At 39.0% G+C, this 288,358-nt stretch overlaps 6 protein-coding genes and 1 long non-coding RNA gene across 15 annotated transcripts; 4 read left to right on the top strand and 3 right to left on the bottom strand.

The window, feature by feature from the left end:
* Nucleotides 1–56,680: 56,680 nt before the first annotated feature.
* On the bottom strand, nucleotides 56,681–76,407 carry LOC143216330 (A disintegrin and metalloproteinase with thrombospondin motifs 7). The gene is made up of 17 exons (XM_076439277.1): nucleotides 76,308–76,407; nucleotides 74,947–75,374; nucleotides 73,103–73,268; nucleotides 70,566–70,864; nucleotides 69,053–69,177; nucleotides 68,791–68,937; nucleotides 68,568–68,714; nucleotides 67,971–68,118; nucleotides 67,731–67,817; nucleotides 64,379–64,588; nucleotides 63,563–63,796; nucleotides 62,375–62,507; nucleotides 61,260–61,390; nucleotides 61,026–61,172; nucleotides 59,372–59,490; nucleotides 58,696–58,865; nucleotides 56,681–57,752 (listed from the first exon to the last, which is right to left on the bottom strand). The coding sequence occupies exons 1-17, from the start codon at nucleotides 76,405–76,407 to the stop codon at nucleotides 57,172–57,174; spliced, it is 3,372 nt and encodes a 1,123-aa protein (XP_076295392.1). The 3' UTR covers nucleotides 56,681–57,171.
* Nucleotides 76,408–91,235: 14,828 nt separating this feature from the next.
* Nucleotides 91,236–215,192, top strand: LOC143220542 (A disintegrin and metalloproteinase with thrombospondin motifs 7). Of its 2 annotated transcripts, XM_076446167.1 has the most exons (17): nucleotides 91,236–92,347; nucleotides 112,107–112,273; nucleotides 151,790–152,124; nucleotides 196,103–196,400; nucleotides 205,535–205,854; nucleotides 206,904–207,178; nucleotides 208,640–208,786; nucleotides 209,762–209,912; nucleotides 210,001–210,090; nucleotides 210,789–211,104; nucleotides 211,643–211,770; nucleotides 211,851–212,098; nucleotides 212,176–212,293; nucleotides 212,632–212,894; nucleotides 213,085–213,599; nucleotides 213,985–214,158; nucleotides 214,821–215,192. In XM_076446167.1, the coding sequence occupies exons 2-17, from the start codon at nucleotides 112,189–112,191 to the stop codon at nucleotides 214,985–214,987; spliced, it is 3,630 nt and encodes a 1,209-aa protein (XP_076302282.1). In that variant the 5' UTR covers nucleotides 91,236–92,347; nucleotides 112,107–112,188; the 3' UTR covers nucleotides 214,988–215,192. The 2 variants fall into 2 exon arrangements, with proteins under 2 accessions (XP_076302282.1, XP_076302289.1); XM_076446174.1 differs by lacking the exon at nucleotides 112,107–112,273.
* Nucleotides 215,193–215,866: 674 nt separating this feature from the next.
* On the bottom strand, nucleotides 215,867–217,012 carry LOC143220583 (uncharacterized). Its single transcript, XM_076446206.1, has 2 exons — nucleotides 216,771–217,012; nucleotides 215,867–216,088 (listed from the first exon to the last, which is right to left on the bottom strand). The coding sequence occupies exons 1-2, from the start codon at nucleotides 216,879–216,881 to the stop codon at nucleotides 215,987–215,989; spliced, it is 213 nt and encodes a 70-aa protein (XP_076302321.1). The 5' UTR covers nucleotides 216,882–217,012; the 3' UTR covers nucleotides 215,867–215,986.
* Nucleotides 217,013–217,163: 151 nt separating this feature from the next.
* On the top strand, nucleotides 217,164–221,633 carry LOC143220561 (protein ABHD18). Of its 3 annotated transcripts, none has more exons than XM_076446190.1 (9): nucleotides 217,164–217,721; nucleotides 218,214–218,298; nucleotides 218,392–218,574; nucleotides 219,263–219,375; nucleotides 219,473–219,611; nucleotides 219,686–219,883; nucleotides 220,075–220,351; nucleotides 220,846–221,113; nucleotides 221,212–221,633. In XM_076446190.1, exons 1-9 carry the CDS (start codon nucleotides 217,630–217,632, stop codon nucleotides 221,270–221,272), a joined length of 1,416 nt encoding a protein of 471 aa, XP_076302305.1. In that variant the 5' UTR covers nucleotides 217,164–217,629; the 3' UTR covers nucleotides 221,273–221,633. The 3 variants fall into 3 exon arrangements, with proteins under 3 accessions (XP_076302305.1, XP_076302298.1, XP_076302311.1); XM_076446183.1 differs by having other exon boundaries at nucleotides 220,828–221,113; XM_076446196.1 differs by lacking the exon at nucleotides 217,164–217,721 and adding an exon at nucleotides 217,766–218,027 and having other exon boundaries at nucleotides 220,828–221,113.
* A 643-nt stretch (nucleotides 221,634–222,276) lies between these two features.
* Larp (La related protein) lies at nucleotides 222,277–261,210 on the top strand. Of its 4 annotated transcripts, none has more exons than XM_076446150.1 (17): nucleotides 222,277–224,224; nucleotides 241,465–241,538; nucleotides 241,945–241,998; nucleotides 242,612–242,780; nucleotides 242,904–243,008; nucleotides 243,265–243,440; nucleotides 243,885–244,006; nucleotides 244,109–244,298; nucleotides 244,587–245,114; nucleotides 245,399–245,556; nucleotides 245,642–245,879; nucleotides 246,015–246,182; nucleotides 246,261–246,520; nucleotides 246,659–246,819; nucleotides 247,330–247,584; nucleotides 248,495–248,628; nucleotides 248,985–261,210. In XM_076446150.1, the coding sequence occupies exons 1-17, from the start codon at nucleotides 223,324–223,326 to the stop codon at nucleotides 249,525–249,527; spliced, it is 4,236 nt and encodes a 1,411-aa protein (XP_076302265.1). In that variant the 5' UTR covers nucleotides 222,277–223,323; the 3' UTR covers nucleotides 249,528–261,210. The 4 variants fall into 4 exon arrangements, with proteins under 4 accessions (XP_076302265.1, XP_076302270.1, XP_076302277.1 ...); XM_076446155.1 differs by having other exon boundaries at nucleotides 222,278–224,224; nucleotides 242,615–242,780; XM_076446162.1 differs by lacking the exon at nucleotides 222,277–224,224 and adding an exon at nucleotides 236,773–236,908 and having other exon boundaries at nucleotides 242,615–242,780.
* LOC143220593 (uncharacterized) lies at nucleotides 224,990–236,614 on the bottom strand. 3 transcript variants are annotated; one of them, XR_013011648.1, is made up of 5 exons: nucleotides 236,474–236,614; nucleotides 234,548–235,150; nucleotides 234,359–234,468; nucleotides 231,541–231,682; nucleotides 224,990–230,935 (listed from the first exon to the last, which is right to left on the bottom strand). It is a non-coding gene; the product is annotated as an uncharacterized LOC143220593 (long non-coding RNA). The 3 variants fall into 3 exon arrangements; XR_013011649.1 differs by having other exon boundaries at nucleotides 234,138–234,468; nucleotides 235,424–236,544; XR_013011647.1 differs by having other exon boundaries at nucleotides 235,424–236,544.
* Nucleotides 261,211–279,745: 18,535 nt separating the features above from the next.
* Hand (heart- and neural crest derivatives-expressed protein) lies at nucleotides 279,746–287,046 on the top strand. Its single transcript, XM_076444219.1, has 3 exons — nucleotides 279,746–280,644; nucleotides 281,576–282,210; nucleotides 284,503–287,046. Exons 1-3 carry the CDS (start codon nucleotides 280,560–280,562, stop codon nucleotides 284,635–284,637), a joined length of 855 nt encoding a protein of 284 aa, XP_076300334.1. The 5' UTR covers nucleotides 279,746–280,559; the 3' UTR covers nucleotides 284,638–287,046.
* The last annotated feature ends 1,312 nt before the right edge of the window (nucleotides 287,047–288,358 follow it).

Raw genomic sequence — 288,358 nt, 5'->3', positions numbered from 1 at the left:
ATTTCATCGAGGAATAAACTATTCCCTATTCAACCCCTTCAGGTACAATTTTCCTCTCCGATAATTGAAATTCATTTGTCGTTGTTCCGGTAAAACAAAGAAAATTCGCGCGCTCGTTTCTCGCACGGTGAGCGAACATTTGGAACAGCAAAATGTAATTCGATCCAAACGAAGCAATTAGCAAATATTACGTTCTTCGCATTTTCTAGTTCGAAAATGCCGTGCGGAAGAGTTTCAAGTGACGCGTTAGAAGATCCTTCGATCATGTTGCCAAACAGTGAAACGATATAAAATGATTCCGAATTTTTGTCAAACTTTCTTTACAATGTCTAAAAAAAAATTACCCTGACCCTTTTCTCAAGGTCACATATTTTTTTGACTGCATCTTATAGTGCTCATCGCGAAGATCAAAAGTCTCAAAGAAACTATGGGTGTGAGATCAACTTTTCTTATAACCAGTTAACTATTGGCAATCTGTTTTCAGAGCGCGCACCTATACAGTGTGTGGCCAGGATTAGGTACAACCAAGCAGTTTTTTTGTTTAACGCTTCGTTTTCGAGAAAATCGAGTTTGAAAATGCAGCGATTACACGTGCATAGGAATCGTCTGACGCGTCTGACGCGTCTGACCATGATCGACCAATTCTACTTTCTGCATATACTAAAGCACGCGAACCTCACGGAACTTCAAACTCGATTTTCTCGAAAACGAAGCGTCAAACGAAAAAATGTTATTCCTTTTTTCGACTTATTTTTACATGTAGTATCACCCCCTGCTCGGTTGTACCACCCGTCCGGCCACACCCTCCATGTATCGCGAAAATCAAGCGATGTCGCCAGTGCGTAGGGGGATGCATGAATCCATCTCAAATTATGAATAGTTTTTATTTGTTCGTTTTATCTCGTCTTGAACTCCAAATATTCTAAACATATTGAAAGGATCGATCCATCGTTGAGCCATGTCAGACATGAACAGTGATATGCTATTGAAATCATACGACAATTTAAATAACAATCAAGATCATTGCATAAAAGTTACATTGTATGCAAAATTTTCAAGAACTCCAATATAAAGACTTTAATAAAGACTCCAATAACAAGACTTTCTCACAAGTTACTGAACTGTCACCAATCAGTATATTAAGAACTTTCCTCATGACATTTGTGTCTAAGGCAGGGCCCGCTAGATAGCCTTACTGATGAGTCTTCTAGCGGGTCTAGGACGAAACGCTCCACCTTTGTTTTCCTCCAATAGAATAGCACCTGGCATCTTTGCAGATTCAAATCCGAATCGGAAACGTTATCTGGTTCAAACCCGAATCATAACGTTTCATGCCTCACTCAGCTATATTTATTTAATGTAGAAATTGATCGAAACTGTGCGCCGTGAAAATAATTACTATTTCCAATATAAACCATTTCTGGTATAATCAACTGAATAGGAATACGCCCTTAAAAAAGAGGATTCTTAAAATTTCGAGGACTTTTCTTTGACGCAGCATAGTCATTCCCATAGCTCTTTCCGTTCTCCATAAAGCACGCATTTGCAGGAACATCCAGTGTCTAGCTATGATATTTTAACAGCTATGATATTCTCAAGACAGGTCACATTCGAGTGCTCATTCAGCTCACTCATTTTCCCGAGATACTTATGTTTGAGCCGATCTAGATTCTTGTTCCGCCTCTTGGAAAGCAACGTCCACTAACGACAACGACGACGACGACTGCTAGAAAAATTTCAGCCGCATTGATCTACACCGTTACGAACTCTAATGCACGGAAACGGCCGCATAATGCTTTCCCCGTGAGTCCCTTCGCGAAGGGCTGGCGTCGTAAAAACGAAATCATGGCGGACATAAAACGACGGGCATAAAACACCGAATCGATCCTGATCGAAGGTACTTCGAAACAGAATTATTGCGGCCGAAACCGAGCAGTGAAACCTCGAGTGAAAGCCCTGAAGTACATGAGCATAGAACGCTTTTTACCCTTCCTAAACGCGCTCCCAACAAAATGACACCACGTCTGTACTGCTGTGTTTAGCTTTTTATTTAACGAACAGGAAACTCCGGATACTCTCGTTTTAGCAAATAGTACGACTATATTCGTAGTAAGCACAGTGTAATTTTTATGCAATTATCTTTATTGTTACTTAAATTATCTATGATATGATCAATAATGTTCGGCTACCTGGGTTGTTTACGTTCACCACTAATTTTTGAAGTGAAAACTTCTTTATTCGCACCGCGTACACAATTGCTGGGCAGTGAGTGAGTCTGATTCGTCACGCTCCGAGGTGAAACGCTAGAGCGAGCGAGAAGAAGAATGGTGTGCGATCGCCATAGAAGTTCTCACTTCGGTCGTGCGATCTTATGCGCACAGTACTGGTCTGTTTTTTTACTGTTCCAGCATGCCAAAAATTCTGAAAGAATTCTGAAATACGTATTGAAGTCCATATTTTAATATAAGATAATTAGAATATAACATTTTTAAGGCTAGGGGTTAAATGTCTACATATGTGGACCCCGTAACTTGCAATTGGTGCAGACAATTTTTATTTTGCATAGAAATCCGGTCTAATGACGTGTTAATAAATTAGGGGAAGATGTCGATGACGTACAGCTCAACCTCAGTAATTATTCGTCATAGTTACGTTTGATAGCAATGGAGAGCTGCATTATTCAAACATCAACCTAACCCAGACAATTCGCGCATTTCTCTCCGGGAAATCGCGTTTGTTCCTTTTTCGCGTGGTTTGCGTGCTCGCAGGTAAAAATATCGGACCAGTTTGAGAATATTTCTGTGTAGCCGTGGGCGGTCATTAATAAAAGCGATAGGGATAATAAAAATTCGTCACGAGCGACAGGCTCCTTGTAGCTCGCAGGCGAGAATCACGCGACCGGAACGCGTCTCCCGGTCCATCGAATCCTCGAAAGTTTATTTAGCCAGGGGGGACGATACAAATGTCAGGAGCGTCCGGTTTTTTCTCCCGGTCCGAAACCGCAAACTGTGGTCTCGCGGAACCAACGGTTGCAGCCACCGCTAGATAACAAGCGGAAAATTTTTAATGACCTCCCCTCCCTGTCTTCGTTGATTGCTGTTGTTTCCCTCTCGACGCGCTTTCGACGCGCCCGTTCGCGGCCTCGTCGTCAAAAGCCGCGCTGAATTCAAATGAAATACTGCATCTGCCCGTGTAACACCGTTAAAAACCTGTTTAAAAAGGCGAAACACGCTGTCGCATTCATACATATTCAAAAAATGCAGCTGGTGCAAAATTGTATATATTGTACTTACAATTGTTTGCTCTATGGGGCGTTTGTCGAATTTATTTTTCCTCGATAAGCTAATACCACTATATTCTTGGTTCTGAAACGATGTCGATTCGCTTGGTTCAATTTCAACAAATTATTCCGACCGAATACAATTTTCAAAAAAAAGTTTTCTGCACGTCATCTGGTGAATTAATCCTTCTGACAGCTTCTCAAAAAATTTCAAGTCTTCCAGTTCAAAAAAAGAATTATTCTGACCTAAAGAGTCTAATCAACTACGTGAATCACTGTATATGCTATTTTAATGAATTATGGTAACAATTAGACTGTGGATCTTTATGCATTTATGAAGAAATTAACTGGGTGAAATATAAAACGATGAAAGATATAAAAAATATAAGAATATTGTTGTTTTCAACGTGGAACGACTATTAAGGGATAAAATGAATTTTTATTTAACTACTGTTTCCCACAGTGGACGCGGAATATTTTTATTTTGCATAAAGATCCGCAGTTTAGTAATAATTAACCTGAATTAAAAATGACAAAAATTCCCAGGCATTCTGGCAGAGCGGCACGCGGATTATTTATCTATGAGATCGGCCATCGAGGGCTCGGACGTCTCGGACATCGAAGACGTCCGATTCACTTTGTCACGGTGCCAGACGAACGCTGTCTGACCCTTCCTATTCTCCGTCTGGATGTTTGCTGCTGGATCCGTGAAAAATTGCGTCCTTCCAGATCGATTTGCAGCTGGAACGCAAAGGACGACTGAGGTCGGATCACGAATTGGCCATCGGAAGAGGATGCCTTTCGCGTTTGGGTCCGCGATAGCGCACGCTTTATCCCTGCGAAAGTCTGCACGGTTGCGGCTCTTAAGGGGATAAGGATCATCGGCTGCAGCAGAAATTATCCACGTCTGCCTAGATCGGCGAGAAAGGATTCCAAAAGAATCGAGAAGAAAAGGGAAAAAGTATTTTGCACGGATTTTGGTTTCTAAAACTGTCTCTTACAGCGGACAATTTATTTATTTGAGACGAAGATCCTCGGTCTACTGACGAGAATAGATTCCAGTAGAAATCGAGAGGAATTCTCGGATTTTGTTAGAATTTATTCATCCTTACTTAAATATTTATCGCAACGAAATGTTCTATTCATTACATGCATAATACAAACGCGAAGCTAACAATGTCACATCGATTAATTACTCTAATTTGATATTCATTTTTAACAGACTTCGAAAGAGGAGGAGGTTACTCAATTCGATCTGTATGTGCCTTTTTTCGCTTTTTTTTTCTATGTATGTTCACGTTCACCGATTACGCAGAGATGGATGGACCAATCGGAACGAAACCTTTTGCATCTTGTAGAGTATGTCCCCGGGGTGGTCCCGTGAAAACAAATTTTGAATTTTTTCATTCTTTGCGGTTTTTATTTCAAATAACCAATAAGACCGAAAAACCACCCTACGGTGTTCTACAAATTCTGCTCGTTCCACTAAAACGTGTGAAATAAAAAAGTTGTCTAAAAAAACGCACTTAAAAAATGCACTAAAAGGTATGAAATAATTTCCATTTAATTTATGTGAATACACACGAACTTAAATACAATACAATCTTTTCGGAGGCGGCGCGAAATTGACTTCATCAGTTTGAATGAAAAAACATCGAAAAATAAGTGATTACCTTGTTATTTGATCGATCTTTTATCACTGTGTCAATTCGACATCGAGAGACAGTTCGTGAAACGAGGAACGGATGAGGCTTAAAATTTTGGGGAAAATATTATTAATCATTTAACTGAATTCGGTATTTTACGGAGAACCAGAAAAAAATGATTTCCTCCTTTTTAATGCTATAAGCGTGGTTTTTAAAAAGTTTCTTTTTCAAGTAAATTTGGTCAAGGTGAATCACGTAAAGGTTTTCAAATGTTATGAGTCAAAATAGACCCTGTCGGTTAGGTGTGACCTTAGTAAAATGTGTTGGAGATCAATATTTTGGGACTAGTCGAGGTAGAAGAGCAGCGAGTATTTTCGCATGTGGAAAAAGAAGAATTACTGTGTTATTTAACGGAATACGTGAACGTTATTCCTGAGATATTGCAGCGCAGGCTCCCGGACCTGTGTCTATCATACACGTTCGGATACGTGGATAGATATCCGGTGGATTCGTTGCGGTTTAAGAGTCTTGACACTTCGGGGACTTCCTGTCCTGAAATTTACGGAGTGAAGCCTGCGACCGACGTGTTCCCGCAGATGGTAAGATATCGTGACTGGAAATCGATAGCCACGTATCGGCGGAACCGTCAGCTCGCGTAACGCAACGTTAAACGCTGATAGCCTATCTGTTCGTTTTCGACAAAAATTGCAAATTCACCGAAGAAATCATACTCGACTGGCTGTTGCACGATGGTTCGTATGTTTATGTTGCATCGACTGCTGTTTGGCTGATCGTTAACATCGTGAGTAATCACCGTCCTTTTCCGTGAGTCCAGTTTTAAGAAACTATGTAAAATAAGACGACTTTTATTCACTGTACAAAATTGTTAAACACACAATACAGAATGATTCCTGTAACGCACCCAGAATTCGTTCGGGGGTTAATTAATTGATACACGTCGATCGCTGGTCGACGAATCGCAACGTGCGAACATCGACGACCCGTGCGAAACTTTTTCGCAGATTAATGGATCGTTGATTCTCTTAAATACGTATTTACCGTTGGTAGGATCGGCGCGGGTCATTAATCTTCGGTGACGATCGCGGCCGCGGCTCCGCGATCAATCCTATTTCTCCGGGAGGGGATGCAAATTAATTTTCCAGAATGGACGCGGACAACGACGCGGCCGGAAAATTCGAGTCGTCCGATTCGATCCGATCTTTCGCCTCCTCTTCCCCCACCATCTACCCGTAATATCCCCGATATTAAATGTTATCGTTCGACAACCCTCTGCTACGATTACGACGCACGATCGACGCTGCAGCTGCTGCTGGAATTTACATTCGTCGACTGTACCGAATGTTTCAACGGACAATCAATTTTTATGCGTGCCCCGCCGAGCACGGTTCGACGTTGTTCGAATAGTTTCCAGTTAACATCGTAGGATTTTCAATGATTTAATTTTTCCATTTTGTATAATATTGACAATCGAAAATATTTCATTCTTTCTCCTGTCGAATAATACCGTAGATTTCAACTAAATTTTTCTTGATTTTCATCTTCGTCAATCTAGTTATTTTCCAGTTAATCTTTACACATATTTTTCGCACTCTGTGTTAGTGTATTAAAACCAACATTTTTAAAAATTTTAACATTTTTGTAACACTTTTATACCTCCCATGTGCTCCTACAATATTAAATTGAATATCATGCTATGCAGTAGAATTATACATAATGACATGCCCAAAATTAATTCAATTTCCTTTTGAATTAATTAATTTAATTGTCCTTGTTCTTATGCAAAAAAATGTATATATCAGATGATTGCATAAGTTCGTGCCCGATTTTCGTAAAATGTCCGGAAACTGTAATGCACAGTGGAGTGTAAAAAGAAAAATTATATAGTCACCATTCTTTTCTAATTATAGAAAACAATGGTAACTATATAATTTATAAACAAAGCTGTATTCTTTAAGATTTAACCATTGAATTTAATTTCCAAATCGGGCACGAATTTATGCAATCATCTAATATTATAGAAAAAATATCTATTGTAAATGCAAATCGCATTTTCAATTTTTCCTCCCTAGGTTTCGATTATCCGGTGGGTATCGATTTATCCGGACTCTCTCGATCCTGATGAAGTCGAGGTCCTACTGTATTTGAATAAATCCTGCGCGTAAGATTTTATTCGAACTAGAATTAATTCAAACTTTCATCAGAATAAATTCTGACTCTAATAAATATGGGTTCGATTGAATTCCTTTTGCTCCTTGTTTCAATAAAATGTTGTCCAAGCTCGATTCGGAATCCACGCTGTTTTTCGAATATCTCGAACGCTTCGTCTCGATTTTAGTTGACCGAGGTACGGTGGCGGCTGCGCCTGCAATTAAATGCAATTTTCTGTGTACCGCGGTGGACACCGTTTGTATTCATGGAGGCATCCGTATTCAAGTTTTTACTGCTCGATCGATTGAAGTTTTTTCAATGCTCAAATTTCATTGTTCCCCAATATACGAGGGCCACTAGCAGAGATCAAATCAAAGGTGGAGGAAAGCACTTTACGATACGTAGAATACGGATTTTGTGCATTTATGACAAATATCAGTAATGAAGGAATATCAGAAATGATTGATTTCTTTATTTAATTAAAAATGTTATGTGTATGTAAAGATAAACTGGAAAATATCAAGAGTTACGAAGATGAAAATCAAGAAAAATTTAGTTGAAATCTACGGTATTATTCGACAGAAGAAAGAATGAAACATTTTCGATTGTCAATATTATACAAAATGGAAAAATTGAATTATTGAAAATCCTACGACGTTAACTGGAAACTATTCGAACAATGTCGAACCGTGCTCGGCGGGGCACGCGTAAAAATTTTGTGCTCGCCTGGTTTAGTATTGAAACACTGAAATGATTGAAACAATTGAATCACATCCATGTTTAATTTATTAAAATTGTTGAAGAAAGAACAAGATTTTGGTTTCTTGCAACCACTGAAGAGGATTTGCTTTTCCATGAAGATCCGCAGTCTAGTGATAAGATTGTTAAAAATTGCAGAAAAATTGATAAATCCCGGTGAATAGTTCGGAGAAAAAATGATTGAATTTTAAACGATTTTAGAATGTTCTCCCGGTGTTTCAGACTCTCATAATTTGCGCAAATGGCGTTGTAAATAATGGTAAAATGAGGAATTTGAAGCAGGCTATTTTAAAGCTAGTTCCATCGTTAAAATTTACTCTTGTCAACGGAAGCCCTTTGTCTCCGATCGAAATTATTTAACAGTCACGGTAAGAATATACGACAGGCTGAATAATGCATGAAGCAGATAAAGCTCCGCCGGCAGGATAATAATTTAGTAACCGAAAAGACTGGCTGCCTCTCGGTCTTGGTCCGTTTCGGGCAACGGAAACGGCGAACGGATGTTTGCTTTAAACAGCATCGTCCGTGTATGTGGAAAAATCTGTGGGCCAATACTTTCCAGTTCAATTTTAGAATGTCGTATCCAAAACTATCAAAAACACAATCTTTATGTAGTTATAGCTCGTAGAAAATTTTCAAAAAAATACTGAAACGCAAAGATCTTCGAACAGCGTCGTTCGTGTCTGTGGAAGTTCCATTTTGGAGTATTGTGTCCGAAATTAACGATCAATTTCCAGTTCACAGAAAATGTTCAAAAAATAATTAAACACGATAGAACGCTGTGCTTACTTTAATACTGTACTTGTTTATCCCTTGTTTGCCAAGCTATCACCAATGAAAATAACATTCTGTTATCTTAAAATTTATCCACGAAGATGAAACACTGCGGTCGAGAGGAATGAATGTTGACCTTTCGCGAATATGACGTTTACATGCACAGGCAATTCAGTGTTTTACCATTTCCCGAGCTTTAGGGAAGCAAATTTCGTTTCAGGAAATTGTGCTCATTTTATTCGTCCAATCTGAATATCATCTAGCAATTTTTGTTGTAATTATTTTCAACCCGTTGTTATATTAATCCCTTGCCGTATTTTAACGAGTCAGACTTGTGATGAAGATTTTAACGAAGTCTAACAAATATGAATGTTTACGCGTTTCTTTTCACGTGAAATAAAATTTGATTCGTTTATAATCAATATTTAAGCATTAAAATAAATTTACATAAAATAGAGAAAATATAAATTTTCTTTCTCCTTCTATGACATTTTTAGCGATAAAAAGACGATGTAATCACTGTAAGTGCAAAGAAAATGGTACGGCAAGCGGTTAATAAAGAAAATAAATTTCTACTTCACTCTAGTTTATTGCAATCCGGCTAGAAAAATTTTATTTTGCATTCACAGTACCTGAATCACTCGATTTTAACGACTCTTTAATTTTTGAGATGCTCCGACTTTTCCTAAACTATGAAAATTAAATTTTGAGAAATTGGCTTCTTGAAAAATCGTCACTAAATTCTGTGATCGATGATATATTCACTGTCCCCACCGCTGAAAGAATATCTGATAATTTGAAATTCCCTGTGGCTAAATCTCCGAGTTCTTACCGAACGGATTCGTTTAACTTAACGCCACCGAACGACCGAGATAATGTTTCGAGGGCTGCGCGTTTCGTCGAATCGTAGCAGAAACTAACGCCGATTTACGACCTCGGAATTTTGAATACGGAGCGAAACTGTTCGACAGCGTCGCGGGGATGACGCTGTTAGCAGCAGATTCAATTACAGCTGCCGGTTCCTTTCTGTTTATGCCAATGTGACTGCAATTTACGCGAGCTTCAACATTGTGAACGTAAATGTCGATCGCCCAGGATTTACCGAACGCTTTGCTATTCGAGATTTACGGCTGCGGATACACAGCTCCGGGATGTTTACAAAGTAGAAAAGCTTTCGCAATTTTGTTCATGGGTGTTCGTTAAATGAACGACTTTTATTGTTTTCGTAGCTTGCGAACGCAACTCTTGGCTTTGTATTACTTTTTTTTAGAAAGTGAGAATGTTGAAACAAAACGCAGTTATTTGCTATTTTTATATGTTGAGGACATTGATTGCCGACTGCCATTGTTATTAAATAATTGAATGTTCAAGATTGAAAATTGCTTTTGATTTATAGATAGAAAAAGAATAAATTTTGACTCTTTTGAAAATAGCGGAGGTCTGAACAGGAAAAACTTTTACCAGGAAAATCAACTTCGAATGTTTTTAAACGATTGAGTTTGTGGTAAAAAATTCCGAACAAATTCATTAGCATGTACAAATATGTTATTGAAGAGAATAATGTTCCTCAATTTTTTTTAGTAATTTTCTGTTGCGTTGATTCGAAGACATGCTTAAATGTTTTGTTATACAATAGTATAGCTTGACAATTTCCTTTCGTATTCGGAATATTAATTTCGGCGATTTTCGCGAGAGTAAGTGCTGGGACTCAGTTTGAAATGGCAAAGCACAGACGCGCGTTGGTTTTTGAAGCACTTCGGGCCAGACGTTATGCAAATAACGAGACTCGGTGCACGCGTGCTCGCAACGAAACCGGGGAAAGCCGTGTTTCTGGGTTAATAAGGCGAAATAACGGCGAAAGCATTCGCGATACGTGATTCTGTCGGCGCGGGTGCGGGCACTAGGCACTGGGAGCAGAAGCGTTATCGCTTGTTCCGCGCGACATTCCATTAATTAGCGGCGGAATGGTCGGTTTGAGAATACCGTGGAAATAAAAGGCCGCACGCTCGTCCTCGGCCGGTATCGTCGCCGTAAATCTGGGGAAGCTGGAATTCGAGCCGCGGAAGAGGAACAACGAGTCGCCCCCGATACAGTCTCCTCCGCGCACTGTACACCGTTTTCGCTATTAATCGTCCGTATCGCGGGCAATTATACCACCTCGAGAAGATCCCGGACAGATTGCTGAAAATATACCGACGTGCGCGCGAACAAAGAGCCGCGCCAACCGAAAGAATCGACGAGAAGAACATGAACAGAAACCTGCGCTTTACGCATCAAGAAACCGGAAGAAGAAACCGTAGCTGCATAGTGGTCCAAGATCGCAAAAAGCAGGGCAAAAATTCAATTCTCCGGATCCTTCACGCTCCATAAAGTTATGGATCGCATCTTTAAAAATTCAGACTGTGCATGGCATGTGACAATATTTATCAATTCATCAGTATTCTGATAATCAAGATTATCAATATTTATCAACACCATTTTACACGTTTTTACACATAGCAACATCTATAATAAATATATAGACAAACAGCATATCAATTCATATCGACAACTATCAACTCACATTAACATTTATCAACGCCTATCAATATCAGCCACATCGACACACTCGTATCAAGTCTTAACAAGTCTTATCAACCTTTATCAACCTTCGACAACCTTTATTAACCTTTACCAAGGTCTATCAACATCTATCAGTATATCAATCTACCAATCATTAACCAATTCATTAACGTTAATTTATCAATCTATGGGTCTACATCAGTAAAATCTACTAAATGAATTTATTCACTTCTTAGAGCACTTTTATGGAACAGAATTTGTTTAAAATCGCACTTTAAACGAACTAGCAAAGTTTCCAGATCTTACAGCAACAAAACACAGCCCCGCGATGGTAGTTTCTTAGCCGAGGGAATAAATAACACCAGAAATCAGATTCCACGACCTCAAAGCCTCCTAAATCTGTTCCGGCCGTAATTAATAACGTATAATTAACAAAGATACGAATTTTGTTCAGGTTTTTACGACTCTGGCACACCGTACATCGTGTCAAGAAGAATCGCCGCAAGCGACTCCGAACTTTCTGCCCTCTCTCTCTCTCCTCCATCGGCATAAAAAAAACTTTTTACCACTTTAATCTGAACTTCACGATAAAGAGATTGCATCAAACGGCCATTGTAAGTCACCTTGCAGGCCTGCAGAGTGCCTTTTGCCGTAGCAGTTTCCTTTTCCCCCCAGCCGGTGCGCAAGCCTTGGTCGGAGCTTGAAAATAGAATTAAATATCGGCTTGAACAGAAAAAGAGAATTCGCTGCTGCTATTGTGCGCCGGGTCCTGTGGTCCTGCCTTCCTTTCGGTACGTTTATGTTCGAGCTGCGATTTTGAAGCTATAACTGCGTCGATCAGAGTGATCGTAAAAAAGCTGCTCGTACAATATCTATCCTTCGAGTGGACGGAAGTGCGTTCCTGCAACTCGTATCCAATTGTCGAGTGAGCCATTTTGAGACATTCAACATCGCTTTCGACAATTTCACAATGGCAGAAGTTATTAATGTTCTTGTACATGATAAAATACAGTCCTAGTATTCACATTGTATTAACATGTTCACTTGCCGAAGCATCGTCTAAAAATGTTTCATAAAATCGACATCATTTTATCACGCCTATATTAGCTTACCGAGTTGTCATTGTCGTTGTCGTTGATGCGTCAAATCTTGTAATTTAATTTTAAATCACTTCCCGATGAGCTAGAGACTCGTAACTTTAAACATAGCTCAGAACTGGATGAGAATGCAACATTAAAAAACAAATGAAAAAAACTGTCCGTTTTTTTCTAGGAGAAAAAAAATATTAATATTAACCGTAACACCTCGCCGCGCGACGCTCGGTAGTACGTCATCGCGTTCAGCGATCCCCACTCCGCGCGTCAGCGCTCCCTACTCCACTACGTGTTCCCACGCCGACTCATCCCCACTCCACTGAACCACTTCGCACCGAAGGAGCTCAGTGTGGTTATGGTGTTCCGTTCATTCAGTTCTATTTCGAACAATTTCGGACTCCATCAAGAGTCCCCTCATTCTTTCTCGCGTATTTCTATATCTTGCGTTTCTACATATATCTTACTTCCATACCAGTATTACTATATCTTGCGTTCCATTTGAAAAAGACTAAAAAGTAGAAAATAAAAAAATATATAAAAAAAACTTTTTAAAAGCCACGCATATATTAAAATGCACTGAAAAGGAGAAAATAATTTTTTTAAGCATTATGTAGTGACTATAAATAAAAACGTGTAGCGCCCACGAAGATTACGTCAATACAGTTTAGCGCTCCACGCTTTTATTTATAGCCACTGATGCGTAAAAAAATTATTTCCTCCTTTTTAGTGCATTTTAATATAAGCGTGATGTTTAAAAATCTTTTCTATATATATTTTTGTTCCGGAAATTGAAAGTAGAAACTCGGAGCCTATCCTAGGAGAGTTCAACCGTTCAAGCTAGTTAAGAACACACTAGAAACTTGCTGGAATCGAAACGATGATGCATTATGATAGATTGCACACAGCTAACCGAACAATTCGCAGGAAAAGAGACAGAACCAACCGGCAAAACGGCAGACAATCTCAAACATTGTCCTCTGAGAGACTCTCGGAGAAATTCATCGATTCGCTCGAAACGAGACGAAGAAATGACAGCAAGCAGAACCGTGGAAGGTTTGAAATTGATTTTTCTACTGTCCAGGCGAGGCTCGCTGTCCCGGAATAGACGATGTGTCCGATAGTTCGCCGAAAATTCGGGACACATACGCGAAAGAGAGCGGTGCAAGAGAAAGGGCTCCAGAAAAAGAGTGCGAAAGAGAAAGAGAGAGAGAGAGAGAGAGGGGGTGCACAGTTGGAGCGGGTGCACAGTGTTTTAATTAAAAACAGGGGCTAGGTTTCTAAAAATATTTCTCCGGCGGAGACGTTCCCCTCGGGCCTCCGCTGGCAAGATAAAATTGTCAAACGACGCGGAGGGGAAGTTAATGCTTGCCTCTGCAACGGCATTGTATCTGGTGCAGGTACGTGCTCTTTGTTTCGTCGAGTTGGGTCATTCGTTTGTTCGCGGCGCGCCGTTGCACCGCGTTGCACTCTCCACGGTGTGCACGCGCGGATGCGCCGATGAAAGTAACGCCACCCTGCGCCCGCAACGATTCTTTAACTTTCCCCCGTTTTCCGTCTGCTCTGCTCCGCTCGGTTTTGTTCTGCTCTACTTTGTTGTGTTCCGCGCCCCTCATTCTTTCTCTGCCACTGATCCTATCCTTGGCCCTGGCAGTCGTCGAACGGGATGCAGAAATTGCTAGACACGCGAGAACTCGTTCGTTACTTCCGCGGATCACTTGCTACCTGTATCCTTTTTCATCTTCGCTTCACGTTTCCTTCGAGTTTTATGCTCTCCGTTTCCTTGTTCGTTTGTTACGCTCTTTGCTTGCTTCAACTGCTCGTTAACACTTTGGATGTCCGCCGAACAGCCGAACATTTTCATGAAATAGAAGTTAGTAGTTGCTTTCGTTGTTCGTTAATTAATGGCGGTGTTCTGTTGGTATATTCGTAGCGTGAGTTATTTCCATTTTCAATCTACGTTTCCTTCGAACTTTATATTTCTCTGATTTCTTTTTTCTCTTGCTGCTCGTTGTTCATTAATTAATGTCGGTGTTGTGTTGATAGACTGACCGTGAATAATGCGAGTTAATTCTCATTTTTGAACCACGCTCCCTTCGGGTTTCCTGTTTCCCTTTGGTCCTCTCTTTTCTTCTTTCTTCCGTTACACGTTAATTAATCTCGGTGCTCTGATGATAGGCTGGCTGTGACTAATGCGAGTTGGTGTGTGGAAGGACATGGCACGAATAAATTGAACTTATGGAAAAATTATTGCAAACCGAGTCATTATACAGGGTGTCTCAGCTGAAGGAGGCCACCTAAATATCTCCTTTATTTTTAATGGCACAAAAAATATTTATGGCATGATTTAAATGGTAACGAAGGAGGAATATATTTTCATAGTTTTTTTAAGGTCATCGTTATTTTTTTATCGGGTAAACTTTTTTTTTTTATTCCATCTTATAGCGGCTGAAAAAATACATTTGAATATGCTTAAGTCATTAATAAGATGGAATAAAAAAATAAGTTTTCCCGATAAAAAATAACGATGACCATGATAAAAACTATGAAAATATGACCGGCCAAAAACAACTGTTCTTCTATGATATTCCTCCTTCGATACCATTTCAATTATGCCATAAATATTTTTCTATGACATTAAAAATAAAGGAGATATTTAGGTGGCCTCCTTCAGCTGAAACACACTGTATAATAGAACAACATAGTGGTCGAATATAATTGACGCAAATGTAGTAAAAGATAAATGATAAAAATATAATCAAAATATACATATAGTATCTCGTGTCCGAATAGTAATGGAACTAACTGTATTCAGTATTTAGGTGATCCTGTTTAACGGAGTCCGTCCACATTGCCGGATTTTCCGATCAATCAGGAGGACCACGGTAGTGGTGAGAAATTGAGTTAAGTTCTATCTGTATTTTTTTTTCCGTACATGTGCAAATACATCGGTATGCTCCGTCAGTCCGCGAGCCTTCGATTAAACAACGGAAAAACTGGCGAACAAACATTATGGGCAACGCAAATATTGACCCACCGATGAACAATATTTACCCGGCCATTCAATTTTCATCTTCCGAAAGAGTCCCTTTCACCTCCTTTCACCCCCTTCCAGCCCACCTCCTCTCCCACGCCCACTCACCCCCTGTGTGCGATCGTAAAGAATCGCGATGCTTCATATCGTTTAGCGCTACCTCCGCATTTCCCAAGGGCTGCTCCGCTCACTTTTCGCGAATGGCAATCCCACAAAGAACCGAGTCGCGTGCAATTTGTTAGCGAGCGGTTCTACCCCACATTCTTTGTCCCCCACGCGGCGCGGCGTGTGACGGACGTCTTAAACGCTTATGGCTGCGGTTACACTGGAAAATTTGCAACTGTGTACGTACACGACGTGCTCAAGGTCAACTCTATTTCTCAGGAAATCATATATCGAAAACGTATTACATATCGAGTAAAACATTGGTAACCGCAATTACGTTGTCCCTCGATTTAATAGTTGATACACAAAGTCGATATTTTACAAGCTGACTCTTGTGAGCATGTAGAGTATCAAAAGACGAATCCAACAAGTACAAGGATCATACCCTTACGACTACTTGATCTCGAGATATTTGTGTCCGAAGGCATTGTGTAAAAAAAAAGTTTTAATCTTCCTGAGATAAATATCTCGCGATCGAATGATCGTAAGGGTATGGTCCTTGTACTCGTTGGATTCGTCTTTCCATACTCCACAATAATATCTACGAAAAACCATAAGATCTCGATAAAAAAAAAGCGAATTTTTTAAAATAGATATTCACACAAGATTAATTCGGTACAAATTGAATGAAGTTACGACACGTTGAAAGGCAACTGTGCTAAGAAATGTGCGACACAAGAGAATTGAATCGAACGCGGATAAATGTTGAAATTTCAAAATCGCGTTTAGTATAACAGCAGCCTAAATTCGTGTGGCTGGGTCCCTTCATCCCCTTTTCCGGGGTTAAGCTTCTTAAGACGCAAAAGCACTCGTGAAATGATCCCGACGTTCACTTTTTCGAATGGAATGGCCGTCGCGGAAGGGTGGCAGTGATATAGTCAGTGACTCGATGTGGTGACTCCCTCTCTCTCCCCCCGGTCGTATGCAAATTTGTGAAAACGGAAACGGAACGAACGGGACGTCGCCGGCTAGAATCAGCGGCGATATCAACTGCCGACTTATTATATTCGGAATAGTAATGAGACGGCGTCGCATTCGGCTGCCGGGATTTTAGCAATTCAAACTATCGTTTGGACTTCTTGTTTTCCGTGAACGGAAACGTCGGGACGGACAGGGACTCGATCTGGGATGCTGCTTGATAAACGTCTTTCCGTGGACGAGGGAACTCAGGGAACAGGATTGATTGAGAGCTGGGGATGGTTCTAGATGTTTCTTTCAAATTGAGGGAGGTCTCTTCCCTTGTACGATAGAATTTCATTTTTTTTCTTGAGATTGAAGCAAACAGTTAATCTTCTGTTTCATCTTATACACTTCCTCCAGAAAAATATTTGTGCTCTCTTAGAATTTTTATGTAAAGAAATTTCACCCCTTAAAACGGTTGTCAATTGATATTTTCTTATTTGATTCGCGTACCAGCTATTTTGTGGCCACTGATACACCTGCAGTGATCACAATTCAATTCATTAATTCGATTACAACTACAGTAAAGTCGCGATTCTTGTCAAACAGCCTGTGTACTTCAAAAAAATTAAATTTTGGCTACGGAAAACAGGTTTCTAGCGCACCGTGCAACGGCATCGGTGCATCTGGTCCATTTGATGCACGCTCGCGCAACACTTTGTATATTAAACGCGCAGTCAGGAAATTCTGTCTGGAGAAATCGAATAACACCGTCCGTTCCCTCGGTTATCAGTCGGGCTTTCTGCGAGTGTAGATCCGAGAGGACGGAAGCGTTCCTCTTTATCGGGAGAAGAAAGAAGCAGCGAGTCGAGTAAATTAGGTCGAGGCACCAGGCAAATCCAGCATCCATCTCAGCGTTCCGCGGGACGCTTTATATTTAAAAGATATTCCGGACAGGCTGTTCCGGGACCGGGAGAGTGCAGGATGTCGTCGAAAGGAGCAACCGGGAGACCTAGAGAGGGAGAGAGAAAGAAAGACAGAGAGAAGACGGAGGCCCGGGAAACAGACGCGTTCCGAGGAGACGCGACCACTCCATTTCCTTCCTTTATTCCCTTCTTCCGTGCCCGACTCCAGTTTCCCTGATGAGTCCAACCGACCGGAACTCCAGTCCTCATCGCTGTACAGCATTCCCTCCGTAACTGTGAAACCATCGGATCTGCGGACTCACAGTTATAGAAGAGCTGCTACATTCTTTGTAGTGTTTCGAACGTAGAGAAGGAGAGAGAGATGGTGGTCCGAGGCGTTCGGCAAACATTTTAAGGGGCTCGTACCAGTCCTTTTAAATTCGGAAATCAAAATACTTTTGCCGTCGTGATCGTCTCGTTTTTCTCATTAAAATGACACCGAACACGATATAATCGCGACTCAAGTTTCGGACTTCACACTCATGGTAGAGTCACGAATTCTGTAAATGTGAAGTCCGAAACTTGAATCGTGATTATATCGTGTTCGGTGTCAGTTCAATCGGAATAACGAGACGAACGCGATGGCGAAAGTATTATCAACGAAAAACCAAAAATGAGGAATTTTGAGATTTTGAATGAGAAACTCTTCGCCACACCGATGGATCAATGTTATGTTCAGCTAGCAGAACGTTATTCCAAAGCGCTATCGTTTCATCATCTCGCGTCCAACTTTTCTCGTTTCTGTGTTTCTCTCTTTCGATTTGTTTGATTATTTCGTAACATATCCGTACCTTTGGTTGTCCAGAAGTTAATGTCTGCAAAGTTAGATTTCATTTCACAAGTTTCTTCATTTAGTAAGTATGAGGAAGGGGTCCTCGAGGTCGCCGAAACGTGATCCTTCGTTTTATCCTTATTCCTTGTTACCTTTCGATTTATTTAGTATTATCTCGTTATGTTTCATGCCGAGATCTTGGAAGTTGATATGTATTTTCCTGAGAGTGCAAGCTATCCCTTGGAATTCAATCTTTCTTCAAGGTATTTGTAGGGCTTTATACAGTTTTTAAAACGATTTCGAATTTTCTATTCCTGTTTCGAGCTGTCTACGTTCTTATGCTGACTTAGCGTCATCAGTGGTATTAAGAATTTCATTCGCAAGAGTGCGCAAGACCTTATAGGACCTAATCCGTGTTCCAACGGACGTCACTCACAATCAGAAACATCATGAAAACCCTTGCAACCGGTCCGAGAGTTATGGCGACAGGTACCGTGCAAATGAAAATTTATCTTTCTTATGCCGACAAGCGACATCGCGCGACGAGCTCGTTGCACGACGTACTTCATTCTGTTCCCTGCGTGAAATCTATCTCGGCTTTCGATCTTCCGCGAACTGAATATGTACTCCTAACTCGCTGATTTCTTAACGAAATTCTCGCTGATTATCAGACTGCGGATTTTATACGTTTATGGCAAAAATCGATTGAACCGTGAAAGTATCAGGATTCATATAATTGAAGTTATTAACAAGAAAAATAAATTACTATTCAAATTCCTTTTCCTCGCAAATGACACACAGAAAATTCATTTTGCATTAGCCGCAGTCCACTGATTCTCAAATCAGTACAAAAATCCGGATTTTATACGTTTATGGCAAAAATCGATTAAACCGTGAAAGTATCAGGATTCATATAATTGAAGTTATTAACAAGAAAAATAAATTACTATTCAAATTCCTTTTCCTCGCAAATGACACACAGAAAATTCATTTTGCATTAGCCGCAGTCCACTGATTCTCAAATCAGTACAAAAATCCGGATTTTATACGTTTATGGCAAAAATCGATTAAACCGTGAAAGTATCAGGATTCATATAATTGAAGTTATTAACAAGAAAAATAAATTACTATTCAAATTCCTTTTCCACGCAAATGACACACAGAAAATTCATTTTGCATTAGCCGCAGTCCACTGATTCTCAAATCAGTACAAAAATCCGGATTTTATACGTTTATGGCAAAAATCGAATGAATATAAAACCGTGAAGGTGTCAGGATTCATATAATTGAAATTGTTAACAGGAAAAATAAATTGATATTCAAATTCCTTTTCCTCGCAAGTGAGACAGAGAAATTTCATTTAGCATTAGCCGCAGTCCACTGATTCTAAAATCAGTACCAAAATCCTACAAGAGGAAAGTAAGTCGTCCACTTTATTGTAGAAACTAATAAAACTCGAATGAAGCACAAAATATAATTTCTAATTTTGTATGAACTGTTCGAACGTATTTTTTAATCACGTGCACGAATATTCAGCAACGTGTAAAAGTATTTCATTAATTTTGCTCGCCAGTGAATATTTTCTACTATATGACTGTATACACAAAAATATCTTTGAGAGTAAATATTCTTGCCAGATATTCGTCCATTGATACTCTTCGCATTACACCAAAAACAACTTCGGCGTCGTCATAATTCTCATAGAGATTCTTAGGTGGTTTTACTTTAGGCGAGCCACTCTGTATGCATGAAGTAGAAGCGGTGGATCATGATCAGACGCGCCAGCCAATGGCTGCTCAACGGCGTAATCGACGACTTTTCACATCGATTTTCTCGAAAACGAAGCATCGAATTACGAAATTCTATTCCACTTATTTTTATGCTAGTCTCATGATCATTCAAGACATGAACCTGTTTCACTGAGAATGTATGACTCCCCTTACCAGTATACCGGTTCCCCCACTACTAGGTTACTATAATATACAGGGTGTTGTTTCAGAATCTAATGAAGATATCGACTTCATTTTTTTGTAAATTAGATGGTTAACTAAACATCTCATTGGTCATAATGACCGGTTCCAGATTTTTTATTTTACGATTATTGATATAATAAAATTCCAAGCATAATATTTCGAGAATTATGAAAGATATTAGAAAAGTATAAAACACGTGTCCAAGAATTTCGAGGGGAAAGAGGGTGGCAGTATCAGTTTTTTATTTGGGTGGCGTTTTCAAGGTCATTTGAAGGTCAACTTTGTTTTTTCAAATGAAAACCTATATTTTTTATTATGGGATGTTATTGTACGTAAAAGGACCATCAATTTTTCTAGGATAAGATCCCATAATAAAAAATATAGGTTTCCATTCGAAAAAAAAAATTTGACCTTCAAACGACCTTGAAAATCTTGAATACAGGGTGTATAGATATCTTTAGTGGAGCACATATTACAATAGCAGCTGCACAAAATCTAAATAAAATCAATCTTGTCATTTTTGTGAGGGAACATTTACCAATTATGTTTAAGGCTCGGTAAGGTTTAGTGTTAAGAGGAGCTAATAGTTTAGTATCTATTACATTTTTTTGGGGTATTTGGTTGAACCATTTTTCATTATTCGACATAATTACATAATAAAATTGATTAGTTCTAGTGTTAACATCAGACTGAGCACTAAAAATATTATACATTACTTTTTTAAATTAACAAGAACGCATGTCGAAATAAATAAATTCATCAAACGAACTCGTGAACGATAATAATGTGTCGCAAAAAATTCTCTAGAGCTAATAATAAAGCAGTGCCAACCACAACTGAAAAATAGCAAGTCCCCGTCAGAAGAGCACGCGTCTCGTGCTAATCTGCCATCACCAAAATTGCCAGAAAGTTTTCAGACGGCCAAAAAGCTGTCGTATTTGTCGAACTGGTGATAAATAATTATCCCGCGCAAATGATTATAATCAGTCGAGTTCGAAACGAGCGGCGCACACGGTTCGATGGCTACTAATTCGCAATCTGCTTGTGCAAACAAAGCCAGAGGGAAAGAGAGAGAGAGAGAGGGGCTGGGGGAGAGGGCGACACTTTTGGAAACTCTCGTGAAAAGTGAGAATAATCCAATGCTCGAGGAGCGATGCGTTTTTCGGATCTGGAATGAGGAACGGGGAAATCTGCAGTGTCAGTCGATCCCGGATGGCACTCGCTCGATGTGCCGGCCATTATCATAAACTGCGGATCCAGCCGGGCGAGTTTATGAAGATTGAATTAAATTGCGGCTCCTTTCGAGAAAATTCCGGGTGGAGAAGATGGTGGGGAGAGGCGAGAGAAACTAAGGAGATGAACGGAACCGGAAGCTGGAAAGACGAACTCCCTCGAAATTTAGTCGTCCGTGATCTACATACTGTGGATCCAAAACGCTGAGTGTCCAATCCTCCGAAAATCGCCAATATTCACCTTAGCAATCTAGTGATGACTCTGAGTGATGAATTTATCATTATCCACAATATTGTTTACAGTTTATTATACATTACTAAATATGTTGATATCTAAGTATTGCATGAGGTATAATATCAATTTCATATTCATAAAATGAAAAAAAATCATATATAGAATTAATCTAGGCTCGATGAAATGTTTAATTGACAAGTTAACCCCTTGCCCTACGATTTATTTTACGGTTTCAGTGATCAGAACTTTCATTGTAGTTCGTAATTTCCTTATAAAAAAAAGGAGAAAATTTATATCTATTGTATGCCTACATGTTCTCCGATATCTATTCATTCACGAAACCAAAATAGAATTTCATATTAGTTTAAAGGAAATTAATAACATACATATTTAATAGACTCTGTTCAGAATCTTCATCGCGAGTCTGACACGATATTGTAAGGCAAGGGGTTAAAATAGCTCGAACTGTTACAATTTAACGTCAAAAGATATTTTGGCTGAACGAATCGACCATGGATTTGAAGATTGGAATGTACTTTTTGCTACGACCTTAAAAATTGATTTACGTTTTTTTTTTTTGGCTGTTCCATTTATTCAGCAGCAATTGTGATTTTGCAAGATTCACAGTCTATTACAAATTGAAGCATGTAAAAACACATTGTGTACAGCCGAATATTTGGAACATGGAATTTTGATAATTTCCATCGGCAGACATCGATTTTTATCGTCCAGCAACGAATCGAAATTGTCCAGCGATGGGCGGCCAGTCCCGATAGTTTTAATTGCGATCCATCAAACCGAAACATCCGGGGCGTGCATGCATAACGGGAACTTTTCGCGAATCGATGATGCATCGCGTGCACGCGGACAGCGTCGCGAAACGCGAATGCAAGCGCGGAAAAATAATTCAACGACTCGGCTCGGCTGCTCATTAACGTTTCAGCGGAGCGTGCGCGGCTAAATCCCGATTGCCTGTTACGCAATGAGATTTATAAGCGGCCGTTCGTTTCGCTCGATTCAACGTTCTATCAATTTTTTCATTTTTGTTCTTTTTTTTTATTGACCAGCCAGCAAGATTCGCGTTTCAGGTATGCGAATTTATACGTAGTGCCCACTGTGGAATGATAACTGGAAGGATAGTGGTTCGCTTATTAGTGTAGTTCTCTTAATTGGAACTATTGTTACGATTTTACGTTACTCCGTTACAATGTATTGATCTCTAATGTTTCTCGTTCAAAAATGCACCAAACTAAATAAATAGGATGAAATCCGAGATAACTGAGATTCATACCATTTTTTCATCAACAAATCAATCCCTATAATTGCGGGGTTGAAAAATCAATTTTTAAATATCTAAAAAATTACGAAGTCTAGATAAAAATTTCAAAATATCATTTGCTTGTGTTTCATTGACGAATCGGTGAAACTAAATAAATTTTCTATCAATCATTCGTGTATAAAATATATTAAAAATTACAGTATTCTTACAAAATCGTCGCATAAAGGCACAGTTAAACACTGTCGAAAATTGCCGGTGATCAAAGTGTAAATTGTGGATCGACGTCTTCCGGAAAAAGGAATGTGCTCGATCAAAAACCGCGCGGAGCATTAACGCCGCGTTTACTTTTCGTGCCCCATGTTATCGTCACAATAGCCAATGATTTATTCGAAATATGTGGTTATCGGTACAGTCGTGCTCTCCACGGTAAATCATAATAATCCATGTTCCGGTGCCCGTGTAAATTACACGACCTAAAATTCCGCACCCCCGGCATCCATTAAATATCTCGTCCGCGTCCGCGCGCTGCGCGAATTCAACATAACATTTCTTTTATCCGCGGAAATTTATCAAAGAGAATGTCGGGTGGGTCTTCTTCGTCGACGATCTTTGCAAAAACAGACATAGTTGGTATTCTTCCCCCTCGGTGTAACCCTGTTTACGCATGCAACTCTACGATTCACGCGTCGCGAGCTCTGTTTCGCTTTTCGATGTCACTGTCGGAAAGTCTCATGTCTAGACAGGGGATTTTATAAATTTAGAACGCAGATGAGAGCGAGTGTAATTTAAAACGGTAAACCATTAGAGGAATATAAAAAATACTTTTATATTATCTCCAACCTAATGAACACATATCAAGAAAGAAAATGAATTTCTACTTCACTCCAGTTGGTAGCAGATAGAAAATGTTTATTCTAATATTTTCTTGGAACATATACAGAGCGAGATGCTTAAATTATGCGTTGCACAAAAAATATGATGTGCATGACCCCTTTATAAGTGGAGACATTTAGGGCATTAAAAGGACAACTTAGATTTTTTTTAAATGAAACCGTCTATTTTTTATTATATATAAAAAGGTACTAAACCCATGTGGAAAAATGAATAGTTTAGCAGATACTGCAATTGAAACATTGGTAAGAAAAAGCTCTGCGAAGTCGAGAATATTTATGTTTATACAGCACGTGTTCGATGTGAAATTCCTCACATTTCTACGTCTGATTTTTCCCTGTATGTCCAGTCTGAGAATTGTTAGGTTGAAAAATAAAATGGGTTTCTCTCGCATTCCTGCTCTCTCCTCTATTTGAAAAATTTAGATGGTGAAACCAGCAAAGATATTTCAGATGCAAACATCAGTTCACCCCGTATACAATCTCGCGCGTATCCCGTCGCTCCGTTAATTCCCGACCTACTTCCGGTGTAACGAAAAATCTTGCGCGCCCACGCTCACGGGGCTGCTCGCGCGCTAATGAATCCGGTTTATCGCGGAAAGTGCTCTCCGCTGCTTAATTTCCCGACCGGCCGATGACGGAGAAAAATTCTATCCGCCTACGATATCTTTTTGATCCGTCCGCCCGCGATATTTAAATAACCCAACCCTCTTCAATTTACCCCCGACACACCCCTCAAACTCCGTCATACCCTTTCCGTACCGTTCCGCCATTACACAGGGCGATGCAAGCCGCGACAGGAAAATCAATTAGCAGAATATTATTCCACGCACAAAGTCGGCCGGTGTCGTTCTGCATAATCTGATTCCGGCTGGTTACCCTTTACTGTCTCCCGCCGATCCGCCGACTATTCATAATTTTTTATCGCCCGACGGATATTCCGGCTTGATTAAAATTTATAAACGACCCCCCGCGCTGCCTGAATATGCATTTAACGGCGCAGTTCATGGTTCGGCGTTACGCGCACGAGAGCTGAATTTTCATTTCTTTGCAATTTCGGAACACTTACTCGACGGGGGGCTTTTTTTCACCGTGTTTCGCTGCGGTCCTGTCGCTTATGGATTTTACCGTGACGTTCGCTGTGCTACAAACTACATACAGTCACTGACAATTTAAAGTGGACACCCTTAAAAATCGCATAACTTTTTAGAAATTGGACCAAAGGACGTGAATTTTTTTAAGATGTTAGACCGGCTAGTTCGCTAGAGAATAAGTAAACAAAAATTTAATACGATTGCAATTGCTAGGAATTATACAAAATTTTTAAAAATGATGTTTTCTCAACTTTTTTATCTGGGCCTGTAACGATAATTTAAAAAATGCGTTTTATAGATTTCGGTAACTTATATGCATACTGAAAATTTCATCGAAATCGGTCTACATTGCAATGAGCTACATACGTTTAAAGATGATCACGTAAGGGCGAAAAGCCCTGGCAAGGCTGAAAATCTGCGACTTTCACCCTTAAGCTCTCATCTTTAAACGTATGTAGCTCATTGCAATGTAGACCGATTTCGATGAAATTTTCAGTATGCATATAAGTTACCGAAATCTATAAAACGCATTTTTTAAATTATCGTTACAGGCCCAGATGAAAAAGTTGACAAAACATCATTTTTAAAAATTTTGTATAATTCCTAGCAATTGCAATCGTATTAAATTTTTGTTAACTTATTCTCTAGCGAACTAGCCGGTCTAACATCTTAAAAAAATTCACGTCCTTTGGTCCAATTTCTAAAAAGTTATGCGATTTTTAAGGGTGTCCACTTTAAATTGTCAGTGACTGTACGTATACATGCACATAGAGGGAGTCCCACTTAAGTGTGTGAGAATCAGTTTATCCTCTTCAATTGAGTATCTCGCAGGGACTGTTTTTTCTCGTAGTTTCAGAAGGTCATAGACTTTTTTTTCAAAATAATTGCATATATTTTCGTATTACATCCAGTCGCTCATAAAAAAATACGGGTAAACTTTACTTTACCGGACTCAAAATTGTGCCTTTCTTCTATAAATTATGATGTATTTGGTATGTGATCCAGTAGATTTGTACCCGGGGCGGCTGCTGATCGAAGTTTCGATCCTGTAGGATCAATGGTTCAGGAGTTATGTTTACTTAAAGTTGAGCAATCTGCAGTGTTTTTGACAGGTAAGAGCCCCGCCATATTAGTTTATAGCGACGACCGCGAGCCGCTTACCGAGCAGAATCGCCGGTCATTGCCTCCCCCCATCTTATCGCCAACCAACTAAAATTAATTATTCTGCCCTTGCCTGTCAAAAACACTGAAGATTGCTCAACTTTGAGCAAGCATAACTCCTGAACCATTGATCCTACAGGATCGAAACTTCGATCTGCTGCCGCCCTGGGTACAAATCTAGTGGATTACATACCGAATATAAATTTTCGTTTGCAAGGAGAATGCATTTAATGTAAATAAATAAATTTGTTCATAGCGACACGATGTATTCGACGGGTCATGCGAAACCACACAATTAAAAATTTATTGTTGTGATTTTTGCAATTTGTCCCGAGGGACGAGTCACGAAACATTCAAATCGACAGTCGGGATTTGAGCCTGATATTTCCCAAGCTCGCCGGCGACACTTACATTTTAAATTACGTTCCACCGGTCCGTTCCATTTGACTTCATTTCGTTATTTGCCAATATTGGTTCGTATCCAGCGAGCGTCCCGGCGATACACCGCAGCCGATATTTACGTTTCTTCGTTCGCCTCTCGCGTATGGAGCGGCAATTAAAAGATATCTCCCGGTCGGCCATATTTCCTTTTTATTTTCGCAGCCGCCGACCAGTTTACTCGCAACGAGGAAGAAACGTTACGCGAAGGGATAGTTACCGAACGCTGGGAAATCGCAACACCCGGACCGACGCGGTCCCGTCGACGGCTGTTGTTGCAAAAGCTAACGAAATTGAGATTTCGCATCGATGTTGCACCCGCTTGCTAGCTCGCTTCTGCACTGCAATGTGTTCGCACCGATTTTAACTGTCTCGCAGTGTTTCAGTAAATTTCACCCGAAAGCAAACCTCTGTGCTCTTCTAATTGCAATTTTTCTTGCTGAAACGGTGAGCCGTAAATCCGTTTTGAATCGATGAATCGTTCACCTATGTTTAGTGTATTTTTCACGTAACAAAGTACAGAATTATGTTGAATCAATTACAGAATTCTTGACTATGGGTGGCATTTTGTCAATTATGCTTACAGGGTGTTTCAAAAAGGTGATTCTTCAGATTATTTCAAGAAACTTTCTCCTTTGCGAAAATGTTCTGCGTGGTTTTAAAATGGCGAAAATGTTACTGGGAATAACCTCAGGAATCTCCTCACTCGAACAGCGAATTTTTATGTGGAATAAAAATTGCCTGCATCAACTACCACCCCATTTTTTAGATTAAAATAAAATTCTACCCAACTCCCGTTCATTATAAATGAGCTGAAATGTTTATTTTGCATAGAGATTCGAATCAGCTAGTTTCAGTGTCCGGTATTCGTTATCGAACGAGGAGCCGAAACACAAAATTGCAGCGACTGTGTCCAAGAGTAATTAATTGCTCGGATGCCGGAAAGAGGTTTCCGGCGATACTTGGAAGACAATTCGACGGGAACGGAGGCAGCGGGAACACAATAGACCCGAGGTAAAGCCTCGGCTTGGTTTTCAGCAGGCTCGTTTCGCGCGAGTCCGCGAAAAATGGCTGCCACGGCTCGTCAAGGGCCCGAAAAGCTTTTCTTTGATAAATACCGGCTACTTTGTCTAAACGTGGCGAGCCGACAGACAGAGAAAGAAGCGAGCGAGAAACATGGCCAGATGTGCTCGCGATTCAAACGACGACTCGTCCAGCACTGGGAAAATTTATTCTCGCGGCAAAGGCGCTCGCGTTTGTAATAACGACGGCTCCTTCTCGCGAGTAATGCCGCGGGATGAAAGGCTTCTTGATCCCGGGACGAGAGACGGATCTGATAGCGGCAAAGACGACCATTCCTGAAAAGGAGTCCTGTCATTTCTGAGAAAACGCTACGCGGAACAGATTTTTCAACTTTGCGCGACGGGCTCATCATATCGACACCTCCTCAAACGCTGCAGCTTTGTTATCAACGAATCGGAATGTCTAAACTCGTAGAGAGCCTCGTAGAAACCGCTCGATTAAAAAATTGTTTAGATACATTTAAAATGTTAGAAACAAAAATACTACTGTATGTGGAAAACTCCATAGAATTGTTCTACGCAAGATTCATTTATTTAGCTTTCACGGTAGACTCAGAAAAAATTGTTAAACGTGAAGATGTGACTAAAATGTCTGAACCACCCTCGTAAGAAACCGCTCGATTAAAAAATTGTTTAGTTGTAGTTAAACATCCAGAATGTTACAAACAAAAATACTACTGTATATGGAAAACTCCATAGAATTGTTCTACGCAAGATTCATTTGTTTAGCTTTCACGGTTGACTCAGAAAAAATTGTTGAACGTGAAGATGTGACTAAAATGTCTGAACCACCCTCGTAGAAACCGCTCGATTAAAAAATTGTTTAGATGTAGTTAAACATCCAGAATGTTACAAACAAAAATACTGCTTTATATGGAAAACTCCAAAGAATTTTTCTATGCAAGATTCATTTGTTTAGCTTTCATGGTTGACGCAGAAAAAATTTTTGAACGTGAAGATGTGACTGTAATGATTGAACCACTCTCGTAGAAACCGCTCGATTAAAAAATTGTTTAGATATAGTTAAACATTCAGAATGTTACAAATAAAAATACTACTTTATATGGAAAACTCCAAAGAATTTTTCTATGCAAGATCCATTTGTTTAGCTTTCACATTATGTATCAAACTCTACAGAATCATCCTACGTAACGAACATTCGTATATTTATCCTAGCCTAAACACAAAAAAATAATCAAATGTAACTACGCTACACTTTTCATGCAATCTGCTTTTGAAACGAAATTTCTCAAGCCTCGAGAACAAGATTAATGGTCAAATTCTTATTCAGACTACGTGCTACACAGATCGGACTATACGGTCGTAAATCCAGAATGATTCATTCTGACCTTTCCACAGACACCACCCTTGATTTCATCTGCAGGAAATTCACATTGGAAAATCGGCATTCTCCTTGGAATAATTGATTGAACTCGCGTTCGATTGCCAATGCTTCCGGCTAAGAGAGGGTTGAGGTTGTTTGATAACGTGGAATTCCTTTTTCAAGGCCGTTATGCACGCCAGCTGATCGTGTTGCCGCGCTGAGATGGAAAGTTCGTGTCGCATCAGATACCTCATCACTTCGAGCGCTCTTTCTACGCTCGATCGAAGACAGATAACGCAACGATACATTATCAAGTATAACGACGACGACGATGATATCGATGGTGTTCGCTATCGTTTGCAGATCGGCGACGAGGAACAACCTGCAGCTCTGAGTCATTCAGTTGCTCCGGGCGAGCAAAGAATCTTCTTTTTCTATTTTTCTCTCCCTCTTCTCTTTTCCTTTCCCATTTACGCTAATTTCCCGGAAGAAGTTCCGCGCGGGAGAAAGAATTTTTTCCCCTGTTCTTTACGCTCCTTTTGTTTGGCCAGATGAATTTCTATTTAAGAGATTAATGGGAACTCGAGGACGCTTCCTCGGGTGCTATTATCGGGGAACACAGGGATAAGGAACTCTGAAGGGTGCTGGACGATTCGAAATTTCGCGGCTGATAAGGGACGCTACTATATCTAGCATGTGGCCAGGTGAAGGACTCGGTGTTCCGACTATTGAGTTGTGTCCGTGTGCTGAGGACTCATTAGTTGGTCCCACGATCATTCTGGTCGATGGTGCTTGCAACTCGAAAAGCACTCATGTTCGCGGTTTTGGTGCAGACTGCAAAATTTTATACAAATTGTCCTCGTCAATTGTAGACAGTGTTGGGCAATAAATAAATTTATTTGAATAAATAATTATTTAAATAAAAATGTAAATAACAAGTTATTTGTTATTTGGATATTCAAATAAAAAGCAAAAATAATTATTTGATCAAGTCTAAATAGAATTATTTAATATAATAAAGTTAATTGTTATTTAGAAATACAATTTCAATTATTATTTGTATTGACAAATAAAATAGCAGACAAAAAACGAGCACGTGTTCACGAATAATAAGTAATCTTTTATTTGCAAATAAGAAATAATAAATAGATCACTTTTTTGGAATTATTTAAATTACTTTTATTTAAATAAAAAGTTTAGTTATTATTTGCAATTAAAATCACACGTTTATTTATTATTTAAAATAAAATTTGCCCAACACTGATTGTAGATAACAGATTCCGTCGAGAATATCTTTGATTTAACCTCTTTAAATTCACCATCTTTCTCCTAGCGGGATTTATCAATGTTTTAACCTGATTCTGAATTTTTCTAAAAAATGGATCTGTCGTAAAGTGCAATCTTCCAGCTTCAATTTTAGCCCTCGCGACCTTGAAAATTAGACTACGGGGATTGTTCGAATTTACAAATTTAATTGGAATATGAGAACGATATCAAATTCCTATCTCAATTTTTAAAGAAAATAATCAACTCCGATAATTCAGAACATTCATTACTACAATGCGGATTCTTTCATAACGAATTATGAATTTTTATATGAACTGCATGAATATTTTCGGCGGTTTTGCAAGTGTAAAAATCGCGGTTTAAAAAAAATTACGCGTTTAAAATTTCCGTTGAGCATCTCTGTGACGTGACGCGCAGTCATTTTCAGTGCTGCAGCTTCGTTAATTATTCACATATTAAAAAATCCCTTTACAACAGTATTTTATAAATATAAAATTTAAAAATGTGCCATTCGATTTTTTAAACCGTCAAGTTGACGTGCGCCGTGGTACTGAACGTTCAAATTACTAGGAAATTAAATTGCTGGTGAAAATTATAAACTTTTGCCTTTAATTTCGTAGTGATTTTAAATATTCGTTAATGACTCGTCATGTCTGTCGACTCTGTCAAAAAACATTCGAAATAAAATTTTTTAGTATCAAGTATCAACATTTTGTAATCCACGATGTGTGTCTCACTAACATTCCACTCGACCCGCTATACAGAATGTTCTGAAATTTATTCATACAGATGAAAATAGAACGGAAACTCAATAACAGCTTGTTCGAATTTCGTTTTATTTTCCTCTGACTTTCGGTGCACATCCAAAAGCCACCCCGAAAATAAAGAATCCGAAGCAAATCTCTTGGCACGGTGTCGCAGGAGGAGCGCAACAGCGGATCTCTGGATCCTCTGAAAGAGGAAATGAGCCTGTCCGGATCGATCGATCGATCAACTGGAGTCTCGTAAGTTCTCGCGACCTTTTATCTTACACGCGCGACTCGCTCGGAAATGGAAACAAGGGAGCAACATTTTAAATCGATTACGGGGAAGGCAGTCTGCCGGATAAGAATCTGCTTTGAAACGGGCCGAACAAATATCGCGATCTTCTCCGGAGCGTAAGATAAATCTGTGACTGGAAAGAATCTCGGCGTTCTGATCTGCGAGACGGTTTTCGTAGACGATCGGCAGCGGGTCACGAACTCACCAAAGAAACGGGACACCCGCATGTCCTCTGCAAAAAGCTGCCCAACGAATAAGGAACGGACGAGTTCTGGATTCGTTGGGACTGCGACTTGTAACTGTAACGTCTGCGACTGTAATGTTGCCGGCGATATGGCCGAGGCGATTGCCAAGCTTTCAGCTTTCAGCCCAGGAAAAGCTTGCTGGTCCTCGACAAGAACTCGATTACCATGAGCACATCGATGTTAAACATGTTCGCTACCACCATCACAAATATGTGACATCCATAATCTGACAGTTCACTTAAAAACAGTCGAATTAATTTTATGCACTCTCTCTCTTCGTTGCTTAAAGTCATAGTAGAATGCATCATTTTCAGAGAATCTGTGACTTTCTTCTGCTAAACTGTTTTAATCATTCAAAATTGGGAACGTTGCATTTAATGAAACTTTCGAACAAGGAAGGTAAGTGTTGAGAAACAAAATTAATATTTCTTCATTGAGGATGTTCTGGAGGTACAATGGGAGACAAAAGTACACGAAATTCGAAATCCATCAATATATTGGCAATGAAAGACATTCGTGAGTATATTTTGCATTAAACTTTTGCGAATACTGTACCCTCTGTAGCTATATTCAGTGGTCTACACTTGTCGCGTTTCCATGCTAGTGAGAGACAACACGATAAATTTGACGTTTTGTAACAGTTTATAATTTTTTTGCTCTGTAACTATTTAGTGAATCCTAATAAATTTTGAGCATAATTAATTACATAATTTTTACTACATATAACAAAAATCTGGAGTCTCTAGTTGCGTTTTGTCAAGGTTTAAATAGGGTTTGAAGTGGAATTTTATGAATTCTCCATAAGAAGACTTGTTAAAATGTGCAAACTTTAAGTTGCTATAATTCTTAAACGGTGCAGTGAATCGAACCCAAACTTTGGTAATTGCATTAATTTAGTAAGAATTATATCTTGTCAAATTTTCAAAAATTTTGTTGCGTTTTTATACACCTCCAGAACATCCTTAAATAATAGTTGTGTTAAAATATGTTTTGAGAAACAAAATTATGCTATTATTCCAAACAAGGATCGATCGATTCAATATCAGTTTACTTCAGTTTGTTTATGAAATCGTTGGTTCATTGTTCATAGTATCGTTCAATTTTCTAACCCGGATGATTCTCACTTGACGTGTTCCATTCTAAACGTAAAGACGTGTTTTGCTTGTGCTGCTTTTCTCGTTATTGAATAAACTCCGTTGAGTTAATGTATATAGAGTGTGCGGATTATTTAATTATATAATCTAATAATAAGCAACGAAACAAATGCTGGTAGCGAACGTGTTAAGCTAACCTCTTAAAATCCAGGCAGATCATCCGAGCGTAACGTGGAACGTAAATGATATGATCAATGATGGCTGCTTTATCATCTCGACGGCCGGCAATGCGACTTAGGATCCCACGGAAAACATATCGCTGAATTTCCTTTCTCCAAGCGAATTATTAAGAATGTTTTAGGCGACTCGGTCCGCTGCAATTTTCGGGCCTGCGATATTACGTTACTCGCGCGACTCCTCTTCCGCCGGTCTTATTTTCCGCGCGATATTATGCACCGACGTTCTTTATATTCCCGTCATATTTCCCCGTGACGGAGGGAATATGTATGCAGTCTCCGGCCGAGCTGCCAAAAGTAAAAATTAAAGTACACCGCGACGGATACTGCGCCCCGTCCGATTAACATTTTCACCGAAACGAAACTGCTCCTTAACGCGACACCTCTGGCCCATTGTCTTCAAATTTTAGACGTCAGAATTAATTATATTCTACTATTATAGAATACTATTACTCATCGAGTTTAGCTATTAACCCTTTGCACTCGGAGATATTTTAACTCGAAAATTAAACATTTCTTCCAACCTCAAGAATATTTCCATAATATAATATTTCCATTCTCTATGATCTTTTAAATTTGATGAATATGAAATTGGTGAACACACCATACAATACCTAGATGTTTAGTAATTATTAATATTTAATAACGTAAACAATATCAGAGTCGCCATTCGAGTGCTAAGGGTTAACACTTTACCTACCGTAATAGGCTTCTCAATGACTGAACTGTATGTAAGAAAGCTGAACAATTTTTTGAAAATAATTTCCGAAGATGTTACACAATTAAAAATTTGTTAAATTATGAACGATATTGCTGTCGCTTTTAAGCAATATATTGAGGAATTCTGAACTGTTGATTTTTCATTTTTAACACGTTCGCTGCCGAGCGACATTTTCAAAAACGGTTCCACCAAGCCAACAAATTTTAATTAATTGTAAAATAAAAATACAAGACATGTATTTATGGGAAAGATATTGAATTTAGATAATTTCTAATTGCTTTATTAATTATACGAGTTATATGGTAGTCGGTTTTTGCGATAAAATGTTTTATGACAGCCTAAAACACAAACTTCGACCTACGAGATAACTCGTTGTTGGCAGCGAACGTGTTAAAATGCCATAAAAAAAATGTCCGGGAAGTAAAGTGTTAATTGTTCTTTAACATATTGAAAAAAATGTTCGTTTATTTATTCTAGACATACGAGTTTTGTTAACAGTCCACAATAAATACGATTATCTAGACAGCACGAAAACAATCCCACGAAAAAGGCGAGAAATTACAGCCGTCTCGTATGTACAATGGATATTATGCGTGAATGATCGAGGAAGACTGAAACATTTGCACACACCAAATCAAAAGGACATTACCAAAAACATCGAAACAGAATATCGCGTGGACTGCAAAGAGACCAAGTGCAGACGCGCTTAACATCAAATTCGGTTGAAACATCGTTCGGGTTTTCAATAGTAAAAGGCGAGGGGTCAAAATGGCGGCTCATTACCGCTCGATGTCCCGTTAAAAACAAAATATTAGCTAAAATAATTCGGCTTCGGGCTCTCGCTTTTCGCAATCAGGGGTAGAACAGCGGAACAGCGTTTAATACTTGTTCATTGGTCGATTTAACGAGCTCGGCTGCGGCAGATGGCTGCTTTGCCGGTCTCATTATTTCGTCATCCGGAATCATTGATGACGGACAAACAGACGGCTGTAATTTTATAATTAAATCGGAAAACATTGCTCCGCGTGTCGCACACAGAGAGAAAATGAGCGATACTAACGAACTTAACGAAAATTCGTGGGAGCATGCTCGCGGGCTGTTTATCGAACGGTATTGTTTCACGGAGAACGCGTAATAAACGGGGAAAACCGACGGCCATTGTTTTCCGGGCGACTCTGTTCACGCCCGCGAACAAAGATTTCAGGTGAAAAACGCTAAAGGATTTTTGTTGCGCCGCGCCGCGGTAATCGCGCGGTCTCATTAAACGCATTCCATTTGTTCATTAAGTTATTCATATTTGTAAGAGCCACGGGCGAAGCGCGCGGCACCCGCAAACACTTTCCAGCTTTGTTCAACGACTTTGCCGCGCGTTAATTAAGCCTGCCTCGCGCCGCGCGGAATTAGTTAAATTTCCACCGTTGTTTACCACCGGCTGACAAAAAGTCGCAGAACACACCTGCGCGCACCTTCAGTCACGCGAAATTGCCTGACGTGCAATTGCATTAGGCGCGGCGTGTGTGCATTCGGTGCAGAAATCGGGGATCGAAATAGTTGCGCAAGCTTTCAATGGGTTTTCAGAAAAATGTTCTTGTGTTGCGACTGATAAGTCTATTAATCATATTTTGATTCTATATTATATGTACAGGCTGCCCAAAAATGTTGTATACTTCCTTGAAAGATGCCATTCCTGAGATTACTTCGAATAACTTTTTCCGTTGCGAAAATCTTCTCCACGGCTTCGTTAAAGAGTTATTAATCAAATGACTTTAGGAATCATCCCTTTAAATGGAGTAGAACATTTTTAGCACATCCTGTATAATATTCCATACTATGTATAACTAGACTGCGAATCTTTATGCAAATTGAGAAATGTGTGCATTATGTGGCAAGCTGGAGCTAAATAGAAATGTATGTATTCATTAATAATTTCAATATAATAGTAGTCTCAAAGTTCTTGAATCTTTCCACGTAATGGAGCAGAATTAATACCAGTCGTCTTTTTTTTGCTTGTTAAATATTAATGCATAAAGGTAGTGAGTCATTGATCAATTTACCTTCTCGTTGCTTATATTCAACTGTTGGGGCGCTGTTAACTCTTCTCTCGAATTTTCACTTTTGCGGCTACGATTTCATGCCACACATTTCATGCAGAGATTGCGCGTAATAAATGTACATATGAACGTATGTATTAACATATATGTGTATATGTGTATTGTACATATTGTATGCCTTGTAGTATGTGTATGTATGTCCGCTTTCCGGAAACAAAATCGGCTTTTCAGGCGGAACAGTTTCATTTGCTTTAGCTGCGAGAGGCGTGTAATTTGCTTATGCATTAGAACTCAAAGAGCGTTTATTGTGTCGCTCCGGCTATATTGCTATATAAAATGTTTGAAAGGGCTGTTTAGAGAGTTAGTTGCAGAAGTATTTCGTACAATGGAAACTCATTAATTTCAGAGTGTTTCGCACGCTTCCGCTGGAAATGTTCAAACTGTACTGAAATGTGGAAACATAATTCCTATCACGAATTCGGTATTGGAATATAAGCACACAATTTGTACAGCAATTTACACGTTCGTATACTTCTCAATACAAAATTGATTGTAAACATTTTAGACACGTTTATTTCAAACTCTAAAATGGATACACGTATGTCATTACTGTGTTGATTTTATATGTATATTTATGAGAAAAATGTGTCATTTTATTTTTATTCGCTTATAGATCTCGCCTAAAAGGCGATAACGATGTACAGCCCGCTATATTATTACATGTATAATAAGGTAAACATATAAGGTTTTCTCTTATATTTTGCAACTTCAAATTAATGATCTGAACAGGGTGTATAAAAAGTAATGGTCATCCGTTCTAGGGATGAATCTACACCTCTGAATCGATGGACATTTGTAAGAGAAACTTGCCACAAAATTGTTTATAACAAAGAAAATTGTTGTTGAAGTGTTTTTGTTTTTTCCAATGGTTATAACATCGACTATAACAAAATAGAACTTTATTCCGGTTTAAAGGAAATTAATAATGAACAGATTTAGTAGACTCTATTCAGAATCTTCATCAAGAGTCTGACTCGATATTGTAGGGCAAGGGGTTACACCAAACGAAATTTAAAGGGACATTCGTCGCTAGGCCCGTACCAAGTGATCGTCTCCCTGCCCATTCGGATCATAAATTTAAAGTAGCAAAATATGAAAGAATACCTTATATCCATTTTTATACATAAGAATATTAATCCTGGGTTATAAAATACTAATGTTTAGGTACTCACAAATTTTTCAGAATCTTCTGTTCCTTCGTCGGATCAACAGGATACTGCCATTTGCGCGAATACGTCTTAATAAGTGTGGAGCACAGAACACAACACATATTCCAAAATCGTGACAGCGAACGGGAAGATATTACTCCGACCACGGTCAAAATAGTACTGCGGTTGTCACTCGATTTTTCATGAATGGTTAAGGGTAGATCTAGGTGGGGAAATGTTGCGTTTGTTAATTGGACGGAGGTGTGTCAGAAGGGCTTTATGTTGAGAAGTGGGGAAACTGTCAAAGAAATTACTTTTGGCATTGTCTTCGGTCGTCAATGACGTCATTGATAAGGGTAGTCCGCTCGTCGCTTCGATGGGTCCGTCGCACGTGTTGTCCATCTGTCGAGGTTGAAGATTCGCATGCGTTTTTTGCTTGCTATAACGTCCTTCACAGGTATATCGCCTAATCCCCGCTGTAGGAACGGTGAGGTACGGTAACATTTTATAATACAGGATTAATATTCTGATAACAATGAATATAAGGTATTCTTTCATATTTTGCAACTTCAAATTTATGATCCGAATGGGCAGGGAGACGATGACGTCGTACGGGCCTAGCGGCGAATATCCCTTTAAATTTCGTTTGCATCGGACACGCACACGATTATGTTCTCTCTCATCGACACGTTAGGGTGGACTGTAGTAGTAGGCTTTTGTCTACACGTATAACTCCACACAATCAAATTTTGCAAATACTTTAACAGCTTATATCTCAATAACTATTTGTTTGCGACATGTGGCTTCTTTCAAACCTTTCCTCTTCTTGATGAGAGGAAGGTGTTGACGTAAAAAACAACTTTACCAACAATCTTCTATGTTATAAACAATGTTGCGGCAAGTTTCTCGTACAAATGTGGATTCATCCCTAGAACGGATGAGCATTACTTTTCATACACCCTGTAAAATCCGCAGTGGATCTTCCGCAGCCACATGCAAATCTGACGAACGATCATGCATCGTAGGATTAAACATCCGTGTGCCATCATCCTCGAGACGTCGAGTACAAATTCGCCAATCGCGGAACGGAAGTGTAGGAAAGATTGCGAGCGGCCGCGTCCATCAAGAAATTCGCAATCGAAGATGCGATCTGGTTGATAAGCGGCGTTAGATAGTGGTAGACAGAGGCGTGCCGTAATGGTGCACCATCTGCCGTTGGTCGGGGCAACCTCCTACCTTCAACCTGCCTTATCCTTTTAAGAAAATACGCTGGCATCGCGGTGCAGCGCAGCGGTTTCCGCGTCGCGTCGTTTAGATAAGCGACGTCCAGAGGCCTGGGATATCGTTTCAGGATATCGCAATCGGCACGGAACGAAACCGAACGAAATCTCTGCCTGCCGCCGCCACCCCCCACTGACAAACTCACCCCCATACCAACAGCTCTCTCTAACACCCCCTACCGACTTTCTCGCGTTTCATTTTGAGGGGCATTTACAGAGGCATTTTCAGAGGCCCCGAGGTGCGCCGTTCCGCGAAAGGGTTTGCGTGTCCACCAAGAAACCACCCGTCGAGGGCTAGATTATCGCCTGGAAAAATACAAAGGCTAATTAGCGAGTATCCAAAGAGATCTCTCGAACCGCCAGGGCTGCTCCCCTGAAGAATTTCACTCGCCTAATGAAATTCCAAAGGGAGAGCGTGCCCCTCTCTTTCTCTCTTTTTCTTCCTCCCTTTTTCCTTTTCCCCCTTTCTTGGTCTTTTTCGTGCGCAAGCTCGTTTCCCCACTGTCTCGCTATTCTTTTAGATCGCCCGAACGTGCCAAGAGAATGCTTAACCCTATCTTTCTTCCCTTTTTAAGTGCTTTGTCTAGCGCCAAGGCAAATTTTATTGCAGCCAGCGCGATTACCAGCCACGCTAACAAATTATTACGCAGATAGCACCTGGGTTAATGAAACAGTTCTTTTTCGACGAGGAACGCGCGACGCTACTCTTCGCTCGGTTTTCACGTTTTCGAATGAAGTGGGCAAATGGGGTTCGCAGTACTGCTGAATTATGCGTCGAGTTTTTTTAGGGGGAGGTGGAGTGTTTTGTTAGGAGGTCTGAGCCTGGCTCAAGTAATTGTTTGACGGTTCAGGTTTTGCTTGACGCTATCGATGTTGGCTGAGGCTTTACGTTGTTAACTTCATGCAGTTTAAATGAAGTCTGGAAATGTACAGTTACTCGAATTAATATTCGGACCCTCTAAAAATTTGACGATAACTTTTCTTTAATATTGTACTACACGATCTGAACTGTTTTGAGAAGTTAGAGCAATTAGTTTACTACAGGATGTGAAAAAGATTTTTTTTCAAAAATAGCACTTGATCGGAATTGTAGGAAAAATATTAAAAGTTGCATTTTACAACTTTTTTATGTGGGCTTATACTGAAAATTTAAAAAATATGTGTTGTAGATCAGTGTGAATTAAACATATTCACGGTTTTCGGCCTTTATCTAAGAATTCTGTTTCATCTTTCAATACCTGTCGTTTTTTCCACATCAACCGATTTCGATGAAACTTTCACAATGCATATAATTGACACAGACCTACAAAACGTACTTACAACCGTACAAACGTACGTAAAAAGTTATTAAATGCAACTTTTAGTATTTCTTTCTACAATTCCGATCAATCGCTATTTTTGAAAAAAATCTTTTTCACATCCTGTAGTAAACTAATTACTCTAGCTTCCCAAAAAAGTTCAAATCGTATAGTACAATATTAAAAAAGTTATCGTCTATTTTATAGAGCGTCCGAATATTATACAGTATATGCTTTGAAAGAGTTACTGTTCTCTCGATAATATATTGTGAGACACGTTGAAACGATCGATTTTCAATTTGTGTCGACAATTGAGACTCTACTATAACGCGGATGAACGAGTAAACATGAACAAAATTGTGTCGTGTCTGGTGTCATTTTAATTAGAAAAAAATTTTGCGCTTATGTCGATAAAAGTTTCACGATAAAATAACGAAAAACGAAAAAAATTGTAGAAGACAACTTTCAGTATTTTCTCTGCAATTCGTACCAACAGCAATCTTCTCAAAACTGTTTTCGCGTCAAGTCGTACGGTTCGATGACTAAGAAGTTATGGTCATTTTTAAGCGTGTCCGAGTATTAATGCCAGTGACTGTACTAACATCGGGGCACTACCGTACTGCATTGAGCGGTTCGATAGCGTCGATCGATCATGTAACGTCGCTCGGTTAACCAGGTCTGCAATCACGATCACGGAACACGACGTTTTCAACGATGAATCTACAGTTTCGGTCTCGCGATCTGTATTTCCCCGGCGCTAACGAGTCTATTTACATATCTAAAGAGCGCGAAAAAGCTTTTTCGAGGAACGGCGAGCATAAAAGGGTTAACGGTCTGAAAGGTCGACGCCGAGGACGAGGGTAAGCTTTATTTCCCGTGGCATGGCCGATTGCGAAAGAATTATACGTCCCTCTCGCGCGGAATGATACATATTGTTTAGATATGCGATAATCCTCCATAAATACGTCACGAAACATTTTACGGCGGGACTTTTGCAAGAAACTGGTCTAGTAGAATCCGGCCCCTGCTATAACGAAAGCCGAGAGAGCCGGATAAAAATCTTTCACCGGCCGAGTGTGTTTGAATTTCAATGCGGCACCGATTAAGACATTGTGCACGAGACATGCGAACGGCTGTTTTTCGCACGCGCTCCACGTCAACAGTTTATGAGCCTCCACCGGTTGTGCCTGATCCAATACTCATTGTCTGACACTATACTACTGGCTCTGGCCAAATCGTACTGCTACAATTGCCAATTGGTGCCACGCTTGCAGTTTTTATAACTCCGTTAAAATATATCGTACGATAGTTTATCTAGACTCACTTGAAAGCTTGAAGCCTCTACTTTTTACTCTCTTCTTAGGTTTTGCCTAAAATATTTTTTCTTCAAGCAGCAAAGGGAAAAGTAGCATGGGTATTTTAGTAAAATAATTAGCAAATTCAAGGATATTAAAAATTGTTGATATTCAAATTATTATAACTCTGTTAAAATATATCGTACGATAGTTTATCTAGGCTCACTTGAAAGATTGAAGCCTCTACTTTTTACTCTTTTCTTAGGTTTTGCCTAAAATATTTTTTCTTCAAGCAGCAAAGGGAAAAGTAGCATGGGTATTTTAGTAAAATAATTAGCAAATTCAAGGATATTAAAAATGGTTGATATTCAAATTACTATAACTCTGTTAAAATATATCGTACGATAGTTTATCTAGGCTCATTTGAAAGCTTGCAGCCTCTACGTTTTACTGTCTTCTTAGTTTTTTACCTCAGAAATTTTTTCTTCAAGCAGCAAAGGGAAAAGTAGCATGGGTATTTTAGTAAAATAATTAGCAAATTCAAGGATATTAAAAATGGTTGATATTCAAATTATTATAACTCTGTTAAAACATATCGTACGATAGTGTATCTCGGCTCATTTGAAAGCTTGCAACCTCTACTTTTTACTGTCTTCTTAGTTTTTGCCTAAAATATTTTTTCTTCAAGCAGCAAAGGGAAAAGTAGCATGGGTATTTTAGTAAAATAATTAGCAAATTCAAGGATATTAAAAATTGTTGATATTAAAATTATTATAACTTCGTTAAAAAAAATCGTACGATAATTTATCTGGGCTCACTTGAAAGCTTGAAATCTCTACTTTTTACTGTCTTTTTAGATTTTACCTAAGATATTTTTTCTTCAAGTAGCATGGGTATTTTAGTTAATAATTTAGCAAATTCAAGGATATTAAAAATTGTTGATATTCAAATTGTTATAGCTTCGTTAAAAAAAATCGTACTGCAATCTATCTGGGTTAATTTTAAAACGTGAAGCTACCACTTTTATAGTACCTTCTCAAGTTTTTTCTATCATGTTCGTGCACTATGTACCAGGGAGAGAAGAAGCATGGGTATTTTAGTCGAAAGTTTTGCAAATTCAAGGATCTTTCCATCGTTATACGAGGGTGGAAAAATTTCGTTCATGCTTGAATCCACCATACACTTAAAGCTTCTTCTTTAAAATGTCCTCTCAAAAGTCTCTGTGCAATGTTTTTTCGTTCGTTCCATTGAATCTTAAAAATTATGTGGTAAGATCGAAGGTGAGCATGTTTATTATTATGTCTAAAAAGAGTTACATACAAAATGTATTGTAGTATTGAGTTATATAATTAAAAGTTAGTTGTGTTAATACTACGTTTGGTGACTGCATTTAACAAGTTTCGTCACGATCAACCAGCGATGATGACTCACTCAGATTAGAATATTCTATTCGGAGCAATATTGCAGTACGTTATTAGAGAAATTTTCCGCTCTGATTCCGCACCTCTATACAGGTACTAGAAATTACATTTTGGAAACAATATTAGGTAACCCGAAGCGGTATAGAATATAACTCGCGGACAACAGGAGTCGTTAAACTTTCGCTGCACAGCGTTACAAGAGCAAGGAATCTCCGTGACACGGTTCGAAACCGGTCGGTGGGTTTTGTGATCTGTAGTGCAAGAAGATCGCGGGAACTGCAAGCTCGAAAATACGGTGCAATCGTGGAATCTGATGGAACAAACTGATGTTCTTGTATCTGCTTTTAAACTGGGGTGTTCTGAAAGTTCTCTTGCAATAGATTGGATGCGCAGTCATTATTTGAACTATTCCGCTTCATTATCAAATTTGATTGTCGTATCTTCCACTTTATGATCTAATCGTTACATTAATTTCAGCAAATAATAATTTATATAAATGATCAATTTAAGTGTTTCTGGTATAGAATTGTTCTATAAACTATCCCCAAATATATCAGTATATTTTTTATAGCGTTGTGAACGTATAAATATGTTTAAAAAATTTTTGGAGCTAGTAGCATGACGAAAAATGTCCGAGAAAATCCATACATTGACGGCGTTCTGCCTGCTTCAAACATTTCTTAAACGTGTTTAAACATTTGTAACATTACAAACAAAAATGCTATTATATTCAGGAGAGCCTATAGAATTTTTCTACGCAAGAAACATTCGCATAGCTGACGTATTTCAAGCACAAAAAATTCTAAAAGATACGATTGATTGATTTAAATCATTTTTTGAACACGTCTGAACACTTGCAATGTTAACAACAAAATCACCATCGTGTGTAGGAGAGAATCCTCAGGATAATTCTACGCAAGAAACACTTGAGTAAAAATGTGGCAAGTCCCGGCTAAATGGAATTTCTCAAAAACCGAAGAGCCGGGTTAGATGGCCGGTTATTAATACAAGGTTGAATAATCGCCGACGCGTTTCTCGGACGGCATCGTCCCATTTCGTTCTTCGGAACGCAGCCTCCGTTTCATTCGCCGGCGATTTATCACGTTCCTGCGGCTTTTTCCTCCGGAGCCGGCGGGTACGTCGATTATCGAAAAATATTTTCGGCCCCGACCCGTCACGTACCGGGGCGTGATCAAACGACCGCAACCAGTACCTACTTCTCGCGGTAAATTGATTTTTCGACTCGAGGAGAAATGATTCGGCGACGTGACGCCCGCGATCATCGTTTCCCTCGCGACCGATATTAGCTACCGAACCAAGCAGAGAGGCCGCTACTTCATTATTTCGCGAATGAAACGTGACCGTGAGCCGAATCTGCACTCTGCAACCGTTCTTCAGACCCTAAACGCACCGGCCACAAATATTATTTCACCACTAAGTCTCAGATTTTCATTTTTAAAGTCTTCACGGTGTACTTTTTGTATTATTGCGTAGTTGGTGGCATCTTCTGTAGTAGATACAGTCACGAGAAAAATGTTGCTTTTAGAGATATTTCAATAAGCAACCCTTTCAAGTTCAGTCTCTTACCTGCTGTATTATGCAAAAACATTTTAGAAGAAAATGAACGATTGTATACGAAAGTAGAGACTTCAAGCTTTAAAACGAGTTCTTGTTTATCGTTGTGCGATTCTTTACGGAATTATGGTAATTTAACACTAACTGTACCGAGCACTAAAAATGACAAACAACATTTTAGGCTGCTCTTTACTTTATCGGGGACTCAAAATTTGTGCCTTTCTCCTACGAATTATGATGTATTTGGCATGTACCAGTAGATTTGTACCTGGCGCGGATGCAGATCGAAGTTTCGAACCTCTAGGATCAATAGTTGAGGAACTATGGTTGCTTAAAGTTGAGCATATTTCCAGTTTGTTGACAGGTAAGGGCGCCGCCATATTGGTTTGTAGTGACGGTCGCACGCCGGTTGCTGAGTTGGTTAGGATTAGGTCGGGGGGCGGCCAAGTAAGCGGCTCGCGGTCGTCACTACAAACCAATATGGCGGCGCCCTTACCTGTCAAAAATGCTCAACTTTAAGCGACCATAACTCCTGAACCATTGATTCTACAGGATCGAAACTTCGATCTGTATCCGCACCGGGTACAAATCTACTGGATTGCATACCAAATACATCATAATTCGTAGGAGAAAGGTACTAATGTTGAGTTCGGTAAAATAAAGTTTACCCACATTTTAATTTTAAGATTGAAAGTTTCTAAGTAAGGAGATTTGTTTGATAATTATCAATGGAAGCAGCTTTATGATCTCAATGCTTAAATTTACATTGATTCGTTTATGTAATCTGGAACCAGTGATTAAATCAACGCTGGTATAATTGGTATTAAAGATTGACAATTTTTCGGTAGTATGTAGTGAAATTTTGTGTTTAATTCATTTTTGAGCTGATGCACAATTATAATGCATCGGCGGCGTGGCGGTTAAGGGGAACTCGAAAAGCGTGGGACCGGAAATTCAATGTCTCGAGATTAATTGGAAAAGAGGGTAGGCGCGGTCGGTAATTAACTAATTAACTTTGCACAGTGGTGTTACCAGTCGAAGTGTCTGATGGTCAACGAGCTCTCCGTAGTGCGGGGCTGGTCACCTTGAAGTCGATGCACCCGTAGCTGCGGTTCCGGTGTGGCTTTCTTTTGCAGACGATGCAGACGATGCACCGACTAATGGCGGCATACATTGCCACGGTGACCATAAACGGCGGAAAATCTTCGCACTGCACGTTAGCACCCAATAGATATCGAATTAGGTTGATATGGGATGTACACTGGTGGAATTAATTCTGGACACTTTGAATAAAAATATTCTTTATCTTATATTTGTGCAGAAAATGTATATTCTGCTATGCTAAATTGATACCGTAATATTTTTATTGTAATCTATAATGTTTATACTTAATATTTCCACATGATTTGGTGTAAAAATGTTTTAAAATTTTCATTTAAAATAATCTAAACTGTGTTGTTGTTTTTGTTTTTGCGCTTGTCAACACGTAACGCCGCATGATGTGAAATAGCCAATCACAGGATGCGTGGGTTCATTGTAGCAACCAATGAGGAAGGCCTTGACGGTCTTTACGAACAGCTTCATCATTGTTTTAGTCAGGCATTGTGTTTTCAGAAGTGAGGACCTCAGTAAAGTTTATAAAAGTATGAACGACGACTATAAAATGGCTTTGAATACCTCGAAACGTGTTGATGTTGTAATTTTGATTGTATATTAAAAGTATGGCTGGAAATGGTCTTTTTACTGAATTTTTTATACAAGCGACACCCTAAAATTAGAAAACGATGATTTGAATATAAAATATAAATTATTATATATTAAATAATTTGAATAACTGCGAAATTTAAGTAAAAATTTAAAAGCGTCAAGAACTGTACGATTTTAAACAATTTTGAACAGGTGAAACCTTTTGTCGGAAGAAATCTTATTGAGATGTTACAAAAAATGCGCTTCGTCAGTAAGACACATCGAACAGCCCTCTAGGATTACCAAAGAAGCCGATTTTTCTGATCAGCAGCGGCCATCTTAAGATTTTATCGCCGACTCGCCTCGGTTTGAAAAATCTCCAGAATCCCCGACCATTCGTAACTATATAGAATCACGATTGTAAAAGGGACTTGCAATTAGAGGGGCAAATGGCGGATCTCGCGGTAAAATCCTCCGTAAAGGCAACCCGTATCTTTGCAGCCGTGCAACTTTCCGCGACGTCCGAGTTTGACAGCTGGATCTTCCCGGAGACGTCCAACGGTGAACATCATCCAACCTGCCAGGAAGTAACTACCGAGCTCGTAAAACCGATTTCACGATGTTTGGCTAGAGCCTGCCCTGATGTCCGTTTCACGACGTCCGAGTTTGGTATTAAAGTAATGCCACGATATATGTGCAAACTTCGGGACCGAAATGTCGCTTATATAGTGTACAAACATCGCCCCTTGACGTCTTCTGCTGTGGCGTCGAACGTGGACAAGCATACCAAGTAAACAAGACACTGTCTTCATAGCACCGTATCGGTGAGATAATAGTAATCCAGTGACGTAACCTTCTGGCCTTTAATGATTGTTTTGTGGAACTTTTAGCAGTGTATTCGTGGCATTGCTCTGATTAAAAGGAATCCGAACACGACGCAATTTGGATCATATTTGTTTGTTTAATGCACGATGTAAGTGGAACCTCGGTTATCCGAACCGATGATACCCCATTCACATGACACTTTAGTAGAAATTAATCTATGTGATTGTTTGCTCATTTACACACTGAGAAAAAAAAAGTAGTTACTTCAATAACACGCGTGTTATTGTAATTGTTTTACTTCGATGAATATCAATGTATTCTTTTCAATAGTATGAAATTTAGAAGCAAATCGTGATGTATTTGAATTGTCTATCATGAAATGATTGAGAATATTATTCGATTCAATACTGTACATTATTATTCGTAATATTTCTCTTTTTCCTTCAATCAGATATGTTGTTAAAAAAATTTGAGAAATGTATTGATTTATACTGGAATTGGTTCGAGGCCATATCTTATTTTTTTGAAAACATTGATGTCGAGCTATTCGCTTATATGAGTGGCGGAAATGAGTTTTGCTATTGAAATTCAATAGTATTAAATATTAAAATAAATTCATATGATATTGGCACTATTCAATAGTACATCTTATTGAATCAACATATATTTTTTTTGTTTCGACAGGATTTTTTTCTCAGTGCATATATCAATATCATTGATATTTCATATACAGGGTGTTTCAGACGAGTCCAAACACGCGACGCAATTCGGATTTTATTTACTTGCTTAAAAAATCGTGCGAAAACTACCAAACTATAAATTGAAATGATTTACTAACAAAATTGATATACAGGGTGTCCCAAAATTCGTGAACCACCCCCTTTCGTGAAGTTCACGAATTTTGGGACACCCTGTATATCAATTTTGTTAGTAAATCATTTCAATTTATAGTTTGGTAGTTTTCGCACGATTTTTTAAGCGAGTAAATAAAATCCGAATTGCGTCGTGTTTGGACACATTTCAATCAGAAAAACGTCACAAATGCGTCGCTAAAAGTTCCATAAAAAAATCATTGGAAACCAAAAAAGTGGTTTGTCATTGAAATGGAAATGAATAAAAATTTCCAGCGTTTAAGGGTTGAAATCAATTATTTCCGTCGTGCGGAGGGTAGCAAACGAATAAAATCAGCGAAGTTCAGCTGGGTCAAGTCGAATCGGTGCTATTTATTTAATCGGCGTCCACCGGGTCAGAGGGAAAACTAAAGGTGCTTATCTTTTTTCCGAGGGGAGTCGAGTTACCCGTCAATTAACGGTTTCCCGTCTCCTGGACCATTATCCTGGATTTCATCGGCTCGGTATCCTCTTCCAGGATGTTCCCAGAGCCAGAGCAATGCCTACACGTCCAGTATTTTCTTCGTCCCAGCCCCATAGAAAGTTTCTCGCTCCCTCGATTACTCGAACTTTCCCACTGACCGGGACAGAGGATATTGATCCACGGGATCGCGAATAAGAGATTTATTCGTCGATAAGAAATATTGTCACGGCACCGAGGGATCCGGGAAGATTCTTTCGGAAATACCTCGGGAGAACTCCTGTCACTCTTTCGAGATCTACTGCTAGGCCATACGCGCGGAATTTCAAGTTGCTCGCGTTTATTTCCCTAGCTCGCAGATGCTAACATGGGATCGAGACTTTTCTCTACCTTTTCTTATTAAATCTGACGTTCTGTTCGCAAAATACGAATGCTAGAAATTACATTGAGACACAACTAATATAATAATGTATACAAAGTCTTTTTCGTGGTACTCTGAAAACTTTAATATAGAATTTTCTTTTTAAATAAGATTTTTTTAAAAATCGATCTTCCAACCAAAAATTCTGAAATAATTCACTGTTGTGTGTGCCGTCAGCTAGAATGTTCATGAATTTTTACGTAATTTTTTGTTGAGCAGAACAGAAGAAATAGAGGATAATCCATTAAACCGTACTCACCCCATAACTACCCTCGTGGTAGGGATACCAACTTGAAACTTGTCACAGAGGGGCTTCTTTGGAAGGTCTGACGAATAGCCCGGTCAAAAATTAATTTGGGGGTCTTTTTCAGCATCTTATCTGGCTAATTGTAAGCTCTTTCCAGAGAATCTTCAGCACGTACCCTGTAATCGAGTAAAAATTTCAGGTTATATACAGTAAATTTGTTTGCCTATTATTCTCCGCTAAACGTTCTCCCAATATTATTAATGTTTTCATAAAGTTTCAGCAGCTCCATTAAATCATTCATTTAGTAAATACCCTAACGAAAGAAACCGCCCGCGACCCCAGTATCTTGAAGCTGATGAATCCAATGTAGAATCGAGTACGCAGCCCTGGGTAATCCCCTTTGTTCGAGCTGTCGGAACCGGGGGAGAGGAGAGAGCAGCCTGAATAAGACATGCACATCGGCTGTGTGCATTATCTATGAATATTTCAGTGATCGTTTAGGAATGTTCGACGTGGCGGGCACAGGAAGGCGTGGCTAGGAACGATAACACCGAGAGACCAGGAGAGACTCTGAACATACCTGGACCGGTGATGGCGGAGACTCGCTTCAACATATACACATACTTACATAGGTACATATACTGCTATGTTATACTATAGCGTATATCGGTAACGAACGCACGGGGCCGCTAATTAGCCAGGCGAGAGGCAGATCGATAAGCTCTATCTCGAACAAGGTGTCCCGGGTGTGGACAGTTCTTATCTGGCCGCACCGACACCTTGGAAAGCGATGGCGGAACGAGAAAAGAGGCTCCTTCTTCTCTCCCGGTTGCAGAGATCAACCGCGTTCCTGCTACCTCGTCATCCTCTAATTGCTATTAAGAGACAACGAGATACGACTCCGCTGTTATTACTGCCAGCGCACATACACACACGCGCACGCACACAGACACACCTATGTAACACGTTCTCACCCGTAAAACTTCTGCGTTGATTAGAACCTATCTACGATGTCGAGTGAAAATAGCCTGGGGACACTTTCTTAATTGCAATTAGCTGAAACTACATAATAGTTTTGCGAAATTGCGAACGAATTTCGCGAAATTTCCGGCGTTGGGTTCTTCAATGTACTTATCAGATGCAGCACTTCTTCCCTGCCAGATGAAAATACTGATGCAATGCTTGTTTGTCTGATTACTTTTCCTCGCAGGCTTCTAACGAAGTTTGTGCAAACAACTGAATTTTTTGTACGTTTCATTTTTCGCTGTGCTTGCCAGGTGAAGACTTTCTTCAACGGGAGATGAAAATTTGATGCAATGGTTTCTTGATTGCTATCTTTGCAGGCTTCTAGAGAATGAAGTTTGTGCATACCAGAAAAGTAAATTTTGTATGATTCATTCTTTACTGCGTTTGAAGTTTGTGCAATCCAGAAAAATAAATTTTGTATGATTAATTTTTGTTTGTACTTTCCAGGTGAAGATTTCCTTCAGTGATATCTGAAAAATTGATGCAATGCTTGTTTGCTTAATTACATTTTTTGAAGGCTTCTAGAGAATGAAGTTTGTGCAAACTAGAAAAATAAATTTCGTATGATTCATTTTTTACTGTGTTTGCCAGGTGAAGATTTCCTCCTGCGATATATGAAAAATTGATGCAATGCTTGTTTGCTTAATTACCTTCTTTGGAGGCTTCTAGAGAATGAAGTTTGTGCAAACTAGAAAAATAAATTTCGTATGATTCATTTTTTACTGTGTTTGCCAGGTGAAGATTTCCTCCTGCGATATATGAAAACTTGATGCAATGCTTGTTTGCTTAATTACCTTCTTTGAAGGCTTCTAGAGAATGAAGTTTGCGCAAACTAGAAAAATAAATTTTGTATGATTAATTTTTGACTGTATTTGCCAGGTGTGAAGATTTCCTTCAGTGGAAGATGAAAAACTACCTTTTTTGGAGGCATTTAGGAAATTGAGTTTGTGCAAACGTGCTTTTGAGTGATAATACACGATCCTGTCTTTGTCTCTGCCTACGTACGCTTGTCTATATGCAGGGCTGATTGTGAGCCAAAGTGAACGTTACTCAAATCTAATTAGGTTTCCCTCTGAGCGCGTTTCATTCTGAACGGTCGTTTCGCGACGACGTCCGACGTCCTCCGGAATTATAGTCTTGCGGTCCTTGGGGTCTAATCGCTGTCGCCTGTGTCTGAGAATTTATTCAGAATTAGAAAACCCATTTTCTCGGCCCAGCATAAATCGACCCCTTTTTGAAACTGAACGAACAGTTTTGTAATCCGACGACCTCTTATATTTAAATATCTAATTTTCTTTTATTCTTTAAAATACACTGGCTGATCAATTTGTTAAAGTTACAGTGCAATTTATTTTTCTGCGAGAGATATACTCTTGAAATTCCAGAAAATAATTTCGACAAAATATTTGCGTATATAACGCCTCCGGGGACGTTTTAAAAAGATTTCTTCAGGTCTGTAACCACTATCAGTTGCAAGATTGAAACCTCCTCTTTACAACGTACATAAAAAACTTAAGGAACGATTTTTTCTTGTCGTTTTATGGATCCTAGGGCGGAACCACAGGAGCCATCGCATCGACAGTAGGATAGCATGGTCGCATTTTTTATTCAAAGTTCTATAAAACGATTTTAAAAAATCGTACGTAAATTTTGAGATCACAAATTTTTATATAATTTTTTTCCACATTATTACAACAATTTCAAGAAGGCAATCCATGTTTAAAAATCGAGTTATTGTTGTAGATATCGGTTAGTAACAGGCTCGTTAAAACGCCTTGCATGCACCATAAAAAAGCACTTGAAAAATACTATAAAAAAGCACAATTAATCCCGTGGTAGAACCTGCGCATACGACAAAAATAGTCTCCAATAACTAAAAAAAAAGCAAGATCGGAAACGCACAACTCGCAGGTGACTCCAAAATTACACAGCGTCATAGAAAGTTAATTGACCCATTGTTCCTCCGCTGAACTATACCCGTGCCCTGTATATTTTTGATTCTTTACAATAAATATTCGGCATACGGGCGCTGATCTCGCGGGAGATCTCATAAACCACCGGACAAAAGGGCAGAATCGTAAAAGAATCGGCAGAATTTCTGGTTAAATAAAAGCGCGGGAGAATAGAACGCACGCGGACGAGATCGACTTCCCCCGATATGCATATTTCGTACAATGGATCAAAAAGCATTTGTACAGCTAGCTCTTTCAATGTGAATTCCCTTGAAGGAAAGCTTTAAAAAATTAATATAGTGCACGCATTTTATCGCTTCATTACAATAGGAGCCAGACAAAAACCTTTCCTTCACAATTTTAATTAGGTAAAACATCGTTCTACGTTTATATTACGCTTACTCATATTATAAACGTATAATATTCACAGTTTAATGTTTTAAGTTAAACCTATTTCTCTTCTTCTTCCCTTCTTTAACGTCACATCGACTTCTTGGTCATTAGCGGCGACTTTGTGCTTCGTTGGTTAAATTTCTTAAACCAATTTATTTTTATCATGATGGTGTAATATTCACAATTTTAAATTACACCTACCAATTTTAATTATAATGACACAAAATTCGAAGTTTTAAATTACACCTACTAAATAATTAAATTACACGTGGAAACATTTAAAAATATTTTTATTTCTCATTTTAAACACGTAAAAATTTTCAAAATGTACATAAGACAGTACATATACAGATACGTTTCGGAAGACGTTGTCGGTATCAAAAAAGTGTTTCTACAAAAGTTGTTTGGTATGACGGGCTACATTACGTAGTATTAATTGTTTTTTTGTGGGTGGAGTGGTGGAGGACATTTCAAGGTCACCCTGATTTTTTTAAATAGAATGACCTACTTTTTATACTATACATCGATAGAGTATCAAATTCTCAGTATAAAAGTGTTGACCTTCATATGTCCTAAACCTAATAGTTAACGAGATATTATCGAAACAATTTTCTTTCTTCTTTGGATAATATCTCGTTAACTATTACGTTCAGGACATATGAAGGTCAACACTTTCATACTCAGAATTTGATACTCTATCGATCTATAATATAAAAAAAGAGGAAATTTCATTAAAAAATATCAAGGTGACCTTGAAATGTCTTCCACCACTCCACCCACAAGAAAACAATTAATGCTACGTAATGTAGCCTGTCATACCAAACAACTTTTGTAGGAACACTTTTTTGATAACGACAACGTCTTCCGAGATATCCTGCTGATCTCATTTCAGCAGGACAGCATGTATAAGAACATTGAGCATGCCTAATGAAATAGGCTGATGCAATAGGTATGAAAATGGCTGATGAAATATGTACATACACACTGATAGAAAAAAAAGTGATGCCAACACCGTTGAGATTGACCTGACCTCGCGGCGAACTTATATATGACGAGCAGAATCTCAATATTCATATACCGCATAAAAAAATCGCACAAATCAAAAAATCGCATAAAAAAATACAGCACAAAAACAGGTTTGACTGTACAGCTTTTCCGGCGACCCGCAGAAACCAAACTAAACGAAACGAGAAGAACCGAGTTACAGTAACGCCTCGATCTAAGAGAACCGGAACCGTAGGATCTACGAATAACGAATATCCCCACCACTCCAAGGTTTTACTGTATTTCGTCGTCAGAGAACACGACATTGAAGTATGTAGTCACCATGGATATAGGAATATAGGGATGGAGGATGTCGTTGCGGGGTGGAAGTCTTTTTCAGGAGGGGACGAGGTAGAAGTTGCATCTTTTTCATTGGCTATGTCCGGCGCAAGCGCAGTACGTCATTATGCATGCGTTACATACAGTTACACAACCTTTTAGTATGTTCTTTAATTCGTGTTGCACGTTTTAATTTCCTTTCTATATTCTCTAATTTTAGTTTTCTTTAATCCCTCGTTCTATTTTAATTTCCTTTCTATATTCTCTAATTTTAGTTTTCTTTAATCCCTCGTTCTATTTGCCGTTATCGAAAATTTGTACAACTTTTCATTTTCTTCACTTTTAATTATATAACAACGTTCATTATAATATTTGGAACATAATTCATATCACGAGTGTCATACCTTATTATAGGACAAAGGGTTAACTATCACTTTTCTAGTTTCAACTTGTCAGATATATGTAATGCAATCTGTAAAACTGTAAACATTTTTCATACTTGGCGGTAGAGAGTATGCGCAGAAAAACCACCAATCAAATGGATGCAACGTCTACCCTGCCTTCTCCGGAAAAGAAAAATCCTCCCTTGCCCATAATGCTACACGCTCCATCCCTATATTTCTATATCCATGGTATTCCCCGAGTCGAAAACAGAAGAGCCCTCGTGAGCCTTGCGGGGAAAAATAATTTTCGCAGGAGGAATCGCGGGCCGCGTGAACAGATTTCTGTTGCCAGAAAAAAGGTCGCCTGCAATATTCTTATAATTGAGCAGGAAATTTGAATGTCTAACACCTCCTACAAAATTCAATTAGTGTCGTGATTCAATCCGCAAATTGATATTCCAGTTCTTGGTTGCGGGAAATTTTTAATGAAGTATTAACCTGCAAATACGCAATCTATACACATCATCAAATGAGAATTTCTTCTCGAATTTCCACTGGACACACGCGAGCCTTCAACAAAACAGCACAAATCGCTCTGCAAAACCGAGTAAAAAATCACGGACATTTCAGTACCGGTCAGTTAACATTTCACAGTGGATAATGTGTGTTAAAAGCTGTCCATTTGTTCGATCGAGCCGCTGAATGGCGAATAGTGTCACTCGTGGCTGTCCCCATCAGGTATGAAGCTGTTGAACAGTCGATCTATGTATCCATCTATTCGTCGATGGGGATTGGTTAATCAGGCTGCACACTCTGTGTATATTTAACAGCGAGAAAATACGAGCCGCTGACATCCACGGAAGATGTAGATGTTATCGCAGATGCTGTCAGGATCCGAAGGATCAGGAGTCCTGCGTTGGTTGCAGGAGATGGGACAAGGTCCTGAAGGGAACAACTGGGAAGGAGGAACGAAAGTGGAAAGTCCAGATTCTCCCCTGATTCTCTTTCCTTATCGAGAGCTCTGTCCTTAACGCCAACCAACGAGGTGTCTCACGAGCCTAATCTCGGATTAGACCCGAGGAACTTGCCGAGTTTCTCTTCCCTTTTGTTTTAGCTGTGTGGAAGGAGATTAACGCGTTAGCGAGGGGTAAGGTATGGACCCTTGGGTGGCAGTGATTGGGTCTGCTCTGACCCAGGAGGCTGATCAAAGAGGGGACATATTTGCTACACTTATATCTGTGGTTGTAAGGAAGAATGCCGCATGTCACATGTAATTTCACTTTCGAGATACAGCGTTCCCGCGATTGATGTGACTTTCGGGTATGCGGATGATGTGACTTTTTTATCCCCTTTAAATACAATAAATCAATCATTGTACAATACAATTTCTACATAAAGATATTGTTTGTTTCACTTTCGAGATACAGCGTTCCCGCGAATGATGTGACTTTCGGGTATGCGGATGATGTGACTTTTTTATCCCCTCTAAATACAATAAATCAATCATTGTACAATACAATTTCTACATAAAGATATTGTTTGTTTCACTTGCGAGATACAGCGTTCCCGCGATTGATGTGACTTTCGGGTATGCGGATGATGTGACTTTTTTATCCTCTTTAAATGCAATAAATCAATCATTGTACAATACAATTTCTACATAAAGATATTGTTTGTTTCACTTGCGAGATACAGTTTCCCCGCGATTGATGTGACTTTCGGGTATGCGGATGATGTGACTTTTTTATCCCCTCTAAATACAATAAATCAATCATTGTACAATACAATTTCTACGTAAAGATATTGTTTGTTTCACTTTCGAGATACACCGTTCCCGCGATTGATGTGACTTTCGGGTATGCGGATGATGTGACTTTTTTATCCCCTTTAAATGCAATAAATCAATCATTGTACAATACAATTTCTACATAAAGATATTGCTTGTCATTATATCTTATAATTATACTGGGTGCTTCTTTCTTTCGCACAGTAGTGTATAGTGTTAAACTTATAAAAGTTAAACCACAATGGAACAGTAAGACAGAAACATATATTCAGCGTTTAAAAAATATTCCGTGAACTTTAAAACTCCACAGTCTACTAAAAATGATAAAATATCGTTACCATAAAGCCATCAATTTCCCAGCAGAAAGTCGATTCGTATTTTTGTAATCTCACCAGGCAGACAAATAAAATTAGCCGGCTGATTGAACACTGAAAGCTAGCCGGCCACGTGTGATCGCGTGCTGATCGAGATTGAGCTGTTAGTAGTTAGTGGCGACACCGGCGCGGTGCAATTTCCAGCCAGACAAACCTAAATCCGGATCTTACTTCGCAACTGCGGTATACATTATGCTGTACGTATACTGTACGCATTGTATTATATATTCCGAACACCTGCCGCGCTCGGGGACACCGCCGGGATCCATTGGGAACTGGATGACTTTCGCGGAATGATTGATCGCGATGTTAAATCGGCAACACTGTCGGACGGTATCATAATTTCGTAATAAATTGCTGTACAAGCACCGACACACGTCAATTAAAAACTGGCGTGTACCGCGTTCACGTGTGGAAACGCGAGAGACTCGAGGGGAAACTCGCGCTCCTTTCTGCATTTCAAAATGCTCGAATAAAATAACACAGAGAAAGGGAGAACAAGAAAAATAGAAAGAACGAAAAAAAAAAAAATACAAAATGAGAAAAATACAGAATGAGGAAAAGAGAAAATGAGAAACACAATAAAGTTTCAAACTCACGAACGCTACAGCATATCATTCTTGTCCGAAGAACGAAACGTTGCTAGCGAGACTCGTGGAACGAACAGAATTTCAGTGTAATCAAAACGTGCACGTTTATTTGTTGTACACATTCGCAAAACTAAACGATAAACATTACTTGCGAAACATCGCATGGCCGGAACGTACACTGCCGACCATAATTGCGAGAACATGTACTGCTTTTGTAAAAAGAGAGCTAACATTATTATTCTGTATTATAAATTCCTCTGAACATTACAGTCAAACCTGTTTTTGTGCGGTCTTTTTTATGCGATTCTTTTTTGTGCGATTTGTTTTGTACGATTTTTATTATTATATGAATATCAGATTAGATCAGCAGGACATCTCGGAAGACATTATCGTTATCAAAAAAAGTGTTCCTACAAAAGTTGTTTGGTATGACAGGCTACATTACGTAGTATTAATTGTTTTCTTGTGGGTGGACTGGTGGAGGACATTTCAAGGTCACCTTGATTTTTTTTAATGAAATTTCCTCTCTTTTTTATACTACTGATCGATAGAGTATCAAATTCTGAGTATGAAAGTGTTGACCTTCATATGACCTAAACCTAATAGTTAACGAGATATTATCCAAAGAAGAAAGAAAATTGTTTCGATAATATCTCGTTAACTATTAGGTTTAGGACACATGAAGGTCAACACTTTTATACTCAGAATTTGATACTCTATCGATCTATGGTATAAAAAATAGAACATTCCATTTAAAAAATCAGGGTGATCTTGAAATGTCCTCCACCACTCCACCCACAAAAAAACAATTAATACTACGTAATGTAGCCCGTCATACCAAACAACTTTTGTAGGAACACTTTTTTGATAACGACAACGTCTTCCGAGATATCCTGCTGATCTCATTTCAGCAGGACACCCTGTATATGTATTGAATTATGTACATCTTGAAAATTTCTCGATGTTTAATATGAGAAATTAAAATTTTTTTAAAATGTTTCCACGTGTAATTTAATTATTTATTTTGTTTGGAAAGCACTTTCTCGCTATTTCGTAAAGCTTTGAAATATATTCTAAGTGAGACTTTTTTTATGCGGTCCCTCTCCACCGCACAAAAACAGGTTTGACTGTGTACAGTCTAAACGCAATCTAAAAAAACGTTAAATATCCAGTCTACTCGCGGACAACTTCAAACTTCTCGGAACCTTGCAACACAGAGATGATCAGATCTCTGTGTACAATTTCCAATGTAGCAAAAAATCTGAAAAGAGACTCTATTACTGATTCTCAGGATCGACGAGCCTAGCCAATCGATCATAAGTCAAACTCTCCTCCTTCGAAGACCGCGCAGTGTCATTGTATGGCATCATTTCCCGCAGCTTCTTGATGGCCTCCTTCCCACGATAAACCTTCTGCCGAGAAGTATCTAAGCTAACACCCACCATATCCCCAGCTTCATGATACGCTTGGTCAGACAAATTCTGTTGCAAACTCTCATCCAAGTACGGAGCTTCGGCGAGCACGAAGGAGTCCATGGGAGCAGTGTCTACGACGATTGAACCCGGTTCCGGCAAGGTTAAGTTCATTTGTGGACAAGTCCTCTTCGACTTGTCTTCCCTTAGAGCTGACCAGTCGCGAATGACTTGACGATAGTCAGAGGAATCGCTCAACTTGCTCATCTCGTGAGCTCCGCTTGGAAGGCCGTAGGATTTTTCGAGGTAGCGAGCTAGATTCAGGTCCACCATTGCATCGATTATCTTGGCACGTTTTTCCACTGGGATCGATCTGTGCTGTTTTTCGGCGGATTTCGGGATGTTGCGAACCCATTTGGCACAGGTTTTTCTGCACGGTCTGTCGCCTTTGAATCGATAATTAATTGGGTGATTAGTAGACTGCGGAACTGTAGCTTTAAAATAAAAATTGTCTGTATCGGTTACCAGACACTGGAGCTGCATAGACATTTACTTCTTTCTTTAATAATTTATGGAATTATAATATTACATTAGGAAAGTGAAAATTTCCGAAAATTAGCTTTCTACTGATTCTGTATTGTAACAATTGAATTTGCTATATTATGGAAGAATCTTTCTAGACTGTTCATAAATTCTGTTGTAATTGAAATTAACCATGATATGATCGAACAACTTAACCTCTTTGCACTCGGTTGTCCCCTCTGAGGCACCACTAAAAATTGCTGTACCATTATTCAAAATATTATCTACATTATTAAATATATCGGTATCTATTGAATTACTAAACATTTAGATATTGTATGAGGTATTATACCAATTTGATATCCATAAAATTTCAAAAAAATCATAGGGAACGGAAATATTCTACGCCCCCTCGACCCGGTCACGCGTCTAGCTCCGAGTGCAAAGGGTTGAAATTGTGCAAACACAGTATCATAGTAGACGAATAAACAGTTAACGCACGATTATATTTTAAAATGGCGAAATATCTTTTCATCACTACCCGAATGCTTTCATGACCACATATAAATTCTCTCTTCCTATGAAGAAACAATTAAATACAAAATTAATTCTAGTGAAAATGTCCTACAATCTATGAACCATAAAAACCGAAGAAGTTGCAATCATTGTGAAGAAAATAATAGGGCAGTACAACCATTGTTTCAGTAGGAGTCAATTAGACATCGCTGCCAAGTTCTATCGTTAAAGGCTGCAAAGACTCTGCGAACGCTTTGAATACAGGCGTTGATAGAGAGGGGTAGACAAAGCGTGGAGCCGAGAGGTAAAAGCGAGGAGGGAAACAATATTCTGATATTCTGATATTCTCACCAACGCATTCGTCTTGTTGCTTTGGCACGCGTCCCTTGCACGCGTCAAAGTTTGCCTGCACGTCGTCCTCGCCTTTACGGGCAGCCGGCTTTACACACTGTACTTTGCGACGCTTCAAGCCCGTCTTACCGCCGCAGGCACTGCACCTGCTCCATTGACTCACTCGCCACCTTCGCATGCACAATGCGCAGACAATTACGTGTCGAAAACCGATTCAACTCGGGATTAAGGAAACTCGAGACGGTGCGAATCAATGTACAAACGCTTTTGTCAAACAAACTTCGAAATTAGTTTCCAGTGAATTATGAATGTTCACGGAAAACTGTTACTGCTTAGTCACTTCACCGAAGTGTCTATTAATTAGTGACTTTTCCTATCAGAGTTCAAATGATTTGATTTTTATGCAAAATAAAGAAATTGTCTGCTTTATTTAAGAAAGCAGAAGCTAAATGAAAAGGTCATTCTTCGCTCAATAATTAAAGAATGTAATAATAATATCTTCTAATATTTCTACTGTTTTAAATTGCAACTACTTATTTCTCTAATAAAAATACATAAAACTCACTGATGATTAAATTGAAGTAGAAAAATAGAAAAAAATTTTACAGTTCCAAAAAGTGGTAGGAAACTAGTTAGCAATAATTTTGAAATGAAAATGTAGAATGATTTTACTTACTTAGCAGGACAAGGATGGGCATTACACACTCTGCTCTTCGGTTCCGGTTTAGGTATGCTGTCGCAAAAGCTCGCCGTGACTTTACCACCTTTCTGCTCGATGCACGTCGGGTCCGCTGTCTATAGTTATCCAAGAGAAGCTCTGATTACGATTATTTATACGGTCTCGCTTCCTGCCATTCGTCGTTTGCAAACTCGACTTTATGTAGCATCGAGAAATATTTCTCAATGAAACACGCGTATCCTCGTGCGGTGTCGCTTGTCCTCTGATTTAGTGTGCTGGACGCACGCGAACGGGAACCCGAAAGTGTCAAAGGGAAATAAATCCTCGGGCAAACGTCTAATTGAGCCGGTTGATTTATGGTTGATGACGCATTGAACCGGAAACGAGAATAAACGCGACGAAGAAGCTACTTGTTGCAGTCCTTTCAATTGTTCGAGCGACCGATCGAAAAGTGTTTGTTTTTACCACGTTTTTATTAGCTCGCTTTCTTGTTTGTCTGTCTGTCTGTCTGTTCGGTACAAATTTTGCAATTGATTTTAAATTAACTTCCCGATGAGCTAGAGACTTGAAATTTTAAACATAGCTCAGAACTGGATGACAATGCAATATTTAAAATAAATATTTTAAAAAGCCTATGCGTTTAGGAGATATAAACTAGTGCTTTTCTATAGTTGTGAGATTAAATGTATAGAAAGTGATCGAGATTATTTTAGAGAGAAGAGTGTCCTTGGCTTGTTTGAAATTAATCGGCAAGTTCAAGAAGGAAGGGCCTGTGAATTTGTTAACGATTGCAGAACGACTCGGTTGACGTCCGATGGCTTTGGGAGTGTGTTCCTGGGGGAGGTCGTTCATTCATCGGATTTGGGAAAAAAACTTTAAAAAACAAAATTAAACCGACTTCGAAAAAACGCACTAAAAAGTATAAAAAAGTGTGAAATGAAAAAAAACTTTTTAAGAAGAAAAAACGCACTAAAAAGTATCAAATAATTTCCATTTAATTTATGTGAATACACACGAACTTAATGCAATACAATCTTTTCAGAGGCGGTGCAAATATATTATTTAAATATAAATATATTAGTATTTAGAAGAATTTAAGGATTTTCGCAATTTCCGGTGTCGAAAATTTTCAATTTTGCGCCGCCTCCGAAAAGATTGTATTGTATTTAAGTTCGTGTGTATTCACATAAATTAAATGGAAATTATTTTATACTTTTTAGTGCGTTTTTTCTTCTTAAAAAGTTTGTTCTTTATTTCACACTTTTTTATACTTCTTAGTGCGTTTTTTCGAAGTCGATTTAATTTTTTTTTTAAATTATCGAGGTCGCGACGACGTCGCGTCGTTACTGTTCCTAATGTCTAACGTTCAGCGGAGTTCACAACGGTATCACCACCCTACATTTTCGCAAATAAAATCGTAATTAATAAAAAAATGTAAAATTTGTTTTCACGGGACCACCCCGGGAACATACTCTACAAGATGCAAAAGGTTTCGTTTCGATTGGTCCATCCATCTCAGCGTAATCGGTGAACATACATAGAAAAACAAAAAAGCGAAAAAAAAGGCACATACAGATCGAATTGAGTAACCTCCTCCTTTTTCGAAGTCGGTTAATTATGACGATATTAGTTGGATAATAGTAGAATTTACCATTGTGCCGCCACCGCATCTCGCGTCGCAGATCGTCCACTCTGTGAAGTCCCACAGGTATTTCGGTGTGTACGAGGGGTTCGACGACAGCACGTAGTACGACCAATACACGAGGAAGCGGTTAAATGACCGCCCGTGAAACTCTACCTGGAAGCACAACGATCGCGTTTATTACTTGCACGACATTCTTATCAGCTAGTCTCTACTAAAAGAAAGCTAACAGTATACACTTACTTCGACCACAATGTCTTGTGAAATAGCACTTTTAATGTTAATTTCCTCCTTCGTGGGCTCAGGATGCGTATAAATCAGCATCGCGTCCGCGCACTCATAATCGCCGCTCGGATATTCATAACTACGATAAAAGAATCATGGAAAAGCGTAACGCGTGTCATCCGAACGCAATGGAAAGCATAACGTCGCAGGTAAACGTTTCATCGCGCAACATTCTTTTACGATCTGAACGATAATCATGGGGATAGCTACGTTGGAGGGTTGATACAAGGTCTCTGTCCTTTTGTCGAAGGTAACACCGATATGATGTTCTGGTTCGGAATTATTTCCGCAATGGTAATGCTGCGGGCGTTTTTCGGAATTCTCACTAACTCCATGCGAGCTGTAACAATCGATATTATTTATTTAAGTATTATTAGACTGCAGACCTTTATGGGAGTAGACTCTTTCTCCAGGATTCCAAGGGTGCGGGGTTCGCCTTCTCAATTCTCGATAATAAAAACACGGGGTTTTTCACTAGACAAAAACGCTGGATAAAAGATCGATCTTGGGCGCTATCGGCCTCAAAAGTCCTATTTTTTCGTTTACGAGGCGTAATTTGCATTATTCGGCAGCATATAGCTATGAAAGTAGCTACAGGCGCAGTTGTATGCTTCCGAATAATGCAAATCACGCTGCCAAATAATCCAATTACGCCTCGTAAACGGAAAAATTATGCGAATCCCGCAACGTTGCAATCCTGGAAAAAGGAGTCTACCCCGTTCTGCAAAATAAAAATGGTTTCAGTATGTAGTGAGAAATAGAGAGAAAGTAGGATAAAAATAAATTTCTTATTTCGATGTACTTTCAATAATTTCAACTAATCAAATATAAATAAACAGAATTTTCGAACTCGTCTAATGCAATAAGCGAAATAAGAATTGTCTCACTCCATTGTAAGAAATAGAAATTAAATGTACTCCTTTCGTTAATAATTCTAACAAATCAGAAATGACAAAGATATTTTTTCATTCAAGTAATGCTCTCGCATTTTCGTTTCGATTTTAACCATTCTTGTTATAAATGCATCAAATCCGCAGTATAATTATTCTAAATTGATAGATGGAGGAACATACTTGATAGTTTGGACGTCGGCAAGGTTTTATTTGCATATCCCTCGATTTTCGTGCATTTGGTGCCGTCTCCTTTGCAGATGCCACATACGTCAGTCACTGCTGTGCCGCCTATCTTCCAGTCGCAGCTCACTTTCTGGAAAAATTGTAACTCATCTCTGATTTCTACACGACGAATCAAACAAAAGTTTAAAAACAACGTTCCGGTCAGGCCTGACAGGCTCCGGGAGTCGATGACGTAGAATCGACTACCCCCACAACACAGAGTTGGGCAAAAATCAACTAATAATTAAAAAATGACTAATAGTCTGATTGATTGTTAGTCAAAACTTATAACAAACGTTAGTTAAAACTTTTTGATTAGTTAGTCATAACTTAGTCGCAGCTCTACGTAATTGTTAGTCATTGCTTATTAGTTATGATAATCATTAGTTAGTTTAAATGAACAGTCATCAATCTTTAGTCATCAGTCACTATTGTGCGATTAATATACATTAATATGTATACTTAAACTATTTCGGAATTTGCAGTGACCAAACGTGTCGTAATCTGTATTTTATATGTTTATAAACTAATAGGATATCTTTTTCGTTATTATTATGTATTATTTTAACTTATAACCATTTTTAGTCATTTAGTAATTAGTCATAGTGAAATTCTGATTGCGTATTTAGTCATTAGTTATGCCATTATAGTCGGTATTCAATATTCATCCTTAATAAAAATTTAATCATTAGTTATGCCATTATAGTCAGTATTCAATATCCATCCTCAATAAAAATTTAGTCTTTATTCATTAGTCATTACGCTCAAATACTTCATGTAGTCATTACTCATAGCCACGCTCAAGTATTTACTTAGTCATTAATTATTAGTCATTATTGTAGAGCTTATGAAGTTATTAATCAATAATCATAATTGTGACTAGCGTTTGCCCAACTCTGCCGCACAGCTCCGGACATGACCGGACAGGACTCGCGCTGGCCGACCGGGTGGGGATAGTCGACTCTACGTATACTTTTACATTACGTTTGAGAAAGAACACCGCACTAATCATATGGAAAATCTATCCCGGTAAAATCAGTTGGATGTTGTAGCTTATGATCTACTGAACAAAAGATGTAATGGGCACAAAGTTCAATAATGGACAGTTATCGAGTTATAATCAGTCAAACATGACAAATTGTTCACCTTGCAGACGCCATTGATGCACATGTCGTTCGTTCCGGGTCTGCAAGGTGTCGTGTCGTTCGCACGTTCCATTAGAACCATTTTCGCGTTCTTCTCATTGACGCAGAGCAAGTAGCAAGGGTTCTTAACTTCGAAGAGTGGCTTCCAAGTGTGAAAATCATTGTCCAATATCTTTTTTTTGTCGAAACTCGAGCACAGCAACGCTCGGAGGGGCGGTTTCTTCGGGTCGCACGGCTGCGAAACCACAAAATCCCCGAAATTATGCGAGAACTATAAAACAGAGCAGCAAACGAGGGAAAAGATCCTTTTGTTCTTAATTAATTCCACAAACGGAATTCCTTCTCGCCAGCCCAGGAAGAAAACAACTTAAATCCTCTTTCGAAATTACAAGGGAAATAGCAAGTCGAAGTACTGGAACGCGAATTTTTACGAAAAGTGAAAAATAATTTTCGATCAAACACAAAGTCAAACAGGGAACCTGGGAAACTGTTCAGAGACAATGTTACAACATTGTTAATAATATTTGTTTATAACTAATCAAACAGTTGCTTTTTATAGATCTATCCGGGACTAGGAAAAGGAATGTTGACGTACGTAAGTCAAGGTACATTCTAGGACTTGTAAAAAATAATAATTCTCTTTAATAGATGGTCCTTCCATTCAGGGAGATTTGCAACACCTTGAACCTACAATTATACTCGTGTAAGCAATTTGGCCAATGAAGCAAATGGTTCAGAGACTATGAAAAGCGAATCAAGAAGAGAGAACAAAAGGGGTAAAGGAAATAATAAGCGGCACACTGAGGGATGATCGCACTTGAGTGTTGCAAATTTTTATCCTCCTTCTTTCTCCGAGGCAGTATCTGCCCCCGTTCGCCGGTATTGGTTTGTTGCATTCCCGCTCGGAAAAATGGAGGCCACCGCCGCAAGTTCGGCTGCAAGCACCCATGGCACCCCATTCGCTCCATCCACCATGCACCGCCTTCGGTCGGACCCCCATTTCCACGCATTCCTTGTGGATGCACCACTGAATACATAAACACATTCTTTGCTAGCATTATCCGGTTTCTGCGATATGTCGGGTCTACATACCTCGCGGACCTTATTTTGCGTGTCGCGTAATTCCACCCGAAAAGAATTCGGCTACTCATAATTTGTTTATCGGTTTCGATTTCAAATTGAAGCTACGTTGAACGAATGGTTTCTATTCCTTTTAAATATCATTTAATCATGTTCAAAGGTTCCTAACGTCACGGCAAAAGATACCATCATATTCAGGAGAGTCTACAAGCAGCAGGCATGTCAAGCCCGACCAAAAACTTTGAAACTGTTGATGACAATTCATAATAGGTTTTACACTCCAAATTCACCCTTTTGCAAGTCAATTTCACCTTTCTGTAAATCAATTTCACCATTTTGCAAGTCAATTTCACCCTTCTGCAAATCAATTTCACCCCTCTGCAAAGTAATTTTACCCTTTTGTAAAACAAATTGAATTTTTTACAAATAAAGTATTTTTAAGTAAGTTTTTGTAAAAAAAATCAGATCAAATCTAAATTAATCGTTGACTTGCAGAAGGGTGAATTTAGAGTGCAAAACCTGCAAAACTGGAATTAATCGAAATACAGTATGATTCTCCATATTGAAACAAAAATATATGGATGTTGTGATTCCACATTTCTGTTTACAATTATTTATCTGTCGACCGATTTTCCGATATGTTATCTGTAATTAGGCGTATTTCAGCTATGTTCGGTAGCAGAACCACTATTTTCAACGTTAAAAAATAATAAAACTGCGGAAAGGTCAAGATAAACAGACCAGCGTGTACAATCAATTTCAAAAATAATTACAGTTCAACAAATTTGACCAGATTTAGAAAATATGATTAACTGAAAAACATTGCCAAGTTTCTCCGAAACAAGAATGAAATAGTTTTATTCAAATAAACTTAAAAAAGAACAACTTTTGTACGTATGTTATTTTGTATGTGTAACAGCAATGTTAATAAAAAAAAATGTGTTCCCTTTTTATTTCAAGTCTGCTGTTTTCAATTGCGGCCCTCGAATTAATGTATAATATTTAATGAGGCCCTTGGTGGTAAAAGAGTTTGACATGCCTGGTCTACAGAATATTTCTACGTAAAAATCGTTCGCCCATTACAACTAGAGCAGGAAAAAATTTGAAAATTAGACTATCCTCTGAAATTTTTCAAGAACTGAGAGAATGATGGAGAGAAGTCTAGATTCAGCGCACCTCAACAAGATCTTGCGATCCATACAAAAATTCCCTATTTTTTTTCTCCCTCTCTCTTTCTCTCTCTCTCTCTCTCTCTCTGTCTCACTGAGTTGCGAGAAGCGTTTTACGTTCGCGTTACACTCGTGTGTGTGTGTGTATGTGTGTATCTCGGAAATTTTAAATTATTCCATGTCGCTTAGCCTCCCCCGCGTTTCATCCTGCGGCCGCAATCTCCCGCAAAGGAAACCGTGACAAAGCAGCCGCATGGAAATGCATGTACGATTTCCCAGCGGCTGCTGCTCCACGGACACGCGAATTCGCGAATCGCGTTGTTTCGCGAGCTAGAATAGAGAAGAATCGAGGGGAGAAGCGCGAATACCATCTTGCGAAGGATAGAAACACATTAAGCACGACACACGCAAAAGTAAGGGGGCGCTATCAGACTGCGGATTTTATACATTTTTGCGGAAATGAGCAGCTGCACTGTCGAAACCGTTCGAAGATAGAACAAAATAAAGGATGACTGAGAACTGTCTCTATGCACAGGCTGTTTCCGATATACTTACAACTGGTAAATAAATCGAAAAAATACTCCCTCTGTCCCATAATAATAGTAGCAAGTGAATATTTAAACGGGAATAATTGGCGAATGCAGCTGTAAGTTATGTTGTAGAGCAAAATTGCGAAACCTTCGATCAAAACCAATGTTTCATGACATCTGTCATTTGTTTCGACACATCTTTCAATTTTCAGGTTAACCTGATTATTACAAATTGTAACTATTTTTCTAATTTCATCCGCTGATCGAAATCAATTGTTTTATTTCAGTCGAATATCAAGCCATCGTAAAAGTAAGATGAAACAAAAACAAATGATGCTGGAAGCAATGAAGAACGATGGCTCCAATAATTTTAAGCTCACGCATCTATATGCAAAATCAAAATCGAAAGCAAAGCTTCGCAGCCAAGGGATCCTTCCTCCAATATTAAAATGCAGTAACGAGATTATTGAAAAATCCAGAAATTATCTGAACACTCAAAATAACAAAATTAGGAGTAATATTTTTAATTTATTGTTTAATGTCTATCATGTCAACCTACGTTTATTTTCTTTTGCTACTATTATATTATGGGACAAATTAAATTCATCAACTGCTACTATACTATTATTATGGGACAGAGAGAGTAATATTGGGTTGGGGAACAAGTTCTTCGGCAAAGTGTTGTACATCAATCGAAAGAGCTCTCTCTGCTCTACAAAACTGTGATAATCGTTGTTATGGATAATTTAATTTTTTATTATTTTTCAGGCTTAGAAATGGAATATCCAGGAGGCGAAAATCAACATTTTCGACACCTGCTTTTCTTCGCTTTTCATCGAGGTCAAAAAGAATTAGCGGAAAAAATGAACTCCGATCATAATCATTGCGACCATTCTCAACTATCTTCATTCGATGGGATTTGTCGAAAAATTGAGAGCTTGGGTACCTCACGAGCTTACCGAAAACAACAAAGAAAATCGCCTTCTAATTGTTTCTCAACATGTGTCGAAAATGTTGATTTTTGCCACCCGGATATTCCATTTTTAATTGTAAGCCTGAAAATAATGAAAAATTAAATTATTCAAAACAACGATTACCACTGTTTTGTAGAGCAGAAAGAGCTCTTTCGATTGATGTGCAACACTTTGTCAAAGAACAAAAACATCGTTGTAGAATTTAAAAAAAACCATAAAACGCTACGAACTTATTCCCCAACCCAATACATAGAAATAAATCGGAATGTATGAAGATATGAAAATGACTAAAAATATAAGGAGAAGTTCTGGGTGTTTTCTGCTTCTTGCAACGGATGCAGACAATCTTTGTTTTGCATAATAAACCGCAGCCTGTATGCATATGATCGATGTTGCATGATCTTTATGTATCGAACCTTGTTCTCACCGCATTTCGTCCCGTCGTATAGCGGAAACTGTCTTGTTCTGCATGTGCCGTTTATGTTGCACCATAGCTTCTCGCACTGGCCTAGCTGAAACAAGATTTCCCAGATAGGCAAGATTTCGAAAAATCCTTTGAGATATGTTAAAATTCTGTCGATCGGTGTGATGCTTATGACCGGGGGTGTACAACGTGGGACTAAAATTAAATTTGACAAAACAATTTTGAATTATACTCCATAGGTTTTGCATTGATCCGCGTCAGGAGCCATTGTTTTGCATTGGTAATCAGCGTCATACATAGCACCGGGCAGCATGTTCGGGAATTTGAAGTTCTCCGGTGGGTTTCTTGGACTGTTGCTCAGGCAGTCGCCTAATCCCTTACTGAAAAATGTCCATGCAAAAAGTGTAAAGTCTCAACTTCCGCACAGATTTAACACTGGGTTTGCAGGACACTAACACTGACTATTATTTTACATAATTTTAGGAAAATAACGAGAACGTGTTTACGCAAATTTTTAGCCATTTTAGTCAGAAATTAATTTGTCGAATTATATTTCTCGTAGATGCAGCGTTACAATATTATTATCGTTAAAAATATTAGAACACGTCAAACTTTGCCCCGTGTACCAAGCGTCAAATCTTTCCATTCGAATGTTAGACTGCGGATTTTTATGCAAGAATAGTTTATTCTCTTAATAATTTTAATAAGCTGGAAAAGTACAATATATTTGAATTCTTTAAATGATTTATATTTTTGGTATAAATGTATAAAATCCACAGTCTAGCGATTACATTCAGGCCGATCGGATCAGTTTAGAAATATCTCTAACCTGAAGAGCTGGGTCATGAAATATCTGCTACAATTGGACCATCGGATGGTAAAAGGGAAAACATATGGAGACATGACGAAGCAACTTCCGTCCTCGTCCTTGTGAATGCAAAAGCCTGGTTTTCCAGAGTCATGGGAGCAGCCCAACCTGGAAAAATCGTCGAAAATGGGGATTCGATTTTCACCAATGAAATACACGAAATTATTTATCAATGAGAACATACATGTGGCCAAGTTCGTGAGCGATCGTGATTCCAAGAGTCAGCCCGTTGTCTTCGTTAATACATCCTGCCTTATTCTTTTTACAGACGTCACTCACATACGCCAGACCAAGCAGATTGCAATCTTCCTCTTCGTCACAAAGGTCGTACCTGAGACATATGTGCAAAAAGATATTTTTCCAGAAATTCCGAGAACTCGAAAATAACTGAGCTAGAAAGGACAGCGAGAAATGCGAAGGATCTCTGAAACACATGATATTGCAACCTGGTCACCAGGACGGCCGCGTCAAAGTGATTAGGATGATTCTCGTCGGCAGGCTTCAGCTTCTCCACCCACCGCGTGAAATTTATCAGCACTGGTTGGGCCTCGGGAGTAATGTGCAAATCTATCTACTGGAAGAACGTGTTTGTAAATCGACGACGCTATGCATTAATAATTTGAGGCTTTGTAAAATTTTGTATTCAATTTGTTTGGGGATTAGGGTAAGGTTGCTTAAGTCGTACCAGTGCCTAAGTCGTACCAATTGAATTTTGAATACATCGGCAACCAAATATACATCTGAGTCAACCAAGTTGCTTTAGTAAAGTTTACGTATTATTGTCTGCCATAAACCAGCCTCATTATAAATCCTGTCATCAAGTAAGTTTATTTCAATTTTCTTATAACTTTCTGCATATGTTTGGTAGTTAATCTTGCAAGTAAATTATTCATAAAATTATGCTCCTTATTAAATATAAATTCAGTAGAATTTACATAATCGTTTGGACGAAACGAAATCGTATTAGTTTTATTCAATATATTAGGTTATGTTTACTTTTTAAATTTAACTTGTGCCGTGCCTTAAGTCGTACCCATATGAGATTCCTAAGTCGTACCACCTCGTCAGTCGAAATAACGTCAACGCAGAATAAAGAAAACATAGAAAATGCGGCAAATAAAAGAAACGCAGTAATTAATAACAAGGAATTGGCATTAAAAATTAAAAAGAAGAAAAGCGATTGGATCTGTTTTATTTGCGGAGAAGATCGGGAGGAAAACATGATTCAATGCTTGAAATGCAGATCATGAGTGCACGATGTATGCGCTGGAGTTGACAAAAGAACAAAGAAATATGTATGTGATGTTTGTACTAACTGAATACCTATGTGTCATGTAAACAGATTAATGAAAAATACGTTTTAATTATTATTGTTGCTTAATTGAATTCTAAGGTACGACTTAGGCTATAGGTGGCACGACTTAGGAAACCGGTTACTTTAGTCGTACCGATGTAAGTTTTTAAGGATTTAGTTTATTTTCCGTGAAAACATATAGATTTTCTAATTTCGTTATACTAAATAACAACAATATTAACACAAGTTTTGAATAGCACATTTAATTTCTATTTATTTGATAAATCCTAAGTTTTATGCGGTTTTTACGGGGTACGACTTGAGCAACCTTACCCTGCATTTCATTTGATCCTAGTAGAGGTGTGCGAGATCCGGGAATTCCCGAAACCCGATGCTTTCTCGTGAATTTTTTCGGGATTTCTGATACTGTTGTACTGTACGGAATAAACGGTTTTCGGGAAACATTCTAAGGAATCCCGAAAGCTTCAGGATACCCTCCCGATCCAGAACATCGTTCCCGTTCCCGTCCCGTCCCGGTTTCGCACACCCCTAAATCCTAGGGCTACGAATGTAATTCGTGCGTTTAACAATAAGACAAGAATAGAAGAAAGAAAAATATGGAAGGAGAGATAATTAAGGGTAAATTCTCCGGGTTCTTGCATTACCTCCTCCTTCTCCTTCTCTAAATAAATCATGCGGACGACGATCACGTCTATTTGATTGCCAGTGCTCACGTCGTGGTAATAGTCCGACACCATGTTCATAATTGTCAACAGGTACTGCTCGTAGTTGGTGTTGTTGTGAAAATCGAGGAACTGCCTGTCGGCGACCAGTCCGATAGTGAGGTACCGATGTATGCTATGAGTCATGCCTAACGGGATTGTTTCTCTCTTCTCTGGCTTCTCTGTCAAACGTTGTTTCTCGCGATCTGCCAATGCTTCCGCCCACGCTGCCTCCCAGTTATCTGTCGTCCATTGTCATAATTAGACTGCAGATCTTTCGGTAGAATAAGAATTTTCTTTCTGAATTATAACTAACTAAAGGGTGTTTTTTTTTTTTTGCTTAGATAGAACTTTCGATGGGGATAACCGTCAATACAAGCTGTCTCTCTGACTGCTCTTGTTGATATTTATGTTCAGTATAGTCTGGCAAATCATCATGAATAGACTCACGGTTGAACAACGCTTCCAAATTATCCAAATTTACTTTGAAAATCAGTTGTCGATTCGCGCAATTTATAGACGACTTAGTTAACGGGTTTGTTAATAAGCAAAATTGTCGCATATGGAGTGAGACCAATCCACAATAGACCCTGCAGACTCCATTACATCCAGAAAAATGCACCGTTTGGTGCGGTTTACACGCTGGTAGCATCATTGGACCGTATTTCTCCAAAAATGAGGCCGAAATTCGCGTTACAGTCAATGGAGATCGTTGCCGCACCATGACAATGATTTTTTGTTTGAAAATATGGATGACATTGATTCGGATGAAATGTGATTTCAACAGTATGGCGCTACGTGCCATACGGCGACGGCAACCATCGACTTATGGAAATCAAAATTGGGCGATAAGTTGATTTCGAGAAATGGACCTTCAATTGGCCTCCAAGGTCGAGCGATTTTACACCTCTCGATTATTTCCTGTGGGGTCACGTGAAGTTACTGTGGTTTATGCTGATTTATACCAGCAACAATTGACGTCATGGAGGCCAATATTATTCGTGTTATTTGCGACATACGGTCAGCGGTGCTCGAAAAAGTGGCCCAAAATTGGACGTCCAGAATGCGCTTCGTCAAGAACAGCCGCGGTGGCCATATGCCCGAAATCATTTTCATATGTTAATGCCATGTATTGATCTTTGGAATGAATAAAACAATTTGATTAAAATGAAATTTTGTGTGTTATTTTTTACGATTTCAAGTTCTATCGGGCTTAAAAAAACACCCTTTATTGTATACTGGGTGTCTCAGCTGAAGGATGCCACCTAAATATCTCCTTTATCTCTAATGGCTCAAAAATTATTTATGGCATTATTTAAATGGTATCGAACGAGGAATATCATAGAAGAACAATTTATTTGGTCCGGTTATTTTTTCATAGTTTTTTCAAGGTTATCGTTATATTTTTATCGGGAAAACTGTTTTTTATTCCTTTTTATAGCGGTTGAAAAATACATTTAAATATGCTTAAGTCATTAACAAGATGGAAAAAAATAAGTTTTCCCGATAAAAAATAACGATGACCTAGAAAATACTATGAAAAAATAACCGGACAACAAAATTGTTCTTCTATGATATTCCTCCTTCGATACCATTTCAATTATGCCAAAAATATTTTTTTGTGCCATTAAAAATAAAGGAGATATTTAATTGGCCTCCTTCTCAGCTGAGACACCCTGTATAGTGAAATAGGGTCTAGCCGGATCATGGTAATCGAAAATGCCCTTCAGCGAATTTTCACCGGAAATGGCTCGTCCGATAGCCTACTAATTGTAAGACAGAACTCTCTTCTACCAAGTTTCAGCCCTTTATCTAAGGATAGTTTAAGTATAGTCTAAGGATAGTTACGTGGAGCAAATGGAAACTCAGTTTTTGCCCCACTTATTGAAAGGTCCTGTAATTTGTCACGTATATATTTGTAGAATGCCTTAAATAAATACAGGTCTGTTACTTTGAATTTCGACGGAGCCAGAGCAGTGCCCCGCAGGGCAATCTCTATCCATGTCTGCCCCAGTTCGTCTATACCATCGCGAATGATAGAGACGACTAATTGCGAACTGTTCTAATTATTTCAATCGATTGGCCGAGCCATTTACTCTCGAGTTCAATGGTTGTGAAAGGTTAGAGCACTCTAACGAGGAAATAACTCCACTTGGAATCAATTCTTGTTTCCATTTTGCTTACAGAAGAAGAAGAAGAAGAAGAAAAGAAATCAGAAACAGGTTACAACAACAACAACAATAATAATAATAATAATAATTCATTAGCCTCTTCTTCTGCAGCATCGAGTTCAATTTGTGATGAAGGCTCAAGACAGATCTTTAAATTTGTGTGTGTAGTGGACAATAATAACTAGACTGCGGATTTTTATGCAAAATAAAAACTGTTCTTGCAGAAACGCATGAATTGCGCAGTCTGTTAGTAACGATAATAAAAGAGCTTTGTATAAGAGTTAAGATAAAAACGGTGATTCCTCTAACCGCTGACTCCGCAAGCTGGCTTCAGCTTGTGTCCACCTTTCTCGTAGACTTCGTGGGGCACACTGCGTTCGTAGACGATGTGAACATGACGACCATCCGACTCTGGTTCAGATTCGCTCACAGGCTCGATGTAGTACCGGCCGTGATCGGTTTGCACGTAGCCGACCTGCACGTGATGCGCATGCATTTACCTTCTGCTTCGCATTAATCAATGTTATTGTAAAGAAGATATCGGAGGGGGCTAGCGAAAGAACGCAATCATCGAGCCAGCACTCTGTTTGCTCTACTCGATCCAATATACATTTACGTTAGAACTGTGATAAACGATTTAGAGCGGTGACGAAGGCAACACGCGGAAACATTAGATGAAGACAGAAATTCTTTCCAAGAGCCTTCGAACACGCAGTCATGCTTGAACTATTTTTCAGTGCAAAAATTTCGAATTTCTTGGCTTCACCGTACACGAGTTAGACACGTTGTTGCTAATCCGGAGGTGAATCCCTGCCAAAATTCGTGGAATCACGTAATTACGGCGTAGGCCCGTTAAAATTACAATCGAACGATCCCAATTACAGAGATCGGTAATCGGCGTAACATTTCTCCCGGCTAGAACCAACAGCATAATTCAAAACGAGTCCGCGGGGCGTCTACTCTCCTTGAATCGAATACAAACAAGCCGAGCCTCGGATAATTTCCAGGAAATTCTGGTGGTGGTTCACGAACTCAACGAGCATTGTAGGTATGTACGCAGATCTCTGCGCATCGGGTAGCAGCGATGATATTCGCCGGAAAATTTACCGATCCGATAACGCGATACAAGGCAATTCGATCCGTTACGGTTGCAGAGGCGCTCGTCGGGTCGCGTTACTGTTTCAATCGAGGATACACTTAACACTGGATCCACCTGGCGGTTCGAAACAACGTGTTTTGAGGACCTTATTTTGCGGTTCGTGCTAGTGGCGCTTTGAGGGATCCCAATCAACTATTTTGGGCTTCCGAGATTGCGATTGGCTACCCTTCGGGGACGAATGTGTCCCTGTTTCCGGTAGGGGGAATGGCTATCCTCGAATTGTATCAAACAGTATCAGATTCAATTTTGTTCTCATACAATATCAAATGTAATATTGTCCTCAAACTACAGTACAGTCACGATTCTTGTGAAACAGCCTCTGTTCTGCACGGACAATTATGGCATACCGACATTATATTTTTTTATGACCGCGTCTACCACGCCGAGAGTTCAAACGAATGCCGAATGTAGAGAAGGAGCGTGGCCGAAGCGTATCGGTGTGAACCACTACTAATCGAATGTACAAAAACTTCTTCATTTTTCATTATTTTTTTATGGGACTATCGGCAACATATTTCTGGCATTTTTCTGATTAAAATGACACCAAGCACGATGTAATTTCAATTGTATTTAGTGGTTTAATCGACGATGAAAGTTTCGGGCGCAAGGAAGGACAGCGAACACGCGGGCCTTTGAACTGTGCCCGCGACGGCGACTCTCCGCGTCTCTTTCTTTTCCATACGCTGTACTTCCTTGCACCCGCAACTTTCATCGTCGATCGAACTACTAAATACAGATGAAATTACATCGTGTTTGGTGTGATTTTAATCAGAAAAATGCCAGAAATAAATTACTGGAAGTCCCATAAAAAAATAATGAAAAATAAATAAAAGTGGGTAGGCACCTGACAACTATCGCGTATGCGGTCGTTGACAAATATCACGGCTTTACTGTACTATTCCCAAGTCAGAACATGAATTGCACCTAAAACTAGCATGAACATGGAAACACAGCAACAATTCTGATAACAATTGTATTGAATCAGGGTACGAACCACGCCATCGCACAATGAAAGAGCGGCCTTAGATCTCTCATGTCCCCTGACGAATCCTCTGTAATGACACTGGTCATCCGAGACTCGTTTGAACCGAATCGCTTCGTTTGGGTTCGTTCTGAGGCCGGCTCCCCTCGTCTCGATCACCATGTCCGGCGAGATGAAATCGTGGTATGGGTCCAACTCCACATGGTGCTCTTGGCCCTTGAAAGGTAGTACCAGGTGCAACTTATCTTCCCGAGAATCCTCCTTCCCTTCCTCAGCCGATCGTTTCTTTCTTGCGGAGAGCTCTGTCCGGTCGTAGAAATTCGGCAGCGTATACGTGGAGAAGCTGCCATCCTCGAAGACTCTTCTCGGTATCAGGAACTCCGGCTCGTGGATGTCTCTCGTGTACCTGTGATGGCCACCGGAGAAACAGAACTTTGATTAAAGAACCGGAGAACTTGCTCCGAAAGCTGCGGCGAATTTCGAAAGGGGATGATACTTCGAGGAGGTGGTCGATGCGGACGGTGCTGTATACAAGGGTTGCGATTGTGTGTTTTGGGGGAGAGTCTGCGGTCTGATGACTTGTTCTTAGTTGGTCTGCGCCTCTAGTTTCTTTTAATTAATTCTGTTCGTGTTAGATTGCGGATTTTTAATTAATTTTAATAAATTCGAAATAACAGTCAGATGTTCTTAAACTCTTTCAATCTTTCCGCTGTTTGATATTTAGCCAAGTTATAATCTTGTTATTTTAGTTCAATTTAACACTAAACCTACCACTTCCAGATTTTTTATTTTACAGTTATCGAAATAATGAAAATAATTTCATAAGGAATGGTTGTATGTATAGATATCTTTAGTAGAGCACGTATTACAATAGGAGCAGCAAAATGTCTAAATAAAATCAATCTTGTAATTTTTATAAGGGAACATGTGTACCAGTTACTTTTAAGTCTCGGTAGGTTTAGTGTTAAGGGGGTAGACTCGTTTCTAGGATTGCAGGGGTGCGGGATGCGCCTTCTCATTTCTCGATAATGCAAAGATGGGTCAATAGTCAAAAGCGCTAGATAAAAGATCAATGTAGGCCACAATTGTCTTCAAAAGTCCTATTTTGACGTTTACGAGACGTAATTTGTATTATTCGGCAACATGTAGCTGTCGCAGCTTTATTCTTCCGAATAATGCAAATTACGCTGCCGAATAACATAATATTTCTTAACAATATGACAAAGATGCTGGAAGTTCTTCGTCCACGGAGTCCGACGATGCAAGATCAATGTAAAATGTAAAATGCTCGGACGAAGGACGCGTCGAAAACTGAGGGATTTCGCGGGAAAAGAGACCTGCAACTGTATCAGCCCGCGAATGAACTTACCTACCATGGTATACGTTTCCGGCGCCACGATATTTCTCGATCAGGTCGCCGTCCGTGATCACGAGAACGCAGAAGAACGTCAGAAATGCTTGGAATCCGTTCATGACAGACTAGTTTTTCATGCGTCGCCCCCTGAAATCGGCCGACAGCTCCGAACAACGAAATTCGAGCGCAATTGTTTCCACGAGCAATCGCATCGAGCCATTCCATCAAATCCGCAGTCGATCAACAACATTACTCATACGAGACAGCTTCTGTACGAATTACGAGCCAAAGAGGAATTTCATTCGTAACGAATTTAATCGAATGAATGTAGCACGTCGTTACTCTTAAACCCTTTTCATTTTTGTATAATACTTTATTCAATTTTTAAAATGTTTTTACTGTTCTGGATTTGATTTGAGCCACCTTTGTGATAAACGCATACAATGCGCAGTCGTATTATAAATACATTCAATCTACTAATAGCACTGCAAACAAAAAGCAGAATAAGAGTTTCGTTCATACTTCAATGAATTTGATGAAATTCATATAGTACAGTCATAAACATTTGTGGCGACTACGATCGAGCGCGATCGATCTGTTCGGGTCTCTCCGGCGGACATAGGAAAGGTGAAACTGAAAGGTTTAGACTTTAGACTAACCATATACATACACTACCGCTCACTGAAGTTTGGTCAAGAGAGAAAATTATAAAATATAATAATTTAAAACGTTTCGCTCGCTTCACAAGAAAGTTTATACTATTACATAGTCATTTTAAATAACCTTTCTACATAACTAATGAGTGAAAAGGTATATTTGTATCACGGTTTTGCCGTTGCTTACAATTCTTTAACCAAATGTTTACGAAGTAATGCATAAGAATACTTCTATACCTCGCTTTTATATCGCTACCCACCATCTTGAATTATCTTGTGACGTCAGTTGTAGGCACCAGATACCAGATACTTGTATACCTCGCTTTTATATCGCTATCCACCATTTTGAATTATCTTGTGACTTCAGTTGTCGGCACCAGATATATAGGGTAAAGTGGCCAAATATGGTATAGTCTCCTATTATGGCACTACCTTATATCTTGTAAAGGAGAAGTCGCACTCTAGTGAGAAAATCCTCAAACAACAGTTTAGCATGTTTACTCAACATTGTGCAGTGCAATGTTACCATTCTATTAGTTAGATTTTCGATTGTATCTTTTTTGAGGAAGGTAAGTGATTTTGAAATGTTTGTACATATCTGTAGTTTCAGTTTATTTATATTAATGTTTGCCAACTGTTGGTGCGGGCTGAAATTCATTTTCTCTTTGTCAGTAGCTGGTATTATCAGTCCACGTGGAGTTCCCAATATGGCACTATCAAGGGTTCATCACTAGGTGTCATATTAGGGCCTCGAGGTGTACCATATTGAGAACCCCTTTCGCTGGAACCTGCAAATGACGCACCACAAAAAAAATATTTGTATTTGTAATATACTGTATTAATTTTTTATCAAACTTGACCCTAGAATCTTATAGGGAGGAAATGCATCTACAACTGGTAGTTTTTTTTGGGCGAGAAAGAGCACTCTAAAATAATCAAAAAATGACATCAACAAAACGTGATTCATATTTGGGCATTTTACCCTACATCATATATTATATGATCTAAAGTCCGGATGATTTACATATTATTTACATCAATATTATTTACATCTAGTGCTAAAGATAGACACAAAATATTCCGTTACGTTTCTGTTTCGAAGGTAAAAGTGCAATATTTATGCAAATATACTAATAATAGCTACATATGAAGATACAACGGTGGAAAGAGAACATTCAGCAGGGCAGCAGTTAAACGCTACCTTGAACGATAATGATGATGTATTATGACGATGTTATGGACGATGTGGTTTTACATGCAACTCGGTGTTCATACCCGGTCGGCGATTCACCGGGGATACGATTATGCTCTGCAATGTTGCATCGTGTCGACCGCGAACCGGTTATTTCGAATTGCCGGGTATTTGACATGACCGGCCTGGACGCAGCACATTTCATCGTTCGTCATTGCGAATTTATTTTTCGCGATGAGATTGGGACTCCCTACAAGGATCACCGGATTGCTTTGGGATGCCGACGACGTTTTACAATTGTCAATTTGCCGAAAACTTCCTAAACAGGTAAGTCTCTAGAATTCATAGAATCTTGCGCGATATTTTTTTATTACTATGATTGGAAACTACCCTTATAGAGGATGTTCTAAAATAAAGCAACCAGATCATTACCAGTTATATTGACAAATTTTTATTTTAAATGTGCCATTTGTGCTATTTTGAGAGATCTATCGGGAGATCACGGTTCCGTTATTACGAAACATTTTTAAACTAAAAATTTATGGAAATCTCCGAAATACAATCTTTTAAGGGAGTAGACTCGGTTTTTTAGGATTGCAAGGGTCTATCACACTGTGGATTTTATGCATTCACGGAAAAAAGTATTTAGATCAAATGAAAAGAAAGTTTTAAAGAATATAAAAATACCGACGCAATATTTTCAATTGGTTTAAATTAATTCAGAAACGAAATTAATAACAGCTCCTGTATGATACAGTCGATACACACAATTATTATCTGTATAAACAAAAATGAATACAAATAATGATATTGATTGATAAACACAGAAGAATTTCCTATGTTCGATATTGAATTTTGAAATTAATCATTTTATTTCTGCAAAAAACAATTCTACCTCCGAGAGTGTTCAAACATTAATAAAAATCGCAGAGCTACCGTATTTTTTTCAACAAATCCGAAACCGGTTACTTCGACTGTTCAGTGAACAGGATTGTAAACACATCTTCCCAATATTTTTTCCACTATTTCAAAAACAATTTTCCTGGCGTCTGTTGTTCTATGAAACTATTCGATCGCTACATCATCGTCGAGATATAAATTCAGGCGAGCGTCCCAGCGCAACGAGATCGCAATTTCACGCGAAACAGAAAGTTCGCGGAATATTTAGTCGGTATATTCGGCAAAGGAACTAATCCGATTTGAATAACCTGTAACGGAATGGAATATACGCGGTATGAAGTACACACACGAGCGAGAACTATACATAAATCGCATGCCACCCGGTAGATCGAATTCGCGTGTGCAGCTTCCTCTCTTTCTACATTCTACGGTTACGTTACGAGCGGATCGATCCAAATATGGGCTCAATCAGGCCTCCGGATCGATCCTGATAGGTCAATTTTGGTCGACTTTTTGTGCCCGAGTTCGAGCACAGTGAGCACACCCGGGACCCTTTTCTCTCAGCTGTTTTTGGCGGTGATTGCGTTGCACCGCGTGTAAAAATGACTGTCTCGGCCCGTTTCCCTCGCAGCCCGCCTTTGATCTCGCCGTTTAAAGAGTCCGAACGCACTCTAACGAGACGGAATTTCTTTGATATGTTCATTGACATGATAATTGGACGGAAGAACGAATAAGAGATCCCTCGGCAAACGGGCTCCGCGACTTTCCAATTCGCGGCACTGCTCGATTCAATTTTCATTCGGCTTTTTTCAGCCAGTTTTTTCGAAAAATTAGCGTAGCAATTTTTCGCCGCTGCTTCACATTTAGTTATAGACACTTCGAATATCCTCGGGACTTACCATTTTTCTTTCTCTGAATATCACAAAACGAAGCACGGTAAATTCCACTTTTACTGACGGTCCAGATGGACGTTGAATTTCAAGGTTGAGTTTCAAGATCAAAAGGTCAACAATTTTTTTTTATTGCATTCCATTCATCACAGAAATAAAAAGTGCGAAAGGAACAACCGGTCGAAGCGCAATCGTTCTCTTAAAAAAGATTATGGTAAAGTTTTCTCATTATCGAACTGATTTTATTTATGTTACGTATTCATTCCTTACAATCATTCTGAAAAGTATCAATATTTTGTATTGATCAAGCTCTCGGTACAGGAAACCGTTGTCCGCGGATGGCGGCGCGACAATCCGAGGACGAGTTTGGTCGGAGCGGATACTCGATGACAAAGGCTTTAAAAGAGCCGCTGCTGCCAAAGTAAATATAAATTGAAACGGCACCGGGGAGAAGCATGGTCCGCCGTTGGCCGTTTCACGGCTCGCCGAGCTAGGAACATAGCTAAGAGCGACACATACACACACAAACAAAGAAAGAGAGGGAGAGCGAAAGAAATACGCCGGCGATACATATTACCATTCGCATTATCGACGTCGATGCTCGTTCAATTTTACGCTCGCGACTGACTCGCGCACGGCAATCATTTCGAGTGCACTTGTTGCGTTTCGTTCGGACCCGCAACGACAAGTGCATGAGCCAAAGGAATTTCATTGCTGATTTTACACCGCCGGGATATTTCATTATCAGACCGCGGACACGATCTCGAATGCTAATCGACCTGCACACTGCATACTGTATGTCCCGAACCTGGTAAACTCGATTATATTCAGTTGGTAAGAAAGTAATTTCGGTATTTTAAGGTGAAATGATGTGCGTGGTGACCAGGAATCGCACTTGGATCAGTTTTTGCCGATTAGGACCAGAAGTTTTATGATCGTGGAATTGTGAAGCTACCAGAGTGATGGCAAAAGATCATCGAACAAAATGGAAAATATAAAATATATATTAAAGTTCGTTGCTTGAATAAAAAAATTGTGTTTTCTATCTTTTTCTAGCTTAATTGATGGGGGAATATAAGCTCTTCTGATAGGGGAATATAATGTCGAAGAACGCAGAATTATTGTATACGTACCAAATATATTTTCCAAACTATAGTTCGTTGCAAAAATATTGGGTTGGTGACAAAGTTTCTTCGTATTTGAATGCAGAAACGAATCAAATTTTTTCCATATTTTAAATGAAGTTTATTAAATCAAGTATGTGCCGTTTTGATCGACCACCTTTTGCCATTTTTGAGGTAAAACCATAATCCCGTCACTGTAGAACTTCTGTGATTTCTGGGCGAAAAACTGCGACACATTTTCACAGGCCTGTAGAGACCGAAACAAATGGTACATAGACTGAATCATAGAAACTCATAGAAAAAATAATGAACGATCAAAATTTGCGACGCAAATGAAGAGCGTATGGGAAAGAAAGAGACACAGTTCATACCATTTCCCATACGCTCTCCATCTTTGCGTCGCAAATTTTGATCTTTCATTATATTTTTCTATGATTCTATTATTGAAACAATTGGCTTGTGATAGCTAAAATATGATATAAATATTCTTCATTCAATTTTGTCTAAATATCTTGCAAATACTGCATCGACAGTTGTTCCTAATCTTGTTGTCGCTTCATTAGGATTATTTACCATTTCCAATCTTAATTTACTTCTAAACATTACTAGACTGCAAGAAGTTTCACTTCTGTCGCGCGTGGTTTTTTTTTGTTTTGAAAAAATCAAAAGACTACATACGTCATGTGGTTGCGCATACCCCATATGCTTTCGGTTGAGCCTTTTGAAAATTTCGTTATTTTGCGGTAGGACGCACCACTCCCGAGATAGAGTCATTTTTATTGACTAGCTCGGCTAACTATCCCCACCACTTTCGTTACGCATTTTCCTGTCGCGAATTTCGTGACGCGAAATTAGGCTTACACCCTGCCAAAAGAAGTGTCACTTCAAAAATAATTTTTACAACGAGTTTGTATACGTATGTAGATGTATTAGTTTTATTGTATTAGAAAAATTCTGTTTTTCAAAATTTGTTGTCGGCCAAGAAAATGGAATCTGTTTCGCAAAGAGCAGTCCCGTCGAGAGCGTCCCGATTTTCCCTGCGTAATTTTTCCTCGAGGATCGGCTTACAACCCTAATTATTTTCCGGTCGACCGAACGACCGGTTGTCATCGACAGACTTGGTGATGAGCGCGAACGGACCACCGTGCAGCTTTTACCCGAAGCGTTCTTTTTCTCTCCTCTCATGTTCTCTTCGTTACTGTTTATCACCCTGTTTCATTCTGTCTCATTGGCAGTTTCACTCTGTTTCACCGTGTTTCACTCTGTTTCACTCTGTTTCTGTTTGACCGCGGGTTTCGCGGCAGCGACGGAGACTGGCTAGTAAAACTGGAGCGGGTTTTACGCTGCTCTGTTACCGGATTACGTAAATGGGATGCGCCGAGAAAGAGATCCTGAGAGAGAACGAGAGAGAGAGGCTGGTTTTCGTTTTGTTTGTAATAAATCACCGCGACCACCGCGGGCTTCAGGTAATTTGATGTACCGGTGACATTTTTGCGTGTCGTCGGTAATGTGTGTTCTCGCCTGTTACGACCAATACAGTTTTCCGAAAACATGGCCGAAATTGCAGCTGATTTTTAGATTACGCTGGTGGTCAAAATGATAAGGCACCTCGAGGTTTTTAGCAATGAACATTCATTTGTACATACATACACGTAGAATGTGAATATACAACAAAATAAGATACTAACTTTTATATAATATAATACTAAAAATTAAATAACTCGTTTAAACCATTTATTATTTCTACAAATATTAACTTTTAGTGTGGGCAAAATGATAAGGCACTTTGAATATATAATAAGAAAAGTATTAGAATTCAACAAAATTCCACAATTTTTGGCAGTTTTAGTAATGCGTGGACTGCCCTTTACGTTCTACCACTTCAATCATTCTTCTTGGTAAACTTCTATATAGATTTTTTATATCATTTTTCTCAGGCTTCTAAAATTGCTGATTTCAATTCGGATACTGTACTGTACTGCTTTTCACCTTTCGTATAATATTCTTTACAGTCTTCCCCAAACGTTCTCGATAATGTTTAGGTCAGGAGACCTTGCAGACTAATTCAAAACCTTTATATTTTCTGCTTCAAAATAATTGTTTACTATGCGAGCAGTATGTGTGTGCACAGCTGCGTTACCTTGCTGAAATATATATTTTCTGCCAGCAATTCTGCGAGCATATGTTCCAATTTGCTCTTCAATTTTTAAGTAGACAGCACTATTTACATACGGCCTTGAATAAATTTTATTTCCATTTTTCCTGTATAGCCGATTCTTCCCCATATAATTACTGTACCACCACCACATTGTCGACAACTCAAAACCCTTTGTTTCTTTCTTAAATCATGGAAATGGTACTTGTATCAATCTGGACCATCCAAATTTAGTTTCTTTTCAACCGTGATTATAATTCGTTTCCACTGAGATTTCACGACATATATATGAAATTTTGTGTGTGTACAACGGTGGCTCATCATTTTGTCCACCAGTGTACAGATTTTTATGCAAAATTGTCTGCATTCATTTCGAGCTACAGGAGCCACATAGACGATCATTTCTCTCAATGATTGTAACAACCTGGAAATAAGAACAAATAATATCCACGTCTAATAAATAGTGTTCGGAATCCTTGTTACGGGTGCAAGGGGTTAAAGGAGAGATTGCGAAACAATGATGTGAAAACAATTATGGAAGCCGATAGTATCGTTGCTATAATTTAGCGACCGATTAAGAAGCAATGCTGTCCCCAAAAGAATTAATTATCGTTTACGGCTCGCTGTCCGCCGTTAATAAACGCCTTCAATTCATTGTATAATTCCGAGCGAGTGGCAGCTTGTAGTCTCATTTGTCTAACGACTTAATGACTGCTCGCCATGACTCTTCTATGTATAGTAAATGACGCGGAGTCGCAGGCCAGCTGTAGCGTTTCAAAATAATTATTACCTGTGAAAAATCTGTTTGACATAATATTCGGCAAATTATACAGAATCACAAGGTACAGGGTATAAACAAATTATATGATCATCCTACCATAGGATGATTACCTTCGATTTGATTGAAACTGAACTAAACAAGGTACCGCAAAATTTACCTTGACCTTGAATTTTAAGGCCAAGAGGTCAACAATTTTTTAAAAAATTCCATCGTATTTGATTTACTTCGTCGCGATTGAGTTGCAGTTTTGACACTCGCGACGAGTAAAATACGATGCAAAAAAAATTGTTGACCTTTTGACCTTAAAATTCAAGATCAAGGTCAATTTTGCGGCACTTTCCTTAGTTCAATTTCAACCGAATCGAGGGTGTAGGATCATCCTATGGTAGCCGCTGCGTATAATTTCTTTACACTCTGTACAAGCACGTGTTCGTTCCTATTTTGCAACTTCAAATTTACTATCTGAATGAGCAGGGATGTTCCTGTAAATTTCGTTTGTCTCGAGGCACGCACGCGATTATGTTCCTTCTCATCGACACGGTCAGGTGGACTCGAACTAGTACTCGAACAATACTGAAAAATATACCTAGTGTTCCTTTTTATCGTACCACAGGATGAAGAACGACGAAGTGCGACAGGATTCGCTTCCTCGCCCGCACGCAATTAATCGAACGCTCGTTGCGATCTGTACGATCAGAGCCCGAATGAATTATTTCGGAGCGCACAATCAGTATTATGTTACGCGGAGGTTGGATCGTTAGCCCGTTCGTTCCTCGTTTTCAGACCATGCTAGAAAAAGACAGTAAACACACACACACGCGCGCGCGCACATAAACGGTGGCCGCCTATTACGTCCGCCCGCGAAATTGAATGGACGCGTTCGGCACGCGCGGCCGCCAATTAAATTCCACCGCGATTTATCCTTGCCAGGGCTGACAGCATTCCGTATTACTCTCCGCTATTTTTCGATAGGCAGTCTTCTACCGCGCACCTTGCAATTGCTTCGACAGGGCTGCGAGAACTCGAGGACTGCTCGATGATAACTTTTCTGCAATGGAATTACAGTACCGCGCAAAAGAAAGAAGCACTCAGTATAATTATAAGTAAACTGCGGATCTGTATGCATTTCTGGGAAAATTGAGTAGATGAAATTCGAAATTGTTGGAAAATTATAAAAATTGATGATGTGAATCTATGACTTCCCATTTCATGACATCTCTATTCAAATTATTAAGGGAAGAAATAACGTTAAATTTATTTTCTATTTCTTGCAATCGATGCAGACAATTTTTATCTTTATACATTTATAGGAAAATTGAGTAGATGAAATTCGAAATTGTTGGAACATTATAAAAATTGATGATGTGAATCTATGACTTCTCCTCTATTCAAATTATTAAGGGAAGAAATAACGTTAAATTTATTTTCTATTTCTTGCAATCGATGCAGACAATTTTTATCTTTATACATTTATAGGAAAATTGAGTAGATGAAATTCGAAATTGTTGGAAAAGTATAAAAATTGATGATGTCAATATATGACTTCTCCTCTATTAAAATCATTAAGGGAGGAAATAACATTCAATTTATTTTCTATTTCTTGCAATCGATGCAGACAATTTTTATTCCTTATTTCTAATTTTATTTTAGATCTAACTTTTTAATTATTTTTTATTATTTTTTATCTAACTTTCCATTTTAATATCTCTATGTAGAAATTGTATTGTACAATGATTGATGTATTGCATTTAAAGTATTAGATAATCCGCAATAACGCATATATTTTCAGGACTATCCGATTAAACAGCGGAATCCTTTTTTAAAACTTACTGTGTTCTTATTTAATATTTTACGCTTTTCTATTAAATATGGCCGGGTGCTTCTTTCTTTTGTACAGCAATGTACCTCTTAAATTTATCTGCGTTTGGGAACGCTCGCGTTATCCAACAATGTGAAACGTGCACATTACGAGAGAAACTTTTGGGACAAGCTGATATGTTAAATATTTATATTCTTTCAGAAACTGCACCAATAAATTGATTTTGTCCACAACAACTGCAACAGAAAAATGAAAATTTTCAGTCATGGTTCTTTATAAGTGCGTTTTGAACAGCCATAGTTCTCTGGCGAGTCGAACAGGGTAAGATCGCGGATGAGGAAGGTGAGAGGCAATTGTGGACGACAATAACGACCCGTTGCAAAATTTATGTTAATCCGTGAAACGGCCGCGCGGCTCGACTCAAGATCGAGAGACAATTGATCGTTCGGTGAAGTTTATGAACTCGTCGAGGGAGTGACTCCCGGGGATCAGTCGATGGAAATGCGAGAGAATATCCACCAGCGCGGCGGAGACTATTTATCGTGTATTCGAGGCGGAGTAGCTCGCGAATCTTCGCGAGTTTATTCGCGTGTACCATGCACGTCTACGCGCGAATAAAGACGAGCAGGAGGAGAACGCGAGAGAGATTTATGGTCGCTGCGCGCCCGCGCACGCAACGCCTAACGAGCAAAACGGTTCCCGGGCAAAACAAACGGGAACGAAATTCGACGAGGGAAAACCGACGGACGGCAAAGATCGAAAGCGAAAGAGAAGAATGAGAAAGTGTGAAAGCAAAATAGAGAGAAAAACTAAGAGGAAGAAAGAGAGTAAAGAAATATTGTCTAATGCACATCTACGGTGGAAGATTGTCGTGTTCTGCCATTTTGTATACGTCCAAACGCTCGAACAAAAATTTGTATACTAACTGGATGGTTCCAGTAAGGTATATGCCGAAGGAAAAGTCTGTAGTTCGCTTAGTTTTCTCAAAAATTAATTCTTGAAGACGAACTTTTTGTCATGCACGTCGTACAAGCTTGAACAAAACTTTTTTTTAAAATGAAAACCTAACTGTTCGTTTCGATCCTGGGAATATAATTTTTCGTGATTTAACAGGAAAGCTCCTTTCAAGAATGAACGCGTTTCGCTCCTCGATCAAAGAGGAGCGACCCAAGCAAATCGCTTCAGCGACGTAAAATCATTGCCTTGGCGGCCGGGACGGTTTCACGCGAATTTCGTGAGAAGACGCGAGCAACGAAACGTTAATTAACCGCGGAAGATGGACGGCCACGGACAGACTCGCTGGTTTCGTGATAACGAGCACCTGGTAGCTATTCAGACGGCCCACGAGCTTATACGCGTGGGTCGGGCATCCGCGGATTTTCGAATCGGTTCGCTACGACCTTCGGCTGCTGCAGCAACTATAGCAGCTGTGCAGAATCAACTGGAGCACCGTTTATCATGCGCACGTATGCTTCAAATCGCGCGATGACAATCAACCTACTAGACATTCTAAACTGTAACCTCTTGGAATGTATCTATTAGGTTGTTGCATATAGCATAATGCAAATCACATTAACCCTCCAACCATATTTTTACTTTCTTCGCCTGCTGTTCCTGTACAAAATCTAGGTCCAACCTTAAAAATTCTCAAAAAATTCTTTAACACTCCTTCATATATATATTCCTAAAATATTAAACAATTATTTATGTTGCTGTGCTTGTGTTATCTTAACCCATCTTCGCATTTGCGCCGCCTGGAATTAATTCCGAGGAAGTGAGGCGAAATACCGACTCTTCCGTATAGTTTACTGGTACTGTGTAGTTAGTAAAAGTATTCTTTTAAATCTGGAAATATTTGGAAAATGGCAGCACGCGGCTATTTTTAATCAAAGACGCGGTAGGAATCGTGGAATGTACGATTTTCTAACAAAGCGTGTCCTCTGGAATTCATTCTGAGGAAGCAGAACGCTTTACCTTTCGCATACAGCTGACTACGACCATGCGGTTAGTATACAAATTTTTGGAGCGTTTCAACACATAAAAATAGTCGTACAATCTTCAATAATAGACGTGTGTCGAATAATGGAGATTTGCGAGGTTCCATTTCCCGAAGGCAATAGCGCAAGGCGAAATCACAGAAGAAAAGTCTCCTTTCATCAAGAAAATTCAGTTTCTCAATGTCGGCAGCGAGCGACCGAATAAAAGCAAAATGGCGCCAAGACCACCCACTCCATATCGAGAATCGAGATCGACGTCGTTTCCGTTCGAATGAAATCGACTCGACGAAAAGCCGCGACGCGGCGTCGGCGGCGGCTGCTCGGTAAGATTCGTTCTCCCTTGTATGACAAACGATCGGCCATAACGTCGAATTAACTTCCAACCGGTCGGTGTAGGTTTGATTGAGTCCGCCGGACCGTATCCGCCAGGATGCATTCAGCCCTCGATCCAATGCTCGATAGTAATCAATCGACTGTAAAATACTTACGAGTACGGTAACCAGAGCCAGACGGTCGTCCGATTTTTTCACGCCACGCCATCTGTCTGATCCATTTGCAAACGTCGCGTTCGATCGCGCTGGATCACGATCGATCGATCTTTTTTCAATGAAGGATCTCCCTTTCTTGCGGCGAACTCGGTCAAACTGTGTGTTCAGGAATTAATCGTGAGCAAAGTGAGACGGAGTACCGATTTCTTCTTTTGCGTATAGCTTACGGGTAGTGTATAGTTAGTTTAAATATTTTGTTCGGCCTTCGAAATATTTACAAAATGGTGGTGTACTGTGATTTCTAATCGTATACGTGGGAGGAACAAAGTTTGTCTTCTGGAATTTGTTCCGAGGAAACAAACAACATCGCAGACTTTTCCTTATGCACACAGCTTACTATAATCCTGTAGTTGGTATAAATACATGTTTTAACCCTGGAAGTATTTACAAATTGTCACTACGCCGCAATTTTCGATGACAGAAAGATCGGCATTATTTTACTATTTTCGATAGAAATTCTTCTGGAATTTGTTCCAAGGAAACAAACAACATCACAGACTTTTCCTTTTGCTCACAGCTTACTATAATCGTGTAGTTGGTATAAATACATGTTTTAACCCTGGAAGTATTTACAAATTGTCACTACGCTGCAATTTTCGATGACAGAAAGATCGGCATGATTTCGCTATTTTCGATAGAAATTTGCACGAATCCCAGCTCGCTATCGCGATCGCTGATCGGAATGTTGCTCGCTAGCATAATCGCGTATTTCAGGAATCCCGCGACACGCCACTGCGATCATAGAAGCGTCGTCGTCGCTCGATGGAAACGATGTAAAGCAATTTTCTTCGCGCCCGAGCTGCTCGAGAAAAATGTTCGTTGCGACAGAATTAATTGTAGCCGTGCGATTATGCGTTTTAGAAGCTCTTTTTGCGGACTTGTGTCGCGACGGTGTAAACGCTGCGAGCCACGCATGAAAATTCCTGCCGGCGATTTATATTCTTCGCGCCGCTGCACTGCGGTGCGCGGAACTACAGCTTGCAATTAGCTGTTCATAAAAAAAATCAATGTTTTCATGTTCAGTGAATTTATACTGTTTCTATATCTCACTTTCAAGAACGATGAAAATAATGAAATTTTAGAAAAATTGCAATCAGAACACTGTTCGAGCTGAGTACTTCTTACATACCATTTTTCAGCGAACAAAATTGTTCTTCTGCTTACTGCTTTCACGAATCTACTTAATGATTTCTGTCCTTTTAAAAAAGGTGAGCTGGGGAAGAATTGTGAATTTTCCTTGTTGAATCATGGATTTCTCTATTTATATAAAAGCCTGGACAGTTAAGTATTAATTTGGGAGTTTTTCCCAGATTTCTGAACGTGCTCATGTTCCCAGGAATCGGTGTCACTGTGAATCATGGGAGAGGAATACGATGATCTAAAAAACTATTCGGATCCACCGGCTATTCTCCCTCGGAAGATTTTGTCACCGAGTTCCCAAGACCACTTTAATGCCTTTCTTATTTCGCCTCTGTTGCCCAGGCTCGCTTGATCCCTTCTAGATAATGTGTTATCTAGCTCCGAAAAGTTAGTCCACCAAAAACTCTTCGGTTCTTATCGCATCTCCATTGAATTCCAACCTTGCAGGATTTTATCTCTCGAGAGAGAACCGTATTAGCTTCTTTGGAGTCATTATTCATTATTTTGTACTCGCGATTAGACCGTCTCTTTTCGTGAATTTGTGGCTTGCAAATGTCATCACTTTTAATTTTGTTGTATGGTTTGTTGAAGTTTAAAGTAAATTTGCACACTCTTTGTATATAAACTAAAATATTCTTCTAACAAATATTTTACTGTAATCCTGAATTCAACTGTATCCATTTGAGAAAGGGGACGTTGAAATGCCTTTGTAAAATGGGAACAGTTTTGAAATCGAAACCAATGTTGAACAAAACAAAGACTTGGCTAAATCAGAACGTGTTATTCGATCGAAACTGTATTAGCCTTGTGCACTCGAAGCTATTTTAGCTTCAGAAGCCGAACATTTCATCCGACTAAAAATATTTTTGTACTACACAAATGCGAGTGGCTTCACTGCGGCATCAAAGTCAAAAACATTGATTTCTAACACGAGTTACGATTTTCTAAAACAGTATGTGCCATGGTCCATGGAGTAAATGACGCAGAAATAGCACTAAACAAATCAAAATATGAATGGGTTAAATATCCTGGAAAACACAGAGCAGGATCAAAGTAAAAAAACTCAACAATTACCACGAGCTACCATTTTCCAAACCACTGTGTGTCATGCTCCAAAAGATACACATTGTACAATCGAAGTGGCATTCAATAAAATTGCGAATGGGTTGGATAGTTCCGAGAAAAAAGAAAACAGGACAGCGTTAAAATTGAGAAATATGATTTTTGCACTGTATACCATGCTCCAAAAAATACATACAATCGAAATAGCATAAAGTATCCCAGAAATAAACCAAGAAAAGTACCATTTCTCAAGTTAAGCAAATATGAATAGATGAAATGCTCACTAACTCCGCAATACCATTAAACTGAAAAAAAAAATAAAATTTCCAGCGCATTCTCTCATCTCCAAACCACAATTCTTTGAGAACGCGAGACAGTCTCGACTGCCGAAAAGCCACCGACAAAGACGAGGCAACTCCTTTCGCAGGAGGCGCCACGTTAAGGCGATTCAAAAGCGGAATGATCGAGGAGGCGGCTGTTCAACACACCGAAAGATCTCGGTTCGTCGAACAGAGACCGCAGAAACTCACACCAGCTATCAAAGAGCAACCTCCCTCTCTTTCTCTCTTCCTCCGCATCGTTCTCTGTTTCCTCAGGGGCGAGACGAGTGAAAAAGACCGCAGAACGCTGGAGGGAGAGTGGCCGCACAGAAAACGGGTCCACGACTGGAGGAACTAGTCTTACCTAGTAGATTGCCCTGTCTCGGTTCTCCGGCGTGCTTTTGCGTCCGTGCAAGGTAGGAGGGAACCACCGAGATCAGTATACCGGAGAGAAGGCGGAAAAGAGAGGCAAGCGGAGGCCAGAATCGCATAATCTCGTTCACGCTCGCGCATCGAAGAGGTCGCGAATCGCCAGTGAACTGGAGGAAGAGAGAGAGAGGGACGACCGTAGTCGAAGGAATCGAGTCAGTAAAGGTAAACAAATGCATTCGCTCGAGTGCGACAGAATCGAAGTTACAAAGACAGTTAGAAAAAGAGACGGAGCTGATCTCACACTGACTCTCGTTGGACGGACCACAGAGGAGAGGGCAAGCCGAGGGAACAAGTCAGAGAGGAGGATCGTGCCGGGCAGCTAGTGTTGTGACGGCAATCGTGCCCACGACTTCTTCTCCGCGGCCTCGTCATCCATGTTCCGTCATTTCTCACTTCCCCCTCTCCCCGGCCCGGCCCCGGCCCCCTCTCCCGAGGATCCTCTTCGCGGGCCCCTCTCCGCCCCTCCAGGACCCCGATCGCTCTCCCCCTTTTTCCCCGAACCGACGACGGTTTTCCCCTAGACGCGCTTCCGAGTTTCCCACCCCAACGTCCCCGCGCTTTCCCCACTCGACCAGCTCCCCCCACTATCGGTGAACATCGCGGTGGGCCCAAGCGCGGCTACCCCCCACTTCTACAGGAGTAGGACCCTCCCCCACGAGAGGAAACGGGCCCGGGCCCGGGTCCCCCTCTCCCGGCTACGTTCGGTTTTGTGGCCGATCCAGATCAAGGGAAGCCGGGCTTCCGGCGAAAAAGCGGAGACCGTTTCGGCGATGAACCCGTGCGGGCTCGACACCCGTACCGCGGACACCAGGGACTGAGATTCAGAGAGAGAGAGAGAGAGTGGCGGAGAGGAGAGGAGAGCTGTACGGGCCCACCGGGACACGCGTGTGCGCCTGTTGTTTGTTGTACTCCGCCGGTGTTGCATCCGCGGGACCGTTTCTCTGGAGAACGTGCGTGCAGGTGTTTCGGGGTTATTGTTGTGAAACGCGACGGAACAAACTGTGAAGGACCACGTGTTGATATCTGGACCACGCGATTCATGGGTATGTATTGTACGTGTACTGACCTAGAGGCTGTTCGTGTGTAGTTGAATTGTAGACTGCGGATTTCGTTAATTTATGATGACAATGATTGGGCGTACAGGACGCGTGAAAATGACGTGTTAATTTACGATTATTGAGATTGTGTAAAGACTTTATGCAAAATAAATATGGTCTGCGTAGATTGTGAAAACGAATGAAAATTCTAATTAAAAGTGTATTTGGAAAATATAACAGTAGCTGTACTATTCAATTTCTGCAATAATCACGGAAAATTATAATTAGAACTGGCGTCGGTAAATGTAGAAATGTAAAATTTTAAATTGAAACGTGCAGCTATTTCCCGAATAATTATTAGAAATGAATATGAACAAATTATCATAGAAAATGCAGAATTAGCCAGAAGTTCTTCCGCGTTAATTTCTCAACGATTATTAAAAAATATCATCGAAAAATGCAGGAACAACATGCAAAAATATCTTTAATAATTACCAATGTCCTCCACAATTATTAATAATTATGCAGAAATAGCTCTTCGAACGTTATTCCAGTGACAAAATTTCGCTAACAATCTTCAAGAATTATGAAAAAATGCAGAAGCATGTATTCCAACTACGAAGGAAAATTTCGAAACCACGCAAGCAACAACTTCGTTCCCTTGCAGTGAAGTGTCCAAACTTTTTTACCGTGACTTCAGAGGATCCTTCGGAGTTCCTTTGACCAGGATATCGTATGTAACGGGCGAGCACGCATCGCGATCGGATTGAATTGTCCCGTTGAAAACTGGACGGAAGCTCGCCCCGTAAATCGTATTTACCGTAATTTTACCGGGAGTAAATCATAATTATCCTCGGCCCCAATGAAACAGCACTTCAGTGTAATTGCCATTGTTAGGGGCGTATAACGCGTACAAAATATTATTAATCGGATTCGGCGAGATGCGGATCCACAAAATGATCGGCTATTATACCAACGTGGAAGCACATTGTTATTTAAATCATTCGCAACCGTCGGATAGCGCGATATTATTGTAGGTATACGAACACACGAGGCTTCGCTCCTCGTAAACGAACTTCTCTTGATTGTACTGCTCGCTTGGCGAACCTCGTCACGTTAATAATTTCTCTCTCTGGTTGACACAGTGTTTCTATGGCTCCGAATTATCTAATTCGACCGTTTTAGCGATGGTCGTGCCCGGTCCACGGTTATTCATTTAAATTCGGTTGTTGAACGCAGCGAAACAATTAATCGGAAAAGTCCCCAGCATCGCTGTGCTAGTGACAGTGGACAAGTAAAGGATAATGCGATACGGCAAACTGCATTAATTTCGAAATTTTCGTGCAATGTTCTATTCTACGTAAATGGAGATTACTGTGTGTAGCATGAAATACATTAACGCGAGCTAGTATAAATGAAATTTGCAGTGTGTAGTACAACGAATTAATTTCTAAATCTCCATACGGTACTTCGTGTGAATAAAATTAACGTAGCAGCAGATTTTAGTAATTTCAAAATTTTTATATAATACATTATAGTCACGCTGTACTTACTTCTAAATGTTTATACGATAGTCAATGTAGATCAGGCCTGGCCAATACGCGGCCCGCCGGGCCATTTTATACTTCTATTAAAACTTTTGTTTCTCGTTGTATGTATACAAAAAATATTCAACAAATGAAGTGTCATTGTTATAATGCGCAAGTGCGACTACGAACTCCAGTTCTATATCTGATATCTTCGATATAATTGAGTTACAGTGCAGCAATGAAATGAAACAAACTTTTGCGTCCACATCAAAAACTAATTTCTACAATACTTATATTACAACCGAGAGATATTCCAACTTAAGATACGAGTTGTAAGTGCTTTTGGATCCACATATGTTTGTGAAACACGTTTATTTCGAAGATGAAATTAACAAAGAGTTCATATCACATGCTTCATTAACTGATGCCAATTTAGAGAACCAGCTAACAAAAGATGTGCAACGTCGAACAGAAATATAGATTTACAAAAATTAAGTGAAAGAAAGGATAAACAAATATCTCTCATTAATTAAGACTCGAGAGTTAATTATATTGGAATCATAGTATAACAATAAAGTTTTATTAATTTTGTATTTGTATTACATTTTTTTTAAAAGCATGTTTACCTAAAGTGCGGCCAGCTGTAACGTTACGCGTCATCAAAGTGGCCCGTGAAACCATTTCGGTTGGCCGGGCCAGATGTAGATGAAGGGCACTCTACAACTCAGTGAATATTTTAATGCAAATAGTACAAAGTGAGAAGTAGAGGTTTGAATAGGGGAATCGGAAATGTTGGTTCCCATTAATTTGTAAGTGTTACTAAGAAATCGGAAAACGATCGATAGATGAAAGATCATGAATATTCTTTTGTGGAAGGTAGATCAGTTTTCGGCGCGCCGCGTGCGCCGGATTAATCTCGTCGGGAGCACCTGCCGTCGCGCGTCGACTCTAACCTCTCTGTTGCCTGGTTGCTTATTTAGTAATTAGAGGACAAAATTGCCTCGTTACCCGAGAATTACGCAAAGGACCGTGGGACCGGCTACGGGTGGACAAGGGGTTAACGAGCTCGCCATTCAGGGGAAGAAAGTAATTGATCCGTTACGGATAGACGTTTCAATTATTACTCTTTGCGCTCGAAAATACCGTCGGACCTCCTCCTATCCTCTGGACAGCATACCACACATCATGCCATAGTTTTACATAACTCTATAACTTTCCTCGGTGGAAATCCTTCGATCGTGACCAGCGAAAACGTTCTACATCAAATTTCAACCCTCTGTACCTTGATAAGGAACGATCATCGATTTTCACTGAATTTACTTTACGAAACTGCTGGTAGACATATTTTTTTTTTAAATCAGGCACATTGCACCTACCGAGGTACATCTTACAGAATTTTTTCAAATTTTTTGGTGGAAAATCCTGGACGTGAGAAAATGCCAAAAAGCGCCGAGGAAAGTTTCGTTCTCGACTAGTGTGCAATGGAAGCTTGTATAAACTAATAAATGCTTCGACGAAAAGATGATCATTGTTTGTACATGTACTTACTTATGTTGTACGACAGATGTTACAATAATTTTCTGAACAATTTGCTAATAATCTGATCTTCTGTAATAAATTGTGAAATATTCTTCAGAGTCAGCACAGCGCACGTAGGTCCCCGACGAGGTCTGTATTGAAACAAAATAGAAGAACTCATTACTTGCAGAATAGCATACAGCTGAATCAATGATCGATCCACTCGGCTCGGCACAGCCATTTCCGAGCGAAAGAAATATCAAGAACCCAGTCGATCGAGTCGCGACATTAACTCTCGACACAGGCATCCTATTAACGATGCCTTAAACTCTTAAACGAATTTACGACGGTCGCGAAACGCAGAAAGAGTAGCGAGCTTTGTCCACGAGGACGAGGACGACGACGACGACGACGACACGTGTTCCCGATCTGTTCGGTAAGTCCCCGGTGTTCCGATCGGTTTCCAGAACGCGAAGTTAATGACATTCTTCGAAGCTGTAACGCGAGAACACCGGGAGCAACAGACCACCGACATAGTGACTCTTTCGACTTGCTTTCTGATCGCTCGGAAATCGACTCTGCTCTGTTCTGTTCTGTTCGCATCGTACCGGGGGAAAAAGGATGGCTTATGACAAGACGTGCACGCCCAATAATCAACGTGCTCCGTGTTTAACGAGCGACGCGCACCCATCCGACTGTCATGTCGTGCTCTCGCCAGTTCCCCTTGATATCCGCCATTACGATTAAACGTCAAACGTTTACGCTTTTATAGATCCATTTGCAATTGCCGAGGCAACCCGTACCCTCCTCCTCCGCTCCTCGAACGGAGGCCAATTAATTCCGCGAGCGAATTTTCTAACCGGCCGCTTAACACGATTCGCTACCAGCGTTCCTCTCCCTTAGAATTACCTACGCGGCTATAACATTTTATTACACGCAAAAGTAACCTATTTTTCAAACGTGCAAGAGGACACTGTCGGACAAAAGTGCGGAATCCTCTGTACATCGTATTGTGCTCATTCTACCATTTTAAATAACCACAAAGTGAACGTGCTTTTTCGTTTCGAGGAGATTGCAAATTCAGACGTTCGTACGGGCGTTAGAAATTGTCTGACGACTTTTGGACCACTCTGTACGTATTAATTATTGACACTAAACCCATCACTGCCGGTCAAATGACCGATCTTATATTTTTCATTTCACAATTATTAAAATTATGAAGTTACTTATCTGGAAATTGATTCAGAAATTGCACGAAATCTAAATAAATAGAATTTTGTCTTTCTTGTAAGCTAAAACATTTTAATCGCTTTTAGAGCTCGGTAGGATTAGTGTTCATTTCTGTTAGAGCCGAAGAAAACTCCACATATCTCCTATCAATACCTTTCTATTACAAAAACTATTTATTCAATTTATTAGGTTGGAAAGAAAGTTCTTGCAGTTTTCATTATAAAATCAAAATAACAAAAACCGTAAGAACTTTCTTTCCTACCTAATATAATAGATTTAGTAACCCCTATTTCCCAAGGAAATCGGATCATTATGAAAAGTCTTTGTGCACCAATTACAAGGTACAGAAGCTACATTAACATTTGTTGCCCTCGTGAATAATTTAAACATGTTGACATTCTTGAAATCGACGAATCTGTTCATTGTTTTATATTGCACCTACCCATTCATCAGTCACACCATGTCATCAGAACGTTAAAAGTTCTAATAGCTGTAAAATAGCCGTAAAAGAAGTGGCAAGGTCAAGGGTGAAGTATTACCACGCGCACAATCGCGCATAAACGCATAATCAACACGAGATTATCAAGCCGTCGCTTCATTGGTCTCACCGGAGCCATACCGATGGCCCACAGAGCAATTACCGGTGGTCTCCCGTCCGGTGTTGCACGCTTAAACATCGCGGAATTATTACGAGAAAACGATACTCTCGACTCCCGTCGGTGTATCCCGAAGTCCGAGATGCCTGGAATTCTTCGATGCAGGCGGAATGCGTTCGCAAGACTCCTCAACTCCAAACCCGGAACGTTAATTGGAGTACGGACGCCCTCGAACGAACTTTCGCGCAAAAGTTAAAGCGTTCGCCGAGTTTGTTCTGGCTCGTCGAACTTCCATAAATCTTCGGGCCAGCGAACAGATGCAACGAAATGACGGTGGAACGTACGGCGAACTATTCGCGCATGATTTCACAGTGTTCTTCTACGCTTATACATATTTCTCTCCGGTAAAATTGTTCTTCCTTCGTTCATGGATACACTGACGCGAGGATATGATTTTTACTAGTGCGATTATTGTATTACTTGGGCAGCAGCGGTCACCGGTGACCGGCATCGAGACACCTGTTGAAATTAGGTGTATGTTGTTCATGACACTGACGTCGATGTGATTTTCAAAAGTATGATTATTGTTGTTTGTACAGTGACGGTCGCAGGTAGCCGACATTTATACAGTGGGTGAATAACTTTTTTATAATTGCACCAAACGACCTGATTTTGTATAATCAGTTAGAAGCATTGGTTTACGAAATGATGTGCAAAAAAGATTTTCCAAATTTATCATTTACCAGGTTACATGCAAAAATAAAAAAGGCATTTTTTAAAACTTTTTTATTTGGGCCCTTAAAGAGAAAATTTAAAATATATATGATTTGTAGATCTATGTTAGTTGTACACATACTGAAAATTTCATCGAAATCGGTGGACGGTTCATTTTAAGCAAAAACTGATCAAAAGTCATGTAAAACTACGATTTTTACCATTTTTAACCGCTTGTAGCTCGTGTGTATGTTAATCGATTTTGATGATATTTTCAGCATGTGTGTAACTACCATACACTACAAATCATATATTAGGTTTGGGAAAAAGAAATCCATTATTTTTACGTTATCTCAAGCGGAGAAATGATGGATTTCTTTTTCCCCAACCTAACATATTTTAAATTTTCTTTAAGGACCCAAATAAAAATGTTTTAAAAAATGCCTTATTTATTGTCGCATGTAACCTTGTAAATGATAATTTTTGGAAAATCTTTTTTGCATATCATTTCGTAAACCAATACTTCTAATTAACTATAAAAAATCAGGTCGTTACAATTATAAATAAGTTATTCTATTTTAAAGAGCGTATGAATACTTTTTACACCCACTGTATAATGTCGAGAAACGAGAGAGTTAATGATGTCGACGTCACTGATATCAATGTGATTTTCTATTTCATGACTTTTCCCTTACTGGTGCAGCAGTGCAGTCGGTGAGATTTCGTTCGAACGATATTTGTGCGTTCGTCCTTCATGATTACTGGTAATCGTCATTGGAAGTTTCGATTACGTGATTTCTTTCCGGTTTGTGCGGACGGTCACCGGTGACCGTCACCGGAATTTCCAATTGCACCGTTTTCCTCTTATTAGCTCCACTGCAGTCGCCTGTTATTCTCGAGAAGCTCGGCCAGAATCATTTTTCTCCCGTGCCGACGGTTACGGTCACGGGTGACCGTCGCCGAGATAAATCTTCGGACGCTGCCAGAGCCGATTTCGTCCGTTAAATAGGTTAATGTCTTGTTCGGCGGAAGAACCCGTTAATTATCGTATCCCGTCGGACTAATCGACGCGAACGGGACGCTTTCCTCGCGTCGTTACGCTGTTACACGGTAATAACAACGTGAAAGCGAGTCGGACAGGGCGGTCCTCGTCAACCGCGAGTCGAGTTGCATATCAAATCCGTGTGGAACGAATCACGGGGCGCAGTTAACGACCGGAGCCCGGATCCGAATATAAGAGGGGACCTTAAGCAATTATTTCATCGTTAAGATGGGACCTTTGGACGTTCTGTAATACCCCAGAACATACTGTGTACTTGTTTCGAAATTATCGTTACCCGTTGTAACGCTGTGCCATCCCTTCGACAATTTTCTCTCCTGTCCTCGATCGCTATCGGCTCTTCTAATTAGCAATACGAACTTTCTTCTAGACTTTTACAACGCTTTAAACATTTACGGGATGGTTTTTCAAGTGGCCCCGAGTCTCTGTTCGCTGAAGTTTTAACGTTCTCCACGCGGCGACGACCGACCGACCGCGCGGCTGCCGTTAAAATGTTATTTTATAGCCAATAATGTTCTAATTGAGACTCCGACGGGTTCCATCGAGCAGACTCGCCGGTGTGTGTTTCTTGGAAATAATAAATCGCCGCCGTTACCTATAAATTAGTCGTAATCCAACTCTCATAATTTGCGATAAATATAGAACGAGTCAGATGACGCTTGTAACACAAATTTATTCAGCTCGCCAATATTTGCACAAGATCGTTGAACATTTTTGCGTGGTTTTATTAACTAACAGAAACGTTGTTATGGACTTCTTAGATAATTATAAAATCACATTTGAGGCGAACAAATGTAGGCTGGAAGGGCGGAGTCGAAAATGTTATTGAACGTTGTAGAAAATTTGACAACAAATCACACGATGTTATAATTTATTACTAGACTCCGGATGTTTATGCGAAATAAAAAGTTTGTGTGCATCAATTGCAAGACGCAGGAGCAGAATATTTTACATTCTTCATTAATAATTTTAATGTGGTGATAATAATATATTAATGCTCTAAGAGTCTTCAGTATTTTCACCGTTTTAAATTGCATTCGCTCATTTTTGTTATAAATGCATAAAATCCGGGGTCTATTTATCACTTTATCATTATGACAAATATAAATATACGATGTTTAAAACAAATAACTCACCACGGAAATAAATTTCCACTCAATGAACTTTTATTCCACATAAAGCTGTAATTTCGTATTCAGTCCAGTGATTATTTTGTTTAGATAAAATATAAAAAAGACTTTTTGAAAACCACGCACTAAAAAGGAGGAAATAATTTTTTTCCTGGTTCTCCATAAAATACCGAAACCAGTTAAATGATTAATAATATTTTTCCCCAAAATTTTAAACAATTAGTTCAAAATTTCTTCCGTCATAAAATTAGTGTCGGAATAGATAGAAAAATTTAATATAAATTTAAATAAAATCATGACGTTAGTGACTATAAAAATAAAAGCGTGGAGCGCTAAACTATATTGACGTAATCTTCGTGGGCGCTCCAAGCTTTTTTTTTGAAATTTATATTAAATTTTTCTATTTATTCCGACACTAATATTATAACAGAAGAAATTTTGAACTAATTGCTTAAAATTTTGGGGAAAAATATTATTAATCATTTAACTGGATTCGGTATTTTATAGACAACCAGGAAAAAAATTATTTTCTCCTTTTTACTGCATTTTACTATAAACGTGGTTTTAAAAAATTTTTTTTTAATAATATGTATTTTATTTTCTACTTTTATTGTCATCGGAAGCAGGTGTGAATACAAAATTTCAGCAAGATCAGCAAGATCACAAGTTTTGACGCATACAACAATAACACGGCAAGTTAATACATATAAGCTTGGTAATGAGCTGCGAGTGCGAAGTAAATAGCGTAAAATACGTCACACCACGTTGACCGGTATCACGGAGAAATTAGCTTTCTTCGCGGAGGAAAATCCAGCGAGCTCGTCCGCATTTAAATGATTCGCGGGGACATTTGTTTCGCGAGTGGCATCTGGATCCGTTGCAAAAGAAACTGCGTTTAAACGGTTCCGCGGGAAAAATGGCACGGAGCCCGAGGCACGTACCACGCCGGAGTCATTTAAAATGCATGACGTGTTAATAGAGAAAAGGAGTGCACCGGTAAATTGATTAATTATCGTTCCCGTGAGGAGGGGGTGGCGTGAGTGGGGGAGAAGCGGGGGAGAGAGGTGTTGGAGTGGCCGGTAAGCAGTAAACACGGCGCAGAAAATTCGTTTCGTTACGTTTCCGGCTAACGTGCTCACTGCTTGAAATAATTGTCTACGTAAGCGCGATAAACATCGCATAAATTATACATGCGAATTTCGTGCGTTATATCTTAATGGGTGATCGAGCTCGCCGCGCCGCGAAAACGAACCACTTACCGACGAGAATAACGCTTCCGCTCCGAAAATAATTTCGGCCCTCGAAATTCGCTACTCGCGGATTTGCAAAACCATTACCGTCTCTCTTTCTATCTTCTTCTTTCTCTCTCTTGGCGTTCCACGGGAAATTGCACAGCGGACTACTGGAGACAAAATGAAGTAGTTTCATTTTCGTAGATGCAATCGACGATCTCTGTTTCTCCCACTATAAACATTCGAATTTTCTCCATGCCACATTCATATAGAAATTTCTCTCTTTCGCTTTCGAAAACTGACAAAATAGAATTTATTCCGAGTCCACGTTATTTGCATTGTATATGCAGTCAGTCGCATAATTAATGGTACACATTTTAAATCAGAATAAATCAATTCTTATATTGCACACGGCTTGAAAATTAAGATTGTAACTACTAGACTGCGGATTTTATGCATTTATAGAAACAAAATTGTGAATACATTGGAAGAATTGAAGAATATCGTTATTTTATTTTCGATTTATTAAAATCTTTGAAAGAAGAGGTACATTTTCATCGAACTTCTATTTCTTACGATCGACTTTGAACATTTTTGGGACAGAAAATTTTGGAAAAATTCTGTATATCTCGAATTACAAAAAAATAGTGCCACTTTTTGCAACTTTTTTCAATCGTTCTTATCGTATTCAGATTAAACGCCCTTCTTCCAAAGTTTTCATTTCAGATCGTCCAGTAAACGAATCCATCCAGCTTGGCTGAAAAACTATTATTCTGATTTAAAATGTCTGCCATCAATTACGAGACTGGCAGTATGTCGCTCCGAGAGTCAATGGTAGTCGTGTTTGCACCGCGCGGAGTATCTTTTTGTGGAAGAAAGAAGAGGCGCGGCACATCCCCGACGAAAAGGGGCGTCACGACATTCCGGGTACCGGGGACGGAGGAGACAGCGAGTGGTCGTGATTAATTTGAAAACGTAAATAACAACTCTGTTCCACTTCGATCCATCACAGGAGAAACAATGAGTCGCGGCTGGCAGCGGCGGCGCCTCGGCCGTCGCGCGTCAAGCTTCAAACACTAAGCGTCGCCCAGCGCTCTTCGTGCCCGCATACCTCGCATAAATCACACCTGAATATTTACCTGACAACACGGTCGCCCCCGTACACTGCTATCGAGATGCACTCCTTGGGACCCCGGGCAAACGCTATAGCTCTCGATCCCTCCAGACATAATACTGTCGACAGAGTACGGTGACGAAACTCACCGAAAGATCCCGGACAGAAGGCCAAATTTTTAAATGTATAGTAAAATTGTACACTCTTCTAATCGTTCGTTATTATTAGATTGGGGACCTTTATGCAGAATTGCAATTGTTTGCATTGTTTATAAGGCATGGGAGCAAAGTATAATCTTCTTTCTTCCTTAACACTAGGCCTACCATCACTGGTTGATGACACTAGCCACCATAACTGGTTGCGCTATCTAATTTCAAACGACTTATTTGTACTCCCAATATAATTAAAATAATTTGATAAGAAATGATTGTATAGATATCTTTAGTGGAGCTTTACAATAGGAGCTGCACAAAGTCTAAATAAAATCAATCTTATCATTTTTGTAAGGGACCACGGGTACCAGTTACTTTTAAGGCTCGGTAGGTTTAGTGTTCAATGATTCTAGTGAGCTGAAACTGATGTATAGGGTGGACCAAATAAGTCTTACCTCCTTGTATAATTCATAAACCAACGAAAGCAAACGAAATATTTGTTGATTGTTCTCAGCGAATGCTTTCCTTCATTTTCTTTTTAATTGTGGCAGGACATTTTCGTCAATGCTATTATTATAAGAAGTCTTTCTATAAGCTTCCAGAGCAGCGCGAAATTCTGCAATTGTTGTCTACACTAGAAACGAATTTAACAGTGTCTGCTCAAACTAAAAAATTTCGTCTCTAAAATAAAACATTCTCTACCAGGCGAGTTTTCGATTCCACTAGGAAAGTATCCGAAAAATCAAATTCTACGGATTCAAGAAAAAACCGCAACACTAGTCCACCTCCAGCGAACAACATACAACCGAATTTCCGCACATTTTCGGTGAAACTGACCACAGTGCTCCGCATCTCCGAGCCGCAATGCAAATTCCTCTCGTGTAAATGAATTTGAAGTCCGTTTCCAGCGAAGTACGAGTAGCCGGGGGGGATGAAGTGGGAACAAGGCGGAAGTCGTGACAGCGGTGGCAGAACCGGGAAAACGCTGGTGAAGAACGACCGTGCGCGACGCGTGGATTAAAAACCAAGAGAAAGAGAAAAAAGGATAAACGGAAAGAGAGAGGAGAAAAGAGAAAAAAAATTCCTGGAGAGATCGCAGCATGCGAAGAAGTTGATCGAGCCCGTTGAAAGGAGGATTATAAAGTGCGGAATCGCGATTGTAGTCCGACGCCGGAGTGGCTTCATTATCATCGCCCCGAGCACCGATGCACCGATGCATCGCTGCACCGTTGCGCACCGTTGTGCACCGCGGCTCGCTGCAGCAACGGTGCAGCAGCCCTGTGACCGCGTACTCTTCTTGCGTTTCATCGATATTAATTAAAGTCCCGCGTTCATCTTCGCCGGACATCTTTATTATGCACCGAGAAACGAGCCCCGGACGGCCCTGAATGAAAATGGTTAGGTTGCTCACGTTTTTTACCGGCCGACACACGCGAGGGATGCGCTCACTGTGCGTCCTGCATACTGCGCACGATGCGTCATCGGTTCTCACGATTTTCACGATTCTTATCGGTGTTATGGATGACGATCAAAGTTAAAAGATCAGTTAGTTATTTCACTATTTTGCTTATTCATTTTCTGTAGGAAAGATTATTCAACTTTGAATGTCAGATTAAATAGTGCAATGAGCAGATATAATTTACAACAGTAAAAACATTCGAAGAATTTAGAATTATTATATTCTTTTCAACCCACTAAACATGTTAAGAAAGAAAATAAATTTTTATTTCGTTCCAGTTTGTTATAAAATTTTTATTGTGCCCAGTAATAATATTTCAACCTCTCGGTCAGTCTTTCCTCTGTTTATTAATTTTTGCACACCCTAGGATTTAAAGGAAGAAGAAAAACTAAAGTGTACAAAAATTAATAAATAGAGAAAAGACTGATTGATGGATTGAAATATTATCTTCTTTCTTAATATGTTTAATGGTAAACATTGATAAATATTGTTGGAAGAGGGGAGGAGCGGTTGGAAAGTTTCCGGCCGACATTCCACATATATCCTAATTGCACAATACCGTTCCGGTCTGGTGTAACGCGACAGTGTCTCGGTAGCCTGTCAATTAACTGCCATTAACATCAGCGAATTAGTCGGAGGCGAGCCTCGGATACGGATACGGTATTCGTAGGAGTAGATCCCGTTCGAACGAGTTCGTTGGTCATTTCGCGTTCGCACCTTCTCCCTCGAGAGAAGCCTGCACGTTATATTCTGTATGTATAGCATAATACGCGTTTTCGCACGCGCTTACCCACGCGCTGCAACATTTATTCGCATTTCGCATATGAACGCGTTTCCGGTGCCGCTCACTCGCCGGACTGTTTCTTCGCGGCGTCGCGTTGCTTTAAAATGCGGTTTCACCTGAGCTCAAATTTAAAAAACGAACATTTTTAATCAAACGATCTATTTCAATCGTCTCACTTTCGCAACCGTTGCAACCTAACTCCATCAGGATTCACACGCCAATACATTCTGAGTTGTGTCACAGTGCTTCGAACCAATAACGTAGAGCTAGTTCATGTTCTTATTCACTGCTTATCAGTGGCGGATTTTTATGCAGAAGCTACATTATTTATGTCTTTCATTAATAATTTCTAGTGGGTTGGAAATTTTTCCACTGTTCTTTCTATTCCATCTAATTTTTATCATAAACTTGTCTGTCGAAAGAGACACTTTTAATTGGTCAGCTGAACGTGTAGAAATGGACTGTGTAGTCTTTCAATCTCCTTGCATTTTAATTGATATAGTCCTTAACATATTAATTAATATGATCATTAGACTGCGGATCTTTATGCAAAATAATAACTGTCTGCATTTGTTATAACATACAGGAACCACTTCACAATACTTTCCTTTCTTTAATAATTTTTCTAGGTCGACAGTAATATATTGATGCTATTTAATTCTTTCAAGCTTTACACTGTGTAAAATTGCAGTTACTCATTGTTGTTATAAATGCATAATGTACTTCTTAATATGATCCTTAATATATTGCATAACATGACTCCCAATATATTATTCTAATTCTTGTTGAACTAAGTAGACAGTAATTATTATACTGTGGATCTTTATGCAAAATAAAAAATGTTTGCGTTGTTTGCAAGACACAGGTGCCAAACAAAAATTTCTCTCATCATTTAGTTATCTCTTATTAAACTGAAACTAATACACTGACGTCCTTAAATTCTTTATTGACCACTGCTTTAAATTTTGCGTAGCCATTTTTATCATAAATGCATAAAATCCGCAGTCTAGTAATTATAAATGAGCAGGAATGGAAATGATTTCCTCTCTCTCAGACAGAGTCGCATGTTAAATTACCATGCACCGTCGCCATCTTCGACAGATCGTCGACTTCCCACGTGTTATTTTTCCAATGGATCCTGCCACCTTCCATTTCCTATTACCTCGATTCTTTCCGTGTCCTGTACAGTTAAACGTTTAAGTCGATGGGCTTTCTAATTGCTTCATCAATCTTGGTACGCGATTAGGTTCTGCTCGCTTGTTTGTTCGAAGCATTGTTCAAAGCATTGTTCGGTAAAATAGCCTGGGACCATAGCCGTTCTTACGGAAATGGAAAAAGTCAATACATTGACAATTATTATCAAACAACCGAAAATTACGTTCTATTTGGATTTCATCATTCGTAATACAGGGTGTCTCAAAATTCCTTCAACATCCGGAAATGGGAGATTCCTGAGATCATCGGAAGCAACATTTTCCTTTGCAGAAATGGCGTCCGCGGCTTTGTTAAGGAGTTATTAACGAAAAACCACGGACCAATCTGTTGGCCTGGCGCGCCAACAACTCAATTGGCCGACCGTGCCAAAACGCGTGTAGGTCGCGCTCCGATTGGTCCGTGGTGTTTCGTTAATAACTCCTTAACAAAGCCGCGGACAGCATTTCTGCAAAGGAAAATATTGCATCAAATGATCTCAGGAACCTCTCATTTCCGGATGTTGAAGGAATTTTGAGACACCCTGTATATCAATTAGACTGCGGAGTTTTATGCAGAATAAAAATGATCTGTTTTCAAGAGACAGGAGCCAGATAAAAATATTCTCCTTTAAAAAATTTCTAGAGAGAGAGTTGAAGATAATATTCCTAAATTTCATTTTCTCAGTTCCTCCATAAAATCCGCAGTCTAATAATAATAATGGTTTCTTGATAGATGGATGCTCAGAGGACACATAGAGATCAGTCTTGTTTCTTCGAGTAAGAATGTCAACATTGCTATGCCATTTCCAAGATACTGAACATTATTAGTCCAATTATTCTCGCCGCGAAACCTGGTCGGACAATCGACTACGCGCGTCGATACAACAAAACCAATCGGAAACTAACAAACCTAGCGGAGATATTTCAGACGTACAACGTTGGTGGAACACACTATAATAATCGCATTCGCGACCGGCTGTTGGGATTGCACGAGCACACGATTGTAAACTAGAGCCCGTTGCCCGGTCCTCAGTCGTGAACAACGTCCACGGGCCATTTCTATTTCTCAGCTTCCCCCGCGCAATTATCGATACATTATCGGTTTCGCCGTGGGCAATATCCAATTGGTCCCTCTGCCATTTCAAAACAAACGTTTGACCAGAAATTGTATCGTAATTCGCGAATATAATGCCCGGACGCGGGCGCGGGCTCGCATCGAGGTCCAGCCACGATTTTCATTACATTCCCGCTGTTCCATTCACCGATTGAATACGCCCGCCTCCTATTTGCCCGAATCTCCTCTTCAAATCGAACGAGTAACGCCGGTTTTCCAGATTTTTCTATCCTAGATTGGATAGACGTCTATCGTGCCCTCCGCATCGCCAAATTAATTTCGATCAGTCGCGATCGCTTTGAATTCGACGCATACATTTCGATCTACCGCATTTCAACCAGCGAACCAGCAACAAATCTTCACCCACGTCCCGACTCTCGTCAATTATTTTGTCGAAGCAAGATCGAAGAAAGAATACATTTCGTTATCGTTGTTTCCATTCTTTTCTAATATTTTAGTAGAAATTCTACAATGCATAAAAATTAGTTTACACATGTTTTACAGTCCGTACAAAAAGATCACAGAGAAGGGACCTACAGTTTTTCAGCAGGAACGGGTCCATTATGTCTCGAAGTAACCCTTTGCAGTCGAAGTTATTTTAATAATAATTCCATTGTATGTATATGATTTTTTTCATTTTGTGAATATGAAATTTATGTAATACCTCATACAACACTTATTATAAACGTGTAGTAATTGATTAGGAACCAACATATTTAATAATGTAAGCCAGGCATGTCAAACACGCGGCCCGTCGATAAGTAGTCTGCGGCCCGACCAAAAACTTTCAAACTGTTGATGACAATTTATAGGTTCTACACTCCAAATTCACCCGTTTGCAAGTCAATCCACCTTTCTGTAAATCAATTTCACCCTTTTGCTAGTCGATTCAGCCGTCTGTAAATCAATTTCACCCTTCTGCAATTCAATTTCACCCTTTTGCAAATCGAATTCAACCTTTCGCAAATCAATTTCACCCATTCAGAATATGTAAAATTAATTACTTATTTATTTCGATTAAATTAGATATTTATTTAGACACACGTGAACGGAGTCATTACTGCGAGGGAAGACTCAATACTCAATACGCATCAATAAATATGTACTTTCATTTCCAACATTTATTAATCAGAAAATGGCTTCAATGAATATACATATCCACACACAGTTTTCGCATATACAAAGTTAATGAATTGGTAATTACTTTTAAATAAATATTTGATATTTGCAGTAAATAAAATTTTGAATTTCTTAACAATTAATTTACATTTGATCTGACTTTTTTTTACAAAAAGTTAACCTAAAAATACTTTATTTGCAAAAGGTTGAATTTGATTTGCAAAAGGATGAAATTAATTTGCAGAAGGGCGAAATTGAGTTGCAAAACGTGAAATTGATTTACATAAAGGTGAAATTGACTTGCAGAAGGGTGAATTTGGAGTGCATACCTGTACAACTAGAATTAATCGAAATGCAGTGTGATTCCGTATTGAAACAAAAACCTATGGATGTTGTAATTCCACATTTTTACAATTATTTATCTGTCGACCGATTTCCCGATGTGTTATGTACAATTAGGCGTATTTCAGCCGTATTCAGTACGTACGTTATTTTGTGTGTGTAACAGCAATGTTAATAAAAAAATGTGCTTTTTTCTATTGCGGCCTTCTAATTAATTTATAATATTTAATGATGCCCTTGGTGGTAAAAGAGATTGATGTAAACCATATATTATGAATAATGGTACAGGAATTTTTAGTGGTAGCTCTGAGTCACCCCTCGGCTGCTAAGGGTTAAGATTCATTCTATAAAATAGTAAGATCCGCATGCGTTTATACAATGCATCACCAACAACGTATGTACTATGCATTTACTTTATTGGCACATGATTGTTGGAGACATCGAGCAATTCTCGAAAAGTCAAATGAAATTCCGCGACGAAGCTTCTCCACAGAACGGACTTGCGAAACGAGTGCAGATCCTCGGAGTAATTTCGGACTGGTCGCGGCAGCAAATGGAAGCAAACGAAATAGGTTTCGCGTCACGTATCCTCGCGGGACGAGCCGACCGGTCCGTGAAAAAAGGAGCGCGCGGAATGTTTTCTCCGGAGCGTACGAAGCTCCTCGGTGTAAATTATTAATGAACGGCGAAACATCGGGGCGAGAGATAGCGATTGTTGGCGATTTGCGGCGTGCACGCGAGCCCGGGTTCTCGACTCGGGACGCGCGCGTTCGCCTGATCAGCTCTCGGCGAGCGCGCGGTGCTCGTGTCGTTAATCTCCGGCGATGTCCTCGTCCTGTGTGGCATATTACACGCGCGACAACTCAATCCGGACAGCCGAGCCTTTAAAACCCGCGCCTCTCTTATAAATATTCCAGGGCCCAGCGTCGCGTCCCTAAGTGGCCGCATCAGATACCGACCACGTTTGTTCGTTAAACAACGGCTTACTCGACCGAGGCTAAACGCTACGGACACTTACCGGCGAAACCGGGTTTCAGCGGGATGATTTCGTCCAGATCAAATTCAAGCTTCCTTTAGTTCTCTTGCAATTTCTTTGTATTCGATAAACGACACGATTTTTTAAGAAATCAATTTTTATTTCATTGTAAGCGGTGGAAATTCATACAAATGAGAATAAGTGTGATCAGGAAGCTTCTCTCTCGTCGCTTGAGACCAAATTCAAGTTTCTATTCCGTTTAGTTCTTTTGCAATTCCTTTCTATTTCTTATAATTGACACGATTTTATGAGGATTCAATTTTTATTGAATTTTAAGCGGTGGAAATTCATACAAATGAGAATAAGTGTGATCAGGAAGCTTCTCTCTCGTCGCTTGAGACCAAATTCAAGTTTCTAAATCGATAATTGACGCGACTTTATAAAAATTCTCCTCTCTGTCGAGTGATATTTTATAAAAATTCAATTTCTGTCGGTCGACATTGATGCAAATGACAATATTAGAGTGATTAATGTGGTTGAAGTGAATTTATATTATAGTGCAAGAGGTTAAACGAAGAAATACAGTCCTATGCTGACATGTTTTTGCGCCTAGATTCGTCAGAGATGCCAGATTCTGCCAGTACCAAATTAGTCACGTGACACTGTGACAGAGACGAAACGCGTCACGTGACCGGGCGAAAGCGTGGGAGAATAGTGTTGTAGAAGGGGAAGGTAAATCAGTGCCGCCAGAATCGACCAAAACTGGTCGATTTTTCCACTCCTCCTTTTCCCCTTCCACTATTCCATTCCAGCGCCATGAGCATACTCCACATCCCACACTAACACCGTAGACTGATCACGCATTAGTATAGTTATCAGTAGACAACGGATTTTATGCATTTATAACAACAATGAGTAGGTGTAATTTAAAACAGTAAAAACATCGGAACAATTTAAAAATAGTGTTATATTATTTTAGACCTATTAAACATATTAAGAAAGAAAATAAATGTCTACTTCATTCCAGCTTGTTGCAACTCAGGTAAAAAGTTTTTATTTTGCATGAAGATCCGCTGTCTAGTCAGCAGACTGGGGGTAAAATATATTCCCCTCGATTTCCTCGATCTGGCGACACTGAGGTGGAGTGAGGACAGAAGCAGGGTTGCCATATTTTGCGGGAACAGGGAACCCAGCCCCTTACCGCTGCGCCCCTCGCCCAGCTGAGCGGCGGAGCCCGTCTTTGCACTCTTCCCACTAATGGTGACGCGTCAGAGTAATTTGGCGGATAACTTAATTAAAATTAAAACTTAAATAACTTAATCTGGCGGATCTGCTTACGCCAAGTGACATACAGACGTTTTTCTTCGTGCAAATGAACCGAAGCGGCGAGAATGAGGGGATATTTTGGCAAGCCTGAGGGGCTGAGTATTTACTACTCGAATACATGAGCGTTTCGTCAAATTCTGCAGTAGTATAGCGGGTATCCAATAGACGGAGGTGGTTTCAACGGTAGCCGCGGTAGCTTTGACGGTTCCCGGGCGATTCGTTAACGTTGAATTTCACTGGCGCGACAGCCCCAAGAATAATAATTCCGGGAAGCACGTGTAAATCATAGGAGACGGTAAATCCGAGCATTCGGCGAGAAACTATGAGAAAGGGTCAGTACGGTTGTCAGCTCCAATCATGGGGCTGCGCCGCGGTCCGACCAAATCCGATTACCATAACTACCGACCGTTACTTACCCGACCATGAAAACCTCCGGTAACAAGCCGCACACGGTATCTGACAATACGAAAATATCGTGTACGCGAACCATTTAGTCTCGCGTGTTTTCTCCGGTTGCCGTTCCCGCTTAAAGGACGTCCAATGAAACGCGACTCTAAATGAAAATAGACGATAGTACATCTACAGGGTGGTCAACCTAGTGGAGATGATTAAGCTTGAAGAAGCACAGCTCGATTTTTCAGTCGAAGAATTTTATCCTGCTTCAATCAATGAAACAACGGAAATGATTTTTACGTGGAATAATTCTTTGGACTCTTCCAAACGCAACAGTGTATTTTTTAATAACGTTATGATCGTTTAAACAACATCCGAAGAGAGCGAGGCGCTTCAATTAAATCATAAGTTAATGTGTAAGCACAAATGTTGTTCCCCCTATTTTCGCTTATAACAGTATATTATATTATTGTTGCCACGCGTAATGTTTATCCAAAAATAAATTTCGACGAAGGTTCTGCAGCGTGCTAATATATTTTGAAATTCATTGGGACGAAAATTTACTGAAAATACACGTAATAAAATACATTTCATTACACAAATTCGAACGTTTCAACCATTTACAATTCGAATTCGGCATGCAATAAATATAATCTTCCCTGAAATATCCAATAGATCTGGTGTGACCAAAAAATATTATTTCGCAAAATAAATTGCAAGTCGACTGATAAATCGTAAAAAGATGAAAATCACCTGAAAAAACGTTCCTCTGTGTTTATTGCAGGTGAAAAGGGCGGACTCCCGTCGACCTGTTGGCTGGCCGCGTACATAATATTGCAAGGTGCACTTCCGGTTTAGCCACCACCATGCTCTGCACGCTGATGCTCCAAACGTTGATCGTTGTCGTGAACATCGTCCCCGAAGCCCGTCTCCATCGAGCTAACGTCAGAGGTGAGTTTCAGTTTTGAAAACCTCTCGACGGCAACACGTCGATAAAATCTCTGTATAACGATAAAACATCATCAACATTATTCAGGGGATTCCGCTCCGCCGTTTATTATATCGGGAGCTTGTATTATCTTGTATATCGTCGGATTTAACGTCACGCGATTTAAAATACATACGATTTTTGATGAAACGCCTTTATTGACAGAGACTTACTCGTGTATCGTTGCCCGCTTTAATATTTATTGCAGAGCATTCTGCTCGAATCAGTTAAATACTGGAATTACTCATTCAATCATTTGGGTTTTGATCCGATTATTATACTTGCGAAACGATTTATTTTTCCAATAGATTGCTGAATCAATAATTCGTGTAAAGCAATCGATTATTAATTCTATAATTCTGATTATGTCGAGTCGGCTATTGACTGAATAATTCACGTTACACGTTGCTGCAGCTATTGATTAAATGAGACACATTATGAATTTAAAGATTCGACCAGAATATCTACAGGGTGTCTCAGCTGATGGAGGCCGCCTAAATACCTCCTTTATTTTTAATAGCACGAAAAGATATTTATGGCATAATTTAAATGCTATCGAAGCAGGAATATCATAGAAGAACAATTTTTATTTGTCCGGTTATTTTTTCATAGTTTTTTCAAGGTCATCGTTATTTTTTATCGGGAAAACTTATTTTGTTTCGTTCCATCTTGTTAATGACTTAAGCATATTCAAATGTATTTTTTCAGCCGCTATAAGATGGAATAAAAAAACATAAGTTTTCTCGATAAAAAAATAACGGTGACCTTGGAAAAACTATGAGAAAATAACCGGACAAAAGAAATTGTTCTTCTATGATATTCCTCCTTCGATACCATTTAAATTATGCCATAAATATCTTTTGTGTCATTAAAAATAAAGGAGATATTTAGGTGGCCTCCTTCAGCTGAGACAACCTGTATCAAGATTTATCAATTTATGCTATCTATCATCTTTGCGTCCTTGTCAACCATTTTCTTTGTAGATCATGCTGATGATATTTAAAATCGTTTCCTAAATGAATTAGCAAAGTTTCGATTGCGTAAGACAAAAATACGGATTTTTATGCAAATAATCGTATCTAGTTGAAAGTAATATAACTGAATTTTTAAATTCATTAAATGTTATCTCTATTTTACAAGTGAGCAACTCATTTTTATCATAAATGCATAAAATCGGCAGTCTAGTAATTAATAACGTATAATTAGCAGAGATACGAATTTTATCCAGCTTTCTCCCGATTCCGGCTGACTACAATACGTTGGGAATCGTACCGGGGGCGATTTCTGATCACGATCGTCATAAAATGGTAATCGCGTTTATTTATTCCCCCGAGACGCCTTAACGGTTGTTACCGAGCCAACAGTTGATTTTTAATTATGTCGATAAATATTTCCTGTATGTCCAAGAGAGGCGGCTCTGCGGTGTAATTGATTGTCATCCCGCGGTGGCCGGCCACCGGCGTAAATGCCAGTTTTGATGCGCCTTATCTAGCATCGAGGGATTCCGCTGATCTTATCGGAATATCCGCGCTGCTGGAAGCTGTCCCGCTGCCTTGCTGCCTGAATGCCTTACGCCTGCTGGCGGTACGCCAATTGACACAATTTTTAGACGAGATTTACACCGATCCAACCGCTCGTTCGATAGACAGACGGTTCGTTTCCGTGACAGAGGTTGCATCGAATAATTAATTGCCAACTTGATTCTTGTGGTCACGTATCCTGCACAGTTTCTCTGCTACTTTGAGCGAGTGCTTTCGGAATTACTATACTTGTCGATTATGCATTTACAACGGAAACAGCCAGGTGAAATTTTATATTCTGAAAAGCTTAAATGAATTAATTAACATTGTTTTAAAACAGAATGTATGGTCGCAAAATTTTTTGCAATTCGCGTAGACAACTTCTGTGTCGGCATCTACTATTGCCAGAAAGCGGATAGATATTCGTGGACTACGTTAAATATTGATGAGTAATTGATAGGTGCTGATAGAGACACTGATGAACATACTGATGGGCAACGTTAGATATTGATAGATATCAATTTTTATGGATATTGACAGATGTGGATAGCTGTTCGTAGATGTTGATGTATGTTGATGGATGTTGATAAATATATGTACATAGATAGATGTTGATAGAAGTTGATAGTTGCTGATTCATGTTGATATGTGTTGATGCATGTTAATAGGTGTTGATAGGAGTGATGAATGAGGATGGATGTTGATGCTGGTGGATTGCTAGAAATAAACAATTGAACTAAACCATGTTTGTTATAAAAATTTGTACGTTCTTTAGAAGCAAGAATCCTTAAAAGAATGTCCAACAATGTTGATGGCTGTTCATTGTGTTCATACATGTTGATGTATGTTGATAAATATTGATAGATGTTGATGTATGTTGATAAATGTTGATAAATGTGGATGTATGTTGATAAATATACATAGATAGATATTGATAGCAGTTGATAGTTGCTGATTCATGTTGATATGTGTTCGTACATGTTAGTAGGTGTTGATAGTGGTGATGAATGAGGATGAATGTTTGATGCTGGTGAATTGCTTAAAATAAACAATTCAACTAAACTATGTTTGTTATAAAAATTTGTACGTTCTTTAGAAGCAAGAATCCTTAAAAGAATGTCCAACAATGTTGATGGCTGTTCATTGTGTTCATAGATGTTGATGTATGTTGATAAATATTGATAGATGTTGATGTATGTTGATAAATGTTGATAAATGTGGATGTATGTTGATAAATATACATAGATAGATATTGATAGCAGTTGATAGTTGCTGATTCATGTTGATATGTGTTCGTACATGTTAGTAGGTGTTGATAGTGGTGATGAATGAGGATGAATGTTTGATGCAGGTGAATTGCTTAAAATAAACAATTAAACTAAACTATGTTTGTTATAAAAATTTGTACGATCTTTAGAAGCAAGAATCTTTAAAAGAAATGTCTAACAAAATGAATATATACTGAATTTGTTTATTTTATTGCGTTTCTGGATAAGTTGACACCGTTTGTGCATTTGAGAATGAAACTTCAGGTTCGAGCTCTGTCAACGACAACTGCCGTAGACAAAAGTAACTCGAACGGGAAACAGATAGAGAAAGATGGAAAGCGACGCGACGGGGAGCCGATCGAATTGTTCCCTTTTGCTTTTGTCATTTTTCACCTGTTCCCCACGCGACGTCGACGCCAACGCTGACGCCGGACGTCACTTTATCGAACAATTTACAGATACCGGCCACTAGGATCCCCCAGGGAAAATCGCGTTCCCCTCGAGACACGCTCGACCAACGGAACGCACTTTCCGGCATTAGTTTGAACAAAGCGACGATGGAGTTCCGGGCGAAGTTTTCGGAGAAGTTTGCCGAGCTGCGCTGTGTTGTCCCTCGACACAGTGATTTCGTTTGGAATTTGTTTCGCCGTCGGCTTCGTCTTGAATTCAGTCTCTGCTGTCGTTAGTGTCGGGAAATTTGAGAATTCTCGGACGAGCTGTACTTGGTTAGAACCCCGAAAGTTCGTTCGTTAATGATTTGTGATTTCATTTTTATTCTCTTGGTACAATCTTCCTCGAGTAGTTCAGTGACGTTTGAAGAGTAGTGCGACTTTCCGGAATTTTTGTAAAAGGAACCGGTGAACGTGTCAATTTCAAATTTTGTAGGTAGCTTCACCGATCTTTGAAGACTATGAGCGTATTTTTTTCGTGCGAAAATAATGGTTTTTTACCAAGGTACCATTAAACGGAATATCGCATCGATTAAAAATTTTTTGAGTATTTTTAAGAAGAAATAATGGCCTTGTCCGAAATTATACTAAATCAATCAGAAAGCTTTTGGTGCTATATTTATTAAAAAATTGTTTCAAATGGTGAAAATGCCGTAGGAAATGCTGCAATAAAATTGTGCCTTAGAAAATGCAGGAATAAAATACGCCAAAGAAATTTGTGAAAAGAGTTTTCGGTAGAAATGAAATATATTCACGGGGGCCGCTATGGTTTGCTCTCGAACGGGCCCATGGGATTCGAACGGTGTTAAGAGGGTATGGAGCAAAGTAAAGCATGGAGCAAACTGAACCCCGGAGCAAACTGGAACTGCAGCGTCAGCTGGCATTCTTACCGAAAGAAGAATAGAGCTCCCCACGGTGCCTTTTCAATGTAGATAACTCGCCGGCACGGAACCGAGCGAACAAGCCGGCTCGTAAATATTTATTCGTTTTGTGGGCGCGGAGACAATGCCAGTCGGGTCGAATTAGCGGCGCGAAACGGAGCCGCGTTTCGAAATTAGCCTGTCGTCGGCCCGCAATTACCATGATCGAGCAGGAAAATTATAGACGGCGACGGAGACGCGTTTACGCGGCGTGTCGAGAGCCGCGTGGATCTCCCTCTCCCTCCCTCTCGGCTTCAATTTTATTTCACATAATTAGCCATCCGACACTTCACCTCGTAATCTTTCTTCGGGGAGCAAAGCTCGTGGCCGCCGCCGTTGCTGACGGTGGGAAAATTAGGCGATGTTCGCGAATTTTTTCAAGGAGAAGTTCGGGACGTGGCGATTTGAAACTTGGTGGGTGGGTTTGTCAATTTTTTGAGAATACAACGTAATTTTTTAAATACGAGAATAATCATTTCGACCAAAGCTATGATCAAGGGTTTCGCTTATTGATGTAGTACCTTCTACTTTTAAAATTGAAAAATGTTGCAATATTCGCGAATTTTTTCGCGGAGAAGTTCGGGGCGTGGCGATTTGAAACTTGGTGGGTGGGTTTGTCAATTTTTTGAGAATACAACGTAATTTTTTAAATACGAGTATAATCATTTCGACCAAAGCTATGATCAAGGGTTTCGCTTATTGATGTAGTACCTTCTACTTTTAAAATTGAAAAATGTTGCAATATTCGCGAATTTTTCCAAGGGGAAATTCGGGACATGTTGATTTGAAACTTCGTGGGTGGGTTTGTCAATCTTCTGAGATTACAACGTGATTTTGTAAATACGAAAATAATAATTTAGACCAAAGTTATCATCAATGGTTTCGCTTATTGATATAGTAACTTCTACTTTTAAAATTGAAAAATGTTACAATACTTGCGAATTTTTTTGCGCGAATCTAATAGACTTATCGATTTGAAACTTTACAGGTGTATTTGTCAATCTTAGATGGAGCCAACACGATTTTTTCTATGCGGAAATATAATGACATTCACCAAAATTATAAAAAGTCAGATGAAACCTTTGCGACAGCTTATTCAGAAGTTTGATGCGATTTTCGCTTTTAGGCGAGAGTAATAGCCGTACTAATTTGAAGCTCCGTGGACATTTCAGGATTTGTTCCGTGGTGGTAAAAGTTTGGGGGACGTTGATTCATCGTAGCCATCAAAGTAGCGAGTTGGTGTAACACGTGTAACCCGTCTGCTCGGGCCAGCTAGTACCGTCCGTCGCATCGCCTCACCGCGGAGTTATTAACTCGCCGAGAGTATCGTAATGACGAGGTATTAGTAGGGTTTACACCTCGTCCCGGCTGGTCCCGGCTCGTCCCGGTTCTGCTTCCCCCCAATTTGAAATTTAACGCAGGCAACACGAGCCCTGAGCCAGCGTCGAAAGCCCGGAACCTCCGAGTTGGAAGTTAGGCTCGAGTTTAGACCGATCCGACCTGGATAATTACAGGCACTAAAGTTATTTGTTCATTGTCAGGAATTTAAACGCGATCGGATGCTGCCATCGATCCTCTGTGAAACAAAATACTTCTCCTGCCGCTGGGAAACCACATCGCGGAGACGAAACCAAATTCTAACATTTAGCGTACTTTCATTAAGAGCAATCTTTAATGTAGAGTACAAGAACACGAAAAAGAAGGATTATGTACATACTGGTGATTTCAAAGATTGAGTTCAAAGATTGACAGATATCCACAAAGTTTCAAACTAATATGTCTATTAGTAGTTTTGGAAAAAAATTCACAAACATCAATTTCCTGTTTGGCTGTAAAAAATTGAGAAAATCTCAAAAACTATTAAAAGTTTCTTCTTTGATTTGCTACAACTCTGAATGAGGCTATTATTTATGCATGCAAAAAATCATGCAATCTTCCCTGAAGATTGACAAATCCACCCACAAAGTGTGAAACCGATACATCCGTTAGTATCGTTTTAAAAAATCTGAAAGATCGTAAAATTGTACCGAACTAAGTTATCACAGGATAACGTAAATAATTTCGATAAAATAGTGTGCTGAGATTCGCAGATCACAAACTCGGGATAATAAAACGAGAGGTGATATCTCGAGAAACGCCCTCGATCCTCGGATCTCCTCAATTATTGGCCAACGAAGTTCTCGAAGAGTCACGGAGAGCTGTATCGAACACCTTTATCGATGTCTCGTTAAACAACGCAAGAAAGAAACGTTTTTTGCTTCGATTCAAGGCGAAAGAATGTAGCTGGTCGTTATCGAGGATACGATCTTGGGCCGTTTCCTGGGAATCGAGGTGTAGATCGATACAGCGAGGATGGAAGGAGAGAAAGAGAGAAAGAGAGAGAGACTGTGCGATTCGTTCGCGCGAAGTCGAATCCCGTTTCGAACGTCTTTCGGCTTTTTGTTCGAGGAGAAAAACCGACGAGTCGAGGGGCCGAGAATCGAGAATCGAGAGCCGAGGCGGCCCTGGGATGGCGCCAAGCGTCCACAAAACCAAAGAGAAAAAAAGAGGCTCGTCTGTTACGCCGACCGCCCATTCATGGTTCGAACCCGTTGAAAAATCGCTCCTTCGTTCGCTGAATAACTCTCTGAGAACGGAGACGTGCGTGCACGACTACGGCCAATTTCTCTCTTGACTTTCCCTCTTGACGGTGCTAGTCAGATGAAAACACTTCGAAACCAATGAAAAGATCACCATTCGCTGTATCGCGTACAATGATTTATTGTTGATAGACCCTGAATTCAATTTCTTCAGGCCATTCTCAGTTTTCCGAACCTGTTGCTTGCGAACTTTTTTAACTGCGATGAATGGACGTATCGATTTGAAACTTTCTGGATGTATTTGCCAATCTTTGATGGATATAACGTGAATTTTTATATTGCGGAAATAATGATTTTTACCAAAGTTATTATCGATTAATCGGAAGGCGTGTGCTATTATAAGGAGTCCTTCTAATGTGATTAAAAATTTTGCATCGTCGCGAATATTTTCACACCATACTAATGGACACATTAGTTTGAAACTTTATGGGCGTATTTATCAATCTTCGAAGAATATAACGTGATTTTTTGTATGCGAAAATAATGATTTTTGCCAAAGGTATGGTCGACCAACCAGAAGGCTTGTTAACGTGATCCAAAAATGATGAATGTCTTGAATTTTGTAAAACTAATGCAACTAAAAAAAAAAATGAATTCAGCTTATCATTACTACGAAATCGTAATATTTAATTGCTACCCACTTCATCATTGCGGCTGACGATCGTTTAAATTTCTGGCAAGCATCGTCACATCAACCCAGGTGGTTCGCGGTAAGCTACTACGAAAAATGGGGCACCTAAATATTTCGGGAAGGAGAAAAGTTGTGGTGGCTTCGGAGTTGTAAGGCCAGGAGCTGAGAGGCGAGAGCTAGGAGCCAGAACGGGAAGTTGTCCCGTAACAAACAGGGACCAGGAGAGACGCGCACCTGTGCCGGTGCTCGGTTGATGTTCGATGAATGCAGGCGCGCGGGCGAGCGCGTGGGCAGCGCCGTCAATAGACGGTACACGCTCGCTTTTTGTCTCTCCTTCTCGCACCATGTTCGCTCCACTCTTCTCGTCTGGTCTCCTCTCAGCTCCACTCAGCTCCGTACCGTTCCGACGCGATGGAAAGCGACAGGAAATAAAAGGCTCGAGGCGCGTGGGCGGCCCCGTGCAAATCCGAAAACGCTGAAACGCGACTGCCGTCACACTGTCACACACCGAACACCGCTTCTCTCTGCGTGTATTCTCTGCGACTCTCTGTATAGTCGCCCAGTCCTCGTGACCGTAGTCGCAACCGTCGTCGTAGTCGATTCGCGTAGGCACTCTCGATGACGAAGCGTTATCTTTATTTTCATTCAACACCGCGCCGGACCGAACAGCCTCGTTCGTTCGGGCTTCTCCCATTCTTGATCCCGAGTCATTTGAGGTTCGTTGCGTAACGCACGGCGCACAGTGCGGACAAATGGCCTAATATTCGACACTTTTCTCTAAATTTGGTGATTAATGTATATATAGGTAATTTTTTTACAGAAAATGGTATTTACCAATATAATTAATAAATTTATTAAGAAATTAACAATTTTTATTTGAACAAAAATATATTTTTAAAAACTAACAAATTTAAAACGGAATTAATAATAAATGTACCATATTTAATATTAATAATAATAAACATAGACAAATTATAATAGTATCAACAAAATTAACAAACTTAACAAAACGCTATTCGCTATCCGAGTCAGCCTCGGTACTTTGAATGTGATCCAAAACGAATCATTCAATCCCGTGATCTTGCACATTTCTGATTAAATATTGATCAATTTCAGTAAAATCGCAAGATTTGCTTTTTGTTGTCGTTTCTCGAGATATTTCAATCTCTTCAGATAAATCGTCCACCCTGTATAATTATTGCAAAATTGTATTATGCATAAAAATGATTATTATATGATTATTAATAACAATTTCCATCCTAATACGCATTCTTTGCAAAAGAAATGTATTTCATATCGTGATATACACGAATATTGAATTTTTCTGTGGCGGACAAATGGCAAAATTTTGTACAAAAATCCAAATTTGTTTACGAATGTATATGAATTGGTAATTATTCGCAGAAAATGAAATTTAACGATATAACTAATAAATTTAAAAAGAAATTAACGAATTTTCCACAATACAACATAAAGGCAAGGTACGGGCACTTATTAAAAAGTTTATAAAATTAAGAGTAGCAGTTAGTTGCAGGCTAAACTATGAAATTCTTAAACTGCAACAAGTAATATATCCGAATATGTCAAAATCTCAGGATATTTTTTGCCTTTCTCGAGATATGTTAATTTGAAGTTTTATATGCAAGTAATAAATAAAACCACCGTTGAAAATTTATACAAAAAATAAAACTACTTTATTAAATGTAAATAGAATGCATATACCTTGGTGAGCATTTTCCATTATACAGAATTATTATTGCAACACTGATTTACAATTGATGTAATATTATTTGATTTTTGGGACTCTAGAGAGTGCGACACATGGTAAAATTTTTTATAAAAATCTAAATTTGGTTACTAATGTAAATGCAATAGTAATTATTCAAAAAAAAAAAAATGTAACAATAAAATTAATAAATTAAAAAAAAAAATTAACAATATTTATGCATAAAAATTATTGTTATATGATTAATAATATCAATTACCACCTAATAGAACGTTTTGCCAAAGGAATTTATCGTACATCGTGATATACACGTGTAGTGAGATATGCCACGTTTGTCCGCACTGTGCGGCGCACCAAACGTTGCGTACGATTCGCCAATTCCCCGATTCGTTACGCTTCCCGGACTCGGACGCATTAACTTCCCAGCGAAATTTACTCCAGCCCGCCATTTTTTGCCGCGTTTTGACGCGGAATACCGGAAGTCTATTAATATCGAGGCCGAAAGGAAACGGTGGAATTAAAGAAGGATTTCTGCTGGATGTGTGCTACCACGACTGGAGCGTTGTCTGTACATGGACCAACAGTTTGATCGCGTTCGACCTAGTCAAGGATACTCGATGAAACTGTCATAGTTCAGCATTTTTCAACATATTGTAAAATGTTCCTGAAAGACTGATTTCACATCTGAGCAGTTTATTGTTGACTTACTTTAATTTTGAAAGTGGCTGAAGTCCATTCTTGGTAAGAAGACACATATTTATTCACTTAATAATTGCTATTATTTTAATAAGTATTGCAAATTTAACTCTCTTAGATACACTTAAGGAGCGTGATACATTGGTATCCTATACATATATTTTGAATTTAATAAATAAATAAATAAATAAAAATAAACGGCTCATTTATATTCAGCCATTTCGTTTTAAAACATTCTTAGAGATTCTGCTATTGTTTGAATGCAAAATTGGAAAGATCTGCAAGTGAATATTTATTTCTCCGACATTCTTGGGACATCCTGTACACTTCCACTCAAGAAGCGGTAATCCAAAGGGTCATTCCCGAACCGAACTTCCACAAATTCCTCGGAGGATCTTTGCGGTCACGGGTCTAGTAACTTGCTGCGGGGCCTAATTAGATTCCAGACTGGCCGGAAGTTAGTAGAACGCGGTCCGTCGTTGCTCCTCGAAACAAATGAACCGTTGAAAATTTCAAAAGTGTCCCCGGAATCGCGAACTTTCAATTTTCGAAGTTCTCCAGCGGCAAGGTGGTCTCCACGTGCGAGAAGTTCGGCCAGGTTTCCGGGATTCGCGGGGACTGCGAACTTCCTAAGCCGATAGAAAATCTTAAGTCCATGAATTACACAGTTCCGCGGGGGCTTGTAACTTTTGCCAAGAGGGATCGAAGATTTCGGGATTCTGTTTGTTTCGGCCGCTCTAAGGGACTTCAAAAATCATTCGCGCACGGCCTAATACACCGACCGGAGAACAAACTTTCCCTGTAAGCCGGCCAAATGGAACCTTACTTTCTCCCCTCCACAGAACTGCAAAGTTTCCGTGTAACGAGCTTAATGCTTTGATCGATCCTCAGTTTGGAGTAACACTTGGCGGAACACTGTTTAGTGCTCGGTCACGCGTTTTCTTTTTGTCACAGTTGGTGAATTCTGAGTAGATGTTGATCGAAATGATCATTTGTTCTGTAACGTGTTACTATCGCAGCTATTATTATGTATAATTGAACAAATTTATCCTAGACACGTATTACACGTTTTCATGATTGCGGACATACAGTGGCCCACAAAAGTGTTCGTACGCCCTTTAAAACAGAATAACTTTTTTATAATTTACTAGATGATGTGCGAGAAAATTTGACAAAAATTATAATTTACAAGGTTACATGCAAAAATAAAAAAGGCATTTTTTAACATTTTTTTATTTGGGCTCTTAATGAAAATTTAAAATATATGTTTTATAGATCTACATATGTTAGTTATACACATACTGAAAATTTCATCGAAATCGATTGAGATACACACGAGCTACAAGCGTTTCTGCTTAAAATCCACAGAATCGTACACCTTTCGATGCGTGTGATTTTTTCCTGCGTCAACAGATTTCGATGAAATTTTCAGTATGTGTATAACTAACTTAGATCTACAAAACATATATTTTAAATTCTCATTAAGGGCTCACACAAATAAAAAAGTTTTAAATTATTATCTTATTTATGCATGTAACCTTGTAAATTATAATTTTTGGGAAATTTTTTTTGCATAACATTTAGTAAACCAATGATTCTAATTGCTTACACAAAAAGTTATTCTGTTTTAAAGAGCGTACGAACAATTTTGTGGGCCACTGTATGCCATGACATCTCAAAGTGAATGTGTAATATTAAATTTGACAATGTCCCCATCAACTAATCTAATTAGAAAAAATATCTAGCGATTCTTTGAAGCTTCCTCTAAGAAATGAGCGTTCTAAGCAGATAAAGCGACTTCAAGTACTTAGAGAAAAAATATTTTTCTCATATCTTCGACCAACTCCAAATTGATAAAACCGCGGGAAATTAAGAAATGGTTAAAATCGAACGAAAAATTGCATTGTTGGGCTAATGAAAATGAAAAAGAATAGGGAATTGTGTCCAACGAGGGATTCCGAAGATCGTTTTAAAATTTCAATTGCCGGTAGTGTTAATTTCCATTAAATCGGCATGAATATTCAGAGAATTGCGCGCGGTCGGGCCGCCAGGGGAAGAACAATGTTTAAAGACCCGAAATAGAGTGATATTCAAATAAGGCCGGTTCCGCGTCGACGGAATCTCGATTCTGTATCCAAGGAGGTGGGTAAACGTTAACTAGGGATTGTGCGAGTATTCGGGCAAATGTTAGCACCGCGTATTTGCTCATAACGCGTGCGAATATTTGGTTATATCCCGATAACGCGGGTAGTAGTCGTCGTCTTCCCTGTCCTATTATTCCAGAGTCGTTAAGGGGGAGATTATTTGACTTGCGGAGAGCTCTGCTTCGTCCCAGAACACACCTAATATTAATTTCAAACTTCATCTCACCGGCGAAAGATTTGCAACGGTTGTACAACATTTTCGTACACTTTCGCAACCCTTCGCGTGCAGTTATGGCAAATTTCATTTTTTTTTATACGTACCTGAAATCGGATCAGATTTTTAAAACGTTCCTTTTATGGGGGAGGCTTCAACGAATCGATTGATATTCTTTATTAACGGATTAGTTAGTGGGAACACTAAGATATATAATATTTGGGGTAATAATTCATAATAAAATATTGTTGCAAATTCCCACAAAACTTTCACATTTTTCTAACATTGTGAAAGAAGAGTACTCTTCAAGCATCAAAATAGCTAATGACATAAATATTAGCAACAATAGGAAACCATGTCCACCAATTTCTTTCAATTACAAAACCGAAACCAGAACATTTTAATACTCCAGTTTATATTGTTGCCTGGAACCTCGATCTCCTTCGATCGATTTAAGACTCGGGCGAAAAGACACAACTGATTGCGCGAATATGACGATTGGTGGAGCGATTCGCACCTGCGGGGGCAGACAGGACGAAGACGTAAATGAAAGAGAAGGAGGAAGAAGAAGAGGAAGACGGGTCTCTAGTGCGTGGGCAGGACTCGCTCGATCGGCAATAACGAATAAAACCCACGCGAACGAGTCTTGGCAGGAGCGTGATCCTTTTCGAGAGATACCATGTTTGTGTCTGTGTTTGTGTGTAGGCCCTCACCCACGAATCCCACGATATCGGCTTTGTGGCTTCTACTTTCTGCGTCTGTGTCACACAAGCCATCCCGTAGCGCCGGGCCCTTCTATTTTTGAACAGGATATCCTGCCTTTATCGGCAGAAATATCTCGCAGACGCCTTACTCCTTATTGTTAGTGTCCTCCGCTCACTCGATTCGTCGAAACTGGATTCCGAATGTGGAACTAACCTTCCACATCCTCGACTGTTCACTCTTTCGTGCATACACTGCCTTACGTGCACAGCTTCTTAATCGCGGTCACTAGACTGCGGATTTTATACATTTATAACAAAAATGGGCACGTACAAATTAAAGCAGTGAACGTGCTGAAAAGATTTAAGGACATCAGTGTGCTGCTTCAGTTTAATACAACAATTAAAACAAGAAAAAAAATTTTATTCAGCGTCTGTGTCTTGCAATCAATGCAGAATCTTTTATTTTGCACAAAGATCTCGGCAGTCTAGTAATCATTAGATCATGCATTTATGACAAAAATGGGCACGTACAAATTAAAGCAGTGGACGTGCTGAAAAGATTTAAGGACATCAGTGTACTGCTTCAATTTAATACAACAATTAAAACAAGAAAAAAAATTTTATTCAACGTCTGTGTCTTGCAAACAATGCAACATCTTTTATTTTGCACAAAGATCCGCAGTCTAGTCATCATTAGATCATGCATTTATGACAAAAATGGATACGTACAATTTAAAGCAGTGGACGTCCTGAAGAGATGTAAGGACATCAGTGCATTGGTTCAGCTTAATACGACAATTAAAAGAAGAAAAAAAGTTCTATTTAGCTCCTGTGTCTTGCAATCAATGCAGAATCTTTTATTTTGCACAAAGATCTCGGCAGTCTAGTAATCATTAGATCATGCATTTATGACAAAAATGGGCACGTACAAATTAAAGCAGTGGACGTGCTGAAAAGATTTAAGGACATCAGTGTACTGCTTCAATTTAATACAACAATTAAAACAAGAAAAAAAATTTTATTCAACGTCTGTGTCTTGCAAACAATGCAACATCTTTTATTTTGCACAAAGATCCGCAGTCTAGTCATCATTAGATCATGCATTTATGACAAAAATGGATACGTATAATTTAAAGCAGTGGACGTCCTGAAGAGATGTAAGGACATCAGTGCATTGGTTCAGCTTAATACGACAATTAAAAGAAGAAAAAAAGTTCTATTTAGCTCCTGTGTCTTGCAATCAATGCAAACATCTCTTATTTCGCACAAAGGTCCACAGTCTAGGGAAAGCAGAGTAAGGCAATAATCAACTAATATTTAAAAATGACTAATAGTCTTGTTAGTCATAGCGAAATTAGTTAAAACTTTTTGATGAGTTAACTAAATGGCAAATATTTAGTCACAGCTCTAAGTAATTGTTAGCTATTGCTTATTAGTGAATTAGTAGTTGATGATCAGTCGTCAATCTTTAGTCATCAGTCACTGTTGTGCGATTAACATACAATAATATTATTAATTAGTTATCACTAACTAATCAAAAAGTTTTGACTAATGACTACTTTGCTAAGACTAACATTCCAGAAGACTATTAGTCATTTTTAAATATTAGTTAATTATTGCCCTACTCTGAGGGAAAGTCACCAGATTAAGACTTGTCTCCCCACTCCGCTTCCCCTTTCTACGACGTTATTCCCCCACTCCACCGCCACTACCGGGTCACGTGACGCGTCTCGTCTCTACCGTGTATGTGTCGCAATGTCACGAGACTAATCCGGTACTGAGAGAGGGTAACTTTTCACCTCAATATTCGAGTCAATTCCCCTGATCTGCAGAACCATGCAAGGAAATTATAAAATGTAGAGTAACTCGGTTTCCATTTTCGAATTTATTGATTTAGTGTGAAGTCGTACGTTGATTTAAAGTGTCCTAATAAATTGAGAACTGTGTTTATCCGGGCTATCACCTCTCGGAGCCTTTCAACTCGAACGTCGCCGTAGAATGGTCGCGCATTCGCGTTCCAGATACGCGCGGTCCATAAATCCTTTCGTTGCAACTTTATCGCGGATCGTCGCGCGTTTCCAACGAAGCGCGTAGCGAAGTCCCGCGAAATCTGAAACGGCGTCTGTCAAACGGCACTCCGCCGAAGAAACACGATTTCTGCGGTCTCCCATTTCAGGATAACCAGCTTGGAGTCGATCTATCGATTTATGCGAGTCGTTTATTAACACCGAAATCAACTGAAATCTAGAATCTCCTGGCGCAAGGGGTTAATGAAGTAATTTTTGTACTTTTACTTTTGCCACCTGCATATTCTTGAAGAGATTAAAATCCGCCTAAGGGTCTCTTTATATTCGTCAGAACAAGCCATCTATATTTTCCAAATTTCTTCAATTTTTCAATATTTCTTTTCGAGACTGTCGGTCCATCTAGCTCGAGTCCTTAGCACTCGTGTTAAGAGTCCTTAACACTAAACCTACCGAGCACTAAAAGCGATTAAAATGTTCTACCTTACAAAAATGACAAGGCTCTATTTGTTTAGATTTTGTGCAATTTTTATTGCAATATGTGCTTGGATACAGAGTTATGCTAATTCAATTACATTGTAATTCAATTACACAATTGAATTACATTGTATTTCAATTATATAGTAATTCAACTATGTCGTAACTGAAGAGCAGCCAAGATCTAAATTATAAATTACAATATTTAATTACAATTCTCCTGGAGTAATTCAATTGTAATTCTGAACAACTCTGCTTGGATAAAGAAGTTCATCGAATCAATTTCCATTTAAGCAACTTCATAATTTCAATAATTCTAAGATGAAAAATATGAAACCGGTCATCTGACCGGCAGTGGTAGGTTTAGTGTTAATGCTACACAATCATTTCCTGTCTTTCATAGACGTTTTGATCTCCGATCAGAAAATGAATGTCGCCTCCTTTGTCGTCCCGCGAGAGACGAGTTTATCAGTTGCTTTTCAAAAGAGAAACGGAGAGGGAGAGAGTAAGAGAAAGAGAAAGCGATATCGCAGCCAGACGACCCACGGGAAATCGTGAAATCCGTTATTTCGATGTCCCCGCGTGGAAACACGGTTGGCAGCTAGTTTACACGTTCGATAAGTGACAGCGTAGGAAACGCGAGGAAATTTCTCACGCATCAATGACACCTGTGATCCTACGGGACACCAAACTTTGCTACTTACGACACCTAACCCGTACCTCGCCTTCAGACACACCTTCTCCTCGTGCATCTCCTTCGGCTTTGTTGGTCCAGCGTCGAATTAATCGACGGCTCTGTTACCAGAGATTCTACAGGAAACCTCGATTCGAATCGATAGTTTGCGCAGGGTAAGTCTGAACTCGTGTATCCTGCGTTTCCAACAGGATCATGATTGCGAAATCTGAGATGGATCTTTCTCTGTTACTAACTGTTCATCGTAAAATTGTTTAATTTCAGTGAGCTTACCTATTCGATGAATTATTAGGTTGTCCCAAAACTATCTTCCGGAATGTGTTCCTTTAATGTCGCTAAATAAATACAAACAATACGATAATCTTTATGTTAATATTTTAGTACTTCTTAATATGAATTTGCATTATGTGCATGCATCGAAAATCAACTTTTGGGACAACCTAATATTTATTTAGCAATATTAAAGGATCACATTGCGGAAGAAACTTTTGGGACAACCTAATAATTGCATAATGCACGGTTTCGATCTTCCCACAACGTCACATCACAGCTGCCTCAATTCCTTGATCATCGAAAATTTCGAACGGGATCTACTAAACGTGTATACTATTAATAGACTACGGATCTTTATGCAAAATAAAATTTTTACAGATCGATGACGATCTATAGTAGCCAAGTAAAATAGTGTATCGACACTGTTAAACCCATTCAATCTTTTTACTGTTTCGAATTACACCTATTCATTTTTGTCATAAATGCATCAAATCCGCAGTCTAGTTGTTTTGAGTCTATTTTGTTGTCCCAAAAATATTGTACTTCCTTGAAAGGAGCGAGGAGATTTCATTTCAAGTAACTTTTTCCTTTGCGGAAAAACTTCTCCGCTGGTTTGTTATTCACGAAAAACACGGACCAATCGGAGCGCGGCTATGTCCGTGTTTCTCGTTGATAACTCCTTAAGAAAGCCACGGAGAACATTATCGCAATGGAAAAAATTACTTGAAATGACCTAAAGAGTCTCGTCACTCCTTTCAAGGAAGTACTAAATTTTTGGATCACCTTGTATGGACATTGGAGAGTACACAATGCGCAGGCATACAGTAAATATAATCTCCCTGCTTCTTCTGAGAAATTATAACGATTTCTCCATCTTCTGTAAAATAAATCGCGATGCTGCAAAATTACTGTCATCGAGCCAACCTAATAATATTAAGCCTGTAATCATCCCGCAAATATCAAGCTGACCCTCGTTCTTCAGCATTGTTCCACCGATCGACGCCGATATCCCCAAAGGTACAATCCCCGCAGTGCGATCAGCATAGTACCCGCGCGTTTCCAGTAAATTTGTAGCATTTTAGGTCCAGTTCACAGCAACACCAACAAGGCTGCAGCTATCGCGATCGTTCCGAACAGGATTTAGATATAAAATATAGCAAAACCCCGTAGCCAGGATTTCAGAGGCGATTCCCGGTGAAGAATATCCGTGGAATAGTTCTTGTCCTGAAATGGTTACCAAGATAAGATTCAGGCCTGGTTGCAGCCTGACTGCAGTCCGTTGCAGCTTGTCGTAGCCCGCATAAGCGCGGCCGGCGTAAATGGACGGTTAACACGCGCGATTTATTGGCTGAGAGAAAGACGGATGTATTTCGCGAAGACAACGCCGCACTCGCGATAACAATTCGTCAGCCGGTCGTCATAATTTAGCTCCCCACCCGCTGATAAGCAAGATTCACGATAACGTTCTCGGTGAAAGGACGGTGCGGGGACAAAGGAGCGTGCTTCGAGTTTTAAACAGCTACGGTGTCCTCCTAAAAGGGTCTCGCGAAAGGTCTTAGCAGGGTAGCATCGTTGACAAAATAAATGGCGGAGGGAGGCTGGTAATGTGACTCTCCTGCGATTTTTCATGTTACTGTGGAGGCGTCTTAATGGTGTCGTTTGTTGTATCTACTAGACTTGTGGCAAACCAATTCTAATATACAGGGTGTCCCAAAATTCGTGAAAATCCCGAAAGGGGGTGGTTCCTGAGACCATTTCAAGCGACATTTTCCGTTGCAAAAATGTTATCCGCGGCTTTGTTTAGGAGTTATTAACGAAAAACACGGACCAATCAGAGCGCGCCCTGGCCCGGCGCGCCAAGCCGCGCCGGCAAGCGAGTGTCGCGGTACGCCGTGACATCGCATCGTGACGGCGCGGCGGCCCAGGGCGCGCTCTGATTGGTCCGTGTTTTTCGTTAATAACTCCTAAACAAAGCCGCAGTTGACTTTGGTGCAAAGGAAAATGTCTCTTAGAATGGTCTCAGGAACCACCCCCTTTCGGGATTTTCACGAATTTTGGGACACCCTGTATAAGAACTATAGCTATAAATTGTACATTGCTTCTGCCAATGAAAATCGTAATTATTCTAACAGCTTCTCTGTCCAGCAAATGACTTGGATAATTTTTATTGTGCATAAAGTGAATGAATATAATCGAACGTAACGTAGAGACGAGATTATTATAGAATAGTAATTGCATAAATTCGTGCCCAATTTTCATAGATGTCGCAAACTGTACTGCACGGCGGAGTGTCAAAAGAAGAATTATACAGGGTGTCTCAGCTGAAGGAGGCCACCTAAATATCTCCTTTATTTTTAATGGCACAAAAAAAATATTTACGGCATAATTTAAATGGTATCGAAGGGGAGGAATATCATAGAAGAACAATTTTTATTTGTCCGATTATTTTTTCATAGATTTTTCAAGGTCATCGTTACATTTTTATCGGAAAACATTTCTTTATTCCTTTTTATAGCGTTTGAAAAAATACATTTAAATATGCTTAAGTCATTAACAAAAAAACTATGAAAAAAGAACCGGACAAAAGAAATTGTTCTTCTATGATATCCCTCCTTCGATCATTCGATATTTCCAACCCATACACATTAGTAAGAACAGGAATAAATGTTTAGCTCCCCTTATTTGTTTATCATCAACATTGAAGCAGTAGATAAACTGCATATCTCGTGTCTCGTACTTGTTCCTCGATATACATTATTAGATCGAGAAGCAATAGTAACAATTGTAGGCAGAACAAGAGCCTAAACAGGGAGCCAATAATCTCATCAAAGATTCAGCGACACAACAATCTGCGAAGAGCGACTCGCAGGAAAAGGAAACACAGTTATGCAGCTCGGAACTACAGCACGCGAGAGAATCGCGAAGTGGCGGCGGCAACAGCGGCAGTATTCCGAATGCACCGGCGTGCACTCGAGTCAGAGATTATTCAATTATCAAGTCGGTTTATTGGAAAACTCGGTGATTGGACAGCCGGGGACGAGGAGAGGACTGTAATTGAGGGTACTTGAAGTTTCGACGAGGGAAAAGTTGCGAACGGAGCGGAATCAAGACGCGAAACTCTCTATTCTATTGAACAACGTATAATACAAAAAAACGTGGTAAAAAGGGGCGCGAATTAAACACTAAGATTAATTGGAATTGATTTAATCGGATTTTTAACAGTGACATCAAACAAACGCAGTGTTGTGTACCCAACGTATTCTATAAGTTTCTTGACTGTGTTACGGTAAAAATAAGATATTATGGTCATTCACTGTTTTCATTTACGAGATTGTAATCTTGATTTTGTAGTTCTTTTTTACCATCAACGACTAGCAAGTTAATTAATCACCACATTTTGACCAAAACTCACATAATTCTTTTTTTAAACTATAAAAGTAACAGGCACGCGGTTGCCGTACAAAAATGACAAGAATTAATTCATTTAGACTTCGCACAATTCTTATTATAATACGTTTTCTGATAAAGATATTTATAAAATCATATTTCTTATGAAAGTATCGTTATAATTTCATTAATTGCGAAATAAAAAATCTAGAACAGGTCATTTACAGGTCGGTTACGTTTAGTGTTAAGGATTAGCTTCGTACCTCAAAATTTTATATAATAAACTTATAGACTGTAATAGCATTTGTTGATCGAAACGTTTTCTAAGAGTTGCATTCTAAAATCGGACATTCTATATGCATCAACCTAATAGAATCTAAAGGATGAAACAAGATCAGAATTTATATAGAATTTAATGAATAAAATAAGATAGATATTGCCTTAAAAATTCAAGCAACTATGCACAAGTGCATAGAGACTGGCAACGAGGCATGGTCCCCGCAGAACTAACTTGGTTTTACAGAAACCGTATAAAATCTGGTATTTCCAAAACGTTATCGGAAATTTTCGCTCGATCGAGCCGCGACCAATCCGGAATGATTTTTTCAGTAGTGACTATTTGCGTGGGCGGCTGCACACACACATAGCCGAACACACAATCTCGAGAGCTGTCTTGGCACGTTCGTTTTTCATTAATTATCTTAGGCAGCTCCACAGATAGGATCTCGCGCCGCCTGGAAACTTTGACACGCGAGAAACTGGAAAGTTTCGGCTTGATGGATTTATGGGAGCGCTGGTAGACTCTCGAAACCTCTGTGACCATTTTCCCTCGTTGCCACAGTGATCTGCGACGTTGATTTCAATCGCTCAAATATTTAATTTGTAGGAAGCAAGAAACCAGAGACAAATTGAATGATCGATCCAGCAAGTACAAATTATTTTCAAAGTGAAAACCACGTTCCAAATATACGAACTATACTTTTATATTATTTACTTTCACAAAGTAAATTACAAGGAAACGCCTGTATTAGAGAAAATTTTGTACCCGTTCTGAACTTTATGAAATAGTGTGCGAAAATATGAATTTACATAAAAATCTGCAGTCTATTGATCGCTAGTGAGTAAAAATAAAAATTGTAGGTTTTGATTAATAAATTGTTAGGTGATTGTAGGGTATGTTCGAGTGGTTTGTTAGAGTAAGGAATTTTTCTGTATTATGTCGTTGTGCTGGCGAAGACACTGGCAGTGTTCTGACTGTCAGTGGAACGCACGGTCAGTCTGCATCGCTTTAAAAGAAGGCGTGGACAATAATCCAGTTGTATCGCTATGATTAATCGCCGTCTCTGGTTGACCCAGCCCTATTCCGGCCGGAGCTGCGATGAATACCCGGAAAATTGCTCGGGGAACTGCGTTCCGCGTTCACGTGAACGTTCACAGTATTCACAGCGCGCCACTGTCCGCTGAAATTAGCCCTTCTACTACTGAATATTATCCATAGCGCTCTATGCCTGGCGATCCTTCAATCTTTTTCCAACAAATTCGTCTGCGTCGTTCGAAACAATTTTTCGAAATATTTTTTGACATCTTCGTCGCAATACAATATTTAGCATTTCCTTGCAGAGCAATTGTGGACTGGAGAAACTTAAGCATGATTTTTCTCTACTGAGGAAGTAGTATGTTTTGTATATCGTTATATTTATTCTAATTTTATTTTAATATTCTCATTTTAACACAATTTTTTGTTCTCAAGGGTGGAATAAATTTAAAAATAGGTGTAACATTAAACGAATGGAATTTAATGAATGAAATGAGATTACAGTTTATGTAAAATTGGAAGAGAATGGAATAAGATTATAATTCGACTAAAAATAGAACGAAACAAGATTAAAATTTAGCTTAAAGTTGAAAGAATTAAATTAGAATTAAATTAGAATTAAACTTGAGTAAAAATTGAAGTATCATTTAAACTAAATAAAATTCAGTGGTTAAATTTTAAAGATTTGGTTAAAGATTGGTTAAATTGAAATTAAAAAATGGTTAAATTTTCTACAATTAGTAAAGAATGGTGACTATATCCATAATTGATTAATAAAGTTGTATTCTTTAAAATATAACCATTGAATTTTATTTTCAAATCGGGCACGAACTTATGCAATCATCTAATATTTCAATACAGACCATTTTAATAAATCCGCCTATAATTACCATAGACATCAGTCACATCGTTTGACCGCACGAAAATAAAAATAAAAAATCAGGAAGGTTAAAAAGAGCTCAATTTTCAACACGTTCAACAAGTAAAGGGACAAGAGTGTGTACTTAGCGAAACGTCCAAGTTCGTCGGCTCGAACCGTCTGCGGAGTTCTAATGGCACTCGACAATTTTACAGTCGATCCGACAAAGAGAATTCCACACGCAAAGACTGCAGTCCTCGTAGGTTTGCAGAGTTGAGTCGGAAGTTCCGCGAAGTTTTCTTCGATAGCGAAGCTGATGCAACAGAGCACGAATAGGTACCACTGCGTTTGAACAGCGCAGCGATGTAGTTCGACCCCGGTTGCCACTGCAACTGCAACGGAACCTTGAGTCATGATTTGCTCAATCGAAATCGTCTAATTCCCCGTGAAACCAGAGCCATCTGTTGCACACGGGAAACGAGTGCCCCGTTTTCTTTGCTTCATTCTGCTCGACAAAGAAATGCTTCATCCGGAGGATGCACAAACGCCTCTTACTCCAAGTGCACTCGTTTCATTAATTAGATGAGAAGTAATTGCATAGCTGATACAGTCCTCGCCGATTTTCTATCTATTAAATATTTCCTTACTGATATTTTTTGAATTTTTTGGTTTTATTTTGAGGTTGATTAAATATCTTTTTATGGACGCTTGCTGTATTCCTTAACGATTCTAGTTTTTCTCATGAATGACGACGATTTCACTTTCCTTTATAACTAGACAGCGGATCTCTATGCAAAATAAAAATTTTGAACCTGAATTGCAATAAACTGAAGGGAACTGGAAGTTTATTTTCTTTCTTAATATGTTTAGTAGATTGAAAATAATGTAACAGTATTTCCAAATTTTGTCTAATGGTTTTACTTTTCTAAAGTACACCTCATTTTTGTCATAAGTGCATAAAATCCGCTGTTTGCTTCTTATAACATTTGGCAATTTTTTCATTCCTCCTTTGTTTAGCCACAATTTTATTTTGTCTTCTTCTCTCTCTGTTGACAATTTTATTTTGTCTTCTTCTTTCATTGTTGACAATTTTATATTTTGTCTTCTTCTTTCATTGTTGACAATTTTATTGTATTTCTTCATTCCTACTGACAATGTCAATATTTCTCGTGAACACGAACATTATTTTGTCTCGCCAGAGACAATTTTTTATTTCGTGTCTCTTTCCCTCAATGTTTGCTCCAAAAATTGAACAAAATCCCAGAAATTCAAGTGATTCGAGAAATTGGATCAACAGTCACAAAGTAGGAAAATACAAAACAATTGCTCTTATCCAACAATAAGGCAGTACAAAAGGGGCAAAAGTTGCAAGCAAATTACACACACGGTCTAAATAAGAGGCAGGGAATAATCACTTGCTGTTCTACAAATGATTGTGCACGGTTCTGCGTACGAAGCACACGCGGAACCCACTACGGCGTCCTGTTCTCGCGAATTTATGAAAATGCGGAGAAATATCACCAGCAAAATTAAACTCTGTTCCACACAAGTCGTCAACCTCGAAACATCTGCTGTGACACTCAATTTAAAAATTCATTTTAACACCCTCTAATATTCTTTACAAATTGTTCCACTTTTTTCTACGACTCTTTTAATTCCCGTTACTTAATCTTTCTTAACCTAATAATTCTCCTTTTTCCTGACGATCTTCAAACATCTGATCTTATGCCAATCTACATTCTTAGTTAATCTCTCCTTGCAAATTAATTTTATTCTCCGTTACTTTTAACAATCTTATTTTACTATTATTTATATTATTTTAAATTTAATTGAATGATGTTCTATCGAAATACCATAATTTTCACAATACCAAAAATGGCTGGTCCGGTGGTTCTAATACAGTTTTCTTACATTTTCGCACGTAGTTCATTGCAAATTGATTTTCTCTCATCTCGGCAATTATATTTTATTCGAAAAGACAAATTTGTGCTGTTTCGCTGGAACGTCATAATAAATTTAATAATTCCAAAATGGATAATTTGGTGATCCTATTGTAAAGATGCCCGTTGCAAAGACAAATCTTTCAATTCTCCTAACGCCTATGAAAAAAATTGAAAAACAAATCCGCAAAATCTGGGACCAAAATGAATTCGCGAAACGGCGAATCAGTGAAAGGAGCATGTTGCCATAACACAACAGATCGATTAGCCGGACCTCGTTACGCGTTAACACAGACGTATAGAGTTTCAAGCGCGGCGTGGAATAATGCGGACTGCCATTCGTCGTGTACGCAAATGACGGGTGAAAATTTGAAGGTTTGACGGTTTAAATTCAATACGTGTTAAACTAATTCTGGAACAAGCGAAGCCAAGCGAAGTCAAGCCACGCTACGGCATGCGCCATCCGCCATGCGCCATAGGGCGTTAGTAAATGAACACGTGTCCGAATACAAACAGATTTCTGCCGAGACACTGAGCCACGGGGTACAGCAGTATGCGTTTCGCTGACTATTACATACAATGTGAACTTTACACTGCAACCACCAACACCGACGTGTATCAACCGCCCTCTCCGTCCTCCGTCACGACAATTTCAGAGCACACAACCCCCCCAGTACAATCGGACTATCGTATATCGCCGCGCGCCAACATCAATGTGTGCTACGGTATATAGGTATTGCGAAAACATTTACGCGAAATTATGCTATTTGACCGGCCGAACAAAAGACTGCGTATTAGACCGGCGACTATCTATTTCATTTCTGTATTCTGTATTCGGTATGCTGTGTACGAAATGCGCGACTGAATTGTATTACCTGCTCGCTGAATTGCCAATTAAACAGCAGAGATATGACTGTCGACGTAGTTACCGATAAACATTGGTTACATCGAATTGTTATCGAAACCTCGAAGCGTCGACAATGTTCAAAATTATTCACTTGTCGATGTATCGAGAATGTTTAACTGTTATCAATGTATCGTTGTGTCGAAAATATTGTCAAAATGTTGTCGACATTTCGATATATCGACAGTATTCATAAGTTATCGATGTTTCGATAATATCGAAAATATCGAAGCATTATTAATGATTCGATGTATCGATGAACTTATATTTCGATATGTATTGATAGCATCGAAATGTTGTCTACAATTCGATATATCGATAACGTTAAATTACTATCGATGTATCGATACATCGAGCATACCAATCTTTCGATACATGTTCCACATACCTCAACATCATAACGATATTATCGATATTAAGTATCAATAATGTATCGATAATTTATCGATATAATCAATGGTCGCATCCTCATGGTAAACTGGTTCCCGATAATCAAGACATTCCTGTTCATAATTTATAATTAGATGGTAGATCCTCATTATTATAAAAACATCGCAACTTCTGATGCTTTCATCTTAAACATGAATATTGGAAAAAAATGACTGCAATATTAAATATAGAATTCGATGCATTTTAATATAAAGTGGAATCAAATAAAATCTTATTGTCACCGGTAACACCTTTTGTAGTTCTAAAATAAATGGAAGACGTATTAAATTCTGTCGAATATGATATTTTTTATCTATTTGAAAATTTTCACAAAGCATAATTACATAAAAGTCCGCAGTCTACTACAATATCTAAATCAATGAAAATTGAATTTACTATATTCTCCCATGCAAATCAATTTTTTAAATAAACATTACCTGCACACCAAAAATCAATCGATTTTCATTGAATTTTTCCACTGTGCAGGAAAAATTCGCAAACTGCTAAAACGACGTTGCGATCCACTGCGGTTCGCTCTGAGCAGCAGCAGCCCGGGTAATCGAGACTAACGAGATAACTATAAAAGTTCAATTAGCGTCTGAAAACGAGCGTTCCCGTTCGAGCACAGGCGCTTATTAAAAACGGTTAGGCTCTGATCGAAGGGGGCGGGGCCGAAGGTATCGGGGCTACAACGTGTTTCCGCGGCTATCGCGGGAACCTTAATGAATTCGATAAGTAGGTATATGCTAATGGGCAAGGATTTTTGCGGGGCCCGAGCTCCGGGCCCGAGATTGGACCCGACCGATGGCGATGGGGCCCCACGAGTGAGTCATCCGACGCGACGGGGAACTGGTTTCTACCGTAATGCCAGGTAGAAGACGATAAAGTATCGCTCCGACGCCTAATAACTTTGACTCCTGGAATCGAACCCTCAACCACGACCCGAACCAGAATACAACGATCCATGGATCCTCGTGATCCACCGACCGAGAGCTACACTCGTCTCTCACACTTCGGTGAACGACTCTCTGCCCTTTTCTCAACCCTTTGCCACCGGGGGCAGTGTTCAGAAATACGCGATTGCACAAATTGCTGTGTAACTATGGAAAACGTTGGAAATTGCTACTTTGAAGCATGAAATCGAGCCCTCTCAGACAATTTATTTTCTCTTGTGAATCTTGGGAACTTATGTTTTGTTTTCTTTCCTTGTTGACTATTCTTCCCTACACTTTTATTTCATTTCTTCTTTGTTTATAGCGGATTTTATACAGAATTTACACAGATTTGTTTCCATTACTATGTTATTACTAAGGTGGAGTGGGGTAAGTGCGTCAACGGGGAAAGTGCGTTAATTGGTTATTTTTATTATAATATGAACGAAATTTCTCTAGCTTGTATTTATTAATGTGGTATAAGTTAGTATGAACTATTCGACATAGATGTCGCCCAAGAATAAAAGTGTTTTCCTCGCTTAAATCAACCAATGCCAAACAGTCACATGCAAGGTACACGTACAACTTTAAGATTACCTTGAACGTGCGATAGTTTACAAGTTATTAATATATTCTGTGTTATTATTTTAGGTAAGTACAACAAATATTGCAGGTTTACATTAAATAAACCGTTTTTATTGTATTTTTTAAAATGTATTGAGAAAATCACTAAGATGCACTTGCCCCGTAAATATCGCTACACGGGGCAAGTGCGTACTATCACGGTGGGGTAAGTCCGTACTGTATGGATAATGGCTTGATAATAATTCTTTTCTTGCCCCGTAGCACTTGAAACAAGGTTGGAAAGCATTTTTAAACTTTGTTTTAATATCACTGTATCCCCTTTCATATTTTAGCATAAAAGTACTCGTTTGTTTAAAAATAGATAACTATAAAACTAAACAATATAATTTAATACAATAAGAAGCATTTTATAGCAGGCTTGTTAATCATTCTTTTCTTGCCCCGTAGCACTTGAAACAAGGTTTGAAAGCACATTTTTAACTCTCAGAGACGCTCTTGCCCCATTTTCGGGGCAAATGCGTAGTAGTTGACACTTTGTACAATATCCTATCAAAATGATAATTTTCAAGCAAAAATTAGAATCCTACATAATACTAATTCATCAGTAATAACTGTGGTAAGAGTTTCATACCAAGAGCGTTAAGTTTTTACATACCATACTGAAAATACATCAGTTTAAAGACCAACTTTGCAATAACTAGGGCGGACTTACCCCACTCCACCTTATGTTATTGTTATTATTTGTTACATTTACACACAATTTTTACAGATTTTATTTAGAGACTTCGCAATTTTATTTCATTATCGTCTTCATTTCATTTCACCTTCAAACATTTTCCAAAAAGAAACAGACGTTTATCATTTACAAACGTTATCGACGATGCTATCGAACACATTGCATAAATCCAATAATTAAATAGACTGACAACAGTTGTTCCATCTGCTCTAAGACACATCTCTCCATCTTCGGACGACAGAAGGGTAACCACCGAGAGGGCATTGTTGTCGATCAAACTTGGTTTCCGTCAACTGCTGTCGGTCAAAACAGCGGCAGTCGGTGGTTTCAATGGAACTCGACGGGACGCCATTCGCGTCAACTCTCGGCAGAGCCCAACTCAGGAAATTGGAATTATTTGACGGATGCTGGAGTGCATTAGACGCGTCCGTTCGCGTATTTGGGATCGATCTGCATTCCGACAATCGGTGCTATTATTCTCGGAAGATTGAAACTTTCTCCGAAAACAATCCGCCATTGCTGAAGTGTTGTCCAAAAATCGATTTACATTTCTGTGTACTCGTTGTCGAAATGCATATCTCAAACATGTGTTCCAAACATTTTTACTCATTATAATGGAATTATAATATAATTTTACTCTCTTTCATGGATTCTCTCAGCATGGATCTTGTCTCCCTGACGGTCACCGGTGACCGTCGCTCAATGTACCATTTAGATTTCTTCTCCCGTATGAGCCGCAGGTGACCGTCACCGAGGACGTGGTTACACAATTTTCCTAATTAACACAGCAAGTACCAGAATGAAAGTAAACTCATTTTCAATTCAAGAGTACTCAGCAATTTAGCAGAATTCAGTATTCATGTAGAAGAAATTTATCATATACAACATAATGATCCAGATATTTATATACAGTGGGTGTAAAAAGTATTCGTACGGCCTTTAAAATAGGATAACTTTTTTATAGTTGTACCAATCGACCTGATTTTTTTAATAATCAGTTAGAAGCATTGGTTTACGAAATGATATGCAAAAAATATTTTCCAAAAATTATAATTTACAAGGTTATATGCAGAAATAAAAAAAGCATTTTTCAAAACTTTTTATTTGGACCCTTACAGAAAATTTAAAATAAATGTTTTGCACGTGCTGAAAATTTCATCGAAATCGATTAACATACACACGAGCTACAAGCGATTAGAAATTGAAAAAATCCTAGTTTTACACGACTTTCGATCAGTTTCTGCTTAAAATCCACAGAATCATACATCGTTCAGTATCATTCAAATTTTCAGTACGTGTATAACTAACATACATTATAAATTCTCATTAAGGCCAAAATAAAAATATTGTTTAAAAATGCCTTTTTTATTTTTGCACGTAACCATGTAAATTATAATTTTTGGAAAATCTTATGTGCATACCATTTCGTAAACCAATGCTTCTAATTGATTATACAAAATCAGGTCGTTTGGTATACAATTATAAAAATGTTATTCTGTTTTAAAGGGCGTACGAATACTATTTACACGCACTGTTATGCAATAACAGACGCAACTTCTATGCAATAGCGCGTGCAACTCTCCACAGGAGTATCTTGACATTTTCAGTGTGAATAAAATAAAAAAATCAAATTCTATCGTTTGCGCGACCAGTAGAATTGCCGTCGCGGTAATGTCGCGATCATTATTCCCATCGATCGCGAGAAAAAAGTCGGCGGTCGGCAAAGAGAGTGAACAAAGGAGCGTCATCGCGTGGAATCGGTTAATTAATAACCGAGAGAGCGCATATACATATAAGTAGCGTGTAATCACGTGAAGGAGCTCATAGCGCGGTGTAATTAAACGAGTCGAGTGTATCCTAGGTGCGTGTATAGCATGATGCGGTGTCCTATACTATGCAACGGTGTACGTATACTATAGCGTGGTGTGGGAAGGATCGGCATCGGCACCCATATGTCCTGAATCGCGAACACGATCGTTGCAGTAGGTAGAGGCTGTATGGGAGGTCCGAGTATTCATCCGAGTCCCCACCTGCAGTTAACCCCGACTCGCTCGAGGCGTACGCTGATTGGTCCGCCCGCCATTTTTCCGTCTTTAATGATAATAGGATAATGATGATTATACCGTTCACCGAACGCTCTAGTGTCTCCCTCTCTCTTTCTTTCTCTTTCTCTTTCCAGCCATTTAACCCGCATCGCAGCAAACCTGTATCGGCCGTGGAAAGCGGCGAGGCAGTTCGCAGCCGTCACCGTTGTCGATCCATCGATCGATCGAGATCTTTCTTTTTTTCATCCTCTCCTCCTCCGACCTAACCCAACCCATCGCCCCATGGAAATCGAGCCCCAGCAAATTCGTTTTTGCGTTCTCTTTTTTTCCCCTCACCGGCCAGATCGATATCTCGATCGGGGAGCTCCTCTCTCGACGATCGATTCCACAGCTGGGATTTCACGGGAGTCCGTGTTCCATTCCATAACGGAAAGAAGATCGATGCGATGGATCTCGGACGATGATCGGGATAATTATCCTCTGTAAACGTTCGATAACCCGACGCTTAACCCTCGTTATTCCGATGTAACCGGATAATTGAACTCCGAGATTCCTCCGATACCCTGATCATTCAGACTTTAAGCCTGCGTTAGTAGACTGGGGAATGATCGAACTGTTGCGTGAGACGGTGTACCGTGCGACGATACCGGAAGACAATGTACTTTGACTCGTATGACTGGTCGAACGTCCTTTAAATGGGAATTACCTCTTGAATCCTCTTCGAAGTTTGTGACTCAGAGTCACCGTTACAAATTGCTGTACCATTATTCACAATATTATTTACATTATTAAATATATTGCTATCTGATCAATAGACTGCGGATGTTTATGTAAAATAAAAAATGTTCGCGTTGATTGCAAGACACAGGAGCCAAATGAAACATTTTTACTAAGCTTGATTTTTCTTATCACCGAAATTACTTTCTTGCCACATCCTTAAATCTTTTTAGTACGTCCACTGCTTTAAACTGTACGTACCCATTTTTGTCATAAATGCATAAAATCCGCAGTCTACTGATCGACTACTACACATTTAAATATTGCATGAGGTATTATATCAATTTCATCAGTTTCGTATCTATAAAATGAAATTAATCATATAAAATGGAATTGTTCCAGGTAGGAAGAAATGTTTAATCTTCGAGTTAACATAGCTCCGACTGCAAAGGGTGAAAAGTATTTAATCACGCCAAACTAGAACATTTGGCAATTGATTAACGCTAACCATGCCGATCACAAAATGTGACTGGCACAGTTTTACAAAAAGTAAAAGTATCGGTGAAAAGCCTCGGCATTCCATATTTCTACCATCTCCTCTACCAAAATAGAGCTGGAAACGGAGGATCGGTATATGGAAATCGATAGAAACGATTTTTTCGCAAGCTGCGCCCGTGTCCGGATCAGCGTTTGTCCCGCGATAATCCCGTTCACGGTCCCCGCGTATAATTCCACGTCTTTGCCGCGCGTCATTAATTACGGCCGTTTGCATTAATCATTCGCCAACGAGCATACATTTCGGGGAATTTATACGCGCGAAGAGCTGCCGGAATTTCGGGGATATTTTAGATCCTGTTTCCGGTTCGCTCGTAATAAGCTGCGTACCGCGCACGAATAATTCTCCTCGAGGTAGCTACCGCGTCAGATCGATGCCACTGAGAAAGAGAGATAGAGAGGGAGATTGAGTTAGGGAGTACGAGAGAAAGAGAGAGAGAGAGAGAGACAGAGAGAGCTAGCTTTAGCCTACCAACAGCCTGATCACCCACCGATATTAATGTTCAGATGAAATTAACCGATAAACTGTGTAAATCGGCCGATACTCAATTATCGCCGTTCTCCCTTACGAACTGGCCCGCGCGAAACCGTCTCGCCATCGCGTTGTTAGACGATCTAATCGATTTTGTTCCTGCGATTGCGGAAGTTGTACGCAATCAAATAAATTCACTGTCTTGTTACGCTGCGAGTTATATTGTAATTACTAATTACAGTATTAGACCTGGTCCGAGGACGACGATTTATTATTTTCAATTTATTAACACTAAATCTACCGACAGTGTCGGGCAATAAATAAATTCATTTAAATAAATAATTATTTAAATAACAAGTGATTTGTTATTTGGATATTCAAATAAAAAGCAAAAATAATTATTAATTATTTGAGAAAGTCTAAGTAGAATTATTTAAAATAATAAAGTTAATTGTTATTTACAAATACAATTACAATTATTATTTGTATTGACGAATAATAAATTAAATTGTATTTTTTTATAGGCAGCTAAGCCCTCCGGACACAAAAATGACGAGGCTCTAATTATTTAGATTGTGTACGATTTTTATTGCAATGTCTGCTTGAATTAAGAAATTTATCGAATCAATTTTGATGTAAGCAACTTCATAATTTCAATAACTGTGAAATGAAAAAATATAAAACCGGTCATTTGACCGGCAGTGGTAGGTTTAGTGTTAAGATCATTAAAGAAACTGTAATCTGACTTCTGCTTCTCGAGATTGACCGAAACTCTATTTTTATTTTGCAGGAAGATCCACAATCTATAATTAGAAACGCGTTTCTGGGAATAAATGCATTATTAGCCGTTACCATTATTGCCATTATTGTTTACAGCGTTCTGTGATTGTTAATTCGTTTTTATTTACGATATTAATTTTACGCTAGTTAGGAAACAGTGTTTTAACTGTTACGTTTATTTGTTAACGTTATAATGATAATCATTATATGGACGTACGTCTACTCTTTTTGTAAACTTTTTTTGCCATACGTTGCATAAATAATTGTGCTGTCATTATTCTTTGGACTTTATACATTTTCAGGAAAATATTTGTTATACGGGAATAATGTGACTGTGTATAGTTAAAGTCATATAACGATGCATAAAATAATGACTCGTACATTAGCATTTTGCAGAATATTTTTAAACATAACACACGTGCAGTTCGCTATGATAAAAATACAGAACTATTTCTCAAACTTCATTTGAAGTTGAGGAAAAAATATTTTTGTATGAAACATTGTGCAGCTAGACAGTGAAAATTACCTTAACTAATCATCAGCAGATATAAACAAAATTTTTACATCACAACACATCAAGAAATTGTTATAAAAAAAAAAATACAGGAATATTTTCCAACCTTCGTTTCAATAAAGGAAAAATAGTAAAGAAAATATTTGTAGGGTAGCCCCTCTCGACTTGTTTCAACGTCCACTTCGCGAATTTTTGTTAACGCAGCCAATGGGAAAATCGCCGTGCAAAAAATATATAAATGTTTTCCTCCACCTTCATTTGAATAAAAAGAATATTTCTACATCAAAGTATCGTGGAGATGGACAGTCAAAAAATATTTCCGTGTCGTATTTGACATCGAATTTACCAATTCAAATATTTGGCGTACCATCTGATATCGCAATAACAAAATATTCCGAGGGTCATTTTCAAAAATGCAAAACTATCTGTTCATCCGATTACCCTCTTAGCGTACTCGCCCGAGTTAAGTCGCGAGACCTGCAGTTTTGGTTTTCCATATGTAAATATAACCGAATATACTCGTTAGACAGTGTCGTGCTTATTTCCTCTCACCCGAAGAAAAGGTTAAGCGAAGTAGGTGCAAATTGTCTTTTATGCATAAAACAACACTTTTTGTTTTCTTCAAGATTTGTTAATGTTCTTTTGTATGTTAAGAAAATAGAGAATAAAAAAATTGGTGCAAAAACGACCGCATTTGAATCTTTAATTGGTGCGTTAAGGAGTTAAGAGTTAGGTAGACCATCTACCGACTAATTATATCAGAGACGATTACAGTAGCGGCGTCAAATCCGTAGAGCTCGATCGTCAGATAATAAAATCTCGAAACAACGAATTAATCGGTGCTCGAACGAGGTAAATAGAAAATATCGGGAAGAATCGCGATCCGCGCTCGAAAAAGAAAAAGAAACAGCTTGAGTATGAGTGAGAGAGGAAGAGAAAGAGAGAGAGAGAAAGTGGAAAGCCCGTAAAAACCGTCGTCGATGTAGTAAAACCAAAAAGAGCGTCGGCCATTAAATGGAACTCGTTATCGATTTCCGTCGATTCGTCCGCGGAATTAGCGACCGTAAAAGCGCTCGTAAACAACCGAACTACCGGTGGCGTATGCCGTCGCGTCGTAGGAAATCGTTGCTCGTCAAAGTCGCCGATCGATACGCGTCTCGTCGCGCTTCGCTCCTCTCCTCACAACGACGTTTACTATTGTCGACGGTGATCTAACGGCTCTAATAGAATAATTGTGGTTAGCCTCTGCCCGGGAGGAGAGACGGAAAAGGACGGCGGCATGTGCGTCGGGAATGCAGCAGCCACGGTTCAGCTGCAGTAATATGTCTTCATGTAAGAACACGGCTGACAGTTAACGTCGTTGCGATCCGATCTGCATGCCGAGATCGGATATCGTCTTCAATGGAACACGGACGCTGCCGTTCCAGATTTTTCCGACGACAATTCACCGTTCATTACCGTCCCGGGGACGCCGACACGGGCTTCTCAATTTCCCTCTGCGTTATACACTGTTTATCGAAATTAAAATTCATCTGAAAAATTTCAGTGCATCTTAATCCAAAATTATAGTAGCCATTTTAGATAATTATTGGGCTGGCAAGAAAGTAATTTCGGTATTTTAAGGCGAAGTAGAGAACAATTTTTTATTCAAGCAATGAACTTTAATGAATAAAATGTGTTCCCTCTCGCCAATTTCGACGATCTTTTGCCAAAAAGAATAAATAAGATTATTGATTAAAGTTCATCGATTGAATAAAGAAATTCGGTTTCATTTTACCTTAAAATACTTGTGCGGAGACATCACACCGAAGACGAAATTCAGAAATTCGTATTTTCATAATTTCATTATCTTTTCCAAGTAAAAAAACGTTTAAAATTATCAGCCATGGGACTTGTTTCATATGAATGCTGGGACAATTAGGATGAGCGAGATGACGCCTGCTAAGATGTCGCATTAAAAGAGAAACATGCGTTAATGTGCGGAAAATATCGACGAACTTGAAAATCGGAGGTGAAAATGACCTCGAAAGAAAATCGTACAGCAACGAAGTGACTTTGTCCGCTTGTAATTTGTTGGATCGGTAGAAGTAACGAAGATATTAAGGAATCCTGTATACAATACATAATTGTAATGAAGATCTCGTGGCTGATGGTCGTGGAGGTCGAACAGCCACCGCGACAGCCAGGGTTCGAATCCAAGCTTTTTTCGTGGAGTTTCAGCATGGACCCATATATTCTAATAAAATCAATAATAAACAAAAAGATAGATTTATTTGAAAACTGTTCTCTCTCTCTCGACTACTTTCATAATGACTGGGTTGAATTGTCTATACTGAATTCATTCAAAAAAAGCTGCACACGGTCCGCTCAATCAATCCAGACATATATTCATCAACATACAATAAACACGAAGGAGAAAGAGATCGATATTAAATTTACAAAGAGCGGAGCACAGTTAGACCGGAAGTCAAGCAACAAAGACAGATTCGGCAAACAGAGTCCTCCGTAACAAGGTGTGATCTATCAGGCTGGTCGGTTTACGACACCGCGAACGGACAGAACCGCGTTACATATTACACATCACATATTATATATTACACAGACCGCTTTTCAAGCTGCAGCGACATCTCAGCGTCCTTCGACCTCTCTCACACATATCTGTGATCGAGATTTATCGGCGGTCCGACAGCTGTGTTGACAAATTGCACGCAAGAACGTTCTCTCTCGACGCGCGTTAAGATTGCGTTGCCGTTTAGCGAAACAGGAAAAAAAAGTGGTGATTCGAGCACGCGCGCAGGGTTGGAAAAAGTGAAAACCGATGGCAGCCCTGAAACGGGCGCGTTTAATCGAATCAGCGGCGGTCACCTTCGGAACGGTCCCGCCGCCATTAAATCAATCGGAAATTATTACACCAGTTTTACGGGCGCGCGTAACTGTCGCTCGGTCGCCCTCGCGTTTGTCGCTTGTCGCGTTGTCGCTTGTCGCGGAATCGACGGGCCGCTTTTCATGCAACGCTCGTGGCTGACCGTTGCGACAGCGTCATCATTTTTGACCTGAATGCACCGCGATATAGCGATTGATTGCTAACCCTTTGCGGTCTGAAGTATCGCCTCTCTTTTATCTCTTTTATTCATTCATCATTCTCTGTTGCAACATCGTATAATTTAATGTTCCTTCTAGTTAGACAAGCGCGATACAAACGTGCACGGGGTGTCGCTGTTAAACGGAATTGCTCAACTATCTGTCTTATTTAGGCTTGCCAGATCTTCTATATTTGATGTGAGTCTTCTATATTTGAACTTGATCTTTACGTACCTATAGGAATTTTCAAAAATCTTTGTTTCAATAAAAAAGTTTAAAATGTTCTGTATAAGTCCTATATTTTGAGCCTATCTCATATATACATAATTGCAGTTTTCACTACTTCTTCTATATTTGGATAAAACATTTCTGGCAACCCTAGCCTTATTTGTTCTACAAACTTTCTTAATATTCATAACTAGACTTGCGGATCTTTATGCAAAATAAAAATTTATTACCTAAATTGCAACAAACAAGAGTGAAATAGAATTTTATCATTTTCCCTATTATGTTTAGTAAGTTGAGAATGATATAATAGCATGTTTAACACTAGAACTACCGAGCACTAAACGCAATTGGCATACATTGCCTTATAATAATGACAAAACTGCATTTGTTTAGATTTTGTACCAGGTTTGCTTAAATATGTACTTCAATAGAGAAATTGACTAAAAAAATTTTTCTAATAGAAGAAATCAGGAGCAAGTCGTTTTGACTCATTCGGTAGTTCTAGTGTTAAATGTTTCTAATATTTTTGCTATCTTAAATTACACCTATTCATTTTTGTCATAAATGCATAAAATCCGCAGTCTATTCATAACAGAAATTCTGGAAGAGTTTTTCTAGGACATAAAATTCTAGAAGAGGAGACGAAAAATCTGGGTTAGATAGGCACAGTACTTGTTTATCAGATATAATTGTATGAAGAATCTCTCTGATTTGTCGGCAGCGTGTTAACAAATTCTGACCGAATTTCGGGGGAGCTCGGGCGCCATAACGACGGAAACAAGCCCGTAACGAGGTGGTACATGAAATAAAAGATAGAAGATGCCGTAGTCACATGAAAAAAAAAATAGAAAGGAAGGAAGAAGGGACGAAGGTGTAGCTTTGAATGTAGCCAGGAGAGCACCGACGAAGGAAAAAGTCAGAAAGGAACGGCGCAGCTCGCGCTTGAAAAAAAGGAATTCAACACCGTCGGTGAATAGTGTTCCCTGACTCTCTTTCTCTCTCCCTCTCTTCCATTCTATTCACAACGAACCAAGGAAAGAGTTCTCCTCATAACGAGGTCTATGAGGCGGAATAAAAGAACAAATTACAGTGTCTCGGCTGTCTCTGGCTGAGAGCGGAACACGAGAATTAATGAGAGATTGTGGTCGGCGAGTAACGGTAATCATTATTCGACATTTCACGCGAAAATGTTAATATCATTAGCGCCGCCGCGGTATTCCAACAATAAGGCACGACACGCGGAATCTTGCGGGCTCCGCCGACTGCATACAGTTGCGTACAGCCTGCAGTTGGCTGCGCTAACCTGCGACGTATGGGAACGAGGGAAAATTTCAATTCCCTCCCTGGAACGAATCATCGGAATTCTATTGGTCAAATGGCAGAATTAATGATGGTAAATGACGTCGGAAAAATGGACAACAATGCACCTGTCCGCGAGATATATTCATCTCTGATTCACTATGCACAATCTATAGTTAGTTCTCGCGCAGATATTTATTCGAAAGCTGTAATGCTATACGTAGAAGTATCGATGGCACGACAACTTTAGAAATTAATAACTCGAGAACGACTGATGCGAAATATACATATGTTTAATTAGTGTTTCGAAAACGTCTCGACACTGTCTACAAGAAACTGAATTAAAATCTGTTGGCTTCCTTTAAAAATTTTAACGAGACCTACATAGGACGTACCAACCCTACTTCATGATTAAACAATTATCATTGCGATATGTCCCCCACAATATACCATACAACTTTCATCTGAAATATGCTTTTGTATCTCTGATACTTACAGAAATGATCAATTGTGTTGACACTTAAAACGGGCATACTGTATACTTTACTTGACAGCAAATGTACAATAAATATATTCATAACGAATTGTTTAACGAATAGTTGTATTGAAGTATTCTTCTACTCGACGATTTTATATTGGGTTGGAAAGAAAGTTCGTCGCGTTTTCAAATTAAGAATCGAAGATAGAATTAAGAAAATGGTAAAAAGTAACAGAACAGAATGGAAAATATGTTATTGAATAAATCTATGAATAAATATCTGAATTTTAGCTTTGGATTTCAATTTACAAACGCTACGAACTTTCGTTCCAACCCAATATAATAGGTTAATTGCAATTCTGCACTTTATGAAGAAATAGATTATGACAAAAGCGAGTAGGTTCAAATTATAATAAATTGTCTACTGCCACTGAGACAGGTAACTTTTATTCTGCATAAGGATCCGCACTCTATCAATAAATGAATAAAGTGTTTCGGTTTCAATCGAATCCGAAAATGCCGGCTCGGAGCAGTTAGGCGAACGTTTCCCTTGAAACGCGCGCGATAAATCTCGGAACGTCCCAGCGAAGAGACTGCCTGGAGATAAAACAAGGTTATATATTTATTGACTGTTTACCGGCGGCGGTTTCTACTCGAGCCACGCAAGATAACGTTTAATTGTTATTACTCGCGTAAGTGGGCCGACCCGTGAAACGCCGATGCAACTGCAGTTTCTCAGTGCATTGCGAGTCGCGGAGGACTGCGAGTGATTGATTGCGGACACCCGCCACTGGCCGAAACGATATTTCAAAGAAATAATTACGGGAACGTTTCGCTACCGCTTCATTAGGACAGCTATCTTGACGCGACTATAAAGCGACCCGGTGAAATATATCGGTGGCAACCGGCGTGAATTATGCGATCTCTCGCCTCCTCCCCCGCACTCGGCGATCAAATGATGCAATGTTATGCGTGCCGGGGATGGTTGATCCACCGGAAATTACTCCTCGCTTTTCAACGCTAAATCTACAGTCGAATCACCGTTCTCAGATTTTTTATTTCGCAATTATTGAAGTTATAACGATGTTTTTACACTGGTACTGATTTTATCCGAGCACTTAATTATTAGACTGCGGATTTTATGCATTTCTGATAAAAATGAGTAGTCGCAATTTAAAACAGTAGACAGATTTAAACGATTTAAGAATGTCGATGTATTAGTTGCAGCTCATGAACGTTATTAAAAAATGAAAGAAATTTTTATATGATCCTCGGTTGTTAGAGTTGATGCAAACAATTTTTATTTTGCATAAAGTTCCGCAGTCTACTTGTTATAAGAAAAATCTCACAAAATCTAAAGAAACTCTATTGCGTCGTTTCAATAGACTGTGGAGTTTTATGAGAAATACGAGTTGGTGCAATTTTAAATCATAAAAAATTGAGACAACAATTCAAGAATGAGTTAGAAATGAATCTCGTTGTAATGAATGAAGAAAATTTTTATTTTGCATAAAGATTTAGCAACAAATAGACAGCGAATTTTATATGCATTTATGACAAAATTGATAGGTGCAATTTTAGATAGTATTATTTTCAATCTATTCAAAATATGAATAAAGAAATTTCTGTCTGTCCCTCTTGCTCGTTGCAAATGATAAAAAAATTGTGTGGTAATGAGATGATCAGAGGGTCGCAAATTAATTTGTACGACTATTATTTTCAACAATTTCTTTTTCTGATTGTTTTGGTCAGAATAATGTGAGGACAGTTATGGAATAGTGGAACTGTTATGGTTACCGTTGGGGAGCACAGTTTCAGAACTCACTATGACCATTCTGTTCCAGGGATATACAGTAGACAGGAACACATTCACTCGCACGAGGTCGTGATACCGCGGAAAGTGAGCCACCGGGGCGAGCTTATCTCCCACAACGTGACCCATCACCATCATGAGGATGGGCCAGTGGTTCACTATCGGCTGTCAGTCGCCGGTAACGAGTACCATATCGAGCTGATCGCCGTGGATAACTTCATTGGACCTGGGATGCTTGTCGAAAGACGAAAACGCGAGCTCCACGTGCGCAACCGGCCGAAAAATCGCTCGAGCAAATGCCATTATCGAGGCTTCATTCATGGACATCCGGACTCCAGGGTCGCGATGTCTGCTTGCGACGGTTTGGTGAGTTTTCTTATATTTTCTTACATTTTCTTTCTGCCTTGCCTATTCCTCTAGCAGACTAAGGATGGTCCAGCGGCCCCACCTACAATTTTTATTGATATTGTGTGGAAAACAATGGTTTCGGGTTAAAAGATAACCTCCTAAAATTTTAATTCGCTAACCCTTCATATAAGGATGATATGAGGGTAAATACCCATTTCATCATTTTTTTTCTCGGCTCTTAATTAAGATATTCAGATAAAAAACAAACGAAAATACTCGAACCTACCTCCTTCATATCATATATTTTTTTCACAATTGTGATCAAATTATTAAGGGTAGAAAACAATCATTTAATTTTTTGGAGGTGGAGATTGCAAGCAACCCTTCGAGTGATCACTTCCAAAAAATTCAAGAACAATGTTTTCGGATTGATGGAACATAATAATAATTATTATTTTAAAAATGGAATACTATACTATTTTCTGAAAAAAAATTTTCTACCCTTAATAATTTGATCACAATTGTGAAAAAAATATATGGTATTAAGGAGGTAAGTTCGAGTATTTTCGTTTGTTTTCTATCTGAATATCTGAATTAACGACCGAGAAAAAAAATGATACAGTTAAGGGTATTTACCCTCATATCATCCTTATATGAAGGGTTAGGCGACTTAAAATTTTAGGGGGTTACCTTTCAACCTAAAATCATTGTTTTCCACACAATATCAATAAAAATTAATTTGCTTGATGGGCAAAATGCAAGTCCATCTGATACACATCTTTTCAATTTTGCATTGTAAATTAGACAATTTTGTAAAAAAAAACTTGTAAGTCGCAGCTATTGGAACTGAAATATACAATTTATTATATAAATATTCAAGTTCTTTTGTTCGTAGGAAGAGGGAAAAATCAACTTTGTGTAAGAATGTAGTTGTGGAACGTGTTTGTTGAAGATTAGATGGTCTGAAAAATTTCACTGCAAAATTTTCTCGAAATTGGCCCAATAGTCTGTTAGACACTTCTGGCGCCGATTTCGGAAACTTCGTTTCAAGAAAAATGCGTTTGAAGTACGAAATGTTACCATTATACGACTGCACTTTCGCGGTCATAAATTCAGCAGTTTTACGAATTTCCCAATCAAACTTTGGCTGTGTTCTCGAAACAGCGTTCTAACTATACCGTTTTGAGAAATCAATTGTTTTTATTTTACCAGAGGTATGTAGCCACTTAAGTTCTTGTCGAGAGTCCGCAAGTAGAATGGGACGCCGGAATGGCGGACCGTCCGACAAATCGTACGGATGCTCTACTTAAATTTTCCTCTCGGATAGAATAATTGGTTTCAGCAGAAGCTATCAGACATTTATAATTATTGATAATTGTTTACATCGATTCATAACATGTGTGTGTGCATTAGTTACTTATTGTTTGTTTAATATTATTTATTGTTTACACGCTGATTTTCGTGATTAATACCGAGAAAAGTGTAGACGTGTTGTAGTTAAATGATCCGATTGATTTGAACAAGTGCATTCTACGAAGCCTTCTATGATTTATTATAGAATTAAAATTGCTTACATTAATATAGAATGTTTATTATGTTGGTATATTACGAGTTTACTTGTAAGATGTTATACTTCAATTATTTAGTGCGTTTAAGCGACGGATATAGCAAAGTAAATGTTCTTTAGAATTATTCCACAAGTTCTGTAACAATATTAATTAAATATTTCCAGCAAAAGTTTTTGGTAAATATTGACAAAATTCTGAACAGAGTTGTGCTAATTCAATTACATTGTAATTCAATTACACAATTGATGAATTGATGAATTGATGAATGAATTACATTGTATTTCAATTATATAGTAATTAAACTACGTCGTAACTGAATTACATAATACAAACCTTTCAATTAATTCAATTACTAAGTATTTTAATCAGATGTGTAATTAAGATACAGCTCTCCAAATTATAGCCCAGAACTTTGAAGAAGTGCGATATATTTGTTTGCTGTCTATGCTGCGTAGTTTCTGTTCCTCGTCCTCCTTCATTATAGTTATTATAATTGCAAAGTATTTTAATCACAAAGTATTTTATAATTGTACTCCAATTGCAATTACGAATTACGTTGTAATTTAATTGAATGAAGATCTGAATTATAAATTACAATATCACTGAATTACAATGTAATTCAATTACTTTGTAATTATAATTATAAAAAAAAACAACTTTTTCCCATACCTACACCCGTCGCTCGGTTTTAGTTTCAAAGCTATTCGTAAAAAACCTCACGGTGTTATTGTATTTATTTGAAATGTTTAAAATGAAATATATTTGAAAATAAATGATATATCACAATACATTTAAATAAATAATATATTCTCAGCTAATATCTTTTATTCTTATCGTAGTAATATGAAATCTAAGAAATATATGAGGTTGTACCATTTAGCTCATAATTAGTAGAAGGAAATAAAACAAGGCTCGTTTGAACTTTCTAAAATGATTCGAACATCGGCATTAATGTCAATTAACTATTACCGAGCGGAAGTGGGCGTTTCATCGCGATATTATTAAAATAATTGGATGGCGTGGCTATCTGTCTTCCTCCGGCAAACTTTCGATCTTCCGTCGCATCTTTCTCGCGCTTTATCTTCGGCCGTTCATGGCGTTACGTGCCAGATAACGTGTATGCTAAAGTTAGCGTATGCGGCGGCGACCAGGAGAATTTCAAAGAAAACACACGCGATCGTTAAAACGAATCGCGCACGATACATCGTGTTTATAAGGTTGCCGCGCAGATAGCATGCAATTATAAATGATTACTAATTGTACCTTCTCGAAGCAAATTTATTCCCACGGAATTTATAGCGTGCTCTCTGCTAGCCGCACAGAGACGGAGAGAGAGAGGGAGAGAGAATGTCTTGGTAATTCTGTTCACTATGTTCACTCTGTGCACTCTGTTGCTTCGTTTGCCGTTCGCGTGCGTGGTCTGACTATGAACACACTCATTTCACTGATTCTTATTCTTCATTAAACGGCCCACGGACCTTTACCCGAATCTCCATTTTGTGCAAGGCATTTTATAAACATTGTGCAGAATATTTTCTGAGTCTCTACCTTGCTATATCCGTTGGAAAGTCAAGTTGGTTGAAAATTAAAATATTTATTTCACTAATATCTACTAAAATAGAAATATTAAAAATATTAGGTTGTACTAAAAGTTTCTTTCACTACGTGCACATTCCATATCGTTAGATAACATCAGCATACACAAACAACACAATCTTCTACTCGTTAATGTTTTATTATTTCTTAAGCTTCCCCATTCTTAATCATGCCATTGGTTTTCATAAAAACTACTCTGAATTTGCACTGAGCACATTAGTCGAGGACGAAACGAACTTTTGGGACAATCTAACGTATAATTAACATTTACATCGAAATTGGAACAACGCTGGCGCAATCCATATTGACATTTTCCACTAGCCACCAATCTCTATATTTAATAATTCACTGTTAGCTCGCTAAGACCCGATATTCTCCGAACTAAGACGTCAGAGTCGCACGATTAATAAATGATGATCCCACGATTAATAAGTTATACTGACGCACCAGCTATGTACAGGGTGTCAAGAAATTATGTGTAAAAACGATACACCATTATAAAATACTGATGTAAAGTATACTTGCGAATTTTTCAGAATCTTCACACAGCACACTATTGTTTGCTCACGCGAATACGTTCGAATCACGTCTTCCGAAACCAATTTTCGAAGCAGAAAACACCACGCTTCTACACAATCATGAAACCCTACACGACACACTTTCCGAAATCGTGACAGCAAACAAGAAGAAGCTACACCGACCACGATTAGAACAGTTCTGCGACCTTAATGCGACTTCCGCGCGAAAATTCTCCCCTCCCAGCATAAAATGATCACTGATCGATTGAAACAAAAAAAAATCGTTACCAAGAAGATATTCAATTAGAGCGTTCAATTCAGAGCGCGACCTAGACGCGAGTTGCCAAATGTCTATTGGCCGACTGTGGCAACTCGCGTCTAGGTCGCGCTCTGATTGGTCCGTGTTTTTCGTTAATAACTCCTAAACAAAGCCGCGGATAAGATTTTTGCAAAGGAAAATGTCGCTTGAAATGGTCTCAGGAACCACCCCCTTTCGGGATTTTCACGAATTTTGGGACACGCTGTATACATACTTTGATCGTGGTCGGACTAATTTCTTCTAGTTCGCAGTCACGATTTCGGATAGTGTGTTATGTAGTGTTTAGCGATTGTGTAGAGGTGTGGTGTTTAAGGATGTTCTGGAGGTATATAAAAACGCAACAAGATTTTTGAAAATTTCACTAAGTATAATTCTTACTAAATTAATGCAATTACCAAAGTTTGGGTTCGATTCACTGCACCGTTTAAGGATTATAGCAACTTAAAGTTTGCACATTTTAACACGTCTTCTTATGGAGAATCCATAAAATTCCACTTCAAACCCTATTTAAACCTTGAAAAAACGCAACTAGAAACTCCAGTTTTTTTTATATGTAGTAAAAATTATGCAATTAATTATGTTCAAAATTTATTAGGATCCACTAAACAGTTACAGAGGAAAAAAGTTATAAACTGCTACAAAACGTCAAATTTATCGTGTCGTCTCTCACTAGCATGGAAACGTGACAAGCGTAGACCACTGAATATAGCTACAGAGGGTACAGTATTCGCAAAAGTTTAATGCAAAATATACTCATGAATGGCTTTCATTGCCATGTATTGATGGATTTCGAATTTCTTGTACTTTTGTCTCCCATTGTACCTCCAGAACATCCTTAACACGTTCGTCCCACAACCTGAATTGGTCGAGTTTCTAGCGGAGACCAAATCAAATTATTTCTCTTCTCGACCAGTAGAAGGTGTCGATGTAAAAACAAACTTCACCAACGTTTTTCTTTGGTATCAACAATTTTGCGGCAAGTTTCTTTTACAAATGTCCACCGATCCAAAAGTGTAGATTCACCTCTAGGACGGATGAGTATTACTTTTAATACACCCAGTACATTTGATCCCGGCAGCATCTTGCAAGTATTATGTTAGTCTCCGGATAACGGGTGAGTTTCCTAGACGAGCGTCACACGGGCTTGCAAAAAGTTGTTGAATTTGCGCGCGGAAGGTGTTCTCGCGGGTGATCTTATACAATGTTACGACAGTGTGCGTTCGGTGTTCGCAGTTCTTCAGCCGCAGTTCGCAGGTGGACGTGGTCTAGGCTTGCCGTCATAAATCTGCCAGGCCGTGGCAAATTAAATCATTATCTGGAAGCTGGGAGCAAATTGCGCCGATGCATGCACCGAGGCTCCTCCCTCTTCCATATCCGTTCGCTCCTTTTTCTTCTACCCCCCACCTACTCTTGCTTCTTCCATTGTTCTCCTTTTTCAACCTCTCTGCCTCCTTTCCCTATCCTCTCTCCTCTCTGCTAGCTCTCTCACTCTCTTTCTCTCTTCTCTTTGCTAGCTGTCTCTTCATTTTGCTAGTATTCCTATCTATTTCTTCATTTTGCTAGTTTTCCTATCCATTTCCTCGCTCTGCTAGCTCTCTCATCTCTTTGCTACATCTCTCTTAATTTTCCTAGTATTGCTATCTATTTCCTGCCTTTGCTACCTCTCTCTTCCGTTTTCTGTGCTCTTTCTTTCCGCTATAGCAAGGCGTAACGCGCAAACTTTCCGCAAAGTTTCGGCGATACCACAGGTAGCAAAGCGTCGCGCCGCGCCGCGTATAAACGTTAATATTCATAAATTTCCCGCTTCGGTTTTGCTATGGGAAACTACTCCAGGGGATGCCAGGTTCCGCTTAGAAATGTAATTTCACCGAATCCGCGCCGCTTTAAGCGAAACTGCAACTGCTACCAATTGGGGCTGTTTTATAGGCAGACTGCCGTGCTAGGAGAAAGAAACACCGCCGAAGAGAAGATTGCTACGGCGCTAGTTGGTATCCTATGCTCCGCTTCTCGATCCTGTGCAATTCCGGAATCGTGCGTGTCGGTATACAGTAAATTGCGCCGGTTTTTAAGATGCTGCTTTACAACATTCGTTTGGATAGATTCGCAAGCACCGAAACCTTAAAGCTCTAAATACTCAGCACTTTAAGCATTTTTTCTGGACGGAACAAGTGAATAGGGTTATTATTTTAAAAATATAGTGAAAATCTGTTTGGATAGATTCGCAAACTTCGAAACCTTGAAGCTCAAAATACTCAGCACTTTAAGCATCTTTTCTGGAGGCAACAAGTGAATAGGGTTATCATTTTTAAAATATAGTATAGTAATAATATTTAAAAAATGAACAGAGAAAAATATTCAATACAATTAGACGAAGAAATTGTGAAAAGCGACCTCTAGTATTTTCTCCGCGACTCCAACCAACCGCAATGTTTTGAAAACTGATAATGATCTTTATTTTACACTTGGTTTTACAATAGTTTTCAAACTTCACCTAAGTATTACATACGCCGAACATTTTAAACATTTCTTTTATACGTCATTTAGTAAACTAATTCTTCTAGCTTCTCCACAAAAGACCGAAATTATTGTACTTCATATTGATATTAATTGCACGTCATGTTCGTAGCACGTTGTCGTAACTTTTATACACCATCCGTTCGAAATTGTCTCGAGCCGCGTAGTTTACACTGGACAAACAGCAGGCTTGTTTTTGCATATAGAAGATGGCCACCGAACAAAGCGGCGATCGTTTAGCGTTATCACCGTGACGTGACTCACTTGCAAAACAGCCGGGGATGAAGTAACTTTCGCTCGTGGTAAGTCGTAACTCGCTAACAAACACGGCAAGCAAGAACCTCACGGATTCGCTATTCATAGTCGTTCGCTCTAAGCACTGCGTGATCAAAGATCCTGGACACTTATTGTATATGTGTACATATACAGGGTGAATCACCTAAATTTCGCGTAAGAGCCAAGCACTGTGTTGTTATTAATTTCTGCCTTCTGCCTTATACCCTAATTTCAGCCTTATACCCTAATGCCACGTAACGTATTCAGTATTCTTCCTTAACATTAAAATCGAAATATTCAATATTGGTTTTTAACACTAAACGAAAATCAAATTTCATACGATCTGCTTTATACAGTATTGGAGAATTTATCTGAGCAATAACTTATTAGTAGACCGTGAATTTTATGCATTTATAACAAAAATTATTACCTACTGCATAATTACACATTTCTAGGGGATTGGACCTAAAATATATTTGATTTTTTACTTATATTTTTCTCAACAATATAAATTTTTTTGAGTACTAAAACAAGAACACTTGTACTTCAAGATTATCTGTTTACATCTAGAGAAGGCCTAGTTCCATATGACCAATTGTAGTTGTTCTAAAAACAATTCTTAAAAATCACCTTTTCACTGAAGTTATACAAGCTTCCCTTAAAATACGTTTCTAAACATTTTCAGTGGTACGCATACTTTAACTATTTACTATTTCAATTCTATTGTACCCAGCTCTGCGAACAATAAATATCGTCTAATAACAATCAAATAGTACACAAATTTCGTATAATACGTAGTATATAATAGTGGAAAGAGTTCATTTTTTTTAATGAGACTACATTTTCCTTTCAATGTTCCTGTAGAGCATAAAAAGACAAATCCAACGACTATAAGAACCATTCTGTTTCGATCATTCAATCTCGAGATATTTCTGTCTGAAAGATTAAAATTCAGAAAGATATTAACCTCTCGGACATAAATATCTCGAGATCGAATGATCGTAACAGCATGGTCCTTATAGTCGTTGGACTTGTTTCTTCATGCTCTACAGGCACGATCAAGAAAAAATATAGCATTGCGTTAAAAAAGAGATTAGGACTATCGAGAGAGAAATTGGGAGACATTGTATAACTGTATATATAACTGTTATAAAGCCGTAACTGTATAAAATCCGTGAATCTAGTAATGACATAAAAGTTCAGGCCAGTAACGTCATAAAGAAAATCTTTCCTCTGTTCCGATTCGCTGGGGATTAACGATCAAAGCACAATCATTAATTCGACTACAAGTATCTTTCTACAACTGTGAATTACATCTTAATGCGATTGGACTTCGGTCACGGTGCAGGGTCAGTAACAATTAAGGACTACGGCAATTAAAAAGCTTTCGTAATCGAATCAATTATTACATTTTAATCGGCGCGAATAATCGGATTAAATGCCCAACTCTGAAGGAAACTAATATATCTTCTCGATAAAGAAATATCGAAGGGATAAATGAAGTTTAGGTGGCTCGTTGAGCTGTGGAAAGAACTTTGTCTTTGATGTACCATTGATTCGAACACATTGGCACGTTTAAATAATTTAAAAAGAAAATCCATCCAGTTTCTTTGCGACATCTGCAACATCGCAATTTTTAAATAATATATGGCATTATTTTATAATTATAATCAGTGCAGAAATTCACGTTCGAAAATGAACAAGGAGTTATGGATGCAACTTCTCTACAATTTTGAAGTTTCCACAGAGGTAGGTAGGCATTGCTCGTGAAGTTTCTTGGTAATACATCGATGATGCGAATCGCCGCGAGCAGTTCTAGCTTCCCAGAGGAAAATTGAGCAATTACACATTGCGTGAGGCCGAGTTCCTTAGAAACGGAAATTTTTCCGGTTTACCGCCGTTCGATTCGTCAAACTGCAAACATCTTCCTCGATCCGTACATACATGATTACATGATACATCGTATATACACGGTGAATCTCTGGACTACCTTAATTTACTCATAACTCATTCGTGCTTGTTGGATAAAAAAATGTTTCAAACAAGAATTGGTGCAATGGTATCAATTAATTGTTTGGTGTTTTGTTATTTTATCGAAGTGTAAAGCTATTTTAATTTCGAGAAAGAATATTGAATATTTTAATTAAAACGAATATCGAATATTTTTATTGTAACACTAAACTTACCATCACCGATCAAAATGACCAGTTTCAGATTTTTTATTTTACGATTATTGATATAATCAAATTAATTTCATAAGAAATGATTGTATATGTAGATATCTTTAGTGGAGCACATTTACAATAGGAGCTGCGCAAAGTCTAAATTAAATCAATCTTGTCATTTTTTATATAAGGGAACATGTACCAATTACTTTTAAGGCTCGGTAGGCTATAAATCCCTTGAAGATTTTTTTTCTTCCAGGAGGAGAATTGAACAAGTCTCCACATACTCCACATACCAAACGACCTGATGTTTTGTAAGCACCTAGAAGCATTGGTTTACTAAATGATGTGCAAAAAATGTTTTAAAAATTGTAATTTACAAGGTTACATGCAAAAATAAAAAAGGCATTTTTTAAAACTTTTTTATTTTGGCCCTTAAAGAAAATTTAAAATATATATGATTTGTAGATCTATAGTAGTTACACACATGTTGAAAATTTCATCGAAATCGATTAACATACACACGAGCTACAAGCGGTTAAAAATTGTGAAAATCGTAGTTTTACACGACTTTTGATCAGTTTCTGCTTAAAATCCACCGAATCATACATCTTTCAATGCGTGTCGTTTTTTCAGTATGTGTATAACTAACATTGATCTACGAAACTCTTGAAGGGCCCAAATAAAAATGTTTTAAAAAATTCCTTTTTTATTTTTACATGTAACCTTGTAAATTATAAATTTACTTTTGCACATCATTCGGTAAACCAATGCTTCTAATTGCTTACAAAACATCAGTTCGTTTGGTACAGTTATAAAAGAAGATATTCTGTTTTAAAGGACGCACGAACACTTTTGTGGGCCACTGTACGTATAATCGGCGGCGGTGTGCAGACCACAGGTGCAACACGCGAAAAATTATCATAGATCCTTGCGGTACTCGCGAGCACATACTTTGTCGCTAATTTCTCCTTGAGAGAGCGGTCGCGGCTTAGTGTGCGCGCAGCCGGCCACGCGCAACGATATAGTAGCCTAACAGTTCCGACGTGACGCTATCGCGGTATTTCTTGTGCCCGCGATATTCCGTTTTATTGCGCCGTAAACCTGACGGAACAGAGACGCCGCGCGAGCCGAGAGCGGATCTGAAGCGGATCCGGAGCGGATCCGAAGCCGAGCGTAGAACAAGTACGGTGAGAACGCTCGGAACCGCCGTAAAAGTTAACGCCGCGAATCCGCCCGCTGTATTTGCGACCCGGTCGCACTCTAAATTTCGCCTAATCATAAAGCGCAGCCTTTCGAATCGGAACTCGGCCCAGAGCGAGCTGGATCGAAGAATTTAGCGACAGTTTGCTAAGACTTTGAACCATGGGTTATGTGCGTGGCCATTTTTTCAATAGAAATTGAAGAACAATAATTGCTTTGTAGTCCGCACGTAGTTACATATGTTTTGTGGTTACTTGACAATTTTTGAAATAACTTTTTCAATTCTTTTTGGTACAGTGTCACAGTTTTGCTAAGACTTTGAACCATGGGTTATGTGCGTGGCCATTTTTTCAATAGGAATGGAAGAACAATAATTGCTTTGTAGTCCGTACGTAGTTTCATATGTTTTGTAGTTACTTGATAATTTTTGAAATAACTTTTTCAATTCTTTTTGGTACAGTGTCACAGTTTTGCTAGGACTTTGAACCATGGGTTATGTGCGTGGCCATTTTTTCAATAGAAATTGAAGAACAATAATTCCTTTGTAGTCCGTACGTAGTTTCATATGTTTTGTAGTTACTTGACAATTTTTGAAATAACTTTTTCTATTCTTTTTGGTACAGTATCATAGTTTTGCTAGGACTTTGAACCAATGTTGTACGGATAACAATTTTTTCTAATAAAAATTATGGAACAATAATTGCTTTCTTACTGTAAGGAATTTCACGTCTCGAAGTCGCTTGACAAATTATGTCAGAATCAGATAAAATTTTATTTGACGAAATTTGACGGATGAAGCGAGACTCCGCCGGATAAATTTTACGAGGCCGCATCGTAAAATATTTAACGGGGATTGCGATAGATCGAATGAAAATGCAAATGTCCCGCGGATACGTGTCTCGTCGTATTTCACCGTGTGCACGCGTCGAATTTCAGTCTCGACCACGCGAAAATTATCGATGACCGGTGCAATTGATATCGGCCTTTAATAAATTCCGTTTCCGTGCTCGATACGGTTGAATTTTTCAATTTCCCCGTGCATCATATTACGCCCCGCCAACTATAACCCGTCGCTCTCTCTTTCCCTTTTTCTTTTTTCCCCTCTGTGTATATTTTTTGTGGTTTTTCTTTAACTGAAGCGTGAAGCAGCGCAGTGCGGCGATTCGTTAGATTCATTTACGCGAAATTAAAATACGTAACGAGGGGGAGGGAACGTGTCTCCTTAACGAACGATGCTTTGAGATGTAGGTTTCTGCTCTCGTTACAGAACACCTCGAGGCCTCAAATAATGCTGAGGACACTCGCGACTGATACTATGTAAGGAATGCTCTACGGTTTCAACGAAGATTTGCATACCAGCTGGAAAGATTCTTCAATGCTCCGTTCTTTCTTAGCGGGGATTATTTGCATTTCGGGGGTGGAAGTGGTCCTCGAGGATTGGACTCTGAATGAATTTTTCTAGCTATTCATATTTTTTTACAAATACGAATGATATACACTTTTTCTCGAATTGAAATGAAATTCTGTTTTCCTGTTTTCCATACTTGAGCATTGGATTCAATGTAGGACACGTGTGGTATAAATGGGAATACTCTTTCTCTTCTTTCCTTAAATGTTCGTATTGTTTGTAATTTATCCGATCTAGCCCTAGCCGCTGATATTAGTTCGTTGCATATGAAATGTCCGATTTTGAACAGTAAGGGCCCGTTCAGACACGGCGGAATCCGCGCGTTTTCGACCGCGCGATTTGAACCGCGTCAAAATTTACAGTCGTTCAGGATGAGGCGGTAACCGCGCGGACATGCAGGAGAGGGGCAAAGTTTTAGCTCAGTACGAAGATGAAAATCGCGCGGAAACAGTGCGGATTTGATTTCCTACGGTTCAAAGACGGCAGCCGCGCGGTCCTGTAGACCGCGCGGTCACGTGTGAACGCATCCATTTACGCCAATGTAAATAAGGGTGGATTTATAGTGGAGGTGAGCTGTGCGGTGGCAAAAAAAAAAGAAAAACAAAGAAAATACATATGTACTTTTTCATTACTATGTGTCGAAATGTTGTCACGTATATTGGTTTCTTTTCACCGCGCCGCTATCATCGATGCTCGCAGCTCCACTAAGGTCCGCGCGGTTTCCGTCGTGTCCAAACGGGCTCTAACGTTAAACAACCGCAACTGTTTCTTATTTATCAAAGAATCACACGTTTCTTGATTGTATTATGATAGACGTTGAATTTTTCGGTCACTCTAATCTTGTTATCTCGAATAGTGCGTTGTTAATCGCAAGTGGCTGGAGCCACATAAACAGTGTATTCTTACTTTAATAATTTTAACAAGCTGGGAATAAATACATAGATTAGTATTCTTAAATCATTGTAACCTTTTGTACTGTTTTAAATTGCATCCACCCATTTCTGCCATAAATGCATAAAATCCGCAGTTTATAAAACAGCACGGGACAATCGCACTGTTTGATATTGAAATTAAATCTATTTAGTTGGAAATTTATACGTGTAAATTAAAATTGAAGATAGGATCGTAAGCTATGTACCTCAAAGTGACATACAATGAACCTGTCAACTGTAAGAGTATTTCTTGATCAAAACGCATTGCAACATAATTGAAAATATATTTTCGATTTTGTTAATTATTATCAGTGGCTGGACCACCGAACGTAACAAGAGAAATTGGATGTTAAGTTGAGAAATCGATCAATCTGGACTGACAGCTCCGAGAGAGAGAGAGAGAGAGAGAGAGAGAGACCTTGAATTTAAAATGTGTGTCGATGGGAATTTTTAAACTTTGAAAGCTCGAATTCGAAGCTAGAAAATCGCACTTTAGGATGGTACAAATTAAGTCTTTCCGGTCCTCAGTGAAGCCATACTCGACATTAACTTCTGCGTCAATGTTTGCTTGTTTACCTTGCATTACTTAATAATGCCAGAGCTACCAGAATATTTAAGTAAGGAGGATAGTGGGGACAGTCAAAAGCTCCTAGCACGGGTAAGATGCGGAAATACAGAAAATTGGAACAAATATTGGCTGGAAGACGAGGCGAGAGAATGCGACCTTTGTAAGGACAAGTATGGAAGTCTAGAACATTTGACAAGAGAATCGAGGGTAATGGAAGAAAAGATCAGGATTGAGGATGTAGTCGGAGTCGGAGGAAAGATAGAAATGTCGAAAAGTGGCTGGAGAAGTTGAGGAGAAAGAGAGAAAAGAGCATAAATATACCAAAAAATAATAATAAACATGCAATAATTAGGTTACTAATAATTAGGATACGAACATGGTAGGTCAGGGTAGGAATGAGTGAGACAAAGAAAGAGAGAGAGAAGGTATGGACCGAATGTGTGAATAAGATAGATCTGTAAAGTTAGAATACTATAAACTGTAAACCAAGTCACATTTCTCATCTGTAAGGCTGAAATAAAGCAATAATAATAATAATAATTAAACTGTGGATCTTTATTGTGGAAAGCAAGAATAACATAAGAATTGATTTCATCCCTTAACTATTTTGTTACATTAAAAGCAATATCGCAACGTTCTTGAATTTTTAAAATCTTTTACTGTTTTATATCTCACCCATCCAATTTCTTCATAAATGCATAAAGATCCGTAGTGTAATAATAATACTTAATAATGTCACCTCTACTGTGTTGAAATAAAATAGTGAAAACACGTCGGACCAACCGGGTTAGAGACTTAATTTTTCAAATCATCCAGTATACGACTTCACAAGCCAAAATATCGGAAGACCACCTCCGCCATTATCCCCGAATCAATTCGAACGCAAAGAGCAGCTCCACCTTCGACTAAACCGAGAATCCCGAGATCGTTCGAGTTCTGAAGGGCTCTATACCTCGCGATCGAGGTTACCGGAAGCCGGGTTGGTCAGACCGGAAGCCAGCGACATTATCGTAATTGACTGCTCCTCGGGAGCAAGCCTCGAACTTACCCGACCGTCCAATAAACGTAATGTCAGCTTTTGGTGTGTCCCGCGGGCCACGCGAGGTGACAAAGGATTCGCTGCGCCACTATAGCGTGCGCCGACTATATGCACCGTACACCATCTTGCTAGAACCGCTGCCGCTGTGAGAAAGGGTTGGCAGACATTGTCGATAGCGGGAGAGGCAAAGACAGATATAGGGAGAGAGAGAGTGAGAGAGAGAGAGAGAGAGGGTGTGGAGGGGTGTCAAATTCAATTCTAACTAACGTTAAGCGGTCGGAATCGAGGGCATGCCGGTGAATTAACCCGGCGGATAATGCCATTACCATGGGAAGCCGGAAATTACTGAACATTACGTATCGACGCCAATTACACTTGCACGGGAGAGAGCAGATGCCTGCATGCGACCCGAAACGATTACTACATTTACATGCCGCGTAAATACAACCGCTGATCGGAGGATCCCCTAGCATCTGATGCTGCTCACTGTCGTTGTTGCTGTTGTTCGATCACCGGGGATCCAGACGATCCACGGACCACCGATCCCTATCGGTTACTACTCGGATACGAACGCATCGTCCATAGAATTTTCATCGAATCAGATGGAATCGCCCGTTTGTGACACGAGCGAATGGATTCGGCTGATTGTAATGCGCATTTTCAGTCTTCTTCTTATTTATTTTGTTTTTAGTTTAACTTATAATTACGATGCACAGTGCTGCGAATAATTTCAAGGTAATTTTCTGAAAATTTTCCCAAACAATTCATCCCGAATGAACATTTCCTGAACATTTTCGTGACTCGAAGAGTCAGCACAAAGAATTGCTATTATTCAAAATATTGTTTGAATTGTTAAATATGTTGGTATCTGATCAATTACTAAATATTTAAGTATTGTATGAGGTGTTATATCAATTTCATATCCGTAAAAGTGTAAGTGCGAAGGGTGAAAGTATACTACGACCGTGCAAAAGTATGTACTTGAACTCGAAGACCTTCGGTCCTCCCTTTGTAAGACGACACAACAATTACAATTCCGAAAATTGTTCGAAGGAGAACGTTCATCTGGGGAATTCGACGAGCGGACTTGACGGCAGCGATGATTATTATCAGTCGTTAAACAATGGCGGAGAATTAATGGCTCCCGCGGCGTCGCATTATCATAATACCGCTGCCAAACGTTCATGCTGTACACGGGTTGCAGCTGTTACTGGGATCTCTCACGCGTGCACGGTTTAGGGTCGTTGGGAACGTGCTCCTCGGGTCGTGGAAAAGCTCGATGAAAATTCCTTACTTTCGCTGCCTTCGCGAGATATGGAATTTCTGCAGATACGATTGTTAATGGTGTTTGTTGTCGCGATGAATCTTGAGAGAGCTAGAGTAGATCGAGAAAGGAGTGACAATAATTGAAGTAGAATAGTCAATCTTTGTGGAAAGTACTATAAATATCATATCTTTCAAGAGAGGCAGTAATTTTCGTTGTTGCTGAATGGAATTTCGTAAATACCGACCAGCTAGGAGTAATTTTATCGATGGAGCTTATTCACTGGTGAAAATATTGGATTAGCAAGAAAGTAATTCCGGTATTTTAAGGGTGAAATAAAACCCAATTTTTTTTGTTCGATGTTCTTTTCTTCACAATTCCGCGCTCATAAAACTTCTGGTCCAGTGATAATCTATCCAATAAAGGTCGCTCAGATACCGAAATTGATTTCTTGCCAATCCAATAATTTGGAACCTGTGTGAATAGGTTGCTGATGAAACATAACTTTCTTGCGATTTCTGCGGACTGCGGATTTCGTACATTTATGTATGACGAAAATGCAAAATGATTAAAACGAAGAATATATTTTTATTGGACTTCCACTTCTGATAACACTGTCCAACAAATTTCAACTTTTTTTGTGATTTCAATATACTGTTGGGTCCTTCTTATAGAGTTTTTTGCGCTGATTCCGAATCTGGTTTTAATTTTTTCCCTATACGTCCAGTTTTTGAAAATCATGGCTTTGAAAAAAAAACATATTTTTCAACTTTAAACAAATATTGTGATGTTATTATAAAAGATATTGAATTGTTGTTTACAGCAAACGATTCTGTAGACTTTCCCGAATACAGTGATATCCAATATTAATACATTATGATTGTTTAAACATGTTTAAACAATGATTAAAGACGGAGATGCACCACTTTTGCACCAATTTTTGCGGATATTTTCGAATTTATCTCAAAAAATAAGGGTCCAGCGAAAAATTGAACTATACCACGCGAAAGAGCAGACTTTTATCTTGAGAAACCCCCTTGTGAAGTTTGCATGGTCGACGTTTTTACCGAACCAGAAAGCAAAATATCTTCGCCCGACATGCGTTGACGCCAGTGGTGCTCTTCCACTAGCGCGGTCGTTCGTCGGGATACGGCGCGGCGCGCTGCGGTGAAACGGCGCGTGGCTATAAGCGCGCAATTATGTCAGCTTACTTAAATGTAATATTTTATTAAATGTGTTATACTATTGTTATTTATTATTTATTAGTATATTTATTCTGTATAAATTATTTTATGTATTTTTTAATGTTAGTCTCTCGTTTATAGTATATTTAATACAAAAAATACCTTTTGTAACAAAAAAATAATTTATTCACACACTACACTATTACACTATTTACAATGCTAATATATATGTGTACACTATTCAGATATAATACACTACTAAAATACATATATTATATACACAACAACTAAAATACTATAAATAACTATAAATGTTTTTTATGAAGTTTTATACGTAGCAATGCAGATTTGAAATGCTTGACACGACTGATTTCAACGAACACAAAGCCGAAACTGAACTCTGGCATCAGTTTTCTTAAGAACCAACACGATATTTTGAAATAAATGACGGTCTACGGACAACGGAATACATACAATGTAAGGAAAGTCTGCAATGCGGTGACTGAAAAATTTTATTTTCAGTAATTGTCGTCTTATCTATGTATTGTAATTATAGTGCCAATGAACACTCGAGATTCTTCCGAGTAAAATAAGTCCAAACACAATATAAACGGGACTATTTTTATTGACTTAAATACATAATTAAAATAGTTTGCTCCATATTAAATCGATATAGTGTATTATATCTGAATAGTGTACACATATATATTAGCATTGTAAATAGTGTAATAGTGTAGTGTGTGAATAAATTATTTTTTTGTTACAAAAGGTATTTTTTGTATTAAATATACTATAAACGAGAGACTAACATTAAAAAATACATAAAATAATTTATACAGAATAAATATACTAATAAATAATAAATAACAATAGTATAACACATTTAATAAAATATTACATTTAAGTAAGCTGACATAATTGCGCGCTTATAGCCACGCGCCGTTTCACCGCAGCGCGCCGCGCCGTATCCCGACGAACGACCGCGCTAGTGGAAGAGCACCACTGGCGTCAACGCATGTCGGGCGAAGATATTTTGCTTTCTGGTTCGGTAAAAACGTCGACCATGCAAACTTCACAAGGGGGTTTCTCAAGATAAAAGTCTGCTCTTTCGCGTGGTATAGTTCAATTATTCGCTGGACCCTTATTTTTTGAGATAAATTCGAAAATATCCGCAAAAATTGGTGCAAAAGTGGTGCATCTCCGTCTTTAATCATTGTTTAAACATGTTTAAACAATCATAATGTATTAATATTGGATATCACTGTATTCGGGAAAGTCTACAGAATCTTTTGCTGCAAACAACAATTCAATATCTTTTATAATAACATCGCAATATTTGTTTAAAGTTGAAAAATATGTCTTTTTTTAAAACTCCATTTTCTCAAAAACTGGACGTATAGGAAAAAAATTAGAACCAGATTCGGAATCAGCGCAAAAAACTCTATAAGAAGGACCCAACAGTATATTGAAATCAAATTTGGTGTTGGACAGTGTAATCGACCTAGGAAATTTTTATTTTGCATAAAGATCCGCAGACCACTCTTAACTCTCCAACCGCTATTTGTAAAATCACCGTGGAAGCTAATTTTGCTGTCGACGAGACACATATCAGAGTCCGAGTTCTATTATCAGCAGGGATAATGACACGCACGCGAGTTTCGTCAGCCATAGTGATCCCTCTGGCGAATATGCGAAGGACGAGAGCCCCACGCGCGCCGGGAAAGCAACAAAGAGAGGGCGGTCGCGTCGGCAGGCACCGAAAGGTGTGGCTTCTTTATCCGTGTTATCTCGGATTGCACGAAGTCCTCGACGCCGCGCCGGCCGGTATATCGTCGCCGAAGGATCAAGGATCCAGAAAGGCAGGACGTGTCTATTAAATTTCCAGGAACGATCGCGAGCCGCGATAGGCTTGGTCACGACGACTGCGAAATGCGCCTGGGGCATGCATCTACTCGCGCGACGCTTCCCCGTAACAAATGACGCGTACCCGGTGTTGGAACGAGTACTGATCATACTGGTGGGACCCGGGGACTATAGATTGGGCTCCAACTGCGATTGCTCCTTACTTTCGCTCGTGAGCGGCGTTGGGGCCAACGGGGACACGCCTACTGGAGCAGCGTGCACACCAGTGCCGCCAGAATCGACCAAAACTGGTCGACTTTTCCTCTCCTCCTTTTCCCCTTCCACTATCCCATTCCAGCGCTACGACTAAGACCGTAGACTGGTCACGTATTAATATGGTCATCAGAGAGGGGGTAAAATGTATTCCCCTCGAATTCCCCGATCTGGCGGCACTGGTGCACACAGACTGCGAGATAAATAGTATTCGATTAGCTTTCTTTCACGCTAAAAAAAATGGTAAATGACGTTTTAGTGCTTCCACGTAGAGATAATTGAGTGGGCGTGGTTTCACACAGTGAACTCCGCCCATGGCGGTGGCCTCGCGGGCCAAGCTCCGCCCACACCAACCCTAAACCTTTTAAAAAATCTTGGCATACCAGTTTAACCTCTTAACTGCGGGATTTAGTTTTAAAATTCCCCCACTGAGTGCGGAATAAAAAGTTAACAATTCATTCTTGAGAATGTTATTTATTATAACGCAGTTAACTGGTTAGAAGACTGTGAATCTAGCACGCTCCTAATCTCAGCAATCGGAAACCATGGAATAAATTTGAAAAAATTACATAAACTGTTTACGATTCGGTGCCCGATGGTTGATGGGGGATCATCGTTTGCGAACCACTGTGCAGACAGTTCAGCTACCGCTCTCGGAGGAGGAAGAGTTATATTCGACGAGCGGCAGCCCCGTCGTAGGTGATTCTACTCGGCCGGCGCGGCGCGGCGCGGCAATTGAAACACAAGACGGGCCACAGAAAAACAAGAGAGCCGACACGACGCGTTTATAAACTGCTTATAAGCCCGATCTAATAAACCGTTGCTTCGGTTATTTACGGCCGCGTACCGCGGTAACGAGAGACTCCGAGGCACTAAATCGTCCGCGGCACCGCACCGCACCGCGCTCGTTGATTTAATTTCTCCGGAATTTTTGCGCGAAACATGAGCCGAGGGCGGCATTTAAAAGGTGAACCACGACGATGCTCCACGAGCCTTCCCCGTTTAGCTTCGATCCTCTGCCATCAAATACCCATTTGTTATGGATGTATATATCCGTCCGTCGATCATCGTGCTCGTGAATTGCTCCTCTACGCAGTGCTGGTAATTCTGCGAGCATCGAATCAATTGATCGTACAAAAACAATCACTGTGATCAAAAGAGAACTTCTCGACATTTAACGACCGCGTAGATTGCTCTGTGGAGCATCGCCTAGCTCCGGGAAAATTCGGGAGCGACAAGACCACGCCCACTGGGAGCAATGTACTGTCCAGAGAGCGAAAGAAAACTAGCGAGAAGGGAACGGGGCAAGAGAAACGCAAAGACAATCTGAATGGTCAGGCTTCTTTCCCCGTTCCCTTCCCGCTAGTTTTCTTTCGTTCTCTGGACAGTACTGTGCGGAGCACGAAAGTATTGTAGCAGGAAGTGAACAGGGCAAGAGGGACGGAAAGAACATCCGAGTGGTCAGACTATAACGTAGACGCCTATTTTCACACGCATTCTTGGCCCCAACGCGCTATTTGCCGAAACGGACACACACACTAACGGCAGGAACTACGAGTGTGTCGAAAAGTGGGGATCGGGTGGAGCGTGCGGAATACCCTTCTTGTGCCCCGTTCCCTTCCCGCTACAATTCTTTCGTGCTCCGCACAGTCCGAAAAGACCAAAATGAATTACATTCCTACAGAACTTGCTTGAAAGGGAATATAAAGACAATATTCACTAAAAAAAATAATCTACCGTGATCAAAATTTAAAAATTTCTCTATTAACACTAATACGTTCCTCAGGGTGAAAATTCATCAATTTACTATTCTTACCTACTGTGAAATAATTCATCTCTTTCTGTTTGTGTTGTGAGATGTACTTCTTTAAAGTGTGACGCTATAAACGAAACATGTTGTTTTAAAGTGTAAAATAAAAATAGGTGAAATATTTATTATTTTAGACTTTTATGTGCAACTATTTTTGAGGAACGTATGAGGGTTAAAGAAGACCGCGAAGAGACAACGATCCAACGACTTAATCCTCTCTGTTCAACCCATCCGAGCAACATTAAAAAGTTTCACCGATTTGCTCATCAACGTTCAACTTTCCGCGCAAGTATGGAAGGAAGAAGGTTTAAACAGCAAGTAGGAAAAATCGTGACAGCGGGGGGGGGGAGGAAAGCACAGTAGGTGGGATTAGCATAATGCGCGGAACCGTCGATCGGACGCGGAGCAGCCCGATTGTGGTTAGTTAATGGCCGTCGGAGTAGTCATTATTCTCGTGCGGCAATACGTTCCGATCGTTAAGGCAACCTAGCCGACCGATCGCATGTATAAATTATTATTGTGCCGACAACAAGGTGTATCGATGGGCGGTCGCAGTAGTGTCGCGCGTTGACGCCCATGTTGACAACAGGCTGACTGTGAGACCAGCGCAGCGCCTTTTCACGCCAAGCATTTACGCGCATTTACGCGCGCCGATTGTAAATCGCCGCCGCTTTTGTTCACCACCTGTGATCCACTTCTGATAACACGGAGTTGTTGATCGATCTCTGTTGTCAACGCTGTACGCTGTTTGGCTTAACAGTAACAAGAAATCGAAGCAAACAGTTGTCTTCTATTCGCAACCGAAGTGTTTCAGCTGTTACGAACGAGCTCGTAAATAGAATTTGTCATAAATGCATATAGATCCGCCGTTGAATCGTAACATTTTATTTCGTGCTGTTTATACCCTGTGCAACCTCAATTCCTTTCAATTCCGTTCTCAACAACAGATCCCTGTCATCTCGAGTGTTTTCTTTAAAATGTACTTCGAAAGATAGTTGATCGATACGGATTTTAAACAATTTTTCTTAAATGAGAATATTGGAAATGGATAAACATATGTGTACAGAGTGTCTTAGTTGAAAAGGATGTAAAAAATATACGGGTTATAGACGATCTTTTCTCAGGGTCAATTTTAACGCGATTTCAAGGTCATTGACTTTGTAGAAAACGGAATTTGACATTTCTTCCTCGACATTCACAATGTCACGATTATTTAATCTCCAGATATTTTTGGAACATTAAACGGAAAAAACATTGATCATTCAGAAATAAGTACAGTGACTCCCACTAATATTAGGACACTCTTAAAAACACCATAACTTTTATAATATTGGAATATACGACTTGAAATTGTTGGAGAAGTTAGAACAATTGGTTTGCTACAGAACGTGACAAAAATTTTTGAAAAACAACTGCAAGTTGTCGGAATTCCAGAGAAAATACTGAAAGTTGTATTTTTCAACTTTTTTTGTAAGCTTATATGGAAAATTTAGAAAACACGTTTCGTAGATTTGTACCAATTAAACATATTCTGAAAATTTCATCAGAATCGGTCGGCGTTGTAATGAGCTACAAACGTTTGAAGATGGTAAATAATGCAGTTTTTCATGATTTTCGGCAACCAAATGCAGTAATTCTAAGGATTTAGCATTAATTCTGTCGTTTTTACCCACATCAACCGATTTCTATGAAACTTTCACAGTGCATATAATTGACACAGATCTAAAAAAACGTATTTTTTAAAATTTCAACATAAGCCCGCATAAACAAGTTGTAAAATGCAACTTTTAGTATTTTCTCTACGATTCCGACCAAATGCAATTTTTGAAAAAATTTCTTTTCACATCCTGCAGTAAACTAATTGCTCTAGCTTCCCAAAAAAAGGGAGTCACTGTATCTCGAAAATGAAATTGATTGTACTCGTTGGATTCGTGTTTTCAAAGAATTTAAGGTATCGTCAAAAAATTGCTGACCACTTTAAAATATCGTTAAAAGATTAGCTTATAAAATGTCCAAATGCAACAAATGTGAATATTGAAAGAAGTGAAGTCTTTCAGTCGCCTAACAGAGAGAGAATGCACCCGGTATAATTTCATAAAACAATTGAGACACAACGAATTGATTTTCCCAGGAAAAAGCAGCGTGGAAAAATGAATGTCAGCAAAGAATCCAAGCGGCTAACGAGACTCAAAAAACGGATCGCCTCGGTGCCCGGCGAGATAATGATCTCGTATCAGTTTTTTGCGAGCTCGGTGAGTCACGCGAGCGGAATAGAAACGAAGGATCGAGGATCGTAGGAACGGCGTAGATCGCAATCGTGGACAGAATGTGTGTTGTACGTTTGCGGCTGTGTGTACAGAGGGCGGCCTCGTGCAATTATGAAAACGGATGGAAAACAAAGGAGCGCGAGACGAAGGATTGCCACGGTGACAGATCGCGGCTATTGTCGCGCAACGACAATCCTAATGCAATACTTCACGGGTCGTCGGCCGATCAAATTCAATTAGCTTTGACATTCGTTGGTAACCGTTCGGACCGGTGACAAATCGGCACCGCATACCTGGCTATGCGATCGATGAAACCTAGGAGACCGTGAAGACTATGACGGACAATTGACGACGGATCTACCGACAATACACACAATGCTGATTCTCCAGATGAAATTCTACGATTTCGACTCGTTGCACAATGGTAAACTTTTTCTGCAAAAAATCAAACTTGGCTATAAGTTTAGTGAACAAAGAAGTCAATTCTAGACAATTGTTACCTGTGGACCATTCAGTACATCCTATTATTAAAAGCCTGAAATTGCACCATTTTAATTCGTTGTACAGCTACAAATTTTTTGAAAAAGAGTGAGAGTTACAATAATTGTAATTGAAATTTATCAATTATATTTCGAATAAATGATAGACTCGTTGAAGTCGAACAATGTTTCGTGTCCTTTTGTTGAAACAATTAAAGCATTTTCGACAGAGCAATGTCATGGCTGACAATGGAAAGGCTATTATAAAATCATAATTGACCTCCTTTCACGACATCTCGTTTTTTTCAAAAGCCGCTCCATTTCCGCACAAAGGGGAGAAAATGTTGTTGCAGAAACGCCCGAACATAAAATCACGCTGATATTGAATTTTGAGGTAATAAATCGGTTTTCCGAAAAATTCGATGAAGCCCACAGCTTTTTTAAGTTGCAGAATATGCCATGATTTCGCGAGGGGAGTTCCACGCTCGGCCGCATTTCGCGTAACGGATACGATAGAATTACATTTCGGCCGGAAACTTTTGGCAGCCGCGGTACATACGGCAGGCGCGACGTGTGTATGTGTGTACTCTCGCTATACTGTTGGCGATATTCGAGATAAAATGTTCAATTACGCGGCCGCGGAATGGTACTACCGGTAGCAGATTTTGTGAAAACAATACGCCACGGTTACAACCGTTTTTAACCACTTCGAGAATAACGATGTTACGAAACTAAATACTGGAAAATTTGACTAACGCTTGGATACTATATATTAGATTGTGGCAGTACACGACGATATACGAGAGTGGGGCGATTTATTCTGGCTAGTTTCGCGAAATTCCATCGACAAGTTTGTGGGGAATGAGAACATTTTGCTGGGGAAAATTAATGTGATCGGAACGAGAGCGTTTGCGACTGGAAGTGGCTAAGATAAAGGAATTTCAGATGTAAAAACAGAGTGGAGGAAAATATGCGAAAATTAGGAACAAAGAGCTCGTTGGCCAATTTAGAACGACTTGGAATGTCTGAGAACTTCTGAGAATGTCTGAGAACGACTGAAATTGAATGAAATTGGCTGAGAACGATTGAAATTGTCTGAGAATGACAGAGAACTACTGAAATTAACTGAGAACGATTGAAATTGTCTAAGAACGACAAAGAACGACTGAAATTGGCTGAGAACGACTGAAATGGTTTGAGAACAACAGAGAACCTATCACATGAGAGCTGTTGAGAGCTACTGAGATTTAAGCATGTGAGAAATGCTGAGGATTATTGCGATTTAATAAACTGAGGGAGGCTGAGATCTATGACACATGCTGAGACTGAATTGACTGGAAACTGCTGAGGCTGAATCTTCTGGGAACTACTGATGAGTTTTGAGAACCAATTAACATACGAGAGCTGAACGAAAGTAAATCAATAGAGAAAATCAACGACACGCAACACTGTAAATGTCAATCGTCAAGCCACACCGAAGACCATGGAAGATCGATAGATCCCTGGCCGTTGTACGGGATCAGTTCTGAATAATCCGGAAGATCTACCGAAATTCGTCGACCTCTGCCTGTCGCGTCGGGAAGCATAAATCGCAGTACGTTTCGTTACACGCGTTCCCTGTCACGTCGTCACGTGTAACATCGACCGAGAAAAAGAGAGAGAGAGAGAGAGAGAGAGAGAGAGAGAACAAGAGAAAGAGAGAGGAGCAGGATGGCAAGAGGTGAACAACGATCGCGTTTATTTCATCGGTGACAGTAATCGGCCCATTCAGCATCGGGGAACGTAACACCTTGATCGTCAGAGTTCGCGGAATTTGTACCAAGCATTACCAAGGCGGACAGAGAGCAAGAGTAACGAGATCAAGGAATGCCTCGGCTTTGGCGATCGCGAGCATCGATTCTCTTGATCTCGACTCTCTTTCTCTCTCTTCCACGAAGAAACAATCGTGTCTTGGGTCTCGCAACGATCCCGATTCCAGGTACATACCCAGCCTGGAACGATCGCAGAAAAGATAATGCTGCTTTACGATCCCGAGATGTTAGAGAATAATGGAATACGAGCGGCAATATGTTCATAGCCGATTTTTATGACGTTTATCGGAATATATTGTTATCGCGGACGGCGATCGTGTTGTTTTTAAACGCGTAATTGGAAGCAGCTAATTTATCGACGCAGGAAACCACGTTCAATCCTGCCGGGGTGTCACAATGGAAGGTAGACACGCTACGCGGATCGCTGCGCCTCGTGAGATGAAATAGTGTTTGTTTAGTCGAACCCGGAAAGTCAATGGCGACTTGTAATTTACATCAGGCAGTATATTATTGTGTTAATTAACTGTAGTTTATCACAGAACAGCATATTTCCTTCTATGTTCACTCTGCGAGGCAAGATTGTAGAGAAGAGGACGACACACCTCTTAAAATTTTATTATCTTGTATATTTGCAAGACGATAACATACTTTAACGTTTTTAATATCTTGTATATTTACTTTCTTAGAAAGAATTGTTATTGACATTTCAATCTATACAGTGCACAAAACCTCTTCTGTCTTTCTTGAAGTTAAATTAAAAGTATTCCGTACTTAAAGGAAAACGAATATGAGACGCAATGAAAAAATACAGTAAGAGTGAAATTAATATTATATTCACATTATTGATATTCTAACTGATCGTCAATATACCATCTGACGTAGAAAATTGTTAACGACGCTTTAACGGGAACAACAGGGGAAGAAATATTGAAGCAAAGAGAGTAAACGACGAAGAACGGCCGGACAATAATTATTGTCGCGATACTTTAGCGAAGGTTACAGCAATAACGAGCGAACCAGAAATTTACGGAGGACGGGGCTCTTTTTTGAGGGCAGGGGAAGGGGGTGACGACAAGACCGCCGAAACTACGGAGCCATTACCGTAATTAATTGCGTCGTCGATCAATCACGGCGACATTAAAAACGACACACAACAGCGAGAATGATCGATATTGGACCCCAGGGCCATTAAACTAATCCCTAATAAACACGGCGAACGCAAGTTCCCTTTCTCCCCTCTTTTGAAAAAGGAACAGGAGAGAAAAGGGAAATCACTTTCTCCCATTTTCTGCGTCCCCTAGTTTCCATTGTATTCTGCGAACATCAGATATAATTGTGCTATTTATAATATTGTCGACAACGAAACCAGATTTTATATCTTTGAGATTATTTATTTAGATATTCTATTTTGGCGGCAAAAATATTTAATTGCGTCAAATTCAATATATTAATAGTGAAAATGGAATGGTGCGATTTATAATATTGTACACAGCGAAAACAGTATATTTGTATTTACGAGATTATTTATTTAGATTTTCTATTTTAGTTCCGTGTAGAATGTTTAAATGTACTAAGCCTGTTCTTAATTATATTGTTTGTGCTTATGTTCCCAATGTAACGTTTTACATGGACTAACACGCAATTTTTTGTCGAGCCAACCAAGAAGAGAGAGAGAGTTAGGAAGGGAGTATACACGTACATAGGTACGTGGTAGCGATCATTATGTGCCACCCACACACAGGAGGTTCGTGGCGACTATTCTAATGACGGCATAAATCACATTCCGCCGCAGGAAGCATTTATCATCATCGAGATCCTTGCTCCCTTCCTCCTCTCCCTTTCTACTCTCGTACCTCTTCTTCCAATGTTGGTACACTCCTCTCCCTCTCGCTCTCTCTCTATCTCTCTGTTTGGCCGCCCTTTATGCAGGCCCATTCATAATGCTGTGAAAGCAACCCTAAGGAATACTCGCGTGCCTTTTATCTGGAAATCACCGGGTTCCGGAGCTTCTTTTCCCCTTGGCGATCGCTGTAGATCTCGTCTCCCAAATTAAAGGGAATTTCTTTTTCCTGTTAGGCAAAGAAATCGTTTTCTCCTTCTGTTCGACTTTGTAGTTTAACCCTTCAGGTGTGGCTTTATAACGGCCAGCTACATGAGGTTGCAACCTAAAAGGTATGTCGTTCATTCATAAGAAAAAAGTGACACAACTCAAAATATATTTCTAAAAAGAGTATAATAATAATAATGGTAGAGTACATAATAACCAGTAATAATAATAAACAGTAACCACCAGAGTACCTGGTAGAGTACATAACCATAAACATGGTGTTCGTACTTCAAGTTATGCTTTTTGAAGAATAACTCCTTCGAAGGTCATTTGAAGGTCGACATATTATACATGGCTGAATTTGTCTTTTCATTAGCTGTAATGTTATACTAATCAAAACAGGTGGGTCCATTTTAAAAAACGACGATATCGATATTGAAATATCGGAAAATATGATCTAGAGGAAAAAACCTCTTTGTCACAATTGTTGCCCCACTGAACCAACCATTTTCTGTCTGGAACATATTGTTGTATTACTAAAAACAACGGAGATATTTTCGGTACAAGTCCTCACCCTGTATATTAACATATTAACATTCTCAAATTCTGTCGATCGTCCTACTAACAAGGGAAGGACCCCAAGTATTTGACTTCGATTTTGATAATTTTTTCTGAGATGATGGTATATGGATCCCTAATTATGTATGCAGAATATTAGGTGTAGTTACTCAATGGTTTTAAAGATATATGTATACAATTAAAGTTTCATATCTTGTTGATATACAGGTTGCGTGATTCACAAGAATGAAACTTTAATTGTTTATATCTTTAAAACTGTTGAGTAACTACACCTAATATTTTGCATACATAATTAGATTTCCACATACCATCAGGTCACAATAAATTATCAAGATCGAAGTCGGACACTTGCGGTCCTTCCCTTGTAAGACGTTATTAACTTTGGGTTGAAATGGACTCGGATTCCACCACTTAAATGTTAGAAGCGTTTAGCCGGCAGTGAATGAAGAAACTACAAAGAGAGACACCGTTCCGAAGAATTTACTAATAGTTTATTTTTATTATCGATTGGAAGCGAGGCATTTGGATCACCCTATAGATCGTTCCACGACTGCCACTTCTGGCACGGTGATTGCGTGGCTAGCCGCATTTCGTTTCATCGAAAATCGTTGGAATTTCAAAAGCCCAGCCTCTCCCCCTTTTGCATTGCGTCGCGCTCGGACGCGCTTCTGTCCCTGACAAACTGCGAATCATTCCCACTGAAAAGACGAGATTACGCCAATTAAGCACTCGGACCAACGCCAAATCGAGTTGGACGATCCGCGTCCTCGAGGGCCGAACGCTACCCTAAATTTTCAACTCCGTTCCAAATTTGAGCAGTAATTGTTCAGAATCGTCTGTACGATTAAACTATTGAACGAATTTTTTACTAACCTTAAGAAAATAACTCTGAGAAAATTTAGTCCATCCTAGCTGCGTTCGTGAACAATCACTGTATTTTTTTTTCATACTTTTATTAAACCCTGCAAACTTTTTTAGTCGGGTAAATACAGTTTTCATTTAGGCGGTAATTCTAATTGTAAGTATCAAGCGACATGTTATATTGTTGCATACGGAATGTCCGATTTCGTAAAACGTTTCTAAAATTTAGCGTATTAAAATTATAAAAGAAAGAAAAAAACTTGTATTCGCCTCTTTTTGTTGCAATTGATTAAACTTTATTTTGATATCAAATTTTTCATGTTACAATTATTGAACTTATGAAGATGCCTTCATGGGAATTGATTCAATAGATTTTATTTTATTCAACCATACGTGCATGTATTGTCATAAAAATTGCACAAAATCTAAATAAATATTATTTTCATAAGACAATTCATAGCTAATTTTACTAGCAAATTTTACCGTTTATAGGTTCGGTGTTAATAATTTTCCAAATCTTTAAATATGAGGACACGAGGTTACACATTAGAAGTTTACTCATTTAAATGCACAGGAATTTGTTAGTAGATATCTTTAATTTTTAAGCCATTTACTTTCAGGAAAGTTAACTTTGGACAGGATCGAAATTTACAGTGAGACACATTTACTATTATGTATACATGTACAAGAACTTAGGGTACTAGAATAATACGCTTCCGTGTTTCGCCGCGGTTCGATTTATTAACGAGCCGATAAATTATTTGAAATGTCAATTGCGCGATACCGTTCGCGCCACCATTCGCCGATTAATCGAGCAAAGGATCGCGACGATTACGTCACGTCCAGCGATCGATCGATTGCGTTCCCCTTAGCCAGAAGATAAGGCACGTTTACAAGGAGCATGGGCGTGTACACTTGTCACGACGTTGTAATAATGAACCAAGGGGTGGGGGACGAGGTTATGTCCCTGAAATTACGGTAGAACCTCGATACTCGAATTCTTTCTCCGACCAATATGTTTCACAATTGAACTGATCACACAATCCATGGCAATTTATACACCACACAATTCATACTGGGTGTTCTACCTAACTCTGCAACCCTTAACGCTAAACAATTTTTATTGATATTATTGAATGTATTCTTGATTTTTTTGGAAGTGGTCACTCGAAGGGTTGCTTGCAAAAAAATATATGATATGAAGGAGGTAAGTTCGAAAATTTTCGTTTTTTTTTTATCCTAATATCTTAATTAACAACCGAGAAAAAAAATGATACAGTTAAGGGTATTTACCCTCATATCATCCTTATATTGAAGAGTTAGCGACTTGAAATTTTAGGGGGTTATCTTCCAACCTAAAACCATTCTTTCCCGCACAATATCAATAAAAATTGTGGGTCAAAAAATGTATTCAATGAAGTCCCATGAAAACACCTTTACGATCTCAATAATGGTCAAATAAAAAATCTAAAATGGGTCATTTGACCCCTCGTGGGAGGTTTAGTGTTAATAACTTTGTTATTTACACAGATACGAGAAAATGCTTGGGGAGAAAGTTATCGTATTTAGAGGGTGACACAAGTCAGAGTGTGGCTGAAGGTCTCATCTCGGGTCATTTCTTCTGAGATCTTACGGGAAACGTAAAAAAAATGCTTTTTATTTTTTTTAATTATGACGCACCCTAACTAAAAATATTTAAAAAATTGGAGATAGTGTTGACGACACTGCCTTATTACTAAATTAATTTCCAAGGTTGTCGCTCTTAAGCTTCAATATGAAATCTGCATTTTTCCGGGGTTTTCATTTCTACAATCGGAGTGTGCAACTAAAAAATCGGAAAAAATTTTGCAAATATCTGGCTCGACATGCTAAATGTGTCGGATTTCTTTTAGAATTTTTATACATGATTAAATCGAGAAAATGGGGTAAAAACTTGGTTTTTTCCTTTTCTCCATGTACCTACTCTTAACGGACGAGATAAAAAATAGAAACTAAAGGTCGAGTTATTTTGACAAAACGACACGTATCAGTTACGCTAGGGGATCGATAGGTTTAGCATTAAACAGAGGTGCATGGACAAGGTAAGAACGAACCGTGCCGAGCTGAGGGCCAAAAAGAAAAATTATCTTTCGTTGGAATAACGTATAGCGCTTCCAAGGCTCGATTCTGCTCATGTATTCGAGCCGGGTGGAGCTTTCGCCGGGTACTCGAACAATTCTATCTGTTACATCTGGGTCGACACTTCGGGGGCTGAAAGTTCCGGCGGAGATAGTTCGAAAAATATAGGACTGAACGAAGAGAATCACGTTTCTTCGTTGAGCATGATAGGACTGGCGAGCAGTCCCCACACGTCCAACCTGGGAACGGGGGATCCATTCGTACGAATTGATCAGTAGGCGACCATCACTTCAACTGTCATCCCCCCGATGCTCCTCATTCGTGAACTAATATTCATAATTACCGATAATTCAAGCCAAATCTTAAATATCCATTCTAAAATAATGAATTGGAGGGGTGGATGGATAGAGGTGTCAAGTAACAAATTGTTTGTTTTCTGTAAAAGAGTTTTTAGCGAGGTATGTTGTCCTTTCTTGATGAATGAAGATAATAACACAAATCAATTATAAATATATATATATGTATTGTTATGGTTAATCTCTAATACAAAAAAAGATAATAATTAACTTCATTCATCAGAAAAGGATAACATATTTTGTTAAAAACTCTTTTACAGAAAACAAACTTGACACTATGAATTTATGAGGATTTTCGACATCAAATATCTGAATGTGCTAAGGGAATTGTGGCACACTATATTCCCAAATTGTTAAGCCACTAGAGAAGAAATAAATATTTATTTCACTGTCTATTTCAACAATCGCAGTGATAAATTTGAACGCTTCCGTTCCAGGTTTATCGTCTACATTGCATTATTTATACGAGACATACGTTATCAATAGACTGCGGATCTTTATGCAAAATAAAAATTGTCTGCATTTGTTATAAGCTGCCTGCGGATCTTTATGCATTTATGAAGATATTGGTTGCGTGAAATATAAAATAGTAAAAGATCAGAAAAATTTAAGAACATTGTAATGATGTTTTTAATGTAACAAAGCCATTAAGAGATTAAATCAATTTTTAATTTTTGCTGCTTCCCATAATAAATGCAGAACATTTTTATTTTGCATAAAGATCCGCAGTCTAGTTATACGATACATGAGCCATTTCATAACAATTTTCCTTTCTTTAATCATTCTTCTAGATCGAAAGTATTATATTGTTGCTATTTAATGCTTTCAATCTTAACACTATGTGAAATCGCAGTTACTCATTTTTGTGAGTATGAAAACTGTCTACTTGAATTGCAACAAACTAGCATGGAATAAAAATTGAATTCGTGTCTTAACACGTTTAATAGATTGAAAATAATATAATAGTATATTTAAATTCTTCTAATGTTCTTCGTATTTTAAATTACACCTGCTCATTTTTATCACAAAGACATCAAATCCGCAGTCTAGTTATCGACGATTATTTATTATTCGATCCGTAACGTTAAATTCGGTCGATAGACACCAGAAACCAACTCGGCCGTTGCTTCCGAGATTGCGAGCGGATGGATAAAATTGAACGAGCGGATTATTCGGACAGTTTAATGCCTTATTCGGTAATTCGTGCGAAAATGAAGGGGAGTCCGTGGCATCAGACGCGAGACAGACAGTAGCGACAGCGACAAAATACGGACAAGGGTTCCTCTGTTTTATGCGACATAAAATGGAGAAGTTTAAAGCACCGGTGGTATCGCGAAGACTGTAGATAAACTGGGAGAGCTGCGTACGTGAACAAGCTTTATGTCCTGTAGCTTGACAATGATCGCAACAAGGTAGACCTCAGATAAATGCAAATGTTTTATTATGTTAGCCTCTGTATTGCGTTCGACTGATTGTTTGTTTATCTTGTCACCAAATAATTTTGTAAAAAGGTTTCTAAACATTTTGGAAAGTTTTTTCGTGAGTGAACGTACTATGAATTTAAAGATCAAAGCTTTCTCTTTAAGATAAGTCCGTACAATTTGTTGTACGATTTTTTGAAGGTGCTTTATTGCACTTTGAATGAAAAGTGAGGACTTTATTTTTGTTTCATGAGGCTGCAGAAAAAATCGTAGATCTAAGTTTTAGGGTTCGTTGGAAAGGGAAAAGTTCAATCTTGAAATCTATGATGGAATCATCCTCGAAGAACATTTTTTAATAATTTTATAGACGGTTCAATTTGAAGCGTTTCGATAAAAATCATGTCTTCAGATTCCTACTCGCTGCATCATACAAATATATCTCCGGTAAAAATGAGCGATAGGTTACGAAAGTAGAGGATTCAAGCTTTAAAATGAGTCCTGATTCAATATTGCAGGATTATTTTTTCTGGAATTATAACGGTTTAAATGTCGGCGATTTTTCGAAAATCGAAAATGTAACTAGACTGCAGATTTGATGCATTATAGCATATTATTATATATATATCGTACAGTGGGCAATACATATTTATTGAGCTTTCATTCGAAGCTCGATAAAACAACCGACATAACCATTTTTATTAAAAGAAATGTAGTAGAATTTATTTGAAATAAAAACGCACGCGACCACGCTGAGCCAAATATTATATTTTCATTCAAATGAGAAATTCCATCCTTTATGTTTTCCAAGTGATTTTATTTTTGATCTGCCAACACTGTTAGCACTAAATAAAATTCCACGCAGTAGTGGCACTAAATCATTTTATTTTTTATCTAAAAACACTGTTGGTATTAAATAAACGAACAATATCAGCATTAAAATGAAATTCCAGACGGTTCTGCAAGTGTAGACAACTTTTATTTTTGATGAGTCGAAATCATTGCCATTCAATTCCTATTCCAGACAATTCCCCTTTACTGTTCCTTTCCCGATTCTGTAGGTATCATTACTATCAAATTAAAATACTGCCAATAAAAATGTAAATTCAAATCCACGGAACGGTGATCACTATCAACTCCAGCCGGTGATGCGAGTCGAGGTTGAACATTTCGACGAGTCGGTTTCTATAACGTGGCGACAAACCGCATTGTGGAGTTTCAATTAACCCTTCATTTGCGCGAACCAGCATTTCTGCAACAAGTTATCAAATTCATTACGTACCAATTAGTTCAAGAAGTGACGCTATTATTGGATCACTGCCTATTTGAGGTTTCACAAGAAAAAATAATGTCTCGAACTGTCGACATAGCTTTTTTATTGTAAGCATCATCCATATTGAGATGGTGAAAACAGCCCTTAACTTTTTTTATTAAGGACCAGTAACGAATGCGTTACTAATGTTGTTAATAAAATTGATTTACTCAATTCTACCACTGATCCCACCAAGATCACCTAACCCATTATTCATATTGAAAGGGTGAAAACAACCCTCGAATTTTTTTAGAGAGAACCAGTATCAAATGCGTCACTAATTTTGTAAAAATAAAATTGCTGCACTCAATTCGACTTGGAACCCTGCAAAGCCACCTAACACAGTCCACGATTGAAAGGGTGAAAACAACCCTCGAGATTTTTAGAGAAATCCAGTATCAAATGCGTCACTAATTTTGTAAAAATAAAATTGCTGCACTCAATTCGACTTGGAACCCTGCAAAGCCACCTAACACAGTCCACGATTGAGAGGGTGAAAACAACCCTCGAGTTTTTTTTAGAGAAAACCAGTATTTTGTAAAAATAAAAATGCTGTACTCAATCCTACGATTTGGAACCCTGCAAAATCACCTAACCATCGACAGGAGTCCCTTCACCCTTCATCCCAGAACAACTCCAAGATTAGCAGAGTCTCTCTACAGTCTCAGACATTGAAAAACAATATCGCCAGGAAGTATACTGAGTGACAAAAATTTTCTTTCTAGAGGAGGCTCTAGGAACCTAGGATGAGAGCTCCTCCAGGCGGTTTGGAATGCCACTCTGCCGTAGAGCGAGCTCTGGATACGACTTAATCCGGGTCCACGCTATCGTTCGCAAAGCGTGACAGAGAGGAAGAGGGAGAGAGATAGCAGGAACAGAGTTTCCCAGTGCAGTGTCACGGGGCCGGGCGAATTTGATTCTATTTCAAAAGAAAAGGATCCCTGTTAATTCCTGGTAACTGGAGCTTGCTCCGGCCCCGCTTATCTCCAATTATCGACGGCCCTGCGTTTCGCTTCGTCTCTATCGAAACACGCTGGGCCGGAATCGCGGAAGCCTCCACAAAATTCGCGTCTCCTTCAACACGTTACTTACACCGGAAGCCTATCAGTAGATTGCGGATCTTCATGCAAAATAAAAATATTCTAACTGAATCGAAAGAAACTGGTATGAATCATTTAAATGTAACAGTATTATGAAATTCTTCTAATGCTTCTGCTATTTTGTGTCCGTCCCAATGGACTTTGTGAGAAATACATAAAATCTGCGATCTACTCATCGCTATTATCGTCGATGGCGATCCAGTGATTCATAGAGGAGCGACAGAAGATTTTTCTTAAATTTTGATCAGAAGGATCGAGCGAAGGGTGCTCTATTAAAAGGCTATTTGCCGAAAGTAATATGGACCACCCTGTCTTCAGATCCGGCGGAATAGATACGCATTAATTGGACGAAGGGGGGAACGCGCGACTCCTCTGATTACCTATTACCGATAATTATATGTTGAACGAGAGAGCGGAGCAGAAGCGGAACACTCTCTGGAACCTGTTCCCCTAGAACGGAGAACATTGAATCAAATCGCGTGAACGTGTGCGAGCGTCCCTACACGAATTCACGCCTCCTAACCTTTCGTTACCGGGTAGACGCACTCGTAAATAATTGGCCAGTGGCCATTGCGTGGCCATTGCGTGGCTGTTACGTGGCCATTGCGTTCTCCATGCTGATACTGTTCCGTTCCCCATTCAGTTCCGTCCTCGGTTCGGAACGATTCGGAGAGGCTCGAGTACGTGCAGGATCGTTCTTTCACGGCCGCCGATCCATAATTCAATTTCTCGCTCGGCAGCGAATTCGAGGACGAACCTAACTTCGACTTGTATCATCTATCGATCCCTCTGGACCCCAGCTATCCCCTAACTAACAGGATCCACTTTATCCCACCGTCTCTGATCAAATACTCGAGCATACTTGCTAATTAGGCCGGCTGAAAAAATGAACTCTTACATCAAGGGCCGAAGATTTTTATGCTAAATAAAAATCACATCAAAATTGATTTCTTCTCTTAATGATTTGGATCAGTTCTAAATAATGTATTAGTGATGATTGAATTCATCTTTCCTCCATTTTGTGTTTCGCTCATTTTGTATATAGAGGGTGTCACCTATGACAAGCCACTTGAATAACTTCTACATTTTTATACGACAAAAGTTGTTTGGTTTCGACGGGCCTCGAAAATAAATAACTTATTTTCAGGTGAAGGTACTTAGGAGATTTGGAGGTCAACCTAGTTTTTTTTAAAATGGAACTACATGTTTCGCGAGGCAATTTCAACGATATGGTCATTCAAGGTAATTAAAAAAGAATGAAAAATATAAATTCCCTGTGAAAGCTTACGTAAACGGACATTCTCAGCTTTATTAATGAAATTATGTATAAAATAAGAGGTCTAGTAATATTGGGTTGGAACGAAAGTTCATGGCGTCTTTCAATTAAAATTCAAAGATAAAATTAAGATTCGTAGGGGTTTATTCGAGAACATATTTTCCATTCTATTAGTACTTTCCATTTTCACAGTAACTTATCATATTATTGATTAAACCTATGAATGTTTCCATTTTATCTTTAAATTTTAATTTTAATATTATAGAAATCAATTTTCAATCGCCGTTAGGTCATTTTCTCTGCGCTATATACATTTCCACGGTGTGGTCTGGCGTCGAAGTCGACGACAGCGTCCTAAATCAAACTAACAGGGTGGACAAGGTACACAGAGAGCTCGTTGTGTATGGACGCTGTCGCGTTTAGAAGTTCATTAAGCGGTGAATTTATTGTAAACTCTCGAATTTTTTTTCGTTCGAACGGGCAACTGGTCGGATCTACATAAATTGCCGGTCGCATAAATTCTAGTAGACCGTCGCAGCAATTTGCTTCGCGAAACCGGTTAACTGCGAAAAGTATGATATTATTTGCTGTAACTCCATCCCTTTTACGAGAGGCTCGGCAATTTTTCTGTTCTTCTCTGTTGGCTACACTCGGCCGCTCTTCGTTCGAAATTAATCCGGATTTATCTCGCGGTGGTTTGCTGTGTGTTTCTGTCTTATCCCGACCGCTTTTGTATTGTAGATCTTGTTCTCGTTTCTCCCGTTGCGCGGCCGTTAATTGAGCTTCATTGTCGCAGAGATTCGGCTCCTTGCGACGACGGAGCTGTTTCTGGCTATTGTTCATTGTCGGATACAGTGGTCCGCGGATTTATCTCGTGTTCCTCGGCATTATCACGATCGTTTCGAGACGCTACTCCTTTTCCAATCGAGTTTTCTTCCGATTCAACCGTTCGATACAGAAATGGTGCAAATCAGAACGATTGAATTGGTGGCTGGAGCAATGTTGGATGTGAGATTTCATTAAAGTCTATTAACTTTTATTGTTCTCCCATCAAGTCCTGCTCTTCGGCAAAATTTTCACTTCATATCATCCAACCATTTAATTCAATAATTAAATTGTTGGCTGGAACAAAATTGGAGTGCAGGATTTGATGGGAGAACAATAAAAGCTTAAGACCTTAAGGAAATCTCACATCCAACGTTGCCCCAGCTACCAATTCAATTAACAAAAATTCGTGGCAGAGGTAATGATAAAATATTGGGTTGGTAAGAAAGTAATTTCGGTATTTTAACTCGATAAAATATTTTCGTATTTATTCTTTTTTGCAAAAGATCATTGAACAAAAGGGAAAATATCTTATTCATTAAAGTTCATTGCTTGAATAAAAAGATTGGACTCTATTTCACCTTAAAATAGCGAAATTACTTTCTTGCCAACCCAATAGAAGCAGTTACATTTTAATAGTTGTTTTATCGGTTAATTATATTACGTGTCAAATTTTGCTCTGATGTCAGCAGCAAGTAAAATATTTAAGGAGGTCATTTCAAGTAACTTTCTCCTTTGCGAAAATGTTCTCCGCTGCTTCGTTACGGAGTTATTAACGAACGAACACGGACCAATCACTGATCCCGTTGAGCGTAGCGTTGGCATTGGTCCAGCCGGACTTCGTCCGTAGTAGCCGCGCTCTGATTGGTGCGCGTTTTTCGTTAATAACTCCTTAACGAGGCCGCGGAGAACATTTTCGCAAAGGAAAAAGTTACTTTACTATTACATCTTGTATACTTGGAGACGATAGAATAATTACTAGACTGCGGATCTGATGCATTTATGACAAAAATGAGTAAGTGCAACTTGACACAGTTGACAAATTAAAAGAATTTGAGAACATTAATTTCTCAGCTTATTAAAATTATAGAAAAATGAATATCGCTTCTATTTGGCTCCTGTTCTTTGCAATTGATTGATGCAATTTTTACTTTGCATAAAGATCCGCAGTCTAATAATTGCATACAAGAAATTGTCAGTTCGCAATTCGCAGTGAACCCCACTGCATATACAGGTGGCGCAATGTTTATATTGCACACGGCTTAAAAATTAATTGTAATGACTAGACTGCGGATTTTATGAGAAGCAAAATTGTGAAGACATTGGAAGAATTGAAGAATATCGTTATCTTATTTTCGACTTATTAAAATATTTAAAAGAAGAAATTCCTTTTTGTCATCTAACTCTTCTATTTCTTATGAACGACTTAGAACATTCATTTATTTCGGATACATAGATCCGCATTTTAGTAATTACAATCTGTAAGATAGTTTAGGCTCTACAAGGTTCAAAGGTTCTACCCAAAGATCCGCAGCTTGCTGATGAGATAATCAACGTTCAAATTCATGAATAAAAAGCGAATAAAATTCGCAGACGCTAAACGGATGATATTGTCAGCACACTTGCTGCGAAACCAGATCGACTGGACGAGAACGACGCAAAGTGGACAGAAGACGATCTCTCGTCGCCGTAGATCACTCGGTCCGGTTAAATAACGATCGGTGGTCGTGTCCGAGCGGAACCCGTGCAAATTAAGTAATTTCGTTCTGTGCGGGGTATTACTCGGCCCGGTGAATGGAAATGGATGAAGACATTATCGATCCTGCGATCTGCTGGTCGTTCGTTATTTGGTGTCCGGTGCATGCGTGCGTCGCTGTACGACTCGCCAGTCCACAGCTTGGCAAAGAGAGAGAGAGAGAGAGAGAGAGAGAGAGAGAAATAGGGGGAGGTGGTCGGTGGTGGTTGAATGCATCCAATCACAAGTAAATATATTTCTATGACGGCCTAGCTGTCCGACGGCGGTCCATTTGGACGTCTTTGTTCGTTTAATTGGCCCCGGCGCGATATCTGCGAATAGGCCTCGTCTTGCCGTTCGTTTGCTCCTAGGATCCGATTAATTCTGACCGTCGCCCGATAATTTATGGCCCGGCTATGTGTTATGCTCTGCACCTTCCTCTATCTCCCTCTATCGCTCTCTCTTTCTCTATGAATCTCTGTCTTCCTCCGCCTCTTGCTCTCTGTCTTCATCCGCCTCTTGCTCTCTGTCTGCTCGTTTCGCCGCGAAACCTCTTCGTATCTGTCACACCTCCCTCTAATTGCTCTGAACACGCGAGAATCGAGACGGAGACAGAAAGAGACTGAGTGAAGGGGTGGGAGAGAATCCGTGGTTGCTCTTTGCGCGAGTTTGTTGCAGTGGCTGCTGACAAATTCCGGGAAACTTGACCCGCAACCTCTGAATCGTGAGCGAGGACTTAACTGAATTTGTCGAGGAATAAATGTGGAAAAGATCGATACTTATATTTTTTATCTGCGACGCACAATTTCCAAAAGTCTGGACAAAAATGTGAGCAATGCTTATAATGGCATCTCATTGCTGAATTAATATAAAAGTGGTAGGTTCGTGATTCCTCTAAAGAAACTGCATCTTTTTAAATGTCTTGAGTTTCCTTCATTTTTCACGACCACGATTTGTGACAGAAAAATCGAAATAAATTCGCTAACGCACGTTTGGTTGTGCGAAGGGTGTCAGATTTTTTTCATAATTTTTGGGCGCACAGGTACGATCATATACTACCTTATTTCGAAGTAACGTCAGTGGTATCACCGATATGTTAATTTTTCTAATCATAGAAAATGTGTACAGGACAATTAAATTGATCAGTATTGAAACAAACTATCGTTAAAATGATATACATAGATATACGGGATACTTACTGCAATATTTGCTGATCAGAAAGCTTCATTTGCATTCTAAAATCAATATTTTCATTCCATATGCAACTAAACCTAATATATTAACCTTTAATTAGTATGGACTTAGGAGTACATGTACATATAATCATGCGTATATTAGACCTTAATTACCACGAGGTTCAACGTATATTAAGCCTTAATTACTATGGACATTGAAACTTGCATAACTACTGAGGGAGGTCTGACAAACTGCTGATGCTTATTGCGTTAGTACGCGCATACGAGTACTACGATGTAAATATGGAGGTGCAACAGTGGTGAGACAATGTGTAACTTGTGTAAAAATTAACAGGAGAATATTGATATTTATACAAAAAAGAATAGAGAATAAATGAAGATGACATCAAAGAGGAAGTCACAGACATTTACAATTATTATCATCTTATAAAACTAAAAAATTCAATCGTTCACAATCCTACAAGAACAAGTACAACTACTCACACACACACAGTATCATACAATAAATATATTCAAGTTGCAGTCAATCCGAAATATCTCTCCAATTGCAAAAGATGAATCGAGAACTTTGAATAAACGTAGAAATTCTTACAAATCTTACAAAATTAAAAAATTTAAAATCGTACAATAACAAACATTCTTAGTATAAAAATAATCGAGCAATAATCAAAGAAAATTCCCGAATTGCAAACCGATTGTTTTCGACAAGCTTAAGACGTTCCATCATGTTTTTGCCGCGTTCTGTATTCGGCCGATCAAAAAAACGGGCTTGGAGATCAAAGACCGTCCGCGTAAATAAAGATCGCGGATCCGGGATCCATAGAAAAATCCCGCGGATCGTTAACCGATCGAACGACTGTGTTCGCGGCGTGGTTGAAGCGATCGCGGTGCAACAAATCACTCCTTATATAGTCGATCGGAGTTTGCAGTTTGCGGGGCGCACAAGACGAAAAGAAGGCGGCGCAAAAAGGAAGAATCCGTCGTGGAACAAGGAAAGGAACCGAGGATCGGCTCGGTGGGAAGAGGATAATAAACCGGCGAGGCCCCATGCGGCGCTGAATCACGCTCAACCAGGCCTTTTTCACTTTGAGGTCCTTCGACTATCTCCTCTCTTCTTCCCTTCTATTTCGCCCCTCTCTGTTAGGCTGGCGCCATGATTTTTCACGGTCGGCCTCGGCCGATAGTCGAAACTAGCGATGGTTGCGATTTGCGATGCCTATCTCTTGACGAACCTCTGAAACCTTCGCTGAGTATCCAGAAACTTGTCAAATACAGTGAATCACAGTGATATTGGATTGGAAGAAACGTTCGTAACATTTTTTAATTAAAATTCGAAGGTAACATTAAGATATTTATTCATAAGTTTATTCAATAACATATTTTCCATTCTGAAAGCCATTTCTCAGGTAACTTATCATGTTATTGAATAAATCTAGGATATATGTATATCTTAATGTGTTAACATCGAATTTTCATTTAAAAACGCTACAAACTTTCGGTCCAACCCAATATTTGGACACAACATAGTTGGAGCAATTAGTTTACTACCAGACGTGAAAAAAATTTTGCGCAAATTGCAATTGGTCGGAACTACAGAGAAAATACCGATATTGTTGTTACAACTTTTTTATGTAAGCCTATATTGAAAATTTAAAAAATACATTTCGTAGATCTGTGTCAATTATACATATTCTGAACAAATTTTCAAAAATTATAAATTCAAAATCGCTTTATTGATCTACATTCTTTTCGTAAATTTTCAGTAACACTCATACAGCTTTTGTTTATCTACATACATTATGTTAGCGTCCACCGATATGGATTTTCAAAAATTCGAGTTACATTTTTTAAAATGTTTCAGTAATATCCATACTGCTCTTTTTTATTGACAAGCATTGGATTAATGTCCACCGATATGGATTTTTCAAAAATTGTAAATTTAAAATTGCTTTATCGATTTACATTTCTTAAAATGTTGCAGTAATATCCATACTGCTCTTGTTTGTTTACAAACATTAGATTAATGTCCACCAATATGGGTTTTTGCAAATTGTAAAAAAATCGTTTTATCGATATACTGATCGAGTGGTCGAGCGTTTCAGTAATGTGTTCCGCGGGATATGTAACAGTGTAAAAGAGCGTTCGAAAATGGTGTTTGGAAAAATGATTTTAATCTGCGAAATCGCAAATGGCACGGGTTAATACGCTTGTCAAACGAGTCAGTTGGCATCGGCGCGATAAAAGGGAAGAGCGGTGGAACCGAGAAAAAAGCGAAAAAAGGAGATAGAGTGGGAAAGAATGAAGAGGGAAAGGGGCGGACGTGAAATGAGAATCGCATCGAAATCGGACGATGGGTGTTCCGCCAATCAATTGCTACTTGACAGGGAATGCTGAATGCTATCGATGATCGGGAATGATTAATGACAAGGCTATACCTATGAGCACGGGTAATCTGCGCGGGGATCGAGAGACAGAGGATACATTGTGCTGTTTCTTGTTCGAGAGGTGTTACCAGTCGAATAACCCATACAGTTCCGAAAGATGACACTTGAACGATGCTGATGAACATCGTTGTAGAACACATCCTAGTAGCCGTATAGAAAATTGATTCTCATACATATTGATTTATAATTGTAATGATTGTAATCCTTCTTGTATACTCCCGACACTTGCGATTTTTATAAAACATTTTCGCAACCTACATCAATATTCAACGACTAAAACTAAAAACGTTTATAATTTTTATCACAGAATGAAAAATTATTTAAAGTTTCATTGTCTGAGTTTGATATCTCTCAGAAACATTTCATGGAGCTCTACTTTGAACGCTGTTTAATTCCACCGACAATGCAAATTCGAAACAAAGTTAGGTTCCAATAATAACCGGAGTCTTAGCGAGCTAACCACAGGCGTCCTAATGGCGACGCGACGCGACAGTGTCTCATGGAATAAATTTTGCGAGGAGAAAGCCGCGCGAGAAAGCTCCCCGCGATATTTCTCCGTGGGCATCGACGGTGGAAAGTCGCGGACGACGTTATCTCTCCGCGAGAGAGGCCACAGGATGAAGAAATTCCCCGTAGTTGGTAGGCTGCCGTGCCTGGATACCAGTTTCAGCGAGAATATAATTCATCCGGTCGCCGATACCGGGAATCCCAGAAACGAATCTCGGATTCCGTGGGAGAGCTCGATGAAACCGTGTAAAAATAGTCGGCGGGATAATCGTTTCAAGAAATCCTCAACAGACAGAGCCGGGGGGAGAATAAGAGGGGCTTGGAGCGATGTAAAAGTAGAGAGGAACTGAAAGAGGGTCCTGAAACGCGTGGCGAGCGTAGTTCGACTAGCGATGGGGCACGGTGATGCTCGAACTTCAAATCATTTTAAAACAGTGAAAAGGTTGAAACGATTTAAAAATGCCGATCTATTACTTTCAGCTTGTTCAAATGATTACACCAAGAATAAAATGTCTTTATTAGGTTGGTACATATGAAATATCCGATTTTGGAATGCGAATGAAGCTCACAATTTTTCAATTTTTGTCGACACATTTTAAGAAAGTGGGATGAAATATAATTCTTTTATATTCTTGCCGTTTTTTGGACATTTTCATATGCCACAAATGCATAAAGATCAGCAGTCTAACTATTATAATCTTCAAGTTTAGTATTGAATCAGCTGATCTTTTTAAAGGTTCTATCTTCTGATTAAGATATGAGTGGAAAGACAGCACATTGTTTTACATTATCAAAGTGTGATAATTAATCAACAGGCTATTCGACAATGGTAAAAATATCTACGAAATGTTACGAGAATGTTCTAGATGAAGAACGTGACCAAAAAATTCAATTTTTCACGAAACTCCTTATTCATTGACAAAATATGTTGCTTGTTTCGACGAAGAAGTCTATTTGGAAAAAGAGTTGTGCTCATTAAAAGACATTTCACACGCAAAAACCTAATATCTTCAGTCAATTTTTACTTCGCATAAAGATTCGCGGTCCAGCCATAAATTTGCATCTTGCGAAAGAGAAATGCACAAGGGATGCGCACGGTCCAGTGATAGTTCAAGTGTCAGAGTCGGAACAAAGGGAGTCTAGATGTGAAGTGAAGTAACACGATCTCTCGGGTTTCGTGTTTCAGGCGGGCATGCTGCGGAGCTCGCACGGCGAGTTCTGGTTGGAACCAGTCGCCCTGTCCCCGGAAGAAGAGGAACAAGTTAGAAAAGGAGATGTAGAAGAGAGGCTCGAAGACGCCGGCGCCGAGAAGACGATGCGCCAGGTCCGGAAACTGCACTCGGTCACCGGCAGGCCGCATCTCGTGTTCCGCAGGTCCGTCGAACAGCCGCAGCTCGAGATCGGCGCAGCTGCCACCGCTGCTAGCCGCAACAGACGCCGACGAAAAAAGAAGAGAAAACTCGAGAGAAACTGTGGCACTCGCGGTGAGAATCCCTCTCCATCGTTCTCCTCTTCTTCATCTTTTTATTCTTCTGCCGCTTCTCTTCTTATTCTACCGCTGCTTCCTCTTCACTTTCTTTTACTCGGCTCCTTCTTCTGTTGATGGTGTTGCCTCTTCTGCTTCCCATATTTTCGTGTCGTATTCTTCACTAGGCCACCCACTTCTTCTAGTTTGAATGTCGAGAGGAACTGAGGGAATCCTACGGCGCCGTCTTCTTCTTTATCCTCTACTGCTTCTAAACCTAGGACAAACGACAAGCGTTCAAATGAATGAAAATTGGGATAAAATCTCAAATTGAAAAATTCGGCTGAACTTCACTTTGGGGAATCAAACATTCTCAACTTTTTTTTATATAAATCCATAAATTTTGACGAGAAAATGCCAAAAATGTAAGTTTTAATGGCCGGAGTTCACTGGTTTAAAAGTAATACGCGCGTATGGTTGGCCGATTTCAGTCGTTCTCGACAAGTATTCCCGCCATATTGGTTTCTACTGCGACTGAGTGGATCGGATCAGCTAGTACGTACGATCAAAAGACAAATCGTCGCATTAATACAGCACGTCTCGCTGTACCACGCTAAATTGACGCGATTTCAACATCTAATTGGTATAAGAAAATGTTCCAAACTGGAAACTTGCACCAAGAATCCACTCGATAATCCAGCACGCAGGTGTCCGCATAATTTCGAAGATAATATTATACATTATCATCTATACGTAGAACATCCTGCAAGGATCATCGCGTCGCGCGTCGTCGCGACCATGCTGCAAAATTGACAAGATTCCAGCGTTTATCGATTAGTATTCCGCTATCAAAGTTTCAAGTACCGCGAGGAGAGGGAGGGGGAGGGGGAAGCCACGCGTTAATTCCACGAACCGATCCGATGGGCGAAACGAGAGGCAACTCGTTCGGATATTTGAACGTGGCATCGATAAACTATTCCTTAATCGCGGCGAGACCAGTTTCCGGGATTATTAGCGAAGATGACAGAGGGCCCGGCGTAATCTGTGAAACATTACGCTCATTTGCCATCGCGAGTATCTCTCGCGCCAACATTATTGAGCCGCACAATTAAAACGACCAGATCCCATTAGACTCGGCAAACGATTGCTACCGGAACGAAGATAGGCGGTTTCACGCGCGTGTTTACGTGGGCCCACCTGTGAAAAAAGGTTGCACCGTTTAATTAGGGATCGACTGTGTGTCCACCTTCCGGCCTGTACACTCCCCGCCAAAAACCTATCGTCATTCAATTCCGAGACACGCAGCATTATCTGAAGCAAATATCGGTCGCATTACTACTGCAAGAAAAAATTCTTCAGAACAAAGTTTCAAGTTCATTTATTAAGGAGGCTTCAAGGTATATTTTTAATAGACACACCTTATATATTTTCCTCGATATTGTCATAGAGCATGAAAAGACGAATCCAACGAGCACTATAACCACACCGTTCGGATTATTCGATCTCGAGATATCTGTCTGAAAGCAGCAAACATACAAATTTTCAGATACAGATATCTCGTGACTGAATGATCAGAATGGTGTGGTTATGGTACTCGTTGGATTCGTCTTTACATGCTCTGTGTTAATATCGAAGAAAATATATATGGTGTCAATTAAAAAAATATCGATGACCTTAAAATCTCGTGATAGGGACGGCCTTGATAAAAGTTCTTCCCGCTGTTAGACGTACCTCTTGAAACAGTACAACTTTGATTTATTATAAATATCAGAAATATGATAGGTATTTGGATGATTCCATTTGACCGAGGCACCCTGTAGACTTATCTCTCGTTTCTCGGTGATAAATCGGCAATTTTGTGACCGTTGCTGTGAAAAGTACCGTGTACACGGCTGATCCTTTTGGAGGGGATTGTATCGAAGTCGCAGCCTTTTAATTACACGGGTCGGGCAATTAGCGGTGGGAAAAAGCGTCGAACGGGGCGACGTTTGTCGTATCCCGAGGAGCAATTTCACAGAGATAAGAAGATAAGGTTCGGCATCGGTGGACACGCCCACGCGACACACCGCGTTCGCAAACGTTTGCTAACATATTCGCGCCGTATCCAATTACTCCGCGTGGCCTCGCATAAAAGCGAATGCGAGCGCGTAACGGGAGAAATCGGGCCGAAGAACGGGCAGCCCCGGGGAGAGTCGGCGAATGAATTAGACACACGCGGTATTGCCGGATTAGCTTCGAAATAGGGATCCTTATCCTGTTAACCGGAACGGATAGGCCGAGTCGTACGATCTACGGATTAACCCTTTCGCGAGAGGATCAACGCGATCCCGATCACGAAATTCTCTGCCACTCATGAAATATTAAACTCGGAACTTCTTATTACCGTAATTTGCTGTCTTGTCTGTGGCCTGAGGATTTTCTGAAGAATTTATTAGAGGCATTCCAAAATACTGTTATATTCTTGTCAACCTATTAAACATGTCAGAAATAAATTCATATAGAATGCCCCACATTTATTTATCAGCACTAGATACAGTGTGCTCTCTAAAATTAAATGTTAATTATCTTTATAAATAATGAGTAGACAGCGGATCTTTATGCAAAATAAAAATTTTCTACCTGAATTGCAACAACCTGAAGTGAAATAGAAATTTATTTGTTCGCTTAATATGTTTAATAGGCTGTAAATGATATAAAAGTATTTCTAAATTCGTTTAATGTTTTCAATGTTTTAAATGACACCTACTTATATTTCTCATAGATGCATAAAATCCGCTGTCTAATAATGAGTATTGTCAAAAACGCTCGGACATGGATCTGCTTATTTCTGCTCTGGATTCACCAGAAAAAGTTTCATTAAAATCGACGACCCCACCACTGTGACCTCTCTTTGTAAGAAAGAAATCAATTTCTATTTCACTTCAGTTTCATGCAATTCGGTTAGAACATTTTTCTTCATCGATAGATATTAATAAATTAAATTTATTTAATCTAATAATTTTTTAACATCGGTCTAGTAACTAGTAGAGCAGATTATAAACAGTTCGAGTGTCGCTAAAATATAGGGTTAATGAATGGTGGGGGTTGGTCGAGGATCGGTTGCAATTTTTGCACGCGTTGATGATATATTAAACGGATCCGATTCGTTGATAATTAGTGGAGGAACGGGGACGGATCATCGGCGAGATTTTATCGAGGATGGGTTCGGTTGGTGTCTGGCCGGCCACCCGGGCAACCTCATAAATATTGAATTTCGATTTTTACCTGGTACACCTGGTCAAAGATGTTCGCGCCGGTAAAAAGACAAGCGCCGAAGACTTCGCGTCGCATTGAAACGCCCACGCTCTTCGTATCTCGACGCGTCCAATTACATTATATGCGTAGACGGCATAAATACTTGTAATACGCGCCGGCTGCAGCAGGAACAAGACCGAGGGAACCGATTGCCGCGGCAAAAAGAAAAGAAAACGAGACCAAAAAGAAGGTGTCGGCGCTCGCCCTCCTTTGCGTCTCGCTATTAATTACAGGTGCCGCTGGCAGAGAACGGGCCGGCCAACGGTTATCATATTTCGAGGGCATAGTATCCAAATCTTGTCTTGTTCATTTTTTCAAAAATTCACGCTGTTCGTTCTGATGTTCATTTATAAATGTTGTAATCTATTTTCTTCCCTACCTCTGATATTATTGTACTGCATCGAAGATCAGTCTGAAAGTTCAACAATCAGAGCAACACTTCTCATATCTGAAAAGTACAATATCCAAATCTCGTTGTGCTCATTTTGAACAAATTTTCAGATGAATATTGTTTAAACTATTTTTCCCCTACCCTTGATTTTTTTTTAGTAGTGTGTCAAAGTTGCTCATTTAATTAGAAAAATTGTCACGGACACGTTGGTAAAGGTTTCGTTAAAAAATAATTAATAACAAAAATGTTTTGCCACTAGATTAGCATTATCTTAACGTTATACCGAAAGTTTAGAATATGTTTTTACATCAATAATGTTTCAAAAACAATAGAATTGGAAAAAGTAAATGGGGACGCCATCTTCAAGTGGCGCGCACAACTTCCTCTGCGTCACAGAACTTTTCAAAGTATTCAACTTGGAATATTGAATATCTCCGTGGGAACTAGTTTCCCATAATATTTAAAGTGCCTTAAGAAGACTAACTCGGAAAATAATGTTTATAATGCCCTCTAAGAAATTAGTTTTTTGTTTTTCTTGGCAACTTCATGTCCCTCGTGTCTCGAAGTTTCAAACTCTGGTCGTGTTAACTCATAGACATAATTTTCCATTATTTTATTTCTTCTAAATCAAATCTTGCCAACTGCAACAATTACTTGCTGAACTACGCAATCTGTATAAATAAAATTCCATAGCAAATCCTATTTAAGTAAACACAATCATTTCTGAGAAAAATGCATTCGAATCATTGACACTTGAGAAAGCAATTAGAGAATCTCAATACAATAACTATCAATGGATTAAAATTAGTGAAGGAAGAAAGAAACTTTTTACCTAATTTCTGTATTTTGCAATTGTCGTAGGAGATTTTGATTTTTCAGAAGAATCTTCAATTCTGAAACCATCTCCAGGACTCCACTTTGAGGATACTTCGAACACTGAACATAAGAAAAATGGTCGCCATCGAAGGGGTCGCAAAAGTTTAGTAAATTCGGTGACTAGTACGGGTGCGTTTAATTTTCGCCGATCCCATCAATCTTCCCCAACTCGAAATGAGGGGCTAGAAACGCGCGTAACCCCGCCGCTATCTCGAAAAAGACGTATACTTGGCAGACACGTAAGACTCGTTCCCCCAAGTCCTAAGTTATGCAGATTGGCTGATTGTAGGCGTGCAATTAAGATTTCATTCGAGCCTATCCCGATAGATCGGCCGGCAGAAATGGATATTCGTTGTAGTTAATTACAGGTTTCCAACGAATTGGATTAGCCCCGTGCGTTGCCCGCGGTTTTCATTTGCGCCGCACAGTATCATAGGATCTTACTTCTATATCCGTCTTTCCTACCTAATCGTTTCAAAGTAGTATTCCAATCTTAGCGACCCAAAAATCAATTTTTCTTTAGCGTGTATCGATAGTGCATTTTTAGAAGCAAAAAAGGAACGAATTTATAACTTCTTCACTGTAAAATGTCTTGACAAAGTGTTTGGATACAATGAATACGATCAAAAAATTCTCTTGACAGGTAATGGATACATTATAATACATATTATAATTGATACTATAATATGATATATTATAATTAGACTGCGGATTTTATGCATTTATAACAAAAATGTGTAACTGTAATTTCACACAGTGTAAAGATTGAAAGAATTAAGTAGCATCAATACATTACTTTCGACCTAGAAAAATTAGGAAAGAAAGGAAAGTGTTGTGAAGTGGCTCCTGTATCTTATAAATTATAATTTATTGTAACAAATGCAGACAATTTTTATTTTGCATAAAGATCCGCAGTCTAATTGTAATTGATACTATAATATGATATATTATAATTGATCTATCATTGATACTACATATGATATATTGCAATTGATACTATAGTATGGTATATTATCATTGATACTATAATATTAGGTTGTAAAGAAAGAAATGCAGGATTTTTGTTCCTATGTTTTAATTGCAATTTTGTACCAATACATATTTACCTTAATTTAATGAGTTATACGTCATTTTAAAGCTTGTTTTACGCTCTATTTAATTATGCTTTTGATATTTAATTTTATTCAAATTTTTATTAAATTATTTGGCTTTTATTTCAGGATGTCAAAACGCAATTTTCGCATTATTATTTCTATGAATTCAAACTAGGCCGAAGTGCCGCTCAAGCAGCTCGGAATATCAACGAAGTATGTGGCGAAGGAAGTGTCAACGAATGCACAGTGCTCATAGAAAAAAATAATGCGGAAATCGCGTTTTGACATCCTGAAATAAAAGCTAAATAATTTAATAAAAATTTGAATTGAAAATTGAACTCATTAAATTGAGGTAAATATTTATTGGCATAAAATTGCAATTAAAACAAAGGAACAAAAATCCTGCATTTCTTTCTTTACAACCTAATATGATATATTGCAATTGATACAATACATGATATATTACAATTGATGCTATAATATGATATATTGTAATATAATACAATAAATAGATTGAGTAAAGTGTTCGGACGCAACGAATGGAGTCCATAAATTGTTGCGATGTTTACGCGAGGTCGCCAGAGGTTACTAAGAGATTTCGACGCGAGAAGTTCTCCTTTGGTGGTAAAGGTCGTCGGATTCATGGGTTGTGCGAGAGAAATGGGGTTCGATGACAAGTTGACACCGACCCCATTACGGTTAACCTATTGAGATTCCAATCTAGGATAGCAGCGTAACACGTATCGCGGCGGCTCTGTCCAATTTTCGAAAGGAATTCCATCTTCGTGCGGCTGGCGTGCGCGAGCGCGCGCTAGCGGGAGGATAGATGCAGTCGGCGACTGGTTCGATGATTAATTGCTACTGGACGGGGCAATCGATCGTTTGTCGGATTTTGGGTGGGTATCGGATGTGGCGAACGCGATACCACCGTGATCTATGATCCGCGGAGGTGTCGGCTTACGGAAAAGGTAATTCACCGTTCTCAAAGCGGCGGAGCGCCGTTACGCAACGCGTGTTGCAAAATTCGTCGGTAATAGCCGGCAATCAAGCTGCATCGGTTCTTTCTCTGCGAAGGACCAACCTCTCCAATCCGGCAATAAAAATTTTTGTATAAAAATTCCCTATGCCATAGCCTTACACACTTGTGCGATGCTGAAAATAATGTTTCGAGTTCAAGCAACTGTGATGACATTAAAAACTTTTTCCCGCGATTAAAACCATCATAGATTTGAAGATTGGAGTCTCGCCTTTAAGTGGCCCCTACACGATCAATAATATTGTCGATATTGACACTCTATATTGAAGCGCGCATTAATATGCTTCAATATAAACGCATCAATATTCTCATTCATCAATACTCATTCTGGCAAAAATATTCAGAGCTGTTTCAGTGGTGTTTTTGTTGTGAATTTCGAAATGTTTTCCAGTTCGGATATGGGTTTTCTACCATTGACTCTTTCACTGTGCGAACAAAAAACAATCAAAGAGATAGAGAAATAGACGGTGGTCCAAAGAGTGATACAAGCTGAGAAGCCGCTTTACACACGAACATTTACTGAATTTTTTGCGTTCTACAGAACCGGACGACTACAAACATTTTTTTCGAATGGACGAAGAAAGCTTTCAAACTTTATTAGAGCTGGTTAGGCCCAACATCCAGAAAAAAGATACTGTTATGCGGGAAGCTATCCCTGCAAACCAAAGACTTCCTATAACATTGAGATACCTTGCGTCTGGAATGGATTTGGAATATCTAGGAATATCTTTCGGTACAAAATTTTCTTTAACAAAACTTACAGGGCTACTTATTTGTTTGTTTCACCCAATTGTAGATTCACGAAGCGGAAAAATTCGCCGTCATCCTCACGTTGCGCCGTCACGTACTCACAAGCAACTGATATTGAAGGAAATATTGACAATAAACCTTCTAGACGTTCAAACGGTTCTACAATATTGACAGAAAATATAATTTTCTATCAATATCCGCTTCAATACGCTCCTAGCCGATCAATATGGTCCTCCGTTAATATTCACGCGAATATTCAGAATCTTACATATTGATCGTGTAGGGGCCACTTTACAATGGCATCTGAAAAATTGGCCTACGATTTTTTCCCACCATTCTATTCAACTTTGAATAACACGAGTACCGCCGCCGCCAAGAAAGTGGAAGCAGAATGTATCTTATATTTTCCAGTATTCCACAAGAAACAGAAAACCTTTGAGATAACTAAGTAACGGATCTGAAAGTAGAGGCTCGGCGCTTTAAAATGAGCCTAAACTGATTATCGTACGATGTTTTATCACGAAGTTATGAATCTCACAGACGATAATTATCGAAAAAAGTTTCATCTATAGTCTTGTTCTCATTTCTGGAAGGGCTATGAAGGAGAGAGAGGGAGAGTCTCTGTGGGAAGGCTTAGCACGCGACTAATTAGCGTAGAATCCCAGGTTACATAATGTTTCCATTATTGCGTGCGTAAATTTGATTCTCGATTCTACGGAGCGACCGACGTCCCACGGTAATCGAGGCTAGCTTAAATATACCCGGGAACGGGAATAGTCGGATGATTGCCAGGGATCCAGTTGCCCGGACGTTGTCCCGATCGAACGCGATTAATTCGGCTAATTTAGTCTCGAATTTCGGAACTGCTGACCCACGGCCGCTGCTCTTTGGCACAATTTCCATGCCGAGAACCTATTAACCGAATAACGACCCTGCGTTTCCGTGTATTCAGCTGGTAATCGCGACAGTTCTTCTTCAGAGACTCCTTTGCAAATTTTTTCTGAACATTCAACAATTGTTATCAACATAAGCTTTCGCCCTATGCGTACACCTGCCTTTGAAGGGTGATCCGAAATTATTTAGAGAGACTCCAAATTCTTTTGTTCAGAGAATGATCTCATGCAGAAAAAAATGATCTGCATCAATTGTAAGAAACAGAAGCCAAGTAGGAAATTCTTTTTCTGTTTCATAATTGTAATTAGTCGAGGATAATACATCCACACAGTGTTGGGCAATAAATAAATTTATTTAAATAAAAATTGAAATAAGTTATTTGGTATTTGTTATAACAAAAATAATTATTTATTATTTGAGCAAGTCTAAATGAATTATTTAAAATAATAAAGTTAATTGTTATTTACAAATACAATTTCAATTATTATTTGTATTGACAAATAATACAAAATACAAGAAATAAGAGAAGACCAAAAACTATTTATTTGATTTCCACCTGAATCCAAATAATAAATAATGTTTTATTTGCAAATAAGAAATAATAAATAGATCATTTTTGGAATTATTTGAATGACTTTTATTTAAATAAAAAGTTTAGTTATTATTTGCAATTAAAATCACACGTTTATCTATTATTTAAAATAAAATTTGCCCAACACTGAATACACATCAATGTTCTCAAATATTTCAAATGATGTCTACACACATTTGTCACAAATGCATGAAATCCGGTAATCAGGTTGCTATGGTTTTCGCAGAGCCGAGGCGACTGACAGAGACTCGGCTCGAGTGGCAGACGCAGCCAGGGCTGGTCCAGGTTCAAGGACGAGGTCGAAGGAAACACCATCAGGCGAAACGATGGCAGCGTTCCAAGAGATCGATCAGCCGGCCACGTCACGTCGAGGCCCTCGTTGTCGCTGACACGACCATGATGGCTTTTCATCAGGACGGCGACGTCGAGACGTATCTGCTGACCATCATGAACATGGTGTCGTCCCTATACCTGGACCCCACCATTGGCAATTTCATCAACGTCGTCGTCGTCAGGATCATCCTCGTCGAGGAAGAGGAGGCCGAAGTACGTACGAGCCTCTCGCGACAACCATAACTGCAAACCTTACCCAAATCACTCCAAACAAATCCTTTCTTCTCCAAAGAAGTTGCTCTGGTCAAACCTCTGCTGTTACTCATTGTTACAATTCTTTCATTTATGGAAAAACTGCCAAGATGAAATAGAAAATCTCACTGGATCGCCCACAGCTGATTAAAATTATTGCAAAAAGAAATAAACGTTTGCGTAGCTCTTGTGTCTTGCACTTGATGCAGACGATTTTTATTTTACATAAAAATCCGCAATCCTTTTTCCGGAGGAGTGGAAAAAGCGACGAGCATGTGATTTGATAGAAAATTAGGGGATCGCAGCTCAGGCGGGAGGGGGTAGATCCTGCAGAAACAATTTTTCTTCGTAGAAACGTCGGGCTTTTATGAAATCCATTTGAAACTTCATTCTCCGGCGAATGAAGTTGCTGGACAGCGTCAAAAGTAATTCCTGGAACTTCGTCCTCGGATGTTCCCCGATCGGGAAGCTTAACGTCTGCGTCAGTCATGGCGCTTCGTTGAACTTTCCAACTATCAGTTTCAGCGGGATGTAGATGGACGGGGAGAAGAGAGTTTTTCCTGTCGACTTCAAACGGTAATGCTTCTCGCTGCAAAAACTTCCGTGGGAAATTACGAAAGAATTGGCAATGGGACGCGAGGATTATTCGGGTGTCCGGCTCTTAAAGTTAGGGGATGGTAGCCATGATAGACTGTTGACGCTGCGATGTCACTGGAAGTAGACCTAACATTTCCTACAGAACCTCTGTACTCCTCCATGTATTTTTCAGCAATTAACGAAGTTGTTATATTTAAATATTCCTGGAGAAATTTTAACCATTTCAATCGCACAAACGGGTGGGTGTTCAAATTGATGGATAGCTCCATTAAAACCTTTGTTATCAAATCATCAATTTTATCTTGTCACATTTCCTATTTGAATGAAAAACTTTTATTTTACGAATAAAAATTTGCAGGCTGGCGACGCGACGGTATGGCGAAGGAACGTGATATTGGTTTTGTTTTATTCAGCAAGGACTGGACATCACGGTGAACGCGGATAGGACCCTGTACAATTTTTGCAAGTGGCAACAGAAGCTGAACCCCGTCGACGATTCCCATCCGAATCACCACGATGTCGCGATTTTGGTGACGAGGCAGGACATCTGTTCGAGGGCGAACACCCCGTGCAGCACCCTTGGTGTCGCCCACGTGGCCGGTATGTGCCAACCAGACCGCAGTTGCAGCGTCAACGAGGACAATGGGATCACCCTGGCGCACACGATCACGCACGAGTTGGGACACAAGTGAGCAAAAATCGCGTCGTGTTCTCTGGACGCGGTGCCAATTGTAATATGTTACACTGTCTTTCCAACCGTTATGCACAAGCTAGAACGAACCTGGTTGTCTCGGTACGCTATGCGGTACGGTCTCTGCTCGGTGAATTAGGGTTTTTTTCTGACAAGCATTTCCTACTGTAAAGATACCAATATCTGTCTATACAGACGCTTACATCACATATAAAAACTAGCCTAATCACTAGCTATTATTATATGGCATTACAATTATTCCAGGCGCCGATTTTGACCCGGACTGTATCGCAAAAACTAAATCTATGTATTATAATTTATACACCTATAGCCTACCGCCACTTAAACCTAACGCTTAATTATCCTAACACGCAATTCGCTTCCTACCCCTACGCAAATCACCTAATCTTATGCCTAACCAACGCCCTAGCCCTAGCCGATTCTAATCCCCCCACGAATTGATATACGTAGGCTTCTTAAGTCCAAAAGGAAAACTTAAGAAAAACTGAAGTCCACCGTCCAGATATCGGACTTAAGTTTTTCACTAACCCCCCCCCCCCCCCCAGTCCTCGGAGGTCTAGGTAAGGTAGAAGTATAGTACATGTTTTCTCTCTAATTTTTCACGAGAAATCCGAATCCGGATTTTAGTTACTCCGTCGTAGTAACGATCCCTCGGATAGGACTGAGCCAGGGAGGGCCCGGTGAATTTAGGTTGCTGGTAGGGTTACCAGAAATGTTTCATCCAAATATAGAAGAAGTAGTGAAAACTGCAATTGTGTATTATGAGATAGGCTCAAAATATAGGAGTTCAAGTAAAAGAGGTACACAGCACATTTTAAACTTTTTGTATTCAAACAAAGATTATTGAAAATTCAAATATGATATAGGAGATCAAGTTCAAATATAGAAGACGCATATTAAATATGTATAGAAGATCTGGCAACCCTAGTTGCTAAGCAACCTTTCAATGTCGCTTTTTATTTGAATTAAATTGGGCCATTTTGTACACAGCAATATTTTACTACTGTAGCACTATTGTAGTACCTAGACAACATTTTGTTTATTTAAAACGAGCAATAAATAACGCTGCTGTAGTTAGAGTAATCGCTGTAATTATTTTACGTCTAGCTCGTCGCATCGCCAAAAAAGTAAATCTGTTACTACAATCGTTTTCATAAATATTTTCGAAACATTATTTTCGCTGTCCCCGGGTGCGGAGTAAAAACAGAAAAAATTGAATTGCCAAGATCCATTCCTCTAGCTAACAGATTTGTTTTTATTAGCCGATAATGCGGTCTCGTTATCGCGAACGTGTCACGAGGAACAGATTGCGCGTGCTATCATTTCGTTGTATGGTGTATTTATATGTTGTGTATGCTGTATGTCGTCGTTCTATGTCGGCTCGTTTGTCACTCGACAACGTTTGATTCACTGCTGTGTTTCCAATTTGGATTACAGTTTCGGGATGTACCACGACACGGAAAAAATCGGCTGTAGCAAACGGGATGGCGACACGTTGCACGTGATGACGCCGACGTTCGAGGTGGACACTATAGGGGTTGCTTGGTCCAGGTGTTCTAGGAGAGACATCACCAATTTTTTGGAGTAAGCAACAAAACTTCACTCAGCAAGTTACATTTTATCAAACTCGATTAGTTTAGTAAATAGAAATTCGATTTTTGCAGATTTTTAATATTGCTGTTCACACTTACTTGCTCCCTCAAGATTTGTTTAAATAATCGGAATTTTTTCTTCAAGGATTTTTTAACACTAAACCTACCACTGCCGCTCATATGACCGGTTTTATATTTTTCATTTCATAATTATTGAAATTATGAAGTTGCTTACGTAGAAATCGATTCGATAAAATTCTGTATCCAAGCACATATTGCTGTAAAAATTGCAGAAAATCGAAATAAATAGAGCCTCGTCATTTTTGCAAACTAAAACATGTTAATCACATTTAGTGCACGGTAGGTTTAGTGTTAAAATACTAAGTTTCCTCAGAGACAGTGGCGCGTTACCCTATGGGCAACTTGGGCAAATTCCCGGGGCCCCAAAGCAAAAGGGAGCCCCGGACACAAACCAAGATCCAAATTCTACTTTGCCCAAGGCCCCAACTAGTTATCACGCGCTACTGCTCAGAGAGCTTGATAAGTAAGATTATTTTCTGCAAAAATCTGAATTAGGTACCACTAAAATACTAAGAATGTTTACCTTAAAAATTTCTTGAAAACATCTTTTTTGTCCTGAGACGAGTGCAGACAATTTTGATTTAGCATAAAGATCCGCAGTCGAGTTATTACAGACCATTTGAATTTCGTGTAAAAATACGAAGGATCGATACGGGGCGGGGGTTGTTTGTCCACGTTTATCCTGCTATACTCTTCGCATAAACATACGCGACAGCGCAAGTTGTATTACGGGTGACAGTTTCCGAGGCCATAGCTCGATGCCCAACAATGCTTAGTTTGTCGAACCCTTTGTTTGCCCGAGTACAAACTGTCGCGATTCGCGGGGGCTAACACGATAGAGAAAGAGAGAGAGCGCAAAACGGTTTTCTCTCTCGTATTGTTACAGCCAAGGGAAAGGCGAGTGTTTGGAGGACGAGCCGGCAGACAACGATTACGCGTATCCGGATTTGCCACCTGGCGCGATGTACAATGCAGAACACCAGTGCAGGCTGCAGTTCGGCGTCCGCGAAGCCTCCGTCTGCTCCCCGTTGCAGGAGGTGACGAACAAAAGAAAATTGATTGCCAGAGAATATACTATTCTCGAACGCGGCACCGTGAATAGAGCCTTGCCAATCTTCTTTACAGATCTGCTCGAAGTTGTGGTGCATCGTCGACGGCATTTGCACCACTATGCTTCATCCGGCCGCCCCCGGGACACATTGTGGCAAACACATGGTGTGAACACAGTAATTTCAAAGTGATCTTCTGTACTAACTACTCCTCAACTTTACAAACGATTCTACAGCTATGCACTTGCTACTTTATCAAAGAAACCAAACGAGTTAGACCACTATTAAAATAAACGTAACACGAAATCGAATATATAAACTTCGATTACAATACAATTTATAAACATTTTGAAGAAAAAAATTGTTGCACGGCTGTATCAAAAGACTTTTTAATGAATTAGCATTTTAAAGGATGCATGGAATGAGGACAATTGGATTTTTTTATATCACACTTTCTCCGAGATATCAAAGTGACCTTGAGCTTTTACGAAGTCAATGAAACCTTGTTTTAATACCACGTTGTTACCGATGGAAGGACGAATTCAGCGACCTAGAATTGATCTCGAAGAAGATCCTTAAAATGCTACATAATTCATTGAAAATTTTTTCACAACCGATAGATACCGAATTATTTCAGATAGTCGTTCTTACTGACTCACCCTGTATTTAAATACTAACCATTTAGAGCAGAAATTTAGAATTTGGGTTAAGAAACACATTCCATACATCTTCTCATAATTTTTATCTAGACAAATCTAAATGATAGATCTGCTAGAAGTTCTAACGATTATACTGATAAGAAAAATTGTATGGCGAAGCGTTAATGTTTGGGTACATCGAAGAAATTGTTTTGATGATTCCCAGTGGTGTCAGAACCAGGAATGCGTGCCGATCGTGGACAGGCCAAGACAGATCGACGGAGGATGGGGTGAATGGGGAACCTGGAGCGAGTGCTCTAGATCTTGCGGTGCCGGTGTCTCGATCGTCGAGCGGAAGTGCGATCATCCGGAGCCGGCACACGGGGGTAAGTTCTGCATCGGGGAGAGGCGACGATATAAAATCTGCAACACGCAACCCTGCCCCGAGGGCACGCCCAGTTTTAGGGCTGTTCAATGCAGCAATTACGACGGCAAGGAATACAAGGGGAAGAACTATACCTGGCTGCCGTACTTCGACCAAAGTAAGCCGATCTGCTCCGGTGATGTAGCCCTTGGATGGCGTGCCGGTACACTGAAACTTTATTTTCTCGAGAAAAATGGGGAAACCCTTACAATTTTTTATTCACAACTTCCTCGATAAATATTGAGAATATTAGGTAATTGTTTCTACTAACGCACTATTGGCTCGAAGAATGCATTTGGGAAAATGTTGAATGGGACTTTAAATTAAAGATCGCGGTTTTGAACGTGTACACATGGTACATGAACGAATTTCGATCGAAAAACAATAACCATCGGTTGTCGGACTCGAACGTGCCGGACGGATCTGTATTCGTAGATCCACAAATTCTTGCTACACGGTTCACGTACCACGTGTATTTATATACACGTGAAATAGGAATCTCTACTCTAAATGGAGTTTGAAATGTCTAACTAAGCAGTTGCAAAATCGTCAGAGCCATCCAAGGGTTAAAACACTGTCCTCTATCTATATAAACAACGTTGTACTTGTGATTCACTGGAACTGAACGATTCATCGAACGATCGTATTAATTGAAGCGGAACCTTGCGAATTATATTGCACCGATACAGAGGAAAGCGTGATCGTGCCATGGGGCGAGGCCGCTCTAGATGGTACACCGTGCAACGTCGGTACTCGAGACATGTGCATCGCCGGAATTTGCAGGGTTAGTTGGGAAACCTGTGGCTATTTCTTCAACAGCCAACTCGTAGATCGTGCTTTAAGAAATTGATCTACAAATTGTAGAAGGTTGGTTGCGACTGGTCGGTCGATTCCGACGCAACGGAAGATCGTTGCGGGATTTGCCATGGGGATGGGACCCAGTGCGAGACCACGGGGGGCGTTTACGATCAAAACGACGGGCCCGGGTACAAAGAGGTTGTGGTGGTACCCTCCGGCTCGAGGAACATCAAAATCGAGGAGATCGGTAACAGTAAGAACTACATCGGTATCGGCGTGCCAAATTCGGACAAGTACTTCCTCAATGGAAAACGGTGAGTAGACTTAAGAACAAAATAAATCTATGATATTGTAAGATCGAAAGTCTGAGATCTCTGCTCCAATCGGACAGGCAGATCACCTTAGCTGGAGAGTACGAGGTAGCTGGGACTCCAGCTTTGTATGAGCGAGATCGTGATAGAGAGAAGATTAGGATCCCTGGACCTATTAAAGAGGACATCGCTGTCTACGTATGTATTCATCGACTGCATTTATTTTTCGATGGAATGGCTGATAGAGGACTAGTCTAAACTCGATGAAAGAATTGGGCAAGTAGGGACTAGGGGAGCTAGGGACTATGGGACAGGGATTGGGGAGCTAAGAAAGCATCCCGGCAGCTCCAGAGGAACTGAGGAAGTTTTGGCAGTGCACTGCTAATTAGTGGCGCTGCGAGCTTGATAGATCACATATTTTTCTACAGAAATTCTTATCATTGTTTTAGCCTGTGCGTTCTCTTCTGATCAATTTCTCAGGTCTACTCTCTAGCCACTTTCTTCTCATTCTCAATAACGTTATCCCATCACTCCAGTTAATTTCCAGAGGACACTACCGCAATTTCGGTCTGCGATACGAATACACCGTGCCGAAGAAGGAACCTGACCGGGCACCGGAGTACTATTGGGAATTTTCGGATTGGTCACTATGCACTGTAACCTGTGGAGGTGGTACACAAGTATCCAAGGCTCTTTGCAGAGAGAGGAAGAGCGGGCTCGTCGAGGACCATTTCTGCGAGGGCATAAAGCTGCCAGAAACTATGTTGCGGGACTGCAATACTAACCCCTGCCCTGCTAGGTAAGGCACTAGCTATCTTCTCAAGAAACTAAACGTAATCTATCTCTCTCTGTACCCTATGTAATACACCCTAAACAATCTCTGTATACCGTGACCTTAAAGATTATTTTACTCTATCCCAAATTGGATTATCGTAACTACTTATTTGCATATCGGCTAATGATAATGATAATAATAATTGTGAGATTAGATGGTGGATCGGACCATGGCAAATGTGTCCAGTAACGTGCGGAGAGGGTGCGCTCAGGAAGCGTTCGGTGATGTGCGTGTCCTCGGGGATGGGCCCTGATCGTTCGGACCTGGCCTTGCCGGACCGCGATTGCAACAGAGACGTGAAACCCGAAGAGGTCAGCCTTTGTCCGAACCTGCCACCATGCGGTTCGACCACAGAGACGCCCTTGTTCGTCTACGCGGACAACAAAGACCTCTCGTTCTACAACGTGAGCTCGAACGACCAAGACGGCATTACGATCGTCGATGGCCTGACCACCGGGGAACCGGAAATTCTCCAGTTCGATAACGTCGTCGGCGAGAACCCGGATAACTCCATGTACAACACCAAGTCAAAATGGATCGTCTCGAAGTGGAGCCATTGTGCGAATAGAAAAAGGAGCAGGAAAGTCACTTGCTCCGTGCAAGGGGATTGCAACCCTGAAAACAAACCGGCCACTGTGGAGTTTTGTCAAGGTGGCAGATGGGTCACAGGTGAGTTCACTGTTTCGCTCAAATACTGTCCAAAGGATAGCCTTGGAGTACAGTAGGATCTCGATTAACCAGATCCCATTATAAACATAGATGCGTTTAAATATGATTATATCCATCGGGCCTTAATTTAGCCGGGCTGTTTGTCTTCCGATCAAGCCGGTTAATCGAGGTCCTACTGCAGTAACAAGTAGAAAATCGAACATTCGCAATCGGTAGCAGCGCAAGTTGCATCAGGACGCACATTAGTTATCGGTTATCGTGATGCACCCACGTGACTTAGCCAGGCCATTAACCGTTTCTTTCGTTCGGCCTGGCCCGCTGCCAGAGGAACGCCATGGCAGAGATCAGGCACGTAAAACATCGATCTTTATGGGCATGCTTGCAGGAAGATGGGGATCTTGCAACGCGACCTGCCTGGCAAGGGTCGGCGTAAAGCGCAGAGAAGTCGACTGTCGTGACCGTATAACGGAATCGCTCTCCGACGATTGCAACCCCGAGAGAAGGCCAATCGATACGAGGCGGTGTTATCATAGGCGGCAATGCGCGAACGATAAATCTGGTAATTGCATACATTCTAGAGAGATCGTCACCCCGGGGGAGCATGCCAGCGCAAACATCCGCAATAACTTTTACTACCTCTGTTTCGCTCGAGCTAGTGCTCTTCATAGGCTGTTGGCCACGCTATCTGCACTCCGGTCCAGCTAACGTCTTCCTTAAAATAGAAAGTTTACTGCCATTCCCTTCTGATAAAGTCACTGCTCTTGCGTATATGTATTTGGCCTTAGAACTGCTCTTCGAGTGCGCATGCATGCACAAGTTTATATTCTGAACATAGCTCTGGAACTACTCGTATGAATGTTTAACTATATTTCCGAAAACCAGTGAAACCTAATTGAGCTCAAATTTTACAAATAGCTTTATCTCGTATTAAAAAAAATGTTTGAGAAGATTTTAAAGTCGTTTCCTACCTTATCGACACAGCGCAATATAGCGACTGTCTGTAGAAATCTACTTTATTCGCAAAGCATGGCGCGGTACTTTTGAATTCTATGGTAGATTCTTTTTAATTGGCGGAGAATACGATTTGACTATACTTCGAAAAATTTGAATGTACTTCTGAAAATATCAACAGATTATCTACCAGCAGTTACTCAATTAATGGAATTAATTGAAAGATCCGCTATTAATGAGCTTGCAGACTAAGAATTGCATCTGTTGCAGAGTGCAAGGACACCATCGTCCCAGCCTCGGTCTGTTCGACGTACAAACGCATGTGCGACGTGTCATCGATCGTCCAGGATAAATGTTGCGCCACGTGTTTCAAGAAACGTCGACACAACCGTCAAAACAAAAGACACATCTTCGACGGTTGGTTGATCTACGATTAGGTCACCTGGACCAGCGGAAGCCGTCGAAATGCGGGAATCATTCGAATCACGCTTTTCCGTGAAACAAAATCCGTCCCAGTTGTGTGCGCTTGTACTTGATGTCCTTTATCGACAAACTTGCTGCACCAGAAGTATTTGTCAAAAATACTAGCGATACTCTAAGAGCTCTGTGGATGTATAATAAATTTCCTACATTCCTTCCATACACCTTTTCTCGAGCAATGACTTTTAATCACGGTCAAGGCAGCGTACGAGAAGCACAAGTTCGTTCAGACATTCCAATGCGGACGCTATTATGAGATTATATTTTAACAGAAAGTTAATTCAGGCATTCGATTGCTTCGAACGTAAACCAATAACATTATTTATAGTTTTGCAGACATAGTGGTTCTAACGGTGCGAGTACGGAAATGAAAATCTGCACGGTGTGCGAACGTTTGTATGTATATACTATAGAATATTCTCGATGTGTTCTTCAATCGAAAAAGTATATGTAAACGCGAACTTTTGTATCTGGCATCGCAGATTCATTACTGTTTTCGATGACAGTTGTAGAATAGAAACGATCCATGTGCCAAGTAACAGAATTCCGCTGGAAAGCTTTGTCTAATTAAACTGTACATTCTCTGCATTGTATTATCACAGTTTTAGGTGTACCTATTTTTTACAATAACCAGCTCTACGTTTTCATGGTACTCTATTTTTGTACAATCGTAAATGTAAGACTGCAGTCATTTATGTAATAAACTTACGCAATATGCATTGTATAAAAATAAAATCGAATCCTTTCTAATAATCCTTTATTGCAAGGCAAAACGTTGGTCCCAAAACATAATTATCGTGGATGGAACTAACATTCGCAGGTTTTAGAAAAGAAAATTTATATTAATTTGGTTTAATCATGTACCTTCCAAATTCAGGAGCTTACATTTCAAAGTTCTGTTTTTATTTGAACTATATATGTACATACACAACTAAGGCTAAGCAATTTTAGTTACTTCAGTCTTCTTTCCCTTCATTGTACTTCAGTACATTGCATCCAATGTACATTGGTATTCCCATAATTCCCAACCACAATAGTGATCCATGAGCTAGTAGCTCCTGCAATAAGAATGTAAGCATTAAAAACTTATTACTTCATTCAAAACATATGTGTATACATATTATTCTTGACAAATAGTTGACATTTTTATTAACACGTGTAGTAGATGGTATATGGATTGAAAACACAATTTTATATACATACTTATACACTACTCTGCAAAACAAAGAAGCACCCAGTATAATTATAAGATATAATGACAAACAATATTTATTGCATTTAAAGTATTAGATAATCCGCAATAACACATATTCTCAGAACTATTCAATTAAACAGCAGAATCCTTTTTCGAAACTTACTGTGTTCTTATTTTATTTTTTACGCTTTTCTATTAAATATGGCCGGGTGCTTCTTTCTTTTGCACAGCAGTGTAAGTATTTATTTTGTGTAAAGTGGATGCTACACAATGTTCAAACTTTCATGTATATGTAAAGAAAATGTTATATCGAATAATATAAAATATAAGGCACAAAAGAGAACATAACCTATATTTTATTACTTGTAATATTACATCGATATTGTAAGAACTTTGTAGTTTCGAGGGACATTTATAAATTGTAACGTTATCATTTTTACCAGTCGAAGTGTAAAACTTGTTAGCTCTATTAGCCATTCACGAATTTTGGTTTGAATGCTCCGCAACCTTATTACATAATTAACAATACGAAAGACAATACTTACGACAAGAGATACTTTTTCTCTGGGTGGCAGCGAAGTAAGTGTCCTGTGTTGATTTACAACGAGCTTCGACAATTGTGGAGCTCTCCTGGCTACATTCTGGATCGCAAACATGTTTCCTTTTCCTGCAGGTCTACTTCGTTACGAAATTCACAGGTAATTTAGCAATGGAACATGGAACAATGAAACGAATCGTTATCTCTACCAGATCTCTACGACCAATATCAGTGAATCAATACTGTGAAGACAGACGGGAAAGTCGACGAGACTTTCCGAACGTATTTCAAGCGTTCCAAAAAAGATCTTTCTTCGGCCCTCTAGCGACAGATCGCAGCAGAAGTATCGAGGTCGCTGCGATCGTTGAAAATTTCGAAACGAAACAGCGAAGGTCTAACAAAATTCGTGATCCATGATGTTCTATAGGAACAAAAATTAATTTTGAAAATACGCGGCGACTATTTCCGGCTCGTAACATCCCCTCGCCCAGCCGTTAGTATTTAAATAAGCCCGCCGATCAAAATTGCAATTGTATTCGCACGGTAACGAAGATGCGAGGGACGGACATACATGTGCGATATACTCGCAGAACGTCACCAGATTTGACCGTGTTGATCGCCTGATCGCGCAATATTTGATAATCGTCTCCAGGGTCGTGGATCACCGAACTGCTTTCCGAGCCATGTCCACATTATCCTCACCGTTTTAAAAGACCACGACATGAGAGTTCACATGAGCAATACGAAAATAATTCTTTGGAACGACGAAAAAGCGATTGATAGTCCCCAGGGTCGTGGAAATATCGCTTGTACCCGGATCGCATGATACCAAGAAGCAGATTAGGACACGATTTATCATTTACATAATGCCACCCAGCCGTTTGGACGCTGTTTACAGGAGCATCCTACTCACGAAATTCTTTACCAAGGGCTGGGGCAGTCCCCAGAATTTGAAAAGGTAACGATCACCTAACCTTTTTGCGATGGGAACTCGAAATATGGATCGAGATTCGAGACTATTCTATTTATTTACTGTGACGTGTGTGACGTGTACCCTGCATGTGTGGGCACTACATACAATAGCACGATTTTCTATGAACTCTATTTAAAATTGAAACTTTGCAGTTTTGTTGTTTGCTCGGAATGACGTACTTGGAAAAATTCGTAAACAATTTAAGATGTTTTCCAGTCTACTAAAAGCAACTTCTAACAAAACAAAAATTTCAAGATTGGATACGATTATGACGCGAATGCCGAAGTGACGGTGTTTTGATTTTATTTTTAATTTCCTAATGCGTTTGATTTTGTTGATTCATCGAAAAATAAATAATGGCGAAATAACGATGTTTCAATTTTATTTATAGATCTTCAAAGCGTTTTATTCTTTCTTCTGGTTTACAAGAATTTGTTTACGAATGTCAATTGAATTAATAAGCTCGTTTTATTTCAGGATTTTTGAATTCAGGAAAGTCATTGCAAACAGGGAAGTATGTTACAACCTTATACCCCGTGATTACCCAATCAATATTACTAAGGTGACTATTATTAGACTACGGAACTATCTTTGATATTACTTGCCGAGGTAAAGAATCAGTGTTTATTAATAGTTGTTTTTTGGTTCTATATAGGATGAAGAATGGTCCGACTGTCATATAATAGAAGGTTGTTTTCAAAGTCCCTTTGATAAACACCTCCCTGGTATAATGCCAACCGAAACAATAACTGCACATTTCCAATTGGTTCTGCCTCGCAGATGGCACTCCCACAAATCAAAACCTGTTTGTTTACACCTCGCTGGTACAGGAGACCATGTAAGCATTTATCGATCTCTAGATTCACTTAGATATCTGCCTTATTTATTATCGAACAACAAAACATATGCGATCAAAGCTATACTATTTATTGGGCAGGTGTAATGATGGCAAGAATTTCTTTATGGCTAATTTTTGTTATGAGATTCCATTATTTTTCTGTGTGATCACTCTCATAATTGTACAATGTTCTTATAGAGCATAAAAAGGTCAATCTCACGATAATAATAACGATACCGATCCGATTATTTAATCTCGAGATACTCGTGTCTGAAAGATAACATATTAAATTTTCTTTTCTTGAATTGTTTACATTTTTATATGTTTTTCGATGTCCTTGAACAACATTAATAACAAATGCAACAACAACACCAACCTGATAATAACATTTTGATCGTTTAATCTCGAGACATGTACACCTGAAAATATCAATTAATAATACTAAATAATAATTAAATTATCTCATTCAGAATTTGTTTCTTTATACTCTACAATACTATCAAAATACAAGGTTCCATTTCAAAAACTAACGACGACCTTGGAGTCTCGTAAAATGTACTTGAAAAGAATTTTTCTCATTACTACAAAAGTCCCTTAAAATACAACTTCGTTCCGAGAAGGTTTTTCATACGATAATAAATAATTGAAACCTCTGCATAAATTCGTTAATTAGTTAAATGCTTTTTAGTATTTTTGGAGGAGAAGAAACTTGATTGCTAAACCACTCCTCAAAGAATCGGGTATCGCTTCGTTGTTGTTGGAAAATCCATTTTATGGATTACGAAAGCCACAGAATCAAATGTAAGAAAATGTACTCCGAAGGTTTGTAATAGGAAAAACATAAAAAATTCGCCAATTTGTTTGTAACTATATTAACATCGCATTTTTCTGGTTTTAGACGTTCTAGTTTACATAATGTATGCGATATCTTCATCATGGGAGGATGCCTGATAATGGAGTCGCTTGTTTTGTTAAATTGGTGTGAGAAACAGGGTTTCGGACCCTTGGGGTTAACAGGGTTATCAATGGGCGGCCATGTTTGTATTTTTCTCGCCCGGTTTGGTGCAATTTTTATAAAATTGTTATATTTTTATTTGTTGTATTTTTGCAGATGGCTTCTTTGGCTGCAACCAATTGGCCGAAGCCTATACCACTAGTTCCTTGTCTTTCTTGGTCAACCGCGTCGCCGGTGTTCACTCAAGGAGTGATGAGTGCCTCCATTAATTGGACGCTCTTAGAAAACCAATACTTCGCGAATGAACTGTATCAGAACGATCTCGCAAAAATGGTGAGAATCGTAGGTGAAGAGGTAAATGGAATTTCTTAAACATTTCTCCATGTTAACACTACATAAAAATTTAAATTTTACATTAGTTTTAGCCGATAAAAATGTCGAAAGCCGGTTTTAATGTTGTAAAATCGTCGCAAATAGTAGTAGAATCGTTAAGGTCAGGATTCCACACAACAGATTTCTATAATAACACTAAACTAATTTTATAGGATGCGTTCCTAGCTGGTCAACATTTTGCTCAACACTATCCGGCAAGTATAAGAAGGGTTAAACAGTTGAAGGGGGGGTCTGGGGATGCTAATCGAAATTCAGCCTCGTCCAACAGTAACAAATCTGTAATGGAAAGCAAATTAAATGGTTGTGATTCTGAAATGAAAAATGGTAACATAAAGGAGCAAGACGTGGATGAGAAAGCGGCGGCTAAAATATTCCCTTTGAGTCTGCTCTCTGACAGATTTAAGTCTAAAGATTCAAACACGCTCAAAGGCAAGTATTCCTACCGATTCCTAGAAACTCTAGTATTGTCGCAACATTAATCTCTACTAATTTACAAGTCCCAATCACTTGCGTTCTAAATTGACTAAAATACATTTCCGTTTAACGGCGTGCTTATTTAACATATGGAACGCCAAGCCTATGTTGCTTGTCTTTCTGTTTACGCTGCATTCTCCCGCCAAATCGGGAGACACGTGTATAAATAAAAGCTGGTGCAGCGGTATAGCATAAACAAAATTCTGCGGCCGGTCTGTAGACACGGCGTAGACGCCGTAGACGAAAAGTCTACGGCCGGCTCCTAGGGACCGGTGTAGCGTAAGCAGAAATTCTTTTGCGTTACGAAAGCACCGCGTTGAATTTAATTCCTCTTGTTTGTTATAAACCGCTTAGTTCAGTCTGTAATACAAGTAAGTTATAAGCATGATATACGACGTGCATGACTATTCCGAGTGTTATTTTGGCAATAGGCGTTTGTTTATTACCAGTGTCAAGGCACCCACTATTTTCGGACTATAAGTGGCGGGAACGGGAAGCCTTGCAATTCATGTGCGGGATTATGGACGAGTGTACGCATCTGAAAAATTTCGAAGTACCTGTTGATACCGAACTGATCATTGCCGTCTGCGCGAGGGACGACGCATATGTGCCTCGGGACGGATGTATGAGCTTAGAGAAAATATGGCCTGGCGCTGAGATTCGTTACATCGATGCAGGACATGTAACTGCGTATCTGTTACACCAGAAAGTGTTCAGGTGCGTCGATTAATTCCGACTAATTATGTATTCTGCGTATTGTCCTGGCAAACAACGTTTCTCTTGTCACGAATGCATAAAATATTGATTATTTTCAGATCTACCATAGTCGAAGCATTTGAACGATCTCTCAAAAAATATCCTGAACAATTCAGTTGATGCATGAGGAATTTTATAAGAGAATTTTATTAGACGAGAAATCGTGTATAGAAACATTTCTAAGTCATTATATTTTTAATATATGTATACGTCCGTGATATCACAAGAGTTTCAACACATCACTCTTTTTTGATAGGTATACAATTTCTATTGCCATTTACATATTTGGACAATCTCGCGAGACAATAAAACGGTATCGTTGGAAATCTGACTAAATATATTTCTTCGTACTGTTGATATGTATATTAATGTTAATCACGAGGAAAAAAAAGAAAACCTATGTATAGCAAATACTCCACAAGTGGAAATAAATTGTAATATATTCTGTAAAAAAATGTGCAATAAAAAAATCACACGGTAATTATTTGATTTATTGTTCTTCCTTTCAATAAATAAAGTGGAAAGAAGTTGTAGCAATACTCGAGTAAATGAATTCGAATTGCGTGGCGGTTGATTTGAATTGCATCAACTAAAAACTATTTGTTTACGAATCAAGCGTTACTGTGTATAGTTTCAACGTACAATTGACTACTCGAAACAAACAAGCAATACATTCAACTAATTTAAATACGACATAATGTGGACAAAATAATATACTTCATTATTTCTAAAATAAATTAAAGCATTCAATTTCCCACACTTCCTGTGAAAATTGAATTGAAGAAACTTCAAGTAATGAATGAAACAGAAACAAAAATACAAAGTTTTAATATATGGCGCATTAAACAAGAAAAAATACTATACATTCTATCTAACAATAAGATTCGTTCATGTAACATTCATAGAAAGCTGAATTTGTCAGGAACTAAGGCAACGAAGGACGTTAGAGAAATGCGATTTGCGGGATTGTAGAGAGCGCGTTCGACATCCTACAAGCAGCCTATCGGTTATCGAAACGCGCGAAGCAGTTGCGAGAAACACGAGTTCGCAGTTTCCGACTCGCCCTCTGTCGGTGCGCTGATAAATAGGAAGCACGGTGCCGCCGTCTACCGGTGGTCGGGTCGAATCGATCAAACCGGAAGCTTCGTAGCCGCTCGCGTAAAGGCCAGGAGCCAGCGTTGGCCACATGTGTTTTGCGGACCGCTTTTCCGTGGAAAAAGATCGCCGAAAATGCCGTGTTTACGTAATCCGTGGTAACGCGACATCGAAAACGGTGCCTCCAAACTTGCCGCAGTTGTGACAAAGCCATTCAAACCGTACACGAGGCGAATCCGCACCGGAAAACCCGAGTAATTACAAAGAAGATCCAACCCGAAGATAAATTACATCGGACAACGAGAGGTGTGCTCTGGTTGTCTTGCAGCTCTCTAACGCCACGGTATCATCATCCGGGAGGGCACAGTGCGTTCGAACAACGGCCAGAAATCTCCGTCGAAAAGGTATACGTTCGATAATCCCGTGCCGGTTACGTTTCGCCTCGGCTCGTGAAATCGCCGAGTCAGCGTGTTCTTAACCACACGCAGCCTCGTCCGCGCCTCGTGTCGTCCCGACTTGTCTCGGACCTGTTCCACAGCCTAACGGAAACCGCGGATCGATCTCGAATTGTCGTCGAATTCTCGTTCGAGATCGAACACGTGCGGTGAGAAAGGACATTCAGAGGATCGTCCGTGAACGAGCGACCGACCGACCGCGTGCGTGCACGCCGCGCCTTCTGGAAAGAGCCGATCCTTGTGGGCGTTCTCTCTCTCTCGGGCTAAGACACGTTAGCCGATCGAGTGAGAACGATACTTCTCGACACGTGCTCGTAGACGGGGAAAATACCGCACCAGTTCTCGTGACGAGAAACATGCGTCCGGTCGACGTCGCTGAGGATGCGCCCAGGTCGGTGGTGTAGAGCCGAGTCGACTCTACTACGCGAGCCCATCGCGAACTATCGATACTCACGACCCTGCGACGAGGTTGCCCGGCAGGATTGATGTGCTGCGGGGTGCTAAACGCGTCCCGGGACCCCTCGACCGCCTGAGAGTCCTCGTCCTCCTGTGAAAACAGACTTTCGGACCCCTCGTGTTCCGGGACCTCGTGCGTTCGTGTCGAGCCGCGTGCCGTTCAAGATGGCGGCCAAGCTGGCCAGCGGCGGCCAGGCCAGTGCCAAGAGGGAGGAGGGCCCCAAGGTGTCTTACGCAAGTATCGTCAACCCGAGAGCCGACACCGAGAACCGGCCACCGAACACCAAGGACAACAATAAGGAGAACATAGGTCAGGTCGCACAGTCTATGCCCATCAAGGACCACATGGTCTCGCAAAACCTCAACGTCAGGGCCAAGACCTATCAGAGGAACGGTAGGAGGTTCCCACCGCAGGGAAAACTCGACAGGCCTTACGAATTCCCCGCTGGCAAACAGTTGCCCGAGAGGGAAGCTTCTTTCGTCGAACCACGTCAGGAAAACGTCGCTCACAATGTCGTTCAAAGTGTCGCTCATAATGTCGCTAATAATGCCGCTAATAATGCCGCAGAGAGCGAACAGGTGAACGGAACAGACATCGGCAGTGACGGAGAATTTCAAACCGTTGCCCCGAAGAGCGCGAGGAGGAAGGAGAAGCTGAGAGAACAGCTAAGGGAGCACAGGGATCAACACAGACACAGAGATCACAGGCACCCGCTCAGAGGGCATAACGGAAGCAACGAGCGGGCTCACAAAGAGTTGAGAGAGAGAACGGAGAGAGGAGAGAGGACAGGTGCTGATTCTGTTGCAGGAAGTAAGGATGGTCAGAAAGAGAGAGATGATTCCGAGGTCGATTTTGAGACACTCGGTCAACCGCCGGTCAAGTATGTCGAGGCACCTCTGCCAACCGTTAATCCCTGGACCAAGAGCAAATCCTCCACGCAGGAGCCCAGTCTTACAATCAGTTCCGTTGCGCCTGTAGCTGCTGTGAGTTCGACGATTGTGGAGAAGCCGGTCGAGAAGGTCGAGAAGAGGGTGCTGCAGCCGCAACAACAGCAGGGAGTTGTTGGTGAGTGTTTATGTATTATGTACATTGTTTTTAAGATTCATTTGTTAAAAATGTTCTCGTCGCTTCGAATAGCAAGTTTTTTTTCCTAAAAATATATTTTATGCTTTGTAATGTTCAGAATTTTTAGTGTTACATTTACGGTTTTTTTATTATTTTTTTTTTTAAAGGATAGATAAAAGTTTATACTGTGAAATAAAATTTTATGTACATCGAGTTATTGGTTCTTAAACCTGGTAAAAATAAAATTTATTGGGACGGTAAAGATTGTTGGTTGATCTGATGGTTTGTGCGATAGGAACACACGTTTTTAAACATTTAACGATATACACGTGCACGCCGATTTCATTTGCGTACATTAATTGAATATAGAAGTAAATCGAGGGTCAATAGATTTACAAGTTCTATTCTATGGTTTTTTTTTTATCGAATTGGCCTTGTACTTTGTACGCATGATGAAAGATGCTGATGTACGCTCTTATCAACTTCAAGAATATGGAATTACTATGTTTGAAGGTACTGCTGATATGAACTTAATATATTTGGGGGGCTAGTGGAAACTTACTCGAAACGTGTTACACAATGTTACAATGTAGAATGACATTAAGTCTTTGCTGTGAATGGGCAGTAAAACTGTCGTTGTTGCAGTAACAAAATAACCTTTTTTTGCAAAGTATTTTGCATTCGAAACTATTGAAATCTTTCTCATTTAATAATACATAAACATGTTTTATTAAATTATTCAACATAGCAATAGGAGTAGAAAATTATTTTTGTTACATTTTACTATTTATTATTCATTCATTTTTATATGTACAGTATATTTTGTATACGATTAAAAATTTATTTATTTATTTTTATGTACAGTATATTTTGTATACGATTAAAAATTTATTATATTTAGTTTCTTAAAATTGAATCATTTGTAAGTGGAATTTAGTAATTGAGAAACAGTATTCACACACACGCACACAGACTTTATAAATAATAATGAAAGTATGTAATATGTAGGAAATTGTGCACGATTAATATCACTGATAATGTTTGCGAAACGCTAGCCAAAACACTGTATCGTATATTTCTAGTGAAAAACTGCATTTACGAAACGCATTTCTTTTTACAGATTACGAACAGTTTCTAAATTTCTAAAAAGGCGCATTTAGTTCAAATGTTTCCGTCTACGAACGGTATGGGAGATGTTGTATTAGGTGAGGTACACATTTCGAAATTAGGAATACAAAGAAACACGTACAAATACATATTTATCAAACCAGCTCTACGGATCTCCCGACACATTGTAAAACAACATGTTTAAAATTTGCAAAATAAAAACGTCTTACGGTCAAATATTAATAAAATAGGATTAATCGTGTACATAATCCAAACGTGAACAGAATTTATAAACTTATGAAGCTACATTCATTCTGGATTGCAATAATTTTGTAATAATGTTGCAAAAAAGAACATCTGTAGATTGAAACCAAAAAAATCAAGAAATATCTGAACCCTGAAAATAGAATATAGATCTATGGTTCATATAAATTTCATAGCTGGTATGTGCTGACTAATGATCAATAAAAAAGCTGACGCAAGTTAAAATAATTAAAAACGTGTCGTGAAAGTAAAAAATAGTTTCTAGCGGCTGTGGATTAAAGTACTCGAGTATTCGAACTTGTATCCAGGTGCTCGAGTATCCAAACGCGAGCCTGAGTACTCAAGTAGTCGAATTTAATACAAGTATTCAAGTTCTTATAAATTAAATGTGTGAGTATTCTAGTACTCAGATTGAAATTTCACAAGTAAGAAAGTAATCGGGTATTGAAGTAATCAGACCTAAATTGTGTGAGTACATACTTGAATTCTCACGTATCTGAATCGAATAATTATCCGAATACTCGAGTACTCAGAACAGTATCGAGTGCTCAAGTATTCGAATATAAATTTAATGAACACTCGAAGTAGTGGAATCTAACTTGAACGAGTACTGAGGTTTCAATACCTGTATATCCAGCTTGACCGGGAATACGTCAATGAACTGGATTAATTCATAATACATACATTGACTAACAATTATGCATAAAATATTAAATAATGTACCAGAAATAAACCGGCTCTGCACTGAGGAGTATTTCTTACTTACCGATTTCCTTCCGAATTGCAAATACGTTCGCGCAATTACGGAGTCAGATTGATTCGTTGAGAACAGGTCTCGGCTCTCGCGTTATTGAAAGACGAAACCAGAGTACCTATTTGAGTGAGAGGAACTCGATTCCACGTTGGCCGATGTCGTTCAGGTATCCGATCGTTAGCAACGATAATAATGGGATATTTCGTGGGCTTGATTCGATTCGTGTTATCTCTGGATATCGGCGACAAGTTTTTAGTGCACGTGGCACAGGCTAGAACCGCGTTGGCAATCAAGGTCTTAACACGTCAGCTACGGTCTCTTTCTTCATTTGCATAACGAACGTTAGTTCGAACGATCTCGTTCTCGGGCGTCAGCCCTTCCTTCACTGTAAAACGAACTTTCGAACACGTGGTCGATGGCTTAGGCCTTAGGCTACCGCGCCGCCATGTTCGCCGAGTACGTATCTAAGTTTCCTTTTATCAATCATCGCTGATAAACTTCGCCCCCGTAAAATTCTTCGATCTCGTGGGCTTCCGCCATATTCATGAAAATCATCTACTGTATGATCTTCGCTCTGTCGTGCTTTTTTAATTTGTGTGTTTTGTTGAAGCACTCGTTCAACGATTTTTTCATGTTACGTATTCAAGTGAAATTAGTCATTGTTCACTCAAATATGAATATTTAATCTTTTCGTTCATGTATGTATTTAAGAAGTTTTTAAAACGTATTTTTACATACATTTTCTACATGTACCCACAATCAAAATTAATTTAAATTAATTCTATCAGGGACTGAGGAGTTAGATGATGCTCCTTTGAAATGCAGGATCAAACTATGTACATTGGTTTGTATTTTTTTGTAATTGTAGAAAATGCGACTAAATTTTTTGTCTACAATTTAGTGTACCGAGATAATCAAGTTCAGTTGAGATAATTTGGTCAAATAGATAAGCTCTGGCTACACTTGGTCAATTCGTAGAAATGTTTATCGCCGAGGAACCACTCCCAGCGTCAGAATATTTGTTCAATCGCCTGTATAGGATAATGTTGCTCGCCCTAGTAACGGGAGACATTGAACAAGTTCCAAAGCGCCGCCTTGTATCGAGCAATGCAGTGGGGGGAGTTAAGTAGAGGCCTAGGACAAACGTTAAACCCATTAGCTTGTCCAATAGCTTCCCTTAGTTCCCCATGAACCCAGAATTTCATCCTTTCTCTCGGGGTACAGTCAGCAACCGTAAAGAACACTTCAAATTTAATCACTCAACCCTTTCCAAACATTCATTTTGATTTTGAGTCACAAAAATGTGATATACAATTTCATTCTAACTCCGACTTTCATTGATTTGATCTGAACAATTCAAGTTATGGAAAAATCCTATTATTTTTCAGAAAAATTCAATCTTAAAAATTTCTATAAATATCTACTGCTAAAAAATCTACTGCAGATGTGGTTCGAAATATTAGCAAAAAACATCGTGTTCAATGCAAAATTGATTTATTTGGGAGAAGCTAATTATATTAGCGATATTAAAGCAAATATGTAGATGAAAGATTAACTTCGAGGAAAACGAGCTATGGATGTGCAACTGGAGCAGCGTAAACAGATCTCTATGCATTTATGGAGGTTGAAAATTTGCAGAACTCAAGGATGCATGTCGACAAAAATGAATTTTTAATGCACTTGTACCTAAACGAATCTTCGAGCATACGAAAGAACTTTATTATATATTCCGCTTTTTTGTGGAACAGTCTACGAGACCGTGGATTAGCATAAACTGCACATGCTCGATCGCAATGTGCATTCATTGCTTCAGAAAATGGAGACTAGGCAATCGACTTGCAAGGAGAGTCTTCCGGTGAATTATGAACACCGCTGACGCGAATGAATAATTGAAAAATGAATCTATCGACGTCTCAGTGATTTATTGCGAAGGGAGTTGCAAAGGTGAAACATACTTTACATTGTTTCCGTAGAATGTTCGTCACACTTACTTCGACAAAGTGCATCACACGTGAATCATTATATGTAGGATCAATTTTTCCTGGCACATTAAACATGTGCCAATTTTCAATTAGGGACACGAAATTTCGTCAACTTCAACGACCTGTGGCTCAGTAAATAATCAATATTGACAAGTTTATTAATGATTGCTACTGCTATTAAAAAATTTAATTTGAAATTCTTAGTTATAAATCAAAGATTTTTGGATAATTGTCAAGTAATTCCTCAGCGAGTAAGATGTTAATTAATGATCGAATTACTGTATGAAAACATGTAAAAACGTCGGGGGCAACGACATTGACACTATTCCTAAGCGGTCGACAGTGGGTCGAAGCACGTGATGCAATTACCAGCGCCTCGTAACTGCATTACGTTCTTCGGCTGTAATCCAGACATTCACTCTCGAATTCCTTCGGCATCTAATCGATGGACGGCAAATACGATCGTGTATGCAATGGCTGCATATACGCCGTTGCAGGAAATCGATACACGCCTACGAGCAATCTTTATTTGCCGATCGCGTGCAACTTTTGATCTTTGTAATATCATTTCACAATATTCTCACCGAAGCGTTAGACAAATGCTTTTAATTTGTCCAACTATTGCGCATTTTACTGAAAAAGCCAGTGTAGAAATATGAGCAATGACACCCATTAACTTCTACAAGAAATCTTTACCGTTTTTTGTGTTTTCAGTATTGGATTTATTATGATCAGAATAGTTGACCAACCAAATTTTTTAAAATTCTCCAGTATGTATCATAACTATTGCAACATACCACATGTTTTCCAAATTTTTATATGCATTCAACTAGATGGAATTGTGCAAAACGAACAATTTAAGTTATTTCAATAACTAGCTGAGACTAGGTATACAACATTTTTTCCTACGACCACAATTTTCGCCCAGAATATTTGAAAAAATTCTTAAACATTCACATATGTAGCTGTGACCTGTTGTATTTTTTCAAAATTTTTGTACGCAATTAACTAGGTAAAATTGCACAAAAATAAACGATACGATTTTTTCCCCCTAGAACTCCTCTCTCGATTGGAACTTTGCATATAACATTTTTTTGTATGACTGCAACTTTCGACTGCACCGATACCTGTGATGTATTAGATTTCTTTCAAAATTCTTGCACTTGATTAAGTAGAGAAAATTGAGCAAAACCAAATAATATGCTTTTTCACCAAAAACAAGCCTCTCGATCAAGCTAGAGTGCTGAAATTCAGTTGAAACATTTCAGAGGGAGGTTACATTCATGTCAGAGGTGATCTTTCATCCTTGCATTCTATCTTTTACCTTCTACTTTCCATTTTTTCGTTAGTTTCATATGAAAACGCGCAAAAATCGCATGAGAGCCCATATCGATCGCCCGGCAATCCGAGCGGTCGATACACATCGAAATGTGTCGCAGAAAGTGAGAGTGGTGAGAGGAAACCTGTTCCAGGCCGTAGGCCTTCTACCCTCGATAAAAGTAGATTCGTAAAGGCCAAACGAACGCTTTTCAACGGGCGTGAGTATTTTCGAGCGGCTGCGCGCAGAGAACGGCAGAAACCAAGTGTCAAGATCATTTCCTTTTTTTTCTTCTTCTTTCCTTCCAGCTTTTCTTTTCCCCTGCTGAAATATACCGGGAGACGTGGGAGCGACGACGCCAGAATACTGATGACCGTTTAAAATATTCACGGCTCGAAATTATCCGAGTTCCGTTTCTACGTTCGGGACGTTTTGTCCCCTTTGACAAAACTTTCGGGGGACGGATCTCGATTTTCCAGGGAACTTTTCATGGTGAACGGCACTTTGGCAAATTATTCGCTAGACTCGTGCAACGTTCAGGAAATCGTTCAACATTGCTTAATAGGCTCGCACGTCTCTTTCGCAATGACTACATAGTTGCATTATTTTATTAGAGCGTGTTGCGTTGCTAACTGTAAAACTACGTACGTCAAACGGTGGCAGTTTTTAATTTTTTTTTAATTACGGCGCTTCTTATTGAATGATCTCGAAGAGTCCAGAAATAATAGACACTGTAAATGTGTGAATAATTACATTGTAAAAGTATAAATCATTACACTGCAAAAGTTTAACACGTTCCTTGTTCGAAAGTTTTATTAAATGCAACATACCCAATTTTGAATTATTAAAACAGTTTAGCAGAAGAAAGTCGCAGATTCTCTGGAAATTATGCATTCTACTAGGACTTTTAACAACGAAGAGTGCATAAGATTAATTTGACTGTTTTTAAGTGAACTGTCAGATTATGGATGTCACCTATTTGTGACGGTGGTAGCGAACATGTTAAATAATGTTACCCTTCAATTTCTATAGCAAGTCTGTTTTGTTCTCCAACAAAAAAAAATTATTTTAGATGTATCTTGATAGCTGGAACCTATTGCACTTTTAAAAAAGAAGTTTTCACATGTAATTAATTAGAGGAAATGAACGAAGGGTTACCATTCGGTTCGACGTATTTTACATTGCAGTTTGAAGGTTGAAATTATTGCTTCATAGGTAGGCCGGTTTCTTGCACACGCAGATTGCATAGTTGTGATATTTTATTCACGCCTGCGACACCGGAAACCCTGAAAATACCACAGAAACGAAGTGGTGTATTCAGTAAAATGAATTTATTACTGTATCGAATTTTATGCATTTATATCATTCCTGATCTTTTCGAACTCTGTACAAAAAAAATTTAATAATATTTTTATAGTCATTAGAATATAATTGAACCTCTAATAGCAATACTGTAAGACTGTATAATAGTATGTAACTAGTAATAATATATTCTAAAATAGAAAATAATTCATAAGCTATCATTAAATATCACAAAAATTGAATTTAAAAGTCCCAAAGTGATTTCACAGAAGAACAAAATAAGAAAAAGTTATATTGACTTGTGAGACGTTGAAAGATATAGTTGAAATGCAAATTGAACTCGGAATATTTTGTCATGGAACGTGCAGTTTACAGGTAATTTAAGGTAGCACATTTAGGTGACTCATCACAGGTCTCGGGAGCGATTCTACAGCAGAATCTACTGGAGATATTAGCAACAATTCACAAGCGGCATGAATTGTACCGCTCGTGTGCGCACCGGCTCCAGAATTTACGTCTTGAATTGACCGGAAGCCATTAAACGTGTGCGTATTGCGTACGTATAATATAGTATAATAGTAGGACGTACCATTGTAACCGGCTGATTATCGATATAACACGCTGCGGGACAAATCGGTTGCCATTAGCTCCTCGTACACGCAGTAGACATTGATTTCTTCTGCGTACCTTGAAACGCGAACCTACAATTCGCTTACGACACTATCGGATACCTGGAACACCATTTTTCTGCTTTTACTACGCACAATTCTCCGAATTTTCGACCACACAGAAAATACAAAAACAGTAGGTAGCTGCCCAGCAGAGGATTTAACTGTTTTTGTTATGTACGATTCCAAAGTACGACGTTTCAATGCTAACTTAATTGAATACGCGAAAATTAAGTATAATTAGATGACGATTTTGTTACTTGCTCATTCTGGATCAAAATAGACCCGGACAACACTCTTGAAGGTTTAATATGCTTCCCTCCGATTGTGTGCGAGTCAAATTTACTATACAGCCAAACCTTCATCTAGGAAAACGAAATGTAGAATCTACGAGCCGATGACGTAGAATTGGCTATCCCCACCCGATCGGCGAGATCAAGACCTTACTGTATTTCTTTAATGTACACAATTATGAATAAAGTATGCTAGAGGATTTTTTAATTATTCTAGATGTTTACCTTTAAAATCTTATTGAACAATTTTCTAAGAATTTTTCTAAAAATTGTTAAAGGAGAATTGACGATTGGTAATTTGAAAAATAAATGCATGTTGAATAGAGGAGTTTCAAGTGACCCACAGATTTTAATTAGCAACGAGACTAATTCGATTGTAGACTTTGAGACGGCGTGGATCAATGCAAGCCGTATAGTAATCATTCGGCGGAATTTATCGAGAATTGGGGCATCAAAGTATTAGTTGAAAGACGCTTGATACACCGGGTATACTCGCCAGGGTGTCCTTGCAGTACGTGCAGCCTGAGAACGCGATAATCTTTTCACTAAAAATTGTCTTTAATCTGGACAATGAAATCTCGTTTTTAATAATGATCAGATTTCGAGGAAATCAATCGACTGGCACTCGGACACGTAGAAGAGATTCTTGATTTTATCCACTTGTCAAAAGCGGAATGTCGAATCATATTTATTAATGTAGTACATACAGTTAGGAGCAAAGCTTATCACACACACTTTGAATCAGAACAACTTTTTTATGGATGGATCAAAGGACTTTAATTTCTCTGTAAGGCTAGAGGAATTAGTTTAGTAAACGACGTCTAAAAAATATGTTGAAAAAATGCATTTGGTCGGAATTGTGAAAAACAATAGTACATAGAAATTGATTTTTACAATAAAGAAAATTTAAAAGATGTGTTTGGTCAACTCGTATAAATTATATACACTCCGAAAATTTCATTTAAATTGGTTAATTGGTTTACGAGTTATAAACGATCAAAGGTAAAAAGGCCGAGAATCTTGAAAAATTGCAATTTTCACCACTTTTTATCGTTTATAACTCGTAAACCAATTAACTAATTTCAATGACATTTTCGGAGCGTATATAATTTATACGAGTTAACCAAACACATCTTTTAAATTTTCGTTATTGGCCCAGCTTAAAAAAGCCGTAAAAATCAATTTTTACTATTGTTTTTCACAATTCCGACCAAATGCATTATTTTAACATATTTTTTAGACGTCATTTAATAAACTAATTCTTCTAGCCTTATAGTGAAATTGAAGTCGTTTGGTCCATTCATAAAAAAGGTATTCTGATTTAAAGTGTGTGTGATCAGTATTGCTCGTATCTGTATCTACATATGTAGATCTATTGCAAAAATTTGCGATGTTTGAACTGTACGTGAATATTGGGCTACTGATACATCTGGATTCATTTTGAAGCTTGGCACCACTACTTTTGTAATTGAGTTGACTTGTTTCCAAGTTGTTTGTGTATTATGTTGTACCGTTGTACGTCCCTTCGTTTATTTAGTTGAAATGTATATTTAAAGTTGATTTGAAGTTCGTTTGAAGTTGAGATGAAGTGCGTTCAGAGACGATTCTAAATCTATTCGAGGTCAATCTCAGACCAGTTCTAAGTCGCCTCTACAATCGATTCGAAGTTTATTCTGACGCAGTTCGTTTGAAAATTGTCGTGCATATTTAAGAAATGTATGAGTCATTTAAATGTGATTGATGAACAGACTGCGGATTTTATGCAATTATGACAAAACTGAGTAGGTGTAATTTCAAATAGCAAAAATATTAGAAAAATTTAGACATACTATTGTAATATTCTCATCCTACTAAACATAACATGGAAGAAAATAAATTTCTATTTCTCTCCAGTTTGTTGCAATTCAGGTATGAAACTTTTATTTTGCATAAAGATCCGCAGTCTAGTGATTAAAAATCGACTGAATATGATTTAGAGTCGATTCCATATCAATTCGAAGTCAATTCTAAATCGACTGAAAATTGACACTAACTGTATTGATAACAGTAAAACAAACTGAACGGAGCTCATAACTTTTCAACGTGTTAAAACTTGACTTTTTAACATAACGAAATTTGTGCAATCCTTAAAATTCTTCCGTCTGCTCCGTCTTCAATTTACTGTTCCAAAATCTAACAGCGGAGCTGCGCGTAACTGAAGAGAACAGACATAAACATTGACAAACCATAGACCCGGTCACAAAGCCAACGGAAAATTCCGATTGCCAGCGCGCAGCAACGAACTCCTCACTCCTCAGCAACAACAGGGCAAACAATTCCAGCAGCCCGTTCCTAAGACTTCGTAGTTTGAAATTACGTAACAAAGAAAGCAAGAAAGAAAAATCGATATGTTGAACTCGTCGCAGTAGTTCCCCCTTGCACCTGAGGAGCAGCTGCGAGCATTTACCGTGGTCGTGGTCGATCGCTGCGAGCCTTCTTCGAGTCTGTATTTTGCCAGGCGGCTCAGTGCACCGCTGACTTTCGAGCTGCAACCGTGCCGGTCCCTCGTTGCAACTTCTACCTCAACAAAAACATAGAACTCTTTCTCAACCCCGTAAAATAACCTTACACACAAGTGCCACTCGAACACTATTACCCGAAAAACATTCCCAATCGATCAAGTGCTAAGAATCTGCTTTTCAATAATCACTTCAAATTAAGTTGAAAGAATTTTCTAATCGTTCGGATAGATGCAAAGCGTAGCTGCAAGTGACTCGGCTGATGCAGCTTTGTGTGTCGAGCTGGTTTGCTCGAACGATTGCCAGCGGTAAAATTAGTTGTGCGAGGGAAACAGTGTCGCTGGGATTCGCTATCCGTCACCGTCGACGTAGAACGCAGTCGGCCCGGCAACATATGGCAACGAGTTTCGCTCGATTCTTCGTCGTAGGATCACCAGCGAGTCCCCAAGGACATCGTCGCGGATCGGGTTGTCTTTGATCTTTCATCTTCGACCGCGAGTGGGAACCAGTTCGCGCCGGCTACGCTTCTACGATACTATTTTTGAGAACGGGTTCCAACGGGGCTGTTCTTCCCCTTCGCCGATCGCTACCATTCCCGAAGTCGACACCCAGGTGATTTCCACTGAAGTTGAAGTCGATTGGAAGTTGATTCTCACTCGGTTTGCATTGTTCACTCGACATCGATTCAGAGTTGATTCGGTCATGATTTAGGGTTGATGTCGACTCGCAGTTGGTTTGCTCTGTAAATTGAATATCGAGTCATGTGGCCAACGTTGATTCAAAGTCGTGCTAACTCAATTATAAATCGATATAAGATTGAATCTATTCGGAAACAGTGCAAAGTCTATTTGAAGTAACGTTGCTGTACATTCGAATTTGATTTACACACGATTTAAATGCTCATTTGAGGCTGACTCGAAGTGGATGGAAGTTGATTGCATCAATAATTGCTTCAGGATCGGTTCCAAATAGATTAGAAATTGATTCATGATTAATCCAAAGTTGGTGATTACCAGACTGCGTTGATTGCAAGGCACAGAAGCCAAATAACAATTTCGTTCTTCTTTTAATTGTCTTATTAAGGTGAAATTAATACACTGGTGGGCTTAAATCTTTTTAATACCTGCACTGTTTTAAATTGTACGTATACCCATTTTTGTCATAAATGCATAATCAGTCAAATCAATATTGATTCAGGATTGATTCCAAGTATGTAGATTCGAATTTGTTTCGACATTCATTCAGAGTCGATTCTAAATTGATTCATAATTGCTTTTAAAACGATTCGAAATTGCTTCTAAATTAATGTCAAATCGATTCAAAATTGCTTTTAAATCGATTCTGAGCTGATATCGCCCCGATTCGAAATAGACTCGAAATCGCATTAAACCCGTCTCAAAGCAAACTTTTATCCAATTCCGCCTCCATTCGCGAACCAGAACTGCAGCAGAAGAGAAAACATACATTGCACTGCGGCGCACACCTGTTGCACATGTTGCACCATTTCGAAACATCGAGACAAAGCGATGTTGATTCTAAATCAATTCCAAGTTCCTACAAACTCGATTTTTATTGCATTCGATGTCGTGCGAATATTATTGAAGAAAAGTACAGAAATTTACTCGCGCAAGGTTTTCCTAATTTATTCATAGAAGCAATTAGCATTATCGATGACGATTGTTAGTTACTTGATAATAAGTTTTCCACCTTGCACTACTGTCTAGTCTACTTTAGTATTAATAAATTAATGTTGAGTAACATCAAGTTTATGAGAGTCGTTATTGAGCAAGAATCCAGCGCGTTAATTATGTTAAAGATATTTCGAAATAAACTCAAAGACAGAATAAATCCATTTTGAATCAATACTGAATCAAATCCAAATCGACTAGTAAATCATTACAAACTTTTATTTAATTTCGACTGAATTCGCTTGGAACTGCAGTTGACTCAATTGTTCAATGCGATTCTTAATCAATTCAAACTTATTTTTAAACTAATTCAGAAACGATTCTAAATCCATGGCGAGGCACTACTGAATCAAATGAAAATCGACTGTTAATCACCTTAAACCCGACCTGAAGTCCACCTTTATTTAATTCCGACTGTATTCGCGAACCAGAAGTGCAGGCGAAGGAGAAAACACGTTGCACCGGCGTGCACACCTGTTGCACTGCTCGCACCGTTCCGAAACCGAAACAACAACGAGACAAAGCGATCGCGTTCGAGTGCCGGGATTGAAACATGTACTCTCTCTCCCTCTCTGTCTCTTCAACTCGACAAGACTGTCTCTGTCATGTTTCCTCTGTTCTGCCCGCTAACACCGGCAAGTGTTAGCTCAGCCGAGCAAGCTTTTACGTGAGCGTTATGTAAAACCGGCGTGCGATCACGGAATCGAGGATCGTGGATTGTGGATCGTGGATCGTGGATCGTGAATCGTGCATCGACCACTGTGTGTCGCGACATGAAGATCAACAGGAATAGAGCCCGCTCCGCTCAACGTGAGTCTATCGATCTTGATCTTTCTCCTTCTTTACTTCTGATTATTCTGGATCTTGACAATTTTTTGGTGAATAGTTTTCCTCAAAACTTATATATATATTCGTGTTTTTCAATTTTTATCCCAAATACAATATTTAATGAATAAGTTCAACATTTACTCCAAATCAATTCAAGTCAATATGAAATTGGTTCAAAATTTATTCTAAATCAATGCCAAGTTAATTTGAAATTGATTCAAAATTTATTCGATATCAATTTCAAGTCAATTTGAAACTGATTCAACAAATTTCAAGTCAATTTGAAACTGATTCAACATTTATTCGAAATCAATTCCAAGTTAATTTGAAATTGATTTAAAATTTATTGGAAATCAATTTCAAGTCAATTTGAAATTGATTCAAAATTTATTCGAAATCAGATGATCATTTCAATTGCGTGCAATAAGAAGATTAATGGATCCAGATACAGTAAGAAAAATATTTATAAAAGTTGATAAAGAACTGCCTAATTGGAGATAGACATTACCATCTGTGTAATCATGGAAACCGACCGATTTCGAAATGCTAGAGTATTCGAAGAATACATGTGTCCTTTCATATCCAAAGTAGAAAAGAATGACTACTGTTGCTTGCAGTAATGAATAGCTGAATAATTATTGAAACATGCATGATTTCCTCTGATTACTATTTATTTAGGTCGCTATAGCATCATTCAGCATTCAAATAGTTAATTACTGACTTTACCGAACACCAAACGTGACTTTGACACGTGTCACAAATTAATCTTACAAAAATAAATGGATTTCATTTATTTTAGACTCTGTTTTCCATGGAAAAATAATAATAATTTCTATGATTATCACTCCGGTTTTTCATTTAATAACTGACAAAAATATAAAAAAGTTTATTTGACCGTCGCGAAAGTGAAATAAATCACTCCAGTTGTTTAGAATCTTGATGAATGTTGACTCGGAACTGCATCTAATAATTAAAAGTGCAATCGTCACAGAGAATGAAGAACAATCTCTTTCCCACGCGGTTGGTTTCCTCAGTGAAATGATTCGATAATTAAATAGTCTCATTGTAAATTGAACGGCTGTGTTACGACGTAACGAAATTGTTTGCCGTTCACCGTCTGACGGTTGTTGACAACGAATACGTTTCGGTTAGAGTGTCATTATTATTCCGGCGTTGAGATCGTCATACGAAACTAACTTGGCAACAGGACAAAACCGAGGTGGCCGAGAGAGGCTGCCAGCCGAGTTAGATAGTTCGAAGATAGCCTAAACTCGAGCCAGAGTATATGAAATAACACGCCCGAGGTGTTTTTGGATCAGCTGGAACGCGTTTAAGGGATTACATACCTTTCGGTTGAAAAATAACAGGAATTGAACAATTTTTTTCATAAACAATACCACACCCCTTTAAAAATCAACATATACATCTTATTGTACGATGTTCAAGTAGTATTTGTTAAAAATTCGAACTGGATGACTCAAAGCAGAAAGACGTGGTAGCTATTTTCTTACAAAATCGATTTTTGGAGAGTACCTTTCAACTATTGAAAAATAAGGGAAGGTCAACAATTTTTAAAATTTTTTAAACAAAACCACATCCCTTTAAAAATCAACATATGTATACATCTTATTGTACGATGTTCAACTAGAAAGACGTGGTAGCCATTTTCTTACAAAATTGTTTTTTTTTTGGAGAGGGTATCTTTCAACTATTAAAAAATAAGGGAAGGTCAACAATCTTTTAAATATCTAAATTTATGTTTTTTAAAAATTTATGTTAAAAATTGAACTGAATATCTTAAACTAGAACCTCATGTTTGATCTGGTACACATTCTTTTCCGAAGATATTTTGAGAAAATGTTTCAGAAGAATCGTACTATGTACATAATAGAATGCACCGTTTTTAAAAATTCAATCAATTTCATTTTACCAAAGGCAGTCCGTAAATAATGGAAAAGCAACAATTTCCGCGAAACATTTTTATCTTTTTTCCCGCAAGGTGACCGTCAGATAGCCTAACGCTTATCTTGCCTCATTTTCCTGGTATAGAACTATCCTACACAGTGGTATCATGTGCAGATCTTACTTCGTGGAAACTAATAACTAAATAACAACAATCTATCAGCTAACACGCACATTAACCACAATGTACAAGATTTTAATCTTACTCCTACCAATTTGTTAATTGTTCCACTAAAATATTTTATCAAAATTGGCATTTACGTAAAGACCTGTCGCCAACAATTAGCAACCATTGAATACCGAACCAAGGAATGCATAGACAATGAGCCGAATAGCACAAGTTCGAAAGTCCGAAGTTAAATGTAAATGGCACATATTGCCAGTTATCGTTCGAAATCAAACAGCAATTATATTCAGCGGTACGTTTCCTCAACATTCGCTCCACGTTCGTGGAATTTCTCTAAGTGAAAATTGTATTAGTATTTGTTCGAAGTGAAGGGATTGCGCAAGTCACTGATATTTTATTGTCGGCCGATTATGTTTTATTCCGTGCGTTACGTGTAGCGCCCGGCGAATCGCGACTGCGTTGCAAAGTATTGCTAAATTAGCACTGGCCGGTTTGAAAAAAAAAAATAAAAAAGAAAAACACCTGCCGTTGTGCAAAACGCGTATGGAGATACACCACTGAGGTTGCTTTCGTCAGTGCTAGCTCGAGATAATCATAGACCGCGCAAGATCTTTATGGAAATTCGCACTTTTATTGGCAAACTTTACGAGGAACGCGAACGGTTTCTTCGTCGATAAATTTAAACAGATTAAAAATGAAAGAGAAATCTTTTTGCATATTAAACACTTTTATCCGTTCCCGATGAATACACACTGTTGCTACAAAGTATCTTTTCATTGAACCGTTGTACAACTTAATCACTGATCTGATTCTCAAAGTCAGATGTTTATGTGTACGAATTTCTCGTGATTCAACCGTGAAACCTATGCAAATGTTTCTTCGGCCAGAATGATTCTATAGACTGTCTCAAATACAGAGATATTTTTTTTTTGTAGCTTTACAGACTTTTAAACTGGTTTAAATAATTTTTGAGAATCAACAGGAGACTATGCAAGAGGTATGCAAATGTTTTGGATATTAACACATTTTTTATGCCATTACGAACGTTTTAACGTGAGTAAGCGCACCAGTAGAATTTTTTGTGCTAAAACTGTAGAAGCTGCGGAAAATTATTTTCGTAAAGCACCGATTTTATCCAACATTTCTAAATTATTTAAGAAACTCACGAAAAATTTCAACACGCCATGTCATATAGCAGACCTTGCACTATAAACTATAAAAGAAGTTCCGGACATAGACTTCGTTTTTAAAGAAAGTTTTCAAGTTTAAACAATATCCGGCGCTTGAATTGTGAAGGCGTGACACTCACTATCGATCAGAATGATCAAGGCGGTTGCGCGAATTTTTCTACAGCCGGCATGTCGTCGATATAATCAAGACGGTAACACGAGTGGCGGATTACTTTCGCTTTCGCGGTGATTTGTGTTTTTGAGGCGACCGAAAGAGATTGACTCGAATGAAAAGGGGTCAACGAGCAAATCTACGGCTGTATCACTTGCGTAACAAGCTGCGGTTACAGCAGAGAGCTGTTTCGCTTCTGACACGAGCCGCATCGATTATTTATAGAAAATAAAGGAATCGCCGATAACGTCGAACAGTGTTTTCGTGGAGCCTGTAATACGAGCGCGACAAAAATCTGCTTGCCACACGCACTTTTCCTAACCATTGCTGGAATGCTGCGAATCACGTGACATCGGGTTACCAATTATTTACTTCGCAGTTTCGCAAGGATTCTGCTAGAGTCGGCTGATTAGGTGACATTTAAGCAATTCGGTAATCTTTCTTACAAATTACCGTGTATTATTGAGAAATATTCTACAAGAATTATGAATGTGTGTGTCTGAATACGAATCTGAATAATTGTTATTTTTCTTGGAAATTTCACTCCTTAAAAATTTTGTTTCCAAGGAAAAGACACAAATTTATTTACTCTGTAAAAGCTAGACGAATGTTTGCTGCGCAGAACGATTCTATAATAAATAACGCTGTAAATGTTTATAAAATGCGTAAACAACGTTCAAAGCGAGTGGAACACAATTTTAACTTTCAACTCGACTACGAAAATGTTTTTAACTAGGATCGATTCTTTAGATTCTCAAATATTAAAATAATTTTTTTACAACATTATAAACATTTTAACATGTTTAAAGAATATTTAAAAAGTGTCGTCCATATTTCGAAATGCCCCAACATCTTTTCACGCAATAGTCACTTTAAAAAAATTGTTTAAACACGATACAATGTGGATAATGTCTGCAGAACAATTCTATGCAAATACTTATAGTTGAAAATGTGTCTTCTCCTTCAAAATTAGATGGAATATTTATTTTACTAAAAATTCTTACAAAATCAATTTGACAAATGTACCTAAAAACTTCTTTGACAAAGAATATTCTTATAAAATTCTACGGACGTCCAACTAACGAAATATCATAAATTGTTGTTTCAGAGAACGGTATCACCGCCGCAAGCCAGCCGACAATAGTCACAGCCACGAAAGACAGAAGAAAATTTAACCAAAAGGTACGCGGCGCTTCCTGATTGCACCGGAAACCGCTGAAATCATGTTCCACTCATCTCCAACATACTCGAAGCTTAATCAAACACGTGCACCTTCAAACAACCGTTTGAACACACACCGAGAAATCATTTTCATTGTTTGTTCCTTGTCGACGTTACTGCGAATATTTATGCGATTCTTAAATTTCACACAGTCGAGGTAATAAGATAGAATTTTATTATATATATGAAGACAAAAATCTTACACGAAAAACACGAGTTTCACGACATTTTTACGATTCTGTGCGGGGCGCATAAAGATTCGCGCGACAATCGACGAGTTTATGCAACGGTGAATGAGTTTTTCGTGAGGCAACATTATTAACGAGTTTATGGGACGCAATTAAAATTTAGTTGATACATTTCACAGGCGAGCGACTTCTCGGACATCGGCGATTGGCCAACCTTGGGTGCTCAAGGAGAGGTGGGTCTTAATTTATTTATCGTTTTTCTTAGCGTCCTTCGACGCTAACTTTTTGTCAGTACGATAAACAAAGTCATTCCGGGCTCACTTGTTTTGCTACTCGAACTTCTCCTACTTTTGTTCAACTCCGAAGAGTTTCAGAAATCACGTCAAAAATTACATAAATAATTTTTTTCTAGACAATTTTCTGAACCCCTCTGAGTAGTTGAAGTCAATTTTTGTTGAGCAACAAACAACATTTATTCTCTAAACTTTATTCATGACTTATTATTTTCAATTCTAATATTGTTTTATATAAGCTGCAAAGAATCAATTATTTCAACCACTTGCTTTATGAATCGAATTCAGTTTAAACATTGTACAACCGCTTGTTCGACTTCATATTGCAAGGAGTTGAGGAGAATTAGTGATTGCAAAAGCTAGAACTCATAAAGTATTGACACGTACCTATGAGCGTAGACTTATTGCAAGAATGACGCTGAATGCACCATTACCAATATGGATTCATGTATTGTCTGTGAGGCATGGTTGCATTCACACAATCCACGTATTTTAAAAATTCTATTTCCCTAGAAAGTAACATTGAATATATGTGAGAAAAATTTCTCCCTAGAAGAAAGCAGTCGCTGTGACAACACAGAAGCAAAATGGTGTATCTGAACCAAACAACGTTAAAGAAAGCACTGGAACGATAGATAGCAGAGGGAAGGAGAACAAGGAGCAGAATCACTGCCCAGAAGACAGCGACGAGCATCTCGAAGGCAGTGAAAAGAAAAAGAAAGGTAATTTTCCATGCTTTGGAACGAAGACTAGTGAGAAAGATTGCTTCTATCGAAACTGATCTCTTCTATAATCATTTCTCGACACTGATACAAATCATTAAAAATATGTCTTGTATTTTTCAGTGAATAAACAAAAGTGGGTGCCCCTGGAAATTGATATAACAAAGAGCAGAAGTAAAAGGGAACGGTCTCCAAAGTACTATAATCACAGGGAGAAAAATGGAGAAGGTGTGTCTTGTTTAATTTCTGCTAATGTATTGTAAGATGAACTTGAATCACCTTGAATATAAGGTTCATAAATTTACTAAAATACGTTTAGTACACAGAATTTTTAGAAAGAAGTTCGTTGAATATTTTAAATTGACAATATAGAATTGTGTTTTCTATGGTTGCCGAGACAATTGAACGCATGTATTTGGAATAAGGCGCCCCCTATATGTTGTTTGATCGTTCATTGTTAACATTGAGGCTCTGGCTTTTGCAGAAACAGATTCGTTCAGGGATAGAGAGCACGAGAGGAGAGGATATAATACGAGAGGAGGACGCGGAGGACGGAGTTTCAGAGGGAGAGGAGGACGTGGTGGCCGGGGCGCCTATCGGGGTAGCTTTAGGCACAGGCACGACCATGACTATTCAAATTTCACACGAGACTACATGCAGGTGCCTATACACATCATACTCTACTAGCTTATACAGTTTTATAATACAAAACTATGCTGCAGTATCAGTTACAATTAGATTACGGATTTTTATGTGTGCATGACAAAATTGGATAGATGAAATTCGGAAAATATTGATAAGGTTAAAAGGGTTGAAGCATGTTAATACACTATTTTCAATCTACTAAGATCATCGAAGCAAGAGAGAACTTTCCATTTCGTTTCTGTTTGTTGCAATTGTTGAAGAACATTATTATTCTGCATAAAGATCCGCGGTCTACTTCTTACTCACTCTAGTAACAATAACTATAATGATGAAAAATTGATGGGAATCTCTCAGAATACCCCTGTTGAACAATTGAAAGTAGAACTGATGTTTAATCTCCTAAGACAATAGGATGCAAGAGTACAAACACGGTTGCGTCAAGGTATAATATTTTTGCAGATGCATAAATACGGACTTCCAGCTTACATGATGCCTTACATGGGAACATTTTATTTCGATAATACGAATTTCATTAACGGAGACGACGTAACGACGCTCAAGGAATATATAAAGAATCAAATGTAGGTTTGCAAACCCCTTTAAAAAGAGTAATATCATTGTACGATTGTCACAATGATTTATTCTATAATTGTACCTATTTTTAATATTCTATAAATTTGCAGTGAATACTACTTCAGCGAGGAGAACCTTTTAAGAGACTTTTTCCTACGTCGCAAGATGGACGCGCAAGGATTTCTACCTATCACCCTAATCGCGTCCTTCCACCGGGTGCAGACTTTGACGACAGACGTAGGCCTCGTCATCGAAGCGATCATGGAGTCTGACAAATTGGAGTTGGTGGATGGATTCAAGGTAAAAACAATCCTAAATTGATACTATCTCAGGGCACAGACACTTAGAAATCCACTTATATTCCACGTGTAAGTGGGTGAAAGATTTGTGCCAGAGCAAATTGAAGAGGATTCGCTAACCCCATCAGATCCTATCGATGGTGTTTGAAAGTAGGCCTCGTCACAACTAAATATTCCAATCAACAGTGAAACTACTGGAGTTCTACAGTTAAATCGGATCCGGAAGTAGAACCTCTTGGCGTCGAAGCACACCATCGGAATTGCTAAGTGGTATGATCTTGATTTCCAGGTCAGAACTACTATAGACCCTCTGAAGTGGCCCATCCTCGACGCAGCCGGGAACCCGGTCTTCTCCGAGTCGTCGTCAGACAGGTCGAATTCTTCGCAGAACGAAGTAATACTCTTCTCGTCGAAATCATCTTTTTGTCCCGCCGCCAGACCCTTACCGACGATCCCTCTTCCCCCAGTTCCGCGTTATCTTCAATCCAATCTCTCGACAGTAGGCAGGCTCAGCGAATCGGAGAGCGTGTCCTCGTCGATAGGCGACAATCTGAATCCCGACGTGCCGGAGTTCATACCCAATGAATTGACCAGCAAGAACAACGAGTCCATAGCAGCGGACGCTGCGAGCGACTCGCAGACGAACGAGATACAGTCCGATCAATCGCAAAGCATTCCAACGTTGTTGAACTATAACGCGTCCTCCAACCTGGACGACAAAGCGTCATTGACCCTCAAAAGTTCTGGTAATGGCGATGTACCCGAGGCCAAGGTCAATGGAGAGATGCAGGCTCCCAGTGACGACGTGTGGAAAGAAGTAATTTTATTATTTAATCTGACAATTCGAGGCTCTTCTGTTTTAACAAGTTGTTCGAGATCTTATAAAGAACATCACTCGTCATCACATGTCCAATTAAAAATATGTATAGAATTATACACTTTTTACATTATTTGTATATTATAAAGAAAAATGGCTAAAAATTTGTATAGACACATTCTCGTTATTTTCATAAAGTAATGTAAGATAGTCACATGAGCATTCGCTCTAATTTGTAACGAGACGCGATTAATAAGCAATAAATATTCATGGAATCGCTGTAGGTGAGGCGAAGGGTGAAACCATCACACAAGGAGAGAAACGAGGAGAGAGAGAAGGTTGATAATATCAAGAGCGAGGAAAGAGAAGAGCTAGACTTCCAGTTCGACGAGGAACTCGACACACCACCTCCGACCGGCCGACACAATGCGTTTTCCGAATGGTTGGTTGCGCTGTCTCATGTGTTAATTACATTATTTTTGTTGCGGGTACAACGACTAATACATATTGATAAATGATTTACGCAGGTCCGAAGACGACGAAGATTATGAGTTGTCGGACAAAGATTTAAACAAGCTCTTAATCTTCACGCAAACAACGGTGTCGTCGTCGTCTGTGTCGACGACGCGGATACCCAAACACGAGGGTCACGATCGAACTGGCGACTGGACGACCAGGGTAAAAATGACTCAGGACCTCGAGCAGGCTATTAACGATGGTCTGTACTATTACGAGGAAGACTTGTGGACCAAAGATGGTCAAAGAGTAAGTTCCAGCTTCCAACACTAGTTTTACAGGGCTTAAGAAAATTAGTTTAGAAATACGTGATCGTCGTTATTGTAGCGCACCCTGTGAAACAAGGAGTTGTAATTGTATTCACATGTTTGATTCCGTCTACAGTATAGTTCCTGTTCGTCGATTGGAAGCTACAAAACGGTGACCGTGATAAGCCAAGAAGACTTCGAGAAAATGGCGCCCAAAGCACCCAAGAAAACGAACCCCGAAGTTCCTCCTCCACCTCCGTCGGCGATGGATGACATGGAGGTCTCGCAGTCGCTTCCAACACAGGTATTCCACTTCGATTCTGTATTAGCTTAGTCTAGACCTGTTCAGGTATTAAGGTAGAGATTTTTCTTTCGACCTCAGGTGCCAATAACTATAGATATTCAAGAGAAGAGAGATCGTCGAGCGGAGAAGAACCGCAGGAACGACAAGTCCAGGCTGAGCAGAAGCGGCAGAAGCGGAGTAGTCCCGCGATTCTTCGCCGTTGTTAAGGATGAACCTTCGGTCGACCCCAGAACACCACGAAAGAGGAAAACGCGACACAGCAATAACCCACCTGTTGAGCACCATGTTGGGTGGATCATGGATGTCCGAGAACACCGGCCGCGCACATATTCTACAGGGTAGGTAGCTTACGATAACTGCACTGCATAGAGCATTTCATTAGTAAATCTCTTTTGATTGACTCAGTAATGGTAATTTTGAAATTGACCCAGTAGTAGTTCTGTAAATCATATTTTTAAATATTTGTAATATTGCAGAAGCAGCGCAGGTACCAGCCCCAGTGAAGGCTACCTGGCCAGCAGTTATGGCAGTATGCCGCAATCTCTTCCCACGTTCCAGCATCCGAGCCACGCTCTTCTGAAGGAGAATGGTTTCACTCAGCAAGTGTATCACAAATACCACTCACGTTGCTTAAAGGGTAAGAGGATCATAAAGAAATTCGCTGATTCTTTGAGGATTAACATGTTCGTGACTGGTATTTATAATTGTATCATTTGTAACATGGAGTCGGACTCGTGACAAAAATTTCAAACAGATTCTACTGAATGTGGGTGTTACTCTTTTAAAAAACGAAGGAAGCAGCCTTATTCATCATAGCAATGAAATAAATCGTAGGAGAATATTCTGTTGAATGCTATGTATCCTCTTGCAAAATATGAAAAGATGTTGTGATAGAATTATAAACAGAGACATGCACAAAATTTGATTTTCTTCGTGTGATATATAACATCACGATTGTCATACATATGTGACGCTGGTCGTGAACATGTTGATGGAAGTTTACATGATGATTCCACTTAATTTTGTCTTCTTTTCCCGGCTGAGGAATGTTAGTGATGAGAAAAGATGATCTGAGAACTTCTTCATTCGATTCAAATATGATCATCGTTGAAGAGTGGAGGTTTCAGTTACGTTTGTCGTGTTTCAGAGCGCAAGAGACTCGGAATCGGCCAGTCTCAAGAAATGAATACGCTCTTCCGTTTCTGGTCATTCTTCTTGAGAGAGAACTTCAATCGTACCATGTACGAGGAGTTCCGAACCATAGCCAAAGAGGATGCCTTAGAAGGTTATCGGTACGGTCTGGAATGCCTTTTCCGATTCTACAGTTACGGTCTGGAGAAGAGGTTCAGACATCAACTTTACAAGGACTTCCAGGTCGAAACGATACAAGATTACGAAAGCGGTGTGTACAATATCTTCGAATAAATTGTTGTCTCACTGTATTAGGTTGTTGCACACGAAATGTCCAGTTTTAGATTGCAAATGTTATGGATAGACTGCGGATCGTAATATATTGGGTTGGCAAATAAGTTCGTTCCGATTTTTACATTGGAATAAATCACAAAAACCGAACGAACTTATTTGCCAACCCAATAGAATAAAGAGATAGGAGAACCCAGATATACATTTATTTCTTTCTTTAATCATTTTAAAATGTCTCGAAAGATCTCAAAACTGGATGCGACAACCTTATAAGTGAAGAACACGAACAACGAAAAAGTTCAATTTCTACCGTAGTACAATCGACAAACTTGCAATTCGTTCACAAAATATGTCGATTACAATGGTAATTACTAGACTGCGGATCTTTATGCAAGATAAAAATTTTTGGCACCAATTGCACAGAAAAAGCACTAACCCAGACCTAGAGAGCTCTCTTTTTTTCCTTTAACAGTCTTAATAAAATGAAGACATTATATTGGTATCCTTAAACTCTTTTAATCTTTTTATTGCTTTCAATTGCACCGACTCGTTTTTGTTATAACTGCATTCAATCCGCAGTATAGTAATTCCAATAGTTTCATCAATAGATTTGATTTAGAAAAATGTCATGTTGGTTTAACGTTACTGTTGCAAATCGGACACTTCGTATTCAACAACCTAATATAAATGCACATGTAGGTTGTTCGATTGTTTAGTCTCACGACAGTTGAACGGTTGAGGTGTGCTAAAGCAACAGGTATGTAACGTTGATGCTGCGAGGATCTCTCTGCCTCGTAGGTGGTGCTTAGCATGACGACATAAAACTGTCAATTAAAAATTTATATAGGAGTTTTGTTGTGGAGCGTGGTAACATTGATTTCACTTGATAGGTCAATTGTACGGGCTCGAGAAGTTCTGGGCGTTCCGAAAGTATTACAAACAGTCTACTCAGCTGCAAGTGGATGCCAAGTTGCAGGAATATTTGTCCAAGTTCAACAGCATCGAGGACTTCAGAGTTGTGGAGGTAAGAAGATGCTAATCAACTATGTTAAATGTGGGTGCTATTAGAAAGTATTGCTCGCCTGTATATAAAAAGAAGCAACAGCGCCTAATCATCATCAACTATTTCAGCCTCAAGTAAACTAGATTCAAGTTAGGTAGGGCATCCTATCCAAGCTCCTCATCACTTTCACAACTGCGTCCATATAAAAAAAACAATAGCACCTAATCATCATCCACTATTTCAGCCTCAAACTAGATTCAAGTTAGGTAGGACACCCTATCCAAGCTCCTAGTAATTAGGATACCTTACTCATGTTTCTACAGCCGTTTCTATAAAAGACAAGCGACAGTGCCCAACAACGTTCCTAAAAATTTCAGCCCCAAATAAACGAGATGCTGCAAGCATTTGCCGCAAACTCCCGCTCGCAGGCAGCGAAGCGACGCAACAGGAGCGTGTCTGAGAGCGCTGGAGGGATGGACGCATCCCCAACGAATCGGGTCCGTCGTTTGTCAGGCGGATCCAGCACAGTGACACTGCCAACGACCTCGAGCTCGGAGAGCAGCAGCCAACCAGGTGCACAGAAGTCTCGCGTGGACTCGGTGAATCTGTCCCAGTTCCGTAACCGTGCCGGTTCGTTCGGCTCGGGTCGTCTCGGTCATTCCAGACGGCGAAACGAGGTATCCTGTTCCTCGAGCAGCCAACGGGACCTTAGCAAGCAGCAACCACGTAGCAGACAGAACTCCGGCTCGTTTACTCGCCCGCAGGAGGTGAGCAAGACGCAGAACAACACTGCCAGGCAGCCCGGCAAACCCGAGCAGAGCAAATCGTCCTCATCGTCCTCGTCGTCCTCGTCATCCTCGTTGTCGGCGACGATGAAAAGCAGCGCCGAGACTGTCGCAACGTCCACCGACCAGAAGTGATCCTCCTCGGCCGGGAAGGGTAAGTGCAGAGGCACTTGCCCGATCGCTGACACGGACAAGCGCGTCCCGCCCCTCTCGGGATGATAGGACGCATTCGTTCCAGCTCTGAGAAAGAACCGCTAACGAATCACAACTACCAGCGCCAAAAATCGGGTACACGGTGTACGTACCCCCTGGCGCCGGGATACAGCACAAAACTCTGTCTCTCATTGTACATAGAAACGAATCGTGGGAAAAAACATGAACGTGTCGGACGCGCGCGCGATGCTGAAGAACGACTGTTATCGGATGAGTCGCTCAACTGTACCGCCGTGATTTTACTCGTAAACATCTCGAACGAAAGTTGTTAGACATTAATCGGTACATGTAATATGATCATTAGTATTTTTTTCATATTTCACTTTGTTGTCGGGATACGAGGGTGACCTTGTGTTATTCTTTCATTATGCGTAATATTTGAATATGTGATATGAAAGGGTATCGAATGCCGAGTAAAAAAGTTACTGATATTCTCTTAATACTTTTTTACTCGGCATTCAACATTCTTCGAATCACATATTTAAATGTCACATATTGTGATATATCAAGAGATAAAAAATGAATGATCACAGTGCATGTCTAATTTAATATATAGGAACTTTTGTTTCAAACTTTTCGTTATACGACGAGTAGGTTAGAGTAAATTCAGGTGGTACAGTTAAGTGACTCGCCCTGTATAGAACGATTTTACTGTCGTCTGGACAAGACGTCAGACTAGGGAGGTTCAGCTCTGTTCTTACGGTAGCCCATTAAGGTTGCATCTACCGATATTGTATGGCTATGCTCTTGCTTAGAATACAGTAATGTCTCGATCTATATATGTCCGGTTCGAATTAATCTTCCGATCGGCTCTTCGAGTATCAAAAATGTGAGATTACGGGTAAACTGCGGCTCTTGATGCGGAATAAAATTTGTACGCATCAATTGCAGGAAAAGGAAGTTGCATAGAAATTTGTTTCTTGAGTTAATAATTTAAATTATTTGAAAATTGCCTACATTTTCTTAGATTCTTCTAATACCTTTACTGTTGTATATTTCACCTACGCATTGTTGCCATAAATGCATAAATCCGCAGTTTAGTGATAACCTTCGAGAGTCCTGTCAAGGTCACAGTCAAATTTTTTGGTTTTTACCGTACTATGGTTTCTATCGTGTATTTTTTTATCTGGCGTCGATACCATAAAGCACTACTTAAACTTGTGTTTTGCGTAAACCTTTATTGTTAATGTTTCCCTTTATAGTCTGAAACGTTTCTCTGTTTTCTTAATATTTACGGAAATAATCGCGTGTGTATATCGAAACTGGACATGCTGCGCGTGAGAACTTAGGGACCGAAATGTCACTTATGTGAGACAAAAAATGATAGCGACTGAAAAGCATGGACACAAACATTCACAGCTTTTTGATCCGTGGCCGAAACATTACCATCAACTACTTGTGATTTTATTCAGAAAAATGTCACAAACGCCTTCGAAGTTTCATAAACAAATAATGTTCGTTGGATTAGTATTATTTCACTGATGTATCTAATCCCATCAGGGCCCTTCGAGAACTGTACCCCGGATTAATGCTTTGCAAGTATGGTACACGACGTCTTTTCACAAGTACATCGAGACATTACTGTATGCACTGAATCATACTGCGCTCGGTCTGTAGCGGATAACAGAGGGGCCAGGTGAACCTGCGAATAAGGTGATTAGGCACACTGTGCCACGTGTTCGACGAATAGCGCGCTCGCTCAACGCTGATGTCGCTTCTAGTCCAAATTATCGGTAGCAATGTTCATTTCCAAAGCAGCCAACTATTCCAATTTGAACGATGTTTCAGTTATTAAAAACTACATAATTTTACCATTATAACTATTCACAACAGTTTTCAAGCTTGTCAGTCTTTTCTTGATTCTCACCGCAAACTCTGTGTTCATGTTTTTAAACAATGGCCGATTAGAAAAATCCGCGTCCACTAATTTTATAAGATCCGCTAGCCCAGTGGCAGCCTTAAACTTTTACGAAACATTTTACATACGAAAATTTAGCAAAATACACGATAATATTCTACCCATTGGATATCTATCGATTGAAATATTCTTCTGAAGAAGAAATTATCGGACTACGTTAAAAACAATGGAATTCGAAAATCGTCGACGTTCAAAAATGGGATAGAACTGCGCAGTGTACAAATATTTTTCTAGCCACCACAACACACTAATCTCCCCCGTCGAATCTGGGAAACAGCAATTGTACGCGACCGATGTATAACTTGTACAAAATGTCGAATTGATTAGAACAGCACTCTTGGAATCGAAAAAAAGGAAGATGCTCTGCTCGTGGCCCGGTGCACAATCATTGTATTTTAGAGGAGCCGTGGCTTCAGGTATTATAGTGTTCGTCTCGCAATTGACATTATTGACAGCGTTGCAGATAAAAAAGGTAGAGAAATATATCCTGAAACAACGAAGCTCGGAGATGTACAGAAATAAAACGTTTCAGGGAAAGAAATTCTGTTGGTCTCTCCGCTAGCAACAGGAACGCAACAAACATATTAACGCGTTTGTCTTGGTTCACCTGTTAACAATTTTACGGAGATCAAATTGTATACTATTGCAAGCTATTAATTTTTACTGTACCATATACATAGAATAGAATTTCGCGAGAAGGGATTAATTGATTTCTTAAAATGCCCGATTTTTACCAGTGATCTACAAAAATTTATGTGAAAATCCTCGACGAATATAAAACTACATATCTGTATTTGTTTTATAAGAAAATTTGAGCATTTCCGATTATCTGTATCTGAATTTTACGATGATATAAAAAGGACAAGAGCATTTATAAGTTTAGTAAACAAAATTCTCTTAAAAATGTCGTTTTAGTTTTAATGTTCACCTCGATAAAAATTTACAATCACATTTTGGTTGAATATATGCGGTGGCACAGTGCTTGACAGTTAACAGGTGAACGACTGGATTTTTTAAAAAAAGTTCGAGGTAAAGTTGACAAAAAGTTCTCGAAAAAGTGAGAGGAGATTTTGGGACTCGATCGAGGATCGAGGGAGAGGAAGGAGGATATTCGGTTTTTAAGGATAATTAGGAGTTACGATTAAGCGTACGGTTAGAGATACGATTAGGGTAGTGATTCTCTGTCGGCGGGGGTGGAAATTTTAAAAACTACTATAATCATACTTAAGAAACAGCTAAGGTTAGGCCGACCGTACTAATTTAAGCGAGCATTAAACTAAATATTTGATTCAGCAGGGGAGTGAAAAACTTTTCGAAACACGAATGGCTGGCTCATTCACACGTAGCGCGCACACACCGTACTATTCTCGACTCTTTCTTTTTTTTTTGTTCCCGCGATACCGCCATTGTTTGTTAACACAAGACGACGTCTGGAATACTTGTTAGATCTGTTCTTGCTTCTCTGTCTTTCTTTCTTCATTCTTTCGTTTTCCTTTTCTATCTCTCTCTCTGTTCTTTCTGTTTTTTTTTCTTTTTAATGTACTAGTCACGCGTTGAGTCAAAAGTCAACGGCGAGAGTCATCGGAAATCCCGAAATTGTTACTCCTCTGAATTCTCTTCTTTTGCAACCCACGTATTTTGTAATATTTTGCGCAACGTCCCTCTCCCCTCTCCAGAAAAAGCAACTGTAAGAGATGCTCTTGTTTGTTTAAATTATCTGTAACAAAATTGTATTTCTGTTGATAAAAAAAAATATCATTTGTTTTACATTATCTACACGCGTTGCGAGGCTCGAAGCGCGTTCATTTTATTTTTCGAGGGACTCATTTTGGGCTTTAGAATGAGAGGTTTATTTTTAAACAATTTTTCTCGTTGCTCCACGCTAGAGGTTTTCCTTCGACTTTTAAGTCTGAAGAAGGGTTGACTAATTTTCGTGTAATTGTTTGCTGTATTTATTTAGTGGGGATCTTTCTGGGACCCTTGGGTCACTTGTGACCCTAGAGGAATTTTCTGTATACTAATCTTTCGCTGCTACAGTCAGCCACGAAAGTTTACTAGATCTTTGAGTTTTAAATATTGGAGAAGATTTTGGACATTGTTAGTTAGAATTAGACAGATTCTGGAAAAACGATTTTTTTCACAAGGAGGCAAGGCCATGAGATTTACTTTATCGTTAGGAGACTCATACTTGTTATCGTAATTATTACTGTCACTTTAATAATACATTTTACTCATTTTAATGTATCACTCACTATTTATAAATTCTCTTTGATTCCTAGTTGCATTTATGATTTTTTTATTGTAAGATTATTATAAAACGAGTAGAAATGAAGTAATTGATTCAGAAACCGTCTAATTTTGACCAACAAACGAATGAATGTTTATAAAACATCGAGAATCGATTTGAAGTGAAATCAACTTAATTTTGATTGCAGTTTTCAATTGTGCGTAGTTATTTTCGAGTTTCTTCTCCTAATCGTCTTCCCTCGGATTCTCAAACAGCTTAGGTCTCCCTTGAACCCGTTGGATCAGACCACAGGCGATTTTTGCTTCGTTTAATTTATTCAATCCTATGCCCTATAATATTTACAATTAAATATGTATGTTATTAACTGACTATCTTCATATAAAATGAAACTGTTCTCAATTATCAAAAACAGTAGCTAAATAAAAATTTATTTCCTTTAATAACTTTGATAACTTGAAAGTAGTATAATTCTTAAATTCTTTAATTCTTTTAATCTTTGTACTTGCTCATTTTTCTTTTACATCAAAATAACGTACGCTAGATAAAAATGTCCTCTTTTTTTTTAAAACATTATTAATGATATTTAACCACCGTAAAACAAACAGTAGGGCAAGGGATTAAATTTGTTGATACTCATCGACCGAATTTTGCAAGATTCACAGCAATAATCTGTGACACCGAGTCACGAAACCACCTGAGCCGCCATTTCCTTCAACGCTTATTATTAATAAGTTAATAATAAGTTATTAACTTCGAATCTTCATAAACGAGGTATTGGAACTGGAACTACCTAGAACCAAACATGACTGACATTACTCTACAAAAAGAACAAAATTGTATTCACTCAAACGTTCTACAATCTTTATTAAAATATATGCTCAAATTTAATTAATGTAACCATCTCTGGAAGGACAAAATAGTTACTTCTCGAACCGTTCTATACCACATAAATAATAATGTTACCCATAGATGACCAACATGGCATTCAACGTGTTGAAAAGAGATGATCACAGTAATTCCAGTGTCAACAAACTCGTCAATGTAGGCTGTGTCCCTAAAATTCGAACAAACACGGACACACACTTCCGAAGCAATAGTGTCGCTCTGCCACAACGTTCTCCGCGCTTGATGCTGCGGGAGAATCGACTAAAAACCTACTCACGATTTCTTTTCAACCGTCAGAGTTAGCAAGAAGAGTTTGAAGATATAGAGAAGAGCGTCGAACGGACGAAGATCAGTTAGCACAAAGTGACAGAGCGAGCGTGACAGTGTGATACAGAGAGAAAGAGAGTATGGGAGTGAACGAACGTAAACATAAACGAGCTGTACATAAACGTGATCGCGACACGTTCGCAACGTTCGAATTTAGTTTAGAAACTAACCCAGCGAAGAAAAACCCAATTACCAGCTAAACAAAAAAAAAAGAGTGAAAAACGATTAGGCTTAGTCGAGCTAAGTTAGACCTAAAGAAGAGAGTTCTCGGTTCTAGCCGAGAGTCGATCGTCCGAGCCGGAGGATCCAAGCGCTTCCGGTTTCGAAAATCGCGTGATTTCTTTGTAAAATCAGTCGCTCGTGAAAATTCAGGGTTTGTTGAACATTGAGCCTAAATCTGACGGATGCATCGTGGATGAAGACACCACATCGTGGACTCTCGAAAGGGCTGTTCCTGGGCATTTAAACTCCGTCACCCCTGCTCCATATTCTAAACGAAACACGTTCTTATTAATTATTAAATGCTCATCGTTAGACTGTGGATTTTCATGCTGCGCCCACAACAGAAAGAGGGATGTCATTTTTAAAGCGGTAAAGAAATTCAAAGAATTTTCGAACGTATATTATCAGACATTTTCAACTCGTTCAAGAAGAGAAATTTTAATATGACCTCTGCCTCTTGCAGTTGATGCATAAATTTTCACTTTGCATAAGGATCCACAGTTCATTGATCAGCGCAGGGTGCGAAAGAAGATTGTATAGTTCCGTGTCCTTCGTCCACGATGGAATTTCTTTGACCTTGGAACTTTCCGGATATACTGCAAGCAACCAAACTCTTCTGACATATTGTACAGTCTTTCTGTGTTCGAACAATGTTGACGTACGATATTACGGCATTGTTGCTAAGATTGCAGACGAAAGTTGTACAATGTGGGGTTGGTTTGTTGAAATTGATTGGGAAAACGTAAAATTCCGATCGACATGTCTTCTCCTCCGGCGAACGACGATCTTGTAGCATAATACTGTAAATAGTTTCTACCGGAAGTCCTTTTAGGAAGGAGATGAAATCGCGCTATACATAATATGCGTTATTATATGGTTACTTATATACCGGCGCTTGGTGGGAGACGTACAGTGACCTTGAAAAGTCCTTCCTTGATTATTGTAGTCACAGTGACCTCTCGGTGACCTTCGAACATCGTTTGATGAATTTTACCGTCGATAATCGACGGACATTCAAAAAAAGTGGACTGAACGAAAAATTCGTGTTTTGTTTACAAAATGGCGTTATAATCTGTTTAATTTGTCAGCGAGTTTTATAAAACATCGTCTGATATTAGAAGGTATGGCTCATTACAGAGTAATGAGAGCTAATGGAAGTTTGATTTCTATAATAATAGTGTAGCCATAATTGATGAAGCAAATAATGGCCTGGATTTCAACAAGAAAGAATTCAAGGAGAAATTTTTTCCGTGTTGTAGTTCTAAAATTTTGATATTTATTTGATATTCGAGAAGAATATTCAGTAACTCGCATATTTCGTTCGCTAGAGAGAGAGAAACGTACAGCTATAAAATAATTATTACAAATTATTCCTAATATTATTATTTTTAATAATGGTAATAGCGATATTCATAATAATAATAATATGTGTGTATATCTACTGTTATCATTAAATACTATATATAAATTATTATCAATTATTTTAAACTGTACGTTAAAATTAAGAAGAATCACAAGAAAGTGTTGAAAATGGAGGAACAAATGAATTAACAATAGCAACAATTTTGGCACTTGATTTTTTAAGATTATGCGAACGATTCGTGAGGTACTGTCGCTCCCCTTGCTAACGTTGCATCAGAGACGCTATGAGACTTTATCAAACGTATCGCCGGGATAAAGATATCCTTTTGTTGAGGCTAGAAATGAGATGCTATGGAGAGCGAAAGCACGAGACGTTACCGAGTAGTGAACACTGTTTCCTATTCGCTGACGCTATGGCTACGTCACGTGAATGAAAAAGAAAGGATATTATCGATGAAGATCATAATAATACGTTATGGACAATGAGATGTTAAGGGAGAAAAATATCTATTTTCCCTTGCGTAGTTTCGGTCGTGCGAATAACGACTAATATATATTTGTGTCAAGTTGAAAAACGGGACACTAAGGAGTACGCGCGACGTTAAGAGAGGAAAACGTCTTTTTTCTCAACGTAATTATAAATCGTCAGGTTTTAGCGTTGGATTAACAACTAATGTTTGTGTTAAGTTGAAAATTGAGACGCTAAAGATGCGTGACGCTAAGGGGGGAAACGACCCTTCCCTTCCGTACAATTCTAAATAGCCAATTTTGAGTGTAGAAACGAATGATTCTGCGCTCAGTTGAAATCCATGACGATACAGGGAAGAAAGATGCGAGACGTTAACGAGGGAAAACTGCGACAGTCGCAAGTAACCGATTTTAATTGCCATTTCGAACAATTATTGATCACAGTCCATTTACGATTTCGTTTGCACGATTCAAGAGACGAGACGATACGGAGGTCGCTGTTCCCGTTCCACCAAGCTCGTTCTCGCGCATCCGCGACGATGTATATAAGTACAGCATTAACGTTAACGACTATTAATTTTACACATAAGGCTTATACTAAATATACACTCACGTGGGTGGGGGGATAAACCGGTGGAAGATAACGGGGTTTGAGAAAAAAATGTACGAAAAAAAAGAAGCGTTTCCTATAAGATACACTTTGTACACGAGGATCGAGCCTTTTCACCGTTTTACATTTACTTATCCTCCTCGTATTTATGACTGATCGCTTGTGTTCGGTGTATCTTTGTTTTTTTCTTCTTGTCGTTTAAGCTCGTTTTGTTTGTTTTCTTTCTTTTTTTTTAGTTGTAACATCGTTTCGAAGAAAATTATTAAACGAAAAAAAAAAAAGAAACACGAGAAAGGTGTTGTTGATGGGATGAATGTGGGTGGAGGACTTTGGCGACGACGACACCTGTAAACGTCTAAAGCCGCGTTTCCACCGGAGAATGTTCGAGCACAGTTCACAGTTACCAGTCAGTCATTTTTTGAGAATAGAACGAAAATGCTGATCAAAGAGAGAGTAGGAAAACGGAAATTTTCGAGGAGGAAATGCGGTGTTAATCTTGGATTTTCTGAACGCGTGACGTCGCTGTGTTCTGCGATCTACATACTTATGTTTCATTCGTATGCGTCTATAATGGTGTATAAATCGAGAAATGCGCAGCTGCACGACGCGGTTCGGGAATCACGGTTTTAGACGAGACAGCCGATCCGAGCTGACTAATTCTCATTGGTCCTCACCTTGTTCGCCTTTTTTAACGATATGTCATTGGTCCACCGAAGAGAATGGTTTCGAAGAGATGAGAGAGAGAGAGGGAGAGCGTTTGATCCTGTCGCGAGGCAAATTCGAATCGCACTATTTTTCTAATTGGTTTTTCACAGCGTGTGTCGATCGTAGTTTACGACTTGATCTCTTTTTTACGGCGAAACCTATTATACCGCGTAGCGTAGCTCTGAGAGAGGACCGGACACGGATACTTATCCCGAACGGTGGAAAAATACACACGCTCATACACACACACGTGCGATACACTACCGTAGACTGATCTTTCTGTACTAATAATCCGCGAGAACACACACTGAAACCGTCTGATTCGCGTTCTAGTCGGCGAGCGAGCGTTGATTGGTTCTTTAACGTCGGGAATGAAAATAATCGACGCTTGACTTTCGAGTCGTCCGAAAAAGGGCCGGCCGTTCGTTTTTCGGACGGCGATGCTGCGGGATTTGCCGGCGGTCGACGACATTTTCGTTGGTGAAATCGGAAACAGTGAAGGGGAAAGGGGAAATTTTCGTTCGTACGACAGTGCCTTCGACTAAAACTCACTCCGAGACTCGTCAGTTTGCTCCTTTTGGTGCCACCGATTCCGATACCGGTTGAACGGTCCGCTCGTTTCGTTGGAAACGGGGTTTGAACCCTTTCACGTCTGATCTGTTAAATTGTTTGGATAGACAAACGATAGTCTAGAATGTCTAGATAGTCAACAATCATTTGCGTAAGGCAAGAGTGTGATGGTTTTGGCCCTTGAGGGTGTTCTGGATTGCCCCCAGGAGCAAAGATCTGAAATGAATGACAAAAGAAGGGAAATGTTGAATTCTGCTGTGATTGAAAGTAATGGAACAGATAAGATACTCTCAGGTTAGATACGAGCAATAACTTCTTGGCCCCTGCGGGTATTCTAGATTTGCCCCTAGAGGAGCGACGATTTTAAATGATTAATATAAGCGCAAGAAAAGATTCAATTTTGCTGTGATCTAACGTAGTAAATCATACAGAAAACTCTTACGACAGATATGAGCAATAAACTATTTTAAGTTTCGCCCTAGGGTGCTCTGGATTGCTCCCATAGACAATATTAACCAAATAAGATTTTCGAAGCTGATTATTAAGGATTTTTTGCTATCAATACAACTTGAATATAGCAAGAATATACAAATTATTTAGACATGCATAGATTATTATGGTTATTACTGCTGATTGCTCCGGAAGCGTTCCGAATTGCCCTCAGGGGAAATGTTAGTTAGAATTAAACCTCTGCAAAATCATAAAAAAAATGGAAAAATCATTTGATTCAGTCAGTGAGAAATGAGCTCTTGGCCCTCAGAGTGCTCTGGATTGCCCTTAAGGGCAACGGCTCAGAGCAAATGACATCACATAATCAGAAACAAAGGGAATACTATTACACATTCGTAACAAAAATGCAGTACTAACAGGAAAAAACAAATATGATGTTAAAGAGATAAAACTATATCACTAACTTGCTTCCTGTGTCCAGTATGACTCGTGTGGGCGTGGCTTCGTCGCTCTCGGCGATGTCAGACCAGTGCCCCACAGGGCAATCTGCTACTAAGCCCAAAATCTAGCCAAATAACGATAATTAAATACGATAATTAACCTAGATTAGTTGTTATTGTTGACAGTTCACAGTCACTTGTTAGATAAAAAGTAAGTTGATAAATACGATACAGTGAGTGATAATGCCGTGTTAACAATGTTCAACGTGTTCTTTTGTAAAAGATTACAATTTTCACAAATTTTTGAACGCGATCAAGGTGTGTTCACAATTTTCAAACAGAGCCAAAGAGCCACAATAATTGTGTTAAAAAATAAACGAGAGAAGGTTTAATAAAGATTAACGAATCTTATGAAAATGAATCATAAAATTCAACTCAAAAATATTAATCACTGTACAAAGAAATAGGATCTCCAAAGTAAAGAATTATATTTGGTATAGAATTTGTTAAAATTGAAGCAAATTTCTTATTTACTATAAGTAACAATTTAATGATTATTTAAATGACGATCGGAAAAAATGACTGAAAGAAAATGATAAATCAGAAGAAAAACGTGAAAGGGTTCGAGATCGACAAAGAGCTGTGTGTGCCAGATCCGTCGAAAATCAAGCGATCGATTGTACAACGGCTGCTCGACCATAATCACCGTAACCATATCCGGGCTTTTCGTTCGAGGAACTATGGCCGGCGTATTTTTTCAGATTTAGCTACGAAAAACCGCATACACCGTATATAAAATAGCGGAGGATTTTTCTTACTCTGGTCCGATCGAATAAATAAAAATGACGATCATTTTGCATCAAGGAAATCGAATACGAAATAAATAAATAATAAATAAATAATAACCTGCTCCGTCGAGTAAGCCTCGGCCTTGTACATACGATATACATACTTAACTCGTAAGATTACTATATATTTATATACATATACATATACATAAAATTCTATATGTATATGTATACATATATATATGAAAATATTAAAAAAAATATAGGAGAGAGATGAAGGGTATGCGTGAGACGAGGATGCGTGAGTTTACGCGTGCGTGCGAAAGAGAAAGTAAAATAAAACAAAAAAAGAAGTAAAATATACAGACATATATATAAATCTATATATATATACATACATATATATATATATTATTTACATAATTGTAGCTGTAATGCATCGCCTAGGGACGTAACGAGATATTAAGGGGGTGAGATGAAGAATATGGGACGATGTCGAGGGTGGTGTGCGAGTGATTCTCCGAAGCCTGTACGCGTAGGAAGGTTGTATCGTTTATGAATGTATAAAATAAAAAAGAAGAAAAAGGACAAAAAAACCAAACTGCAAAAGAACGCACCGGTGAGACTATTCTTGTAACCCTCGTCCACAATGTCCAACTCCTTTCTGTCTCTCCAACATTTATACAATACTAATGTAACATATATGTAGGTACTTACAAATTTTTCAGAATTTTCTGTTCCTTCGTCAGATTCACTTCACTAGACAGTTGAGAAATGTTGTCGGCGAAAACCGTGTCGGTGATTTCCATGGGACCCCTTTTAGAAATACCCACCAATCCAGAGGTGTAGATTCACCCCTATGAATTATTGTTAATGAATTAACGCTTCGATCAGACAAAGACCAAATGAATGGACAATTTGATTAGATCAATTCTCTGCCTGCGAACTGTTAATATAACACTGTCGATGCTCGTGTCACTGTTTACTTAGGCCACCGGTTTCCCCGCTGACTTCTCGATTTCTAACGCGAGCCAGTAGGCAGATTAGGGTGATTAGGGGGACCGGTATGGTAAGCCGAGATGAGAATGAGCTGCTTGTTTTGTCCGTGGAAGAAATCGATATATCGGGGGAAAGTGTTTCCCCAGAAATTGCCTAACTTTCAACCCTTATCTCAAGAGAATATTCTAGCGTGACAGGTGTTTTTGTTCGGCTTCTTTGAAAAAGCGAATGCAGCTAGACTTCAATAATTAATTTAGTTACATCGTTAACCTCTTCTCGAGCTGAAATTATTTATTATTTTATGTGGACAATGTAATGGAAATAAGATATTATATTAAAAAGTAACCTACTTGATTGAAACGTCACTCATCAAACGGATAAACTATTGGGTTGGCAAGAAAGTAATTTCGGTATTTTAAGGGTGAAATAAAAACCCAATTCTTTTTGTTCAATGTTCTTTTCTTCACAATTCCGCGCTCATCAAACTTTCTGGTCCTTATCGGCAAAAAATTGATCCAAGTGCGATTTCACCTCATCATCATTAGTGAAAGTTCATTGCTTGAATACAAAAATTGGGTTTATTTCACCTCACAATACCGAAATTACTTTCTTGCCAACCCAATAATTATTTGATTAATAAAATTAGTAGCAGTCAGAATCAATTGAATAATTCTCCGAGGAATGTATTCTTAATTGTTTAAAAAATCCTCGTCCACAAAGGGTTAACGTAAATTCGTCAATTTGTGCAAGTGGCTCCATTAATTTGATCACTTCCTGTATTTACCTATTAACATTGAAAAATGTTTGAGATTGCCCCCAGGGAGGGACGAAGGTTCACTCGCGCAATGCGATTATTGCAACATTGGCAAACAGTGGGAATCCGACGACGTCATTAAGAACTACGGTTGCAACGGTTTCAAGGGCTGCAAGTGCAGCCGCAACACGTGCTTAACAGCGCCCTTGGGACACGTCCTCCCTTCCGTGGGAAAGCTACCCTCGTATTTTCACGGTCAAGTATCCAAAAAGGGCTACCGATTAACAACTCGGCCAATTGAACGAGTCGGTGTCTCGGAATCTCACAACTTCTCCGAGTTGGCTTCTTCTTTTTTTCTTTCGTTTTATGAAAAAAAACCTCTTGGCAATTAGCCGGTGTAATCGGAAAGATCATACGTTCGAAAGGAGACGGTGCTTTCATGTTCGCCGCCTGGAAATTTCAGCTTACTATGTATAACCACTCGAGGCTTTAAACACTTTGACGTTGATCCTGGAAAGACTAACGAAAGAATAACCAAAATTATTCGTACACGTAACCATTTATTTCCGAAATCGTTTCGTGTAAACGAAACATGGAAACATTTTCGCAAACGATCGATCACCGACATTAAATTGCATTTCAACAAGAACTATTTTTATTGCCTCGGAAAATAAATAATGCACGACAAAGAAATAAACTCCTTGTAGCTCCTGTATATTGCGATAAACGCATGCATACGTTTATAATGTTTATAAAGTTTATAAAGAAATTAGCTGGATGATATATTGAACAGTAAAAATTTAAGAGTAATTTTAACGTTGTTTTTAATACAACAAAATCGTTGAGGAATGAAATCAATATTTATTTTATCCCTGACTGTCTCAATGAATGCAGAACATTTTTATTATGCAGAAAGATCCGTAGTCTAGTAATCGCATTAAATGAATTTCGTAATAACATTTACTCAAACCCGCATCCACAACGCATTTAAGGGTACCATCGACGCGAGACCAGAAAGACGCATTTGGTAATTGTGTGAAAGTCGATGGCAGGTCGTGATTGCGTAAATTGGGGTGTCTCTGTCTCGGTGGTAGTGGTAGTGGTAGTGGTAGTGGCAGTGACGGTGGAAGGAAAAAGGGAATGGACACCCCGCAGAGTGGACGTGTGGTCGACATCTGCGAGCCCACCGTTTTTCCGCAATGGAAACGCGTTCGAAAGGCACTCGTTGTCTTTCCGCGTCCCCTCTTAGCTTCATTCGAGGCAGAATAAGTTATTTATACCCTCGACAGTCCTTTTTTTCCACGCGTTATTAGCATACACAATGATCTGCGGACCCGGACCGTGGAAGAACGGCGAAAATTGTACACCGTTACCGGATTCATAGTAAATTTATGGCGTACCGTTAAGAACCGTAAGGACCGCAAGGGGTTGGCGGTGTCCTTGTTACTGATGCAGACTTTCCCCGAATCACTAAACAGTTACACAGATGTTGACCACCCTTCCACTTTTCTTTCTTCGCAAACTCCACGTTTTACAGAAATTGCATATGGAGTCCAGTTTTCGTAGAAATCTGCTAGTTTTCAATGAACAGGATGGAAGGGTGATTTAGGATCTGCTTTTTAGCTCGGAGTAACCCTCTGGAAATGTTACAACGGTTCAAGGTTCTTAACCCAGTGCTAGGACAGTATGATGTCTTAGGAACAGAATAACTAATTAAATTTATAACATTGCATCCTTGCGACAAAGATGACACGAGTCAAAAAACCTGATTTTTGAATTGTTACCATTAATGGATCCATTAATGATTAATATTAACTTAACTTCATTGTGTAGCTGTCAGGTGACATTTGTGTCGTTCAACAACAAAATAACAATTCGAAATATATAAACGTCACAAGTCAAAATGGTTGTTTTTAAAGGGTCGCACGGTTAAAGTAACAAAAGTGACGTTATTATTCTTTACTTCAAGATTATATTCTGTTTGAAAATAGCTTTTGACGCCTCTACAATATTCTGTTATGTTAGGAACAGTTTTTCGCTGTTTCTGAAAAACGTAGTTTTTTCACTTGTGTGATTTTTGTCGCTATAGGGTGCGATATGTTGAATTCCAATCAAGATGAAATTCTTCGACCAATGAGATTAATTCAATTCATAAGATACTGAATCCAACAGATCAATTCGTAGCATACTGAAATTAATTTAACTCATGACATACTAAATTCAAATCAATTCATGATATGTTGAATTGAAATCGAGATATAGTTTGTTGACCAATAAAATTAATTCAATTCAAAGAAAAATTTCATATTCCAATAGACCTGTTTAATTTCATCTGAAAAATAAGAAATCGGATGATAAGGTAAAATATTTAAATAAAATCGCGTTAACCTTGTAATGATAAATTCTCTCCAGTTCCACACTTTTCACATGATTTAACGGTTATGAATGTCATTAATATTATCGCGACACAAGTTTAACTCTCGCGGTTTCCGGCGTCGTCGGGGAGCTACATATAGTTCACTATCAATCCTATGACTAGGGTTAAAACAGGCTGCTGGGAATATTCCCAGCCGTCAAAGGGATTCGCCCTAAAACTGTGGCGATCCCGAGGGACTTTTCGGGGATAACCTGCCGCATAAATAGCACGAGTCGGCACCTGTTTTCCGGTGTTCCGGTTTGTTCGAGACACGTTCACGTCCGTCGCAATTGATCTTATTCCAGTACAAAGGAAAAATTCATAAAATAGTACAATTTAATTTCATAGTGTTAGAAAAGCCTATTTATTGAGAAAAATAAAAATGATCAATTCATCGAACGCTTTGGTAAAATTTAAACAAATGGCAGAAGCTGTAATGTCGGGTGAATGGTTCAAATGTGTTAAATTGTTTTACCAATTCAGCGAATGCCTTGGTAAAATTTAAATAAATGGCGAAAGATGTAATTTCTGGTGAAAGGTTGAAAAATGCGATAAATGGTTGGATACTTTACTTTCTCCAGTAAGAAGCCTCCATTGGCGCCAGCCATTGATTTACGAGTTTTCTTCGGCTTTCGTGCGCGTAGACGGAAAAAAGAGAAAGAAAGAAAGATGGAATAATCGCTGACGTAGGTAGCCGAAAGCTTTGGTCCCTCATCTGCAACCACTTGAACCTTTTTTATAGGTGGCTCTTCGTATTTCACACTCGAACAAGCCACCCGACTTGTTGCGCGCTTTCTTCTGGCCACTCGGTTTCGATTTCCGCGAACCTTATCCTGTATGAAGGTTTGCAAAACACGTCTCTCTTAGTTAGAAACTTGATGTGTATCTCACATCGACCACAGACTACAATCTCCAACTAATCTTCTTTACACCTCGGGGTACTATCTCTCTTCACAAGATCTCGAAATAAACTGATCGAAACGATGGAGGTACTGGAAGATCAATTCAGGTCTCTTCAAACAAATTTCTTTAATTTAGTAAGACTTTTCTTTAATTTTTACTGAACAGTACAAAGAATAGAAGAGTTTCGTTTAGAGAGATTCGTTTAGAAGAGTTAATAAATATCAATAAATCCAACTCTACGTGTTGACAACTAATATTTTTTACTTCTCCAGGCTTTCAAAAATCTAAACAAATTCTGAAATACCTATTGAAATCGCAATTTTAAATTCCTTGGAACATCAAATGTGCCTAATTATGAAATAAGTGAAGTAAGTAGCGTCTTCTATCTTCGGGATATTTAGACTTTTGTGTTTGATTTAGTAAAAAAGATATTTTACCATGACAGCATACAATATATAATTTTTCACTTTGTTATATAATTACTGGTAGAATCGAACAACCCAATTAATAACAAGCGAAAGGATTAATTTACTTGGTATTTTTCAATGGTCAAAAATAAATATCGAGAAGGGAATTAAAATTACAGTTATTCAGAATCCACGTGTTTGTCGGATAACGAACCGTGTTTCCTTCATCGTGAAACTTTCTCGAGCCCCAATTGGCAGAGGATCTTGGCTGGGTGCATTGTGCTGCGTCCTACAGAAGATCCAGAGGATCTAGCGGATCCATACGCTAAGAGAGGCTAACAGAGGACAGATAGAGGATAGAGGAGCGCGCACAGATGCAGAGCATTGTGTCCCAAGCCTCAAGTTACAGTTTATTGCGTCGGTTGTCCTGCACGGTGGCGCGCGACACGTTACGTTTCACCGACAGAGTGTGGGAGAGAAAGAGAGAGAGCAGAAACATCAACGATGAGGGAGGTCGGCGCCAGTTCTTCTCCTTGTCCCCGATATCTCGCAAAAACAGGTCGGGACATCGGGATCGGTGTCCTAGAAATCGGAGAACCTAGACTGGGAATCCAAATTTTAGTGTCTTTCGTAATTCGAGACGGTGAACGGAAGCGAGCGATCAACCGGATGCGCGATTTACATTTTTTGTCATTCTACTCCCTGTATCTTGACTTCTTTTTGTTGTTCAAGTAAGAACAATTTGAAAAATGCGCCCAGAATAATATTAACCCCTCATCTTCTTCATAGCTACAATCATTGAGGGACGTCTTTTTTCAAGACAATTATTGGACATACGAGACTGAATGTGATCATGAATTGATTTCAATTCAGTATGTCATGAATTGAATTAATTTCAGTATAATAAGAATTGAATTAATTACATTGGTCGACAAATTATACCTTGATTTCCATTCAACATATTATGAATTGATTTGAATTTAGTTGTAATATGAATTGAATTAATTTCAGTATGCTATGAATTCAATTAATTTCGTTGGTCGACTTGAATTGAATTGATTTTATTGGTCGACTTTTACCATAACTTCAAATTCAACATATTACGAATTGAATTGATTTCATTGGTCGACTTTTATCTTGATTTCCATTCAACATATTATGAATTGATTTGAATTTAGTATGTATTAAATTGAATTAATTTCACTATGTCATGAATTCAATTAATTTCATTGGTCGACAAATTATATCTTGATTTCAATTTAATATATTATGAATTGAATTGATTTTATTGGTAGACTTTTACCATGATTTCAATTCGACATATTATGAATTGAATTAATTGAATTGATCGACTTTCATCTGGATTTTAATTCGACATATTGTGAATTGACTAAATTACATAATCTGTTCCATTCTGAACTTTTCCTCCAGTTCATAGCAGTGGATATTAATTTTAATGTGGCAGTATTATTTGACAGAGCTAAAAATCGAAATATACTTGGCGAACCGTGTAACAATAACAATATGCGACAGGTAGGTTGGCGAATTGTTTTCTTTGAGCATTTGCGGCAGAATGAAGCCGCGCCATTTTGAGAGGGACGAGCAAGGAAGAGTCGGAAAGGAGCGAGAGAAGAAAAAGGGAAAGAAAAGAAGAAGCCTGCCGAGTAGGAAAAGAAGTCCTTGGTTACGCCCTCCGTTTCGGGTTACTTGCGACGAGATCGTCGCGTCGCGTCGCGACGGTGGGCGTCGATCGGTAGGATCTCTTACATTACTTACACGAAACCCGATACAGATTTTTTACACGGCTAAACGTTACGCAAACTGTTTTTACCAGGACTTCTTGCCTTCTCTCGATTTAGAATCAATTCTCTATAGCTGTTCGGCGGGAATTTAGTAAAATTTTTATTCATTTTGTATCTACAAAGGCTGTTCCCACTGAAAATAGGAATTTATTTGGTACCGCTTTCTTCAAATATAAATTTATATTTATTTCTTTTTGGGCATATATGTTATAACAAAATATAATCTAATACAATTTTTATTTATCTCGTATCTACAAAGCTGTTTCAACTAGAAGTAGGATTTTATTTGGTACCACTTTCTCAAAATATAAATTCATCAAGAATTATTAACACTAAACCTACCGAACACTAAAAGCGATTAAAATGTTCTGCCTTACAAAAATGACAAGGCTCTGTCTATTGAGAGTTTGAGCAATTTTTATTACAGTATGTACTTGGATAAAGAAGTTTATCGAATCAATTTCCATGTAAGCAACTTCATAATTTCAATAATTCTAAGATGAAAAATATAAAACCGACCTTTTAACCGGCAGTGGTAGGTTTAATGTTGAACAAACTTATTTCTTTGGGTATTCATGTTGTAATAAAAATGGCTGAAAATGTGTATAGACACATTCTTGTTATTTTTATAAAGTAATATAAAATAGTCACTTTTAGTGTAAACCTAGTGTTAACGACGATGCTTCCGTAAACCTGTACGCAATATGTATATCGGCTCGCTATCAATCCACGGATGAAGGATAGCAGATCACCTAGGATCTAGAGGAATTTCGTAGCAACGGGTCGCCCGGCATATCAAAGAGAAGAAATTAGTCGTCTTTAGAAGTGGCTGTCCGATCGCGCGGCGTTTCTCTTTGACAGTGTCTCCGAGGTCTGTCAAGAAGTTTCGTTTCTGCCAGAGACTGGCAGCCCGCCACTCGACCGATCACTTTCTTCGCTATCTGCCAGAAGAACCAGATGAAAAAATCGACGGGGAAAAACGGGAACGGTAAGAGGTAAGCGCCGGGCGAAATCCCGGAAAAACAGAGAACACCCCTGAGGAATTTCTCCTTATCCCGAAAATCACGTGTACGTATGATCCTGTATAATTACTAGATTATAGATTGATTTTTTGTTGGAGCACTTGTCGATCAAATCGGTGATGTATTTTTTTCTGGGTGACGTTAATGTGAACGATAACAAAATAATTACTCGTGTCTGGCGACGTTCGAGCATGAAACCAGACGCCTCTCGTTATCACGAATTTTTTCCTCGTTTTGCTTTTTTTTCGATCCACTATTTTTCTCCAGGTTCGTAATGTATTTTATGGCCGCGTGAGACGCATTCAATTAGCGTTCTTCGATTGAACGCTGCCGTCGCGTCGCGTCGTCCGATAGTTAATCATAAATCTTACGTGTTCGGAAACATCGCTATAGTATATGTAACCTCTATTATCCGCATAATAGAACAAAACAATCTTTATTGATTCGTACAATTAATGTTGTGTTGGCGAATTGGGAAAGAAACAAATTTCTTAGAATCAACCCTTCCATTTTGTCACAGTTTCTCTGGGACACTCTGTTTAGGCTTAGTTAGATTGAATTGTTCAACCCTCCGTGTGTTGTGCCAGAGTCATTTTTTACCGGGAACATTCAAATTGTCATTCAAGTACTCAATTTGTAGCAATTAAACTAACTGAATAGTTGTTTTATTGAAGATATCGAAAATACTAATGTGTCTACACGAGATATCATCAAAAGCAAATTTTTAAAAATTATTAATTAGAGCTGTGAACGGTCCTAAGCATTGCCAATTATATAGCTGTAAAAATCGTCCGTTGTCCGAGGGTTAAAACACACGTAATCGGAAGAGAGTACTTGAAAAATAACGATCGCATATCAGCGCAGAGGACATGCGTGGTGCGGTTTCCCACAATTAGGGGTAGAAGCGATTAGAGGGTGATTAGAAGAAGGTGTTCTGGACTGCGTCCCAGCCCCCACCATCTTCAGATCCGCCGCGAAAGCAGTCGTCGCGGTGCGTGCGTCGGTTTTACACCCCTAACAGAGAGAAAGAGAGAGAGAAAGAGAGATGAGATTGAACGCGACGTCGGCGCACTGCTGCTGATACGGGGTTGGAAGCTGTTTCTCCCACCCCCATGAACTCTGCCATGCGACGCACGCTCCTGTGAGGCTTTTTTTATCCTATACTTGTGGAGCTGTCGCGATTATTACTTAATAGATGTCCTGATGCTCACAGACTTCCGGTGATAACCCTGACGAGATGGGAGTGGGCGGTCCTCTCTTAAGCGCCAGAATTTTTTTATTCTAATTTTCGAGCTCTTTCTGAGCGTAATTTGTTCATGTATATAGTATAGAGTAACTACAACTAACCAATTAATCATTTTTATGATTTCAATTGAAATAATCAGAAATTTAATTCCATCAGGAACGTTAGCTATTCAATTATTAGATTTTTTATAATAAAGTAATTAAGTCTAAATTTAATCCTAAATTTAATAAAAATTATTCCTATATAATTAAACTTTGTGCACCTAACCAATTAATCATTTTTATAATTTCAATTGAAATAATCAGAAATTTAATTCCATTAGAAATGTTAGTTTTTCGGTTATCAGATTTTTCATAATAATTTAATTCAATCTAAATTTAACCCTAAATTTAATAAAAATTATTCCTATATAATTAAATTTTGCGCACCTAGCCAATTAATCATTTTTATAATTACGATTGAAACAATTAGAAATTTAATTCTATCAGGAACGTTAGCTATTCGATTATCAGATTTTTCATAATAATTTAATTAAATCTATATTTAATAAAAATTATTCCTATATAATTAAATTTTATGCACCTAACCAATTAATCATTTTTATAATTACGATTGAAACAATTAGAAATTTAATTCTGTCAGGAACGTTAGCTATTCGATTATCAGATTTTTTATAATAATTGAATTAAATATAAAGTTGTTTTAATAAAAAATGTTCCTATAAAATTAAATTTTAATAATAATTTTATACAAAATTCTCTATTAGGTCCAGACATAAATAAGTTCCGATACGAACAATAGATTCTATCTAGCTGCATCGGAAGTTATTTGTGACTCGACCTAATAGTAATATTCAATGTAAAGAAAATATTCAATGAAACCTAAAATTCGTCTGACGTGAATAAAAATTGTGAATTGAGGACCAGTGGAAGTCAGAGAATGAATTCTAAATTCTGTAGGACACACTATCAATGTGCTAAGAGTTAAATAGATATCGATCCCAGGCAGCAAAGAATTTTGTCTCAGTTCATTCAACACAAAATTTCGCAAAGGTGACTCGTGATTTTTAGGAACAGTGTTCATTTTTACGAATTTGAAATGTCGGAAAGAGGAACTGGCAATTGACGCGGCATCGATGATTTTATTTTCGGTTTTCCGACGCACACACTCGTGTCTCCATCCTTTCTATAGAAGCTCCATTAATACTCGGTAACGCAATAAACTATATTTAGGGGGCGGCGTGGCGTATACGTAGTATGATTTGATATCTCCTGAAACGCCACATGGCCCCTCTGAATTTCTCTCTTCCTCTCTGTTCGCGGTCTGTCTCCGCGTTTCCCTTCTCTCTCTCTCCTTCTCTCTCTGTCTGTCTCTCTTTTACTCTCCTCGTGGTGGAAGCGCGCGCTCCACCATTTACTCGTGTAACTTCTGCTCCTCTCTGAGAGATTAACTTTTAACGACTATCGATCTCTTTCGGAACTGCGCCGGAACGCGTTTCGCCTAATTCTTTGCCCCCTGAATATCCGATACACTCGATCTTACAGCTTCCGAAATTTCTATGAACCTCTCGAGACAACGTCAAACTTTCTGTTACATGAAAATTCTGGAGCTACGAAGTGAGGCACGATTTTCAAAATTGTTAACTTACCTGGATCTTGTACAGATTTTCATATATTCTTCATTGTTTGTAGTGAAAATTAATAACACATTTGAAGTAAGAAACAATTTTCAAAATCTGGATTTATCTGGTTTCTGCACATACTTTTATACATTGTTGGTTTCTTGAAGTAAGAATTAGGTAATAAGACGTTTAAAGTAAGAGACAATTTTCAAAATGATGGCCTTACCTGGATCTTGCACATACTTTTATATATTCGAGATTGTTTGAAGTGAAAATTAAAAGAAGTTTGAAGTAAGAAACAATTTCCACGATCTGGATTTATCTGGTTTCTGCACATATTTTTATGTTTATGTATATTGTTGGTTTTTTGAAATAGCAATTAATAAGACGTTTGAAGTAAGAAGCAATTTTCAAAATTATGCACTTACCTGGATCTTGCACATATTATATATTCTTGATTGTTTCAAGTGAGAATTAATAAAACGTTTGAAGTTCTTACTCTTCTTATTGTTTCTTAACAATTTTCAAAATTATAAGAAACTGTAAGAAACAAATTGTAAGAAACAATTTTGAAAATCTGGCCTGACTTGGATGTAGCACTAAGGTGTCTATTTTTACAAAATTGTAGCTGCTCTCTGACGACTTGTCAAAATGGCGATGACTATTGTTGCTGGTTACTGGAGACTCTATTGTCTAACTTCGCGTTCTCAATTGGTAAAGAAGGGATAGAAAATTTTTTGAAACCAGGGAATAGTAGTGGCCCGGTGTTCGTGTTCGAAGGAAATGAAGAAAGACGGGAAGAGGAACCACGTGTCATCGCGTGGAAAATAAACAAATTCGTGCAGCCGCGCACCGATGGACCGCAGAACCCGTTGTTTACGTCTGCCGGGCTTTTCCCGAAAAAATAGCCGTGCTTAAGCGTTGCAAGGGGAAATAATAATTAGTTGAACACGAGCCCCGGAAGTGCGAGGTCACAAGACCGACACGCGTTTTTGGTCGAAGATGCTGTGTCCCCAATTAGGTCACCGATTGTGATAACTACACTGTGGATCTTCATGCAAAATACAAATTTTCTGCGTCAATTACAAGACACAGACACCTTATAAAAATTTCTTTCTGCCTTTATTAATTTTAATAAATTGAAAATAACATATCGACGTTTCTAAATTGTCTTCATGTTTTTACTGTTTTAAATTACATCCATCCATTTTGGCCATAAATTAAATTAAATTAAATTCATTTAACATTCTATTGTATGGCGTTCTCCACGAATTATGGTAACTAGACTGCGGATTTTATGCATTTATAATAAAAGTGAATAGGTCAAACGCAAAACCGAAAAACATTAGAAAAACTATAGGGTACATTTAACCCTTAAAATTAAAATTAACCCTTAAAATTTAAAATGTTAAAAACATTAGAATAACTTAAGGGTACTTTTCGAGATGATTAAACATGAGAATCTATTTTCGTTAATCTTCAATTTCCTACAACTGACTTGCACGACTTTTATTTTGCATGAAGATCCACAGTCTAATAATACTCCGTCGATCTATAAACAATCCTGCTGTTCTACGATCATTCCAAATTACGAATCCACATCATTAATCTCATCGCGGGCCTCTAATCACCCCTACGCACTCGACCATTCCTCCCTCCACAGCTAAACATGTCGAAATGAAATATTTTAATGAAAATAATTAAGATCAAAGAATGACAGGAGTTGGCACTACAAATTTTTTCCACCGAATTCCAGGTAGAACTGTCGGCTGTTTATTGATCCAGGGATCAACAAACGTAAATGCAGCGAAGCTGATTTACGGAGAACTCTTTTAATGCGTCTGTTGTATCTCGCATTGTGTACCCGGGCCGCTGTTTTCAATTAACCTGGATCGAGGCGTGATCGTTATTCGCGATAGATTGCTCGCTGCTATTTCTAAATTTAATCCGGGACTCTCGAAATTGTCCGGAGCATGGCGTGTGTGGTCTATGAGTTTGATTCGACAACCGATTTCCGTCTTCTGACGGTTTCAACTCTGCTCTCTAACCGATAATTATTCGGTGCATCGGGGAAACAATTGGGGAGATCAATCGCGGTTGACCTACCGCGTAGACTGCATCCCTGATGATATCCGGAGGATATCCTAAAAATTACTCGAATTGGTCTAATTCCAATAATTAAATTCGAAGAATTTCAATCCGTGTCTTCCGAATTTTCAATATGTTTTAAACTTCACTTTGCTTTCGATAAAATCAAATGCAGAGAATAGAGTTTGTCAACATAAGAACCTAATTGTATTAACAATATCTGTATAATAGATAATATGTATTGTGTCGAAATAATTTACGAGTATTCGTAATTATCAATTGTATTAAAGGACAATGAATTTCATGCATGTGTGACAAATATGAATTGTTGAAATACCAAAAGACACTGCAGGAATTTCTAACTACCATTACTATTTTTTTGAGCTAGCAACCGGATGCGCGATTTACATTCTTTGTTGCCCTGCTCATCCCTGCCCGTTGACTTCCTTTTGTTGCTCAAGTAAGAACAATTTGAAAACTGCACCTAGAACAATTATTGGATATACGGGACTGAATGTGATTATGAATTGTTTTGAATTCAGTGTGTTATGAATTGAATTAATTTCTCAGTATGCTATGAATTGAATTAATTTCATTGGTTGATATATATGTATTCATATTATGAATTAAATTGATTTTCTTGGTCGACTTTTATCTTGATTTCGATTCAACAAAATTTTCAATATGTTTTAGACTTCCCTTGCTTTTAGAAAATTGAAATGCAGAGAATAGAGTATGTCAACATATACGAGCCTAATTGCATTAACAATATAATAGAGAATTTTCTGTCGAAATCATTTTCATGCTATTTGCAAAATTTTAAAAAGCACAATGCTTGCATGCATGACAAATATGAACTGTTGAAATGCCAGCAGACGTTGCAGGAATTTCTCACTACCATTACCGTTTTTTTGAACTCGTCAAAATGATTAGAATAGTGGATTACTGCCTGTAGTGGCCGACTCTGGAACGTTTTATTTTGCATGAAGCATCTGAAGCGACCGAGACAATTCATTGAACTTTTCCCGAACCGTATCTCGGTTACTTTCGAGCCCACGTCAGTTTCTGATTAACCGTCAAGAAAAAATGAGCGCATCCGTCGAACGGGATCGCGTTTCTTTGAATCGGCGTTCTATTTTAAATCCGTCGGAGATCTCGAGTGGGTTTCGATAAGGGCCGCTTCCACGAGCGCCGTAATTAGCGGCAAAAAGGCTTGAAAATAGTAGCGGTCAGCGCACGAGATCCCCAGCTCTCGGCTTTGTACACTGTACGGCCGAGCACAAGTGGCTTTAAGCTTTAACCGGCTTTTTCCCAGGGCAACGCTTCGTCCCAGAGCAAAAAGTCCATTCTGTCACCGTGGATCACCGTGGATCACCGTCAACCCGTCGTCGCTACGCTTTTTCCTTTCGATCCTTCTCGAATTAGCTGTGGAATTTGCTCAATTACAAACCAACCTGCAATAAATTAACTCTCCGTCGCACATTCACCAACAATTTATATGCCGATTTAATCACGACTGTCCAATTGTTATGCAACTGCTGAAAAGTGTATTTCAGAATAGTCTTCATTCATTTGCTTTTTTCTTAAGCATAATTATCCAATAAGAATTAATTTATTCTTTCGGAAAGAATCGACATCAATCTCTATTCTGCTCTCGTGGATATCTAACGTCGAAGCAAGTGTGAATGTATGTACAATAAATAAAATTGAGTTTTTGGAAATTCCCTATTTTTTGAAATACGTTTACATTATCCGAAATATCTGAAAATAATACATATTACTAATCACGACGACACACAACTAACATAATAATGTAAAAGCATAAAAATTTTATGCTTCTGGATGTTTTAAAAATCGATTTTGCAACCAAAATTTCTGCAAAAGATCACAGTCGTGTGTGCTACTAGGTAGAATGATCATGAATTTTTTCGAAATATTTTGTTGGTCAGAACAGAAGAAATGGAGCATAATTCACTGAAACCTAGTTCACTGTTTTTCTTGGAGGGTTTTCTTTGGAAATCCTATCGAATGGTGCGACCAAAAATCAATGTGGTATTGGGGGATCTTTTCAGACATTCTTTTCAGAATATATACCCAGATTAATAAATTGGTTGAATAATTAATAAATTAAAAATATTAGACCCAATTATATGAAATAAATTGCAAGCTTGTGAACGTGTGTGATGCTTTTCGGTGAATATGGCCTCCATTTCTCGTCTCTCGATTATTTCAGGTGGCGGGTAGACAGTCCCGGTTTCAAAGGAAGCTCCGGTAGCCATTTTTTCAAATGACTCGATCTTCCTTTTATTGGTCCCGGATCCTGTAAACAACGTTTCGTTACACGCGCTCGTCAAAAGCGGAGTTAACACGTCTCGCGAGCCGTTCGAGTCGTTCAAAGTCAGCTTTACGACGATAAAGATGATTTAAGGAGGATTTTCCAGGAACGATAGCGTTTTCGGTTGTTCGTCAGCCATCGCGCGTTCTCTTTCTCTCTTTCTCTCACCCTTTTCCGGGGGCACGCGGTCAAAGAGGGGCATTTAGGTGATTCGAAGTTTTCAGAGCTGAGAATCCGGTGTCGGTTCTTCCTTGAAATGCGACACCGACTTTCGACTTTTATTAACCTAGATCAGGGACCGTGTTGCGTTAACAACGAGCCACTGTGTTGCTGCGTAAGCCAAGCAGAAAAAGGGTTTGTTTATTATTGCAGGTTAACTTTTCCTCGGAGATGGCGCGTCATAATTTACTCCGGTTTCGAAGTACATATCTGTGCTCTTTTCTCGATTCGCTATTGTATATCGCTCATGCGCAGGGAAAACGTCACAAATATCAAAATACATATAAAGGGTAACCTTTATTTGTATCAAATCGAAAGATTTTATTGCCGTATTGCAGGAAAATGCATCCTATTCTCTATTTTGTTTTTTTTTTTTTATGGAAGTATGGTTTTTTCACACACACATACAATTCTTATACGGCTATATTGATTGCAATTAACAATTTATTTCTCGAATTTCATGAAGAAGCAATTTTGTATCAAGTTCAATTGCATAAAGTCTATCAGAATTTAATCCAACTTTATCGCAAGTCTATCGACTTTACTCAATTATCAACTATCTCACGCACAAGAAAACCGTCACAACACAAAATTTTTCAGTTTTCGTTTCATTGCATTAAAATAACTCGCCAGATTATAAATAAATACAGTTTCATGTTGATACAAACTTATAAAACGTACTCCTATTAGGTTTCATAAAAGTATTATGTAAATTATTATATTATATAAGAATTGTGTTTCGTGTAAATAATAAAACCTAATAGGGCTACCTATGGGGTTAGTTTTATAAGTTTGTATCAACATAAAAATGTGTTAGGTTGTCGCAAAAGTTTCTTTCAGAACGTGTTCCTTTAATGTTGCTAAATAAATACAAACACTGCGATAATCTTTATGTTAATGTTTTAGCACTTCGTAACACGAATTTGCATTATGCGCATGAATCGAAAACCAACTTTTGGGACAACCTAATATTTATTTAGCAATATTCAAGGAACACATCCCGAAAGAAACTTTTGGGGACAACCTAATATTTATTAATACTCTGGCTAGTATTTTAATGCAATGAAACGAAACCTGAAAAATGTTGAGTTGTGACGTTTTTCTTGTGCATGAGCAACATAGTTAAAAGCACGGGGGTCGCTGGAGTCTCTGATAAAGTTGATAGACTCTTGCGACTGTACTTAACACAAAATTGAATCAATTCTTGATGAAATTCGAGAAAGAAATTTTCTGAATTTTTAATTGCAATCAGGAAAGTCGTGTAAAGAATTGTATGAAACCGTACTTCCGTGAATAAAGGAAAAATAGAGAATGGGATGTATTTTTTCCTGCAATACGGCAATAAAATGTTTCGAAGGGTGCCGAGCGTTCAACCTTGAGAAGCAAAGGGGCTAGGGTAGAAAGAAAACGTGAACGTTTACGGGGTTCGTTGTGGAATTGCAAGCTCGTGTCTCACGGTTTAAAGGGCTGCCAGCGTTTTATGAATGAACCTCGAGAGGAGCGGACGTAGTAAGCAAGAAGACGAAAAGGTTGCCTCGACGACCGGCGAGCAGTTTATGATATACAGAGGACACGTGTACGTCGCCAGTGTTTATGTTTCGAATTTGTGACACCGGAACACATCCGAAATCTGGCGTGATCGCGAGAGCTGAGGGCCTTGTCGACGGGACCGCTCGGTTGCTTGTATCCGTTGCAGTTTCTTTCTGTTATCCTGACCCATATATTCACCATTTTATACAATTTCTCATCGATTCACAACCTTTTTACGCAGATTTATAGCATTTTAGTGTGTCCAAATTTTTTCCAACAAACATCTGTGATTCATTCTTTACACAAAAACTAGAAAAAGAATTTATACACAGTTCTGTATTAAATTCTCCGGTGAAAAATTATTACCGTCAATTAAGAATTTGTTAACAGAAAATTCGGTTATTTAATCTTTACAATGCGAAACAATTTTTTACACAGATTCATGTCATTTCGTACATCGAGTTTCGGAAATTTTTTCAAGTGAGTTCAGTGATTTTTCTTTCCGTAAAAATAAGAAACGAAATCTTTACATACAGCTCTGTGCAATAAATGCTTTGCTCTAAAATTATTATCGCAATTTTGAATTTTTTCTACATAAATATGAAAAAATGTACACAATTCTGCAATAAATATTTCGCTACAAAATTATTATCGTCAGTGCAGAATATTTTTTAGCACAGATTTGCATAATTGCGTGCACCGAATGTCTCGAATATTTTCAAGAGAACTTCCACGATTTATACCGTACGTAAAAATGAGAAACAAAAATCTTATGGATATATCCATTAGAGAATATGCAGGGAAACAATAAATACAAGCTTCTGTCTTCTTCAAAGAAACTATCAATGACGAAGAAAGTATTGAAACGCACTTTAAAACAGTATAACTTTTTTTATAATTATAATAAACGACCTGATGTTTTTGTGAGCAATTCGAAGCATTGGTTTACTAAATGATCTGCAAAAAAGATTTTCCAAAAATCACAATTTACAAAGTTATATGCAAAAGTAAAAACAGCATTTTTTTTAAAACTTTTTTATTTGGGCGCTTAATGAAAATTTAAAGTATATGTTTTGTAGATCTATGTTAGTTATACACATGCTGAAAATTTCATCGATATCGATTAACATACCCAAGAGCTACAAGTGGTTAATCCTTGCCGTACCTCTTATTTTACAGTTACAGTGATTAAAACGTCTTCATGCACAAAAATGTAGTAGAAGGGAAAAGAAAATGTATATTTTTTGTGTGGCTACATTTATTTTAATGTTTAAATATTGATTACAACGAATCAGATTTTATTTCTTCTAAAATGAAACGCGAAACATTCATATTTGTTAGATTTTGTCAAAAACCTTTGTGAAAATCTTACATCTTAGTAATCTTAATTCTTACATCTTTCGACGAGTATCGTTTTCTTCTGCGTCAATCGATTTCGATGAAATTTTCAGCATGTGTATAACTAACATTTAAATGTTCATTACGGGCTCTAATAAAAAAGTTATAAATGGTGCCGCTTTTACTTTCTCATATAATGCTTAGCAATTGCAATTTTTTCCAAATCTCCTTTGCATGTTATTTGGTAAATCAGTTCTTCTAATTGCTAAAAAAAAATCAGGTCGTTTGGACCGTTCATAAAAAAGTTATACCGTTTTAAAGTGCGTTCAAATACTTTCGTGGTTCACTGTAGTTGTAATCGGTGCAACAGTTAACACCGTCGATTGACAAAAACTGAAATTAAAAATCAGCTGCTTCATCAATATGTTCCCTACTTTCTAAAATTAATCAATTCAGCAAACGAGTGGCCGCCACGCCAATCGCTTCAACAGTAATCTCAATAACCCTGAGCTATCAACAACATCGCATCGATCGTCTGAAAGCTCTAGATCTGAACGGAAACAAAACCGCAGCCCCATATAAAGGGATCTTACTCACCGCACGGGGAATGCCATAATCTCCCAATCAAGAATTTGATCGTAGAGAGAAAGAGAGGAGAGAGAAGGAGGCGGTATTTGATTGGCGTAAGAGCGTCGAGATCGAGATCGCGAATCGGAGGATGGCGGTGCTGCACCCTAAATCATGGCTCGCCGCCGCCGATTCCCGTTCAATTTACTAATTGAGTCGCTCGTACCCGCGTAGGCGTGGCCCGTCACTCGTCCCACCCCTCCACGCATCTCGGCCACGCCCACCACGAACGACAGAGCAACACGCGCCGCGTGCGACCCCGTCAAAACCGAAATCTCCCTTCTCAGTGGCACTTGGACCGCATACGGAAACGCATCGAGCCCACATAGCAGTGACGTGCGTGTCTTTTACTGTCATCCTCGCGACCTAATCACCGCTCAAACCTTTAACACTGTATCAACCCTAAGAAATTGCTTAGAAAAAGTTGTTCGATTTTCTGCTTTATTGTGCAAACGAGATCTTTTTGGAGAGACTGGTTTTATTTCTTGGGGATTTAAGCAGCGGGACAATTTACGCTGTTCCGAGGTTTTCGTTGAACTATCTGATTGACATACTGGTTGACGAATGGCGACGGTTTGAGGATCTAGGTGACAAGAAGAGAGTTGGAGTTAGTTTTGTGAATTCTGTGGTGGTTTGAGAAGACTAAAGGGAAAGATGATGCTGGGAGGCTACGAGACGCAGCCCGATTACTATCCGCAGTGGCATCAACCCTATAATTATGTCACCCAGCTACCATACGGTGAGTTGCTACCCTAAATGGCTGTCTATTACGTGTAAACTGCGGATTTGATGCATTCATGACGAGGATGAGACGGTAAAGATGAGACTGTTTTTAATTTGTGACAATTATCAAAGAAAAAGAAGTCTAAATAGCTGTTGTCTCTTGAATATTATGCTTTTTATTTGGCATAAAAATCCGCAGTCTAACTGTGTGTTTGGTGTACAAATTAATTCGTGCATCTTCCAGTTTATCAATTTCAACTTCCTTTTGAATTCGAAGTTTTTCACTATTCATTTGTAAAATTCAGTAAATGTACAGAAAATAAATACTGTAATTATTTGTAACGAATAAATGTATCACGCCATGAATTATAATTTGTACACTCGATACATTGATTCCGCGAAGTTAAGGGATCGACGAATTTGTGAACTGTACTCTAACTTTGTGGGGAAAAAACCTAGGATAGTGTGCTTAGCCTGGTTTGATAGGGTGAAGTCTCTGCTTCCTCATCCCTTGGAATACGTTTTTAACACTTACGCAGCCAACCAAAATGTATAGATTATTTAAAATCAATTTACAAAAAAGTAATTTCGGTATTTTAAGGTGAAATGTATAGAGCCCATGTTTTTATTCAAGCAATAAATTTTAACGAATGAGAGATATTTTCCCTTTTGTTCGATGATCTTTTGCCGTGAAGAATGAATAAGAAAATATCTTGTTAATTAAAGTGCATCGCTTGAATAAAGAAATTCGGTTTTATTTCACCTTAAAATACCGAAATTACTTTCTAGCCAATTAGGGAGCAAAGAATGGACATTTTCAGAGAAATTTTGTGATATTTTTAGAGGAACATTAACAAATTGTCGCATGAGAAATGCGGTAGATGAAAGAACAATACAGAATAAGAAAAGAATGTCGGTATAAAGGAACGGGAACCATTTTTGCACAGGTCCGCTGACAGTGCCCGACGCAGACAGCCAATCGACGTACTGGGGCGCGGACTCTGTGATTTCCGGGGGTAGTTCCGGCGCAGGAAGCCCAACTGCTTCGACACCACCCCTAATCGAAGAGATCGGCGTGCAGGAGACCAGCTACTCCCCTCTGCAACAATACTCGCACCCTTCGATAAGCCAGCACTACCCTAACCTGGTCTACCAACCGCAACAAGAGGTTCCTCATCATCACCTGCTGCACCATCATCATCATCCCCAAAGCCACAGAAGGGACAATGATTATTCCGCTGTCTCGTCGATGAGCCAAGTTGAGAGTGGTTTTCAACAACACCTGAGAGAAGCTACGAGAGAGGGTGGCTTAGTGGTCAGACCAAAAAGGAGGAACACCGCGAACAAAAAGGAAAGAAGAAGGACGCAGAGTATAAACAATGCTTTCGCGGATCTTAGAGATTGCATACCCAACGTGCCTGCGGATACTAAACTGTCGAAGATTAAGACGCTTAGGCTAGCTGCTTCTTATATTGGATATTTGATGGCGGTATTGGAGAGCGACGAGGGAGAGGAGCCGCAGACTTTCAGGGCTGAGATACTGTCGCATGGCAGGAGGAGCAAGACGATTCAGGCGAACCAGGTTTGTGATGATTTTTACTTTGAGAGTTTTTCGTTTTATGAGGAAAATGTTCCAATGCATTTGAGAGAATCTACAGAATATTTCTAAATTGAAATCGTTCATGTAACTTTCACAGTTTGGGGCAGATAAAATTCTTAAAGTTGAACATGTAACAGGAAATATTGAACCATCCCCTTTTAAGAGCGCTTGCTCCAAATATTTTTTGAACAAATTCAGAAATCTGTTGTCTTGTTAAAAAATATACCGCTGTATTCGGGAGAGTCTACACCATTTTTCTACGTTGAAATCGTTCATATAGCTTTCACGGTTGGGGCAGAAAAAATTCTTGAAGTTGAACATTTAACTGGAAATACTGGACCATCCCCTCTCAAGAGCGCTTGCTTCAAATATTTTTTAAACAAATTCAGCAGCCTATTGTTCTGTTAAAAAATATACCACTGTATTTGGAAGAATTTACAGAATTCTTCCACGTAGAAATTGTTGATTTAAATTTCACAGTTGAGGCAGAAATAATTCTTAAATTTGAACATTTAACTGGAAACATTGGACCATCCCCGTTTAAGAGCGCTTGCTCCAAATATTTTTTAAACAAATTCAGAAGCCTGTAATCTCGTTAAAAAAATATATCACTGTATTTGGAAGAGTCTACAGAATTTTTCCACATGGAAATCGTTGATTTAACTCTCACCGTTGAGGCAGAAATAATTCTTAAAGTTGATAATTTCAAGTTTGCTTCAATAATATTGTTTAAACAAACTTGAAAATCTATATTTATTTGGAGAAATGCACCGTTGTATTGTGGAGAGTTTGCAGAATTATTTAACGTAGAAATAATTAGCATAGTTTATTTAAGACTCGTTAGTTAGAGAAACGGAGTACGTACTCGAGAGAGTAACGCCGATTATTTTCACGGGAAAACTCTTCAAGGGGGCTCACTTTAGAATTTATGTTTTCTTCACTGTACAGTTTTCGAAATCTCTCAGAGCACACTTTTGTAAGCGTTGCTCACGAGTAAACATCGTCCTCTTTAATTGGACGTTCTTCGTTCGTCGTACTCGACCTTAAACACGTCATCGTATCTCGAGATACTTCGAGATTCCTCGAGCAAGAGAGAGGGAGACGGAGAAACACAAAATCCCGTCGGATTTTCGTGCTGTCGGATTCCAACGGGATACTGTTGCCATTTTATATTATCCTTTATTCTTTATAACATTTATGTGTAAAATAATGTGAAATGACATCCGGAAAATTTGTAAAATTATGGTATGTTTTTCGAGAGACTAATAAACTAATTATCACCATCACTTTTACCAATCGTACAAAATGCTTTCAAAATTCAGTAAAAAATTTCAACAGAGCCAGAGGCAAGATAGTGACGGGCACCGGAGAAAAGAATTTTCGTGAGGTGTGACACAGGAAGTCGGAGGTCGCGGTGGATCGGCCAGGTATCACAGGTCTTCATTATAGCTCATTATAGTAGTTCAATCGAGTATCATCGACTCCAGGGGCGCGTTAGTCCCATCGGACCATGCGGTTTGTGGTTTTCCCAATTTTCTGCGATCCCTTGCCACCCACGGAGGGACATTAGCCCTTTTCACTCGAACAGTTGACGAGCTTTGTTGTTTAAACAATACAAATTACAGTCCGCGACAAAACCGATACCGTATTCTACCAATTTTTGTTAATGTTTTGTTCTGCAATCCTTTGCGTTACATCTATCTTTGCATAATATATTGGGTTGGAACGAAAATTCGTAGTGTTTGTAAATTAAAATTGACAGCTAAAATTCAGTTATTTATTCATAGAGATTTATTGAACAACATATTTTCCATTCTGTCCTATTACTTTTTGCCATTTTCGAGGTAACTTCTCGTGTTATTGAATAAACATATGAATAATTACCTTAATTTGATCTTCGATTCATAATTTGAAAACGCTACGAACTTTCTTTCCAACCCAATACTAGACATAAAACAAGGTTGAACTATTAATTTAATTAAAAATTTAAAACACAAAAATTGTATGATACTTTGAAATTTCATATTTTTGAAAAACTTCACTTTTTAAGGTCCTTGCATCCTTCGATGCTTCCCTCACGTCATTTGTACAGTAACTGAATTGAATAGGAATTGCATTTTCATTGACAATAAGTAACTTAGTGCAGTGACTTGCACTTGTACTTGTTTTTTTCAATAAAATACTTGTTTCGTCGCTGACTGTGAAATATATATTTATATTTCTCTACGAGCTTGGCATGAAGGGGAAAAGAATTTGTGTATTTTTTGATTACAGAACGAGTCGTGTTTGCATCCTGCCTCCAGTCTGATGTCCGAGGAATCGTCGAAAAGCAAAGGACGAACCGGATGGCCGCAGCATATGTGGGCTCTAGAGCTGAAGCAAGAATCGCAGGCCAGCCAAATGCAATAAAATCGCCGATCTATATCTTTATGTTTGCGACTGAACGAAAATCTGCTTGCAGAAAACTAAGATAGTCTGTTGACTTCGATGTCAAGTCACGAATATCTGGGTCTACTACGCGGTCTGCCATTTTCCCCGCTCTTTTGATACATACATCGAAAAGAGAGAAGGAAATTGGACGTTCGGAAAATTTAATTTATTTCAACACCGCGATCATTTTATGCATTTTACACATTTTATTTATTTTGTGCATCTCGTGCGCTTTGTGCAATTTTTTATTCTATGGATTCTGTGCATTTGATCAATTTTATGTATTCTGTGCATTTGATGAATTTTATGCATTCTGTGCATTTGATCCATTTTATGCATTCTGTGCATTTGATCCATTTTATGCATTCTGTGCATTTGATGAATTTTATGCGTTCTGTGAATTTGATGAATTTTATGCGTTCTGTGCATTTGATCAATTTTATGCGTTCTGTGCATTTGATGAATTTTATGCATTCTGAGCATTTGATGAATTTTATGCATTCTATGCATTTGATGAATTTTATGCATTCTGTGCATCCTATGCAATCTAGGAATTTTATGCACCTTATGCATATCGTACACTGTATGCATTCTCAAGCCTTCGATGCATTCTATGCATTCTTCGCATAAATATGAAATTTTAGGGTTTAGAATGTGTTCGATATTATTAACACTGTAACAACTGCTGCTTGTTCATCTATTTTCCTGATTATGTTTTACTCTATATGCTCATTCTCACAGAAGCTTTCACACAAACAGTAAAAATAACATTTTCACGGTCAGTAGTTATAGTGTTAGTAAAAAACTGCTGCTCTAGTTGCCATACTTCGGAGCTATACATATACGTACGAGAAACGAATAGGATTAATTAGTGTAGAGTATGGACCGACCTTCGTGAAGATATTCATTTCATTTTATGGTAATTTTTTAATGTTACGATGATTCGAGATTTTTTCGAATAACCTAGAAAGCCAGATCGCATAGGTACAATCGAATTTCATTAATATTTTATTCAGAACATTTTTCTGCAACATTGTTACATCGTGAAATTCTAATTCAACAAAATACGATGATCGAAAAATACCATTTCAATTAATCGTTTACGAAAAGATCAATCGAATTCGATTGAACGAACTCCATTATTATGTAACGAGTAGACTGCGGATTTTAGAAAAAAAAATCGAATAGACGAATTTTAAAACATTGAAAAGATTAAAAGAATTACAAATATTTATATTAATAATAATTTAACTCATTAATATGATTAAAGAACATTTTTAATCGGCTCCTTTACAATACATTTTAATTTACAAGATTCCCAACAATTAACTTGGAATGTTTTTATTTTGCATAAAGATCCGCAGTCTAATAATAAACATTTTGAACCGTCGTACATGCAACTGGCTTTCCCAACAGCATATCATAAATGATAACTCGCAAAGTAGTCCGTGCCGAGATCGAAAGGATTGACGGGCTCGTTGTAAAAAGAAGAGACGATCGTTTGTAAATACGCGTTCGCGGTACGTCACGTGTGTAAATAGAAGTGTCCCGTTACATAGATTATAATTATCCGCGAGTCCCCGTGTTCGTTCAGATTTTTCCGCGTATTTCACCGTCGCTCTCGACCGTTCATTAGAATCTCGAAAACCGTCCAGTTCGAGAACAACCTGGAAACCTTTGTATAAACCACCGTGTGTCTCAGCGACGTATGAAAAGTCACTAGCAATAAAGGGAGTGTTGTAATTTAATCACTTCACCTTGTTGTATTCGTTTAACCCAGTTTCCCATGATGTCAATAATTTATTATTGTCTATGTCTCCAGTTTCCCACTGGTTACAACATGCGAAAAACATCCTCGAAGAGAATGAACGATTTACAATTTTACGAATTTTTGTAAGTACACACAATTTTATAGCTTTTTACAATTTTATAAAATTTACGATTTCACAATTTTTGTACAGTTTCACAATATTTTGTGTATAATTTTGTACAATTTACAATTTTTAACCCCGTGTCAAAAAGTGATAACTAGACTGCGGATCTTTATGCAGAATAACAATGTTATTTCTTCCCTTAACGATTTTAATAGAGGAGAACAACAACTTTAAATTTCATCTACTCACACTTATTTTTAAATGCATAAAGATCCGCAGTCTATTGGTAACTCTAATCTTCACAAATAAAAAACAGCGCGAAATTAAAAATGTACCCCTTAACACTAAACCTACCACTGCCGGTCAAATGACCGGTTTTATATTTTTCATTTCATAATTATTGAAACTATGACTACGTGGAAATTGATTCGATAAAATTCTGTATTCAAGCACATATTGTTGTAAAAATGGCAGAAAATCTAAATAAATAGAGCCTCGTCATTTTTGCAAACTAAAACATGTTAATCGCTTTTAGTGGTCGGAGTAAACTCCTTTTTCCAGGATTGCAAGGGTGCAGGATCGCGTTCTCATTTATCGATAATACAAACACGGGGTTTTTCAGTAGCCAAAAACGCTAGATAAGAGATCGATCTAGGGCACTCTCGCCCTGAAAAGTCCTATCTTTTTGTTTATACGAGGCGCAATTTGCTTTATTCGGAAGCATACGGAATCGGTAGCTATTTTCATAGCTACATGCTGTCGAATAATGCAAATTACGCCTCGTAAACGAAAAAGTAGAACTTTTAAGGGCGATTGCGCCCTAGATCGATGTTTCATCCAGCGTTTTTGACTACTGAAAACCCTCATGTTTGTATTATCGAGAAATGAGAACGCGATCCCGCACCCTTGCAATCCTGGAAACGAGTCTACCGCCTTAATGGAAGACCTTTTAGAATACAATAGGGAAGTCTAGATCGTTGGGTTCGTCAGGTTACATCCTGAACTGTGTCTTTTCGGCTCTCAAATCGTTCGGTTGCGTGTCAAACGTGTTTCTTCGACTTCACGCTGCGACAGCATTATTCGAGCTCGACGAGCTCACGTTTCTTGGATATCCTGGCGCCGGTACTCGATCCGTGACATCCTCGGCGTCCTCGTCTTCGTGGTCTTCGTCTTCCTATACAGAAAATCGTTACACTGACCTGTAAGAAATATGATTTTGCAATCGTTCGCAACCTAATAAGTATCTACGTTCTTGTTATTTATCGTAGATTATTATCGGAGGAGTTTTTTGCTGTCTGTCGTGGATCGAATTACAGGGTTTAATTTTTATAAACAACCGCGGCACGTCCGACTTTGATCGAGACTAAATATTTGCTGTATCCTTCGATGACATGTCAATCCGACGCCACCTCGATATATTTAAACGATTCGATAAGTTCTCGATGACGACACTGTCGACATACGGGCACCATAAACAATCCGTCTTGTCGTACCACTTCCAAACAAATCGAAAAATAATCTCCATGTGACAAGATAGCCAAGGTAGACAAGGGCCTTCGGATAATTAACCCTTTGCACTCGGTTGTCCCCTCTGAGGCACCAGTAAAAATTGCTGTACCAATATTCAAAATATTGTTTACATTATTAAATATATCGGTATCTAATCAATTACTAAACATTTAGCTATTGTACGAAGTATTATATCAATGCTACATCCATAGAAATCATAGCGAATGGAAATATTCTAGGTCGGAAGAAATGTGTTAATTGTCTAGATAAATAGCTCCGAGTGCAAAGGGTTAATATTGCAAATCCCGTGTTCTCAG

The sequence above is a fragment of the Lasioglossum baleicum genome, chromosome 2, assembly GCF_051020765.1.
Source record: "Lasioglossum baleicum chromosome 2, iyLasBale1, whole genome shotgun sequence".
In the NCBI taxonomy this organism is placed as follows: Eukaryota; Metazoa; Arthropoda; class Insecta; order Hymenoptera; family Halictidae; genus Lasioglossum; species Lasioglossum baleicum.
Note: the sequence above shows the minus strand (reverse complement) of the source record. Positions and strands in the feature narration are given on the sequence as shown.

Excerpts from the sequence above, each read along its gene's own strand:
- LOC143216330 (XM_076439277.1), bottom strand. The coding sequence starts at position 76,407 with ATGAACGGATTCCAAGCATTTCTGACGTTCTTCTGCGTTCTCGTGATC. Across the intron at positions 69,178-70,565 it reads TAGAGAAGGAGAAGGAGGAG|ATAGATTTGCACATTACTCC; the intron begins GTAATGCAAGAA and ends TTCTTCCAGTAG. Across the intron at positions 68,715-68,790 it reads GCTCACGAACTTGGCCACAT|GTTGGGCTGCTCCCATGACT; the intron begins GTATGTTCTCAT and ends CGATTTTTCCAG.
- LOC143220542 (XM_076446167.1), top strand. The coding sequence starts at position 112,189 with ATGCTCTGCACGCTGATGCTCCAAACGTTGATCGTTGTCGTGAACATC. Across the intron at positions 112,274-151,789 it reads CCATCGAGCTAACGTCAGAG|GGATATACAGTAGACAGGAA; the intron begins GTGAGTTTCAGT and ends ATTCTGTTCCAG. Across the intron at positions 213,600-213,984 it reads AGGTGGCAGATGGGTCACAG|GAAGATGGGGATCTTGCAAC; the intron begins GTGAGTTCACTG and ends GCATGCTTGCAG.
- LOC143220583 (XM_076446206.1), bottom strand. The coding sequence starts at position 216,881 with ATGTTTGCGATCCAGAATGTAGCCAGGAGAGCTCCACAATTGTCGAAG. Across the intron at positions 216,089-216,770 it reads GAGAAAAAGTATCTCTTGTC|GAGCTACTAGCTCATGGATC; the intron begins GTAAGTATTGTC and ends TTCTTATTGCAG.
- LOC143220561 (XM_076446183.1), top strand. The coding sequence starts at position 217,630 with ATGCCACCCAGCCGTTTGGACGCTGTTTACAGGAGCATCCTACTCACG. Across the intron at positions 220,352-220,827 it reads AGATTCAAACACGCTCAAAG|GCGTTTGTTTATTACCAGTG; the intron begins GCAAGTATTCCT and ends TTTTGGCAATAG. Across the intron at positions 221,114-221,211 it reads TTACACCAGAAAGTGTTCAG|ATCTACCATAGTCGAAGCAT; the intron begins GTGCGTCGATTA and ends GATTATTTTCAG.
- Larp (XM_076446150.1), top strand. The coding sequence starts at position 223,324 with ATGGCGGCCAAGCTGGCCAGCGGCGGCCAGGCCAGTGCCAAGAGGGAG. Across the intron at positions 243,441-243,884 it reads TCACACGAGACTACATGCAG|ATGCATAAATACGGACTTCC; the intron begins GTGCCTATACAC and ends ATATTTTTGCAG. Across the intron at positions 246,820-247,329 it reads CCACTCACGTTGCTTAAAGG|AGCGCAAGAGACTCGGAATC; the intron begins GTAAGAGGATCA and ends GTCGTGTTTCAG.
- Hand (XM_076444219.1), top strand. The coding sequence starts at position 280,560 with ATGATGCTGGGAGGCTACGAGACGCAGCCCGATTACTATCCGCAGTGG. Across the intron at positions 280,645-281,575 it reads TGTCACCCAGCTACCATACG|GTCCGCTGACAGTGCCCGAC; the intron begins GTGAGTTGCTAC and ends ATTTTTGCACAG. Across the intron at positions 282,211-284,502 it reads AGACGATTCAGGCGAACCAG|AACGAGTCGTGTTTGCATCC; the intron begins GTTTGTGATGAT and ends TTTTGATTACAG.